Source organism: Gopherus evgoodei, chromosome 14 (assembly GCF_007399415.2).
Source record: "Gopherus evgoodei ecotype Sinaloan lineage chromosome 14, rGopEvg1_v1.p, whole genome shotgun sequence".
In the NCBI taxonomy this organism is placed as follows: domain Eukaryota; kingdom Metazoa; phylum Chordata; order Testudines; family Testudinidae; genus Gopherus; species Gopherus evgoodei.
This window is the reverse complement of record NC_044335.1, coordinates 31,153,624-31,440,166: the sequence shown is the minus strand read 5'-3', so window position 1 is coordinate 31,440,166 and position 286,543 is coordinate 31,153,624. Positions and strand designations below refer to the sequence as shown.

The 286,543-nt window shown below is 50.4% G+C and overlaps 1 protein-coding gene across 9 annotated transcripts; it reads left to right on the top strand.

Annotated features, from left to right (window-relative positions):
- Window positions 1-70,382: 70,382 nt before the first annotated feature.
- Window positions 70,383-279,913, top strand: CHD6 (chromodomain helicase DNA binding protein 6). Of its 9 annotated transcripts, none has more exons than XM_030533536.1 (40): window positions 70,383-70,462; window positions 141,086-141,138; window positions 141,743-141,820; window positions 144,425-144,499; window positions 165,225-165,715; window positions 180,559-180,706; window positions 182,998-183,147; window positions 186,105-186,170; window positions 187,039-187,097; window positions 187,802-187,919; window positions 190,298-190,384; window positions 190,992-191,126; window positions 191,620-191,741; window positions 194,059-194,302; window positions 197,072-197,248; window positions 199,144-199,287; window positions 201,481-201,736; window positions 202,129-202,339; window positions 204,676-204,871; window positions 205,572-205,736; window positions 212,321-212,500; window positions 214,244-214,354; window positions 225,706-225,908; window positions 226,377-226,576; window positions 229,176-229,335; window positions 231,003-231,092; window positions 232,657-232,760; window positions 233,675-233,804; window positions 234,577-234,637; window positions 237,604-237,658; window positions 238,365-238,584; window positions 240,301-240,509; window positions 242,544-244,082; window positions 244,829-244,977; window positions 245,528-245,734; window positions 246,720-247,166; window positions 249,509-249,700; window positions 257,793-257,912; window positions 274,183-274,287; window positions 276,420-279,913. In XM_030533536.1, the coding sequence occupies exons 4-40, from the start codon at window positions 144,467-144,469 to the stop codon at window positions 277,311-277,313; spliced, it is 8,178 nt and encodes a 2,725-aa protein (XP_030389396.1). In that variant the 5' UTR covers window positions 70,383-70,462; window positions 141,086-141,138; window positions 141,743-141,820; window positions 144,425-144,466; the 3' UTR covers window positions 277,314-279,913. The 9 variants fall into 9 exon arrangements, with proteins under 9 accessions (XP_030389396.1, XP_030389395.1, XP_030389397.1 ...); XM_030533535.1 differs by lacking the exons at window positions 141,743-141,820; window positions 144,425-144,499 and adding exons at window positions 91,536-91,647; window positions 107,011-107,052; XM_030533537.1 differs by lacking the exon at window positions 141,743-141,820.
- The last annotated feature ends 6,630 nt before the right edge of the window (window positions 279,914-286,543 follow it).

Genomic DNA, 286,543 nt, shown 5'->3' with positions numbered 1-286,543 from the left:
TTCAAGAGCCTGATGTTAATGGCTGAACAGTGCTACAGACTATTTGCAAAATGGTCAAATCCTTTCACAGTGGCTGAGAAATCACATGCCTCTAACAACTTTGTTTGCTTCGCTGGCAAGATGGCTTTCAGAATAATTCACTGGATAATACCAGGAGTCCAAACAATGAGGTGAAATACAGTACCACAAAGCTCAATGCCCAAGTGTATTTACAGACCTGTCAGCAGCAGTACCCATTATGTACTGCCGTATTCTCAATCCTTTAAATCACAAGGTGCCCCACAGGTTGAGTTCTGGCTGATGCTTTCCCCCCAGAACAAGCCACTGGCCAAAGGTGAAATTCTGCCTCAGCCTGCCCACTCCCTGGGCCTGGAGGTGCTGGAGTCTTGGCACCCTTAGCAGTGTGTTCCAGTCCCATGCCCCACCCCCCAGAAATGGGCTCCAGACACATTACATAGCTTATTTCTGCTCCGGGAAGAAACAGTCAGCCAAAGGTGGGGAGGGGGGAGGGGTTCACATAGGCATGTCTATGCTGCAGCTAGGTGTGTAATTTATGGCTCAGGTAGATAAACTCATGCTGGCTTAGGGTTGCCAGGTATCCAGTTTTCAACTGAATACCAGGTCAAAAAGGGACCCTCTCCTCAGCCTGGTGAAAATGAGCAAGTGAGGGAGGGTGGGGGAGAGTGAGCGAGCAACAGAGGGAGGGGGGATGGAGCAAGTGGGACAGGGCCTCAGAGAAGGGGCAGGGCAAGGCATTCGGTTTTGTTCAGTCAGGAAGATGGCTCTGCTCAAGATAGTGAGCTAAAAATAGCAATTTAGCCACAGAGCCATGGGCTAACAACCCGAGTGCCTACCTCAAGGGCCAGACAGGACTGTATGGGGGCAGCTCTGCTGCTATTTTTAGTGCAGTAGTTTGATCAAACCTAACACATGTAGGCCCCACGCTGCAGTGTAGATGTACCCTCAGATGTATGGCAGAACTGGTCCCATGGCATTTTATACTGAGAACAGCAAGAGTTGTTCCTAAATATCATGTGGCATTTAACTTAATGGGCCAAGTTCTGACATGGTTTAAGAGGATGGGACTCTACTTACTTATAAGGAGTCTGAATTAGGCAAATGCAAGGCCTAAAAATCATGTGCCTATCTACAGGGAGATCCCAGAGCAGATATCTGGTCCAGGAATGCTAAGCTATTAAGAGGAAATTATCTTTTCTAAGCACTAGACCCAATTCAATACAAGCAGGCAGGGCTGGTGCAACCATTTAGGTGGACTAGGCTGTTGCCTATGGGGGCGCCAAAAAGCGGCACCCCCAAATTTTTTTTAAATGGTTGAGCAGCTGCTGCTGCTGGGACAGAGAGGGAGTCTGAGCTGCCGGCGCCGCCCCGGCCGCCGGCAGCCCAGGGCGCCCCCCCCGGGTCAGGGCGCCGCCCCGGCCGCCGGCAGCCCAGGGCGCCCCCCCCCCGGGTCAGGGCGCCGCCCCGGCCGCCGGCAGCCCAGGGCGCCCCCCCCCCGGGTCAGGGCGCCGCCCCGGCCGCCGGCAGCCCAGGGCGCCCCCCCCCCGGGTCAGGGCGCCGCCCCGGCCGCCGGCAGCCCAGGGCGCCCCCCCCCCCGGGTCAGGGCGCCGCCCCGGCCGCCCAGAGATTCGGGCTGCCCGCGGCGCGCTGACCCAGGGGAATCCCTGGGCTGCAGGCAGAGGCTCAGAATCCCTCTCCCTCCCAGAGCAGGGGCTCCAGCCTGTGCCATTTTTCTTGTTGCCGGCGGGAGCGCCGGCGGCTGGGCAGAGCTGCACAGCTCTGCTTAGGGCACGTGGCAGGAGCCCTGCGAGGGCAGCACGACACCAGGGCTTCTTGAGGAAAGCGGGGGCTGCCCCCTGGCTCAGCCTCCATGTCAGCCCCAGCGAGGGGCATGGAGAAGAAGAGAGCCTCAGCCATGGTCTGGTGGAGTGGAGGAAGAAAGAGGACCCCGATACTCATGCGTTGGGCAAGGTAAGCAAGTGCTTCCCCACAGCTTGGCCTCAGGTGCCTGTGCTCCTGCCCCCTTGGTCCTTAGCTGGTCCCTGCTGCTGCTCCCCTTGTGCCTGGATAGCTGGAGAGAACAGCAGCCTGCAGAGCTGAGCTGCCCCAGTGCCCCCAGGCACCCCCCTGACCCCATCCCCCCCACAGCCCTGACCCCCCGCTCCGAGCTGGAAACCGCCTCGACCTCATCCTCCCCACAGCCCTGACCCCCAGCTGACAGATAGTGTCCCTAACACAGTTATTGCTCTTCGCATCCTCTTGACTCTCCCAGTTTCTGTGGCCAGTGGTGAGCGAAGCTTCTCGAAGCTCAAATTGATAAACATATACATGAGAACATCAATGTTGCAAAGACTTGTTGGGCTATCTACCTTGTCACTAGAACATGACATTGCTCACAGCATTGACTTGGAGGAACTTGTTTCTAAATTTGTTAAACTTAAAGCGCAGAAACATAAATTCTAAATTATAACATGTTACTCTGTGACTGTGTATTGTCTATAATGTATGTGATTTTTTTGGGGGCGTGTGGGGCGCAAGATGGAAGTTTCGCCTAGGGTGCAAAATATGCTTGCACCGGCCCTGCAAGCAGGGCTGGTAGTGTCACTGTTAAGGTTGCCTGACAAGACCGTTTTCACTTGCTTACAACTTTAATAAGCTTTAACCATTTGGGCTGAAATTCTCCATGCTGGGTGAGTGCTTCAGGCCAGCCAAAAGGGTTCAGCCATTTCCAATAATGAGGCTAGGGAAAATTCATTGTTTTGTCCATGATAAAAAAAATGCTGGCAACCTTTTTTGAACAGCTACACTGCCTCCATTCTTTAGAGCAGGAACATGCAATTTGTTAGGGGGTAGCCTCTGTATCAGAGATGTGCCTTTTGCTGTCACCATGAAAGTCTGCCAAAATGTGGCCCCTTTACAAGCCTCTGAAAAATCTCATGCTCAGCATATACCTCTTTCAATTTCAGCAGCTACAGTTTCTGCTAATTCCATCCTCACTGAGCATACTCCAGCCTTTCCCAGCTCCCAGTGCTGACCACATAGTGCAGGAGTTCTCAGTCTGGGGATCAGTATCCCTCAGAGGGTCATGAGGCTATTATGGGGGGGAGGGGGTCATGAGCTGTCAGCCTCCGTCCCAAACCCCACTTTGCCTCCAGCATTTATAATGGTGTTAAATATATTAAAGGTGTTTTTAATTTGTAAGGGGGGGGGGCACATTCAGAGGCTAGCTATGTGAAAGGGATCACCACCAGAACAAAAGTTTGAGAACCACTGACATGCACTATCCCCACAGAGTGACTGAGCATGCTCCAAACCCCTGTTCTCATCTGCTCCATGCCAGTGTGGGGCTGGACGGCAGGGAGTCTCTCTCCTGTGCTTTTAGTGACATCTTGCTGGCACCCAGGCAGCATGAAGGAGGAAGCCATCTGATTAAATTGCAGAGAAGACAAAAGCTGGACACAGGGAAGGTACAGATCAGGACAAAATCTACTGAGACAGAGTGGAGTGAGTAGAGGGAAAATGGGACTGAGCAAGAAGGCTGGGAGCCATGAGGGAGAGGAGATGGACTGGGAGTCAGGGTGGTGGAAGACTTGTGAGGGTGACTGGGAGCTACTTAGCTGGGGAGTTAGCACAGAGATCTGATGAGATGTTGAGGGGAAATAGGGAGACTGGGACAAGCAGACTGATCAGATGACAATCTGGGAGGAGTGAACTGAGACTAGCTGGGCAAGGAGATTGGGTCTAGGGAACAGGATGGGAGATTGGAACTTGGACAGCAAGCCTGGCTGGGCAAAGAGACAGGGAATGGGATGAGAAGCCAGAAGAGCACAGACTGAAACCGGGTAAGCAAGGAAACCAGCACACAGATACGTAGGACCCTACCAAATTCACAATCCATTTGTCAATTTCACAGTCATAGGATTTTTAAAAGTAGTACATTTCATGATTTCCGATATTTAAATCTGAAATTTCACAGTATTGTAACTGTAGGGGCTCTGACTCAGCTCTGAAGGCAGCATGCTGTTCAGAAGTAAGGGTGGCAATGCCATACCAAGCCACCCTTACTTCTGTGCTGCTGCTGGGGTACTGCCTTCAAAGCTGGGCACCTAGCCAACAGCTGCTGCTCTCCAACCATCCAGCTCTGAAGGCAGTGCAGAAGTAAGGGTGGCAATACTGTGACCCCCCTGCAACCTTTTGGGTCAGGACTCCCAGTTTGAGAAGCATTGGTCTCCCCCATGATATCTGTATAGTATAGCATAAAGCCTCACAGAAGGCCAGATTTCATGGTCCGTGACACATTTTTCATTGCTGTGAATTTGGTAGGGCCCTAGCGATAAGGGTCCAGGACTGGGGAACAGACAAGACTGGAGAAGGAGGGGTCACAAAAGCTTGGGAAGAAACAGGCAAGAGTCTGTATCCGCTAGAGCACACTTCCCTCCAGAGCCTAGACTGGAACCCGAGATTCCTGAATCTCACCATTTCTCTGTCAGCAAATCTCTGTGATACCCACTGACCAAGTTATCTCATCCCCCAGTAGTGCTGGTTCAAGAGAGGCTGGCACCTAAGACTGCTATCAGTTAACTCAAGCGGCAGAGGTCTTTTCAATAGATCTAAAGGTTCCAACACTGCAGCTGACCCATAGAGGTGTCAGTATAATGCCACATGATTGAATTTTTGTATTTCAGAATCCTCCTCCCCACCCCCAAATCTCAGAGGTTTTACACAAAAACCTATGTTAAGAGATCACCACTAAGGTTGCACTCAAAAAAAGTGACACTCAAAAAAAAAAAGGGTATGCCAAAATGAAGGTTGTCTGTGCAACATTTCACAGTGCAGGTGTAATTTATAAATATTGTCTGTGGCTACAATCAGTATGTGACCTCACCAGCGGACACACTGTTGGGACAGAGACGCCAACAATATTTATAGGGACATTTCACACTGAATGAGAAGTCCTGGGAGTTACTCCATATAGCTGTGGAATTGGCTGTAAACAATACAATAGCCATAAAACAGGCTTCATTTAATATTTCACAGTCCAGAAAACGTTTGGAATCATCTTCAGCATGAGATTGAAGTAGGTCAGTGAGGCAGGACATTAAGGGAGAAGATCAGCTGGCAAAACCAGGCTGCATTCGATACAACAGGCTGGCTTGCATGGTGCAGTTGAGGATTAGTCTTTGTTGTATGGTGTCTACTTGCTAACCTATTATGATATCCACTATCTGTACTAAAATGCATTGTCACTAAAGTGGGTCAGTTGTTTGCAATCTCTCAGGAAGAATAATTTTCACTAATGTTAGTAATTTGTATTTAATAATGGGATTAGAATTGCTCTTAGTAAGTGAATTTCCTAGTAATTTCTTGTAATTAGGCAGTAATTCACTTACTAAGGAAAAGTAATAGTAATTCAGTTACTTAGTGATAGTAATGTCTAATGTTTAAGTGGCAAGTACTAGATATTACTGCAGTAAAGAGCAGCAATTCTGAGCTGAGCTTATTAAGTTTAAATGGATGGGAAGGCCTCCTTTCTCTCTCTCCTCCCCCAAGAGAGAAAGGCACACAGAGGTGCAGAACTGGGCTGTACAAGAGAGGGGAAGAGGTGGATTCAAGAGTCAGTGGCATAGAGATGGTCACTGAAATCACGTGACTAAGTGAAGTCTCCCAGGGGATAGATGTCATCAGTAACTCCCAGCCTTTCATCTTGGGGTAGGGCTGCACAGGTGGGCAGAGACAATTAATCTAATTACTCATTGAGCCTAGTGGAGAGCATGTAGGCAAGCCAGAACAGAACAGCCTTTTTCATTTTTGTTTAAAGTTTGTTTTCAATCCTGCTCAGAAGCCCAAAGCCCAAACCAGTAGCATGAATTTTCCAAATAGCCTTCCCCAGCCCTTGGAGCTGCAAGCAAGCACTGAAACCTTTCAGCTAAAGAGGGCCAGGTCTGACTTCTCTTCATGCTACCAAAAGAGAAAGCATGGTGGGGGCGGGAAGAGAGAGAGAGAGGAGAGAAAGAGACTCACCCACCCATCTTTACTATGGCATTTGCAGCTTGCCACCTACAATCTGCTAAGCCCTGTCACAGGGTCTGCTTGCTACTAGGGGCACCTCCTCCCTGAGACGCTGGGGTGACCTTTTTCCAAGTTCAGGGCCCGCCTTCTGCTGCTCCCCACTCAGTGTCTGGGCATTCATCCTTCCTGGCTTGGCTCTATGACCAGGTCACTTCCCCACTGGCTGGCAGGGGAATCCAGGCCCACCTTCTACTCCAGGTGCCAGCTCAGGGGCACTAATCAGTAACCAAGATCTGTTCCCTGTGGGACCTTAGTGCTTTTCCTTAAGCCCTATCTTTACCTTCAGGTTCTTCACCATCTCTGGGCTTGCCAGCCTCCAAGCCAGGGGTTCTCAACATTTCTGGTAGGCTCAGCATGCAGCCACCAACTCTTGCTAGTCTCAAATTCTTATAAAATACTTTAACTTTAGGAAGAGCAAATAAATATACACATATACATCATCCAAGTCATGGTAATTGATTTTTTGAGAGGTGGGTTTTTTTGCAGACTCACTAATAAAGATAAGGTACATTTGTATTTTGCTACATTGGCTCCTACTGGCTCCTCCCCCAGTCCCACAACCCACCCATTACCTCTGCTGCCACTCCCAGCATCCCAATCACTCTTCAGGTCCCATTGCCTCCCCCATTGCCCCAAGCTCCCTTCTCCAGCCTTGCACACCAAGCTTACCCCCCCTTGAGCCAGTGCTAGCCCTGCAGTCCCACAACTGGAGCTAGGCATAGACACTCACCCATCTTCCCAGGAGGGGCTGCAGCCCTCTCTCTCCTAGCAGCTTCTTTATAAAACCCAACCCAGCTCCTTCCTCTTCAGCTGGGCTCCTGCCTTCACTCAGGGAAGTACTTAAGCCACCTGTTTTCCCTCAGCTGCAGCCTGTTTGGTTAATTGACTCATCTTAGCCTACATTAACCCTTTCAGAGCAAGTGTGGAGTGGACACCCCATTGCAAGCCTCTACTCCTAATAAGCCTCAAATGTTCTCTCTCCTACTTGAACTGCCAGTGAGATCAAAATACTTAATTAGTGATATGCTCAACACCAAGGCAACATCACATGATGTCACAGCCTGGTATCATGACATCACAGCAGAATGAGAAGCCGGGTGAGGAGAGCGAAAAGGACAGCTTCAAACACAAGCAAGCTAAAGGACTGGCCGAGGCTCAGAATCGATGCAGGATGCTTTGCTGCAGACAGGTGGCTGAGCTTTAGGCAGCTTCCCTGGCCACAGCAGAGCAGTTCCTTACCATACTCCACTCCTTCCCGAAGCAGCAGGCTCAACTACAACTTCACTCCCCTCCAAGCCAGGCCAGTGGGGATCAGAGTGGCAGGAAACAAAGGGGTTTCTGGCTGTGGGAGCAAGTACACTGCTGTGGTTTCACCCCTCGGCTTTTCACTCTGCACAGTCCAGTTTACAGAGACAAGGACACAAGAAATCCCCTGCCTCTCTGGCCCCATCTACTCATAACCAGTGAACCAGAGGTTAATCCACCCCCATCACACCAGCATGCTAGCCCTAGGCCTGGGAACTGGCTGATTGGCAAGGCCTGACTGCATGGCCTGGGGCACAAGAATGGGCTGCGCCCCAGGTAGGGAATTCCATTTCCTTTCCTGCTTAGGTGAAATTACTTTTCCTATTGCACACATGACCCCAGAGGCTATGATTTTGCTAACTCTGTATTGCCTCTGCTGAGTCATTCCTCTAGTCTACAGGGACCTAGGCCAAAATACATATTGTAAACATGGGGCCTTACGGAGTCTCACCCCAGCCACAGGCCAAATGTGTTAGAAACCAGTTTACCTGGAGCCATGTTTAAATGCAATGCCTTAACTCAGCTCCCATGAGATATCCTGAGCTGGAAAAGCAGACAGGTGAGGTCTGCACAGTAATTAGCTAGCTTGAACTTAACCAGATGAGAACTAGCTCTGCCACATGGGGATGTGGGGGTGGAGGCACTAGGAAAAGAAATGAATGGTTATTTTTAAAAAGCAACCTCTAAAATGATGGCAAAGTGACCAAGGGATAGCAGGGGAGGCTGGCAAACGCATTGCAGAGAGCACTGGCTCCTTGCCAACAGGCTCTGGTGGCTTTAATCTCTGCTGTTGAATGGATAATGTGCACAAAGGTATTACACATGCAAACTGCCCAGGGTGTTCATTTGGGAGGAGATTCCTTTAGCTTTGACGTAAAGTGTTCAGAAGCAACGTACAAGGGACAAACACACAGCATATGCTGGGAGGCAGATATGCTGGAATGGCTGGACCTAACCTGAACCAACTTGTCTACAAAAGCAAGGACTGTTTCTATAAATAGCATGTGAAAGCAGAACAGTGTAACAGTGCATTTATCTCTGCCTGGGATGGGGAAATCAGAAAAGGTTGGAGCTTTATATCACGCTGGAGTCATGCCCAAAGGGCTATTGGCAATTGCACACAGTGCTAGCCAGGAAGCTGGCTGCTTTGTGCCATCCCACAGTATTGGGATTGGATGTTCCTCAGCCACATCACTGCACGTCTCAGGTTACTTGTGCTTGTGGCTCTATCTGTACAACTCCTAGTGCTAGGTAAAGTGTGTGTGCGAAGGGGGGGCTTTGTCCGGGGATACAGATGGATTTCTTCTTCATCCGCAAGTGGATGTTGTTTAACTCAGGCATATCTGGACTAGGTCCACCCATTTTAATTGAGCATGTATTGGTACTATGGATATTGGCTATTTCAGCACATCCCAATCTCGTTAATAAACTAGGCCTTTTCCCTCTATGGTCGTGTTCCAGGGATAACTGGTAAACAAACATGACATGTTCAGGAAGGGCTCCTCTTTCCAATTCCCTTTATGCTACATTGGAAACTAAGCCCCATAATCCAATGCAGTGAGAGTCCTTGTTCAGGCAGACTAGGGAACTTCTCCAGGACATTGTTTTCTCCAAGAGTTGAAAGTGACCACTTTAATATTCATCTTCATTTGTGAGGGTGTTACTGTAAATTGCATTGCCAGGGTGTCTGTGACTTCCTACTATGCCTGCAATCAACAGCCTCTGGCTCAGACCTTATACTGTATGGTGAGTTTTCTGTACTATATGAGAGAAATGAGTTGTTCTAATTACTGCTTCTAATTGGAAAGACAGCAAATTGCTAAGGGCCAGACTGCCACTGTCACTAAGCCTCAGTTTCCTCCAGGAGTGTTCCTACTAGCTTCCATGGGACTTGTCATGATTCAGGGTAACTACATCCATATTTCCCCTGGTGGTCTAGCGAAGGCACCTACTCTAGTCTCCCGGCTTCTCCACCATCAACTACCTTGGGCAGAGACACACATCTCTTATGCCTGCCCCTTTTTTTTCCAGGCTGCACAGTTCCGTCCTACACTGTGAATTCCTCCAAAAACCAGGTGGCTACAAGGCCAGCATTTGTGCTTTGCTTTCTCTCTAGAGGCTATAAACAGCATAGTTGCCACAGTTATAACTTGCCCCACAATCCTTTCTGACCAAGCACATTCATCTTAAGGTAAAAGCATTATAAAGAAAAATATTAAAAACAAATAAAGAAGCTACAAACAGGCTAATAAGTTTACCAGAGATCACCCTCTCACTCCAACAAGGGCTCCGGTACTTGCAGATGAGAGTTAGTTAGAAAATATTCATCAAGGTAGTTGTCTTTTGGAAAATGCCTTTTTAATGAAACAGATGTTTTGTGAAATTGAATGGATTTTGATGAAGCTTCCTTCTAGATTTCAGAAGCTCTTTAGAATATTGCTAAGAAAGTCTGTGGGATGAGAATGGTAATAGGTTCAAACTCAGCTTGTTAGGGTAGAAGATCTGAGATTGCTGGAGTTATTTTTGTCTGTACTGCTATATACAGGTGCTATACTGTTAATCATTGCTTTGCGTGCACAGTGTAATAGGAAAGTGCATTGAAGGAATCTGTGGTTGCTTGAACTGTGCCAACGGTTCTAGAACAGCACTTGTTTATAAAACTGCATGCATGGAGTTATAAGGAAGTATTTATAAGTACACAAAATATGCCAAAACAATGGGATTAAAAATGCTATTTGCAATTCCTGCATATTGGGAATGCCTGCTGCTTCTGTTCGCCATCAATAAATCCTCCATAAAATGAAAGTCTCAGTCCATTGCATTTGTTCAGTTTACTTCTGATTCCCCTCCCTGTACTACGTCTGCCAAAAGGCAGACAATATTGATGGCAGAGGAGGTCCTTCCCTATAGCTTGCCAACAACAGCCCAGGACCCTCACAGACAGTGTCAGGGGCGTGATGGGTGCAGACCACTGGGAAGAGGAATGTCGAACTGCCCAAGTGGGGACTGGGACAGAACCATGGAGAGAGGTGGCCGCTTCTGCCCTTAAATGTTGCAGCCCCCATAAAGCCTTCTAATGTTCCCCCACCACCCAAGAATAAGCAACATTAGGAACTTCCTGGGTCAGGACAGTATATTATGTCCTCTGTGGCTTCCCTGATCAACGGAAAAAGGGGTAAACAGTGAGGTGGCAAAATTTTCAGATGATACAAAACTACTCAAGATTGCAGTCTGCTTTGGACTTAACTAAGTGCTACAAAGAATCTCACAAAACTGGATCACTGGGCAACAAAATGGCAGATGAAATTCAGTGTTGATAAATGCAAAGTAATGCACACTGGAAAACATAACCCCAACTATACATCCAAAATTATGAGGTCTAAAATAGCTGTTACAACTCAAGAAAGAGATCTTGGAGTCACTATGGATCGTTCTCTGAAAACATCCACTCAATGTGCAGTGGCAGTCAAAAATGCAAACAGAATGTTGGGAATCATTAAGAAAGGGATAGATAATAAGATAGAAAATATCACATTGCCTCTATATAAATACATGGTACGCCCACATCTTGAATACAGTGTGCAGATGTGGTCACCCTCTCTCAAATAAGATATATTGGAATTGGAAAAGGTTCAGAAAAGGGCAACAAAAATTATTAGGGATATAGAATGGCTGCTGTATGAGGAGAGATTAATAACACCGGGACTTTTCAACTTGGAAAAGAGACAACTAAGGAGGGGAGGGATATGACAGAAGTCTATAAAATCATGACCAGTGTGGAGAAAGTAAATAAGGAAGTGTTATTTACTCCTCATAACATGAGAACTAGGGGCCACCAAATGAAATTAATAGGCAGCAGGTTTAAAACAAACAAAAGGAAGTATTTCTTCACACAAAGCAGAAGTCAACCTGTAGAACTCTTTGCCAGAGGATGTTGTGAAGGCCAAGGCTATAACGGGGTTAAAAAAAGAACTAGATAAATTCATGGAGGATAGGTCCATCAATAGCAATTAGCAGGATGGGCAGTGATGGTGTCCCTAGCCTCTGTTTGCCTGAAGCTGGAAACAAGTGATAGAGGATGGATCACTTGATAATTACCTGTTCTGTTTATTCCCTCTGAACCACCTCGCATTGGCCACTGTCAGACGACAGGATACTGGGCTAGATGGACCTTTGGTCTGACCTAGTATGGCCATTCTTATGTTCCCTCAATTTTTAACTCTTAAACTTGGCCACCTGTCTGTATATTGGTCAGTCCATTTACCAGCTACAGTCACATCACTAAGATCTTTGTCTATTAACCATAATTTCAGGTCTGGGGGCAGAGTTTATAGAACTATTCCATTCCCATTAATGAATAGGCTTCATTTATTGGGACAACCTCCCCAGCCAGTTCCCCATTTTCTTATACAATCCCTAATTTGAATTGAAACCTCAGCATAGGTCACATCCCCTTTCTTCTGAACTTTCCCTGTACGCTTTGGGGTCAGTTTAAACTTTTGCAACAAAGCTTGCTTCCATAGTGTATAATCTTTAGAGTCCCCTTTGTCCATAAGGATGAAAAAGTCCAAGGCCTTTGTCCCTGCCAATGGGGCCAGACACTGGACCATGTCCACCTGCCCCACTTTGTTCTGTTTAAACCCCATTTCAAAAGCCTTTAAAAACACCTCTATGATATCCCCTTCCCTAAAGTGAGGAAATCATTCTCCACCCATCAGGGCAGGTACAGGGGGTCTGGCACCACCTACCAAACTGGTATTTTGTCTCTCCATATCAAACTGATGTTCACACATCTTGTCTTTCTTTCTCATCATACTGACACTGGCATCCCTCATGTTCTCTTCTGTGCTGGTGCTGGAACTCCCAGTTTTCAAGCAGCTGGGTTTCTAGACAGTCTGTCCATCTCCAGCTGTATCTTCTCTTGGTCTACCTGTACCTCTGTCTCCTGTCCCTGTTGCATTGATGCATGTGGTCTGGATGGAGCATGGATATTGCCTCTATCAGCCTCTTCCCTGCTTCTTTTCAGGGAGTTTGCTCCAAGATTTCCCCCACCTGCTGTGCCCTCTGCCAGTGGGCTGGAGGTTTCCTGTGAACCTGGACTGTCATTCCTGTGGTCATCTGAATACAGCAGGTCAACTAGTTGTGCCTTCGAAAGCTCCTCAGTGTTGAACTGCCTTTCTCTGAATAGCTCAACTAGCTTACTTCTCTTCCACTGTTCATAATTCATTTCCTCCTCTCTCTCTTTTCTTTCCCAAAAGACTGAGACTTTTCTTTGTGCTTTCCCCTTCTATGCAGCTTGGTTTCACTGCTGTTGGCACTTACACCAATTCACAGTCAGAGTTGCCGCACACATACACACACACTGCCATATATGTCACCTGAATACTCCGTCATGGTCCACCAAAGGCACCTACTCTAGTCTTCTGGTTCCCAGCCATCAGCTCTCTTGGGTGGAGACCTGCATATCACTCCCCTGTGACCAGAGATTTTAAGGGTACATTGTTCCTTCCCAACCCCAAATATGTGAAACAATAAAAGAGCCTATAGGAGTGCTAATAAGCTTACCGGAGATCACTGCAGTCCAGCGAGGGCTCTGGTAGAAGTCAGTCTTGGGGCACTGGAAAAGTTCCAGAAGACTGGAAGAAAGTTACTGTTGTGCCAATATTTAAAAGGTTAAACAGCATGACCCAGGTAATTATAGGTCTGTCAGCCTAACATTGATCCTGGGCAACATAACAGAGCGTCTGATACAGGACTCAATTAAAAAAGAACTAAAGAAGGGTAACATAATTAATGCCAAGCAACATGAGTTTATGGAAAATATATAGCTTTTCCAATGAGATTACAAGTTTGGTTTATAAAGGTAATAATGTTGATATAATATTCTTTGCCTTCTGTGATGCATTTGACTTGGTACCACACAATATTTTGATTAAAAAAAAACTTAGATCGATATAAAATTTAACATGGCACACAGTAAATAGATTAAAAAGTGGCTAACAATGTAATTGTAAACAGGGAATCATCACTGAACAGCTGTGGTTTCTAGTTGGGTTCCACCAGGATTGGTTCTTGGCCCTATGCTTATTTAACTTTTTTATCAATGAGCTGGAAGAAAACAAAATCATCACTTACAAAGTTTGCAGATTTCACAATAAGTGGGAGAATGCTAATTCAGAGCGATCTGGATCGCCTGGTAAACTGGACACAAGCAAACAATATGCGTTTTAATATGGGTGGGTAAATGAATACACCTGGGAACCAAGAATGTCGGCCATACTTACAGGGGCTCTATCCTGGGAATCAGTGACTCCGAAAAAGCCTTGGGGATTGTAGTGGATAATCAGCTGAACATAAGCTCCCAAGGTGATGATGCAGCCAAAAGAGCTGTTGCAATCCTTGGATGCACAAACAAGAGACTCTTAAGTAGAAGCTGAGAGTTTATTTTACCTCAAAATTTGACACTGGTGCAAGCAGTGATGGACTCTGTGTCCAGTTTTGGTTCTCACAATTCAAGGATGTTGATAAATTAGAAAGAATTCAGAGAAGACCCACAAGAATGATTAAAAGATTAGAAAACTTACCTATCATGATAGATGACCTCACTGAATCTATTTAGCTTAACAAAGAGAAAGTTAAGGGATGACTTTATAGAAGCCACTAAGTGCTCTTTCGAAGATGTAGCCCTTTAGATTATAAATCCAACCTTGCACTACTAAAGTTTTTACATGACAAAAATGGGCTTCAGCCTAGACAGCTAATGAATGAGACATTTTACTCACTGCTTCTCTCAATATTGAGCAAGCCCAACCAGTGCTAGTAGGACTCCAAGTGCATTTCTAGGAACAAAGCTGCCTTACCTGTTATACTAATTCGGACCCCAACAAAGACCAAGAGTCACCCTCCTGCTCCTAAACCATAATATGCTGTGTGATTATGGAGCAGCAGTGGCAATAGTTCAGGTGAGTTCCCATTAGAAGCTCTATTTTGATTTTGAAGTCTGCAGGTAGAGGACTATCTGCTCATTTGATAGGTTTATATATTCAATTTGATGATACACGAACAAGGGTGAATGGGTTGTGGTATGCCATAGCTGGACCATTGGCTTCCACAGCAATTTGGGGTCACAGCTCCTTTAAGCCAGGTCAAAAAAAGAAAAGACTCCCCACACATTTTAGTTGCAGCTAGAGTAAAATAAGTCAGTGACAAGCCCCAGTCATGATGGAGGGACAGCTGAGCCAAATCTGAGTGAGTGGTGCTGCAAACCAGTGCTTTTTTGCTTTTCCTGTTGTCAGAGGCCTGTTGCAAGCGCACCAAGTGCAAACAGGCTGCATGCTGTAGGCTGTGTTGGTTAAAAAACCCATCTGGTTTAGAGAAGAAGTGAAGGCAGATATAAAAAATAATATATAAGAAATGGAAGTAAGGAGAAGCTGATAGTAATTAATATAAATCAGAAGCTAGGAGTTATAGAAAATTGATATTGGAAGCAAGGGGACACAAGGAAAAATCTCTGGCCAGCAGAAGCAGTTTTTTAAAAATATATTAGGAACAAAAAGAATCCTGACAATGGTATTTGTCCATTACTAGAGGGAAATGGTAGAATTGTCAATAATGCAGAAAAGGCTGAAGTGTTGAATAAATAGTTCTGTATTTGGGGGGTAACAGATGATATAGTCTCATCATATGGTGATGATAACACTCTTTTCATTCCATTTATATCTCTGGAGGGTGTGAAACAGAAGCTACTGAAGTTAGACATTTTTAAATCAGTAGATCCAGATAACTTGCTTCCAAGAGTTTTAAAAGAGTTGGCTGAGGAGCTCACTTGATCAGTACTGCTGATTTTCAAAATGACTTGGAGCACTGGGGAAGTTCCAGAAAACTGAAAGAAAGCTAATGTTCAGTCAATTTTTTAAAAGAATAAATGGATAATTATAGGTCTGTTAGTCTGAGATTGATCCTGTGGAAGATAATGGAGTGGCTGATATGAGACTATATTAATAAAGAATCAAAAGAGGGTAATTCAATCAAAAGAGGGAAATCAATATGGGTTTGTGGAAAATAGACCCTGTCAAACTAACCTGATATCTTGTTTTATGAGATTACAAGTTTGGTTGATAAAGGTAATAGTGTTGATGTAATATCCTTAATGTTCTGTAAGGCATCTGAGTTGGTAATACACAACATTTTGACTAAAAAACTAAAACAATATAAAATTTACATGGCATTCATTGAATGGATTAGAAGGTGGCTAACTGATAGCTCTCAAAATGTAACTGTAAATGGGGAATCCTCATCCAACTGGTGTGTTTCCAGTGGGGTCCCACAGAGATCAGTTTTTGATCCTACACTATGTAAAATTTTTGATCAATGATTTGGAAGAAAACATAACATGATCATTGACAAAGTTTGCAGATGGCACAAAAATTGTGAAAGTGGTAAATAATGAAGAGTGCAGGTCACTGATTCAGAGCTATCTGGATCACTTGGTAAACCAGATGCAAGCAAACAGTATGTGTTTTAACAGATAAATATAAAGATATATGTCTAGAAACAAAGAATGTACTTACATGATGGGGGATTCTGTCCTGAGAAGCAGGGACTCTGAAAAAAGATTTGGGTTTTGTGGTGGATAATCAGCTGAACAGGAGCTTCCAGTGCGACACTGTGGCTAAAAGAGTTAATGCGATTCTGGGATGCATAAACAGGGGAATCCTGAAAAGGAAAAGAGAGATAATTTTACCTCTGTATTTGGCACTGGTGTGTCCAATTCTGGTGTCCACAATCTAAGCAGGATATTGATAAATTGGAGAGGGTTCAGAGAAAACCCAGCAGAATGATTATAGGATTACAAAACATGCCGTATAATGGTAGACTTAAAGAACTCAATCTATTTAGTTTAACAGACAGAAGGTTAAGGCATGACTTGATGACATCTGTAAGTACCAACAAGGGGAACACATATTTAATAATGGGCTCTTCAATCCAGCAGACACAGGTATAACATGATCCAGTGGCTGGAAGCTGAAGCTAGACAAATTCAGACTGGAAATAAGGCATATGTTTTTAAAGGTGAGAGTCATTAACCATTGGAACAATTTGCCAAGGGTTGTGATGGATTCTCCATCATTGACAGTTTCTAAATCAAGATTGGCTTTTTTTTCTAAAAGAACTGCTCTAGGAATCATTGTGGGGCAGGTCTCTGGTCTGTGTTACACAGGAGGTCAGACTAGATGATCACAATGGTCTTTTCTGGCCTTAGAATGTATAATCTAAGTGTCTGATGGAGGTCCCTAGCATTGGAGGAAAGCATGTACACAGTCTGTTGGCTTCTGTTGCCCATGCAGCATGTTGTCAGGTGACATTCTCCCCACCTCCCCTGCCCCAACAGTGAGTCCCCCCTAGCAGCACCAAATCAGACCACTGAGCATTTCACCTACTTCATTCTGCACACCGCCTCCCCACCTCATCTAGAACCTCCACCATCTTATCTCCACCCCTCTGCATGACCTGGCACTTCAGCAACCTCACCTGGCACCTGACTTCACAACCTGGCATCTCTGCTTCCTCACCTGGACCCTGACTACACCATTTGATATCTGTGCCTCCTCTCTTGGAACCTTAGCTGTACAACCCAAAGTAATCCTGCTCACAGCCCCGGAACACTGGCACAATCGGTCACATCCCCTGTACCATCCTCTTCTTCTGCTCTTTCCCTTATGAGACTGCCTTCAGCCAGCTCCCTCCATCCTCCCTGTCTGCAGCCCTCCATGGATCCAGTAAGTACATCCCCAGCAGAGCCACCTGGAGACAGCCCCCCTCAGCAATACCAGATTCTAGTCTGTCCCATTCTGAGCTCCATTTGAGCCCAGAAAGCCACCCAGTCCCAGTTCTGGCTACTGGGGGAGGGGCCCTGCCCCAGTAACAGAAGACTGTTTCCATCTCCTCGTTGACTGAAACAGGCTGTGGTGAGGAAGTAGCGTGGTTTAGAAGGGGGATTGTGAACAGCCTTGTGGGACTATGGCCAGGGCTGGCTCCAGGGTTTTGCTGCCCCAAGCAGACATAAAAAAAAAAAAAAAGCCCCAATCGCGATCTGACACACTTCGGGTGTACCGCTGCCGCTTCATTCTTCGGTGGCAATTCAGCAGCAGGTCCTTCGTTCTGAGAGGCAGTGAGGGACCCACTGCCAAATTGCCGCTGAAGAACCGGATGTGCCGCCCCTCTCCGTTGGCTGCCCCAAGCACCTGCTTGCTGCACTGGTGCTTGGAGCCAACCCTGCCTATGGCTCCAAAAGGCATGCCTGAGCAATGACCTCCAAGGTGAGGTTTACTTGGCCATTTCAGCCCAAGATGTATGTGTTCTTCCCAGGGGGGAACCCACATCAGCAGGATCTCAGCATGCACTGCTAAGCACTGGCCTGCCCCATTGTCATCACTGCTCTGGACCTTGCCTATACCCCTTCCCTTCTCTGTGCTGTCCTATCTGTTCTCCTGGTCCTATCCCTTCTCCCTCCTTCATCACTCCCCTTCCCCTCTGACTCCTCTCATCTCTCCATGTACCTCCATTGTGTCCCCTCATCCTGTCAGGTATCACAAGCCTCAAACCCACAGGTCCCCAAGCAGTGCTCAAGCCCTGACTACCACACAGCAGCTCACCTGAGGAACTAGGGAAGGGTCTAGGAAAGGATTAGCCCACAGAGGGCTCTGCCTCCAAAGCTCCTGATTGGGAGAAACATCCAGCCCCCTGACTGGCTAAGGAATATTATTTAAACCAGGAAGTAACACCAGCAAGATGTCTGAGAGGATTTCTTGGCTGTCTGTCACTCTGGACCCCTCCTGCTTACCTGACTCCTGAGCCCTGCATTCCTTCCTGCCCCTGCCGTCCTGTCTTCCCATCCCACACCCTGTCTCCTCCCCTACTCCAGAGCCCTGCTCCTCCACCTTACCTCAATGCTGTCTCTGACCTTCAGCTTGGTACCTGATGCGGCACCTGATGCTGTCTTTAGTTGTGACTCTCTGCTCTGACCATTGGGCATGACTCCTGCTCCAACCACTAGGCCTGACCACCCACGCCCTGGTCATTGCAACTACCTCAGACCCTATTAACCACTCCAAATGGGCCCATCTGAGGAGAGACGCAGCAGAGCTCCCTGTACCAGGAAGGGCATCAGTACTACATGAGCCAGTGACCCTCCTCCAGGCAGACAACTGAGCCCTGCGTGTGCAGAATGTGCAGCTGGCCAGTGAGAATCAGGCCTTGTACGATCAAGTTAACCAAATCTGTGCAGCAAATGCTGCACTCCAGGTTCTCCCAGCTTTACTGCTTCCTGAGCAGGGACCCACCATTCCTCTGCCCAAGCCCTTCGATGGGAGCCACTCCAAATTCCAAAGTTTCATGAATCAATGCCACCTCTTGTTCATACTTGACTGCAGGTGTATGCTTCTGACCATACCAAAGTAGGCCTGGTAGTCAGCCTGTTCACAGGGAAGGTGTTGGACTGGGGCTCTCCCATGTTGAAGCCAACTGTCCAATTTTGTCTAACTAGGATTCCTTTCACCAGTCAATATCGACCATCTATGTGAGTGACAAAAAGAAAGAAGGGGGCATCGCGACCGTGCCACCCACAATCAGATTCCGCCCAATCAGCTGAGCTGACGCACGTAGACCTAACCAGCCGGCAACTCACCCCTGATGAGAAAGAGTGCTGGCAATGCCTTAACTTGTGCTACTACTGCAGCAAGTTGGGCCATGTAATCTCCAATTGCCCTATGAGGAAATCGGTCCAAAGGAATCCAGGAAATGAGTCAGCCCAGGCTTAATGAAGGGGGTGGCCTGAGCATTCTAATACAGCATCCATCTAATATACCCCAGCTGAGGTCCTGACAGGGATGCATGCTGGCACCTATCAGCCAGCAATGTATCTGCAAGTCCCAGCCAAATTGTGAATGACAACCACTCTCTCTGCAGCTGACCCTCCTTGAATCAGGTGCAGCAGACAATTTCATTGATGCAGCAGCTGCCTAGGCACTGCAGATTCCCCTGCGGCCCATGCCTGTCCTGGACCTGGTAGAAACAACTGATGGGTCCCTCTTATCATCTGGGCCAGTGGCCATAGAAACTGTTCCACTTGAAGTTATAATCCAGGGGCATCAAGAAACCCAACAGTTCAGTGCCATCTATTCCCCACACTTCCCTCTTAACCTGAGTATTTTGCAGCTGGCGCTCCACAACCCCCTTATCTGCTAACACAACCTGGAAGTTGAATTCCCTTCCGAATTCTGCCAACAGCACTGCTTGACCCCGGGAACTGGTCATGCAGTAGTCCACAACGGTCTCACACTGGGGTAGCAGGCCAAGTAGCACTGCCCACAGATTCCAGTCTTCAGCTTCCATCCAAATACAGTGACTGCAAAGATGTATTTGAAAAAATAGAACTCTGACACCCTGCCCCCGCACAGAGACTGAGACTGCCCAATCAAGGTAAAACCAGTGACAAACTTTCTAACCTCTGGTGTGGTACCTGACTCTGTCTTTGGTTTTGACCCTCTGCTCCAACCATTGGGCATGACTCTGGCTCCAACAAAATATGTCATTTTACCCCAAATATCCTTCTCCCCAGTCCTCCCCCAGAAACTTTTACCCTCTGCTCACACTGGACCACCTTTTATCTGTGGAAACCATATACACCATTCCTTACCTCCAGGCCCCTCTCATCTCACAGAGACCATCCCCGTTGCTCCAACACTAACTCCACATGAAGGCATGGTCTTGGCAGATGTGGGACCCTCAAGTCTCCATATGTCTCCCAAGCTGGCCTGGACCATCTCAGCATTCAGAACATATGGAGACAGCCAACACCAGGCTTGGGCTCTCCAGCCACTCCATCAACAAAACATGGAAGAAGGAGGTGTTGAGTGGTGATGTTTCAGGTTTTCTCGGATTGCCCCAGCTCTCACAGCACTACACCTTGGTAACTCAGCCTGCTGTATACTTGTGTAGCACTTTTTTAACATGCACACCATTTTTACACTATTCTCTTTTCCCTCTTTTTAAAGCATAATTTAATCATTACTCTGAGCCTTATTTTACTGTTTTAACTGACCCTTATTTTAACCTGTAATCTCTGAGCGGAACATCTATGACGTTTTATCCAAGTGTGTCAACTATAACATTTTAGCTCTAATTGCACCATTATTTATTTTTTTAACTCGAAGCATGTGAATATTTGGCATTTTTAACTCAGCGTGTTTTTAGTCTAGTATTGTTTTCAATCTGATTTATGTTTCTGTCTGTTGTGACCCTGGTTTATTGAATTTTATACCCTTTTTCTAATTCTGTTTCTCCTACACATACACATTTGTGTGCATGAAAGAAAAGGCTGGTTTGGCATGCACGCTGGAGCCTGTCTTTCTTTTTTGCTAAGATTCATTGGAAGTCTACAGTTACCAGCTGATGGGCTAGAACACCTCTTGCAGGGGTCACTCCCAGATCCTCCTTTCCTCTGCTGACAAGGGACAGCAGCCTTTGTGCATGTGCCTGTTGTGGATGCTGGTGTCACCCCTACTCGGCAGCCTCGGCCTGCTGCTGCTCTTCCTCCTCCTGCCCCACTTCTTGTGTGTGTGGCCCTCAGGAACAGGAATGCCAGACTGGAGTGCAATATTATGCAAAATGTAGCACTCCCATAGATATAATCCTTTCAGAGCCAGCAGACTAGTGCACCACCAGAGGGATGGAGACACCTCCAGTACAGCTGAAGGCTCTTTCTATCACTTCCCGAGTGATAGCAACAGCACAATTGTATCACTCCTCTGCCTGGGCTGAGGGGTTCACAGTGGGCTGTAGGAGCCATAGCCAGAGGGGATATCCTTTGTCACCTGTGAGGATGATATGTGCAACAGGGGTTCTGCACCCACCCATGTGGTAGCAATGGCCATGGTGGGTCCTGAGTGGGGAGTGGTGGCTTGGGTGGGGTGTGCCTTGGAAGGGGCAATGGGGGAACATAAGGGGTGTGGGGATGGGTGGGAGGGAGGGAGTAGGGGAACTTAGTCACAGACCCTCCAAGATATGTAAAATTCTCACATCCACTGAACCCAAATGAAAGTTAGGAGCCAGCACGGATCTCATTTGCTCTCAGCCCCACCAGCCTTTTCACCTGGCCTCTTCTTTTGCCTGAAGCTCATGGCTCTGAAGGAGACTCTCTCTGGAAAGTTAGTTTTCATTAAACTCTTCCCTGTATCCTGCACATCTGGGTCTCTCGCATACACACGCATGTTCTGGCTCATCAGAAAATACGTGTTTGGAGTCTCTGTTTGCGTAGCTGCTTCTGAAGCTTTTTCTTTGCTGCCTTCCCTGTTTTACTAAACCATCTTCTTTTAGGGCCAGATCCTTGGCACAGCACACACTGCACCTGCCACAGCATTCTCCTCCACTGGGGCTCAGCTGTGCAGGGCAGAAGCCTAATTATTCTTCTGTCTCATACAGAAAGTTCTCCCTCCCCATCAGGAACAAACATCAGGTAGAAGGTGAACAAGCCTCTTTGCTTCCTTTGTACTTGCAATGGGCTCAGCAATGAACAGGTGCTAACTGATACCCTCGTGACTCTTGGCTTTGTCTTCTTTAGCAGTGAGTGCTTAATGAGTTCTGGGTATAAAGGTGCCTAGCGGTTTCTAACAAAGGAACATCTGGACACACTGATCAATAGAGAAAAAGAAGGGGAGTTTCATTTTTCTACCCCTTCCCCCCACCAAATCCCTTCTTGGCAGGTGAGTTAACACGCAGCTGCCCAGGAAATGTCTGGCATACATGTGACTGTAATTTGCCAGTAAACAGTCAGAGAGGAAGAACATTCAGAGCATGGGCTCGGGGAGCCCTGGGTTTAAACACCCCATGTTACCCTAAGCAAGTCACTTAGGCCCAGATCCTCAAAGGTATTTCTGTGGAAGTTAGGCGAGTGTGTGGATCTAATCTTAGTCTCTCTGTACCTGAGTTCCCCATCTGTACAGCGGGACAATTAAACTGTCACGCTTCACTGGGTGTACAAGGAAAAAATACACAAAATGCGTGAAGTGCTTAGATACTATGTGACAGAGACGAGATAAGTTCCTCAGACAGAGGGACTAGCCTTCCTTGGCTACCAGAGGGAACTGTACAAGGACATTATGACCTGCACGCTGTGCCCAGTGTTCAGCACCACAGAAGGAAGCTCCTCCGTGAGGTCTGTGAATCCCTGACCTTTCCATCTTGAACGAGTCTATCGTTTCTCCTTAGATGGACGTTTCTCAAATGCAGCCACCATGGCCACATGCAGCCACCAGGGGGTTTCCCTGCGGCCACAACAGCTTCCTGAGCAGTGATGGGGTGAGTAGGGGAGAGAGAGGCAAAGCATTGGCCCTCCCTCCCTGATCCTCTTGGATGCGCCGCCCTGCACGGCCCCTGGAGACAGGTGGGGAACAACGCTGCAGTAGCATGGTGTTTGCTACGGGCGTGATGAGACTTGGGCTTCAGCCCTGGGGTGGTTGGGAGGCAGGCTCCAGCGGCGGGACTTAGGGAGCCTGGCTGTGCGGACCAGGGTTCCAGCCATGGGGCTTCAGGTGCCAATATCCGGCTCCGGCTGCTGGTTTTGGGCACTGACCCCCAGCTCTGGCCACACAGCCCTGGCCTTCAGCCATAGAGCTTCAGTTCAGGCTCCAAACCCTGGCCACGCAGCTGCAGGCTCCAGTCCCCATCTGTGGCCACGCAGCACTGGCCACAGACCCCGGTGGCAGCCGTTGGCCTTGAGCCCCAACTCTGGTGGCAGCCGCTGGCCCTGGGCCCCGACCCCCAGCTGCGTGCTCCAACCCCCAGTCCTGGCCCCTTGCCCTGGGCAGTGATCCCTGGCCCCAAGTCCATGGCAGCAGGTGCCAATCCCAGGCCCTGGGTGGGCAGCAGCAGGTGCTGAACCCTGGCCCTTGGTGGCCCCAGGCTCCAGCATCCAGCTCTGTGAGCAGTGGCCCTGAGCTCCAACTCCCTGCCACAGCTATGCAGCTCCTGCTCTGGGCACAGGCAGTGCCCCCCTCCCCAGCCATGCAGCTCCGGGCTCTGGATGTGGGCACTGACCCCCAGCTTCACTGCAGTGGGCACCAACTCCCTGCTCCAGCCGTGGGGCTCACCACCCACCCTCTTCTCCCTTGGCCAAGCATCCATGCCTCCTGGCCCCATTGCCCCTGGACTCCACTGCCTTCCTGGCTCCGCATCCACCTCTCCATTGCCCCAGGCCCTCACTGCTTCCCCCAGCCCACATCCAGCCCACCATATCCTCCACTGCCTCCACCTCCAACACCCCCCACTCCCTCATCCAGGGCTTAATTTTTCCTAGGACTTGCTGGGAAAAGTGATAAACAAATATGCAAGTATCACTTTTCACAGCCTTCCAGATAGCTACTAAGTGTCCTATGAAAAGCAACTGATATTAACAAACATCCAAATATCATTTTTCAAAGTAATATTTTTGACTGAGTATGAAAAAACCCTACATAAATTACAATGATGTGCATGTGTATATGTGCTATTTGTTTTTTTCTAAAGTTAATCAAGTGTTTTAGGATAAAGTGTCAGTGTGGCTACCAGCTAGAATTGGTAGCTGCACTCTGAGGCCACTAAAAAATATGTTGCGAGAACCCCTGCCTTAGACTATGGGTCAGGATTGTTTCAGACCTCCCTAAAGAGCTTGCTCTGTGCCAGCCGCCACACCACAGAGCACTGATGTGGAAGAGGTAGGCAGGGCTGACATACCTGGGCTGAGATTGGCCAGAACCCTCTGCGCACAGAACCATAGACAAAGGGCCAGAAAGGACACTCAATGAACCCCTGCATGTTCCAGGCTGCCTTATACCTGCTAACCTGACCCTAAAATGCCACAGGAATGGGGCTTCAGCCACCTCCCTTTCTGGGCAGAGCATTTTCATAGTGTCTAGTAAAAATGTTCCCTTCGTGCCACATTACCCTGTGAACAGAGCAGGGCCTGAACTCCTCAGTCCCTTTCCCTGTGTGCTCAGCTTTCTGGCATTGCCTGCCAGAGCTGCTAGAGGACTCACCCACAGGTGAGGCACTCTTTTGAGAAGCAGTTGGCCATTAGGGGATGTGTGCACCATATTCAAGCTAACAGTCTCTAGGCCAGGGGTATAAAATCTCTGCTCCTGTAACCACCCCTTGGTTTTCCTGTGCTGCCAGCAGGAGCTGTCACTGAACTGAGCTTCCCCTGCCAACCAGGCTAGATAAGCTGACCTCCTTGGATGAGCGTGTAATAGCTGTGATGGTAGGGCCGGAGCTAGACTGGAAAGGTTCTGTGTGAACATGTGGGATCGGGGATGAAACCTGTGCCTGGCACTAGGGTGACCAGATGTCCCAATTTTATAGGGACAGTCCTGAATTTTGGGTCTCTCTTATATGGGCTCCTATTACCCCCCACCCCATCCCAATTTTTCACATTTGCTGTCTGGTCACTCTACCTGGCACGTACCGCCCACCCCAGCCCTACCCACTCACTGATGACCAATCCAACAAGTTGATGGTTTGTTAACTTCATTCCAAACTCTCTCTCCCATGTGGGGTTTCCTGGACATTCCCCTGCCTGTTGATCCTGAAGCCCATCTTCCTTTTTTGGCAGCTGTTGGTGGCCTAATAACCTATTCCTGGGGGGAATTCTGCACCACTGCATGTGCACAGAATTTATGTCCCTGCAGATTTCTTTGCTTCCTTGCAGAAGCATGACTTTCTGACAGGGAAGCTGCCAGAGCAGCCATGCACCACTCCCTAGCAGCACAGGTACATTGTATCAGGCACCCAGAGCAGCTGGCAGAGACATAAATCACCAGGGACTGGGGACACCACAGCCAGTGGCTCCTACCTTGAGCTGGGATCAGCTGCTAGTCCTGGCTGGACTGGAGGCAGGAGAGGACAGGACTTCCTCTTCCCCAACAAGGAGTGACTGGGGCTGTGTCAGACCCACCCCCAGAAACCTCCCCCAGCTACAGGAAGCTCGGCATCCTCCTCCCATCGCTCCTCAGCTGGGGGGGGGGAAGGTCACTATATGGGGAGCTGCTCCCCCATCTACACAACCCCCATTCATCTGGACCTCCCACACCCAGACACCCCTGCCAAGCCTCACCTCATACACCTACAACCCCCTTAGTCCTCTATACTCAAACCCCACTCCACTGAACCTCAACCCAGCAGTCCTACACCCCAGCCACTATGTCCAACCACACCCTCTGAGTCCAATCCCTCTTGTCAGGGATCTGGTGTAGTATAATGGCCATTTCCTACAGACAATGGCTGGGTGTATTGCAAGGAAGGAGGGGACCCAGGCCCACCCTCTACTGTGGGTCCCAGCCCAGGGACCCTCTGGCAGCTGCCTCGCTATCCTCCTTCTCTTCCCTCCTCTGTCTGTTTCCCTGGGCTGCTTCCCCTACAGCCCCTTGCACTCACTAGGCCCTTCCCTTCAGGGCCTGCAGCCTGGCAAGCTACAGGCTAGAGCTCCACAGCCTCCCCAAGTCTGACCAGCACTGCAGTGCCTCCACTGCGTCTCCACCCTTAGAGACTGACTGACTGACTAACCTTTCCCTCTCAAAGGCCTGAGACAGCTTGCTCCCTTCCTGGGCAGCCCTTTTATAGGGCTGAGCCTGGCCCTGATTGGCTGTCTCCAAACTGGGCCCTTATTGGCTCACAACAAGCCCTTCTTTAATTGGCTTCCTGTCTGCACAGGCCCCCTAGCCTGCGCAGCTCACACTCTCCAGGAGTCGGGAATCCACTTCACTACAACAACCCAGAATAATGTTTGCTTTTTTTGCAACAGCACCACACTGTTGACTCATATTGAGCTTTGATCCATTATGACACCCAGATCCTTTCCGCAGTACTCCTTCCTAGGCAGTCAGTTCCCATTTTGTATGTGTGCAACAGATTGTTCCTTCCTAAGTGAAGTACTTTGCATTTGTCCTTATTGAATTTCATCCTATTTACTTCAGACCATTTCTCCAGTGTGTCCAGATCATTTTGAATTTTAATCCTACCCTCCAAAGCACGTGCAACCCCTCCCAGCTTGGCATCATCCACAAGCTTTATAAATGTACTCTCCATGCCAGGGGTTCTCAACCTTTTTCTTTCTGAGGCCCCCCGTTCACATGCTATAAAAACTCCTCAGCCCACCTGTGCCACAACAACTGTTTTTCTGCTTATAAAAGCCATGGCTGGCATTAGGGTGTAGCAAGCAGGGCAATTGCCCAGGACCCCATTCCACAGGGGCCCCCACAGAACTAAGTTGTTCAGGCTTCAGCCCCTGATGGCAGGGCTTCAACTTTCTGCCCTGGGCCCCAGTGAGTCTAATGCCAGCCCTGCTCAGCAGACCCGCTGAAACCAACTCACACCCCACAGGGGCCTCAGACCCCTGGGTGAGAACTATTGCTCTATGCCATTATCAAAATCACTGATGAAGATATTGAACAGAAGGAGTGATCTCTGTGGGACCCCACTTGTTATGCCCTTCCAGCTTGACTGTGAATCACTGATAACTATTCTCTAGGAATAGTTTTCCAACCAGTTATGCACCCACCTTACAGTAGCTCGGTCTAAGATATATTTCTCTAGTTTGTTTATGAGAAGGTCATGTGAGAATATATCAAAAGCCTTACTAAAGTCAAAATATACCACATCTACTGCTTCCCCTACATCCACAAGACTTGTTACCCTGTCAAAGACTGTGCTTGTGCAATGCTTACAGTACATTGGGTAAGGAGGAGTGGGGTTGATTTTCATGCATTGTACTTATGAACGACATGACCACTTATGAAATGGGGGTGAGAGGTGGGTGAAACCAGATTTACAGTATGGATTGATGTAGATATCCGTACTGAGAAATAAATAGTGTTTGCATACAACTTCCAAGTTGCCCATTATCATGCGTTTACCTTTATTATTTGAAATACACATGATATGATGTGACTCAGGTACGGTAATACAATTTCTTAATAAAATAAAAATCTTTATTTTTTAACATTAGAAAAGCACAATATCAAACCATTGTCAGGCAAGCCAACTGCCATTAGACCACCAAAACACCAGTACACCAAAAACGTTAACAAAATCATGAACAAAGTGCATGAACAAGTGCAAACACAGTCAAACAATTTCCAAAACTGGAAAACCCCTTCTGTGGCATGTCCCCTGCCCACTGTTCTCCTTTCCTTCCTAATGCATTTGCTGCTCACATGGTGCCAGGTCAGGGAGGTGGAGGCATCTGCAGGAGAGGGGTTCAGCATGGGGAGCTTCATGGGGTACATTTAGGGATAGGTCCTGATTGCATGGACCACCCATCCATGGAATTGTCCAAACTGTTCCTGGTCTGCAGCACATTGTACCATGGAAGGGGCTCAGGCTGTGGGGCGGCTGCAGCAGGATCCTGCAGTCTTGCAGCCATTAGAAAAAGCAGCCACTCACAGAGTTCTGTCTGCTGTGCTCTATCTTCTTCCCTTAACTGCTGTTCCTCTTCCAGGAACATCAGAGCAAGAGCCTGTTCCCAAACTATAATCCTGTCCTCAAGCTGTGCAGCCAGCTTCAGCCTTTCCACTGGCCTCTCATCTTGCCTTTCCACTTGACAGAAATTGAAGTCCCTGTCTCTTTGGTATCAGATCTTCTTGTTGGCCCTATCCAGAATGGCAACAATATGTTCAGAGAAATGCTTCCTCCTGGGCCGGTCCATGACAGCATGGTGACCAACACTTCTACTGGCCTGTGGTGAGCTGTTGAGATACAACAGGCTGTAAAGGTCAATAGGCCTGGAAGTGGATGAGCTGCAGAAGGTGATTGTCTCCAGTGTCTCAATACAGGAGCACAGAAAAATTCCTTTTGGAATTTCCAGGGCATGAAATGTTACTTTCTAAAACTGTACTGCAATATATCCTTCAGACCACAGAAGCTCCCTGGACACAGTTTGGTTAATTGCAGTGAAAGATGTGCACAGAGAATGGTAAGTTAAAAATCACAACTGCTTTTTTCTAAAAATTGCAGACCAGTTTGGGTTTTGGTGAAGGTTCTATGTAAGTCTTCTCTGTCATTTCAGGCATTCCCCATTTTGGAAGGCATTGCCATTTGGGAACCACAAGAACGGTTAAGAGAGCTTTTTTTCCAAGCTGTCGATGGGAAGCCAGCCAGACGTGCCACCAAAGTATTCAAAAGTGTGGTGAGTGAACAGCACATCTACGACTGTGGACTGGTCAGCTACCGAGGTGGCCCTGAAAATGTCCTTTCCCGAACTGTGATTCCTTATCTGAAATTCCTGCTATGGGAAGAGTTTGCAGCTATCAGCATATGGGGCTGGGTTATAATTCATGAGGGAATAAGTGTCATAGCATTCCCTCTCAGATCTGAACCTTAGAGTTCAGAAAATGAGATACTAGCACCTGAATCCTCTAAGCTTAATTACCAGCTTAGATCTGATAGCACTACCACCACCCAAAAATATAGTGTTTTGGGGCACTCTGACCTCCCCAACCTTCTCTGGGGACCCCAAGAACCCAGATCCCTTGGGTTCTTAAAACAAGGAGAAATAAACCATTCCCCCACCTTTCCCTCTCCCAGAATTTCCCTCCCTGGGCTATCCTAAGAGATACTGATCTAACCTCTTAAATCACCATACAGAGAAGCATCTCCCTTCCCTTCCACAAAGAGGCAAACAGATTCAAAGAAAACAGAGAGAGATTCTATCTCTCCCCCCTCCCGTCTCCCCCACCCGTCCTGGTGAGTTATCCCAATCCCCTGGAATAAAACAAGGGAAACAAGAAAAAAAAATCAATCAGGTTCTCTAAAAAGAAATCTTTTAATAAAAAAAAGGAAAAAGTAAAGAATTATCTCTGTAACTTCAAAATGTAAATATTACAGGGTCCTATAGCTTACAGACACCAGAAAGAGACTTTCCCCCCAGTACCAATACAAATCAAAATATTCCCAGCAACTACACATATAAAAGTTAACCAGCCAGATCCACAATTGCAAATAGAGTAAAACAATCAAAAAGCCTAAACCGCCTGTTTTTACTTACTATTTGAACAGAAACTTAGAGAGCCTGTAGTAATGTCTGGTCTCTCTCAGACCCTCCGAGAGAAGAACACACAATGGACAAAGAACACACAGAAAAGCTTCCCTCCACCCAAATTTAAAAGTATCTTGTCTTCTGATTGGTCCTCTGGTCAGGTGTCCAGTTCCCTGCTTGTAACCCTTTACAGGTAGGAGGGACATTAACCCTTAACAATCTGTTTATGACATGCCCCCCAAATCGCAGACAGTGGGGAATCTCACTGGTGGCAATTTCTTCCTAGAACTCTAAAATAAACAGATTAATACAACACATGCACCTTTACATATACTACTATATAAAAGTTAACTAGCCAGATCCACAATTGCAAATAGAGTAAAACAATCAAAAAGCCTAAACGGCCTGTTTTTACTTACTATTTGAACAGAAACTTAGAGAGCCTGTAGTAATGTCTGGTCTCTCTCAGACCCTCCGAGAGAAGAACACACAATGGACAAAGAACACACAGAAAAGCTTCCCTCCACCCAAATTTAAAAGTATCTTGTCTTCTGATTGGTCCTCTGGTCAGGTGTCCAGTTCCCTGCTTGTGACCCTTTACAGGTAGAAGGGACATTAACCCTTAACAATCTGTTTATAACAATAAGAACATAAGAACGGCCGTACTGGGTCAGACCAAAGGTCCATCTAGCCCAATATCTGTCTACCGAAAGTGGCCAATGCCAGGTGCCCCAGAGGGAGTGAACCTAACAGGTAATGATCAAGTGATCTCTCTCCTGCCATCCATCTCCATCCTCTGACAAACAGAGGCTAGGGACACCATTCCTTACCCATCCTGGCTAATAGCCATTTATGGACTTAACTACCATGAATTAATCCAATTCTCTTTTAAATGCTGTTATAGTCCTAGCCTTCACAACCGCCTCAGGTAAGGAGTTCCACAAGCTGATTGTGCACTGTGTGAAGAAGAACTTCCTTTTATTTGTTTTAAACCTGCTGCCCATTAATTTCATTTGGTGACCCCTAGTTCTTGTATTATGGGAATAAGTAAATAACTTTTCCTTATCCACTTTCTCCACATCATTCATGATCTTATATACCTCTATCATATCCCCCCTTAGTCTCCTCTTTTCCAAGATGAAAAATCCTAGCCTTTTTAATCTTTCCTTATATGGGACCCTCTCCAAACCCCTAATCATTTTAGTTGCACTTTTCTGAATCTTTTCTAGTGCCAGTACATCTTTTTTGAGGTGAGGAGACTAAATCTGTACACAGTATTTGAGATGTGGGCGTACCATGGATTTCTATAAGGGCAATAATCTATTCTCAGTCTTATTCTCTATCTCCTTTTTAATGATTCCTAACATCCTGTTTGCTTTTTTGACCGCCTCTGCACACTGCGTGGACATCTTCAGAGAACTGTCCCTGATGACTCCAAGATCTTTTTCCTGACTCGTTGTAGCTAAATTAGCCCCCATCATGTTGTATATATAGTTGGGGTTATTTTTTCCAATGTGCGTTACTTTACATTCATCCACATTAAATTTCATTTGCCATTTTGTTGCCCAATCACTTAGTTTTGTGAGATCTTTATGAAGTTCTTCACAGTCTGCTTTGGTCTTAACTATCTTGAGCAGTTTAGTATCATCTGCAAACTTTGCCACCTTTCTTCAGCTCATTTATGAATAAATTGAATAGGATTGGTCCTAGGACTGACCCTTGGGGAATACCACTAGTTACCACTCTCCATTCTGAGAATTTACCATTAATTCCTACCCTTTGTTCCCTGTCTTTTAACCAGTTCTCAATCCATGAAAGGACCTTCCCTTTTATCCCACGACAGCTTAATTTATGTAACAGCCTTTGGTGACGGACCTTGTCAAAGGCTTTCTGGAAATCTAAGTATACTGTGTCCACCAGATCCCCCTTGTCCACATGTTTATTGACCCCTTCAAAGAACTCTAATAGATTAGTAAGACACAATTTCCCTTTACAGAAACCATGTTGACTATTGCTTAACAGTTTATGTTTTTCTATGTGTCTGACAATTTTATTCTTAACTATTGTTTTGACTAATTTGCCCGGTACTGATGTTAGACTTATCGGTCTGTAATTGCCAGGATCACTTCTAGAGCCCTTTTTAAATATAGGCTTTACATTAGCTAACTTCCAGTCATTGGGTACCGAAGCCGATTTAAAGGACAGGTTACAAATCTTAGTTAATTGTTCTGCAACTTCACATCTGAGTTCTTTCAGAACTCTTGGGTGAATGCCATCTGGTCCCAGTGACATGTTAATGTTGAGTTTATCAATTAATTCCAAAACCTCCTCTAGTGACACTTCAATCTGTGATAGTTCCTCTGACCTACAAAAACCAGTTTAGGTTTGGGAATCTCTGTAACATCCTCAGCCGTGAAGACTGAAGCAAAGAATCCATTAAGTTTCTCTGCAATGACTTTATCACCTTTAAGCACTCCTTTTGTATCTTGATCGTCAAAGGGCCCCACTGGTTGTTTAGAAGGCTTCCTGCTTCTGATGTACTTAAAAAACATTTTGTTATTACCTTTGGAGTTTTTGGCTAGCCATTCTTCAAACTCCTCTTTGGCTTTTCTTATTATACTCTTGCACTTAATTTGGCAGTGTTTATGCTCCTTTCTATTTGCCTCACTAGGATTTGACTTCCACCTTTTTAAAGGAAGTCTTTTTATCTCTCACTGCTTCTTTTACACGGTTGTTAAACCACGGTGGCTCTTTTTTAGTTCTTTTACTGTGTTTCTTAATTTGGGGTATACATTGAAGTTGGGCCTCTTTTATGGTGTCTTTAAAAAGCCCCCATGCAGCTTGCAGGGATTTCACTTTAGTCACTGTACCTTTTAACTTCTGTTTAACTAACCCCCTCATTTTTGCATAGTTCTCCCTTTTGATATTAAATGCCACAGTGTTGGGCTGTTGAGATGTTCTTCCCACCACAGGCATGTTGAATGCTATTGTATTATAGTCACTATTTCCAAGCAGACCTGCTATAGTTACCTCTTGGACCAACTCCTGCGCTGCACTCAGGATTAAATCTAGAGTTGCCTCGCCCCTTGTGGGTTCCCGTACCAGCTGCTCCATGAAGCAGTCATTTAAAGTATCGAGAAATTTTATCTCTGCATTTCGTCCTGAAGTGAAATGTTTCCAGTCAATATGGGAATAATTGAAATCCTCCACTATTACTGGGTTCTTAATTTTGATAACCTCTCTAATTTCCCTTAGCATTTCATCATCACTATTACTGTCCTGGTCAGGTGGATGATAATAGATCCCTAATGTTATATTTTTATTAGAGCATGAAATGTCTTATCCACAGAAATTCTATGGAACATGTGGATTCACTTAAGATTTTTACTTCATTTGAATCTAAATTTTCTTTCACATATAGTGCCACTCCCTCCTCCCACCCCCCGACCTGTTCTGTCCTTCTGATATATTTTGTACCCTGGAATGATTGTGTCCCATTGATTGTTCGTAGTCCTCCAGGTTTCTGTGATGCCTATTATATCAATATCCTCCTTTATCACCCATCTTATTATTTAGACTTCTAGCATTTGCGTACAAGCACTTTAAAAACTTGTCCCTGTTTATTTGTCTGCCCTTTTCTGATGTGCCAGATTCTTTTTTATGTGACTGTTTATCACCTGATTTGGCCCTTACATTATCGTCTTCCAGCCTCTGCTCCTGACTATAACCTGGAGATTCTCTATCATTAGACTCTTCCCTAAGAGAAATCTGTGTCCAATCCACATGCTCTTCTGCAGCCGTCGGCTTTCCCCCATCTCCTAGTTTGAAAACTGCTGTACAACCTTTTTAATGTTTAGTGCCAGCAGTCTGGTTCCACTTTGGTTTAGGTGGAGCCTATCTCTCCTGTATAGGCTCCTCCCATCCCAAAAGTTTCCCCAGTTCCTAATGAATGTAAACCCCTCTTCTCTACACCATCGTCTCATCCACGCATTAAGGCCTGGTCTACACTACACGTTTATACCGAATTTAGCAGCGGTAAACTGATTTAACCCTGCACCCGTTCACACAACGAGGCCCTTTATATCAATATAAAGGGCTCTTTAAATCGGTTTCTGTACTCCTCCCCAACAAGGGGAGTAGCGCTGAAATTGGTATTGCCATGTCGGATTAGGGTTAGTGTGGCCACAAATCGACGGTATTGGCCTCCGGGCGGTATCCCACAGTGCACCATTGTGACCACTCTGGAAAGCAATCTGAACTCGGATGCACTGGCCAGGTAGACAGGAAAAGCTCCGCGAACTTTTGAATTTCATTTCCTGTTTGCCCAGCATGGAGTTCTGATCAGCACGCGTGGCCATGCAGTCCCAAATCCAAAAAGAGCTCCAGCATGGACCATACGGGAGATACTGGATCTGATCGCTGTATGGGGAGACAAATCTGTTCTATCAGAGCTCTGTTACAGAAGACGAAATGACAAAGCATTTGAAAAAATCTCCAGGCTATGATAGACAGAGTCCACAGCAGGGACTCAGCACAGTGCTGCATGACAAGCGTAACAGAAAGCCAAAGAATCAAATGGACGCTCATGGAGGGAGGGAGGAGGGATTGAGGACTTCAGCTATCCCACAGTTCCTGCAGTCTCCGAAAAGCATTTGCATTCTTGGCTGAGCTCCCAGTGCCTGTAGGGTCAAAAACATTGTCCGGGGTGGTTCAGGGTATATCTCCTCAATTTACCACCCCTTCTCCCTGAGAAAGAAAAGGGAAAAAAATCGTTTCTTGCCATTTTTCAATATCACGGTATGTCTACTGCATGCTGCTGGTAGACGCGGTGCTGTGGCGCTGAACAGCAGCATTCCCTCCCCTTCCTTTCCTGATGGCAGACAGTACAAAATGGTGGAAAACTGTCATCATCCCGTGAGTGCTCCTGGCTGGCCTCAGTGAGGTCGGCCTGGGATGCCTGGGTAAAAATTGGAATGACTCCCTGTCTTTCCTGGCAGACGGTGCAAAATGTTGGGTAACCATCCTCATCATAGCAGCTGGAGCCTGAGCTCCATCAGCACCCTGAGCTCCATCAGCACCCCCCCCCTTTCTTGTCTAAAGAAAAGATTCTGTACTCCCTGGACTATCATAGCAGTTGGAGTCTGGCTCCTCCTCATTTTATCTCACTAAAAAGTCAGTGTTTCTTATTCCTGCATTCTTTATTACTTCATCACACAAATGGAGGGACATTGCAACGGTAGCCCAGGAGGGGTGTGGGAGGAGGGAAGCAACGGGTGGGGTTGTTGCAGGGGCACCCCCTAGAATGGCATGCAGCTCATCATTTCTGTGCGATCTCTGGGGCTCTGACCCGGAGCGGCTGTGCTCTCTGGCTCTCTAGTAGACTTGCCCCATAATCTAGGCAGGACTGACTCTATTTTTAGACAAAACATAAAGGAGGGAATGACCTGGGGAGTCATTCCCATTTTTGTCCATGTGCCCCCGGCTGACCTCAGCGAGGCCAGCCAGGAGCACCCATGACAGCAACAGACAGTACAAAATGATTGATAACCGTCATCGCCACTTTCCAGTTGCAAACGGTACAGAATGATTGATAACCGTCATCTCATTGCCAATTTACAATGGCAGACGGTGCATTAGGGATGGTAACCATCTCTGCTACCTTGCAAAGGCAAATGAATGCGTCTGTGTAGCACTGCAGTACCGCATCTGTCAGCAGCATCCAGTACAGATACGGTGACAGTGACAAAAGGCAAAACAGGCTCCATGCTTGCCATGCTATGGCGTCTGCCAGGGCAATCCAGGGGAAAAGGGCGCGAAATGATTGTCTGCTGTTGCTTTCACGGAGGAAGGATTGAGTGACAACATTTACCCAGAATCACCTGCGACACTATTTTTGCACCATCATGCATTGGGATCTCAACCCAGAATTCTAGTGGGTGGGGGAGACTGTGGGAACTATGGGATAGCTATGGGATAGCTACCCACAGTGCAATGCTCCAGAAATCGATGCTAGCCTCAGTACATGGACGCACACCACCGAATTAATGTGCTTAGTGTGGTCGCGTGCACTCGACTTTATACGATCTGTTTTACAAAACTGGTTTATGTAAATTCAAAATAATCCCGTAGTGTAGACATACCCTGAGACTCTAAAGCTCTGCCTGCCTGCCTACCTGGCCCTGCGCTTGGAACTGGGAGCATTTCTGAGAATGCCACCATAGAGGTCCTGGATTTCAGTCTCTTCCCTAGCAGCCTAAATTTGGCTTCCAGGACATCTCTCTCACCCTTCCCCATGTCATTGGTACCTACATGTACCACAACCCTCGCACTACACATAAGTCTGTCTAGATGCCTTGAGAGATCCGCAACCTTCGCACCAGGCAGGCAAGTCACCATACAGTTCTCCCGATCTTCACAAACCCAGCTATCTACGTTTCTAATGATCGAATCTCCCATTACTAACACCTGCCTTTTCCTAGCAACTGCAGTTCTCTCCCCGCGGAGAGGTAACCTCAGTGTGAGAGGCAACCCCAGCACCATCTGGAAGGAGGGTCCCAACTATGGGAAGGTTTCCCTCTGCTCCCATTGACTGCTCTGCTTCCCTGGGCCTTTCTTCCTCCTCAACAGCACAGGGGCTGTCTGAGCGGAGGTGGGACAATTCTACAGTCTCCCGGAAAGCCTCATCGACATACCTCTCTGCCTCTAAGGGCCAGGAGCTCCTTGCACCGACTGCACACATACACCACCCGCCCACAGGGCAGGTAATCATACATGCTACACTCAGTGCAATAAACTGGATAGGCCCTACTCTGCAGCTGGGCTTCTGCCTGCTTTGTTGTTTAAAGCACGAAGTTTTGAATGTAGTTTGGTCTATAGGTTTTAAGGGGACTGAAGAGGCATAGATAGAACTGACAAGGGACCCCCTCTCCCTTCCCACTCCCCTTCCAAACTCCCTTGCAAAACTCTCTGTTAGCAGCCCCTGGTCACTTGTGCGCGGCTTTATAAAGCCCTGGCCCGTGTGAATGCCCTGCTCACTGATTAAGGCTCAGCCAATTACCAGAGGCTTCTAGCTTTCAAATCTTCCTTTGAAGCTCACAGCCTCCAACTGCCAGCCACAGCACACGGTCCTTCAAACAAACAACCAAACAAGCAGACTGACAAACACAAGCTCAGCACACAGCAAGTAACCCCCAAACACAAACACACACTACAGACAGTCACTTACCCCACAGATGCCGTATTTACTCCTCCTTCACCTGGAGAACTCCCTTGCGAAACTCCCTGTTAGCAGCCCCTGGTCGCTGTTAGCAGCCCCTGGAATCAGCATGAAGACATACTAGCATCCACATGAATTGGTGCCTTCCCACAACTTCCAATACAGACTGCCTGCAAACACAACAAACTCCACACACATCCCCCTGCCTCCTCCTGACACATTTCAGGGCTGCATTAAACCCCAGGCCTGTTTGGACACATGATTTTGTCTCCCATGGACCACATGGATGACACTGAACTGAAATGGACTACGGTTGTACATGGACTACATTTCATCCTCCCATCACCACCATTCACTGGTTTGCAAGCAGCTTGTTACACCATTGGGTTGGCAATGTAGAGTTCTTGTTTTTAACAAACCAGCATGTCCTAGCAAAAATTTGCATTTTTTTAGTAAAACTTCACTTTTAGATGCTTGTGTCACTGTTTGCGCTTCCCAAACTCCATGTTGTGGAGAGGCGGGGGGACATCAAGGCACTGGCATGCAATCTGCTACTAGTGGATATCTGCTGCTATCCAGGATTCGTAATAACTTTTGCATTGGTTCGTAAAATGGAAATCCTTCTCATAGCTACATTAATAAATGCAAAAATGGAGCCAGAAACTTACCTGGCTCTGGAGCAACTTATGACTCTTCCATTTCTGCTGCCATTTCCATGGTGGGCTGCTCCTCAGGGGAGCCATCAGAAAGCTTCTTCAAGTACAGTCTCGGGATGTGCTGCAGCTGCTCCTGCAGCAAAGCCTCGTTGGGGACTGGTTTCATCACCAGTGTCACTTGAGTGGCTTCATCCAGTGCCTGCTACTGACTCCATTTACCAGTCTAGTGAATTTCCAACGCTGCCATCTTCTTCGCTATTTGCTGGCAGTCATAGTCATTCCTGGTACTCTAATCTGGCCGTGCTCCTGCAACCAGGAAGCAGAGCGCTTGGTGAAAGACTTTTTTGATGGGTAGCCATTGCAAACGCAAGAAAAGGTTCATTGTGTGCAGCTCAGTGGTCAGAATAAAATGGAAGGATACTTGAACAGAGCAGATTGCCTACATTTTCTGGGAATTAATTGGCTGCTCATGGGATAGAGTGGACAAAGAGCACCAGCCCATGGGCTTGTGGGATACAATTGGCAGACTCCTAGGGTCTGAGTCCAGCATGACTGTGTCTGCATGGTGAAATGGTAGAGCTTGATCCTGGGTCCTGGCTGGACTGGACTTGGCTCCTCCATCTCAGTGAAGTCCTAGGACCCTATAGTTGAGCCCAAGTGATTTGTGTGCAGACAGGAGAGTTAGGGCTTGATCCTGAATCTCAGCCCAGACTTACATTGCACTGTAGACATACCCATGGTTTTAACTTGTGGGAATGAGTTTGGGACCTGCCTCACTGCACCCAAATTCGATAGAGTAGGAGGTGGGGACTTCTGCAGGATACTTGTTTTATAAAGGGGTAAGCCGGGGACAGAGAAGTCATGTGGCTAAACAGTCACCCAGTGACTGGAGACAGACCCTAGGAACCTGATTCCTGGCTCCCCCAATTTATCCTTTAGTGAGAGATGAGGGGAAGAATGGACCCGCACCAGTTAGTTCCTCACTATCTGTGCCTCTCCCAGCCTGTTCAGCACAGAGGAGCTGAGTCTCACTGATTGCAGTCAGATCTCCACATGGACAAACACTTCTCAACTAGCTTCTCTTCTGTCCAAGTAGAATTGTCTGGCTCATCAGCCACCAACTGCCCTTTGCTCTCCAATAGGCACCCCTTTGAGTGCCCTTTTTCTCAAGGCCATTGCATAAAAGCACTCTCACCATTAAGACCTGAGTTTCCCAATGTCCCTCCCTCTCATCTTCCAGGCCAACCAATGCCTGGGAGAATTCACTGCTACTCCTCCATGCTAGTGTGATGCTACTGGAGTGGGGAAAAGCATCATTTCACTCTCCTAATCTTAGCAAGACAGGGATCTGAAGAGCTCTGTGTGGCTTGAAATCTTGTCCCTTGCACCACCAGAAGTTGGTCCAATAAATGATATTACCTCCCCTACCCTGTCTTGCTAATATCCTGGGACCAACACAGCTAACAACTTTCCTAATCTCAGCATTTAATTATGCACAGGCACAGCCTTTGCCCCTTGTCTTACCTTCCAGTTGCACTACCAACAACAGCAGGCAAACCTGGAGGCAGTAGCATGCTGGGAACTGGCAGCATCTCTTGTGGCTAGCCCACACTGTCGAGAGACCTGAGTTCTGCTCCTGGCTCCACCATCACCTGCTGTACAATCTTGGACAGGTCCGCTGTTCTCCCCATTTTCCCAAATGTAAATGGGGATAGAGCTAACTACCCCCTTTCATGGAGCTGTTAGAGAATGCTGGTTACATCAGCTGTGTAGTGTTGTAGTGTAGCCCAGAAAGGGGTTAATTTATGAAGAGAACCCTGTACTGTGTGCCCAGACACTTCCTTGGCTGGTGGCCTTTGCCTAGGTGTAGGCTGCACTCAGGATTGTCCTGTGCATGCCTGGGTTGGACTTGAGCACACAGTGCAGGCTGACTCTGAGACTCTGCAGCATAACTGATTTGGCATTCTGCCCTTGAGCAGTAAGATATACCCTTGCTAAAAATCTGTATTCAGACACCGAGATCAAAGCTGTCAGCCCTGGGTACCTGGAGCTGGGTCTCTAACTCAGAGCAAGGTGCTAAGCTGAAAGCCACATGTCCTGCACATCTGCAGCTCCCAGTGGGGAAAGGGGAAGGGTGGGTACCTGGCACATCTGAAAGTCTTGCTATTTTTATTTAGGTGCCTAATTTTAAGCACCTGAGTTTGCAAATATTGGCCCTCTGTTCTGGACGAAACCAAAACACTCCCTAGCCCAAAGAGCCTCCTTTCCTCTAGTCCATGCAGCTGGCACCCCTACTGGATGATGGCAGGACTGCTGGCCCCTACTGGATGACGGCGAGACTCTCAGACTTTGGGGAAGAAAGGCAGCATTGATCATGTTTCATATTCACCCTTGAGCATCATTCAATAAAACACTGAAGAGGCACTTAAACCGCAGGAATCTCCCCAGTAGCTTATTCTCCTTCCCCATCCTGGCAGCAGCTTCACACTCACACTTTAATTGCCTCAGTCTTGTTTCCCCCTCCCCCAGAGACCCCTTTCTCCCTTCTTTTGCCTCTCCTTGCCCTCCCCCTCACACTCCCTGCACTTATCCCTCTGTGACGGGTTCCCCCCCCCAGATGACACTTGGAACTGGGGTACTACTGAGTCCTCTGAATCACCAACCTGGGCTCCCTCTCACACTGTGCTGCTATGACAAGCTGCAGACCCGCTCCCGGTCCTGCACTCCCATCAGCATCCACACAGGCAGTGATGCACCCAGCTGCAGTTACATGCAGGCTCTGGCCAGCCACTGCATGCACCAAAAGGGAGAGGCTACAGCCAAGATAACCTCAGCTTCCCAGGCATGCACCTTCCCGCCTCTGGAATATAAACCCAAAATTAGACTGTCTTGCGCTGCACAGGGAACTGTACAGCATAAGCTCATAGAGTTCACCACTCCCTCAATGTGGAGAGGAAATGCAACAGCCTTGGCCCCCTAAGCTAAGATTTCCAAGCACTTCATTCAAACACACTGATTTAAATAAAGCAAAAACATAAGAAAAGTTTATTAACTACAAAAAGATAGATTTAAAGTGATCATAAGTGATAGCAAACAGATTAAAGCAGATTACCTAGTAAATAAACAAAAATGCAAACTAAGCCTAAGATAAGAGAAAGATAGGGTATGAATTAGCAAATTCTCACCCTGGCTGATGATACAAGCAGGCTTGCTTATTCTCAAGGCACAAACTGCATTTGCTTTACAGGTTGGGTTTCCCAGGTTTCCATACACAGGCTAGAAATCCCTTTAATCTTCCCCCAGTTCAATCTTTGTTCCTCATGTGTTTCTAGGACTCCTCTTGTGTGGGGAGTGAAGAACAACAAATGATGTCATTCCCTGCCTTATATAGTTTTAGGGTTAGAGTTAGGGCAGGAGTAATAAAGGGTTGTTATCCTTGTTGTATGAACCAAGGGCAGCAGAATTGTACCTGGCATACCCAGATGGAGGGATTCACCCTCAACTGAACGCCACTTGCTAGGCAGGGGACATGGGTTCCAAAGCCCAATGAGTTGAGAGAGGGTGGAGATAGGTACTTGTACCTGATGGTATGGGCCCTGTTTAAGGGTCCTAGACACTATTTGACCTCTTCTCTCTCCATGGTATAATAAAAGAACTTATGTGAGTCTTGTTAAACTCTGTAGAGCTGAAATCACTGATATTTAGGTATTAGACCTACTTTGGGACAGTGTCTCTATTGCAAGAGTCTGCCCAGCGTGCACCAGCAGTGAGACTCCCCCACTAATAGCTGAAATCACTGAGAACTGTGTTAAGTGGTGGACCCTGAAGCAGGGCCAGCTCCAGGCACCAGCTTATCAAGCAGGTGCTTGAGGTGGCCACTCTGGAGCGGGGCGGCACTTTCAGGTATTCAGCGGCGGGTCCCTCACTCCCGCTTGGAGTGAAGGACCTGCCACTGAATTGTCGCAGATCGTGATTGCGGCTTTTTTTTTTTTTTGGGCTGCTTGGGGCAGCAAAAGCCATGGAGCCAGCCCTGCCTTGAAGATATCTTGGTGAGTGACCAGCCAGGCGGCTGGTGGAGAGGCGCAGCCAGCAGGCTGGCTGGTGGAGAAGGCCAGAGCAGAGCCCCTCAGAGAGGTGCGGCAATTGGCCCACGGGACGAAGAGCGAGTGCCCAAGCAGCAGAGCGTGTAAGGTGCCACCTTACCCCCACTTCCACCCAGGCTGGGAGGTGAACTCTGCAGATGGACCTCTGAACTCTAGGGCCGCACTGGCCAGGGACAGCAACTGTGAGTGGGGTGCAGAGGAGGGACGGGTACGTTAAAGGGACTTTTGGGTTGCCGGACTTAAGAACCTGAGGGAAAAGGACACCGCCCAACTTACTTGGGGGTGGGTCTTTTGCTCATGGTTTATGTTTATGAACCCTAGTTGTGGTGTTTTCCCAAATTAATGCTGAGTTACTTCCTTCCTTTTATTAAAAGTTTTTGCTACACTCAGACGCTGTCCTTGCGAAAGCGAAAGTATTGTCTCTTAGAGGCACCCGGGGATGGTGTGTAATTGTCCCAGGTCACTGGGTGGGGGCTCGAGTCGGTTTTGTGTTGTATTGTTGAAAATGAACCCCTAACACTGAACCCGGCCCTTGTTGCTGCTGGCTCCACTTGGCAGAAGGGTACCATATACCTTACTGAGTAATAGCAGCCATTACTTACAGGCTGTCTCAGGAAGGCTCCCTAGGTGAAGGATAAGCATCTTCTAAGGCCTATTGTTTTTCCCAATGGCTCTTTACCTTGAGTAAACTGACTATCTATCACTTTTGCTTAGTGAGTGTCACCCAGGTGTGACTACATTTGAAATACAGATACATATTCAATATTCATAACTTCAGATAAAAAAATGAAACGTGCATACAAATAAGATAATCATATTCAGCAAATCATAACTTTTACAATGACACCTTACATGTCCCGTCTTGGCATCATAATTATGCCATAATTATATCATAATAATATTGGAACGAAGAATATGGGGTGCAGTGTCATACCCTCCTTCTCCCATTTCCTGCCCTCTCAGACCAGCCATTTGCTGTATCTCCATTCTGCTATAACACAGCTGCTCCTGGGTCCTCAATCCAATAGGGGGCCCTGTTGTGAATAGCCAGAATCACTGCCCAAGATCCACCTCCCATGAAAGGGAGGGTAGAGAGGAGCAGGCATGTATGCAAATGCAGCTTGCGTTTGCCCTCTGCACCAGGCAGTGCAGATCTTTCCCCGCCAGCAGACACTCATCCATGGGATGCAATGACATGGCCTGGTGGGGGTCTTTCCTCCTTCTCTTTTCCCCACCACTCTAGGCCTTGGTGCTACACAAGCAGTAGGTCAGCAACAATTTTCTTGGGGACTCAACGAGCACTGACATATTCCTGACCTTTTGTGCAATGTTCTCCAGATGCTTTACAAAGTCTCCTGAGCCCCATTTCACTGATGGAGAAACGAGACACAGAGAAGGGAAGTAACATGCCTCAGGTCCCACTGTAAGTCAGTGGCACAGTGATCCGGGTGTTCTGTGTCCCACTGGACTGTGCTGAAGGCCCAGACTCCAAAAGTCCCATTTTAATTTGTCCCTGGGAATTAAAAATTGAGATGTGATGTACTGAAACATTCAGCCATTGGAGAGCAAGTTAGCAGAAGCTTGAGGTCTGTGGCAACTACTGATAGTTCTGAAACAGTATTGTGCCCTCAGGCTATGGACAAACAGTAAGCGGTTGTTCTGATGATGTAATGTTTTAAACATAGGCCTTTCATTGACAAAGGTCTAATTCCACCACAAGAGTCCGTACCTTACCCTGGCTTTAGAATAGGCCTGGTGGAGAGTGTGTGCTGGGCAACAGCATGTCCATCTCGTTTTAGAAAGGGGCTTGGGATGTCTCAAAAGGGCTCTCCCCATAGGAGCTAGAACCCAGGATCATAGGGGTAGGGGACTACTGACAGTTCTGCATTGCCAATGGAAGCTCAGCTTAGCCTTTTGTTAGAGGACCCTGTGAAGCTCAGCTCAGAAGGTAGTACTGCCCATCAGGGCCTGAGTGGCAGCCCCCCACAGCCCACTGATTGGCTGAGGCTAGTATTTAAAGAATAAATCGTGTCAAACCAACCTGATAGCTTTCTTTGATAGGATAATGAGTCTTGTGGATAAGGGAGAAGCGGTGGATGTGGTATACCTAGACTTTAGTAAGGCATTTGATACGGTCTCGCATGATATTCTTATAGATAAACTAGGCAAATACAATTTAGATGGGGCTACTATAAGGTGAGTGCATAAGTGGCTGGATAACCATACTCAGAGAGTAGTTATTAATGGTTCCCAATCCTGCTGGAAAGGTATAACAAGTGGGGTTCTGCAGGGCTCTGTTTTGGGACCAGCTCTGTTCAATATCTTCATCAACGACTTAGATATTGGCATAGAAAGTACATTTATTAAGTTTGCAGATGATACCAAACTGGGAGAGATTGCAACTGCTTTGGAGGACAGGGTCATAATTCAAAATGATCTGGACAAATTGGAGAAATGGTCTGAGGTAAACAGGATGAAGTTTAACAAAGACAAATGCAAGGTGCTCCACTTTTAGCAAGGAAAAATCAGTTTCACATATACAGAATGGGAAGAGACTGTCTAGGAAGGAGTATGGCAGAAAGGGATCTAGGGGTTATAGTGGACCACAAGCTAAATATGAGTCAACAGTGTGATACTGTTGCAAAAAAAGCAAATATGATTCTGGGATGCATTAACAGGTGTGTTGTGAGCAAGCCACGGGAAATCATTCTTCTGCTCTACTCTGTGCTGGTTAGGCCTCAGCTGGAGTATTGTGTCCAATTCTGGGCACCGCATTTCGAGAAAGATGTGGAGAAATTGGAGAGGGTCCAGAGAAGAGCAACAAGAATGATTAAAGGTCTAGAGAACATGACCTATGAAAGAAGGCTGAGAGAATTGGGTTTGTTTAGTTTGGAAAAGAGAAGACTGAGAGGGGACATGATAGCAGTTTTCAGGTATCTAAAAGGGTGTCATCAGGAGGAGGGAGAAAATTTGTTCACCTTAGCCTCTAAGGATAGAACAAGAAGCAATGGGCTTAAACTGCAGCAAGGGAGTTTTAGGTTGGACATTAGGGAAAAGTTCCTAACTGTCAGGGTGGTTAAACACTGGAATAAATTGCCTAGGGAGGTTGTGGAATCCCCAGCTCTGGAGATATTTAAGAGTAGGTTAGATAAATTTCTATCAGGGATGGTCTAGACAGTCTTTGGTCCTGCCATGAGGCCAGGGGACTGGACTCGATTACCTCTCGAGGTCCCTTCCAGTCCTAGAATCTATGAAACTATGAATAAACCAGGAAACTAGTCTGGGGAAATGTCTGATCAACAATGCAGAGTGCCTGCCTCTCTCTGCTCCACGCCTTTCTTACTACAGACCTAGATGCTGGCTTCTGACCCTGGTTTGTCCTCGGCTTTGCTATTCGATTGCTGTCTATAGTCTAGCACCTCACCTCAACTTCCTGGAATCCTGACACAGCTTGACCCTAACCCCACTACCTGTCTGGTGCCTGCACCTTGGTGCCTGACCTGACTTCCTGGTGTTCTGACCGGGCTTGCTCCCAACCCCATGACTTTTCTCCCAACTGAAATGTAGCAGCTGACCAGTGCTCACAGGCCACCCACAGCCCAGCCAAGACACTCACAGGCCAGGACAGACTCACTGTGGCTTGTCCATGCTAGCTAGGCAAAGAGTAGGGAACCCCTGGGGGCAGCATGCATTTTACACACTGAATTGAGCTAACACTGATTCTTAGTGATAGATGGTGTCTTCCTTGATCGACTGCTGGAGAGTCTTGGGGCTGGAGTTCTGAGGAATGGCCCTGGACCAGCTCTGAAGAAAGACACAGTCAATGCTTACATGCACTAATGACAGGGCTATGGAGGGATGGCTTTGGCGCTGAAATCAGGCAGTATTTGGGATATTCCCTAGTCTATAATGAGACCTGGCTCAGGGGGAAGAGCCTTGAACCAGACCCTCTCAGAATCCACTCAGTAAAGGGAGTGCTGCTCAGTAGCATGGCAGACTGGCAAGACAGAAAAGCCTCAGCTGAGGATACCAAGACCACTGGGAAGCTAGCCCATGCAGGGGAGCAGATGAATGGGAAAACTGGTTAGTTGCCATTGTACCCCAGGGAATCCCAAAAAATCACTGCTTCCCCATGGCAGTGACGCACTCTGTGCAGCAGGATGAAGAACGCAGTATTGAGAGCAGGGAATGACCATGCCAACACATCCCCCAGCTGGACCATCTGGGATCTCCCATCAAGCCACTGTTGTGAGAGAGAAAATGTCGCTACCTAGGGCCAATAAGCCCACAAGGGAATGCCAGCCTGGGAACCAGGGATGGACTGCATGCTAATAGATATCAGTGTCTATATCCAGGGCACTGTGGGACAAGAGTGCCCATCAGAGTCTCCTAAACCCAGTCAGGAAGATAATGGAGGTGCCCTCGGGGAGAGGATAAGCTTTCAGCTATGAAAAATGATCCATATTCTTAAATGTTTCTTTTCAAAAACTACTGATTGCACTAGATCTACTCGATAGGGAAGACAAGGGGGAGGTGTGTGTGTGTGTTGGGGAATGGAGGGAGATGGGAATTGAGGGTGGTCTGGGGTCTGTGGAAGACAGGAGGAGAGACACTAGGGTGCATGTTCTCGCTGTTCTCTGCTTGTCTCTGAGGGCTGGACAAGTATTCAGCTCAAACCGTTTTGGTCGAAAAATTCTGGTTTGGGTCGACTGAAACGTTTTGTCAATTTTGGCAAATTGTCTTGGGCAAAATCAAAATGAGAAATTGTTGGAAATGTCATAATGAACATTCCCCAAACTAAACATCTTGATTCTGGGGGGAAAATTCACAAGAGGATATAGGAGCCATTCACAAAATTGAGGTGCTCCCCACCCCCTTTTTAACCTGCAGACCAGTGGATACCACTCTCTAGTGGGAGACCCCAGGCTGAAACCCTGCTTTGGAGCAAAGGCTTGAACTTCAGCCTCCCACATTCCCTGCGTGTGCACCAAACCCCAGAGTATAGTCATTCTCACCTTTGTTTTTTGGCCCAATGACTATTCAAGTATTTTATACAAAGTAGAACGATTTCAACAGGAGAAACCTAGGGTACATCTTCACTACCGGCCGTATTGGCGGGTAGCAATCGATTTCTTGGGGACTGATATATCGCGTCTCATCTAGACGCGATATATCGATCCCCAAATGAGCTCCTGTCAACTCTGGAACTCCACCAACGCAAACGGCGGTAGCGGAGTCGACAGGGGGAGCCACGGATATCGATCCCGCACCGTGAGGATGGTAGGTAACTTGATCTAAGATACTTCGACTTCAGCTATGCTATTCACGTAGCTGAAGTTGCATATCTTAGATCGATTTCCCCCCTAGTGTAGACCAGCCCCGAGAAAGACCAACTGCAGAATTCCTGCCAGCCTGGTGGTTAGGGTACTGAGGTGGGCGATCTACACTCAAATGCTTGTTCTAGAGCAGGGATTCTAACCTGAGTCTCCCAGGTGAGTCCCCTAATCACTGGGATAAATGCTGGAAGGGGGCAGTGGCACCACCACCACTTTGGGAATCTAGCCCTTCACCTCCTTCATACTTGTTTAAAAGTGTCCCAAATGAAACATTTTTCAGAGTAGCAGCCATGTTAGTCTGTATCCGCAAAAAGAACAGGAGTACTTGTGGCACCTTAGAGACTAACACATTTATTTCAGCACAAGCTTTTGTGGGCTACAGCTCACTTCTTTGGATGCGTAGAATGGAACATAGAATGTGCTCCATTCTATGCATCCAAAGAAATGAGCTGTAGCCCACAAAAGCTCATGCTGAAATAAATGTGTTAGTCTCTAAGGTGCCACAAGTATTCCTGATCTTTTTCCAAATGAAACAAAATTCTTCTGACTTTTTGATTTGGGGAAAATTCCAAAAAGTTTCAGTTTGACACATCCTGAATTTATTTTGGATTCTTTCAGAACTGAGCACAGAGCCGAAAAATCAGTTACTCAATTAGCTGTAACCCCTGTTTAACTGGTCGTTGTTCTCCAGCCACTTTGTGCTACTCCAGAGCGGCATAAATCAGCCCAAAGGCAGTGACAAATCTGTTCCTAAAAGTCAAAATAAACAATTTTTTAACATTTTAAGCTATATATCTTCAAATCCTTAGAAACATCACAGGGTGTCATACTTTGGGGGTTTATGATTACTGTTTATGAATAAAAATTTTAATTACTAACAAGGGAATTCCCAGACAGAAACTAAGTTAAGACAGAGTTAATATTGAGTATGTATATCAGTGAATTAGGGTAAAAAAACATTACCAGGAAATTGTAATTATCTTAGAAATAAGCATTACAATCCCATCAGATTCAGAGTTAAGCTTTATAGAAATACAAACATGTTTAGGTATGGAAATGCACAGTTAAGGCACCCAACCATCCCTATCTGGCTTTGGTGACAAGCTCTTGAAATGTGATTAAGAGCCAATCATCAATCTAAGCTTGCCAAGGCATAGATAAGAGCTCTGAAGAGAGGAGAAAAGAGACCCCACCTGAACTGGCAGAAGGCCTTGGAGATTTACATTCCTGGCATATCCAAATACCAATGACAATTTCCAGGATAAATTAGCAATGGACCAATTTATGGATGCTCAGCTGGGACTGGGATCTACAGATCAAGATCAGTGAAAGGAGGCCAAGGACAGTCAAAGATACTGTGGAATTTGCCACAAAGCTTGAATCTTTCCTTGTAGCAGCACACCAGATGATGGAAGCGGATTGCCATGAGCCCTGTAAGCACAGCTCTAAGATGTGTGATAGAAAAAGGGAGTTTCTAAGCTGGTTCATGACATTTTTGAAGAATTGGAAAAATTGTTAAATTCAGTTTGTGAAACAAGGGCAACTGGCAATAATGCAAAAATTAAGGGAGACAGTTCAGCTAAATGCTGGTACTGTGACAAAAGTGGCCACAAAAATTATCATTATAAATTTAAGACTGGCCAGGAATGTGCATCAAAGTGCCTAGTGAAAGCACCTCTCCCAGTTCAGTAAACCGGGGGGAGGGCGGGGGGGGTGCCAAGCTGAAGGGGCAAAGCTTGGTGAAGGTACATGGCTCAGCCCTGCAATTTTTTGTCTAGATCTGCGTAGCTGAACAATGATGGGACTTTGGCTATGGGGTCTATAATAGGAGCTGTGAAATGTACAGGCATAGTGGACACTGGCTCAAACATAAGTTGTTAACCCAGACTTGCTAATTATGCTAAGGAATAGGGGATCCCAAACTGAACCACCTAACTGGTCTGAAACGGAGACTGTGACTGGGGAGAAATTCAGTTTGCAAATTGGACCTCTGGAATTCAAGCAAGAAGTCTGACTAGCCAAGATACTGAATGAGCTAATGATTGACTTGTATTTCTTTATGACTAATCACTATGGAGTCAATGACAGGAAAGACGTTTTACAAATTTACTCTGAAGAAATTCTCTTTAAAAACAAAGCCGAGGTAAAATAAATGGTTTGTAGGCAATTGGTTTGCAATACACCAGTTGTCCAACCCCCAGCGGCAGAAACCATAATAACAGCTCTGCACTATTGTAGCTTTCAAGCAAGGGGAAGATGGGCAAGACATGCTTTGAGACACAAAACTTGAGGGAATTTTACCTGCTAAAGCTCTGGTGCATCTGAAGCAAGAATGGATCCCTGTTAATTTGCTGAATAGTTCTGACAAACAGCAAATTATAAAGAAAAAGGAACATGGTTGCAAAACGTGAACTCATGGAATTAGTAAATGCTGGTACAGAAGAAGAAAAGTACAAGGGAAAAAGGGGTGATAGTGACTCCCAGAGTTTCCATTGGAGTTGTTTCAGCACAAAGCTGTACATTTAAATGCAAGCAGGACAGTCTACAAATTTCTGGTTAGGAATCAGTGATTGTTATCTCTATCCACCAAAGACATAGATTATACTGCACTGGTCCAGCACAAGATTGATACTGAGGAAGAACAGCCTATTAAACAGCCCCTCACCATTTACTAGTTGCAAAGAGGGAAGGAGCTGAACAGGCTATTGTGGAAATATATCAGGGAATGTTCAGGGAAACAGGGCTTGGCAGACACACTTTGTACATAAACAGGATTGCACCAAAGAACCACCAGGCTCGTGTCAATGATTTCTCCTCCTAACGGAAACAACCCCCCGAGGCCCCAAGTACCGGCTAACTAGGCAGGCCAAAAGGGGCAACAGAAGCAGATGTCTTTTTTGCCATGTGTAAGCAGAGTCAGGATAAGCTCTACCCTGACATCTGGTGGAAAGAATTTCAGAGAGTGTATTTGCATAGGCACGCCTATCCTATCCCAGACTGCCGAGCTGTGGGACTGCTTTGTGACAAATGATTCAACCTCAGTTGGGTGGTACTTGCTAGACAAGGGACATGGGTTCCAAAACCCAGTGAGTTGAGAGAGGCTGGGGACAGGTATCTGTGCCTGGTGGTGTAGTCTCCTTGTGGAGCCAGAAGCACCAGTTCCACCCCCTCCTCTCTCCACTGTGGAATGTCAGAGTTGATTTTTTTATTCCCTCAAGAATCTAAATACAGGTTACTGAGCTGAACTCACTTTGGGCCTATGGTGCACTAGCACTGGGGCTCCCCTACTAAGAGTTGAGATCACTAAGAGTTGAAATCACTAAAGAGTTGAAATTACTGAGCTGAGAGCACTGAGTACTGTGCTAACTAGTAGGGGAGCCTGAAGCTATACTGTGGACCAGAGCAGCTGGCGGAGTGGAGCAGTTGTGGGGACGGCTGGAGCGGATCACAGGACAGCTGGTGGCAGCGGAGCGGCTGGCAGAGTGGAGTAGCTGTGGGACGGGTGGAGCGGCCCACAGAGCGAGCGGAGCCGAGCAGTTTGCAGGGAGAACTAGAGCAGCTCATGGAGCAGAGCAGCTGGTGGAGCGGAGCAGTTTCTGAGGACGGCTGGAGGAGCAGAGTGGAGCGGCTGGTAAAGCAGAGCAGTTCGTGGAGAAGGCGGAAGCAGAACCCACGGAGAGGCAGGGCAGTTGGCCCTGGGCCACGTAAGGTGCCCCTTTCTACCCAGGCTGGGGGGAGGGACCTCTACAGATAAACTCTCGAACTCTGGGGTGGCACTGACCAGAGACTTTTGGGTTGTTGGACTTTGGGGTGATTGGACTTAAAAACCCTAAGGGGAAAAAGGACAGTGCCAAACGTATTTGGAGGTGGGTTTTTGTTTATGGTTTGTGTTATAACCCTGTTTGTGGTGTTTCTCCAATGGGATGTCGCATTGATTCCTTCCTTTATTAAAAAGATTTTGCTACACTCAGACTCCGTGCTTGCGAGAGGGGAAGTATTGCCTCCTAGAGGCGCCTAGGGGGGTGTGGTATGTGAGTGTCCCAGGTCACTGGGTGGGGGCTCGAGCCGGTTATGCATTGTTACTGAAACGGAACCCCTGGATACTGAACCCGGCCCTTGTTGTTGCCAACTCAGAGGGGCAGAAGGGTTACACATGTTAAACTTCATCTTGATGTTCCAAACTGCTTCCATGCGGATGTAAGCTAACCTCCTCTCCAAGTAAAATTCCTTCATCTGGATGCTGTGATGGGCTGCCCCTGCCTATGTAGCACAGACCACCAAAACCTGCACACTAAACCCAACAACCTACATGAGATCAAAGTGTCACAGCAGGTAGGAGGCTAGGCTATGATGTGCCACATGCAGAGAACAGGAGGAACCGAGGTGCTCCAGGATCTGAGGCCCCTGCAATGGCAGGGAAAAGATTACCGGAGAGATATGCAGAATGTCCTAGCCAGTGACCAGGACTCCGTGCTGCAGTGGAAGGTGAAACACTGCCAATCTGACCTGGGTGAAATTCCTTCCTGACCCCCACATATGGGGATCAGTTAGACCCTGAACATGTGAGCAAGAAGCAGCCAGCCAAGCACCTGAAAGAGAGAATACTCAGTGCCACCTCAGAGCCCTGGACCACCCCATCCAGAGTCCCATCTCCAGCTATAACCATCTCTGATGCTTCAGAGGAAAGAGAGAAAAACATACAAACCAAATACATTGGGGGGGCACACTTCCTGACCCCTGCAGACAACTGGCTAAAGCCCTGAAGCATGAGCTTGAGGAACGTAAACTGGAAGGGACCCCAAGGCTGCTGAGTCCTGCCCCCACCATCACAAGCAATGGGGTTAAACAATCCCACTCATAAATTTGTCCAGCTCTCTCTTAAAACTAATTCAGTTGTTTGCCCCCACAACTCCTGTGGGGAGGCTGTTCCAGAACCTCAACCCTCTGATGGCTAGAAACCTTCTTCTAGTTTCCAGCCTGAATTTGTTCGTGGCCAGTTTATACGCATATATTCTTGTGCCAACGCTGTCTTTTAGCTTCAGTAGAGACTTAGAACTTTGCAACTACATTATCTGAAGATTTGCCAGCCCAAAGATGCAGGGCTACAAAGGACTTTCCCTGTAATTGCTGCTTATTGATACTGCAGGCCAGGATGGAGCTGGTCACTGGAGAGCCAGGAGATCGTCTCTCTAATGCTCTCAAAGCTCCCCCTGCTGGGCCAAAGCAGCATGGAGAAGGAAGCTGCTTGACTTCAATGCAGAAAAAACAAAAGCTGGAACCAGTGCATGGATGGAAACTGGGACTGTTGGCTGGTGGACGGCAAGTAATCTGGGACTGAGATCTGGGAATGGAGAAGGGGGGCCAGGATAGGGGTATCACAGCTCAGGGCAGGTGCACTTGTATTCCCCTCTGTGATCCAGCCAGGGGACCCACTCTTGGCTTCTGGCTCTCAGCTATCACCTCTCTTGGATGAGACCTGTCTCTCTCCCACTCTTGACTGGGGTTTCTCCAGGCTGCACAGTTCCTTGCCTATACTATGGTATTCCCAGCAAGTCAGGTGGCCTGAACAGGCCAGTGTTTGTGCTTGGCTGTCTCTCCAGAGCCTATAAACAGTGTGATTGTCAAAGATATATGTTACCACTCAGCTCTTTCTAAGCAAGCACATTTGTTCTTAAGGTGAAAGCATCACAGAGAAAACATTTTAACAACAAGAAAAGAACCTACATGCATGCTAAGAAGCTGATCAGAGATCATCCCCAACTCCAGTAGGGGCTGCAGCAGGAATTGCTCCTTGAAATCACACCAAGGCGTTTGTCTGTGGTTGCTAGTTCCTAACAGCTTTACTACAGAACCAGCCCCCCATGTATAGGCAGGGCCAGCTCCAGGCATCAGCATTCCAAGCTGGTGCTTGGGGCGGCAGTTTGAAAGGGGCGGCAGTCCCTGTTGTTTTGCCCCCAAGCAGCGTGCTGAATTGCTGCTGCAGGTGGTGGGGGCAGTCCGTGTGCCCTTAGGGCAGCAGTCGTGTTTCCACGGTGGCGGGAATTCTGCCGCAGCTTTTATGTTTAGCTGTCCGTGGCAGCTTCAGCTAAACATAGAAGCTGTCACTGAATTGCCACAGCCGCGGAAACACGGATGCCGCCCTAAGGGCGCACGGACTGCACCCACCACCTGCGGCAACAATTTGGCACGCTGCTTGGGGTGGCGAAAACTGTAGAGCCAGCCCTGTGCATAGATCAGTCATTCCTGTAGACAATCTGGGCCTTTGATCTTCAGATTTTCAGGAACAGGTAATCAGTAGACTATGGTCTCTTCCTCAGGGCAGAGCTACAACATAACTGAGGGAGCGGGGATGGAGAACAAAGGCAGATGATTTGAGATGGGGAGGGGTAAGAGATTGATTGAGCAAGAAGCTGGAGCAGGAGATGGGACTGGGACTGGTTGGACGAAGGGACTAGAATGAGAAGCATGAGTGATGGAGATTAGGAGTGATTAGATGAGGAGAATGGGATGGGATGAGACAGGACATGGACAGAGACATGCTGGAGGGGACAGGCCAAAAGGGATCAAGCCTGGGGGCAATTCCACAGCCTGGAATGAAACCCAAGGTTCTTGAGTCTTGCTATTCCTCTGCTGTCAGCACATATCTATAGAACCCATTGGCTAAGAGTCTCATCCCCTTCTATTGCTCATCCACACAGAGTGACAACCCACTACTGTTGCCAGTTACTCCATTAGCTCAAGTGGCAGAGCTCTGTGTGGTGGAGGTAAAGGTTCCAACTCTGCTGATGATCCACGTGGGTGCCAATCTGATGCCACATAAAGGAATTTCTGCTTTTTAATTTGCTCTGTTTAAAACATGAAAAAATTACACACACAAAACACATTAAAAGCACATTATTAAGGTCACAAATTCAAGCTCCTAGTTCAGAAGCCAAGAAATGCCAGAATTAGGGATGCTTGTACAGCCTTAATTAGGCCCCCTTGTGTGTTTGCAGTTTTCAATTACATGATCACATAGTATTTTTTCATCCCGGCCTCATTCAGTGCACAGGCAGGACCTGCTCTGGGGATGAATCAGGCTTATGTAGGGAAGGAGACTGTTGTTTTCAGGACCCAGCCTTATTTGTTTGCAGAAGCTGGCAGGTTTGTAATGCATGAGACAGTGGAGTGCCAGAAAGGAAAGGATAGTCTCATAGTTAAAGCAGTTGCATGATACCCTGGAAATTGGATTCTATCCCTGCCTTTGCCACAGAGTTCCCATGTGATGCTGGGCAAATCACTTGAATCAAGCCTTTCATAGGTGGTCACTAATTGTTTCTTATTTTCTGAGTGGCCATCTTGAGACTCTGGGGTCTGATTTGTACTAGAGCTGAACTCTCAGAGCTGGAAATGAAGACAATTTCAAAGAAATCCGAGGAACCATGCCAATTTTAGAAAACATAAAAAAGCTGAGCCTTAAACAGAAAGCTGGTTTAAACCTTAACTACAGAAGGTCTGATGGTCCGCAGTAACAGAGCTATGATTTGAACACACAGAGCACTACATAATGCTAAGCACTCTGAAAAGTCAGATCCTAGGCATCTCATGTTGGACATTCAAAATTAGCACATACTCTGGCCTTAGTCTCTCTGGCCCTGATCCACAAAGGTACTTAGGCACCTAAGGCTGGGGTTTAGACACCTAAGTCCTAGTTTTAGACTCCATTGAGATCCACAGAATTCCCACCAAGCCCTGTAGGCATCTAACCTCACTCAGTGCTTACATTTTCAGAGTAAAAGTTCTCTCAGTGTCCATGTTTCTGCCTCTTGGCATGAGCACCAGTACCTCCCTCCAAGCATCCGAACACCTGTCTCCTGCCTAATCCCCAGAGTAATCCACAAAACGTAAAAACATAGAATCATAGCAGATTAGGGTTGGAAGAGACCTCAGGAGGTCAGCTAGTCCAATCCCCTGCTCAAAGCAGGACCAACACCAACTAAATCATCCCAGCCAGGGCTTTGTCAAACCGGGTTTTAAAAACCTCTAAGAAAGGAGATTCCACCACCTCCCTAGGTAACCCATTCCAGGGCTTTACCATTCTCCTAGTGAAATAGTTTTTCCTAATATCCAACTTAGACCTCCCCCACTGTAACTTGACTCCATTGCTCCTTGTTCTGTAATCTGCCATCACTGAGAACAGTTTAGCTCCATCCTCTTTGGAACCTCCCTTCAGGTAGTTGAAGTGCTGCTATCAAATACCTCCTCATTCTTCTGTTCTGCAGACTAAATAAGCCCAGTTCCATCAGCCTCTCCTCATAAGTCGTGCTTCAGACCCCTAATCATTTTTGTTGCCCTCTGCTGGACTCTCTCCAATTTGTCCACATCCTTTCTGTAGTGGGGGCCCCAAAACTGGATGCAGTACTCCAGATGTGGCCTTACCAGTGCCAAATAGAGGGGAATAATCACTTTCCTCAGTCTGCTGGCAATGTTCCTACTAATGCAGCCCAATATGCCATTAGCCTTCTTGGCAACAAGGGCATACTGTTGACTCATATGCAGCTTCTCATCCACTATAATCCACAGGTCCCTTTCTGCAGAACTGTTGCCTAGCCAGTTGGTCCCCAGCCTGTAGCAGTGCATGGGATTCTTCTATTCTAAGTGCAGGACTCTGCACTTGTCCTTGTTGAACCTCATCAGATTTTTTTTGGCTCAATCCTCCAATTTGTCTAGGTCACTCTGGACCCTATCCCTACCCTCCAGCATATCTACCTCCCCTGCTCCCCCTCCCGCAGCTTAGTGTCATCTGTGAACTTGCTGAGGGTGCAATCCATCCCATTATCCACATCATTAATGACCAGCATTTGTCTGCCTAATTCACATGTGGGACCCAGTCAAGAGGCATGCTCAGAGGCTGCCTACCGGATTGGGTGCATTTCAAAATCTGGCCAGAGGAGGAGGTGAGCCAAAGGGAATGAGACTGACTCTCTATCCCAGTGGTTAGGGCAACCACCTGGGAGGGGAGAGATGCAGGATCAAGTCCCCCTGCTTCAGTGACTAATTATTTATACACCCTAGAACAGCTTCAGCAACTCAGCAAACTCCATATCACCATGGCTCAGTGGTTAGAGCATTCACCTTTAACATGGGAAACCCTTAGTCAACCCCCTTTTCCCCACCAGGCAGAGGTGGGAATTGAACTTGGAGAACTCACATCCCAGGTGAGTGTGCTAACCCCTGGGCTAGAAGTTATACTGTGAGCACTGCCACCTCCTGCCATTTTGTGAAAAGCGAGGCGGGTCCCTAACTCATTCTCACAAAGAACTACTCTGGCACCTGAGCTGTACGACTTCAGGAGAGGGGTTCCTGGGTGTGGAGCACTAGCAGAGGTAGGCACCTACCTCCACAAGAGGGGAGGGGCTTAGCACACACCTCTCTGTTTGGCACCTCTGATTGGCTAGATTTGGGGCTTCCAGCCTAGTGTGCTGGCTTCATTGTATAGGGACCCTGGGTGCCAAACTCAGCTTTGTGGATCACAATGTGTTCATGTGATTGTCTAGATGCCTACAAGCTGGGCACTGCGATGCTGAGCATCACAATGCCAAAGCCTCTTTGTGGATCTGGGCCTTTTTGCCTCAGTGCCCCATGTGTAAAATGGGGTCAGACCCTCTCCCCTCACAGGGACATTGTGAAAATAAACTCATGACTGTTCATGGAGCATTCACCCGCTGTAGTGATGAGTGTCATAGAAACTCCAGTCCCAGGTGCAGTTTGCGGACAGGACTCCAAATAGGCCAGAGAACTCCATTGTATTGTAAATGGGCCCTGTGGCATGATGGCTTTCCCTTCCATGGCTTCCAGTCATGCATCTGCCTCAATTTCCCCTCTCATCTCAAGTCACTGTCTCCCCCTTGTGGCCCTCTGGATCCCAGCATAGACGGATCACTGAGTGTCATAGCCCTCTAGCTAGCTGAGATGGGTCCATCCCTTCTGGAGAGTCCAGTGCAGCCAAGCAACCATCTGGCCTTCCCTGGGTGCAGTTGTTTGGCTGCTCTGTTGGTGCAAGCCCAGCTCAATTCCAAGTAGGGCCTTCCCCATCCCTTCCTCTATTTCCCCTGGTGGGACATTTTTCCCTCCTGAGCTTCTCTGTTTCTTCTCTCTCTGTAGGCAAAATCAATCTCCTTTGGCCTTCATGGGACTCACCAGTTTTTACCCTGAGGGCACCAGGTGGGACAGGGGGCCTCCTTATTTCCTCCTTCACTAAAAGCCTCTGACCTGAGGCCCCTAACAGCTGACTCTGACAGTGAGCCCCCAGCCCACACCAAAGCTATATTGCTCAGGCCTTTTCCTTCTCTCTTTCACTCCTCCCTCTCGTACCTGGTAGGTTTCAGGTCAGACTCTTGTACCAGATATGGTCTGGCTACCAAGCTTCCACTGTAGAGAGAGATACTATAGTGTGTTCTCTATAAGATCCTTTAATGCACTGCCAGGTATAGCTGTTGCATGCTCAGATAAGTTATGTTACACAGAGTTAGACAGAGTTATGTCACCACCTATTGACTGAATAGTGCAATATAGTTTAGTATTCCATTACATGTCCCCCTTTAAGTTTTACATTACCACCATTTACAGAATTTACACTGTCTTTAAAGTTCAGTATGGATCAGTCTGTTAAGTGTCTCTAAATGGTACTGTTTTTCTAATTATATGACCCAAACTCATAATTACTTGGCTATCTGGCTGTCCATTATTTGCAATGACTGCTCTGGTCAGTTTGGAATCTTTGAGTTCTGTATCCACCATCTGTAGAGTTTGATCTGTGATTGTTCTGAGAAATAAATGGTTTCTATTGAACTCTCCTCTGTTGGCGCTAGTCACATATAATCTGGGGAATTAATTATTTTTCTTTACAACTAGAGTTGTCCATCCTTTTTCTCCATCTAGTTCAACACAAACATGGTCACTAGACCCAGCAGTTCTATAACTGAGTTATGTCTGTTATAGCGGTGTTTATAAGCTTTTTTTGCTGTTTTAGAATCATAGAATCATAGATTATTAGGGTTGGAAGGGACCTCAGGAGATCACCTACTCCAACCCCCTGCTCCAAGCAGGACCTTTGGCTACTCATTTCATGTCTAGCCACTCTGGAGACAGATTATTTTCCAAAGTTGGAAAAGTAGTTCTTAGTTATTGTCCCATCAAGACTTGTTCTAAACTATATACAGTGGCTGCTATTGGTATTGATCTCTACTAAGAAGACCAAGGAATGGATCTTGCTGCCATAGGATTTTCTTGGCTGTTTGTACAGCTTTCTAGCCTCACCATTTGCTTGTGGATAATGTTAGTAATATGATCAGAATCATATTTTGTTCAGAACTATTTAAATTCTGCTGCAGTGAATTGTGGTCTGTTGTCCATCACTGCTTGTTCAGAAATACCAAAATGAACAAAAGTTAACTTCAGTTTCTCAATTACACTGCTACATGTTATATCTTTCAAGTACATTATTTCTATATACCTGGAAAAATAGTCCGCAACAACTAGGTACTGATGTCTTCTGAATTCACATAAATCTGCAACTACTCTCTTTCAAGGTCTGTCTGATAAAGGTGTTCGGCATTGTCTCTTTTTAAACTCAGTAGTCTTTCCATGAATATTCAGTTTCACTCGCCAGGAAGGTTCTGTGTCATCACAAGTGATAGAGCCAAGAAACAATGGCTCGATTGTCTGTAATATTAGTCAACTCCCTGACTGCTTTGATACAGAAAACAGCTGCAAAATGTCCATATTTTGTGCATTTATTATATATTTCACCTTTGGCTGGAAACACACCTTGAACTACGAAATTTTCCTCATCTTGTGCATTTACTCTGAAATGCTGTGTAGCTAGACTTGGATGCTCTCATAGCGTCAGGGCTTTTATGGTAATGATTCTTAACATTTATGTTATGTCAGTTTACAGCTTCTAGGCTAGTTTCAGGGGTTTCAGATTGTTCCTGTCTTTTGTTTTGCTGTTTGACTATTTCAGACTGCTTTGCTATCTGCATAGGTGTGGATAAATTTAAGTCTGTCTTTAATTATAGCTGTTTTGAAAGGTTCTTATCTGATAACTTAATAGTCAGTCTGTACCCAATAACCAGCCTGTCTGTGATATTTTCATGTTTTGCAGTTCCAAAAAAATCACAGCATTTGGTCAGTGTATGCAAAGCTCTTAGAAAATATTCAACATTTTCCCCTGGGTTCCTGAATTCTCTGGTGAAAACATAGAATCATAGACTTTAAGGTCAGAAGGGACATTATGATCATCTCGTCTGACCTCCTGCACAATGCAGGCCACAGAATCTCACCCAGTCACTCCTGTATCAGACCTGTGTCTGAGCCATTGAAGTCCTCAAATCATGGTTTAAAGACTTCAAGGTGCAGAGAATCTTCCAGCAAATGACCCGTGCACCATGCTGCAGAGGAAGGCAAAAAAAAACAACAACCCAGGGCCTCTGCCAACCTGCCCTGGAGGAAAATTCCTTCCTGACCCCAAATATAGCGATCAGCTAAATCCTGAGCATGTGGGCAAGACTCACCAGACAGACACCAGGAAAGAATTCTCTGTATAAATCAGATCTCACCCCATCTAACATCCCATCACAAGCCATTGGGCATATTTACCTGCTAATAGTCAAAGATCAATTAATTGCCAAAATTAGGCTATCCCATCATACCATCCCCTCCATAAACTTACCAAGCTTAGTCTTGAAGCCAGATATGTCTTCTGCCCCCACTGCTTCCCTTGGAAGGCTGTTCCAGAACTTCACTCCTCGGATGGTTAGAAGCCTTTGTCTAATTTCAAGTCTAAACTTCTTGATGGTCAGTTTATATCCATTTGTTCTTGTGTCCACAGCGGTATTGAGTTTAAATAATTCCTCTCCCTCCCTGGTATTTATTTCTCTGATATATTTATAGAGAGCAATCAGATCTCCCCTCAGCCTTCTTTTGGTTAGGCTAAACAAGCCAAGCTCTTTGAGTCTCCTTTCATAAGACGGGCTTTCCATTCCTTGGATCATCCTAGTAGCCCTTCTCTGTACCTGTTGCATTTTGAATTCATCCTTCTTAAACATGGGAGACCAGAACTGCACACAGTATTCCAGATGAGGTCTCACCAGTGCCTTGTATAATGGTACTAACACCTCCTTATCTCTACTGGAAATACCTCGCCTGATGCATCCCAAGACCGCATTAACTTTTCTCAAAGCCATATATCACATTGTCGGCTCATAGTCATCCTGTGATCAACCAATACTCCAAGGTCCTTCTTTTCCTCCGTTACTTTCAACTGATGCGTCCCCAGTTTATAACAATAATTCTTGTTATTAATCCCTAAATGCATGACCTTGCACTTATCACTATTAAATTTCATTCTATTACTATTACTCCAGTTTACAAGGTCATTCAGATCTTCCTGTATCATATCCCAGTCCTTCTCTGTATTGGCAATATCTCCCAGCTTCATGTCATCTGCAAACTTTATTAGTATATTCCCACTTTTTGTGCCAAGGTCGGTAATAAAAAGATTAAATAAGATTGGTCCTAAAACCAATCCCAGAGGAACTCCACTAATAACCTCCCTCCAGCCTTACAGTTCACCTTTCAGTACAACCCGTTGTTGTCTCCCCTTTAACCAGTTCCTTATCCACCTTTTAATTTTCATATTGATCCCCATCTTTTCCAATGTAGCTAATAATTCCCCATGTGGAACCATATCAAATGCCTTTCTGAAATCAAGGTAAGCTAGGTCCACTGCGTTTCCTTTGTCTAAAAAAATCTGTTACCATCTCAAAGAAGGAGATCAGGTTGGTTTGACACGATCTACCTTTTGTAAAACCATGTTGTATTTTGTCCCAATTACCTTTGACCTCAATGTCCTTAACTACTTTCTCCTTCAAAAAATTTTTCCAAGACCTTGCATACTACAGATGTCAGACTAACAGGCCTGTAGTTGCCTGGATCACCTTTTTCCCCCTCTCTTAAAGATGGGAACTATGTTAGCAATTCTCCAGTTATACAGTACAACCCCTGAATTTACAGATTCTTTAAAAATTCTTGCTAATGGGCTTGCAATTTCATGTGCCAGTTCCTTTAATATTCTTGGATGAAGATTATCTGGGCCCCCTGATTTAGTCTCATTAAGCTGTTTGAGTTTGGCTTCTACCTCGGGTGTGGTAATATCTACCTCCATATCCTCATTCCCATTTGTCATCCTACCATTATCCCTAGGCTCCTCATTAAAGACTGAGGCAAAGTATTTGTTTAGCTATCAGGCCATGCCTAAATTATCTTTAACCTCCACTCCATCCTCAGTGTTTAGTGACCCCACTTCTTTTTTCTTTGTTTTCCTCTGATTTATATGGCTATAGAACCTTTTACTATTGGTTTTAGTTCCCTTTGCAAGGTCCAACTCTATGTGGCTTTTGGCCTGTCCTACTTTATCCCTATATGTTCTGACCTCAATAAGGTAGCTTTCCTTGCTGATCACTCTCTTCTGCTTTTTCTTAATCACCTCTCTGAGATGCTTGCTCATCCAGCTTGGTCTACAACTCATGCCTATTATTTTTTTCCCCTTTCTTGGGATGCAGGCTTCTGATAGTTTCTGCAACTTTGACGTGAAGTAATGCCAGGCCTCCTCTACTTTTAGATCCACAAGTTCCTCAGTCCAATTCACTTCCCTAACTAATTTCCTTAATTCTTTAAAGTTAGCCCTTTTGAAATAAAAAACCCTAGTCCCAGATCTATTTTTGTTTATCCTTCCATTAGTTTGAACTGAATTAGCTCATGATTGCTCGAACTAAGGTTGTCCCCGACAACCATTTTTATCTATGAGGTCCTCGCTACTCATCAAAACCAAATCTAAAATGGCATCCCCCCTTGTTGGTTCTTCAACTACTTGGTGAATAAATCCATCAGCTATCACATCCAGAAAAATCTGAGCCCTATTATTATTACTAGCACTTGTCCTCCAGTCTATATCTGGGAAGTTAATCTCCCATGATCATGCAATTCCCATTAGTGTTTACTTCATTCAAAAAGTCTCTATCCATATCCAAATCAGATCCCAGTGGTCTATAGCACACCCCAAGCACCGTCCCAAAGGAGGCTCTAGTAGCTTTCTTCCCCAATGTGATTTTTGCTCACACAGACTCTGTCTTATCCATTTCATCACTTCTTATTTCTTTACAGTCTAACTCATCATTGATACACAATGCTACTCCACCACCTTTGCCTTTATTTCTGTCTTTCCTAAACAGCACATAGCCTTCAATACCTGTACTCCAGTCATGACTACTATTCCACCATGTTTCTATTATCCCTGTAATATCTGGCTTCACTTCCTGCACCAGTAACTCTAGTTCCTCCATTCTGTTACCTAGGCTCCTCGCATTGGTGTACAAACATCTTAATTTCTCCTGTTTGGCTTCGCTCACATTCTTTACCCAATTAGGCCCAGACATTCTACCACCAGTATCAACTATTAGACTGGTATCTACACTACCCTTCCCCCTTATGTCCATTCTCCTACCCACAGCTGTATCCTTTCTTACTTCATTTTCTTCCCTCTCAATGTTAAATTCCGGCGTGAAGATTACCTGGACATTTCCCAACCATCTCCCCTCAATTCCTACTTTAAAGCTCTCTTAATCAGTTGTGCCAGCCTCCATCCTAGAAGTCTATTTACCTCCCTACTCAGGTGAAGTCCATCCCAAAAGAACAGTCCTCTGTCCATATATGCCTCCTAGTGGTCATACATCCCAAAGCCCTCCTTATAGCACCACTGCATGAGCCATCTGTTAATTGTCATAATCTTCTCATACCTTTGTTGCCCTTCTCATGGAACAGGCAGAATCCCACTGAAGATCCCCTGAGCCCTGATTTCCTTAAGTATCTTCCCCAGCCTGGCATAGTCTCCCTCTGAATCTAGCCGTATCATTTGTTCCCACAGGAAGGACAATCAGTGGATTCTTTCCCGCTCTCATTAGGATCCTCTTCAGCCTCAGGTCCACATCCCGTATCTTAGCACCTGGCAGACAGCACACCCTTCTGTTCTCTGGATCAGCTCTGGTTACAAGCCTGTCTATTCTTCTCAGTAAGGAGTCCCCAGTCATGTAGACCTGCCTTTTCCTGGTGTGGGTGCGATTCTCCAGTCTATCCCTGTTCCGTCTGGCTGCAAGTCCTCTCGATTCCTATTCACCCTTGCAATCCTCTGCAACTCATCCTGTATCCTCCTGGGGGCTCATATTTGGTGTTGTTATCTCCATTGACTCTTCCCCTCTTCCTACAGGACTAGTTGCTCTTCTCTTCTTCCTTGCCCTCTCACCTTCAGTGATCACCTGCTGTTCCCCTTCTTCATTTTCCAACTCCGCACACCTGTTCCTGAGCTCTATTTCTCCTTCACTAGCGGGTCTTTTCCTCTGCCTGGTTCTCTTAGTCATACGCTTCCACCATCCACTTTCCTCACCCAGCAGTCTCCCTTCAGAGTTCTTTGGTCCTGCTTCCATCTGCAAGTCTGAGCTTTTCCAGACTCTCATATCTTTGCTCTATCATCCACTCGAACCCTCTTCTAAACTCAATCAGAATTTCCACCTGCATCTCCAATCCTCGTATCTTTTCTTCCATCAGCTCTATCAGGCAGCACTTCATGCAGATGAAACTTTTAACAGGTACCCCCTCCAGGATCATGTACATGCCGCAGCTTCCACATCCAGTCATTTCCATTGTGTCTTCCACTGCTTGGGTCACTACCACTCCTGCCTCTGTATCTGTCATAGGCTTCCCATCTAAATCCTGTAAATCTGGGAAACACAAACCAAACCACAACACCACCACCCACAGCAAAACAAACCCCAAAACACTGCTAGAACACCACACACTCCCTTCACTAACATGGCTGTTCTTCTGCCTGCCTCTTGGTCTTCCCCCCAAACTCCCACTCAAACTCCCCTGTTTACAGCTCTGTTTACAGGCTCCTGTGTCACTGCAGCTGTCTATGCTGCTGCCCGACTGGCTGGCTACCTTTAGAGGACCCCTAGTCAGAGAATCCCCACCCCTTAATCAGGGCTCAGCTTCTCTCCCAGCACATTGCCCCTACCAGCCTCCACACATACAAATACAACTACAACTATACTAGCTACAAAATACCTTCTCCTCCAACAGAAGTCCCACTCAAACTCCCCTGTTTACTGCTCTGTTTGCTGCTTTTTCATAAATCACTTTTGTCTGAGGTATAAAGTATGCATTGAACATAGCCATAACTCTTTCTTAGTCATCTTTGTGACTGTTTTCAGTAAAGTCAATGGATTTAAAGATATGCTCTGCTTGCTTCCACATAGCATAAATTAAAGAAGATATCTGAATATCTCCAGTTTCCTAGTGGAATTTTGTAGCAATGCAAAACACAGCTTCCAGTCTGTTCATTCTGAAGGTCTATCAAAGCTGACGTTCTCTGAGGGCATTGAAGGTAGAATGTTGATGAGATCCTGCAACATTTTATCACTTTGTGCCTTCTGTTTGCAACTCTTGCTGTTGTTTTTACTTCTGTTTCTGCTCTCCTCTGGCATCAATTAGGCTACCTTTACTTCTGACACCATGTCATAACTGCTTGTACACTGGAGGTTGCAGGTCAGTTTGTACCAGATATGGACTGGCTACCCAGCTTCCATTGTAGAAGAAGTTACTATAGACGTGTTCCCTATAAATCCTTTAATGCCTGCCAGGTATAGCTGTTGTATGTTCATATAAGGTATGTCACATATGGCGTTACCTAGTGGTTGAACATTATAACACAGTTTAGCATTCTATTACACTTGGGGTCCTTCTCACTCTTTTAAGCAAAACTCAACTCTCCATCAAAAACAGTTTTTTCCAGAAACTTTTCAACCAGCCCAGGCTGCTAGATCCTGTCTCCTGACCCCTGGTCTTCTGCAGCAGCCTTCTTGCTCCCTGCAGTTCTTAATTCTCTCAGCTGGCTCTCCAGACAGTTCTTCCTTCTAGCTGGTGTCTCTATCAGCTCCATCCCCTGATGGACTGAAGCAGCTCTTCTTATTCAGAGGCTTTCATTATCACCTGAGGCCTGGTTCCTAGCATGCACAGATAATACAGGTCACCTCCTAGTACCTCCCCCTAGGGAGGCAGTTCAGGATTGCTCCCCACAGTCTGTTCTCCAGAGCTTTGTCCAGTCTAGTTTGAAACATCCCCAGCCATGGGGCACTCCCTTCCCTCCCACAGATCAGAAATCCTTCTATGTAAAGAAGGTTCCCCAGATGTTTGCAGGGTACATGTTGCATCCAGAGCTCAGTATGGGACAATAGGAAAGCAGAGAAATGAGTCACTGAGTAAAGGCGCAGCCACCAGCAGGGAACATGAAGGGATAGGGACAAAAGGAAGAAGGAGCACCATCAAGGGAAGAGACATGCTCCCTGGGGTCCATTACTTTTCCTCGCAATGAATCTATGTGTTGCCTGATGGGACACTCAGACTAGGCACTTGACAATCATTTACTCCTGGGGGAATTCTGCACCACTGTGTAATGCAGAATTTGTGCAGAATTAACGTTCTATGCAGAATTTTTTCCCCTGCAGAATTGGTGCTGCAGAGCTTCTGGCTGCCACTAGGGGCTACTGGACCTGGCAGAGCCCAGCTCCCCAGCTCACAAAAGAAGACACTGGAGGGGAGGAGGATGGAGCTGGAGGGTTTCCAGCAGCTGAAGTTCCTGGCATGCCCTGAAGGAAGGAGGCAGCATGCAGGAAACTCCATAGAAGCATGGGACCCAGCATCAGGATGTTTCTCCCTCTGGATTCCTGCACTCTGGAGGGAGGGAATGCACGTGTTGGGGCTGGAGGGCATGGCTGGGCTCTGGGGGTACGGAATGTGGATGTCAGGGCTGGGGGGCTCCCCGCAGCTGGGATCTGTGGTGTGGGTGTCCGTGTCTGGGCCTGAAGCTGGGCTCTGTGGGGGAGGGACAGAGAAACAGGAACTGGGTTGTTGTAGGGGTTTCTTTAACTCTCTACTCCTGGGGTTTTTGTTGTTGTTGTTGTCTGTATTATTATATAAATAGTTGCTGACAGGTATTATTAAATACATTAAGAAAACTGGTGTTATTTTGAGTTAGATACATATAGTGTTATTTTGAAAAATAAAATATGCAGAATTATGCATAATGTTAAAAGATTGTGTGCAGAATTTTTAATTTTTTGGCAGATAATTTTTAATTTTTCAGTGCACAATTCCCCCAGGAGTAACAGCCACCATCACTGACAGTTTTCGATGGTTTTACTGTGAGTTGCATTTGGGTAACTACATTTTCTGACTCTTGGCAACCCAGCAACTCTCTTCAGCGTGGGGCTGAAAAATTCTGAGTGTCTCTCTGGATGTGCTGGGTGCCCACAGCTCTTACAGAGGTCAATGGGATGGGATGGAGGGCTCTCAGCTCCTTGCAGGATCTAGAGCTTGATACAGTATCACCAGTCTGCCCTGGAGCACACAGGCTAACTGGGCCACACATGTCTTGAGGTAAGATCATTTCTGGATCTCAGAGTATGTGGGAATAGTGCAGTTCGGATCCTATTTGAAGCCAACAGAGTCTTTGATATTGACTTTAATGGGAGCAGATGTAGGTAAGAACTTTGGGGCAAACCAAATTTATAGATTCTTAAAGACCACCAGTGCTGCCTGTGTGCAATGATCAGGCAGAAATCATCTGTGTTTTCTGCAGATGGAACGCACACTGTGCTAATCCTGTTCTGTTATGCTCTCAATAACACAGTGAAATATCATCACACAAAACCTGCCTTTCCAAATCTACTTTGTGTTGGGCCTGATGATCACTTTTATTGTGAGAAGTCTAACCTAGTAGCACAGTCCTGCTTGAGACTGAACTGGCAGATGACATTCCACTACAAAGCCATCTTTTCAGAATTTATAACACAAAGATAGTTAACCAGTTTCAGGTGCATTTTTTTAGCTCAGAGAACTAAAAAGTGATTAGTCTTTACATGAATTGCTGTTGGTATTTTGATAATAAAAATACAAGTTACTTTTCAGAGCGTTCTTCATACAAAGAATTAGGAGTTAATTCTGAGACAGAGTACAGAAAAGGGTGAGGGAAGGCAGGACATAGGGAAATGCAGAGAGATCAGGAACACTTGGCAGAGGGACGGAGAGGAGTTGCAGAGATAGAGGAGGAAAGGAGTTTGAGGAGAAGCACTTTGCACATTTGGATCTAGCAGATCTCATCTAGTCAGAGGGGGGAAGTGATGCCCAAAATAGGGATGGGGTAAAGATTCCAGTGGATGTAGGAGAGACAGATCAGCTCTATGTAGAGTGGAATAGCAGGAGGCAACAAGGGGGGAAGGAGGCAAGGAGAGTTTCAGGGTTGTTTTATAGATTCAAATGCACCAAAAGTTTTCAAAGTGAGATTTGAAGAGAGAAATTATCTATCTGGCTTGCAGGAAGGGTGGGGGATCCCAACTGCTCAGCAAGAGGTCTAGGGTGGAGTGAGTGTGCATAGCCAGAGGAACGGGGATGCTAGAATACATAAAGCTCTCAGGAGGTCCAGCAGAGTGCAGCCTGGCAATGGGGGTTTTGAGAACCAACAGGTCACATTGGAATTGATTTGGAGATGGGCAAGGAAGTGAGAAGGGGTGGGGTGATCCCAGACTGGAGCCCTATTCCCCTCCCTCTGGATACAACTAGCTCCTATTAATGCCCAAGGAATTACTCGTATCCTGTGGGAGGAGATTAGGTCCCCTGCTTTCTATGGGGTAGGCTCATGTTTAATGAGACTTTAATAGGTTCCTAGCTTGTAAGGTCAGCAAGGACCATTATGACCATCAGGTATGACCCACATTGCACAGGCCAGAGAATAACACCTAGTGATCCCTGAATGAGTTTATAATTTGTGTTTGAACTAGAGCAGATCTCTTAGAAAGACATCCAGTCTTGCTGTAAAGACTCCACCACATCCCTTGGCAATCTGATCCAATGGTTTAACATTTCCAGTGACTGATTCTTATGTCTTTGTCAGCTAGATTGATGAGCTCTGTTTCCAAAAGTATTTTTCTTTCCGTAGGTACTAAAAGACTATAATCAAGTCACCTCTAATCCTTCTCTTTGATAAACGGAAGAGATTGAGCTCCTTAAATTGCTCATTGTACGGCAGGTTTTCCAGATCTTAAGTCATTCTGGTGACTCTTCTTTAAAGCATCTTCAAATTGTCAGCATCCTCTCTAAAGTGCGGATACCAGAACTGGACACAGTAATAATCTAGCAGTGGTCTCATCAATGGTATATACAGAGATAATACTACCTCCCTAGTTCTAGTCGACATTCCTACATCAAAGGATCAAGTGGGAATTTGTGAAGATTAAGGTGCTTCTCAGCATGAGCAAGGGTATCTGAATCTTGCTCTAAAGCAAGAGACTGCCTTGGGTATATAATTAAGAAAGGTGACTACAACTTCTCACTATGCTGTTCTAAGGACAGAGTAATTCGAAGCCAGGTGCCTCCAATGGAGCTATTCCTAAGATCAGCTCTTCAAAGGTTATCTAGCTTAGCTCCCAGACAATGCAGGATCATTCCCTAAATTCTATTTTCTGGTGCTTTCCCAGCCTCATTTTGAATATCTGAGCCACTATTTTAATAATCTGTGGTAAGATTTTTAAAAATATACATATTTACAAGATATCTATTGAGCAAATAAATAGTTAATATGAATGTCAGTAATAAGTGAAACAAGTGAGTGGATTCCCAATGTTTGGCAACTCCAGAGCATGGGAATAGCTGGGGAAAATCAAGGCTGATAAGAGAAACTGGAACAGCACTAGTTTAATCATGCTGAAAAGTAGCAGCAAGTTGTATAGTATAATTTACCAAGGAGAGACTATCAGATTCTGCAGCACATAGAGAGAGTCAGTGAGATTTAGACATTAGGGCCAGTTGTGACACACTGGTATGAAGAGTGGCTTGTGGCAGCGCTGGGCAAGGTACAGTCACATCTGTAATGTAATGGTATGGGAGCTTCTCTGACACAAAGGAAAGCCAAGTGGGTGCCAGAACAGGGTGTTAAACACATCTGTTGGCATGGCTCTCAGTGGTGCTGAGCTTTCTTTAACTGAATCTGAAAATCAGGATGGTTTTTCCCTAGGGGAAAAAAAAAATTGAAATTGATGAGTTCTGGACACTTCACTGGGAAACATTAATCTCACTTGGAAAAGATGTCCCAGAGAAAGAGAAACCAGCAGAAGGTGGACAGTGTCGTGGTTGAGCTGGAGAACAGAGATTGTAGTAGCTCCCAGGAATTGCAGTGGCTCGCAGGAGGTGAGGGGCCAGAGGGACTAATGTGGTATTTAAGATCACAAAGGGGCTGAGTGAAAAACTGCTGCATCTCATGAGAACAAGGAGATGAAAAGAAGGTGAAAAGACAGGAGGCCTGAAGACCCGTCTGCCTCTCCAACCTGTTCTGTTGGGCCAGATTATCGAAGACTCTGTCACACCCTGCTCCAAAGACCCCTGTAGTACATCTTTCTGATCACTGTAGCGGGTCAAGGGCAGAACCTAACCCTTATGTTTGTTGTCACTTCTCTCATGGAAGGCAGGATTTCACAGCACTCTGAGTGGCGCTTAGGAAGATTTCACCACTCTGCAGCTGAGAACTTTGGACCATCCCTCCAACAAGTCTAACAAAGAGCAGTGCCCTAGTTGGAGTATGTATGCAGAAAGAGATTGAGGCTCTCTGAGAGCCTTTGGCCCTCTATATCATGATTCTTATTTCTACCTTTTTTACATCATTAATTAAGGTTCCAAGGAACCTAAGTGCTCTTTTAGTTAAATACATTTGCCCCATAAGTGACTGCCTCCCTATTAAATACCAGGGGTAAATAAATAAATTAGAAAGTAAAGGGATCCGTTTACTTTTTATTAACTCTCATTGGACCCACTAGGCGATAGATATTTTGTGGGGAGGCAGCACGGGTTAGAGGTGGTACCTAGCAGTTTAACATCCAAGAGCTGCAGCCCCAGGTAACTGGCATCCCTGCCTGTGCCCTGCTTTCCCTCCTCTCCCGCGGCGAGCGAGGATGCACTGCAAAGCCTTGCACATTCCAGCTTTACACATTGTGTTTTTGTGCAGGAAATTTCACATCCGGGAAATGAAAGGCGAGCAAAGACGTGGAACGCAAAGGAGAGAGTTTTTTTTTATTTTTCTGGTTGGAGCAAGTAAAACCCCCCTTGATTGGAGGATGCAATGGAAATTGGGGGTTGCCCCCGCCTCAAGCCCCGGGAACTTGCAGCCGCCGTTGCCCGGCGCGGCAGATCTAGAAGCCGAGGGGGGCTAGAAGCAGCGCCGAGGGGGGCAGGGGCTGCAGAGCCGGGTGGCTCGAGGGGGCGAGGGGGGGGGAGGGGGCTGCACGGCCCCGGCCCAGCCAATCCCAGCAGCGATCACATCAATGCAAATAGGAGCACAATGGAGCTAGCAATAAGCGCGCTGCAGCCAAGCTTGAGAGGGGCTGCGCGTGGCTGACGGGCAGGCCGGCCAATGGCAGGCGGGCGGGCCGGCCAGGCGCCAGTGGCGGCGGCGCGGGGGCGGGCCGGGCCAGGCTAGGCTGCGCGCGCGGGGCGGCTGGCTAAACTTCACCAAATAATAGCTGGCTGGGCTTTGGCTGCCGCAGGAGCCATTTTAGGTAAGTTCTGCGCCCAACTTCGGCTGCGGCGGCTGCCCGGCGGTGCCGGGGTCGGCCTGGGCGCAGGGCGCCGCCCGATGAATGAATTTGGCGGCCGGGGCCGGCGCGGGGACGACGACGGCGGGGGGGCCGGGCCGGCTCGGCCATGGCGGGGGGCTCCGTCCTTGGGCTGCGGCCCGGCCCGACGGGTCACACCTGTGGGGGCGGCGCGGCCCGGCCTGGTGCCTTGTGTTGCGGGCGCTCCCCGGGGCTGTTCCCCTCCCCCCGGCTGCAGTTGCTGTGAGGGGGGCGGGACCGTCTGCCCCGGAGAAGTTGTGGCCCGCGGCCAGCGCTCCGCCCTCCCGCAGCCCGAGCCCGCCGCCCGGGACGATCCCTGGCCGGAGCTGGGTCGAGCCTGGTTGGTAGGTGCGGGGGCAGCCCGCCCTCCTGCCGTGGAGCTTTGCGCGCTCACCTGCGCGCTGCCCGCGGGCCGCCAGCTGCGGGCATCCCTTGGCCGTTGGGGGCGGGGGGCTGCAATTCTCCGGCAGTATGCGGGCCCGAAGTGTGCCCCTGCCACGGGGGCTCTGTGGCTGGCATAGTGCGATGTGAAACCAGCCTGGCACTGGGCAGTCCCTCCAAAGTGAGCCCGTTGGTAGTGACACGGGGTACTGCGGGCCCGGATGGCATCATACAGAAAATCGGAGCCAGTGACGAACCATTGCCACTGTGTGCCAGTAACCCTCATAGGAAGTATGCTACGGTTGGAGGTGAAACCAGGTGGTGTCCAGAGTCGGTGCAGTCTTATGTAAAGTATCCGCTGTGGTTGTATGTATGGGTCTAGGGCAACTGATGGGATTTAGGATCTTTGTTTACCAACAAGTAGTTAGAAATCAGATATGCCAGCAGATGTTGGGTACCATGCTGCCTGAGGAGGATGGTGAAGAGGGCTGCTTTGAACATATGTATGGATTCAACACACTCCTATGGCAAAGCTATTTAATAGCTGTGTCCGAAGAGGATCGGCAGTGCAACATTTCTGGCTGTCTATTCTGTATTTTGGTTAGAATTATAGCAAAGTAAATTTAATAATTAAGTCTTTAAACTGTAAAGCTAGCAGAGAAACCCCTTCAAAGGCCAGGGTACCATCTTTAAGGGCTTCCTGCCAACTGACCTATGGCAGGCAAGGTCATCTTCCACCTTGTATTGATAGAGAAATAAATGAATGCTATTAAGGAGCAACTCTTCCTACAGAAGCATCTCATCTGTTCTGCCTCTCTTGCTGTATGCAAAGCAGACACAGATCTATTGTGACATTGCAGCCATGTCACAGTAGAATGGCATCACTGGCACATTAGAGTCACATCTCATTCATGCTGCAGTCATCTCAGGGTTAGCTAGCAGTTATGTTACAAAGCTTTAATCCTAATCATTTTGATGATTACTTTGTGGAATTATCAGTATCCTTACCAGTGACTTTACTGATAATCAGAATAGATTTTAGTGTTGATCAGTAGGATTCTTAAGGTAAATGTTCCAAGAAGTCAGAGAGAGACCTACAGACAATATAGAGATAGTACTGTCTAGTGGCACACTTAACGGCTGAGGTTTTCTCTAATTATCAATTTACTTTCCTGACTATTGTGCTAAACTCACAGTAAAGTTAGTAGCTGAGGAGGATAAGTACACAGACTTTGTAGGGGCACAAGGAGTTGGTCTTGCTGGGACTGCTGCTGGCCTTTGATGTGGGAAATTCTTTTACTAACTTTGGTATGAAAAGTGCTCGGTTTATTTCTTGAGTGAGTTGAGACACTTCTTGCAAAAACATAGTGTCCTCCTTCCCCTCACTCCCTCTTTAGGAAACATAGCAGATGCTTTCTGGGGCTAAAGAATGTTGGGTTCCTATTATTAGGTCAGTAGAGTAGCAGAACAGATTGAATGGTGATCCATAAGAGTTAGATTATCCCATGCACCTATATAGAAGGCTCTGATTCCTTTCTCTGTAATTGCTGGCGTCATTGAAGTGCTGTCTTTGGGAATGGCCTGACTGTTAAGGGTAGTACTCCCAGGGCTTGTCTACATCAGAAAGTTGCAGCGCTGGTGAGGGAGTTACAGCGCTGCAACTTAGGAGGTGTACACATCTGCAGGGCACCACCAGCGCTGCAACTCCCTGTTTGCAGCGCTGGCCGTACTCCCGTTTTGTCTCGGGTGTAGAGGATCCAGCGCTGGTGATCCAGCGCTGGTAATCAAGTATAGACACTTACCAGCGCTTTTCTTGACCTCCGTGGAATAAGCAGGTATCCCAGCATACCTGAGGAAGCCTCTGGTAATCAAACTGGTCTCCTTCCCCAGCTTGCTCTCGCGTTCCCCGAACCCCGAGCAAGCAGGTCTCCTTCCCTGCGGTTTGCAGGGTGGTTCGGGGAACACGAGAGCAAACCGGGAAAGGAGACCAGCTTCGCCGCGGTTTGCTCTCGCGTTCCCCGAACCACCCAGCAAACCTCAGGGAAGGAGACCTGCTTGCTCGGGGGTTCGGGGAACGAGAGAGCAAACCGGGAAAGGAGACCAGCTTCGCCGCGGTTTGCTCTTGCGTTCCCCGAGCAAGCAGGTCTCCTTCCCTGCGGTTTGCAGGGTGGTTCGGGGAACGCGAGAGCAAACCGCGGCGAAGCTGGTCTCCTTTCCCGGTTTGCTCTCTCGTTCCCCGAACCCCCCTTGAAGCCGCCCAACAGCGCTGCAGTGTGGCCACATCTAACACCACTTGCAGCGCTGGTTGCTGTAAGTGTGGCCACTCTGCAGCGCTGGCCCTATACAGCTGTACTAATACAGCTGTAACAACCAGCGCTGCAAAATTTTAGATGTAGACATGGCCCCAGACTGCATCTCATTTCAAAGCCTTTCATTTACAGGTTTACAGATGCTTGGCAGGTGGCACTGTTCACATTGCTGAATTGTCACAGTGTCAGGTTGGTTAGAATATAGCAAAATGAGAGGGAAAGTTGAACAGTGCTCATGTGATCCCACTTCAGCATGTTAACATTGTTCCCACAATCATATCCATGTTATAGATAAGAAAGTAGCTGCTCCAGTGCTGTCTTTAGTCTCTTGTTTATTTCATTCAGGTGACATCTCTGTCATGTTCTTCTCCAGAACGGAATTAATTTTGGGCCACCCAGCACCATAAATGCTTCAAACTTTACGCGTTTACACAAGAAAGAAATCTCTCTCGGAGAAAATTGGCTGGTTCACTTGTAGGTGCTGCCCCCTCTGCTCTAGTTCTGTTTGGAGCTGCCATACGCAGGTGTCCTCCTCACTGACTTGGTAGAGAAATTGTTCTTCCAGTACTGACTCTTAATACTGTCTTCTCTTTAGTTTTGAGATGTTGAAGGTTAAATAAATTTAAGTAAATGAGCAACCTTTTAAAATCACCTGCTAAGGAAAGGTCAGCAGCTCCCTCTGGGGCCTTGGATGTGTCACTTGCATAATCTGTGCCTCACTTTCTCCTTCTATAAGGAGTGTGTGTGCACATAGCAGAGATGTGTTGAAAGTTAATGAATGATGTCTCTATAACACTTTGAAGGTCTAAAGTATAATATAGTATGCAATATTATTAGGATTACATCTCAGCAAAACCTCTATGGACACTTTATGTCAGGGGTTGGCAACCTTTGGCATGTGGCCCATCAGAGTAATCTACTGGTAGGCTGCAAGACATTTTGTGTACGTTGACTATCTGCAGGCGCGGCCCCCTGCAGCTCCCATTGGCTGGGAACGGTGAACCGCGGCCAATGGGAGCTGCGGGGGGCCATGCCTGCGGATGGTCAACATAAACAAAATGTCTTGCAGCCTGCCAGTGGATTACTCTGATGGGCTGCATGTTGAAGGTTGCCAACTCCTGCCTTATGTAATAGCATTTAAAATGTTGCAAAATAAAAAGTAATATTTTAAATTGACTGACAATGCAAGCTTGGTTCTTCACTCATTGGGATCTGCAGACAATGCCTTGAAACTGTTGCTGTCTGTTTTTCTTAACATCCAAAGCATCTAAACACAGCCATAGATTGCAATATTTCTCAGAAAGTAGAGGTTTCTTTTCAGGGGTCACTGCACCTGCGTTAACAATTAACTAGCTTGACCTTCTGAAATTAGCAAACTTTTTGCACCATTTTTCTGTGGTGTGTGACTAAAGTATGTCCTTTTTGGAGGGTGTCATTAAGCTTTGTCACTGTCTATTTCGGTGTGTTATATAGCAGTTTGCTAGGTGGAGAGAACTGTGCCTTATTTAACTAGTTACATTAACGCTTCTTTCCATTCTCTTATATATCAGAATTAGGAAATAGACTCTTTCTGTGCTACCAGTCTTTGTTAGTAGTTGATTTCAGTAGTTTTCTGGGCCCTTTGTCAATGTGGCTAGTTCCAATAATGCGTATCTTTTTGTGCTCTGCTGATTTCTAGTGACTCAGTGAATTGTTGGTGTTCAGGAATGAAGATGTTCCTTATGTTGCACTGTCGCATATCTGAATGAGAAACAAATGCCTAAATTTCTTTCCCTAGAATTGTGGTTTCATAATTTTTAAGATTAATGTCCCTTGAGGGAGTCTTAATATTTTCTCCATAGTAACTTCTCCAGGGACATAAAGTTTTACAGGTAGATGATGCAAAGTATTCTATTTAATGGTGTCTTTTATTTCTAAAGTCATTTGCTCATGCAAACTAACTCATTTTAAAGAGAGTAGCAGCTAAACTTCTGGCCTTGCAAAGCAGTGAGACGGTTGACTCAGGGGCTTTTGTATGAACTTGTGGCGTTCTGGCCTGAGTTCTTGGAGATAAGAGGTAGTATCTCGCACATCGATTTGCAGGAGAGATTTGCTCTTGAAAAGGAGAGAGGGAAGGATTGATCAGGCTCCTGTTCCTTGTGATCCATTAATAAAGGAATGTGGATTTGGTGTGTTGGGTACAGGGGAAGCAGGCAGGTTCCTAAGACATTCTCTGAAGTTGTCTTAAAGGAACACTGCTGAGTCCTGTGAGCTCTAAATTTAGATTCTGTCCAGAGGTCAACAGAACCTTACATGAGTAGAAGAGATTTTTAATTATTACTTTTAATTAAGAGTGAAAGCTTTCTTTGCTTTCAGGGAGGTAGATTTTAACCCTCCACTGAAATGTTTGAAAGGCAGATACTGCAGCCTTGTGCTACCACGTGGAAGCAGAGAGAGAGCTGCTGCCAGGAAGTGGAAGTGCCCAGTGTCCAAGCTGGATGAAGTGCAGAAAGCAAACTCCACAAAGGGAGTAACCTGTGGGCGTTTAGTAACAACCACACATGGATACAATGGTGGCCTATTTTGATTTAAAACACCTCAAAAAATATTCCTCTAGGCACCTTGACAAATAATAGAAAATCAGAGTTACCTTTGCCCCCAAAGCGATGGTACTGTACACTAGATATTATTGCAGCTTTGTTAGTATATTGGTGGTTGCCCCAAGGTCCTGATTGGCATGGGGGTCCCAGTATGCCAAGTCTCTACAGGCACCTGGGGATGGACAATGCCTGCCCTAAAGAGCTTGCAGTGGAATTTCTAGATGGCTAACTGAGTGAGAGAGTTGGGGACAATCTTGCTGACATTGTTACAAAAGAATGAGTCTTCAGAGAAATGCAGAAAACTTGTGTGTGTGTGTAAGCTCATGATATTAAAAAAACCTCCAAAATCAAAAAATCTCAGATTCCCTTAATATTTCAGGCTGGTAGAATATTTTCTTTCTATGTGTTAGGACAATGCATCCAACCATCACAGTTTTCCCTTATATGGGATTATCTAGCATGCAGTCTAGCAATCGGACAGTATGTGGTTGTTATTATTTATTTAATATTGATGTTGTGGTTGTGCCTGGAGGAACTGCTTTCAACTCTGCTCTTGGGTTTTAATGCTCAAGACAGGCACTTGATGGTCAGGTAGGAGAATGTTTCCTGGGTGCTATTCCAGCAGGTTTGTTAGCTCCCTGGGAAGTAAGTGAGAACTGAGGGTACTGTGCCTTTGGTAGGAGGTATACCTCACCTGTTGAGATTGAGCCCCAAAAGCTTCAAGGAGAGGTTGGCACTTGAATGACATTATTTAGTTAATAGCATATAGGGATGTTCATCCCTTCACCACTGTAAGGCCCCTTTCCATGGAGGAAGTGAGGCAGTTGGCCATTGTGCTTTAGCCAGAAATTGTTTCCTTACTGCTTGGGGAGTTGTATTCTTCAGAGGCAATAATACCTGGTTTGCAGTGGGTGTAAACTCCACTGTGAAATGAGGAACAATGGGAGGAGCAAACCTGCCTAGCCATTCTAAATATGGAGGCACGTGAGGGTGAGTTCAATAGCGTGTGTGGAGAAGGCTGCACGCCAATGGAGTTTGTTTTTAATCACAATGTGCTGTTTCTAAAAGTTGTGCAAAGAGGCCACTAGTTCCAGTTTATGTTCCTAGTGTGAGTACATGCAATGTTCAGGTTGCACAGTGACAGTAAATAAAAGTCAAGACATGCCAACCATAAGCATCTCGCAGTGGCGTTATCTGGTCCCTGCTGCATGCAAGTTGTATTTGCCATTCATCTCTCTCATTCTTTATGTACTTCAATTTATTTTTGTTGATATTTAGTATATTACGGTTGCTATAGGATCCCTAATTTCCACAGTCTGCCTTTCTCCCTAACTTTGACTGCACAGTCTTATTGTTGCATTAACAGTTTTTAGCTTTTAATTTTCTTTTCTTTTTTTTTAATTCTGTGATGTTTAGATGTAACCCTCTCCAGCCAGTAGCTCACTGGGAGGGATGGACTTGGATGGGGCCAGAGGCTGGAACTCTCTTGGATGTCTGCCTTGAGACAGCTCTCAGCCAGGTTGGGATTACAGAACAGCAGCTTCTTGAGTCACTTTTGAGTGGCTGCATCCTTGCCACGGAAATGTCTTTTTCCAGATGGAAGTGAGGAATATGTGAGGGTATAGCAAATTTCTGAGACCTCCAAAGTCCTGAGAGTTCTGGAGCCCAGTTTGCTCAAATTAAACCAACCAACCAACCAACTCAGCCAATGACTCTTAGGACTGAGCCCAGACTGGGAAAGCTTCACCCCAAAGGAGAGTTGTTCTGAGTGTCCAAAATGGACATGCAATGGAATCTTCTGTACTAGGAGCACTACCAGCACAATGCAGACATCCCTGCTTATTCCAAAGGGTGCTAGACTCTTCCAGCAAAAGAGAAGAAAGTAGAGAGGGACAGTAGATTTTCAGTCTGGAATGGACCATTAGATCATCTGGTCTGACCTCCTTCTATATCCTAGTTAAAAATGTGTGTCTTATTTCCAGTCTGATAGGTAAGTGAATGTGAGACAGCTGCCCTCGGATATGCTGTGAGGGGACATGAGGCAGGTGTGCTGGGATACCACTCTAGCTCAGGAGGAAACACTGTGACACAAACAAGGAGAGGGTGTGGGGGTGAATTATTAAAGAAAAAAACCCTAGCTTGAGAGGGTCTCTTGGAAATTTTGGGTGCCTTACTTTTGGTGCCCAACTTGAGACACCTTGGATCACACTCTGAAGTGGTGAGCGCTCCGGCTGAAGTTGTTGGGAACTCCCTGAATTTTAGACTCAAGGTGTCTCTAATTGGGCACCCAAAATCAGTGGCTACTTTCAAGAATTTTGACCCATGTGTATTTATTAAAAACCTACATTTATCATGAGGATTTAGGAAGGAAATTGTCCTTTGTTGTATTAAATCTCTCTCTCCGCAAGCCATGGAGGAAACTAAAAAATTGGGGTTGGTCACTTACTCTCATTTACACAGGAGGTTCTATGGTCTCTCCTCCACTTGTGTGTGCCCATTTGAGTGAATATACACATTGAGCTCACTTAAACTATTTCTGGTATCATTATAACAATGTAACTGGTTCCAGGTGTGTTCCCCTTATTACATATTGACAGTTTTGCTCAAACAGGTAGTTTCTTGAAACCAGAGTGAATTTGTTAAGTACAGCCACTAGATACACACAAACCCACACAATGTACATTCCATCCCAAAATGAGGCCAGCGCTAGGTTCTGGGTGAAGTTTTACCTGCCCAGAAGTCAGGAAATTCCAAGTGATGGTTCTTAGAAGAACTCTTAACTCTGCTCTTTGTACATATATAATTCGTTAAGGTTAACTGTACCTACAGAAATAAACATCAGTGCTTTGCTACTTATGAGGAGTTAGTACTTCTATTCCTATGGAAACCATAGCCTTGAGTTTCCTGGCTTTTGTGCATATAAACACCTGAAACATAATGCTGAATTAATGTGGGTTTTAAATTTAATGTTCTTGTTTTTTATAAAATAGTGATTAAATGCATTGTGTGTATTTGTTAAACATCTGGGAAGAGAGAAGAATGGAGTTCTTTCTGAGATTCCTAGGTAACTGTCTGGATCCAATACTCTGCTTGCTTAAGCCAGGAAGGAAAATACGTTGTGTGTGTACAGTGTGCTGCTCTTTTTTAGTTTATCTTTTAAAGGTTTGGAAAACCTACTTTTCTTATTGATCTGTCTTGGTTCCTGTGTGGTGCCCTTCAGCGGGCGGTGTTTGAGCACTTCCCAGAATACATGTCTGAGCACATGAAGCCATATATGATTCTCTCTCCTTGCTCCAGCCAGTGAGGCCTGGCGCTGTTTGTTCTTGGTGTGGTGTTATTGTGGGCAGGCTGATGGGAGCAGCGCTTGCAGTTATCTGTGAAGACGCTGAGGTTTGTGGTCACCCTGATCTTTCGATAGACAGTTACAGATTCATGGGCCAGTCATCGAGAGAGTATTTCCTACACACATACAAGCCTAGTTCTTGAGGGCAATGGTTACCTCGCATCACTGGAATGTAGCTGGGTTGGCCACTCTTGGAGTTAGCTTGGGCCAGTCCCATGAAGTGTTTGGAAGATGAGGACTGAGCTCTTGAATTTGCCCTGGTATCCCACAGGAAGCCAGCTATAAAGTGGCTTTCTGCTGCCTGTGGTGCTGTGCAGATGGCTGCATGTTTAATTAAATGTAGCTTTTTCAAGGATGGTGGTTTCATACCCAGGTGTAACGGATTACAGTAATGAATCCTGCAGGCTCTGAGTGCTATGCCTAAGTCTGACAGGAGGGAGGGTGCAGTGCTCTGGGCAGCTATCTCTGGAAAGGGAGTTCTGTGGCTGTGCGTCCAGTTGCTTTATGAAAGGCAGGCAGATACTAGGGCCACAAACTCCCCTGCTGAGCTGAGGGTGATGTTAGAGAGGTGCTAAGCTCTTAGTGCTTCACTCTCCCCACCAGCCTCTCCTTGATTTTCCTGGTTTCAGCTGCCACTCTTCGAGTCACTGCTCATGGAAACGGTGCTGCTCATGCCTGATATGAAGGAGGGTGGTCATCTGAGCATGGCCAGCCAATATCCATGCTGTCCTGATGTCCCCAGTGACTTTAAGTAGATGAGAACCACGTGGGGGAGAGGATGGATCCCAGTGAGATGAGAGCTGGTGTAATGGAGCAACAGGTGACCATGTTTACTGGGTGAGGCCTGAGGGGAGCTGTGGAAGCCATCTTGGTGCGATCCTGCTAAGCCTGTCCCATCTCTGAGTGGGATGTGCCGAGGACTTGTTGAGATGCTAGGCAAAGAGATCTGGGCAAGTCACTGTACCTCTTTGGGTGTCATTCCCCATTTGTAAAATGGAGATAACTTGTCTGCCCCACTCCACCCCGGGCTGTGGGGAGGGGGATGCCATGGTAATGGGAACCACAGAGCATCTAAATAGAGGTTGTCAGTCACTAGTGCTGCCTGCTCACTCCTCTTTCACTGATTAGCAGGAGCTGGTCAGATGGCTGTCTATTCACCTCTGTGAGCCCGTGGACTGGCTGCAGGTGTCTAATGATCAGCATTCTAGATGGTAACTGGCATTACCTGTGGGTGTTTCTGCCACATACGCTTTGGATTGGAGAGGTGAGAAGTTGGGGTGAGTTGAGGGGTTCCCCATGGATCCAAAGCATGGCCAATGTGCTGTGCACCTCTTAGCTGCCAGGAGGGGCACAGCAATTCTCCAGCAGAGAGGAATGTGAGGGCATAATGCTTCCTGTTGAGAATTTCAGGGCTTGCAGTGGGCTAGGTTCTGTTGGAAAGGAGATTCTGTAAAAATGGCCTCCTGGGGCTCCATGTTTATCATCCCTTCATCGCTAGCTGCAGATCATATGTGTTCGGTTTTATGATTGAAAATATGTTCGCACCACCGGTTCTGCATACTTCCCCAATCTGGGCTCGCTCTTTCTCCAGTAATGAAAATACTGCAGTTTGCCTTTGTGACATTCCCATTAGCCTTCCCTGGGTTTGTACAGGTTTTACCAATTGGAACTTAGGCATCTTCAAGAAAATTGGTTGCCAGGGAATCCAGCTGCCTCTTCTGGAGCAGCGTTGTTGGCTCTGCAGGTCTGACAGGAGTTAAAAGCAGTAAAACTTTACTTAAAGTCATCTGACTCTGGTGCACATTGGGGCAGGTCTAGAGTAAGAAGGGGCTGGTTCTCAGTAACCACTCTTCAAACCTTTGAAGAGATAAATGAAATGTTCTGAAGTGCTATGATAGGTGCATATCCAGAGCTCTTGGTGTGTAGCCTGCGCATTACACATTACAACCTAAACATACACACAAGCCTGCCCATGAATGTGCACCCCTGACCCACACCTTCCTCAACAGCCGGAACAAGCTTTGCAGAGTGCTTGGAAGGATGAGAAAATGAGGGGAGTGGGGAGAAGTTCCAAAATGAAGGATTCCTGCCATCCAGACAGCAACCTGCTAGCAGTACCCTCTGTTCGGTAACAAGGGACACCAGCTCAAGTGATTCTTAAAACATGTTAGAATACATGACACACATAGGCATGAGGACAGTTGCCACAGAGCATTTCCTCACAGCATTTCTGGCTGGAGGGATTCTCTCCCAGTGGTTCCAGGATGTTCCAGTGCTTTTGGGATGAGAATAGTGAGAACTGTCTTCCCAAAGAGTAACTTCAAAAATCAGTTCAGAGCCCCTGGAAATGTGGGCTTGACTGGGAAGTACCTTGCCAGCGATATGGCGGGGTCCCTAGCAGGCCCACAGGGTGAAGGATTATATGGTAGGATAACGTTATTGCCCGAGGGGTGGAAACATCACTTCTAAGGTGCTGCAATGGCTGCAGCTGGAGATGGGAACCATTGCTCCGTGAAGGGCACTTGTTAAACCCAGGGGACAATAGATTTTGCTTCAATGTTCTCAACTGCCCATGCTTCTATAGATCCTCAGGGGCAGGCTGAGGCTCTAGGCGCAGAGCGGCTGCTGCCATCTTGGATTAATCCTTCTGTGCTAGCTTCTCTTCATCTCATGGTTTGTTTGTTGTTTTTTTTTCCTAGTACAAGGGAGGCTAAAAAGCATTGGAGAGTCAGGGAGCCCCTCAAATGTGACACAGACTGTGGTACATCTATGTAAGATTGACTGTTTCAAATCCTGGGTCTCTGCAGTGATTGCCTGCCCCTTTGCTGTCACATGGACAGTATGCCTGGTAATGAATGTCATCAGGCTGTGTGGTGTCTGTAAGCCAAACCCCCAGTAGGGGGAAGCATGAAGAGCACCGCCAGAGCAGGCTCCTGGGGAAAAGCTACCCCAGTTGGATAAAGTATCTCCCTGAGTGCAGGAGACTTCTCACTTCCAGAGGGAACGAAGTGGGCTCCCTGTCCTGGGAGCCAGGTGTGCAGGCAGATGAAGAGGGGGTGGGGCCATAGTGCTGCTGCCACCTGTCTCCTTATTTGGCTAGCGACTAGTGCCATGGCAGGTGTCCTTGTATTCCTGGCATCGTCATAACTTGTTCTGCTGCCTCTACCCCCCAGATCCCTGCATGTGAGTTTATACGTGTAATTCTGCTCAGGGCTGAAATTTAATGTCCAGGCTGTAATCTAGCCCCTGGGAACAGGAGTTTACAGTGGCAGCATTGACCCAGCCTTGCATAGAGTTCCCTCACTTCTCAAGGCTGCTTTAACATGGCTTATAAATAACAATTCAAAATGCACGGTACACATTCTGCAGACGACATACTGTGTGTGCAAAGTACATTGCCGTGTCCTAAGAGCATGCAGCATAGAGCCCAGAGAGGTACAGGGATGGAGAATGGAGAGAGTGGTCTTAGAAAGAATTCCTCCTGCAGTTCCACTGTGCGAGTCTCTGGTGTGAGTGCCCTGGCATGTAGTGCACTCCACAAAAGCAGAGCAAGGCTTGTACTTGCTATGCTGTCTGTACTGCAGTGACACATCGGAGAGCAGGCTTCCTATTTTGCTAGGCACTGTGTAAGATGGTCTCTGCCCTGCAGAGCTTACAGTCTAAAAACCAACTATATGGCCTTAATGTAGACCGATTTAAAGGCTGTCTGCCATGATGAGCTTGTGGAACCTGGTAAATATTTACTAGAGGAGAATCTGGTCAGTAAAATATAAAATATCTGTTTCTGTGGTTCACTTGTTAGGGGTAAGGTCATCCCTATCAAGATCTCCCAGCAGGGGTTACACTCTGCTGCTGTGTTAGAGACAGGCAGGATACTGATGTCTATAGCCAAGAATCTCAATGCATGCTAGAAACATTAGTTCAATTCCTCAACCTCCCATGAGGTAAGGTATTTTTGTTATCCCCATTTTACAGATGAGGGAATTGAGGCACAGAGGGTACTTTATTGAATCAGTTATTGTGGAAACTGGATGCTGAGTGCAGCCACATGAGAATTTTCTCTTTTCTGGCATCTGAAATCCTCTGTACTGAGTGGATGACAGGACCTGGGAGGAGAGGGCCAACATTTTTCAAAAGTGGTCTGTGATTTGGGGTGTCCCAGTCTGTGGGTGCTCAACTTGGGACATGTAATGCTTGATTTTTTTCAGAGGTGCTGAGCCCTTGACTAATAACCTTCATGGGAGCTGCAGATGCTCAGCACCTCTGGAAAGCCTGTGTCTCAAGTGAAACTTTGGTCTAAGTGACTTACTTAAGACTACATACTGAATTCGTGGTGGAGGTGGAAACAGAAGTCAAGACACCTAAGTCAGCTCCCTACTTCAGCCGGAGTGTAGCATTGTTGTCCAAGCTCTCAGGTGAAGGCTCAGGGCTGTGTGTCAGGCCAGCAGAAATACGATCTTTTTCCTTTCAGACAACAAAAAAATGTTGTTGTCACTCTCTTGTGATAAAGCTGCATCAAAAGTAGCTGAAGGTTGAATCATGGCTATAATTGTCCCTCCATAGGGTGTGGAGCCTTTGTGGAGTGTGAGGAAAATGGATTTAAGTAATAGTAATTTGAAGTAATGGTCGATTGAAACTAGTAATACCGCACATGCTAAGTAAACCATCTTGAGTATGTCTACATTGCAACAAAAAAACCTGTGGCACTGGGTGTCAGATCCTGGGTCAGATGACTCAGGTTTGGGTTTATGGGACTAAAATTTGCAGTATAGATGTTCTGGCTTTGACTGGACCCTGGGCTCCAGCCTGAATCTGAATGCCTACACTGCAATTTTTAGACCCGTGGCCTAAGCCCTGCAAGGCAGAGTCAGCTGACCTGGCCAGACAAGGTTGTGTTGTGGGTCTTATTGCAGTATAGATGTTACCTTGTGGTTCTGTTCTGAAAAGTGACAACATGGCACTGTGGGGCTACACGTTCTTTATGGCTCCCAGTCAAATTTACTGGGTGTACAGAAGGGGTTTTACCTGCAAGATCTGTAAACTCTACAGAGGGTCTGCGGTCCAAGCTGAGTACTGTCCTGCTTTTGCACCAATCGCCAGTAATAAAGGTTCTCTGAGCGGAATGACGCTGTTGGTGACACCTGAGCAAGGCCTTCAGTGGGGTTGTGCTGGTGGCCTAGAGGTTGGAGTTCATTTAACATTTCCCACAATGCATGAGCTGGAAAGTCTCTAGAGCAGTTGATGCTGCAGGGATGACTGCAGTTAAAAGCAGCATAAAATTATTTATTGGGTAGCCAGCATTGTAGCTCTGCCCCAGTGTATACCCAGGCAGCAGATCTGTGCAGTAAAGTGTGTTGTTTTTACAGACTCCTCAGAATGGAAAGGCACTTCAAAGCTAGGAAGTTGTGCTTTGTGGGAAACTGCATGTGTGTGCATGCATGGGTATCCTGGCAAGAATGCTGTCACCTTACAAAGCTTGCCTTGAGTCTGCTTCCTAACCTAGCCCCTCCCAACCCTTTGTGCTTTATGAGAGCATTAGTGCCCATGCTGAATCTGGCTTCTGGCTCAGAAGCCCCTGAGCCTGGGAGCAGTGTTCCCTCTTAACAAAATTTATTCCGCACATGTATGTAAAAAATTATGTGCATCAATATGGAGGTGATGTGTGGTGGGGGTGGGGCCAAGGGGTTCGGAGTGTGGGAGGGGGCTCAGAGCTAGGACAGAGGGTTGGGGTGTGGGAGGATGAGGGCTCTGGCTGGGGTGGGTATGAGGGGTTTGGGGTGTGGGGTGCAGCTCAGGGCTGGGGCAGAGGGTTGGGGTGTGGGGGGGAGGAGGGCTGTAGCTATAAGTGAAAGCTCTTGGGTGGGGCCAGGGATGAGAGGTTCAGGGTGCAGGAGCGAGCTCAGGGCTGGGGCAGAGGGTTGGGGTGCAGGCTCTGGGGATGAGGTGTGTGGGGTGCAGGCTGCACCAGAGCTGTGGTGGAGAGAGAGGACTCCCCACCCACCCCTCAGCCCCCTCTTACCGCAGCAGCTCATGGTGCCTCTCCCTGGCCGTGGCAAATCTGGCAGGGTCGGGGCAGGGGCTTCCCTCTCCTGTCTGCCTTGTGGCTGCGCAACTTACAGGGAACTTAGCTTGGAAGGGCTCTTCCTTCTCCATGTCTGGAGCACCTGCCCCCTGCTGGTATTGGGAGGCCTCTGGGCTCTCTGGGACACAAGCCCCAGGTGTTCAAAGCAGCTGGTTGGGGTGTGGATTCCCAGGACAATGAGGAGAAGGTGGAAAATAGGGTCCAGGCTTGTCTTTGGCTGTCTTATCCTGGCAGGTGAGCTGGTCATTCTCTAGCTCCCTATCTGAGGAGCTCCAGTTTCACTTCCACCATCTCCTAGCACATTTCACAGCCCTGCTGCCTTCATGGAGGTCCTGTGTGGTCCTATAAATGCTGTGCCAGGCCATGTGTTAATGGCATGGTCACAGAAGTGGGTGTTCCCAAGATGTTCTGCCCTCCCACTGCATGCAGGAAGTTTCTATCTTTGCAAGAGTCAGCTTCAATTTAAAAAAAAAAAAAGTAGGAAACGAGATGCTAAAATCACCCATATCCAGAAATGTGGACTTACTGTCTGCAGAGGGTGCATGCGTTTCTCTTCTGCTCCCCCAAGGAAAGCTCTGCAAGGTTCACCCTGAGTGCAGCTGTGGCCTTCCCTCCCACTTATAGGCAGTGTGGATTGGGGGGCAGCAGCCTGTAACCAGGGCCGGCTCCAGGCACCAACGGAGGAAGCACATGCCTGGGGTGGCATTCCATTCATTCTTGGGGCAGCACAGTCTGAGCAGCATTTTTGCTTGGGACGGCAAAAATAGTAGAGCTGGCCCTACCTATAACCCTGCAGGTCTGAGATGTCTCCGTCAGTGGCCTGTCTCTGAGCACTGCCCTCTGTCTGGGAGCAATGTGCACTATCGAGTGTTTTATCTAGCTCAGTGATTCTCAAACTTTCTGTATGGGTGGCCCCTTTCATGCAGCAAGGATCCCCCCTCCTTTAAAATTAAAAATAGGGGGAGTGTAAGCTGGTCGCGTCGGGGCTCGTCCCTCTCAGGCACGGCGGGGAGCCAGGGTGCCTCCTAGCACGCCGCAGTCCGGGTAGGCTTAGCCCCCTCTGCAGGTGCTGAGGGGGGTACAGTGTCTGCAAACAAGGTAGAGCCCCGGCCCTCTGGCCGGGGTCGGGGCTCTCAAAGTAAATAAGCCCCAGCCCTTGGGCAGGGCGGGGCAGTAGCAGTTCAAGCTCAGGCCTCTAGCAGGGGCTGAGCAAACACATTATGAGCCCAGGCCCTTGGCAGGGCGGGGCAGTAAAAGTTCTAGTTAGCTCTGGCCCTCTGGATCAGGGCAGAGCAGTGGCAGAGTCAAAGGGGCCCAGCCCTTGGTTCGGGCGGGGCACCAAACACAAGTCTAAGTAGCTCTGGCCCTCTGGATCAGGGCAGAGCAGTGGCAATAGGCGGGAAGAGGGGGAGTCTGCCACCCAGTTATGGGTGGCAGGGGGTACACAGGCCCTCCCACTCCACTGCGTTCCAGCCCGGGGCCCTAGCAGCGGTCAAGACCCGCTGCGGTCAGTGGGGATCCTGGCCGCAACACACTGACATGGGTTCAGGCTCTTCAGGAGCCAAACCAGGGTCGGCTACCCCCGGGCCACTTCCGACCTCCCCCTCTCTGGATACCTGGTCCTTGCCAGCATCGTCTGGGGGGTCCCAGACCATGGGCTCCTCCGGGTACCGGTCGTGGGGAAGCTCAGGCCACTCCTCGGGGTATCGGGCACACGGCAGGTCAGGCCGACGTTCCTCCGGGTACCGGGTCTGAGGCAGGTCCGGCCAGCGCTCCTCTGGATAGTGGGCGCGGGGCAGGTCCGGCCAGTGCTCCTCTGGATAGTGGGCGCGGGGCAGGTCCGGCCAGTGCTCCTCTGGATAGTGGGCGCGGGGCAGGCTGGGCCCGGCGGGAGCCCGTGCACCAGCATCTGTCCTCTCCGGCAGCCTGCCTCCAACTGAGCGCTGGGGCCGGGCTTTTATACTTCCTGTCCTGCCCCTTGACTTCCGGGGGGCAGGGACAGGCAGTGCTGACTCCGCCCACTGAGGCATCTGCTCTGGTTCGTCCCTCAGGCGCGGCGGGGAGCCAGGGCGCCTCCTTACAGGGAGGAGTAATTTAATTTAATTTTAATAGGGGCTTGGGCCCGTCAACCGCATGCATGGCCAGGCTCCAGCCTGTCGGCCCCATGGGGCTGATAGCTTATGACCCTCTGAGGGCTCATGACCCCCGGTTTGAGAACCCCTGGCTCCTAGAGGACTTGCTCAGTGGAAAATTCAGGGTTTCAAGGAGAGTAAGATGTGGGATTGATGGCTCCTCCCACCTTGCTGCAGAGGACTGGGTTGGCTCCCAGAGAGGGAGGAGCAGATTTAACAGCCATTTTCCCCCACCCCTGTCACCAGTTACACATGCTTAGACTCCTCCCTGCCTGTTGTGCTGGAGGAGAGGCACACCTCCCCTGGGTGTTTTCTGCCAACTTTTCATGGACTACCTTCAATGTAACATTGTTCAGAAACAGAGCATATCAGAATTTGTTGCTTAGAACATGAAGGGTTCACTCCGCTTGTCTACATGGTGACATAGATGAACTCCCACAATGGAATGCATTCATACTTAGGGAGGAGAGCAGTCAGAGAAAATGCTACATCTGTGCAACATGGCTGTGCTAATGCTGCAACAGAAAATGAGTTTGTGGCATCTCCTGACATTTGGGTGCTAGATTGCGCCTCTGGGACTTCATTTAATTGGTACCATCATGGAGAGATTTGGGTGCAGGCCCACCTGCTGTAACTCTGCGTTGGGAGAAGGTGGGCATTCTTATGAGCATGCACGGAATGGTGATTTCAGACAACCATAATTTCATGATCCTGTAGCTGCTGATTGTGAGAAGTCAGAAGGGAAGCAAAGAAACTGCCATATGCTAGGCAGTTCTCAGGTAGAAGGACTGAGATGGTGGCCTGTGGACTTCTGGGTCAAGCCTCCTCTGAGGTTCAGGGATGTCTGCCATCACTTGCTGCTGGAGCCTGCCTGCTGGCGTTCTTGCCACTGTGCCATCCAGGCCTGCTTGGAATAGGTGGCTCAAAGCTGCAGTGCCCCAGCTGCAGGGCAGGGGCTGCGGTTGGCTGTCTCTCACCTGCCAGTTCCCTTTTACTGTCAGCACAGCTGCTGGGCTGCATAGAGCTGCTTTTTCAGTTTTCTCTTGCTGCTGTTGAGGATTAAAATCCACACCGGATTAAACTGCCTGGGACCCACAAGCCATTGTCTGGAGCCTGATTCTTGGCCAGCTGATTTAAAAACACTAGAGTTAGGTTAGGTTGAAGGAGAAACCTGTGACATACATGGCTGCTCCTCACCGCAAGGGCAGCTGAGTAGGAGATGCTGAGGATGGGCGAGGGAAGAGAGACATAGCTGGCACTAAGCTAGGATACAGGCAGTGTGTGTGTTGGAGGGGGCAGTGTTTGGGTTGGTGCAGTGTTACCATGGCTGAAGGCTCACTGCAACAGGAGAAGAGCAGTGATTCCTTCCAAAACCCTGCTGTCATTTCCACCTCTCAGTCTGGTGACTAGCAGTGGTGTCCATCCCTGCCCTGGGAGCTGCCATGAGGTCCCCTCAGCCTGGGAAGTGCAGCAACGCAGGGCCCAAGAGGTGAACAATGGGAGGATGAAGATTTTCAGGGCTGTTGCAGCACAATGTTTGCTTTCATTTGAGTAGCTTCTTATCCAAATAATAGAACTTTAATTTACAGCATGTCTAGAGATCAGCTTTCTTACCTGTTCCCAGGGTGAGGTACACTATTTATGTCCCTTCTCCAACTGTCAGATTATCCAGTAGGCTTGGTATTCATTGCTGCGTGCCTTATCGTGTGAAGACATAGGTCTAACCCCCCTCCTTGTTTGGTGGTTTTCCTTTCCCTTGAGCTGAGATGTCCTGCTCAGACTCCTGGCTCATTGCAGTGTTCACTGTGAGGTGAGGAGGGTTACCAGGAAGGTTTGTGTTTTGTAAGGTGTCAAATGTCCTGTGTTCTACAGGGTTTGCAGTCACCAAATTGAGAGGGGAATGTGTGGTTATTTCTTGCCTATCTGTTGTGAATACTGTTTCTCATCTGCATTATGCCATGCTGCTGCTTCCTTTCCCAGCAGATGCTGGTCGAGAGCTGGGTCCCAGGGATGATGTCAGTGTTGCTGTGTGGATTGGCCAGCAGGGGACAGTGCATGGTGTAGCCAGGATCCTGTTTTTCTCAAACGACCTAGAATGCCAAGTCTGAATGCTCAGCCGCAGGCAGTGCTGTGAAGTATCTCCAGATTTAAGATCAGAATATTTTAGGAGATGACAGCAACCCTGAAGCATTAAATGTCATTTCTCCATTTCTGTGCGTTTGCACAGCACTCTGAGGGAGCCTGGCCCAGGCTGTGCTCATGGAGCTCTGCGGGGCATTTGCTCCCCAGCAAAGGGATCCCTCTGCTTCTGAACTTGGACTCCTCCTTTGCCAGTCAATTGGGTTGCTCAGAACACATGCTGCAGTTCCTCACTCCCATCCCTGGTATAATATTGGCTGGGCCAGTGGACTTATTCCTACCAGGTTTCTGCTGGTGGCATTGATCCAGGAAGCAGAGAATACGCACTGTTAGAGCAGCTGCTGGGATGAAGAGGCCGACAATGAAAAGAAGAGTGCTCGGCTCACTGAGAAGCTAAAGTACAGGCCTACAGCTCCCAGGAATTGGGGATGTGGAGGGGACCTGGCTGGTGTGTGTGTGTGTGTGTGTACATCTGCCCCCAAGAGGTTCTATCTCCACATCCTGCTCATTGGAGAGGGAAATTCTTCTGCCTTGACCTTGTAGTGAGGTTACAGGCTCTCAGCCCTCTGCCTAGCAATGCTGCCCCTTCCTTTCACTGAACCGCTGGATTATATATTTCACTTGGAAAAATTGCACCCAAATAATCCCATCCCCTTCTGCACCCAAATATAGGAATGAAGCAGGGTCTGGAGGAGGGGACTGCAGAGCTCTGGGATGGGAATTCAAGTCTTTGCTCCAGATTGACCATTTCCAGGGGGTATGGGCCTCCTTTGATTCCTCAGGCAGTGCAATGGGAATGCAGTGGGGCTACTTCTCTGCTGCACAAGGCTGGAGTTTTAGCATGGATTTCCACAGTGAATGCACTGAGCAGCTGCAGATACATAAACAAATTCTGCTGCAGAAAGAAACTGTGGGGAGAGGCGGGTTCTGCTGCTGCCAGGGATGCATAAATGGACAGCCTGCAAACGGAATAACTCCTAATGGTGAACAGATGCCTCTGCCAGGTGCCTGGGAGGAGGGAGCCCCCATAATACAGCAGCCTGTAGAACAGCAAATATGCAGTAGTGCAGTGGTTCTCAAACTGGGGGTCGGGACCCCAAAATGGGTTGTGATCCTGTTTTGATAGGATCACTGGGGCTGGCTTAGACTTGTTGGGACCTGGGGCCAAAGCCCAAGCCCCACTGTCCAGCGCTGAAGCCTGAGCCAACTGCGTGGGGCCAAAGCCTAATGGCTTCAGTCCTGGGCAGTGGGGCTCAGGTTACAGACCTCCTGCCTGGGGCTTCAGCCCTTGGGTTTCGGCTTTGCCCCTTCTCTTCCCCCTTCTTCTGGGGCAGCAGGGCTCAGGCTTTGGCCCCTCCCACTTGGACAGCAGTGCTTGAGCAAGCTCAGTCCCACCTCCTGGGGTCATGTAGTAGTTTTTGTTGTCAGAAGGGGATCGTGGTGCAATGAAATTTGAGAAACCCTGCAGTAATGTAACGGCTGTGAGGGGCATTGCATCCCCTTAAGGAGAGGCTTTGCTGGGCCCTGCTGCCCTCCTGGAGCAGCATGCTGATGTGCTGCATTGGTTAGATGGGGAGGGGTGAGGGAGGGAAATAGCCATCCATCTTAGCTGTGCCCCATTGCTATTTACAGACACTGAGCTATCTCCTCTAATGCATCTTCCTTAGCAGAGTCCCTCTCACCACTCAAACCACAGGAATGTAGTTTTTTTGAGTTCCTCCCACTGGATTGCGCCAGAGGTACCCTGGCTTCAAGCTCCAGTGGCTTTGCTGGCTGAGACGTGTCCAGCTGAGCAGCCCTGCCTGGGAACAAGAGCTGATAAGGTAGCAGGAACAAAACAGCCCAGGAGGCTGTGTGGGCCTTTCCTTTTGTTGTTCAGTGAATCAAAGAGGGTCTTGGAGAAGCCAAGCAGACTGACAAGGGAGGTAACCAGGGCCCATTGCATGTCCGCTAACACCTGGTCTGTGCCAGCAGCTCTTGCTGACAGCCTTGCCAGGCATGTGTGTTAGGTACAGATGGCAGTTCTTTATCTATGTTGTATTTGTGCCTAGGGCCCAGCCCCATTGTGTTTGGTTGCAGTTAGCCTTTCTAACTGACATCTCTGACAGAACAGCTGCCATGGCATGGAGCAGTCGATGGCAGTGGGAGCATCCCTCCAGATGGGTAGGTATTATCGGTCTAGTAATCTCTGTTTCCCTACACATACACCATTCTCTCACATGAGATCCAGCATAAGGCTCTGCTGATCTCTTCTCCCCCCACAAACTCTGACCTGTAGCTCCGGATGTCCCAGAGCTGGGCCCCACTGACATTACTGATCCTTAGCTGCACTCTCTGCTATTCCTGCGCTGGACCCATCCTTGAAGCAGACCACAACTGAGATGCTTTGTCCCTCACCTCACTTCCAATTACACTTATCTCCTGTATTCACTTGCTTTTTATGGGTCCAGTCCCCTGTTGTCTCTTTAGATTGGGGTGAGGGTCCTGGCATGCTTTGGGATGCTATACAATGGGCACTGAAGAATCTGGTTGGATCAGGTTTCCCAGCCCATATAATGGGACGTCCTGAGGGTGCCAGTCCTGTGTTCCTGGTCAGAGTGGAGATAAGAGGTGCTGTTTCTCTGCCATGGCCTAGTGTAACAGCTCTGGCAGTTTCTGGGATGCTGCTGGGATGGAGAGGGGCCCAGCAAAGACACTGATGTGAACATGTCCCTTGTGTAGAAGTCCTGAAACATTCATCATGTGACCATCCACAACCAAGGTGGTGACAGCATAGGTCAGCCTGCACTCCATGTTTGTTTGTTCTCAGGGTTGGTGTTCTGGTTATGCACCACTGACAGCCCAGGTCCCGTGCTGTCTCACAATGGGCATGGTACTGAGCTTTGCTATGACTGGGGGAGATAGCACCACTGCCGCTGGGGTGGGGATGGCCGGAGCTATATGGGGTTTGGTTTGGTTTGGTTTAAGATCTGCTATCTCTTTAAGTGCCAGGGTTAGAAATGATGCGTGTTCACTTGGGGGGACCCACATACCTCACTAGGGGGGGAAGAAAGGAAGGGATTAATGTCCTACAGGGAGGGCCAGGCTAGGAGCTGACCAGGCTGAAGAGCAGCAAGGTGAGTGATTAAACAGGAAGGGAGTGGTTCGGAGCTCTGGGGGAAGGGACTCTTTCCCTGCTCCCCCAGCCCAGGGAGCCGGCTGCAGAACCTGGCAGTGGCCTGAGGAGTATGCGCTGCTTGAAGAGGCTCCTATCTGAGGTTGATTTCTCCCTCCTGTGTATATGTGGACTGATCAGAGCCTGTGGGTACTCGATGCAGACTCAGCCCCTCAGTCCCTTGGGCTCCTGCTGTCTAGAAACAGGCCAGAGGCTTAAATTGTCCTTTGCAGCTCCTGGCCTGCATTCGCAGGGGCCATAAGCACAATTACAGATTGTACACCGGGCAGAGCAGGATGCTTTCAGCATCCCAAGCGTCTTAGACTAGTTGCAGCACACTACTCTGCCAGGCCACCTCCATTCTGACCTGCAGCTCCCTTGACTGTTTCAGTGCTGGGTCTCTCCTGTGTGGACATTGCTCACAGTACTCTGTTGTGTGGAGGGTCTGTTGCTACAAAATAAACTCTTCATTTCACACAAGTAATCCAGGTATGAAATGAGACTTCACTCTTAAACTGCAGCTCTTTCTGGAGTGCGAGCCAAGAGACAGCTTGTTTCTTTCAAAATCAGGACCCTCATGACCTTTTTTTATACAGTCCTTGTCCCTTCTTTGTCTGTCTATCTTGTCCATGGAGTCTAACCCCCTCTTTGGGGTTTGAACTAGATCTGCTGAGTGTCTCTGAAGTGCTGTGCACATCTATGTTGCTATGCTTTTACAAAATCACTTATCTGGGGTGGAAGCTGCAGGAGGCACTTTGGAGGGGGAGAGGGTGCACAGTGTCATGACTCAGTGGGACTTTGTTTAGCACCCTTTGTCGGGAAGAAATGCCGTATGATCTTTAGTGGCACTCTGAAGCTGCTGTGGTGTTGCCAGCATTAGTGTATCAACTCTACTCCTGTGTCTGGACAGGGGAGGACCTCCTACCCGTCTAGCTGTGATGTCTTGGGAACATAGCAGTAGACAGACTGGGACAGACCCAGGTCCGTCTACCCCAGGGGTTCTCAAACTGGGGGTCAGGACCCCTTGGGGTCATGAGGTTATTACATGGGGGGTCATGAGCTGTCAGCCTCCATCCCAAACCCTGCTTTTCTTCCAGCATTAATGTGTTAAATATGTAAAAAAAGTGTTTTTTAATCGATAAGGAGGAGTCGCACTCAGAGGCGTGCCTTGTTAAAGGGGTCATCAGTACAAAAGTTTGAGATACACTGGTCTAGCCAGTGTCCTGTGTCTGACAGTGGCCCAGTGCCAGATGCTGCAGAGGAAAGTTTAGGAATCCCACAATGAGAGATCTGTTCCATTTTAGGGCTCACCCTGATCTCTGAGACAGAAATTGGCATACGCTTTGAAGTTAGGGCCCTCAGCCATGTCTGCAGAGCTACAGTTGGGGCTCTTCATTTTTCTTAGTCACTTGCATTGACCCATTGGGTTTGCTAGCTGTAGTTTCATTTCGCCAGACAATTTTCTTTTTCCCCTTGAAAAAAACAAGCCAGCTGTATTTCCCAAAGAGCACAAAATGGCAGTGTGGGATCCTACATTAACTAATGAGGGTGCTCAGCTTAAGGCTTGAACCCATTCTGCCCCCTCCTGCATGCTGAATAAGGAGCGTTCTTGGTCACATGCTATCAACTACTGCAGGCAGTAAGCTGTTTTAAAAAGCTTGTAGCCTTCATGGTGTGAATAAAACCCTTCCCGTTCTGAATGGAATGTAGCTGAGGCAGGCTCTCTACATGAGTCTACACACAGCTCACCCCAGTACCTATGCTGCTGCTGCTCAGAGCTTGGCCAAGCAGCTGCAGGATAAAGACTTACTGGAGTCTTGTCAGTTATTACCGCCTGGTCTGTTTCACTCTGCAGCTGCTCCGGGAAGCTCTGAGAGATAGGCCATGGAGCTCTTCGCTGGGGACCAGGACTCCAGCACTTCCAAAGCAGCCAGAAAGTTGAAGGTGGGTAGAGCAGTGAGAATGCACGCCCTTAGCACAATGGTTAGGGAAATGGAAGAGCTAAACAAATGCAAGAGATGATAGGTTACAGATTAAAAAGAGAGATTAAATAGAAAGTTAGCTGACGATGTTGCAGTTTAATACAGCACATAATAAAGTGGATACAATTGTTTTATTCCAGGGGTGCTTATGCTTTTCCATATGAGGTTCCCCTATTAAAAAAAAATGCAAAAAAGATTAATTTATTGCAGCAGGAATGGGATTGGCCAGTATTGTGCATGAACTGCTCTTGGTTTTGAGCTCCCTGCTTGGAATGTGCCAAGTGAGGTTCTCTCCACATTGATTTCCAGACCCAAACGTAGCATGTAGGAGCTGTGTGTACAATATGCTTACATTTCTGCAAGACTGCATGTAGGGTAGGGTGACCAGATGTGCTGATTTTATAGGGACAGTCCCCACTTTTGGGGTCTCTTTCTTATATAGGGTCCTATTATCCCCCCCCCCCGACACACACACACCCCATCCCGATTTTTCACATTAGCTATCTGGTCACCCTAGAGCAGGATGCCTTCTCTAAATCTCTGGCTTTCCTCCAGTGATGCTGTGTGATTTCCCTTCAGGAAATGAAACCTGCTGTTTGAGCAGAGACTGAGACTAAAACTTTCCTTCTAGACTCTGTGCTGTGGCCAGTGCTATAGAGTCCACTGCTGCACCTGCTCCTGGTTATAGCATCTGGGTCAGAAAGCCTTTAAAGGGACAGCAGTGAAAATATGTAGCTGGGAGATGGTAGGCCAGGGGCAACTTGCCAGGCATGCAAGATTCATAGATTCTAAGGCCAGAAGAAAGAATAGTGTAGAAAGAATAGTAAATATGGCAGGCGACCAGCTTGGCTTAACAGTAAAATCCTTGCTGATCTTAAAACACAAAAAGAAGCCTACAAGAAGTGGAAGATTGGACAAATGACCAGGGAGGAGTATAAAAATATTTCTCAGCCATGCAGGAGTGAAATCAGGAAGGCCAAATAACACTTGGAGTTGCAGCTAGCAAGGGATGTTAAGAGTAAGAAGAAGGGTTTCTTCAGGTATGTTAGCAACAAGAAGATCAAGGAAAGTATGGGCCCCTTACTGAATGGGGGAGGCAACGTAGTGACAGAGAATGTGGAAAAAGCTATGTACTCAATGCTTTTTCTGCCTCTGTCTTCACGAACAAAGTCAGTTCCAGACTACTGCACTGGGCATCACAGTATGGGGAGGAGGTGAAGAGCCCTCTGTGGAGAAAGAAGTGGTGCAGGACTATTTAGAAAAGCTGGATGGGACAAGTCCGTGGGGCTGGATGCACTGCATCCGAGGGTGCTAAAGGAGTTGGCGGATGTGATTGCAGAGCCATTGGCCATTATCTTTGAAAACTCATGATGATCGGGAGAGGTCCTGGATTATTGGAAAAAGGCTAAGGTAGTGTCCATCTTTAAAAAAAGGGAAGGAGGAGGATCTGGGAACTACAGGCCAGTCAGCCTCACCTCAGTCCCTGGAAAAATCATGGAGCAGGTCCTCGAGGAATCAATTCGGACGCACTTTAGAGGAGGGGAAAGTGATCAGGAACAGTCAGCATGGATTCACCAAGGGCAAGTCATGCCTGATTAACCTAATTGCCTTCTATGATGAGATAACTGGCTCTGTGGGTGAGGGAAAAGGAATGGATGTGTTGTTCCTTGACTTCAGCAAAGCTTTTGATATGGTCTCCCACAGTATTCTTGCCAGCAAGTTAAAGGCGTATGGGCTGGATGAATGGACTATAAGGTGGATAGAAAGCTGGCTAGATCATTGGGCGCAACAGGTAGTGATCAATGGCTCCATGTCTAGTTGGCAGCTGGTATCAAATGGAATGCCCCAAGGCTTGGTCCTGGGACCGTTTTTGTTCAATATCTTCATTAATGATCTGGAGGATGGCATGGATTGCATCCTCAGCAAGTCTGCAGATGACACTAAACTGGGAGGTGTGGTAGATACGCTGGAAGGTAGGGATAGGATACAGAGGGACCTTGACAAATTAGAGGATTGGACCAAAAGAAATCTGATGAGGTTCAACAAGGACAAGTGTGAGTCCTGCACTTAAGATGGAAGAATCCCATGCATTGCTACAGACTAGGGACCGAGTGGCTAGGCAGTAGTTTCTACAGAAAAGGACCTAGGGGTTACAGTGGATGAGAAGCTGGATATGAGTCAACAGTGTGCCCTTGTTGCCAAGAAGGCTAGCTGCATTTTGGGCTATATAAGTAGGAACCTTGCCAGCAGATCGAGGAACGTGATCATTCCCCTCCATTCGGCATTGGTAAGGCCTCATTTGGAGTACTATGTCCAGTTTTGGGCCCCACAGCATAAGAAGGATGTGGAAAAATTGGAAAGAGTCCAGAGGGAATAAAAAATGATTAGGGGGCTGGAGCACATAACTTATGAGAAGAGGCTGAAGGAAGTGGAGGTTATTTAGTCTGTAGAAGAGAAGAAGGAGGGGGGGATTTGATAGCTGCTTTCAACTACCTGAAAGGGGGTTCCAAAGAGGATGGATCTAGATTGTTCTCAGTGGTAGCAGATGACAGAACATGGAGTAATTGTCTCAAGTTGCAGTGCAGGTTGGATATTAGGAAAAACTTTTTTCCTAGGAGGGTGGTGAAGCACTGGAATGGGTTACCTAGGGAGGTGATGCAATTCTTAGAGGTTTTTAAGGTCAAGCTTGACAAAGCCGTGGCTGGGATGATTTAGTTGGGGATTGGTCCTGCTTAGAGCAGGGAGTTGGACTAGATGACCTCCTGAGGTCTCTTCCAACCCTCGTATTCTAAGAACATAAGAATGGCCATACTGGGTCATACCAATGGTCCATCTAGCCAGTATCCTGTCTTCTGGCAGTGACCAGTTCCAGATGCTTCAGAGGGAATGAATAGAACAGGGCAGTTTCTCGAGTGATTTGTCCCATGTTGTCCAGTCCCAGTTTCTGGCTGTCTGAAGTTTAGGGACACCCAGAGCATGGGGTTGCGTGCCCGACCATCTTGGTTAGTAACTATTGATGAACCTATCCTGTGAACTTACCTAATTTTTTTTTTTAACACAGTTTTACTTCTGGCCTGCATAACATCTCATGGCAGTGAGGTCCACAGGTTGACAGTGTTGTGTGACAAAGTGTTTCCTTATATTTTAAATGTGCTGCCTGTTAATTTCATTGGATAACCTGTGGTTCTTGTGTTCTATGAAGGGGTAAATAACACTTTTTTTTTTTTTTTTTTATGCCACACCATTCTTAATTTTATAGAACTCTATCATACCCCACCTTAGTTGTCTCTCTTCTAAACTGAACAGTCCCAGTCTTTTTAATCAGCAGCTCTCAACCAAGGGCTCAGGGTCCCCATATAGGCTGCAAGCAGATTTCAGGGGATCTACCAAAATAAACCAGAGAGCAGGGCCAGCATTAGACTTGCAGAAAGCTGAAGCCCAAGCCCTGCTGCCTGGGGCTGAAGCCAAAGCAACTTAGCTTCGTGCGGCCCCAGGCAGTTGCCTGCTTGTTGCCCTCTAATGCTGGCTCTGGCTTTTAATGTACTGGATATGCTGAAAAATAGTTGTTGTGGCACAGGTAGGCTGTGGAACTTTTATAGCATATTGGGGTGAGGGGGCCTCAGAAAGAGAGGTTGGAAAAAACCTTTTTTTAATCTCTCCTCATATGGAAGCTGTTCCCTATCCCTAATCATTTTTGTTGCTATTCTCTGTACGCTTTGCAATTCTAATTGATATATTATCTTTGAGTTGGGGTGACCAAAACTGCATTCAGTATTTAAGGTGGGCGTACCATGGCATTATATTTACTGTCTTATCTATCCCTTTCCTAATGGTTCCTAACATTCCGTTAGCTTTTTTTGACAGCCGCTGCATATTGAGCAGATGTTTTCAGAGAACTGTCTGCCAAGATCAACTAATCCAGACCCTATCATTTTGTATGTATAGTTGGAATAACATTTGCCAGTGTGCATTACTTGGCACTTACCAACATTTGAATTTTATCTGCCATTTTATTGCTCAGTCACCCAGTTTTGTGAGATCCCTTTGTAATTCTTTGTAGTCAGCTTTTGACTTACTTATCTTCAGTCATTTAGTATTATCTGCAAATTTTCCCACCTCACTCTTCACCCCCTTTTCCGGATCATTTATGAATAAGAACAGATCCCAGTACAAATCTTTGAGGGACTTTGCTATTTACCTTTTTCCATTGTGAAAACCGACCATTTAATCCTGTTCTTTGTTTCTTATCTGTTAATCAGTTATTGATCTATGAGAGAATTTTTCCTTGTATTCTGTGACTGCTTATTTTGGTTGAGCGCTTTTGGTGAAGGACTTTGTCAAACGCTTTCTGAAAGTCCAAGTCCACTCACTCGTGTCCACATGCTTGTTGACACCCTCAAAGAAATCCAATAGATTGGTGAGGCATGAATTCCCTTTACAAAAGCTGTGTTGAGTTTTTTTCCTCAACAGATCACGTTCTGTTCTGTTCTTATAGTTTCAATCAGTTTGCTTGGTACTAAAGTTAGGTTTACCAGCCTCTAATTGCCAGAATCGCCTCAGGAGCTTTTTAAAAAAATTAGTGTCACATTAATTATCCTCGAATCACAGGCTGATTTTAGCCATAGGTTTAAATAATACAGTTAGCAGTTCTGCAATTTTGTATTTGAGTTTCTTAAAAACTCTTGGATGAATTCCATGTGGTCCTGGTGACTTACTACTGTTTAGTTTATCAGTTTGTTCCAAAACCTCCTCTACTGACACCTCAATCTGGGACTGGGGTGACTGAGTGTCCATTTTTGGACTGGAACACCCAGTTGAACAGCGATCTTGGTGCCTCTGACCGGGCCGTTGACTGTCCAGTTTATGATGCCACACAGCGAGGCTGGCAGGCTCCCTGCTAGCCTCCATGCTGCACGGCTCCTGGGAAGCAGCTGGCATGTTGCCTTCCAGCTTCTACGCAGAGGGACCAGCAGAGGGCTCTGCACGTTGCCCCTGCCCCAAACGCCATCCCGCAGCTCCCATTGGCTGGGAACCGCATAGAAGCCAGAGGGAGGACATGCAGCTGCTTCTGGGAACTGTTTGAGGTAAGTGCCACCTGGAGCCTGAACACCTGCCCTCCTCCCAGGCCCCAACTCCTTGCCCCAGCCTGATCCGTCTCCCACCCTCTGTACCCCTCGATCCCAACCCAAAGCATCTTCCTTCACCCCAAACGTCTCATCCCTAGCCCCACCCCAGGGCCCACACTCCCAGCCAGAGCCCTCGCACCCTCAGTTCCAGCCCAGAGCCCCGTCCTGCACTCCGAACGCCTCAGCAACAGCCAGGAGCTCTCTCCTGCATCCTGAACCCCTCATTTCTGGCCCCACCTGGAACCAGCACCTTCAACCCAGAGCCCGTACTTCTTTCCACACCCCAACACTCTGCCTCAGCCTGCTTTTCTTTTTTGGCCTGCCTAATTATACTTTTACACTTGACTTGCCAGAGTTTATGCTGTTTCCTATTTTTCTCAGTAGGATTTGACTTCCAGTTTTTAAAGGGATGCCTTTTTGCCTCTAACTACCTCTTTTCTTTTTTCTTTTTGCCATGATTGTGGCTTTCTTTTTGTCCTCTTAGTTTGAACCTCTGCTGTGGTGTGTTTAAAAAGTTTCCATGCAGCTTGCAGGCATTTCACTCGTGTGACTGTTCCTTTTAATTTTCATAGAATCATAGACTTTAAGGTCAGAAGGGACCATTATGATCATCTAGTCTGATCTCCTGCACAATGCAGGCCACAGAATCTCACCCACCCACTCCTGTATCAGATCTATGTCTGAGCCATTGAAGTTCTCAAATCATGGTTTAAAGACTTCAAGGTGCAGAGAACCTTCCAGGAAGTGATCCGTGCCCCACACTGCAGAGGAAGGCGAAACCCCCCCAGGGCTTCTGCTGATCTGCCCTGGAGGAAAATTCCTTCCCGACCCCAAAAATGGCGATCAGCTAACCCTGAGCATATGGGCAAGACTCACCAGCCAGACACCCAGGAAAGAATTATCTGTAGTAACTCAGATCCCACCCCATCTAACATCCCATCGGGCATATTTACCGCTAATAGTCAAAGACAAACTCATTGCCAAAATTAGGCTATCCCATTATACCATCCCCTCCATAAACTTATCAAGCTTAGCCTTGAAGCCAGATTTGTCTTTTGCCCCCACTAACTCCCCTTGGAAGGCTGTTCCAGAACTTCACTCCTCTGATGGTTAGAAACCTTTGTCTAATTTCAAGTCTAAACTTCCTGATAGCCAGTTTATATCTATTTGTTCTTGTATCCACATTGGTACTAAGCTTAAATAATTCCTCTCCCTCCCTGGTATTTATTCCTCTGATATATTTATAGAGAGCAATCAGATCTCCCCTCAGCCTTCTTTTGGTTAGGCTAAACTAGCCAAGCTCTTTGAGTCTCCTTTCATATGACAGGTTTTCCATTCCTTGGATCATCCTAGTAGCCCTTCTCTGAACCTGTTCCAGTTTGAATTCACTCTTCTTAAACATGGGAGACCAGAACTGCACACAGTATTCCAGATGAGGTCTCACCAGTGCCTTGTATAATGGTACTAACACCTCCTTATCTCTACTGGAAATACCTCGCCTGATGCATCCCAAGACCGCATTAACTTTTCTCAAAGCCATATATCACGTTGTCGGCTCATAGTCATCCTGTGATCAACCAATACTCAGAGGTCCTTCTCCTTCTCTGTTACTGCCAACTGATGCCTCCCCAGCTTATAACAGTAGTTCTTGTTATTAATCCCTAAATGCATCACCTTACACTTATCACTATTAAATTTCATCCTATTACTATTACTCCAGTTTACAAGGTCATCCAGATCTTCCTGTATGATATCCCGGTCCTTTTCTGTATTGGCAATACCTCCCAGCTTTGTGTCATCTGCAGACTTTATTAACACATTTCCACTTTTTGTGCCAAGGTCAGTAATAAAAAGATTAAATAAGATTGGTCCCAAAACTGATCCCTGGGGAACTCCACTAGCAACCTCCCTCCAGCCTGACAATTTACCTTTCAGTATGACCTGTTGTCTCTCCTTTAACCAGTTCCTTATCCACCTTTCAGTTTTCATACTGATCCCCATCTTTTCCAAATTAGCTAATAATTCCCCATGTGAAACTGTATCAAGTGCCTACTGAAATTGAGATAAATTAGATCTACTGCATTTCCTTTTTCTAAAAAATGATACCTTCTCAAAAAAGGAGAGATCAGGTTGTTTTGGCACGATCTAACTTTTGTAAAACCATGTTGTATTTTGTCCCAATTACCATTGACCTCAATGTCCTTGCTTACTTTTTCCTTCAAATTTTTTTCCAAGACCTTGCATATTACAGATGTCAAACTGACAGGCCTGTAGTTGCCCAGATCACGTTTTTTTCCCTTTCTTAAAGATGGGAACTATGTTAGCAATTCTCCAGTCATACGGTACAACCCCTGAGTTTACAGATTCATTAAAAATTCCTGCTACTGGGCTTGCAATTTCATGTGCCAGTTCCTTTAATATTCTTGGATGATTTAACTAGCTTCCTCATTTTTGTGTAGTTCTCCTTTTTGAAGTTAAATGCTACTCTGGTGAGCTTCTTTGATATTTTCCCACTTACAAGGATGTTAAATTTAACTGCATTATGGTTGCTCTTACCAAGCAGTTCATCTGTAGTCACCTCTTGGAACAGAACCTGAGCTCCACTCAGGGCTAAATCAAGAAGTAGTCATTAATGGTGTCTAGAAATTTTATGCCTGCATCCCATCCTAGTCAACATCGGGGTATATCAATTATCCCCTTATTATTGAGTTTTCTCTAATCTCCCCCAGCATTTTACAGTCACTGTCCCCATGCTGGTCTAGTGGTTGGTTACCAACTCTTTGCTTATTCAAGCATAAGGGACCATTTCATTCAGAATGGACCACTGTGATCATCTGGTATCAGAGGGATAGCTGTGTTAGTCTGGATCTGTAAAAGCAGCAAAGAGTCCTGTGGCACATTATAGACTAACAGACTTATTGGAGCATGAGCTTTCGTGAGTGAATACCCACTTCATCGGATGCATGTAGTGGAAATTTCCAGGGGCAGGTATATATATGCAAGCAAGAAGCAGGCTAGAGATAACGAGCTTAGTTCAATCAGGGAGGATGAGGCCCTCTTCTAGCACTTGAGGTATGAAAACCAAGGGAGGAGAAACTGCTTTTTGTAGTTGGCAAGCCATTCACAGTCTTTGTTTAATCCTGAGCTGATGGTGTCAAATTTGCAGATGAACTGAAGCTCAGCAGTTTCTCTTTGAAGTCTGGTCCTGAAGTTTTTTTGCTGCAGGATGGCTACCTTTAAATCTGCTATTGTGTGTCCAGGGAGATTGAAGTGTTCTCCTACAGGTTTTTGTATATTGCCATTCCTAATATCTGATTTGTGTCCATTTATCCTTTTCCGTAGGGACTGTCCAGTTTGGCTGATGTACATAGCAGAGGGACATTGCTGGCATATGATGGCGTATATTATGTTGGTGGACATGCAGGTGAATGAACCGGTGATGATGTGGCTGATCTGGTTAGGTCCTGTGATGGTGTCGCTGGTGTAGATATGTGGGCAGAGTTGGCATCGAGGTTTGTTGCATGGATTGGTTCCTGAGCTAGAGTTACTATGGTGCTGCAGTTAACTGGTGAGAATATGCTTCAGGTTGGCAAGTTGTCTGTGAGCGATGACTGGCCTGCCACCCAAGGCCTGTGAAAGTGTGGGATCATTGTCCAGGATGGGTTGTAGATCCCTGATGATGCGTTGGAGGGGTTTTGTGATCATCTAGTCTGTTGATGTGCATTGTGATCATCTGGTCTGACATCCTGTATGCTACATGCCATAGAATTTCCCCACAACAATTCTAAGAGCAGATCTTTTAGAAAAACATCCAATCTTGATTTTAAAATCATCAGTGGTGGAGAATCCACCACAACCCTTGCTAAATTGATCCAGGGATCAGTGAACTCTCACCATTACAAATTTATACCTTATTTACAGTTTTAATTTGTCTAGCTTTAACTTCCAGCCATTGGGTCATGTTAGACCTTTCTCTGCTAGATTGAAGATCCCATTATTAAACATTTGTTTCCCATGTAGGTATTTGTAGGCTGTAATCAAATCATCCCTTAACCTTCTTTTTGTTTAGCTAAGTAAATTGAGCTCCTTGACTGTGTGACGTTAAGATGTGTTTTCTAATCCTTTAATCATTGTCTTGGCTCTTCTCTGAACCCTCTCCAATTTATCAACATCAAGGGCTGGGCCCTATCTGTAGAGACTAAAATGTCTTGAATCTGCCCTCATGACTAACTTGGAGATGTATACTATGGAGAGTTCCCAGTGGAGGCTGCTTAGAATCAAATTTGGGACTGGCTGTGTCTCCAGATGAGAGCTGCACTGTGGGCCCATGAGCTGCACTTTGGTCACCTTTTGTTTTAGGAAGTTGTTGATGTATAAGTACTTATGCAGGGCAGAGACTGGATGAAAGATCCCAGGCTATTATTCCCAAGGGTCTCTAAAGCAGTGGGGCTTTCATTTATATGTAGGTGTGTTGTGCTGGTTTCCATTCCACTGTCATTACCTGGGAGATGGTTCCTTCTGTTGAGTATTTATTTTGGCAACTATCCAGGCTACTCAGAGGCCTAAGATGAGGTAGGAATTAGCTGTGTAGTGGTTGTCTTGCTGAGACTGCCAGTTGTAATGGAGATTTCTGTGATACCCTCTAGGAATTAAAATTGAGAATCTACCAGATTATTTGTTCTAGACAGCCATCAGATGGGTATGACTTGAGTTGTGCTGGACTGGAGCTGGTGTGTCCCATCACCTCCTTAGCTGTCAAGTCTTCTTCAGGGGAGTGTAACCCTGGGTGATTTTCCACTGCTTTTTAATGACTGATATATCTCAAGCTGGTCACCTGTAGCAGTTGGGACAGGCTAAGTCAGGGGTTCTCAAACTGGGAGTCACAAGGTTATTATATGGAGGGCCGCAACTCATCAGCCTCCACCCTAAACCCCGCTTTGCCTCCAGCACTTATAATGGTGTTAAAGGTGTTTTAATTTATAAAGGGGGGAGGGTCACACTCAGAGGCTTGCCATGTGAAAGGGGTCACCAGTGCAAAAGTTTGAGAACCACTGGTCCAAGTGCTATCCCTCTTCCTACCTGTTTTTTAAATAATTTCATTATGAGTGGAGTTGGCAGCATGGCACAACACTTCCCATTATAAACCCCTCTTTTCAGTTGTTATAACTAGGGCTGTCAAGCAATTAAAAAAATTAATCATGCGATTAATCGTGCTGTTAAACAATAATAGAATACCATTTATTAAATATTTTGGATGTTTTTTCTATATTTTTCAAATATATTGATTTTAATTACAACACAATACAAAATGTACAGTGCTCACTTTAGATTTTTTATTACAAATATTTGCATTGTAAAAAACCAAAATAGTATATTTCAATTCCCCCATTAAAAATACTGTAGTGCAATCTCTTTATCATGAAAGTTGAACTTAATTGTACATTTGTGTGTACAAAAGAGTTGCATTGTTTTTATTTTTTAATGCAAAGGTGTAGAACCTACATGTCTACTCAGTTCTACTTCTTGTTCAGCCAATCGCTCAGACAAAAAAGTTTATTTACCTTTGCAGGAGATAATGCTGCCTGCTGCTTGTTTACAATGTCACCTGGAAGTGAGAACAGGCATTCACATGGCACTATTGTAGCTGGCATCGCAAGATATTTACGTGCCAGATGTGCTAACAATTCATATGTCCCTTCATGCTTCAACCACCATTCTGGAGGACATGCTTCCATGCTGATGACAGGTTCTACTTGGTAATGATTCAAAACTGTGCGGACTGATGCATGTTCATTTTCATCATCTGAGTCAGATGCCACAGCAAAATGTTTATTTTCTTTTTTGGTGGTTTGGGTTCTGTAGTTTCCGCTTCAGAATGTTGCTCTTTTAAGACATCTGAAAGCATGCTCTACACCTTGACCCTCTCAGATTTTGGAAGGCACTTCAGATTCTTAAACGTTGGGTTGAGTGGTGTATCTATCCTTAGAAATCTCACATTGGTACCTTCTTTGCGTTTTGTCAAATCTGCGGTGAAAGTGTTCTTAAAACGAACAACATGTGCTGGGTCATCATCTGAGACTGCTATAACATGAAATATATGTCAGAATGCTGGTAAAAGAGCAGGAGGCATGCAATTCTCCCCCAAGGAGTTCAGTCACAAATTTAATTAACAGTTTTTTTTAAATGAGCGTCATCAGCATGGAAGCATGTCCTGTGGAATGTTGGCTAAAGCATGAAGGGGCATATGAATGTTTAGCATATCTGACATGTAAATACCTTGCAATGCCTGCTACCAAAGTGCCATGCGAGTGCCTGTTCTCACTTTCATGTGACATTGTAAATAAGAAACGGGCAGCATTATCTTCCATAAATGTAAACAAACTTTTTTGTCTGAGCGATTGGCTGAACAAGAAGTAGGACTGAATGGACTTGTCGTCTCTAAATTTTTACATTGTTTTGTTTTTGAGTGCAGTTACATAACAAAAAAAAATAAATCTACATTTGTAAGTTGCACTTTCACAATAAAAGCAGCAAAGAATCCTGTGGCACCTTATAGACTAACAGACGTTTTGGCTCCTGAGCTTTCGTGGGTGAATTAATCGAGAGCCCTAATTATAAGTTTTCCTAGCTTTAATTGTTTTTGGCTAAAAATGTCCATGTTTGCTCTTCTTCAGACTGATTTTGTTTTGGTTTTTGTAAAGTTACAAGAAAAATGGTTGTCAGTTCTGAGACCAAGATTAGGGAAAAACACAATATGTGGCAGAGGTGTTATCCTGGGATCAGGGAGGTGCCTTTTGCTGTCCTTATGAAAATTCATCCAGATTTGTCCACGCTATAAGTCTCTGAAAATCAACATTCACACATGCTCAATCAAGCTTTGAAAGAAGTTTGGTGTTTTAAAATTTGCATGTTGTGTTCCCCTCAAGTAGCTGGTCCTCAAAAGGGTAACAGTCTACTACTGCTATCAGTTATTCTTTTAGCTTGATCAATAGAGGGTTGTACTGTTGCTGTACAGGTCCTTGGTTCCCACTTGCTAATGAACTGTGTAGGAGGTCATTATGGTTCTACAGGACAATTTTTTTTTTCAATTTGCTTTTTAAAAAACTTAGGAAATAACATATGTTTAAAGCAATATTTAATGTTGCAATGTCAAGCACTCAAAGGTTAGGAAATGTTCTTGCAGTCCTAATCCAGCCCTCCTCTGCATGTGTAGAACAGTATAGTCTTTCCTCACATAAACACCCCTGCCTCATTCTATCCACAGGATGGACAGTGAAAAAAGCAGAGGATCGCAAGAAAAGAAGGGGTAAGGCACTGGACTTAGAACCCAGCTCTTGTGGGTTTATTTCTAGAACTGCTACAGGCTTTCAGTGTTGTTTGAAGACAGGGCTGTTTCATAAAACACAGGCACAGAGGGGGCAGAATTAAGGGTGCACGGGCAACTTTAAATCTGACTTTTCCTGGCTTCTGAGGGCTTGACTTTGCAACTTTCACATTCTACTAAAAATCTTGTAAAGTGAGGGATAGTAGTGGAAATGATTGGAGTCAATCAGCACTGTAATACTTAGGTGTCCCTGAGTAGCTAAGGGAAGGACAGGGTGCTCAGTGGTGTCTGAGAATAGATGCTCCTTGTCACTGGTTGGACACTGAAGAAATAAGGTTTCTAAATTGGCATTTAAATGTTGCCATAAAGCACATCAACAGCTTTATGAGCACAACTAATTTTGCAGCCTATAAAGTAGTTTTAAAGCTCTCATGAGGGTTTTAAAGGTGATCTGCAAAGATTTCATCAGAAATAAGCCAAGAACAAGGTTCTGTGTGGAAAACTCAGGACAAGTAACAATGACTACTCGTGAGGGAATTCTGCACCTGAAAATGATGTGCACAATATTTTAAAATTTTGCAAAATTTGGCACATTTTATTGTCATAATAACATAATATAATCATTCCAGTTTCAATTATTTTGAGTTTTTTCAAAATACTGGTCAGCAAGTATGTCTGTAACCATACAGACAACAACAAAAATCAGGGAATGTGTTTTGACCAATAGATTCCTTACTAGGTATATTAATACAGATCTTTGAGTACTAATGCTTTTAAACTATAATACAGAAATGTATTTTTCGCACCCCTCAGAAGCAATGCAAAGGCTTCAGGGAGTCAGGGGTAACAGAGGAACTGAGGGGGATGGAAATAATTGCTGAGAAGGAGTCGAGGGGTGAACCTGGGGGGTTGTTGTGTGGGTGGGAGAACTAGGAAACAGGGGTTTTTTTGGAGGAGTAGGAGGAGGAGGTGGTGGTGGTAGGGAGTTGGGGAGCCTCCCCTATGCAGACTGTGGCTGACTCCTAGTCTCTCCCATTCAGCCAGGTCTAGCTGCCTCTGTCCCCTTGTGGCCTTCCACCCCCCCGCTGCTGTGTGCCCCCCATCCCCATGTTTCCTTGCACCACCTCTCCCTCCTGTCCCATGTGGCCCTGCATCCTTGCTCCCATTCAGCCATTGGCTCAGTGCTGTCACCTCGCTAGCTCCTGTGCCCCCGCTCCAGTCTGTGCCCTCCTAGCCCTTCTGAACCCCAGCCTTGTGTGACCCACTCTGTCCATACTCCCATATATCCCATCCCTCCTCACCTGGCCCCGTGGGCAAGGTGCTATGAGGAAGGCAGCCTTTTCGCCCTCCTTCTCTGTGGTGGCTGGCTGCTCTGGCCCATAAGCCCACTGTTCTTTCTTCTGTCACCACCTGGTGAGAGAAGGGTGTAATTGCAGATTCCCTTTGCTTCCCCCATTAGAATCGGGCGGGGGTGAGGAGTTGAGTGCCCTGTAGTCTCTTTCCAGTTTGGTATGCCCAGCATGTAACTCTGTGCTTGACTGGAGCCTGAAAACCTCTGTGCTAGGGAGGGGTTGAACTTAAGAAAGCTAGGTTCAATTCAGGGCCAGGCCCATTGCCTCTTACTTCTAGGGGTGGCGGCTGGGGAGTTCGGGGGCAGTCAGTGTCCCTAGCTTGGTGTGAGCCTTGCATTGCAACCCTTTTTGGGAAGTTAAGTGGCCCAGAGGGGCTGTGAGGGTTGTCTCATCCAAGTTTTGGAGTTGAGGGAATGATTCTCAGGGCTTTGTAAGGGGTGAAAAGAATACAATTTGGGGAGCAAGGAAGATGTAGGTAGGGCTTGGTGTGCCTTTCTCGAGGTTGTCATAGCTTGCTGGAGACTGAGTCGGGGTGAGCGACTCTATTTCGTACTGCTCAATCTGAAGCTAGTCTTTGTATCTGGACACACATCATTCCAGGAGTTGATGGACAAGTTTCCGTGGGGGAGACTTGAGCCTGCACTGGTGTTTAGTGTGCCGGAAGGCTGGTTGCTCTCTGATTCTGTCATGCCTTCCCAAAGTCTCTTCCCTTTCCTTGGGCCTTCTCTTCCCTGGCTTGGTGGATGAGTTGTAGTATGTTTTCTCTCCTAAGGCTGGCTGTGTGTTCTGCTTCGCTCACTCTCTCTCCTTCTGCTTTCTTGTTCATTGTACAGCCAGATCTGGGGAAAAGCAGCTCCTTATTGGCTGGCTGGCATGAACTATTTGTGCCCATCAGCTGTGCCCATTCCCCAGAGTTTGCACTGCTTGCTGTCTGGCAGCCATGCTGGCACCAAGTGAGCATCTGATATTCCTTGGAATCACAGGTCGTTTCTCATCCTAGTGCAGTTCTTGGCCATGATTCTTGCTTGTTTTTCTCAGGGTGGGGTGGATGCAAGGATAGTACTATGCTATTTTCATACCCAGCTCTCTCTCTCTGGCTTCAGTCCTGCATTCATTAAACCCCCACCCCAGGCACCCCAGGAATGCTGAGTAGCTGCTGAAGCCATGCTGCACTGAGGCTACTGAAATAGCTCTGGAATCCAAGTCAGTGCAGCATTCCATCTGGTTTTGCAGAGCAGTGGGTGGTTGGCACTGGAAAGCTATTTGAGCCATGTCCAGGGCCTGTCCTCAGCCATTGTGTCAAACTGGTTTGTTTAGTTTTTTTAAAGTGGAAAAAAAAATCTGAAAAAACTTTGATTTTTAAATGTGAATGTTGGGCATGGCCTGTGCACCAGGGTGGGGAGGATGGATCCATAGGTGTGGAAATGCAAGAGCGTGTTTTGTGGCATATGGATGTCTCCAGCAGTATTTTTTATCTTGAATTCATCTATGGCCAAGTCATGATGTCTTCCCTGTATGTGGAGAGCAGGGTCTGTGATGGGGTAGGAGGGAGAGACCTCATGTCTGTGGGAGACAGCCCCAGTTCAGTGTGTAACTTCAAAGAATTTCAAGGGCTTACAGTTTAAAAACATCTGCAGTGGGAAGTAAAGTCCTTTCTAAGTGTTAACTCTGTTGTTCTGAGATAATTTGATTCTGTTAGGATTTTGTAAGCTCACATGCAGCTTTATGCCCTCTTGGGCAGCTCTCAATCAGTCCTGCTCCACTCTAGAAATTTTTCTGTTAGTCAGATTAAAAATAATTTGACCCCCCTGTGTAAGAACCTGTGAGCAGGTGCCTTTTCCAGCCTAGTCCAAAACTGTGTCCACATGCTGGGAAGAGTTATAAATAGGGCTCTAACAAATTCATGGCCATGAAAAATGCATCACAAACTGTGAAATCTGGTCTTTGGTCTTGTGCGCTTTTACTCTATACCATAGAGATTTCATGGGGGAGATGAGTGTTTCTTAAATTGGGGGTCCTGACCCAAATAGGAATTGCAGGGAGTCATAAGGTTATTTTAGGGGTTCGCGGTGTTGCCACACATACTTTTGCACTGCCTTCAGAGCTGGGTGGCTGGAGAGCAGCAGCTGTTGGCCAGGCGCCCAGCTCTAAAGGCAACGCAGAAGTAAGGATGGTATTGTACTGCCACCCTTACTTCTGTGCTGATGCCTTCAGAGCTGGGCGACCGGAGAGTGGTGGCTGCTGACTGAGGGCCCAGCTCTGCAGGCAGCAGTAAGGGTGGCAGTACCATACCATGCCATCCTTGCTTCTACACTGCTGCTGGCAGCAGCGCTGCTTTCAGAGCTGGGCTTCTAGCCAGCAGCCACCACTCTCCAGCTGCCCAGCTCTGAAGGCAGCACCGTCGCCAGCAGCAGCACAGAAATAAGAGTAGCAGTGCCGCAACCCCCGTACAGTAACTCTGTTACCCTCCCACAACTCCTTTTTAGGTCAAGACCTCTACAGTTACAACATTGTGAAATTTCAGATTTAAATAGCTGAAATCATGAAATTTACGTTTTTAAAAATCTTATGACCATGAAATTGACCAAAATGGACATGAATTTGGTAGGTCCCTAGTTATAAACTCACCTCCTTTCTGGAGTCTGGCTTTATTGGCCATAAGAGGACATCAGCTGAGCTGTTCTGCTCTGCTGTTCTCCCACACTCAGGGCTGCGCTGCCCACACCCCAGATCTTTTTCTCTCTTGAGAGCTGCTTTCAGCTCCCTGGTAGCTAGCTGCTTTGCAAGCTGTGTGCACCAATGACTCAGCAGAACCCACTGCATTCTTTCCCAGCGCCTGCTGCAAGGTGGGGTGTTGCTTTGTGTCAGGCAGACTCGGTTTGTCAGCATCAAAACTTCACCTGTGAGCATGAAGCAAGCTGCAATACTTGTCCTCTCTAATCTTATGCCACAGCAAACTCTTCTTGTTTGTGGGGACTTGCTTGATGAATAGCAATGGGGCTTGTTCTGGCTGGAGTCATTCCACTGGCCTGTGAGAGGTCAGACTATTTTAGCCTTAACTGACTCCAATGCTAGTGAAAGGCATTAGGCTGGCAGACTTGTCCTCTGCCCCATGCCTCTGGCAGGTACAGAACGACTGCTGGGAGAGCTGAGCCAGGCCCTTGGTTTGCATGGGGGTTGACATGCTGGCCAGCTCCGGACAAATGGACAGTTATTGCCTGCTCTGGTGGTGGCTTCTGGGCTGAGGTGCCCCCACTGCTTTTTGAAAGCCCACTGCATAGTCCCTAGGGCACTGGCTTCCTGTGGTGGCTGGTCTGGGACCAATAACAGGGCCCCAGAGCAGTAGCAGCACTCCATGCCTCTTCTCCCCATTCTAGGGTGTATTTGTGTGTGTATGGGGCAGGGGGAGAGAGGTGGCAGGAGAAAGACCTGGGTCCCTCAAAATAAACAGAAAAAGCAGTACCCCGGTGTGCTGGGGTGAAGCGCTCCATGTGGGGCCCCCAGCTGCTGTTGATAACACAGCAGTTCTGCATGCTGGGATCCAATGTGGTGCATATGGCGTTCCCTTGGCACCCAGGGCAGACCCTCACACCCTTCTGTAACTGCATCCATCTCCAGTGCTGTGAGGTTTCTGCAGGGTGCCACCCTTCCTTGGTGAGATGCATGTGTTAAGTGGCCCTTTCACAATCCTTGGGAGGAATAACTGCTGCCTCCAGGGGACATGTACACTGCAAGAAAAAGACTACCACAGCAAGTCTTAGAGCCTAGGTCAGCTGTGTGACACTACCCAGGGTACAGTCTGGACTGATGAACAGCTGTGCCCCCTCAGTTCTCCACCCTGGGGTACCTTTTGTACTGCTTTGCTGTGGGAGCTTACCACTCCTGATCGTCCCCACAAAGCCTCCAGCAGGTAAGTTACTCCCAGCTATAGTATATGAGTGCTGTAGCTAGCCACTCTTGAATTACACTGCAGAGCAACACCAGCAAATTTCCAGTCCCAGACTTCCCCCAGAAATGTATGTCTTGTACTCTCCTGCTTACTTCTGGACAATACAAGCTCATATAAAGTCCGTCATTTTATTAATAGAAAATGATTTGCACAAATCCTGTTATCCCAAATGGAGTTTCCCAAACTCTTCAGTGCAAACATACTAGTTTAGAGAAAACAACAGAAGAAATTCATTAACTACTAAAGATAGATTTTAATTGATTATCCATAATGAGGCATGAAAGTCAGAATTGGTTATAAGAAAATAAAAGTAAAACCCAAATAATATCTAACTTAAGCTAAATTAATTCAAAGCAAAGGTCTGTCTTGCCCCATGTTACAGCAGTCTTGCTGGCTGAATTTCATAGACTTTAAGGTCAGAAGTTTTGACCTCCTGCACAATACAGGCCACAGAATCTCACCCACCCACTCCTGTAATAAACCCCTAACCTATGTCTGAGCTATTGAAGTCCTCAAATCATGGTTTACAGACTTCAAGATGCAGAGAATCCCACATGACCTGTGCCCCACACTGCAGAGGAAGGCGAAAAACTCCCAGAGCCTCTGCCAATCTGCCCTGGAGGAAAATTCCTTCCTGACCCCAAATGTGGTGATCAGCTAAACCCTGAGTATGTGGGCAAGACTCACCAGCCAGACACCCAGGAAAGAATTCTCTGTAGTAACTCAGATCCCACCCCATCTAACATCCCATCATAGGCCATTGGGCATATTTACCGCTAATAGTCAAAGATCAATTAATTGCCAAAATTAGGCTATCCTATCATATCATCCCCTCCATAAACTTATCAAGCTTAGTCTTGAAGCCATATATGTCTTTTGCCCCCACTGCTCCCCTTGGAAGGCTGTTCCAGAACTTCACTCCTCTGATGGTTAGAAACCTTTGTCTAATTTCAAGTCTAAACTTCCTGATGGCCAGTTTATATCCATTTGTTCTTGTGTTCACATTGGTACTGAGTTTAAATAATTCCTCTCCCTCCCAGGTATTTATCCCTCTGATATATCCCTAAATGCGAGGTTTGCACTTTTTAGTATTAAATTTCATCCTATTAGTGTTACTCCAGTTTACAGGGTCATCCAGATTTTCTTTTATCATATCCAAGTCCTTCTCTGTATTGGCAATACCTCACAGCTTTGTGTCATCCGCAAACTTTATTAGTACGGTCCCACTTTGTGTCAAAGTCAGTAATAAAAAGATTGGTCCCCAAACCGATCTCTAAGGAACTCCACTAGTAACCTCCCTCCAGCGTGACAGTTCACCTTTCAGTATGACCCGTTGTCGTCTCCCCTAAACCAGTTCCTTATTATCCACCTTTTAATTTTCATATTGATCCCCATCTCTTCCAATTTAACTAATAATTCCCCATGTGGAACTGTACCAAATGCCTTACTGAAATCAACATAAATTAGGTCCACTGTGTTTCCTTTGTCTAAAAAATCTGTTACCTTCTCAAAGGAGAAGATCAGGTTGGTTTGGCACTATCTACCTTTTGTAAAACCATGTTGTATTTTGTCCCAATTACCATTGACCTCAATGTCCTTAACTACTTTCTCCTTCAAAATTTTTTCCAAGACCTTGCATACTATAGATGTCAAACTAACAGGTCTATAGTTACCTGGATCACCTTTTTTTTTTGTCCCCCCCCTTTCTGAAAAATAGGAACTATGTTAGCAATTCTCCAGTCATACAGTACAACCCCTGAGTTTACAGATTCAATAAAAATGCTTGCTAATGGGCTTGCAATTTCATGTGCCAGTTCCTTTAATAGTCTTGGATGAAGATTATCTGGGCCTCCCCATTTAGTCCCATTAAGCTGTTCGAGTTTGGCTTCTGCCTCAGTTGTGGTAATACCTACCTCCATATCCTCATTCCTATTTTTTCATCTGCCATTATCCCTAAGCTGCTCATTAGTCTCATTAAAGACTGAGGCAAAATATTTGTTTAGATATTGGGCCATGCCTAGATTATTCTTAGCCTCCACTCCATCCTCAGTGTTTAGCAGTCCCACTTGTTTTTTCTTTTTCTTCTTATTCATATGGCTATAGAACAGTGGTCAGCCGTCTTTCAGAAATGGTGTGCCGAGTCTTCATTTATTCACTCTAATTTAAGGTTTTGTGTGCCGGTAATACATTAACTTTTTTAGAAGGTCTCTATAAGTCTATATTATATAACTAAACTATTGTATGTAAAGTAAACAAAGTTTTCAAAATGTTTAAGAAGTGTCATTTAAAATTAAATTAAAATGCTGATCTTATGCCACCAGCTTGCTCAGCTCGCTGCCAGCCTGAGGTTCTGTTCACCTAGACTGACAGCGGGCTGAGCAGGGCCTGCGGCTGGGACCCCAGACCTGGTGGGGGTGGTTTTCAGGGGGTCAGGGCTGGGGGAGGGGGTTCAGGGCAGAGGGCTGGGGTGGGGGGAGGTCAAGGGTCAGGGCAGAGGGCTGGATGTGGGGGGGGCATGCAGGGCAGAGGGCTGGAGGGTGGGGGGATGCAGGGCAGAGGGCTGTGTGTTTGTTGGGGCAGGGGGGTTCAGGGCAGAGGGCTGGAGTGCTTGGCTCGTAGGGGTGCTCCCAGCCCCCTGTCCTGAGCAGCTCATGGCAGGGGGCTGGAAGGCATATGCCTGTTCCTCCAAGGCTCCATCCCTACCTCTCTCTATCTCCTCTAGGGGACTGCTGGCATGCTGTTGCTCTTTCCCCCCCCCTCCGCTAGGGCTAGCAGCTGATTGGCACAGGGAAAGAGAGGGGGCAGGGCAGGAAAGAACCTCTCTGGGGGAAGAAGCAGGGGAGAGGGAAGCTTGGCTTTTGGAGAACCAAGCTTCTGCCTCCTGCCCCTGCAGGGGAGAGCGGTGGGTGGGAGGGCTGAGGGCAAGGACTGCGGCAGGCGGCGGCGTGCCGCTCAGAATCGGCTCACTAGCCATGTTTGGCACACGTGCCGACCCCTGCTATAGAACCTTTTACTATTGGTTTTAATTCCCTTTGCAAGGTCCAACTCTACATGGCTTTTGGTCTTCCTCACTTTGTCCCTCCATGTTCTGGCCTCAATAAGGTAGCTTTCCTTGCTGATCCCTCCCATCTTCCATCCTTGTAGGCCTTCTGCTTTTTTTTAATCACCTCTCTGAGATACTTGCTCTACAACTTGTGTGTATGATTTTTTTCCCCTTTCTTGGGATGCAGGCGTCTGATAGTTTCTGCAACCTTGACTTGAAGTAATTCCAGGCCTCCTCCGCCTTTAGATCCACAAGTTCTTCAGTCCAATCCACTTCCCTAACTAATTTCCTTAATTCTTTAAAGTTAGCCCTTTTGAAATAAAAACCCTAGTCCCAGATCTATTTTTGTTTATCCTTCCATTTAGTTTGAACTGAATTAGCTCATGATTGCTCGAACCAACGTTGTCCCCTACAACTGTTTCTTCTGTGAGGTCTTCACTACTCACCAAAACCAAATCTAAAATGGCATCCCCTCTTGTTGGTTCAGCAACTACTTGGTGAAGGAATCCATCAGCTATTACATCCAGGAAAATCTGAGTCCTGTTATTATTACTAGCACTTGTCCTCCAGTCTGTATCTGGGAAGTTAGTCTCCCATGATCACACAATTCCTGTTAGTATTTACTTTATTAAAAAGGTCTCTATCCATGTCCAAATCAGATCCCGGTGGTCTATAGCACACCCCAAGCACTATCTCAGGAGGCTCTAATAGCTTTCTTGCCCAATGTGATTTTTTGCCCACACAGACTGTCTTATCCATTCTATCACTTCTTATTTCTTTACAGTCTACCTCATCATTGATATACAATGCCGCTCCACTACTCACCCCTGCAGCACCTCCTGCTGGTTTGTTCTGGGAATTAGCTCATTCCAGCTCCAGAGTGCCCTCTGCAGGCCAGTGAGCCGCCTGTCCTCTGGCCCCCGTGTCCCTCCATGGACCCGGTGCCCCTTTACTGGGATGCTGCTCCCTGCAGTAGCCCCTTTCTCTTAAGGTCTCCCCTCCCCAGGGGAACCCCCACCCACCTTCACCACCTTGCCTCAGTATCATCTAGCCCCATGCCCTGAGGCAGACTGCAGTATCATCCTACTTGCCACTGGCAAGGTTGAGTTTGGACCTGCTGCCTTGGCCTACCCTGGGCTTCCCTGTGCAACCCCTGGTACCTGTTAGCTCAATGCTAGGCTGCAGCCTGGGGGTTTCCAGGATGGAGCTCCCCAGGTCCTCTGCCTTTCCCCAGCCCTGCTCCAGTCAGGTACCCTGTCTCTAGCTCCTTGCAGCCAGGCCCATCTCCCTCTACAGGCAGAGGGAGACTCTTCCTTTTGGCTTCCCTGGCTGCCTTTATAAGGCCTTGTTGCTCAGCTTGGGGGCATGGCTCCAGCTGCAGCCACTTCCCCCAATCAGCTAGAGTTTTACCTTGCCCAGTCCAGCCCTCTGCAGGGCTTTTCCAACCCCTTCCAGGCTGGAGTGGGTGGTCACCCACCCTGCTAGGCTTTGCCTTTATTTCTGTCTTTCCTAAACAGCACATACCCTTCAATATCTGTACTCCAGTCATGCCTACTATTCCACCATGTTTCTTTTACCCCTATAGTATCTGGTTTCACTTCCTGCACCAGTAACTCTAGTTCCCCCATTTTGTTACTTAGGCTCCTTGCACTGGTGTACAAACATCTTAATTTTTGCTGTTTGGCTTCGCTCACATTCTTTATCCGATTAGGCCCAGACATTCTACTGCCGGTATCACCTATTAGAATGGTATCTACCTTCCACCTATATGTCCATTCTCCTACCCACGGCTGTATCCTTTCTTTCTTCGTTTTCTTCCCTCTCAATGTTAAATTCCGGTGTGAAGATTACCTGGACATCTCCCAACCCCAAATTCCTAGTTTAAAGCTCTCTTAATCAGTTGTGCCAGCCTCCATCCTAGAAGTCTATTTCCCTCCCTATTTAGGTGATGTCCATCCCAAAAGAACAGTCCTCTGTCCATATATGCCTCCCAGTGGCCATGCATCCCAGAGCTCTCCTTATAGCACAACTGCCTGAGCCATCTGTTGATCATCATAATCTTGTCAAACCTTGTTGCCCTTCTCATGGAACAGGCAGAATCCCACTGAAGGTCACCTGAGCCCTAATTTCCTTAGGTGTCTTCCCCAGCCTGGCATAGTCTCCCTTGATACGTTCCAGGAGAATCTAGCCGTATCATTTGAAGGACAAATCAGTGGATTCTTTCCCGCCCCCATTAGGATCCTCTTCAGCTTCAGGTCCTCATCCTGCATCTTAGCACCCATCAGACAGCACTCCCTTCTGTTCTCTGGATCAGCTCTGGTTACGAGCCTGTCTATCCTTCTCAGTAAGGAGTCCCCAATCATGTAGACTTGCCTTTTTCTGGTGATGGTGTGATTCTCCGGTCTATCCCCTGTTCCCTCTAGCTGCAAGTCCTCCCGATTCCTATTCTTCCTTTCATTCCTCTGCAACCCATCCCGTATCCTCCTGGGGCTCATATTTGGTGTTATCTCTGTTGACTCTTCCCCTCTTCCTATAGGACTAGCTGCTCTTCTCTTCTTCCTTGCCCTCTCACCTTCAGTGACCACCTGCTGTGCTCTTTCTTCATTTTCCAACTCTGCAAACCTGTTCCTGAGCTGTATTTCTCCTTCACTAGCTGGTCTTTTCCTCTGCTTGGTTCTCTTAATCACGTTTCCACTGTCCACCTTCCTTACCCAGCAGTCTTCCCTCAAACTTCTTTGATCCTGCTTCCATCTGCAAGTCTGAGCCTTTCCCTTCAGCCTCCTCATGTCTTTGCTCCATCATCTGCTCAAACCCCCTTCTAAACTCAGAGTTTCCACCTGCATCTCCAATCCTCAGATCTTTTCTTCTGTCAGTGCTATCAGGCGGCACTTCAAGCAAACGGAACTCTTTTCAGGTACCCCCCTCCAGGATCATGTGCATAGTGCAGCTTCCATATCCAGTTATCTTCATTGTCTTCCACTGCTCAGGTCACTGCCACTGCTGCCTCTGTATCTGTCATAGCCTTCCCACCTAAGTTCTGTTAGTCTGGGAAACAAAAACCAAACCAAAACACCACCACCCACAGCAAAAGAAAGCTCCAATGAGCACCAAAAGACTGCCCAAACAGCACACTCCCTTCACTAGCCTGTCTGTTCCTCTGCCTGTTTCTCATAGTATTCCCCCCAAACTCCCCTTGCAAACTCCTCTCTTTACAGCTCTGTTTGCTGGCTCCTGTGTCTCTGCAGCTGTCTGGATCCCTCCCCCAGTCCAGTGTTGCTTCCTTTGTTCTTCAGGTGGTTGTGTATGCCATGGGTAGAGAGAAAAGAAGAAATAATCTGAGGTGTCTGTTCTCCCTTTAATAGTTCTTTCTCTTCTGAACCTCAGTGGAGATGATTCTCAAAGGAGACCGAAAATCTGTGTGGATGGGAACCCCCAGCTGTTTCTTTGTCAGGATGTAGATTTTCGCCACATCATCTTTCCTGCCAAAGAATGGCTACTTAACCGGTGAGAGTTGCATTTGATTTTATTGACATCTGGCTGAGGCATAGGCTAGCCTTCTGACTCTGGGAAACTGATTTGTGGCTGCTTCCCCAGACTTGGAAAATGACTTAGTAATACCACACAGAGGAATCTTGTAACTTTACATGCAGTATTGCCACACATACCAGGACAATAATCCACAAATCAGGAGTTTTCAAATGATACCTCACAGCATACTTTGTACAAAACTTATCCTAGTTCTGTAAAAGGGGTGAGCATAGGGGTGTACAGACTGTCATACTCAGGCTTGTGCTACAGGGCTAAAAATAACAATGCAGATATTCAGGCTCTGAAACTTGGAGAGGGAGGTGGGTCTGAGAGCCCAAACATCTATGCTGCTGTTTTGAGCCTTGTAGCACAAGTCCTGTGAGACTGAGTCTGTTGACCTAAGGTCTGAGACTTGCTGCTGCGGGTCATTTTTGCAGAGCAGACATAGCTCAACAAGTCTCCAGCCTCTGCGTACTGTAGAAACTGATCTGCCTTGGTGTGAAAGGGCTGCTGCTATTCCAGTAGTTTGGATGCAGAAATGTGTTACATGCCCAATTCATTTGTGTAGTCAACATCATTGTATGCACTGTTCAGGTAACTGTATTTGCAAATGGACAGTTAGGTCATTTGTGCTCATAATTATGCAATTTGCACATGCAGTTATAGAAGCCACACATGAAAACTGGGCACCCAACTATGCACCTTACTCGTTTGGAGAAATGAGCTAGATTTTCAAACGGTGTGTGCTAGGAGCTGGATAATGGGAGGCTGCCATGCTGCATGATAGAAAGTTTTGAAAATGCACATTGCCCCTCTTGCCAGGACCCCTAGAGCAGATCTTGGAGAAAAACATCCAATCTTGTTTTGAAAATAGTCGGTGATGAAGAATCACATCATGACCCTTGGTATGTTTTTCCAGTGGTTAATTACCCTCACAGTTAAAAATTCATGTCTTATTTCCAGTCTGAATTGTCTAGTTTCAACTTCCAATCATTGGATCATGTGAGACCTTTCTGTGCTAGATTAAAGGGTCCAATGTTAAATATTTGTTCCTCATGTAGATTCTTTAGACTGTGATCCATTCACCCCTTAACCTTTTCTTTAAGCTAAGCAGATTGAGCTCTTTGAGTCTATCACTGTAAGGCATGTTTTCTAATCCTTCAGTCATTCTTGCGGCTTTTCTCTGAACCCTTTTCAATTTATCAATATCCTTCTTGAACCATGGACACAGTATTCCAGCAGCAGTCGCATCAGTGCCAAATACAGAACTAAAATTACCTCTCTGTTCCTACTCAAGATGCCCTTGTTTGTGTATCACATGTGTTAGCTCTTTTGGCCACAGCCCATCACACTGTGAGGTCATGTTCAGCTGTTTATTTGCCATGACTCCTAAGTCTTTTTCCAACTCTGTGCTTCTCAGGATAGTGTCCCCCCTAATATAAGTATTGCCTACATTCTTTGCTCCGGATGTATGCATTTATATGGAATCATATTAAAACACATTGTTTGTTTGCTTGTGCCCAGTTTACCAAGTGATTCAGATAATTCTGAATTAGTGACTTGCCCTCTTCATTATTTACCATTCCCCCAATGTTTATATAATCTACAGACTTGATCTGTGATTTTATGTTTTCTTCCAGGTCATTGATGATCATTTTAAATAGAAGGCAGTTTATCCTCTGCCTAATCATTCCTTTATCCAGAAGGCTCTTACAACTGCAGTGGTGGGCCTTTTTATGTGTTTTAGTTTTGTTCATGGCAAACCCTAGGCGAGCAGCAGGGCCTTATCTCGCATATATGCTCTACTCCAATCCATTCCATATAGCTATTGGGTGCATGTGCTTCATATAGTACTGGGGGCTATAGTCCAGTTTAGACACCACAATTCTCTTGCCAATATTTTTCCATCTCTCTTAGGGTTCTCTGTGCTAGAGTTTGCCATCTCCTGAGTTGCTCCTTCGCTAGCAGAATCACTTTCTGCATTCCTTTTTCCTAGGGTTTCTGTGCTCCCATTGAGGATCTGCTGCAAAAAGGGGGTTTAGGGCCCCCAAAACTAGCCACTTTTTTTCCATCAAATCCTATGTGCAAATCAGTCCATCTTTTACCTTCTCTCATTCACAGGGGACATGAAGTGTGCATGTGCCTCTGGAATTGTACATGCAGATGGCTGTGCGTAATGGTTATTTAACAGGTATATCTGATTCTACGCACAAGGGGTGTGTGTGTGTGTGTGTATGCGCGTGCGCGCATAATTGTGGCAATCTGATTCACTACAGCTTCTCAATGTTAGCTCTTTAATGCTACAAAATTCCTAGAGCAGATGCTAGTCTGTGAGGAACATGGCAAAGGAATCCCTCCGCAGCAGAGCAGAGATGTCAGAAATGAACCTGGACATCTCCTAAGGCAGCTATGGTCTCTGGGTTTCCTAGTCACTCACTCTGGGAGCTTGGGTGACATTTTGTTCAGAAGTAGATTTAAATGGCATTTGTGTGTGTGTGCGCGTGTACGTACATGTGTACAGCTTCACTCAGACTGCCATGAGGGCCTCAGTGGAAATGATGGGACATGTGAGCTTCACCCTGGTGCAGGGATGTGCCATGTTTTCGGGACAATAATAAACCAAAGTGGGGAGGATTCACTGTATGCTGCACTGGCCTTGTGCATTGGTGACTGGTTGGCACTAGGGTTGTGCAGGCTGGCAGTACTAGCATGAAATACACAAATTACGTTGAGTTAAAAAGACACAAAAACTTGAGAATGGAGCATAAAACTCCTTATTTGTGCCAGTGGCAATACAGCTGATTCAAACAACTCAGGTGCACTTACATGATGCAGTAGTGAGAACATGTTGATCTCCATCTGAAAACCATAAGCTCATTTAGAAAATTAGGCTGTCTCATTTGAGATTAGAGTCTCTGGTTAATCTCCACAAATTTAACTAGCTATTTCCTGGCTAATTAAGTGAGGATCTCCATATAGTTGCATGCCAGCATGGAGGTACTCTCAAGGAGGGTGCACATTCATGTTCCCCGATAGGAGATGCGTTGTTAGCAAAAGGGTACCAGCCCATGAGGCCAGCATGGGGCTGAGGCCCTGGGGCAATAGGAAACATGACACTCTCAAAACAAAGGGCAGATGTGGAGATGGTTCATGCTCCAGAGGTCCTTCTCTTTCCCCGCTCCCCTCAGGCATATTTGTAACATATCAAGTGATTGACAGAATGGATCCCAGGGTGAATGAAAAACAGTGCTTTTAAAAAAGAATCAAATCAGATTTTTTAATTTAAATTGAACATTTACTTTTTAAAATGTTTGTTAATTTCAAATGTAATTTTAATGTATGTTAAGACCTAAATTTATTATAATTTATTAAAATATCAATGAAATATAAACAATATTAAGCAGTACATGTTTGCTGCCAATTTTTAAACCAAGTCAACTTCCTGAACTGATGGAAGTCACTGACTAAGCATCTGGAACCAGAGTTTGTTTGAAGCTTTTCACAGCGGTAGACTTTTGCAGCTGCAGAGAGAATATTTTCTTCATTTCAGTTTATTCAGTTAGTTCCGTTCTGGCTGGCATTGCTCCCCTCATGATTAGATATGGAGGTAGGACTCTGGCCCCATTACTATGCCCAGACAGCTATCAAGAAAGTTTACTTCACAGTTCCATCTTGAAGCCACATCAAAAACGCTAGCTGAAGTCAAGATGCCCCTTTTCTGAAATAATTGAGTCTCCCAGATAGTTCTAGGATACAGTGGCAAGAGGTGGTATGGGACTGATCAATGGCACATTTCTGGGAACATAGACAACTCAGATCTGTGTTCGCTAGTCTCCCTGGATGAGCTCTCACAGTCCCCTTCGAACAACCCTATGAACTGAAAAAGCCTTCCTTGTTACAACAGGGTATGTTGCGGTCACCGGTGGTTTAAATTACATCTTTACTGTTGGGGCTTCTTGAACTCCCCGTCCTACCTCTGGAGCTCAAGAACAAACTGCAGCTGGTTATGGACTGTTCTCTTTATCCTTTTGATGGTGAATGGATGCACTCTGGATGAGGCTGCCGTGATAGAGTGGCTGCGTCACTTACCTAACTGCTAACTTACCTAACTGCTGATTTATGGTTTGGTGCTGTCACAAGCCATGTGCCAGAAGAAGTTCAATGACCAGTTCATAAGTTAAGAAACCGTGGTGGGAATTGAAAAAGAGGAATGCTTGTTTTTCTCTTCTAATCTATCCAACTGTGAGAAGTTGAAATCCACTAGTTCTAACATCTCCAAGGATGTGGTGACCAGAAATAATCTTTTCACAAAATACAAATAATACTACTGTTTAATAAATAAGTTTTAAATGTGTTAAACTTTTTCTTGTGCACCCAGCACATTTAAGGTGGTTTTATTTAATAAAAATAAAGGAAAATGCTGTTTTTGTGTATCTTTAATTGAATTTGGATTTCCATTTAAATAAAGCTTGATACAAATCACAGGTAAAAAATGGATGTTAAACAAGAAATGCATCATTGCCTATTTTCTACCATTATAGAAAAATTGTAAAAATTAAGGATCTGGATAAATGTAAGTTACACTATATACTTGGTTAAGTTAATATGTACAGCTATCGTGTATCCTCCTGGTTAGCACACAAAAGCACCAAATTTAGCATAAATGCTATATTTAGTTGCAAATCACCATGTTTTAATGGTTACCAACCAATGGAAATTCAACCTTTCTTGAAGAAGAAAAGAAGTGCAAATATCAACATGATTTAAAATCAAGGTTTCTGCTTACGATTCTAAGTCATGCTTCAACTCTGATTTAAATACCTTTTGATTTTAAATCATTCCAGCCTGGTGTGTCCCACTGATATGTGTAATTAATGACATAATGTGTAATTATTACACAGTTCCGAAATTATCAGGTTAGCAAACTGCTTAAGTGGCAGCACTGTAATTCTCCTTCTCCACTGGGTATTTAACATGGGCTGCCAAAACTGCATGATGGTGTGTTAATGCAAAGATCACGTAGCAACAGCTCTACTTGAGCAAGCACCTGGAGAGGCTCTTGTCTCCAGAGTCCAGAATCCTGGGAGTGTGAGAGTGATTATGTCAGTGGGCGAGGCCTGGTTAGCTGTGGATTTATTCAGAAGGCCAGGACCAACCTACAGCGCGATTAAGAGAGAGAGTGTCATTGTGGTCACCTCAAGTGCAGGCTTCCCCTGAGTTGCCCTGTTTAGCCCCCTGCCGTTGCCCTGCCTCACTCTCCTTTGCTCTGGAAGGAAGAAGAGGGTCATTCAGACTACACTCACTCTTGGGCTGCTCTGCTGAGGCAGCTGGCCAGGATGGCAGTTAGTCCAGCTGTGGTGATGACTCATTGTGTGATCCCATGTGCACTAGGGGCTGGTCTAAGACCCATGCCTGCCCATCCCCCACACTGCTATCTCATGGTGACTTTTATCTTGGTAATTAAGCCATATCTGAGTAGGAATGAAGCCCCATGTCCCCCCAAAAACTCCAGCTGGTACAAAACAAGTAGGCCATATGCTTAGGAGCACAGGTGCCTGTATGTACATCATCCAGCCCTCTGCTTTGCAGTGGGTCCCCCTGAACAAAATCCAGCTTAGGGCCTCTCTCTGGTTAGTCCTACATCACGGCACTCGATGTGCTCAGAGCTAAATGCAAGAACTCCTTTTTGCACTTAGATTTTACCTTGGTAAAGGTTACACGTGCATTCTCAGCATCTGTATAGGTATAAGAACAGCCATACCGGGTCAGACCAAAGGTCCATCTAGCCCGGTATCCTGTTTACCGACAGTGGCCAATGCCAGATGCCCCAGAGGGAGTTAACCTAACAGGCAATGATCAAGTGATCTCTCTCCTGTGATCCATCTCCATCCTCTGACAAACAGAGGCTAAGGAGACCATTCCTTAACCATCCTGGCTAATAGCCATTTATGGACTTAACCACCATGAATTTATCCAGTTCCCTTTTAAATACCGTTATAGTTCTAGCCTTCACAACCGCCTCAGGTAAGGAGTTCCACAAGTTGACTGTGTGCTGTGTGAAGAAGAACTTCCTTTTATTTGTTTTAAACCTGCTGCCTGTTAATTTCGTTTGGTGATCCCTAGTTCTTGTATTATGGGAATAAGTAAATAACTTTTCCTTATCCACTTTCTCCACATCATTTATGATTTGGTATACCTCTATCATATCCCCCCTTAGACTCCTCTTTTCCAAGCTGAAAAGTTCTAGCCTCTTTAATCTTTGGGACCCTCTCCAAACCCCTAATCATTTTAGTTGCCCTTTTCTGAACCTTTTCTAGTGCTAGTGTATCTTTTTTGAGACGAGGAGACCACATCTGTACGCAGTATTTGAGATGTGGGTGTACTATGGATTTATATAAAGGCAATAATATATTCTCAGTCTTATTCTCTATCCCCTTTTTAATGATTCCTAACATTCTGTTTGCTTTTTTTTGACCCCCTCTGCACACTGCGTGGACATCTTCAGAGAACTATCCACGATGACTCCAAGATCTTTTTCCTGACTCGTTGTAGCTAAATTAGCCCCCATCATATTGCATGTATCCTTGGTGTCTGACGAAGTGGGTATTCACCCACAAAAGCTTATGCTCCTATATGTCTGTTAGTCTGTAAGGTGTCACAGGACTCTTTGTTGCTTTTTAGAGTTGCTGCTTTCTGTCCTATAAAGTACTCCTGGGGGAATTCTGCACCACTGCGTATGTTATTAATGAGCTGTGCATATTTTAAATTATTTGCACAGAAAAAAGCTTCTGCTGGAAAGTTGTTGCAGTTCTCCCTTTTGCCCAACAGAGGGCGCTAGGTACTAGACCAGAGCAGCAGCTCCTGGCCATCTAGGGAAGAGAAAGAGCCTGCTTTCACAGCACCTGTTGAGCCAGATCAGGGGATATGGGGAGACAGCATGGGGCTGCTGGAGGGATCAGTCAATGGCTCATAAGGGCTGGTGGGGGAGGACAGACTGGGCAGGTGCTGAATAGGAGTGGAAATGCAGGGTTGGATGGGGGAGGGGGTGGCTGAGAGGGGGCACAGAGACACATGGGAATGGGGTGGCTGAGTGGGGGTGGAGGGACACATGGGTACAGGGGCAGATGTGCCTGACTGGCAGAGGCTAGGGGTCAGCCAGTGTCTGCCATGGGGAAACTCCCTAACAATCCCTCTCCATCCCTCCAAAATCCTGTTCCATACTTTTCCCATTCATTCCCAACAATCCTCCAAGTTGACACCCAGGCCCCTTCCCAGCAATTACTTCTCTCTCCCTCAGCTCCTCTTTTACCCCGAGTCCAGCAAGCCTTTGCACTGATTCTGAAGGGTGTGGGAAACATGGTTCTGTATTGTAGTTTAAATGAATTATTACTCAGAGTTCTGTGTTAATATGCCTAGTAAGGAGTCTGTTTGTCAAAAAACATTTCCTGAATCTTTTTTGTTGTCTGTCTTGTTACAGACATACTTGCTGACAGGTATTTTGAAATAAATGACCAAAAATAATTGAAACTGGTGTCATTATATTGTGTTATTTTGACAAATAAAATATGCAGAATTTTGCAGAATTTGAAAAAATTGTGTGCAGAATTTTTAATTTTTTGGCACAGAATTCCCTCAGGAGTATGTAAAGGTGGCCTAACTGCTCTGTTCCTACAGAGCATTTGGCTGTATTAAAATGCATGCCTGTTTGCATGCAGGTGACGATCTGCAACTTGAAGACAAATGGGATATTCTCTAGCTCTGTTCATAAAGGGCTTTTCAGGGTGAATTCCATTCTCCACATGCTCTGGGTGTCCTAGTACTGATGGTCATGTAACAAAGGAATGACACTTTCTATTGCAGGGGTTCTCAAACTGAGGGTCGCAAGGTTATTACATGGGGAGTTGCAATCTGTCAGCCTCCACCCCAAACCTTGCTTTCCCTCCAGCATTTATAATGGTGTTAAATATATAAAAAACTGTTTTTAATTTATAAAAGAGGGGTCACACTCAGAGACTTGCTATGTGAAAAGGGTCACCACTGCAAAAGTTTGAGAACCACTGTTCTATTGGCTGACTGCAGGTGGAGAGGTGGGAAGAGCAAAGTTAGGAGAGAAGCTGCCCTTGACCCTAGTTCAGATACTCCCAGAGCCAAGGAGGCAGATCCCAGAGTTAGGTCATTTTGAAATGACTGAAGTGGGGATGCATAACTTGTGTGGCCTTCCAAGGCTACAGCACTGCAAGAAGAGGGTGCATATGTGATGGTTTAAAGAGGATAAGTTGTGGGTGGTTCTCTCTCACCTTCTCCCAGTGCCTCAGTGCCATGACCCTGAATGACACAGGTTTAAACAAGCTCTCAGCTGGCTTTGGTAAGTAGCCTCCACTCTTTCCTTTTGTAACTCAGCTTTCTGGCATAGAGCCAGAAATTGAAGAAAGTACAAAATTGAAGAACTACTAGAATACAAACAGAATTATGGAAGCAGCTGTCCTCATGTACACTCCCCACCCCACCCCCCATCTTGTCATCCTCCAGCAGGCACCTTACATCTCTGGTCCTGTCTTTCTGTTTCAGTGCCAGGGCAAGCCCTGGCTGTAGTTAAAAGATGTTCATTCACTGCATGAGGGTATGTTGGCACAAACTTGTGACCTACGTGTAATTTCCATCTGATCTGCTCATACTATATAAATTGTGAGTAAATTGACACATCACCCCCTCGTCCTTGATGAGCAGAGCCAGTTTTCCTTGTAGCTCATGGCAGTCAGTTGTCTAGGCTGGGGCTTGCTTCAGTCAGTAGAAGTTTTGTCAGTGACTTCAGTGGACAAAGGAGCAGGCTTAGTGTTTGCACACATGTGCCCAGCTTTGTTCCCTGGGGAAAGGAGGGATTTCTGCGTGATATAGTGCACACATGCCTTGTGCTTGGAGAATCATTATCAGTGCAAGTGACGCATGTACGTTACTACTAATTTGCACACATACTGTGTAAATGTCACTCTTCCTTGCATTAACCCTATCAAATGGAGTCTGCTCTATGAGTCCTCTCCCACCAAAATGCACTGTTCAGTGCTGTACTGTCTATCACAACACATGCCAACGTGTCTTCCTTTATGACATCCCATCACTTCTTCTTGGGTCAATCTCTCTGTGTTTTTCTTTCAGAGTTGATCTGTTGGACTCTCACATAGTTGCCAGGACTGCTTTTACTGTATATGACCAAACCATTTGAACCTGCACTCCCCAAGTTTTTCATTTAGGGTGTTACTTTGAGCATGTCAGTAACATACATGTTCCTCAGGTGGTCTGTAACAGGGCAGCACCACCCCGCACCAGCCTTAGTAGCACTGATGGTGGAAGTCCCGCCCCGTCCATACTGGGCGTGTTCCAAGTACTCTGGGAGAATAAAAGGAGGGAGCCCAGCTCAGTCTGGGTTGGCAGCCGCAGGGGAAGGACCTGACTGGGAAGGTCCTGTGGAGGACCAGCTGCCACCCACGGAGGTGCCAGGGACTGAAGCCTCTCCAGGCTGGCCCAAAGCCCTACTACAGGAGGACCCTGGGGAGGCGACTGACCCAGAGGCCCACAGGGAACCTAGGGACTCGTGGAAGATCTCCATGCTCAAGCTGGTAGGAAGCAACCCGGGGAGGGGGTGACGGACTGGTACCTTGCCCCCAGCAAGTCTCAGCGTGTTTCAGTAGGAACCACCCACTGAGCCAGGGGCAAGGTCCTATGCTGCGGTTAGGGCCAGAGGCCGGGACCCGGTGGAGTGGGAGAGTCACTGGCCACTGGACCACATTGCCCAACAACCCAGGGTGACCCTAGAGACTCTGGCCACTAGGCCGTACTGCCCTGCAACCAGGGGCAGTTCTATGGACTCTGGCCACTAGGCTGCATTGCCCTGCAACCAGAAGCGCAAACCCTCACGTGGTCTTTTTTGCTTACCGCTACTCATCCTTCTCAACGTCTGCATTTCTGTGAAACAGATCATTTGCTCATGTTTCTTTGTTGCCCAACACTCAGCGCCATACATCAGAACTAGATAGACCATCGTTTTATAGACTTTCCCTTTTACTATAACTGGAATCTTCCTGTCAAATATTACACTACTTATCTCTCTCCATTTGAGCCAAGCATTTATTATCCTACCTCTACTTTTGTTCTCTATTTCCCCATTTTCCTGGATTTGGGAATTCAGGTACTCTGCATTTTCAGTATTGTCTGCCCATCTAGTTTCATGGATAATTTTTCAGCATTCACATTTTTGTAATTATAATAATTATAATATTTTTCCTTGGCTTATTTAGAGCCTATGTCTCTTCAGCACATCTCTCCATTTATCAAGATGCTCTTCTAGACTATCCTTCTCCTCACTGAATAGAATATAATTTGCAAACATATACAAAGGTGCCTCCTTCTGTATGTTCCTTGTGAGGGTATCTAAGATGAGGATAAACAAGAGAGGGCTCAGTGCTGATCCCTGACATACTCCCACCTTTATTGATAGTTCATTTTTTTCACCACTAGAAGTTCTGACTACTAATGTTACTAATACATACATGCCTTGAACAAGTTCTGGTACGTGTTTTCTCCCTCATGTACCATTAGATGTTTTCCTTTGGAACTTGTGGAACCATATGAATTTTTTTTTTCCTTTGTCCACTAGCTGCCTCCGTGCAAAAAGAGCCTCTGTTGTTGATCTTCCTGGCGTAAAGTCATATTGATTTGCACTAATACTTTGCTTCTTAGTCTCTTAGAGCTCGTAAGCATCACAGTGTATGCAGTGTTTGTAGTTGGGAGGATATGGGCCAATCCCTCATCCATTTCTCCATATCTATGTGGGAATTGGCTGCAAGAGAATTCTCTTTACTGGACCTGATGATGATGATGATTTCCAGCCATTTGTGTGTAATCCATACATGTCTTTCCAGTAGTTTTGGCAGCAAGTGGAAGGTTGAGCAGCCAGATGATTCTCTTGATTCTTATAGAGATATTTCTCCCTGCAAAAGGATTTCTCATCTGAGTGTGGCTTTGGCTTAGAGAATGGAGTGACACTCACAAAAACTCTTTAAGCAGCAAGAACCTGCATGGTGACCACGTCTGAAGTTGCTCCATCTTGAGTGAGCTCTGAGGAGGACTGTCAGAGGAAGAGGTGGGAATGAGAAGGGGAAATAGGAAAGATTAGACCTTGGAATTGAATTGAATACCCATTTGGGTAAATGTTTACTGTGGGAGAGGGGCTTTTTTGTCTTCTCCTCCCTGCTGCCCCCAAACAGAGAGATGTTTTCCTTCAGGCTCACAGCATTAGCTAACCTTCTCTTAGAGACATAACAGTGTAAACATCCCAGGGAGCTTACATGTTATGTGTACAGCAAACCTCAATGCAATCGTTTTGTTAATTTGAAAAAATGGTGTTCAAAACAGCAGTAACCAGTTTGCTTAAGAACTGCAAAACCGTAAGAGCGTACCGGAGACAAGATATCTCTGTACAGAAACTGTAATCCCTCCACTCGTTGCTGGACTGCTGGTACCTCTGTGGTGGAACATGGCAGCTGTTTAAAAGTGCACAGACGTGACACCCAGTATATTAGAATGGGCCGTGAAGTAAAATACCATATCCAGTTGCGGCTGCAATTGTCCTGATGGAATTTGGCCAGGAAACCTGGGTGAATACTGTGGCTCTTAAGATTTAGATCTACCCTGATTGTTCAGTCTGCTCCATCTGAATGAGTTTGAGTGGTAGACACCCTGCAGTGACAGTTTTGCTGACATCAGATTGCAGGTAGTGCTTCCCTGAATGATTCCTTTGCAGCACTTTCTCTTAACCCAGAGGTGGGCAAACTACAGCCCACGGGCCACATCCGGCCCATGGGACTGTCCTGCCTGGCACTTGAGCTCCCAGCTGGAGAGGCTAGCACTCGGCCCCTCCCCTGCTGTCCCTCCTGGGCAGTGGAGCCGTGCGCTCCTGATGAGCAGAGCAGCAGTGTGTTTAGCTCCAACCGGGTGGCGTGCCTGCCAGACATGCTGCTCTGAGCGGCATGGTAAGGGGCTGGGGCCGGGGGGGCTGGGGCCCTCCATACAATTTTGCAACCCCAGTGTGGCCCTCGGGCCAAAAAGTTTGCCCACCCCTGCCTTAGCCGCACAATATCATTATAATAATAATATTGCTTTTATCAATACATTAGAAGCAAGAGGAAGACCAAGGGCAGGGTAGGCCCACTGCTCAGTGAGGAGGGGGAAACAGTAACGGGAGACTTGGAAATGGCAGAGATGCTTAATGACTTCTTTGTTTTGGTCTTCACTGAGAAGTCTGAAGGAATATCTAGTATAGTGAATGCTTACGGGAAGAGGGTAGGTTTAGAAGATAAAATAAAAAAAGAGCAAGTAAAAAATCACTTAGAAAAGTTAGATGCCTGCAAGTCACCAGGGCCTGATGAAATGCATCCTAGAATACTCAAGGAGTTAATAGAGGAGGTATCTGAGCCTCTAGCTATTATCTTTGGGAAATCATGGGATACGGGGGAGATTCCAGAAGACTGGAAGGGGGCAAATATAGTGCCCATCTATAAAAAGGGAAATAAAAACAACCCAGGAAACTACAGACCAGTTAGTTTAACTTCTGTGCCAGGGAAGATAATGGAGCAAGTAATTAAAGAAATCATCTGCAAACACTTGGAAGGTGGTAAGGTGATAGGGAATAGCCAGCATGGATTTGTAAAGAACAAATCATGTCAAACTAATCTGATAGCGTTCTTTGATAGGATAACGAGCCTTGTGGATAAGGGAGAAGCGGTGGATGTGATATACCTAGACTTTAGTAAGGCGTTTGATATGGTCTCGCATGATATTCTTATAGATAAACTAGGAAAGTACAATTTAGATGGGGCTACTATAAGGTGGGTGCATAACTGGCTGGATAACCGTACTCAGAGAGTAGTTATTAATGGCTCCCAATCCTGCTGGAAAGGTATAACAAGTAGGGTTCCGAAGGGCTCTGTTTTGGGACCAGCTCTGTTCAATATCTTCATCAACGATTTAGATGTTGGCATAGAATATACGCTTATTAAGTTTGCAGACGATACCAAACTGGGAGGGATTGCAACTGCTTTGGAGGACAGGGTCAAAATTCAAAATGATCTGGACAAATTGGAGAAATGGTCTGAGGTAAACAGGATGAAGTTCAATAAAGATAAATGCAAAGTGCTCCACTTAGGAAGGAACAATCAGTTTCACACATACAGAATGGGAAGAGACTGTCTAGGAAGGAGTATGGCAGAAAGAGATCTAGGGGTCATAGTGGACCACAAGCTTAATATGAGTCAACAGTGTGATACTGTTGCAAAAAAAGCAAACGTGATTCTGGAATGCATTAACAGGTGTGTTGTAAACAAGACACGAGAAGTCATTCTTCCGCTTTACTCTGCGCTGGTTAGGCGTCAACTGGAGTATTGTGTCCAGTTCTGGGCATCGCATTTCAAGAAAGATGTGGAGAAATTGGAGAGGGTCCAGAGAAGAGCAACAAGAATGATTAAAGGTCTTGAGAACATGACCTATGAAGGAAGGCTGAAGGAATTGGGTTTGTTTAGTTTGGAAAAGAGAAGACTGAGAGGGGACATGATAGCAGTTTTCAAGTATCTAAAAGGGTGTCATCAGGAGGAGGGAGAAAACTTGTTCACCTTAGCCTCCAATGATAGAACAAGAAGCAATGGGCTTAAACTGCAGCAAGGGAGATTTAGGTTGGACATTAGGAAAAAGTTCCTAACTGTCAGGGTAGTTAAACAGTGGAATAGATTGCCTAGAGAAGTTGTGGAATCTCCATCTCTGGCGATATTTAAAAGTAGGTTAGATAAATGTCTATTAGGGATGGTCTAGACAGTATTTGGTCCTGCTATGAGGGCAGGGGACTGGACTCGATGACCTCTTGAGGTCCCTTCCAGTCCTTGAGTCTATGAGGATCTTGATTTTGGTCCATTACCACAATTCCCAGCACCATTGGGGCCATCCTCCTAGGGTATCCTTGTGGCTCACCAGGTAGCACTCTGAAGTCTCCTTCTGAGGCTTGGGCTCATACCTAGTGCTAGCCCAGCCCAGTAGCACTGGGGAACAGATGTGCTGTTAGGGCAGGGGTGGGCAAACTTTTTGGCCAGAGGGCCACCTCTGGATCGGGAAATTGCATGCAGGACCATGAATGTAGGGCTGAGGCAGCGGTTTGGGGAGTGGGAGAGAGCGCGCGGTGTGGGAAGGGATGTGGTGTGCAGGAAGGGGCTCAAGGCAAGGGGTTGGGTTGCAGGAGGGGTGTGGGGTGCACAAGGGGGCTCAGGGAAGGGGATTGGGGTGCAGGGATGGGGTGTGGAGTATGGAAGGGGGCTCAGGGCAGGGGGTTGGTGTGCAAGAGGGTGTGGAAGGGGGCTCTGGGAAGGGGGTTGGGTGCAGGAGGGTGTGGGAGGGGGTTAGGGGGCTCAGGGTAGGGGGTTGGCATGTTGGGTGCAGGAGGGGTTCTGGGTGCAGGCTCCGGACTGGCGCCAGTTACCTTGAGTGGCTCTGGGGTGGCAGTGGTGTGCAGTGGCTCAGGCAGGTTCCCTGCCTGCCCTGGCCCCGCACCGCTCCCGGAAGTGGTCAGCACCACATCCTTGTGTCCCCGAGGGAGAGAAGGTAGAGTGCTCCGTGTGCTGCCCTTACCTGCAGGTACCTCCCCTGAAGCTCCCATTGGCCGTGGTTCCCCGTTCCCGGCCAATGGGAGCTGCAGGGGGCGGTGCCTGCAGGTGAGATCAGCATGCTGAGCGCCTTGTGCAACCCTCCTTCCCCAGGGGCCACAGGAACATGGTGCTGACCGCTTCCGGGAGTGGCGCGGGGTTTGTGGTGCCACAGGGGTGGCTATCTTGCAGGCTGGATCCAAAGCTCTGACGGGTCGGATCTGGCCTGCGGGCCGTAGTTTGCCCACCCCGTGTTAGGGGATTTTCCTTTGCTGATGAGAGGAGCTGAAGTTCTTTCTGTTCCCTCTGGGTGTGCTGGTGTGTCTCGATGGTGCTCTACCATGCAAACCCCTTCCCTTCCGAGCGTGCTTTGCAGAAATCTGAATGTGGTGAGGAGGGGACAGTGGAGCAGGAGGGAACGTTGAAGGATTTCTGCATTGGGAAGAGAGGTAGTTTCATCTCCAATCTGAAATGAGCTGGATGAAGTAGGTGAGACCCACAGAAGAAAAGGCTCTGGCACCAGCAGCACCCAGCGCTTGGGGGTGACAGAGTGCAGACAGGTGCCAGATGAGTTGGTAGGGGAGCAGTGAGAAACAAAGCCATGCCGGTATAACAGGGGTAGGCAACCTATGGCACCAAACGAGCTGATTTTCAGTGGCACTCACACTACCCAGGTCCTGACCACCAGTCCAGTGGGCTCTGCATTTTAATTTAATTTTAAAGGAAGCTTCTTAAACATTTTAAAAAACTTATTTACTTTACATACAACAATAGTTTTAACTATATATTATAGACTTATAGAAAGAGACCTTCTAAACATGTTAAAATGTATTACTGGCACGCAGAATCTTAAATTAGAGTGAATAAATGAAAACTCGGCACAGCACTTCTGAAAGGTTGCCGACCCCTGTGGTATAATGTCCCTGGCCTTGAGAGCATGTAAATGCTGCAGGGGTTGCCTTCACAGTCACTGCACTGCCGTTTGCTAGCTCCCTGCTGCACACAACACTCTGGAAACCTTTCTCCTTTTGCATCCTTGTCTTGTCTTCTAGCAACTGCTGAAGTTAAAAAGAGATTGAACAGAGAGGTAATGGAGGATGGGTGGGACCTCTGCACTGGTGGTTGAACAATGTCTGACTCAGACTGGCATCTAGCATAGTTCAAGGCCTTTTTGGTTTTGGTGCAAAACACTATCCCATGTTGTTTCTTGGTAGCCCACTGGATTTGCAGGGTACTGATATTCTTAGCCTTGACTAGTCTGGCAACTGAGGGACTTATAGCAATGCATCTGTGTTTACTTGCAGGAAGCATTGCTGAAGTGCCACCTTGGAAGCAGATGCCTAGCAAAAGCACGTGGCTTCAGAGTCCTTCTGCTTCTCTGGAAGCTCCTGAGCCTGCAGCAGAACTCCCAGAGGAACCTGCTTTGTATATTCTCGTTTCTAGGAGTCAAGCTGGGTCAGAACTTAGGGCTGAGTTACTGAAGCCCTTACAGATTTACAAGGGGGCTCTCGTACTTTGCTTTGGAGTGAGACAGTGAGAAGTTCTGCTAATGAAATGTGGAAGGTGATGCTAACCCTCCATTCTGCACTGTGATGGATGGGGGAGGCGAGGGAGGACCCTCAGGGATTGCCAATGTCCTGTCTGTTCTTCTGTTCAAATTCATTCCATGGGTGGGAGATCTTGTAGTGAGCATCTCATCCTGTGCTCCCCCTGCAGGCTGTTCTGTGCAGACACATGCCATGTGCTGTTCCCAGAGCTGGAATTGGCTGATGCAGCTGCACACAGATGTCTTGCTGCGATAAAGTCAGTGCACCGTTAGCTAAATGTGTCAAACTGGCAGCTGCATTCATCTTGTTTCAACTCCATTCCAGGGATGGCAAAAACTTGTTGCCAGAGGGACACAGGGAACTTAACAAAGGGTCAAAACACCATTCTTCAGCTTCAGAGTCAGGTGAAGGGGAGCAAACCCCAAAAATACAGTTCTGGGGCAATACAGTAAAGAGGACAGAGCTGTGGGTTTCTCCATGCAAAGAGTCAATGGAAGAGCTGGAGAGGGGCAATGGAAGAAGGGAGGGTCAAGGACACTGAGGAGGTGCGGGTTGTTTGGCCAATGAGTCAGACAAGGGAAAAGCTGCTGGGTGTAGCTTTAGAGAAGGTAGAGTGGGACAGGACTGAATGCCACTTCATGGTGTGGGGCCCCAGGGTGGAACCCTCTAATGAGGGTGGGCAGGAGCTGGCTTGGAGGGGCCCTGCAGGAGGAAAAGCGTTGGTGGAGTGACACAGACTCTGGAAGGGGAATATGTCTGACTGTAGGAGAAGCTCCATTTTCCAAAGATGGGAGGGGAATCATGCCACACCTCACTGTGCCCTAGCCTCATGCTGCCATGTGTTGGAAATAGTCATTCCTGCGAATGGAAGAAACTGGGTGCTTTGTTGCTGCTGGGTGCCTTGGCAAAGCAAGACACAGGACCACCTGCACAGTGTGTCCAGTGCTGAAAGGAGACCAGGGGATGCCATTCAATCCAGTGTGTGTCATAGATAGAATGGTACTATCAGCCCTGGGCCTCTGGGTTTCACTGTCCACTGTGAGAGCTAATGGCTTGGAGAGCTAGTGATTGGTTACGTGCTGCTTTGTGGTATGGGGTGGATTGATGCTCGTGCATTTCCTACCATGCACATCATGTCTGTGGATCAAAGATTTCACTTAAAAACAAACAAGAACCCAGACAGATTTCTAGCACGTCTGGTTACAAGGCTACACTCAAGATGAGATGTTATTCTAAATGCTCTGCTCTAGGAATTATTTGGAGGGAGGTCTCTGACGTGTGAGATGGGAGGTCACACTCTGTGATCACAGTGGTCTCTTCTGGCCTTGGAATCCATGAATCTCACCTGAGTGTGAACAGGTGCAGTGCTGTCTACAGAGAGCCTGAAAAAAACAGTTGATCGAATGATGGTTAACTCTGGAACATAACAATGGTGACATGAATGTCAGCTTTGTTGCTGATTGTGTTAGCAGACACATCCAGCTGCAGTGATGTGCTCATCTTGCTGCCCAGGATCCCTCCCACTCATGTTTATGGGGAAGAGAGGCTTGCTTAAAAGGTAGGGAGCCCAGGTTAGTGAGCTTCCTGTCCAAAAGTACAGTTAAAATCTTCTTCCTCAGATGTTGCATGGGGTGCCTGGATCAGGTGTGGGCTCGTCTGGCATGGAGTTTGGCTCGTATTTGGGGTACTTGCTGCCAGCTGGAAACCTGTGCTTGCTGCCCTCCACAGCCAGGGCTTGCTTTCCTGGGCTGTTTGAATAGTCTGAATAGGGAATACCTGAGCCTCCAGAGCACGGTTTAGCCCCCTGGAGGGAACATGAGCCCTGGTCACTCTGAGGTTTTAGTCATGCATGGAAGTTCAGACTAGTGGAAGGGTTCAGTTGCCTGCCAGCCACATGCTGCATGGGGGCATTAGTGTTAATGCCAAGGTACATAAGAGTTGAACTAGGCCAGTGCCCTGCAGCCAGCACTGAAACAACTTGCAGGGCCCATTGGCTTCCCATATCCTCTGTAGAGGGGGAGGAGGAGGTGAAGGCCCATGGGATGGGGATGTGCTGCAGTGTGAGAGGAAGAGGAGGTGGTGGCCCCGTGTTCTCTTTCCGTAACTAAATTCCTGGCAGGGCAGGAGGATGGGGGGACTGAGGATGGGCAAAAGAAAACCTAATGCAATGGAAAGAGGGTTTGCAGCAGGTGGCCACAATGTGAACAGTCGGATCTGACAGCAAGATCCATGCAGGTGCTCTCTGCTACTGAGGCTAGTCTGGAGGCTGCTCTTCACAGGAGGATTCCTCCCCCGCAGGTTGTCAGAGCAGAATCTGACTTGCCAGTTTGTTTATGTTTTTCCTGTTGCCAGTTAGCACCCTACTTCTGGCCTGGCCATGGCTACTGAGGAAGTGTAGCTGTGTCTCCCCACAGAGTGTATGTGGGACATGTCTGCATTCTCCATTGTGGGAGAAGACACCTGGGTGAGAAGATGCTCAGGCCTGCTCAGTGTCCCCAGCCTCAAGCACAGGAGCCTCTGCACATGGGAGAGGATGCAGGGGAAACCCGTGGAGTCAGGATGCTTCTTATATCTGGAAAGAACTATTGCCCAGCTGAGCCCTACTCCCCATCCCCCATCGAGAATGTGGGGCTGGGGAACAGGAAAACATGGGATGAGGAGTTCCCAGAATAACCAGAGGATGGGGAGAGACTGGGGAATGGAGATGGAGTGCGAAGCACTAATACAAGGGGAGGAGGAGAGAGCCAGGCAGGACAAGGACTGGCCTTAAAATAGGGGCCAAGACCACCTTCTCAACCACACCCCAAGGAGAGTTAAGCCCTGCCACTCCCTCAAATGGCTTTATGGCACCTCCTCTGTGAGGGAGGAGGAGCCATTACCGTGGCAGCTCCCTGTCTCCAAAGCCACGCTGCCTTAGTGGTGGTGCTCTGAGGTAAGATTAACCCTGCTAGTGGTGGTGCACTGGAGTCTGGCTTCAGCCACTGGATCTGGCAGACTGAATTCCCAGCTCTAGCAGGGTGCATTGGGAAGTGGCTTTGCCCAATGAGATCTCTCAGCCTTGCAGGCAGATATATGGAAATAGACCAGTTCAGGCCTGTCCTACCAGCACCCTGAACCCATCTCTTCAGCTGTGCCCAGGGCAGAGCTGTTGCCACAGCTGTGTTTTCTCATTTGGATGCCAGGAAATGAGAAATGATGAGCCCCTTATCTCATATGCCTGGGGCAGGTAGCAGCAGAGAGCTCCCAGCATACTTTGCCATGTTAAGCTGCTTCTTTTCTCTGCGCTACGAGTCCATAATGCCTGTGCCTGCGCTGCTTGTCATATGGGAAGTTCTTGATCCTGTGGCTTTGTCGGGGACAGGTATTCAGCTGAGGAATGCAGGAGGAGGAGTTGGCAGTGGCTAGCTCACACTGTGAAGCACTCTACATTGGTTACAGTTTGGAGCTTTCAGAGGCACTTTCTGAGCCTGGTTCTGGAGTGAGAACATCCTTCTGGACCTCTTCTTGCTGTCCATCAAATTCCCTCAACCACTCCTTCCCTGCCTAAGGAGTGACCCTGGAGGTGTATTGATCTCTGCAGGGGAGGGAGACAGAGCTGACTAGGCAGTGCCCAGTAGGGAGATAACTGATTGCTTTGGGGTGGAGGCTTTGGGAACCTTGTGTGCACAACCCCTTTTCTGCAGCCTTAAAGATGTGCGGCTTCCAAGGCACCAAAATGTGTCCACCGGGGGAGGGGCCTGTCCATATGTGTCCTTGTATCTGTGTGTCTGCCACTCGCCTTTGTGTTTTGTCTCTTGTTTTGCAGATGAATCTCTGAGACCAAAAATATTTTAGAAAGTTCTCTTTCAAGCTGTTAATAAGTTTTGTCAGTTTGTTTGTTCTATGCAGCTATGGGAGTGTCAAGGTAGGAGGGACAGGCAGATTCAGGGGTGACCAGGGACTACCTTGGCTTTTCCTGGGTCTGAATGGCCCGGGCAGGGGAGTGGCTGGTGGGATGATGGAGCCAGCATTCTGAGCTGTTACAGAACGGGGAGCAGGAGTAACAGCTACATCAGCGCTTGCTGTCTGTGCTGGTGCTACCCTATGGTGGAGGGCATGGTGCTCAGCGGTGCTCAGAGCAAATGCAATCGCTCAAAGGTGTGATGCAAACATTTGTGCACAGCTGTGGGCACTTTGTGGATGGGAGATGTGTTACTGGTGTGTTAGGAGGTTGCTTTGGGACTGGCAATGCTAAAATGCTCTAGAATAGAGAAGGAGAGAGGTGGTAGCAACCCCTATATTCAGGTTGTCTAGTATTTTCCATTACAAAGGATTCTTGCAACCTATTCTTTGAGAAATGTTTGTCTCAGTATTGTTTACAGCTGACATTTGATGTTCAGCAGGGGAAAGGCCCTCAGGCCACAGGAGTGTCTGTTCTTTGGGCTTATCTACGTGGAGAAATTTGCCAGTATAGTTAATTATACCACTCTAGTTATACTGGTATAACTCTTATCCCAGAACAAGAAGAGCAATATAATTATACCAGCATAACTATACTGGTAACTTTCCCTGTGTAGAACAGACCCAAATCCCATGAAATTCTGTTCAGCTTTTGCTGAGATGTGAACTGTTACAAACAGCTGTGATGGTGTTCCTTTCTGTGATGGTGTTCTTCAGGGGAGAGTTGCCAGAATCACTGAACACAGGAACCTTCTCTGGCAGGGCCCACGCTGCCACTACAGCAACTGCAGCAAACATGTCACTGGAAATGTCTGAGAACCGTCTGAGCAGCACAGTGGACGAGACCTGGGCTGGGCTGGGCTTACTCCCCTCGACCTGTCAATGGCACTGATGGCCCATCCCCCTCCTCTGGGGTCATTACATGGGGCTGGGCTCAGTTCCCCCCTCTAGGGTAATAGATTTCTGTTACCACCAGCTAATGTGGGTCACAATCTGTGCTGCGATGCTGAAGGTTAGGGGTTTGAATATTTTTTTCCAAAATAAACGCTTCACTGCTCCTAACTCAGCATCTGGAGTCCTGTGCCCATGATCGTGGCAGCTCATTGCTAATGGGCTGCCATTCAGTGACAAACGTGTGTGTGCGCGCACATGAGGGGAAGAACAGGCAAGCACTGTTCAATAAGGAAACAATTTCAAGCCCAGGTTTCCAAAGGGTGGTTACAAACACACACACCAGAAGGAAGGAGATGAAGGGCTGTCAAAACAATGAGGGGGAAGAGGTTTCTCCTTGGTTTATAACTTGTGCTTGCCCTCTCTGATTCTTTCCCTTTTGTTTTCCCCATTTGGCAGGGTTTTTAATTGTTCTTCCTTTCCAATGAAGTTGGTGTGAATGACACCTCCTCTGGTTCACTCTCTGGGTAGTGCACTGGTCTCTGCGGTAACTGAGAAGATGTCTGTTTTAACTTGCCTTCTCTCTGCTGGCTTTGAGCATCTGAGCAGAAGGCCTGCTTGGCACACACCACTGCCCTGCTTTCACTGGAGGTGTGATTTTAAGCTGATTTAGTTAAACAGTTGCCAGTGTGTATGTGGACATTCATGTCTTGCTTCAGTAAATTTACAGGCACAAACGGAAGTGCTGTAACCAGCATCAAACCCATAGAATTGTTTGCACCATTTAACTCACATAGGTTTTTGACTGTACGTGTGTGTGCAGACAAGGCCTAAAGCTCTGTGTTTTGTCAAGGTCTGGTAAACAGTGACTATTATGTCTGTGACAAGTTGGTGGATTCTTTTTTATCAGGAGATGTAGACCATAGACACTGTTCCCCATCCCTGCTAACAATATTCCAGCCTGGCTGAGGTTTGTCCAGCCTGTTTCACTAGAGTTCACACAGTCAGTCAGGGGCATTATGCTGAAAGGCTTCCAGCACTGATGCTACACTGATCTTTACTTTGAGTGTTTGTGTTGTGTTTTGCAGAAGTAACATTCATCCTCAAGTTGATAATGAAAATTCAGAAGAAAGAAAAGCAGGTTTGTGACCTCCTCTCCTTCACCTAAATCGGTGTGTGAGGCTTCAATGCCTTGTCATGTGTGAGTGGTGGCTACAGCAAGCCGACCTACAGCCTGTTTGTTGTGTAGCCAAGAAGTGTGTGTCCATTTCCAGTTTTCAGCCCCTCGTCAGGGCCACGGACCTGTGCTTTGAAATGTAACTGGGGCTTGGGGCATATGAATCTCTGCTTGAGGCAAGGGCAGAGAGTGGGATTTATTTTCCATTTAATAAACAAGACACACTTAATTGTTTATGTTAGCCTGGGTAGCGAAGCTCCTACCATTCCAGTGTGTCTGGCTCCACAACCACTCTGATTTAGAAAAACCGGTAAAGTTGTTACAATAAGTGCTAATAAATAACCGTCCCAGATAAAGCTGAAAGCGGAGAGTGAGTGGGGCAGGGAGAGGGGAGGCCTGCAGTGCCAGCTCAGGAACCCTGCTTGGTTCAGAAATAATCCTGGTCACCAAGCCTCTGACCCTTGACTCTGACCTGCTGCATCCGGAACTACGATACAAATTGAATGAATAAATCTGCTACTGGAGGAGATTTATGAGCTGCTGGTCATTGTCTCTGCTATTTGCACAGGGAGAAGCTGTCGCTGGGCTCTGTGATAAAGGGATAGAACCTGTTCAATGTATGGAGACTCTGCCTCTGGGGTGAAAGGTATTTGTAGGGTATAAAACAAGCCAGTCTGTCCTTCAGGGATTTGTGTCCATGCTGCTTTTAATGGGAAACCATTAAAGTGAGCGTCTAATAATGGGATAAATCTCTTAAAGGGAGTGGGAGCCTCTTTCAGCCTACTCAGAAGCAAAGCCCACAGGGCAGCAGCTAACCCCTTTCTGGGGTCTGTCCTTAATGACAAAGAAATGAATAATAACAAAGCTCAGCTCAAGCCACCTTCACTGCTTCTAGTGCTCTTCTCTCAGGACTGCTTGGCCCACATGTTAGATCCTCTCTCTCTCCAGGTAGCCACTGCCATCCCCCTTGTACCGTGCAATCCTTTTGTAAGAATCACATCTGCCCTGGATGATTTGAGTCTTACAAGCAGAGTATTTTAGTTAGTATAGGAACGATTTTGTCCCAGTGGCTTTGATCACGGTATGTGGTTGATCCTTATATCAGTGATTTTTATAAATGGAGTGCACTGTATCTGGTTTCGGTAGTGAACCACCCACCTCATGGAGTCAGCAAAGTCCACTCAGCCCTTTGCCAGCAGAGTTCCTGCTGTCAGCAAGATTTAATGTGTACCAAGGAAAGGGAGCCTGCTAAAAATGCTTCCTCATTGGCAGCCTTTTCCCAGGTGTGGTTTTCGTGCAGATTGCTGGCGGGTGTTCCCTTGAAACAGTGGCATCAGATGGGATTCCTGTAGTGATGGGTCCTGAACCACCTGAGCGAAGGCAAAGAGACATTGGGCCAGGTTCTGACCATACTTTTCCTGGTGTAATTCCACAGCAACTTGCCTCAGAATCTTCTCATTCAGGAGCTGCCCATTGCTTCTCCTGGACCTGTGCTCTCTCCACTTTGGAGTGGGCTGCTCTGCTATTGTACCAGAGAAGTGAGATGTTTCTGTCTGTCCTGGAAAATCACAGCAGCAGGGGGCCCTTCCCACAGCCCTACCTGCTTTCCTGCCTCCAGACACTGCTCCCAAGTGTGCATGGAGGTAGAAGGGAGAGCAGCAGGCAGCTTTGCCTCTGTGTGGGGTAGGGGGTGTAGTGCCGACCAGGACAAACAAAAGTGTTGCAGGAGCTGGTGCTGCCAGAGGGAGTGGGGGAGCCAGTGGGGCTTCCTCCAGAGTGATGTGAATCTCTTACAGCTCCCGTTCCTGTGGGTGAGGCTGGTGTAACACCTTAGTGTTGGAAAGCACCTCCTCCCCCCCAGTGTATCTGTGCCTTAGCCAGGAAGGAGCAGTCGAGAGAATGAGGATGGATGGCACAGTGTGGTCAGTAGCCAGAGTTTAAGGCCAGAAGAGAGCACCAACTGTTCTCAAACTGTGGGCCGGGACGCCAAAGTGGGTCGGGACCCTGTTTTAATGAGGTCGCTAGGGCTGTCGTTAGACTTGCTGGGGCCCGGGGCCAAAGCTGAAGCCCAAGCCCCACTGCTTGAGGCCAGAGCTGATACCCGAGGGCTTAGGCCTTGGGTTGCGGGGGCACAGCCTGGGGCTGAAGCCCTTGAGCTTTGGTTTTAGTCCCCCTGCCCGGGGCAGTGGGCCTCTGGCTTTGGTCCCCCACCCAGGACAGCGGAGCTTGGACGGGCTCATGCTTTGGTCTCTCCTTCTGGGGTCGTGTAGTAATTTTTGTTGTCTGAAATGGGTCAGGGTGCAATGAAGTTTGAGAATCCCTAATCTAGTCTGACCTTTCTATATCACGGGCCACCAACCCCAGCAGCACCCATACATGAACCAAACAACTGAAATCAGGCCAAAGTATTGCAGACTTCAGCACTTGGCTGTGTTAGTCAGAGAGCCAGAGAGAACCAGAGAGCTTGTTAGTGTGAGGCAGCCTCAGCGATGGCAAGCAGGGGGGATGCGCTGCACTCTATGGGCATATCTCGCCTGGCCTGGAGTGCTAGGCTGGTGGGCCTTCTCCTTCTGAGGCACTTTCCCTGCTGCCCAGGCTGGCCTCAGCCCCTCCATCCTCATCTGCACAAATAATTCGTGAACAGAAGCCATTTCTGCCAGTAAGTAAAGGCCAAGGGTCTGTCAGGCCAGGGTCAGGTGTGGCTGTGGGTGAGCATGGTCTGGGTGGGAGACAGTCAGCTCTCTCTGCCATACAAGGGGCTGCCTGTGTGTGGAACTGCCAGTCATAATGGACCTGGCTCTCTGTCTCATGGCACTGTCAGCTGGTCCAGCTGTTAGCTAGAAATGCCTTAGGGATTTCTACAGGGCTGGAAGAAACCCTGGCTAGGTAGTGAGGTGGCAGGGGAGGTCCCTGTGTAGCATTTGGGGCTGGGAGTCCTGGATGAAAGGGCAGCGACACTGGCTGTGGCGGCACTCCTCTCCTCCCTGGGACTGGATCCCTGAGCTGGAACACCTTCAAGCTGACTGAGCTTCCATTTTCAACGTGGACCAGACTCCTCCCAGTAGAGAGGCCTGTGATTGTGGCATCCCAGTAGAGCTTCAGGGCCATTGTTCATGGCAGCCTTCTGTATGTGGACTCTGGAGAGGATGTGGCACTCACAGAGTTTTAACAGGCCCTGTGTGTGGCTCGGGCTGCATTCAGTTCTGCACGTGTCCCTCATCCATATCTGTTTTCCCCTTTGTCATCTCAGGGTGTGTGTGCATGTGCACATGAAAGAGACATGTGAGGCAGAATGTCGAGGCTCAGATGTGTTGCAGGCTGTGAGGTGAGGAGATGCTGCTCTCTCCCTTTGGAGATGGATTCGCTAACTGCTTGCTTACTTTGGAAATCCCATCCCAAATTACTTTGCTTGCCAGTGCATTTGAAAAGCCTGGTGTGCTGTTAACATTATCATTAGTTGACTACAAGGCCTGACATAGCATTCGAAAGTCTTCCTCAGTCATCTGGATCTCTTGGTATAGGATTCCTTTCACCTTGGGGAGTCAGGTTTTATCATCTTGGTGTGTTTTGCCAGTTGTGGTTGGGGCTAGGAATGCCAGGTCTTGCACACAGACCTGTTCTCACTATTTATGTTACTAAGTGGTCTGATATCCATGGATTGTTTGTTAATGCTTCTAAGTGCTATGTTTGCATCTCCTTCCTTCCCTGTTAATGCACGAGAAATGAGGATTTGTCAGTTGCTGTGAGTAACTATGAAATCTGTCACCTTTCCATGTGATTTGTGGGGCGCCCAACCTGGAGGCCCATGTCCTGGTGGGGTGGGGGTTTAGAATCTGATTTAAGCATGTTAGTGCTCTGTGGATGGGGAACAGATTTATTTGCTGGGTTTAAGGCCCCAGCAGCTTGTTTTCCCTGGGTTTCTTCATGGGAAGGGCACATGGAAATCTGTGCTCTGGTCTCTCTAGGGCTTCGAGTGGCTCCCTCTACTGCTGTCTTTCTTTTTGCCAAGCCTTGACTTATTGAATAACATGAGAACTGTAGAGATAAAGCAAATTGAGTTATTCCACAGAGCTTGCAAATTTCCTTGTCCTATAGATATGGAAATAACTAGACTCGTCCCTTATATTAGGAGCCTGCTCTCAAGCACATCTGAATTTTCAGAGCTCTAAGCAGCATTACTTTCCCATCAAAAGGAGGGGCGACGGGAAGGGGAAAGGTTTCTTAGTTTCTGCTTTAATCTGAGGGTTTCACTCCATGTCTCAGAAACTGAGATGCCGAAGCTGTGAATTGCCTACCCCCCTGGGTGGTGCCAGCTGATGGATCTGGTAGGTGCTCTACAGTGGGTAACTTGTCCAGGACAAGCAGATATAAGGGTGCTATGATGGATGCCTTTATGTAGTGAGAACCATGAAGGGGACACAACAGGTGTCTGAGTGGTTCTTCAAGTGATGGTCCTGATGTGTATTCCACATGTGTGTACGCATATGTACATGATGCACCTAAGTCTGGAGATTTTTAGCAAGTAGTGGTCACTGGTCTGCACTTGCACAATGGAAGGGAGCACAAAAGTCTCTTTTTAAGGCCCCAAAAGGTGATAGGTGGAATAATTCATCTTCTCATTATTTTTTTCCTACCAATTAGGCCTAATTTCCAAATTTTGTAATTTCCTAATATTTGGTCCATTGATTTCCAGTCCTCTCCTACTCTTGTTACCAGTCATAATCTTAACACAGTCCTTGAATGGTGTCAGTTTAAATTAATTCAGTCTGTCTGTCTCCTCACATCTTTTCTTAAACAGTTTTATATAATGGATTATTGTGACAATTCATGACAATATTTTTCACAGTTGAGCTCACAGTTAGGGTAAATTTGTAGGCCCAATTATTGCAATAGACCTGTGTTCCCTGTAAGCTGCGCATTTGGACGGCCTTGCCGGAGAGATTCAAGTGCCACCCAGCTGATTAGGAGAGCAGGCACAACCGGCAGCATGCGTTTAGGTGTCCCTCCTCCCACCACGTTGCAGCTTCTCCCTGGAGCCGGAACCCTCCTGCTGGTTTTCAGAGTGGAAGAGGGGGCAAGGGAGGAGGGTGCTGATGTCAGGCTGTCCCTCTTCCCCTACCGCTGTATTCCATCTCTGCAGAGCAGGGCAGAGGGGACAGCCTGGCTCAGGAGGACTCACTTGGAGCTTCTGAGGTGTGAATGGTGAGTGGCTGAGTGCTTTTCTTAAAGAGACAGGGCACTGTTTCTGAGATTTCCCCAGCAGCCAGTTCACACAGTCTGTCTCTCTATCTCCCCCTCACCCTGTCCATGTACCCCATCTGTGCAGAGTGGGGGAGGGGAGACAACAGGGCTCAGGACAGAGCAAGAGAGCTTTCAGGGAGTGTCTTAAAGAGACAGCACACGGCTTTCCCCAGCAGCCAGTCCTGGCTGGAATAATTATTCCTATGGTAACTTTTAAAAAATATATATTATACCTAGGTTTTTTGTTTCTCTTGGTGGCGCACATAGGCACATACAATTTATTCCACACGTGGATGGAAAAAATTAGAGGGAACATTGCAACTGACCCCAGGGACATGGGCTAGACCCTATTGCTGAAGTTTCCCTCTGCTGAGTGCTGGCTGATTGTAACAAATCTCATAACCCAGCCTCATGGTCCATCTCGGCCTTGATACCTTGAATGGCCTGGTCCTGTTAGAGTTGTTAACTAACATATGATACCATAGCTAACCCCTAAACATTGCTAGAGTCTCTGCATTCAAAGAGGCCTTACACTTATCTGTGGTGCTTAGCTAAACACCAAGGTGATGGGCATCATTGAAATACCATTGGCAGATGGATGAGGTCTCCATTCACAGATCCTCTAGATTTGAGGGCACTGGGTCTGCCCCAGAACATGAGCATCAGCTTTTCTCTCCTCAGTTGCTCACTGATCTCTTCAGGCCCCCGTCTCTGTCCTGCCAAACACATTGTAGTGATAAAGACACAAGCACTTCATGTTCCCCTGTGCGTAGAGCTTGGTAAAGGATGCACAGCTGTGTCCTCCTAGCAGCTCCTATACGGTGAGACCAGCCCTTCTGTCTGTGAGAGCTGCCTTGTCCAGACTCCCAGTGTTGAGGCCTTGATCTTGGCTGGAACCTTTAGGGGTCACTCATAAGAACCTAAGAACAGCCATCCTGGGTCAGACTAATGGTCCATCTAACCTAGTGTCCTGTCTTCCAACAGTGGCCAGTGCCGGATGCCTCAGAGGGAATGAACAGAACCAGGCAATCATCTAGTGATCTGTCCCCCGTCGTCCACTCCCAGCTTCTGGCAATCAGAGGCTAGGGGACACCCAGAGCATGGGGTTGCATCCCTGACCATCTTGGCCAATAGCCATTGATGGACCTATCCTCCATGAGCTCATCTCATTCTTTTTTCAGCTCCCCAGGGTGCCCTTTGCTAATGACTGGTGGTGCCTGCCTGTCTCCAGACTCCCAGTCTCCAGACTCCCAGTCACTGAAGTTCTACATCTCCTCATGCTGAGTTTGCAGGATATGCTGGTCCATTTTTGTGGCAGCAAGTCCCATCTGCCATTCCCTTCTGGTGTCACTTCCGTGCTGCTGTCTGAACACAGGGCTTCCTTGAGTAGCCAACTGCCCTCAGCCTGAGGTTAAGGGAGGAGCCTTTGTGTGAGCACTCACTGCTGAAGGAGTCCAGAGGCACAGGTCCCAGGGGCGCAGTGCTGGGGCTGGGACCTGCAGGCCTCACAATGCAAGGAGCTGAGAGGAGTGAGACAAGCTGGGATTCAGTGTAATGCTTGTACATTAGTAAAGATGCTTTTATTTCTGGAGCTAAAACCTTACGAGTCAAATTCATCCCTGGTGTAACTCTACTGGAGCAATTGCTTCATAGCTTCTTATATTGTGAAGGAGCGCAGAGACCTGTACAGTGACAGAGAATATACAGGAGACTCCTCTCTGGTAACAGCACTGTGTCCATCTCTGAGTGGGAAATGGTATCTGTTTCACATGGCTCAGCAATGTAAGGCTGCATGGGTCTGGGACAGGAAGTGAAGACGAGAGTCCAATTGTAACTGAAGGGGGAATGAAGGGAGCCGCAATGCGGTTAGTCAGGTATGACTCCTTCCAGCACGGAGCTCCTTCGGGAGATGGCTGCCTTATGATTACAGCTGGTCAGAAAACTTGTCAAAATGGGTTTCTGTCAGCAAATGCTGTTTTAACTAAGCTGAAATTTTGTTTTAGAAAAAATTTTGAAATTTCATTTCAACTGAAATTTTCACTTTGAAATTTATTTTATATTGTTTTTTAGTTTTACATTACTGTTGTTTTTATGTTATTCCATTATATGCCAGTAGTAGCAGCATATACTATGATGTCATTGTGACACAACTTGACATGGTATGACATCATAGTAGCTACTGCTACTGGTATGTCATGGAATAATACAAAGATGATAGTAATTTTTAAAATGCCAGAAGAATACATGTTGAAATGATTAGGGGTGGCAGCTCTCTTTATTTTTGCAGGAAATTTTGAAAATACTTGTTTTCACAGTGATTTGGAACAAAATAAATTTTGAAATGTTGTTTTCCCTGAAATGAAAATTCTGCATTTCAACCAGCTGTAATTAAAATAGTTGATAACTACATGATCACATGCTATTTTTTATCAGGAACCCTGTCTCATTCAGTGCGCAGGATTGACAATACTCACTGAATGAGCAGCTGTTATATATTTTGGTTTCTTCTCATTCTTCAGTGGGTAGCCCCAGGCCTCATGTACTGCACTCTATTCAAACCTTGTTCTGAAGGTAGAATTATGTATTTTCACATGGCCTTTTTTTGTGGCACTCTTCACTGTAGTACCTGAGTGTTTCAGAATAACCCTGTGAGATTCAGAGGTATTATCCCTGTTTTACAGATGGGAAACTGAGGCACAGCAAGATTTAAGTCCAAAGTTTCCATTGATTTTTGTGTGCCTAATTTGTCATGCCTTCATAACAGTCTATAGCAGGGATCGGCAACCTATGGCATGCGGCCTGTTAGAGAAAGCCACTGGCGGCCGGGATGGTTTGTTTACCTGCTGTGTCCACAGGTTCAGCTGATCGCAGCTCCCACTGGCCGCAGTTCACTGTCTCAGGCCAATGGGGGCTGCGGGAAGGGCGGCCAGCACATCCCTCGGCCTGCGCTGCTTTCCGCAGCCCCCATTGGCCTGGAACAGTGAACCGTGGCCAGTAGGAGCTGCGATCAGCGGAACCTGGGGACGCAGCAGGTAAACAAACCGGCCTGGCCCGCCAGGGGCTTTCCCTGGCAGCCCACGTGCTAAAGGTTGCCAAACCCTGGTCTATAGCAGTTTATACATTCAGAGCACAGCTCCCAGTGACTTCTGTTGCAGCTGTGAGTGCTCAGCACTAGACCTACTGGGAGGACAGTTATGTTTCATGAGAACTTTCAAAGTTTTAACATTTGTTTTTGTTCGTCAGTGGAAAGAAAACAAAACCTTTTGAACATTTTTGCAAGAAATGTTTTCATGCTTGTCAGGACCATGGGAAAGCCATGTTCAAGTGCCTGTGCTGTCTGACTCAGCAGTAGGCCATCTCAGGCCGCTCCAAATCAGACACAGCTGGGACTTTAATATTGGTCTCCCATATCCCAGACCAATACCATCCTTACCCAGCTATAGAATTTCTTTCGTGCCTCACCACGGGCCCAGGAACCTTCCCAGTGAATATTTTTTTGGGAACTGATATGTCTCTGCCAAATGTTTCAACTTTGACCAACTAGTGCATTTCACTGAGATGGTTGTTCTGACTACCTTTACCTCAGCACTTGGAGCTCCAAGTCAGGCACCCAGAAAATGAAAATCACACAATTAATGACCCCCTATATAGAGTTAGGGTTATGTGAATTGACTAATATCCCACAGGAACTTTGTGGCAGAGGCAGGGATAGAATCCAGTTCTCCAGGGCAGCATTTAACTCTCTTAACCATGAGACCATCCTTTCCCTTCCTGCAATCACCTTCCCATGCCGTACAGACCTTCCAACTTCTGCAACAATTGAGGCAGAGGTGCCACAGATAATAGCCTTCTTCTCCACCCAGCCCTGATTAATCCCCAGACAAGGTCCGGCTTGTGCACTGAATGAGATCGGGATACTGTGTGAAAAAAATAGTATGTGATCATGTAATTGAAGACAATATCATAATACATATGTCCAAGGGGGCTGAATGAAAGTTGCACAGGCCACCTTAATGCTGGCATTCCCTGACATTTGTGTGATTGACTTTGCAGTCTTAATAATGTTCTTTTAATGTAGTTTTCTGTATGTAATTTCCTGGGTTTTTAAAAAAGCAAACTGAAAAAACAGAAATTCCCTCACATGGTATCATATTGACACCTCATGGATCATCAGCAGGGTTGGAACCTTTAGATCCATCACACAGATCTGTCACTCAAGCTAAGGGAGCAACAAATAGAGCATGGCAGCCTGCTACTTCTGTGTGGACCAGAACTGGAGTGGGATAAAACACACACTTTGCCAGAGGGTTTCACAAACATTTGCTAACAGTGGAATGTTGAGACTCCGGAGTCTTGGGTTCCATTCCAGCCTTTGCATGGGAGTGTTCTCTAGGAGGTACAGACTTTTCTGCCCTGTCCCTGACTTGTTTCTTCCACACATCTGAGTTCTCATCCCGTGCTCCTTGCCTACAAAGTCCCAGACTTGCTTGGTTTTCTCATCCCCGTCCTAGTCTTCTTGCCTGGCAAGTCCTAATCTTATCCGTCTAGCCTCCCAGTCTCCCCCACTCTCTCTGTTTTCCCTTTGAAAGTTTTACTGCAGAATTAAAAGTTAGCCAGTGTTGGAGTTGCACCAAGTTTGTGTGTGCTTAGGGGAGCCAGGTTGTGGTGTTGCCTAGCTGTGACTTGCACAAGTTGCATTATTCCACTGCTCAATAGACTGTGCCTCTGAGGCAGGTGGGTTTATAATGGCCTGTTGTTGCCTGGGAGCATGGGCTGGAGCCTGTCTGCACCAAGCTCTCCAGTAGGTTGATGCATATTTTCTCCTTCACTATTCAGCTGCCCGACGGTGAAGTTGGCATGGCAGAGGGTGATCCTGCCAAGCAGCCACTCTGGGTCATCAAGAATACAGGCAAGGCCTGTCCTCTTTTTGGGTGCGTGGGGCTGAGTGGAGGCTGTCTTGTGCTTTAACAGTATTTGCAAGGGGCTAGGAGTTTAAATGCAGCTTTTGGTGTTTTAGCCAGTGCAGCATTGACTTGCTGTGCCATGCTGCAGGAGCTGCTGCTGACAAGTGGCCTCACACGGCATCATTAATATGGGCTTGTTCCTGTGGCTGCGGCTGATAGGAAATTGTCAAACTAATTTAGTAATTGTTGGAACACGCCATGTGCAACGTGAATTCAGCCGTACTTGGCACAGTTCCCAATCTGGGCCTGGAGCAAACGACATAACGAAGCCAGCACACTCAGCTGCAGGCCCCACCATTGCTTGTGAAACAAATGAGCTCAAGGCTCAATATGGTGATACCATGGAAGCCAGAATGTCACAGCCCGAGTCAGGGGCTGGTACCAGAAGAATCTGATTATTTTATCGTTTAAGGTTTTATGGTTTATGGTCTTGGTGTGCACCAACAGTAGCACATGCGGGTCCAGGGGTGCGTGGCAGCTTGTGTAACTCCTCTGCCATGCCCCAGGATAATTTAAAGATGAGGGGTATAGTGAGTCTGCTGGTTGGGTTATCTGCAGGGAATGAACCTCTAACATCTGGATCTAAACGTGTAAGTATCTGCTACCCGAGCAAAAGGAGGTTTATAAACCATTCCATGTAATCTGTCACTAGAGGGAGGTGGAGAGCTGCTATGCCTCAGCCTCCAAGGCAAGAAATGGAGGATTCCCCTTTGGCTGCCTTGAGGTGAACAGGCCAGACATTTGTTTAAAGAAGTGTTTGTTACCTACCTTAGAAATCTCAGGAACAGCACATCTTGTTTTTTGCTGGAGGTCTCAGTGGAGGAGCCAGAGAGCTGGAGGAAGTGCTTTCTCACTCTAGTGGAGAGGAGTTCAGTCTTTAACTAGAGACCTTTTCTTCCAACTCTTTTTGTCAGGAATTTGAGGTTTGAACCAAAGCAAAAATCTCAGTGTTTTGAACAATAGAAATCCCTTCCTTTCCCAATCATACCTTGTCCTCGTTGCCTGTAGGGTCATGAACCTACTAGCTCTCCAGTTGTCCAGAGGGTTTTCCAGGAAAAAACAGGGTAGACAAGATCTGATTTCTCACAGGGAGAAAGCAAGCAGGATAAGAACTTTCTGAAGAACCCATTCTGGCCTTGCTGGGAGAGGAGGAGGAAAGGGCGTGACCTGATTTGTACTCCTTGGTGGTCACCTTTTAAGGAGCAGTGTTGAGCTCTGGTATGGAGGAAGGGGAAAGAGAGTCCCATACTGTCCTCTTTGACCAGAGAGTTAGTGTCTGTGAGGCAAGATGACTTTGACATCATACTACATCCTTGCACTGTACCCACCTGACCTTACCCAGCAGTGGAGAGGAAAAGCCCCGATTTTGAGGCAGTGGCTATAAGCTCTGGAAGAATGAAGCCTCTAGTTTGGTCTGCTTGGTTACTAGCTGCAGCTGCTGTGCAGAGGACTGGCTTTACCATGGTGCTCACAGCACAGGCAGGGGAGGGGCACTGCCATTGTGAGAGGTCCTAAGCTTGTTGTGTTTAGGGCCTGCAGTTCAAATTTATCCTGGCTGTAACCCAATTGGCTTCCATAAGGTGTCCCCTAGGGCAAACTCTGAGCCTGTGGTTTGGTCACTCTGATGTGGGAGGCTGAGGCAGCCGTTTGGATGATATCTGATGAGGCTGTTGTTTGGAAGGACTATCCTGTCTGGGGGAAGAAAGAGCAGTGGAATCTCACTGTGAGCTGCTTTTGTAATGCTACAAGTAAGTGTTGTCCATGAGAAGCTTCCCATCAGCTGTGCATCCTGTCTGCTTTGCATCCAGCTGGCATAGCTCTGCACCCTGGACCTGAGAACACTTGCCAGATATCAAGTTCTGTGGAGATTGGCTTTCACCTAGTTGCTGGCAGATCTTACTTTTAACTGTCTAGCTCTGGCTGAGGACATTGTTTCTTCCTGGTACAGAGGGGTTGCAGAGAGAACACATGAATGGGAAAGCCCATGTGCAGCAGGAAGTGGTCACTACGGTTAAGCAGGTGCTCAGGACTGAACAAGTGGTCAGTGTGCAGTTCGGGGGTGCTGTGCTGCCAGCACCTCCCTACCCCTGAACCAGGAAAATGCTTCCTCTCCCTCATGGCTAATATCTGGGCCTTTTGGGATCATTCAAATAATTTGCAAGCACTGGGGTGTTTCCACGAAGTCCTGCTCAGATTCCAGGTTGCCTAGCTCCAGGCTCTGTCTTTATCCTCCTCCCCTTGGAACTGGGATTCTTCCTCGATCCTTACTACATACATAGCTTTGTGCTGAGAGATTGATTCCTCTTCATAGTTTGTGAAATGCTTTGGGATGAAGGTGCAAAGTAAATTAAATTATTGATCAAATCCCACACACAACCCAGGGACCTCACTGCCACAAGAGATGCCTGAGGCTGAGAGACTGGGGGATTCAAAAAAGGAATCACCATTTGTATGGAGAATGGAAACATCTCCAGTTACATCAGTGATCTCAAATCAAAGCTATATTGAGGTGGAGATAAGGTGGAAAGCCCATATTGGCAGTTTAGGATAAAAATGTTACATGGATTTTGTAATTATCCCAAACCAAGTGTTATAAACTCAGAAAATTCAGAGTCAAGGTTAAACTTCAAAAGCAATCCAAACAAGCTAAGGAAACGCACATTTAGGGTAACTCAGTCAGCCTTACCTCTGCCCTCTAGAGATGCCATCCAGTTACCTACAGTTGATCCCTAGGAGTATTTGTAATCCCAGATTAGAGTAATTGGATCTTTAAAGGCATAGTAGATTATTTTTATGCCTTTTTTCTCTTGGTGGTGCTACAGTGAAGGAGATTTTCTGCCCCAGCCTCTACTGAAGGATAATTGTTCAGTTATGAAAAATAATTACAAGAAATTACTATTAATCCTCAATTATTTCTTCACACATACCACTGCTCAGGATTTAAGTGAGTTTTAACTTGGTGGAATAATACAGACTCTTCAAACTTTTCATTAAGATAATTCTGAGAGAGTGGGGTGGAGAAAGGCTGACACCAGGGGATAAATTTCTTTAAAAGACCCATTTTCAAATCAATTTGAGCTAACAAACCAGTTGATTCACTTGTAAATTCTCAGAGGATGAATTCTGTACCAAAGTCTAAGTGCTGGAATTTGGGAGGGCATGTGCATTCTTCATGCACAGTGAAGCAGTAGAAGGCTTGGTTCAAGTGTAAAACTCAGCTCAGCCTTAACCATGACATCATGGCTGGGGCCTCCATGATAAAATGAGACTGAATACCAACTCCATTGCCCAGGACACATACTAGGAAGAAGCTCCCCCCTAACTGTCCACACAAGGTATCTTTCACCTTCTCCTGCAGTAGCTGGCACTGGCTGCTCTGAGAAACAGGGGCTAGAAGGACCCACTGGGCTCAATTCTTCTGTTCATGTCTGCCCTCCAGCTGAAATCCTGTGCCTGGCTTACGCTCCTAAAGCTCTCATCAGCACAGTGATGAGAACAGTGTGAGCTGGAAAAGATTGACTTGGTGATCCTCTCCTGGGGGTATTGCTGTGAGGGCAGGTGATGCAACTGGTGAGCTTGGACATGGGGAGGAGGCTTGGGTTTCCTTGCCAGCGTGGTGAGTGCTCAATGCAGCTCTGCCAGCACAGCTGGGAATGTGACACCAGTCTATGCAAGATGTTCCCTGTCGGTCTCATTTCATGGGTCACTCGCTTCATTGTTACTGTGGAAGGGAGGCAGGAGTTTCCTCTAGCTGAGATGGCAGCTAATGAATCTGAGCTGTGCGCTGGGAGAACTGCTGCAGGGTGGCCTCTGGCTTATGCACGGCTGGGGAGGGCTCTTTGGCTCATGCCGGCTGGCATGTGGAGTGACAGTCGTTAAATCGCAGATGTAATTTTTAAACCCATTTACACCAGAGCAGAGTGCCATGGATGCTCTGCTTCTGGGTAACCAGGCTAATTTCCACTAAGCTTAGGTCAGTTAGGGACTGCTTTAAATGAAAATTAGCGCTCCTATGCGGGTTTGTACTGGTTGAAATATAGGTTGGAAATCAGACTTTTAGTTAACCTGGTGTGATTCTGTGTACAAAGGCCCTAGTTCCTGGGAGCTGCTTTATCACCACAAAGGCCTTTTCCATTGGAGCAAATCCAGACAGAAGATTTGGCCTTCAGGAATGTCCTGGAGAAGTGGGGAGGTAGCTCTCTGGCTTCTCATGGTTACTGCCTATAGGAATGCTGCTTTCCCTGGCCATTCCTTTGTGAACAGTGGGGTGATGTCTCTGGCCAGCCCAGCCCCTGGTCTCCGGTGCCTTTACCTGTGGCTGGGCCAGGACTGGAAACAGCTCTCTGGAAATGTTCTTGCAGATGCCTCTGATGGGCACTACTGCTGTCACAAAGCCTGTCCTGGCTGGTCAGGCCCTGCCATTTGCCCAGCTGGTAAATGTTCTAAACTCAATCTGATCCTGTTTTGCACCACAAAACCAATGATATACCTGAGCTACACTGATATTTCCATCCTCTGGACAGATGACCTAAACTCCCTCATAGATTTCCACCACAACTTCAACAGCCAACGCCCATCCATCAAACTCTCTAGAACACTCCCACACCAGCATCAACTTCCTGGACTCCTGGAGTAGCTTTAACAGTTGATGCCTCCAAACAGCTATATACAAGAAAACCAGTGATCACCACATCTGCCTCCACAGATCCAGTAACCACCTCATACACACCAAAAAAAATCAGTTATCTATAGCCAGGCACTCAAATATCATAGAATTTTCTCTGAAGAGAAAGTTAGGGAGACACAAACATACTTAAAACTGCCTTCACTAAACACAGACACACCAGAGAAGTACATCACATCGTGGAATGGGCCACTCAAATACCCTAGGAGAACCTGTTTCAGTACAGGAAAAAAAACCACACACACCCCATGGACTACACACCCCTAGCTGTCTGTCAACCCACACTGGAACCCATATGGGGAATTGTAGCGAGTGCAGGACTCACCCCTGTGATACCTCCTGCTGGTTTCTCAGGGAATTAGCTCAATTTCCAGCCCAGAGCACCCTCTGCAGGCCAGTGATCTGCCACAGCTTCGCCCCAAGTGTCCCTCCCAGGACCCCAGTGCCCATTTAACTGGGTGCTGTCCCCCTGGCAGTATCCCCACAGTTCCAGGTCTCCCCCTCCCATGAGAACCCCCACCCACTATCCTCACCTCACCTCACCTCAGTTTAAGGCCACTGCCAGTCATAGTCTAGCCCCCACGATCTGGGGCAGACTGCAGTATCAGCCTACTCATCACTGGCAAGATTGGGTTTGGACCTGCTGCCTTTGCCTACCCCTGGGCTGCCGTCTGCAACCCCCAGTACCTATTTGCCTTCTGCTAGGCCACAGCCTGGGCCTTTCCAGGCTGGAGCTCCCCAACTCCTCTGCTTTTTCCCAGCCCTGCTTTACTCAGGTACCCTGTCTCTAGCTCCCTGCAGCCAGGCCTATCTCCCTTTACAAACAGAGAGAGGGACTGCTGAGTTCCTGGCTCCCAGCTTCTTTATACAGGCCAGATAGGGTCTGATTGGGGCATGGCCCAACTGCAGCTGTTTCCCCGATCAGACCAGGGTTTTCTGTCTCTCAACCCCAGCCCTCTCCAAGGGCTGTCTTTAAACCCCTCAGAGCAGGAGTGGGTGACCACCCCCTACAGGGATCATCAAACATAATAACCCTTGTATGATGAACACCACATCAGAAAGAAATCTCTTTCTCCAAACCTTTCTTCTGGCTTCAAAAAACCTCCAACTCAAAGCAGCACTAGACCCTGTCAGAGCAATAGATACAAAATCTGGAGCCATATCTTCTCTGTTATGATAACCAGTACTCCCTACAACACACCTTTTAGGTCCTACAGATTCTTTATCACCACACGTGTGCCTCATTCAATGCATCACGTGTCCCAATAACTAATATGTGTGTGAAACCAGACAATCACAATGCTTTTGAATGAACACACAGTGTTTTTCTCTTATTGTTTATCTGTGTATCTCCTGTGAGTGAACTCTTTTCACAAAGCCGTCTCACTCCATAGCTGATCTTTCAGTACTTGTCCTCAGAGGAAACCTGCACAACACTTTCAAAAAATGTGCCTGGGAATTTAAATTCATAACTCTGCTAGATACCAAAAACCATGGACATAACGGGAACACTGGTTTTATGGCTCATTACAGTTTGTAGCACCTCACACTACCTGCTATCCTTAACTGCCCTCCTGAAACCCTCTTGTGTAACAAGCTAGATTCCAATTGCCCACTTCTTTTTAAGAGACTTCCTCCCATATACATTACCCCTTCTGCTTAATCCCAACTTGTATTTAGCTCAGACACTGCTTCCTTCCCCAGATCTGAGGAGGAGCTCTGTGTAGCTCAAAAGCTTGCACCTTCCACCAAAAGAAGTTGGTCCAATAAAAGATATTACCTCACCTACCTTGTCTCTCTGCTGTTTTACTAGCAGTTGTGTGAGTTAGCCCATCACAGTGGGGAAGGGACTGATCGGCTGGTTTAAACTAGTGTCTCCAGTGCCTTTTCATGCTGGGCCAGGGATTTAAAGGGCTCTCTGGCAACATTCTTGCAGATGTGTAGAAAGCCAGTGCTCTGCAAAGATCAGCTTGGGTAATGTGCTCCCTACAGTTAATAGGGCCAGGCAGCTGCATGCAGACTTGTGCAGTGTTTCAAGACCTGGGCTGGCTGGGTGAGGTCTGGATCTGAAGACGCTGTACAGACCCCTGCTACTTCCACAGGTGGAAAAAGGCACTTCTGGTAGAGCTCGCATCTACCATCCCAGCAGCAGTTGGAGCTCCAGGAGCATCCTCACCTTATGAACCTCTTGGCTAGGTGCTGGGTCAGGTCCATCACTAGTAAGGCAGGAGTTCTTCCCCATGTAAGCGCAGGATTCTTCCGCTGTCTCCTTGGCATCACTTCAGACTAGTCGAGTCACAGCCCAGCTCTGTGCCTGGTTGGGCTGATGGGGAGGAAGCAAAGGCCTTGTCTGCACTTTAGAGTTTTGGCTCACTCAAAAAGGTATTTTTGGGCATAACTCCCATGGAAATGAAAGGGAGTTAGACACCTAAATACCTTTATGGGTTTGGGCTTTGCTGCTCTACCTGTGCCAGCAAAGGGGCAACCCCTCCTCACTAATGTAGCTGCAGTTATACTAGTACAGGGGTCTCAAACGCAAATGACCACGAGGGCCACATGAGGACTAGTACGTTGGCCAGAGGGCCACATCACTGACACCTCCCCCGGCTGCCCTCGGCCCCGCCCCCACTCCACCCCTTCCATGAGGCCCCACCTCTTCCCTGCTCCCATTCCAACCCCTTCCTCGAAATCCCTGCCCCAACTCCGCCCCCTCCCTGCCTCCAGGGGGTGCAGGAGGGATGTGAGGTGTGGCAGGGGCTCAGGGCAGGGGGTCGGGGTGCAGCAGGGGGCTCAGGGCAGGGAGTTGGAGTGTGGAGTGGAGGAGGGGATCGGGATGTGGCAAGGGGCTCAAGGCAGTGGGTTGAGGTGCAAGAGGGGTGCAGCAGGGGGCTCAGGGCAGTGGGTTGGGGTGCAGGGTGCGGCATGGGGTTCAGGTCAGGGTGCAGGATACTGCAGGGGGTCAGGTGTGGCAGGGGGCTCAGGGAAGTGGGTTGGGGTGCAAGAGGGGTGCGGGGTGCGGCAGGGGGCTCAGGGCAGGGTGCAGGGTACGGCAGGGGGTCAGGTGTGGCAAGGGGCTCAGGGCAGGGTGCAGGGTATGGCAGGGGGTTGAGTGTGGCAGGGGGCTCAGGGCAGGGTGCAGGGTACGGCAGGGGGTCGGGTGTGGCAGGGGGCTCAGGGCAGGGTGCAGGGTATGGCAGGGGGTCGGGTGCGGCAGAGGTCTCAGGGCAGTGGGTTGGGGTGCAGGAGGGGTGTGGCAGGGGCTCAAGGTACAGCAGAGGCTTAGGGCAGTGGGTTGGGGTGCAAGGGGCGCAGGGTGCGGCAGGGGGCTCAGGGCAGGGTGCAGGGTACGGCAGGGGGTCAGGTGCGGTAGGGGGCTCAAGGCAGGGTGCAGGGTACGGCAGGGGGTCGGGTGTGGCAGAGGGCTCAGGGCAGGGTGCAGGGTACGGCAGGGGGTCAGGTGCGGTAGGGGGCTCAAGGCGGTGCAGGGTACGGCAGGGGGTCGGGTGTGGCAGAGGGCTCAGGGCAGTGGGTTGGGGTGCAGGAGGGGTGTGGCAGGGGCTCAGGGTATGGCAGAGGCTCAGGGCAGGGTGTTCAACTGCAGGAAGGGTTTGGGGGGTGGGCTCTGGCCCAGCGCGCACCGGGGGCAGGGCAGGCTCCTTGCCTGTTTGCCCCGCTCCCGCGCCGCTCCTTGAAGCGGCTGGAACATGGGCGGGGAGAGGCGCCGGGGAGTGTGTTGCTGTTACTTCAGGCACCGCCCCCAGCGTCTCCCATTGGCTGGGAACGGGGAACCGCGGCCAGTGGGAGCTGCTGGGGGGGGGGGCCTGAAGCAACATCAAAACACACACTGCACCTCTTTTCCCCCACGTTCTTTCCCCTTCCCGGAGCAACGCGGGGGCAGGTCGAGCAGGCAGGCAAGGAGGGTCCTTTGTTATTGGAGGGTCCTTTGTGGTCACTGGGCTGCATGTGCTGGCTTGTGTTTGCAAGTGGTCACTGAAGCATCCTTTCAAACTGATCTAAGGAACGCCATGGACTCTGCAAACGCACAAAGCAAACTGCAGGAAGTAGGTCCTTTGTGAGGCCTTGAAATGTGACTCTCCTGTGTGTACAGAGGCCCTTGGTGGGTAGCGGATGTGCTGACTGGCTGCGCATGGTTAACGCCCAGCGTGGGAAGCCCAGTCTCGAGTTCACAGGCCTCCAGAGCACAAGCGGAGCTCTGCCCAGTGGCTTGTGTTGTGGTACTTTGGACCAATAATCACAGGTCACTGAACCATTCTGAGAGGCATGGAGGTGGCAGAGCTGAGGACTGAGCCACTTGTCCAATGTGTGGCCATTGTTGGAAGTACCAATTTGAATGTGGAAGTAGGAGCCAACTCTGAGTGCTCACATCCATAGCATGCCCAGATGTGTGCAGAACTGCAATAACGATGGCAAGGCCAGAGCGTTGCCCTTGAAGGAGTTGCACATTCTTGCATGGCCCTGCAGGGTTTCTGTCTGGGGATGATTTGATGATCAGAGAGCATCTGCTTTGGGCCTTCAGTGTTGGGACTCAGGCTGCCACGAAGACACATGTGTTCTGCTCAGCTGCAGACTTCCCAGCATGTGGCTCTTGCAGAGCATCTGAGGAGTGGTGCTGTGCGGAAGCGCTATATGATGCTGCTTGCATGAAAGGAGCCATGAGGAAATGCATGATGTTGTTGAAAATCTCTTTCCGTTAAGGCAGATATTGGGGGAGATGGCTGAAAAAGCAGCAAAGGTGCCTTTAGGAAGGAGCCAATATCTTCCACATAGCTAGAGAAATGGGCCCAGCATTTCTATACCCACCATTGGCTCAGCCTCCTGACCTGTTGGCTGAGAGACTGACCCAGTCCAGGTGGCCAGGGATGATGGGGCTGATCTTGGCCAGGCCCTGATGTGGTGTCCCATCCGCTCCCACACATACTGAGAGGGGGCTGGCATGTCCCATTATGGGAATAGCACCTGAGGTGTTGCCTGCAGGCCCCCTGGGTAGGGAGATCCCTGCAGTTGGGGAGGTCAGACTGTGGTAGCATGTGGCATATTCTGAGGCCCAGAGCCATGGGATGCATTTTGAAAGGACTAGCCATTGCCTTTCTGCTGTAGGATGCTGGAGTTCTGCTTTCCATCTGGTAATTGCGCTCAGCTGCTCCTTAGCAAGGATGCGAAGGGAGATTTGGCTTCTTGAGAGGGCTGTTGGCTTTGTAGCTACTCCAGTAAATCATTCCAGTCGATCCCTGACTCAGGCATCTTGGAAGATCTAAGAAGTTCTCAGGAAGGTGGGGCATGGGCAGATTTTAATACTTGACAGCTGGGGTCAGAGTTGACTTCTTAAGAGCTGCTGTCTCTCTTGGTGAAGAAAGCTCCCCTTGGTCATTAATGTGAGGCTGCAGTGCCCAGGTTTCCTGTGGAGGCCAAGTTGCAGTAAGATTTTTCCTGAAGCCAGTGTGGGTAGGAACGGGGTAGCACCCTGGTTTAGTATGTTATATTTAACCGAGACACAAGTGAGTATTAGTTGGTTGGTCACATTCTGGTTCGTCTTCATGCATATCATAAATCTCCTGCATAGGTCAGCACAGTAGCCATGGAACAGTGTGCGATGCCGTGCGCTGCACAGCTGGGTGGAGGTCCAGGACTAGAACAGCAGGGTGTGCAGCAGTGTTTGCAGGGATGCCAAAACAAGCAGCATGCTCTGGCCCACGCCTGAATATCCCTGGAAATACAGAGAATCCATCTGTTCAAGTCTTTCAGGAATGTTAGGAATTGTTCCTCTTTCTGACAACATTTCACTCCCTACTTGTGTGTAAATACAAATTAGACATCGGAATTCACAGAGCAACCTGCACTTGGACCAGAGCAAGTAGGAATTCAGCCCTTCAGTGCACAGGAGTATAAATGGTTACATGCTTGTCCCATGGCTATAGAATTTCCGAAGAATTCTACCTGCTTGATGATTCCTAAAACCAAAGCTTTGTTCGCAGGCAGGTCAGGTTTCCTTCAGGGCTTGCCCCAGTCCCTGCAAATCAAAGAAGTGCCAAGTGAAGGGAAAAGCCTCCAGTGTCCCCTGGCACATGGACATCCCGTTGCACAGTGTCAGGGATGCGCTGCACTCCTAGGGAGAGCACTTCTACTCACCCAGTGTGCATCTGCAAGGCAAACTTTGAAATCCAGCCTCTGCAGCAGGCATTACAGAGATGCTGGCTGTGGCTCTAGAGTTGAGTTTTCCCCCTAAAGCAAGGATTCAGCTTCTTTGCCAGCTTTTCAGGGGAAATTAGTGGCACTTAATCACTATTGTATCATTAATACCAAGTATTCATTTAGCTATTTTGCGTATTGCAGATAATTTACATATATATTCCAATGATCAAAAAATGGAATGTGACTTTAGTGCTGGTGAAGGCATTGGCCTGAGAACCCAAGTGAAGGGAGATCCCTTATTTATCTACGGGGCACTTCTCCAACACACCACTCAGCCTGCCTTAACCCTGGGTCATCAGAGGGCCGCCAGTTAATGCCAAGCATGGAGAGGAGTGTGTAAGGTGGGACCTGGAACTGAGACCTACCAAACTCTTCAGTCCCAACTGAGTGGGGCTAGATTCAATCTTGTGCCATATGGGGAAAGGCTGTGTAACCCATCAGCTATGTCTTGAGGCACTGGATCCTGCAGCAAGTGCTGACATCAGAGGGGTCTCAGAGAGAGATTATGGAGAGGCTGGTCCCTGCTCCAGAGCTATGTCTTGAGTTGGGATTTGTACTACAAAGAGGGGATTCAGCTGCTTTGGTACATATGAAAAAGACACTGTATGCTCCCCAAACTATGGCCCTGTGGTTTGGGAACAGAAGGAAGCTTCTGAGAATTTCCAGTTCATTAAGAGATTTGAATTCCGGTTTTGTTATTAAGAATTATCTTAATAATAGAATAGTGCAGGCTCTTCAGCCCTCCGCGGAGTTGTCACTCACTGAAAACTTGTGCACAGACCTTTTTGGATTATTGATCACTTTTATTCCCCTTCCAAAAGCTTGGGCACTTGGAAAGTCCTATATGCCTGTGGGTGTTCAGCAACCACGATATCCAGGTGTTGCAGGCCGTTCTGGGTGCTACAGAGCAGTGGTCTGAGCCTCCAGATCCACCACTGAGCCCTGCTCTCAGCCAGGCCAGTCACTGGGCCAGCATTTCACACTACAGCTGGGGCCAACACATCCCTTCTGAGATCCAGAAGCAATGAGCCCATGGTCCCTGGATTCTGAGGGGTGGGAGTCTCCTGTGGCCTCTATCCCCCAGTTGCTCACCATTCATTCCTGTGGCCTCCCAAGGATCCTGGGAAGCTGTAGTTGCCCATGGCACTTGCTCTGCCTGTCTCGACATGTGCCAGTGAGAGGGGCTGCAGGAGGCAGCCTGTACGCAGGTGTGGCAGGGTCAGGCAGGAGATCTGTCTAGGAGCGGAAGCATGTTCCTCATTACTTCTTGCACCACCCTCCGTCTTTTGGTCTCTCTCCTGGTGAGTGTCAGCAGGCAGTGGGGGCTGTCCAGTCCCTAGCAGTGCAGGGACAGCCAGTGATCCGTATGTGCTGTGCTAGCCCTGAGATTTTTGGTCTCTTCCTTCCCTTTCACACTGGGATGGCCAGGCTGAAAGCATCCAGATCGAAAGGCAACACTGCTCCTACTTTCTCACAGGCTTGCTAGACTGGGAAGCTGAAAAGGAGCCTGCCCCGCCCCTTTCCCCATGCTCATTATAATTTCATCCTGTTCATTATTTGCAAAGAAAGAGTCGTGTTTCTGGCTGACTTGTGAGTATCCCTCGGTCACTGTCTATCTCTGGTAGCTTTTCTGAGAAACATTTCCTATGATACATCCTGTCCTGGGTTGAAACACCACATGGAGCTCAGGGTCTCCCATGAGTGCTTGGCACAGCCCCAATCCCAGCGAGAGTCCTACAAAACAGTCCTCTCTTCAGGGGAAAGTAAACTCCATTACACCAAGCTGCCCTAGTCTAGCCCCGGAGCTCTCTGGTCACTTTATTGCTCCCCTTATGGCCTGTTTTGTGAGCTTTGGAGGTTGCTGTGCTGGTTTTACCCTGTCTGCCTGAGGCTGCGAGCAGTAGGAGGAGGGGATTGAATTCTTTCAGGGGTTAGTGTTGAAGAAATTGCAAAAATAAACACCAGAAGCAGGGTGAAGCAGAGAGTACGCCAAACTGCTTCGGGTTTGCACAGCCCGTGGTGTCAGGAGTGGCCTGGGTGTGTCAGATCCTTTAGAAGGAAGACCAGTGACCCTGTGATCACACTGCCCAGCACTGTATCTGGCTGGGCGGCTGCCTCCTGTCTGCATGCTGAGTTAAACACACAGCACACTCCCCAGGGTTAACCAGCACCCCATTGGGGGTTTCCCTGTGCCCCCTCTAGGCCAGCGAGGCAGCTGTAAAGAGGTTGCAGGGCAGGCATAATTCCAGGGAATACCCCTGGCTTGGGAACGCCCGCCTGGCCATGGAGCCAGCTCTGCGTCACCTCCACAGCAGGTCTGAGAGCACTGGATGTGTAGAGGTCAGGCGGAGGTGGCAACTCCAAAACCCTGCAAAGCCCTAGGAGGCCATTGAGGCAGGGGTGCTAGGCCCCCATAGTCCCTGAATAGGGGGAGGTGCAAACTTCCCCCTCTCTGCCCCGGCACCAGCAGGAAGTGGGTTCTGCTCCTCGGGGGCACTGAGTTGGGACCCAGAAGGCCTGCATTCAGCTCCCAGCTCTGCTGCTGCCCTTGCTGGGCTCAGTTTCCCCTCTGTCAAAGGGAGGAGTGAGACTTACACCTTTGTACAGTGCTCTCCGACAGATGGTTGCAAAACTACAGAAGTGGTGATTATTATTGTTTATTGATAGTTTTATGCCAAACATCCGTCTGCTTAGCAGCGTGCAGCGACACCGCCCTGAACGCTGTCTTGCTGGAACAGTCTGGTACCCAGTGCAGTCCTGTGCATGACACTGCACCGGGCAACCTCGGCAGAAGTCAGGCTGTGTGGTAAGCATCATGGCCTATGTATAACACCACCCCTGGGCATGTAAAGATCCATAGGGTCTGGAGACTGACAGGGCCCTGGCAGCCCCCATCTGTCATGTCTGTAGAGGCTGTTTGCTAATGCTCCTCCTTTCTGCTCTCTTTGCAGCTGTCTCATTCCCTGATGTCTGGCACCTCACTCCCTTGCGAGTACAAGCCCCAGCCCCCCTTTGCCAGCAGCGCCGATCGGGAGGACCTGTGTCCGCACGTGAACATTGCAGACTTGGCCAGTCACTACCATCGCCCGGAGGAGGAGCCTGGCGAGGCTGTACAGAAGAGGATGCCATCCCAGAATGGCATGCAGGACAGTGGGGGTGGGGGCACTGGGGTGAAGAAGAAACGGAAGAAAAAGGCCCCGGGGGAGTTGGAAGTGGGGGAGAAAGGAGCCTTGGAGAGAGAGATGAAACCAAAGAGGAAGAGAGAGCCCAAAGAGCCAAAGGAGCCCAAGAAACCCAGGGAGCCCAAGAAACCCAGGGAGCCCAAGCAGAAGGAGGCAGCCAAGAAACCCAGGAAACCCCGGGAGGCCAAACCCCCCAAGGAGCCTAAAGAAAAGAAGAGCAGCACTGAGCCGGCCCCCAAGGCTAAGCCCAGGAAGGCCAGGTGGGTCTTGTGTGTTCAGTGCTGTGGGGTCCTGCCCCTACCACACTGTAACCAGGCCAGGGCAGGGTGGTAGCTTCTAGGAGCAGACCAGGGCCACCTTTCCCTTTAGCCCAGAAGGACATTGTGTGGTGGGACTAGGGCGCTCCCTGTATTGGAGCAGGATGGCGGCTGGCCTACTGGAGTGAGCTGTATGGGCAGCACCCTTTGGGCACTTTTGTCTGCAGGGCTGTCACTGAGATTGATGTACAAAGTGTGTGTACACCACTGCGATATCTAGTGGTTGGGCAACACGACACACCAGCTCTGTTAGCACTAGGCTGTGCCGAATCCTGTGTACTCCCCTCTCTGGCCACTGCGCTGGGTGTATTGTCACCGCATAGGGGCATCAGGTGGGAGTCATTCTGGAATGGGGCAGGTTTGTAATGAGGCATTTACTGAAATGGTAGTGACACAAGATGGGCCTTTCAGTCTGCTCGAAAGGCCCCTGCTGTTCCCATTCCAAGGCAGTTATTGTAGTAGTCGGGGGTATAGGAGAGTAAATCTGACCAGAGCAACAAATGGGGGAAGCGGGCCACATGCACTCCAGCCAGACTCTGGAGTTCGAGTAGTGCCTGGAACCCTTTGCATGAGTGTGGGGATAGTGAGGATGTTAATAACTCACAGGAGAGAGCCTCTTCCTCTGGCAGGCCTGTCACACAAGGATCTCAAAGCTCTTTGTAAACCCTCCCAGCCCGAATGAGGAAGGTAAGCAGACGAAAACACTGACTGAGAAAGGAGTGAGTGTTAGACGCAGAATCCACGAGTCCCGCCTGTGACTTTGCTGCTCTAACCACAAGATACCACTATCTCCCTAGAGCTGAATTTTAGGTTGCCCTAAGCTCCCAGTGGAAAGCGTGATCTCCTCTCCCCCTTTTGCAGTGTAAGAGTCAGCTAAAGGCGGTGTAGCTCTAAGAGGGCCTGAGAGTTCTTTTGTGTTGCATAATGTAGCACTGCTGCCTTTGCTTGTCTCTTCTCCCTTTAATTAACAAGGTGATGGGCCAGTAGAGGAGCTTCCATTCCTGGGGAAAGCTGGTTAATTGGTAATATGCACAGATAATGGATTGGGTCTCTGCAGCTCCAGCTGCATTTGATTTACTATCTGTCCGGCTGGCTAAAATAAATGTTTTTTGAGGGTTCTGTAACAACCACACTTATTGATTGGCGTCTGGGTGCCGTGGCATGCTATGCATAATCCATGCACTGAGAGCATTTCCATGACGTAAGGTTCGTACCTGTGGGAGTGCTGTGCTGGTAAGAGACAAACATCCCCGGGCACTCCCAAACTTTGCTTATGCGAGGGCTGTGTTTGCAACTCAACAGGAACTGGAACCACCAACTTTGCGTGAAACGGGGCAGCCGGCAGCTGCCCTGTACTGTACAGTGGAACCCCCTGCAGGCAGGACTGCACCATGCCCTCAGTGTGTGGTGTTCCTCAAGCTCAGTGCCTCACAAGCACCTAGGAAAAGCTGCTCTGGCTGCATGGGTCTTCAAGCCAGGGCAGCTCTGGACAAACGAAGAGGCACAAGAAGTGCCTCTGAGTGCCAGGGGCAGTGCCAAGCAAGGCTTGAGGAGGAGTTGAGTGGACAATGTGGAGGAGAGCAGGAGGAGGAAGGGCCAGTGAAGGCATGGGGAGGGCAGACAGAGATGGCATTATGATGTAGGCAAGGGGGCTGGGCAGAGGCCAGTGCTGGCTAGGGAAGTGGGGAGTGGCTTAAAGGTGGGAAGTGACCTGGGCGGAACAGCCAGGAAGGAAGGGAAGTTTAGCACCAGTGTTTTGGCTGGGCCAGGGGTGAGGGGTGGGGGCTGCAGACAAGGAAGGGGTGGGACAAAGGGGCAACAGAGAGGTGGGCTGGATAGAGGTAAAGAGGGAAGTTTTTCCCTCCAGTGTCAGAGTGAACCAGCAGCCCTCTTCTCCCAGTGCTGGGCAGGGTGGGAAGCTGGCATGCCAGGCCCAGGCCAAGGGGAGGCAGACCCCTGCCCTCAGCACCTGCCTGGCCCTTCCCACTGTCAGTATACTGGTTCCCTCCCCTCATCTGCCCCCACCCTGCAGGCAGGCGAGAGCCTCGCTACACTGCCTGAGGCCCCAGGCGTAGCACCACGCGCGCTCCCCTAGGCCATGCTTCTTTTCGTGAACAGCTCCTGCGTTCCATTTGCTGCTGGCGCTTGTCCTGGCCCCCTTTCCTGCAGAGTGAGCATCTGAGTTTGGGGCTCATGCTCTTCAGGCTGGCAGCACTGCAGAGGCAGCTTCTACCAGCCCTGCCGGGGAGGCTGAAGTGCAGGTTGTGGTCATTTCTGGTGGCCCCTCCATCATGCGCACAGCTCTGGCTAATGTGGGAATGATATGGATAATCTGCTTGGGGAAGGCAGGGTCAGCTTGGGCCTGGGGTGGAATAGGTGGTTCCTTACTAGGAGAAGGAGGGCCTGGTCAGGCCAGGCAGCACTGGATGCAGATGGTAAGATTGCCACACTCTTTCTGAAGACCTGAGCCTAGTGGCACAGTCTTCTGTAAATGATTTCTAACACCTGGGTTCACGAATGGAAGGTTGTTAATTGTGACACCCCAGCCAGTCTCTTGGGCGGAAGTTACATGGGCAGTGCATTTTCAGCCTTTAATTGTATAACGGGTGCTAGGCTAGGCCACTTTTGACCTAAATGTCACATTTATCTCAATCACTTTTTACAAACCCTAGCCGACCCATGAACCTGAGGGGCACAGTCCAACGGATGCATCTTGTGTTCAACAGCCCTTCCTCTACAGCCTGGCAGACATTGCAGCGTGAGCTAGTGCTTGAGAACCTGTGTGGAACTGACCATAGCCAAAGGGAAGCTGACTCACGTTTCATTGGCCTAGCTCAGAGCTACGCACAGCCACAGCTGGCAGCGTGCACAGTGACACGTGCATTCACTTCCGAAAACCTTTTGACTTATCTGTGAGATTCTGTTACCTGTACGGGGGAAGGATGTTGATGTGTGAGACGAACATGGTCTTTGAACTGATGCTTTCCAGGTGCATGCCTGGAACCAGGGTATGTTGTTGCCTGGTTCACTCCAGATGGGGGCGACTCACCTGCAAAGCATGTGCAGCCAGTGTTTGTGCCCCATTGCTGCTGGGCAGAGGCTTGACAGGTTTGATCAAACTCTGCCACAGCCCTTGAGTATCTTTCTATTGAACTTGCTGGGGGTGGGCTGAGTCCTGCTGGACTCGGGTTGGAGTGAAGCTCTCATAGAGCATAGGGCCGTCATCCTGTCGCACTCCTGTGTGTGAGCCTGCTGCCAGGGGAGAGCAAGGGACTGGAGAGCTGCCCAGCAGACAGGAGAGGAGCTTTGCAGACTGCCAGGAACTCCACCTCTCTTTCTGGGAGCCCAGTCCAGGAACCCTTGAAGTGTCTCCCATTTGGCACCCACAAGTAGCGGCGACTTTTCACATTGTTGCCCTGGGAGTTTGAGCTGTCTGTGTCTCTCACCCACTGTACAAAGTGTGTGTGTGTTGTAAATTGAATTGGATCCATTCTTGGGTTGAACAAGCTGGTGCCTCCCTTCTCCGGGTTATTACCATGTTTGTCACTCTTTGTTGTTTGTGTGCTAGTACTGCTGAGTGGCTTCAGCTGAGCTCAGGGCCCTTGTGGGCTGGGGAGAGAGAGTCTTTGCCCCAGAGAGTTTACAGTCTGAACAGCTGAGGTGGGGAGAGGCTGGCCCAGTGGTTAGGGTACTGCCCTGGGACTGTGAGCACTGGATTCAAGTCCCTGCTCTGCCACAGACTGCCTGTGAAGCCTTGGGGTCACTGCGTCTCTCGGGGACTCAGTTCCCCTCTGTTCAGTGGGGGAATATCTAGGAGCGAGGCAGGGAACAGAGGCCCAGAGAGAGTCAGTGACTTGCCCACGGTCACATGGAGCTTTGAGCCAGAAACTGCCCAGTCTCAGTGAAGAGCACTGAGCACAAGCCCAGAGTTGCTGTCCTGTGCCCCTTTTGCTCCGCTTGCCACTGAAAAGATTGAAACAATTAGACATTGAAGTGAAATAAAATCTGACTGAGTCGGATGTTGCCAGGACTTCTCCGAAGGGCTGGTGTAGCTCAGTGAGCTCTTAGATGTCCTAGGACAGCTTAGGCCTGCACCTTGGATCTGAGGACTCTTCCACAGGCAGCTCTGTAGCATGGGGTGTCACCTGCGTGTGAGGCTGCTGGAGGCGCTAGTGAGACAGTTTGATGCAGGGCCATCAGTATGTAGGTGACATGCAGCCCTGGGCCTCTTCTTCATTGGACCAAGATGGGGCAGGGGTTCTGGGGCTTGAAGGAGAGGGAGCTGGCTAAAGCTCAGAGCAGACCAGCCAGGGGTGATGCAGGCACATCGGTGGGGGGTCTGCTCTAGGTATGGAGGAGGGTGGCCTGTGGTTTTTCCAGCAGGTTTGCAACTTGGTGCTCCTGGCCCCCAACTGTGACAGGACTCCTGAGCGGCTTCATTGACCTGAAGCCCTTGGATCCTCCAGGCCTTTCCTCTCTGCTCCAGGCTTTGTGACTTGCTCTGACCTCTCCCTGTTGGGGCCACCTCTGTGCATGGCGTGGTGACAGCAGGAGGGTCCAGAACCTGCACTCCCCTCCCATTGCTTTCAGCTGCAGTTCAAGGTGTTGACGTTGGTCTGGAGAGCCCTATTGGAGTGTTGGACATGGCATTCCCAATCAGGAGTCTCTGTTGCTCATGGCTTGCTACCCCCAGACTTCATGCTGGGGCCTTTATACATTTAAGAGAGAGAGATATGAGACAGCCCCAGTCCCAAGGAGAAGGTGTGTGAATCCATCCAGCGCCCCTGCATTCCCAAATCCCCCTGTGTCCTGCTTACGTTGTGGCAGCGCTGCAGCGGCTCAGAGCTCCCTGCTTCTGCGGTGGCAGCAGTGCAGCGGCTCAGGGCTCCCTGCTCCTGCGTTGGCGGCGCTGTGGTGGCGCAGGACTCCCCGCTCCAGCATTGGCAGCATTGTGGTCGTGCAGGACTCCCTGCTCCCGCATTAACGGCGCTGTGGTGGTGAAGTACTCTCTGCTCTTGCGTTGGTTGCGCTGTGGTGGCACAGGATTCCCCCTTGCTCCTGCATTGGTGGCACAGGGTTCCCTATTTCCGCGTTGGCGGTCCTGCGGTGGCACAGGGCTCCCCGCTCCCGCGGTGGTTGCACTGTGGTGGCGCAGGACTCCCTGCTCCTGTGTTGGCGGTGCTGTGGTGGTGCAGTACTCCTTGTTCTCACATTGGTGGCACAGGGCTCCCCGCTCCCACGGTGGTTGCATTGTGGTGGCGCAGGACTCCCTGCTCCTGTGTCGGTGGCGCAGGGCTCCCTGCTCCTGCGTTGGCGGTGCTGTGGTGGTGCAGTACTCCTTGTTCTCACATTGGTGGCACAGGGCTCCCCGCTCCCGCAGTGGTTGCATTGTGGTGGTGCAGGACTCCCTGCTCCTGTGTCGGTGGCGCAGGGCTCTCTGCTCCTGCGTTGGCGGTGCTGTGGTGGTGCAGTACTCCTTGTTCTCACATTGGTGGCACAGGGCTCCCCGCTCCCATGGTGGTGGCGCTGTGGTGGCACAGGGCTACCAGCTCCCGTGTTGGCAATGCTGCGCCGGTTCCCAGCTCCCGTGTTGAGGGCGCTGCAGTGGCGCAGGACTCCCTGCTCCTGCTTGTTGTTCATGGCCGGGTTCACAATGAGGGGCAGCGTGTCTTCCCACTGCATGTTTCAGATGCAGTATGTTGTTCTGGGGCAGGGGTGCTGGGGAGGCTGTGCCAGCTGCATCCCTCTCTTGAAGAGAGAGCCCGACACTGACTTCCAGGGAGAGCTAGAGTTCTGGGGAAAACGCAGATGAACAGAGAGAATATCTCCTCCCAGGCTTTAGGCTGTCATCCCTCACCCATTGTGTGCCCCCTGAGCCTGCCGCCCTCTCTGAAGTGGTGCCTTACTGATGGGGACCGTGGCAGCACTGCAGATAGGATTCTGCAGTTTGCCTCACAATAATGTGCTTGGAGCAATTGCTCCTGGCAAAGGATGATGTTTTGGGTAAAGCATGGGACAGAGAATCCAGAAATGTGGGTTCTACTGCTGACTCTGCCACTGACATGCTGTGCGAGACCTGGGCAGTCAGTTCAGCTCCCCTTCCCTCTGTGAGCTAGGGATACTAATGGATGTTGTTAGGAAATGGGCAGGTCCCACACCTAGAATGGGAAGATGTGGCAAACACTGTGCTGAGTGTTACCCTGCAGGCAGTGAGTGTCCCAGTGTAATGGTGTCCCTAGCATCAAGCAGGCATTTTATGAGGATCAGTTCATTAATGTCTGAAAGGAGCTTTGAGCTCTCCAGGTGGGAGGTGGGAGAGGAGGTGATGGTCCTCTCCCCATAAACGTGGTGTCTCCTCTTGCCAGCTGACAGCAGGTCCTGGTTATATCATCATCTCTTTAGCAAGCACCAGGATAATAGATGTCTTTCCCCAATCTGTTTGCCAAGCACTTGGGTTTGATACCGTTAGAAACGAGAGGGCTCTGTCTCAGACAGCCCAGTGCGAGCTAGCAGTGGTACTGGCTATGGGGAGACTCACAACTCCTTCCACTTTGCCCGCACAGAGCTGACAGACTGAGGTATCAGAACCAAAGTGGGGCAAGACATGAGGTAACTGATCAGATTTCTCACGTTCATTTCCTTCTGCAGAGGACTGAACTGTTTCAAATAGAGCTTCAAGGGGAGCAGTCCATAGGGCATGTGGGCCAGGAAGCCAGGGTTGCAATTTGCACTCTGAAGTCTGCAATAATAACTGTACTTTGTGGCATCTTCAGCCTGTGGATCTCAGAGGTGAGAAAGTGTCACATCTATACAGCCAATGTATCATGGAGCAAGGTCGTCTTCTTCAAGTGATGGTCCCTCTTGTAGTCAACTGAGGGTTCTGTGCATGTGCCTGGAGCTGGAGCTTTTAATAGTAGTGTCTGTTGGTCCATGCATGCTCCCTTGATCCACCTCATGGTTATGACTGAGGCGATAAAGGGCAGGACAGACCGACCCTGCACTCACTTCCTTCTCACTGCTGCCTGGTCAGAATTGGAGCCTCTTTGTTTCTCTTGTCTCTTGTGACACATTTCTGCAAACTGAGAAAAAAGGCTCTTATTCTTGTACATAGTTAATAGTTTTGTTATTTTTACAGTTGTTTCAGTGGTAGTTCTTAGGTTTTTAAGGACTGGGGGATGCCATTTTCACCAGTCGTCCCGTACTCTCCCCTCTTCTCTCCCCCATCCCCCCATCTTCCCAGCACCCAGGCCTGGTACTGGATTATGCTGAAGACGCCTGGGTTCAAGATCTGCACTTCCTTCCATCGCTCATTCTCAGTCAATGACAAATACCAATGCCGCCCTTATTACTTGGGGGAGGCACAAGTTGCATGCAGGTGCAGTATCTGTTTCTCCTTCCCTGCACGTACGCGGAAAGACTGGGCTCTTCACTTCAAGAAGAACCTCATGAAGGTCACCATGAGATCGCAGTCGGATCCAGGCCAGGGAACCTCCCTGTACATTGGCCTGAGCAAACTAAGAACATGTCTCCTACCACAGACCTCCAGTCTAGTTCAGCCAGTACCAGCGCTGTGGATCCACATTGGGGCCTAGTCGTGAGGCAAGGAGGCCTGCACATAAGCATAGCAGTAAGTCTTACTCCACATGCAAGAAGAACACTGCTCCATCCACGAGTTCCGGCCACAGAGAAGCATTGCGTTCCAAGGCGCACAAGCATGACAAGAAGCTGCACAGACCATTGTGTCTTTTGGCCCCATCCATTGAAACTCATACTCCTTCCAGATCGGCACCGCCAAGGTCCAGGGAACCTTTGGATCCTTAGCAGTCCTCTCCATTCCTGTTCCAGCTGAAGAGTGCATGCCACTGATGCTGGGGAGACTTGGGTCAGCCTCCGGAACCACACGAGCTGTTTGCTTTAACTGAGGAGAGATCTTCTTGCCCTCTGGTGCTGTCGCCTCTTCAGAGAATTGCTTCCCAGGGTTGGATTTGCCTTCTTTGGGCCATGTTCCTGCCCACTCCCCAGAGCCTTCTACAGTTTCTTCAGTTCTGATGGCATCATCATTTGAACTGGCTTCTGATTTCTTGGATTCAGAAGGTTTGTTCAGGGACCCAGGCCTTCCTCTCCTGCACCGCTGGTGTGAGCACTCCGAGGCCCCATAAGGTTCATGGTAGTAGCCGCCATTTGCCCAGCATTGGTGTCTTTGGAACCTTGCTCTGTGGGGCCCTCCTCAACATCCACAGTCTGCTCTGCCTATGAGGAATGCCCTCTCCCCTCTCTGACCATCGTCCAGCAGGCATTCAGACTTGCTGTTAGGTAATGCTGAGTCCAACTCTGATGGTACCACTAGATCCGGAGCAGTTCTCCTCTACATCCCTGGATGCTGCAGTGTCTTCTACTCCTCCCTCATCCCCGGATGACTTGCAACAATTTCAGGAGCTGCTTCATAGGATGGCTGGTGCCCTCAGCATCCCACTGGACAAAGTGCAAGATAAGCAGCACAAACTGCTCAACATCTTACATCCTCAGTACCAGCAAAGGTAGCCCTACCAATCAATGAGGCCATCTGAGTTTCTCTTCTCCCATCCTCCACTCAATTCTCTTGGGATTCAGACAGCTACCAAACGGACCCACCAACAGCACCCGTGATCCATCCTGGCAGATAAGTAGGGCAAGCACCTGGACCTTTTGGGCCACAGGGTCTTTTCCTCTATCAACCTACAATTTTGCATTTTGAACTACTTGACTGTGTTTGTGAAATACAACTTCCTTACCTATGGCAAACCTATGGATTTCACTGATAAACTGGCCCTGCAGGATCAAGCCCAATTCCAAGCTATCCTAGAGAAAGGGAAACTGGTGGCGAGGATGATGCTGCCGGCCGCGGTTGATGCAGCAGACACTTCTCACATACGATGGCTACGGGGATTGCCATGCACAGAGAGTCCTGGTTACATTCTTCCGACTTCCCGAAGGAGATCCAGACCACCATAGAAGATCTTCCTTTGACAAGTCTCACCCCTTCGATCAGAAGACTGACTCTCTTCACTCCCTCAAGGACTCTAGAGCCATCCTCCGGTCTCTGGGCATCTACACACCAGCACCCAAGCTCAAATTCTACTGTCCACCTCCAACCCAGCAGTTCAAAGCTCCACAACTTTTCCAACAGTCCTGTGAGCCTTCTCGCAATTGGCAGAGGAACCAGCAATCCTGTCCTTCCAGTTAATCATCTCCACAACCTCCTGCCCTCAAACATCTCAGAAGTGCTATTTCTGAGAGCATTCAGAGAGCCGCCAACCACTGTGCCTCATGGCATGCTCCCAGTCCACCCCCTTCGGCAAGTGCCTAGCTCTCTTCTTGCCAGTTTGAAGTGCAATAACAGTGGACATGTGAATCCTGGATGTCATTCGACATGGCTATACAATTAAGTTTCAAACATTACCTCGTCCACATCCCCGACGCCTGCTTCAGGAATTGTTCTCACAACAGTATCCTCACCCTAGAAGTGGACTTCCTTCTTCAGATGGGCACGATAGAACATGTTCCCACAGCCCATCATGGGGCAGGGTTCTATTCCACTTATTTCCTAGTTCCCAAGAAGACAGGCGGGTGGCGACCGATCCTAGACCTATGTCATCTCAACCATTTAGTTTGAAAGCCAAAGTTTTGTATGGTCACTCTGGCGGCCATCATTTCTTCCCTAGAAAGACATATGTGGTTTACAGCTCTTACTTTTATGTGGCCATCCATCCTGCCCACAGACGATTCCTGAGATTCATGGCAGATCATCATCAATTTCAGTACAGGGTTGTCCTGTTCAGACTCTCCACTGCTCCTCATGTGTTCAGCAAAGTTTTCTCAGTTGTGGTGGCCCACTTCTGCTGTTGAAGGATCCTTCTATTCGCTTATCTAGATGATAGGCTGCTGGCAACGTGATCAAGAAGGGAAGCTTGAGCTTCGATTTCCATGCTGCTCACACTCCTCTCCTCCCTGGGGGTGAGCATAAACATTGAAAAATCAACTTTGGACCCCAGGTAATTACTAGAGTTCACTGGGGCACGCATTGACATGGTTTTGGCTTGTGCAGAACTGCTGGAGGACAGGGTTCAAACCCTTCAGGACCTAATTTTCAGGGTGTTGTCCAATCCTTTTTTCCTAGCCAGAACCTGCCTTTCTCTTCTTTGCAACTTGCACTTGTGTGATTGTATTCGCTCATCTGCAGTTTCGCTGCCTACACCTATGGCTCCAGAGGGTCTATTCCCCTACGCACCTGTCACAGGATTCGTGCTCTCTCTTGGCTCTGTACGGTCCCTGGGAGGAACCCCCTTCAGTGTGACAGCCCTTTTTGTTGGTCCACTCTCTCTCAGCGGTTAAGCCGTAGGCCTCTCTGGCTCCTGGAACCCCACGTCTCTGAGCCCTCAGCTTGCCTGTCTCTCGCTGCAGGCCCACTCAGGGAATCCACTTGCACTGGACCCCCGGGACCTCCAGTCCCAGGGGGAATAATGCAACCCTGATCTCTAGACTGAAGTGACTCTCAGCCAGCATAAAACAGAAAGGTTTATTGAGCATCTGAACCTAGCACAGGAAACTCTCCAGGCCCTCAGGCCTAGCATCTCTCAGCACCATATATCTAGGTCTCTCCTGCATCCAGGTAGGCTCTGGCTGCTCCCTCTCTCCAGTCCAGCAGCCCCCTCCTTCAAGCCAATTATCCGATATCATCTCCCCCAACAGCTCCTCCCCCATCCTTTGTTTTCTACCCTAGGTAAACAGGTCACTGGGGTCCTCCCACTGGCCAGAAACGGCTGACTGCTAAGTTGGGGTGGACTTCAGTCACCAGGTCACCAGTTGTTAGGGTACCCCATCTCCAGGCCACTTTCCAGGGGTCCCCGCTGCTAGGCGAGGTCACACCTAGTCCTCTGCACCAACAAACCCTCTCTCACCACCTTGTTAAACATGCAGCACACAGGGAAACTGAGGTGTGCACACACTGGTCATGTAAAACACTACAAAAATCCCCAACTTCGTCACAGCACCTTTCTATGGACCATGTCCCCGTGGGGTCCTCTTCCTTCTCCAGTGGTGACGGATCTGGCTCGAATGTGCACTAGATACTGTTCCTCCCATCCTCTCCTTCCATAGCAGATATCACGGGTGCATTGCTCGTTAGATGGGGGGCCCACATGAGCAAGTGCATGACTCAAGGCACTTGGACTGCTCGGGAGTCCTGGATGCACATCAACATCCTGGAACTTAGAGCAGTGAGGAGAGCATGTTGGGCATTTCTCCCATCCATCCATTCCTGTCATGTCCTCCTCATGTCAGAAAATACCACTGTCTACTGCATCAACAAGCAAGGGGGCACGAGGTCTCCCATACTCTGGGTGGAGGCCTTTGGGATTGGTGCATCATCCGCAAGATCCTGTTCTCAGTGGCGTACCTTCCCAGAATTCAAAACATAATCATGGACTCTCTCAGCAGAAAGTTCATGAATGGGAGCTTCACAACACTATAGTCACCAGCATTTTCAGCTGCTGAGGAACTCCAATCAGGGACTTCTTTGCCTCCCAGGCCAACAGCAAGTTCACCTAATACTGCTACAGAGGCCGTCTTGGTGTCCTGTCCCGGGGCGATACTCTAGTTTCTTTGCTGGTCTGATCAGTTCAATTATGCCTTTCCTTCCCTACTGCTCCTACCGTGAGTCCTGCACAAGGTCAGGTGGGAGAGAGTGACAGTCATTCTGATTGTCCCCTTCTGGCCTCAACAATTCTGGTTTCTTCTGCTTCTCAGCATGTCAGTGTGCTCCCCACTACAACCTCTCCCGGAACTAGTCATGGAACAGGGCAGATGGATCCGGCACCCCAATCTCTAGACTCTTCACCTCAGAGCTTTTGGATGGGCATCTTTATTAAAGTGGGAATGCTTATTGGCAGTGCAGGGCATTCTCTTGAGCAGCTGGAAGGAGTCCATGAGATGCTCCTGTGTGGCCAAGTGGAAGCATTTCACTTCTTGTTCTCAAATCAGGAGCCTTGTCCCTAAAAATGTGTACATCTCTCTTTTTCTGGACTATTTCTTCTCTCTGAAGGCATCTAGCCTTGCTCTCAGCTCCATCAAGTGCTGCTATCAGTGCTTTCCACCCTCCATTTGAGGGGCACACTATCTACTCATCCATTGACTTCCAGGTTTTGGAAAGGTCTCCTATGAATCTATCCTCCTGTTCAGTCCATCGCTCCCCAGTGAGACCTCAGCCTTATCCTAATGATATTGACAAAGTCACCCTTTGAACCTATGGCCTCATGCTCTCTCTCTTCACTCCATGAAGGTTGCCTTCCTGGTGGCTATCACTTCTGCAAGATGGGTGGGCAAACTGGGGGTCATGATGGCTGATCGCTCCTTTACCACTTTTCACAAAGACAAGGTTTCCTTACACTTGCACCCCAAGTTCCTGCCTAAGGTTGTCCCTTGTTTCCATATCAACCAACCTATACATTTACCCACCTGTAGCGAGGTGGTGGGATACCCCACAGCCCCGCTGAGGGACGAACCTCCCCTACCACCACCGTGGGCGGAGCCACTGGGTCCTGCGCCCGCCCCTCAGAGGTCACGGCGCAGACCCGGAAGTATAAAAGCTCACCTGCAGAGCTCAGTCGAGGCCCAGCCACCGAAGGGGCCAGACATCTGCGGCTGCTGCCAGCCGGAGCTCACACCTGGCCAGCCGAGCCTGCCCCGCGCTCGCTTCCCCGAGGAGGACTGGCCGAGCCTTTCCCGTGCATGCTACCCCGAGGAAGACTGGCCGAGCCTGCCCCGCGCCAGCTACCCCGAGGAGGACTGGCTGGGACCACCCCGCTCCAGCTACCCCGAGGAAGAACTGAGCCTGCCTCTTGCCCGCTACCCCGAGGAACCGCTGAGCCTACCGTCGGCTACTTACCCGCAGGAGCCGATGGTGTTCGAGACCATCGGTGACACTACGCCGACTCAGGTACCTTACGAAGGGGAGTGCGGAAGTAGCCTGGGGCAGCCGATCCCCGTCTGGATGCAGCACTGCCAGAGCTAATGTCAGTGTGTTGCAGCCAGGATCCCCACTGACAGCAGCGAGTTTCTGCCGCTGCTAGGACCACGGGCTGGGACGCAGTGGAGTGAGTGGGAGGGCCTGTGTCCCCTCTGCCACCCAACTCTTGGGTGGCAGACTCACCCTCTCCCGGGCCTGAGGAGGCCAAAGCCTAGCATTATTGCTGCCCAGCCTTGCCTGAGGGCCTGAGCATTCCGACTCAGTGTTTGTTGCCCCGCCCTGACCTAGGGCTGGCTTTAAGACTATTACTATTACTGCTCAGCACTGCCTGAGGACCTGAGCATTCCGACTCAGTGTTTGTTGCCCCTGGACTTAAGACTATTGCTGCTCAGCCCTGCCTGAGGGCCTGAGCCTTCTGACTCAGCGTTTTTACCCCACCCTGACCTAGGGCCGGGCTTAAGACTATTTGTAGCGAGGCGGTGGGATACCCCACAGCCCCGCTGAGGGACGAACCGTGGCCGAGCCGCACTACACCACCTTCTTTCCAAAGCCTTATGCTTCAGTGGAGGAACAACACCTTCACTCCCTCGACATCCCCAAGGTCCTGGCCTTCTACCTGCAGAGGACAAAACCATTCAGGAAGCCCCCTAGGCTGTTTATTACTGTAACTGAATGCATTAAGGGACAAATGATTTCTGCTCAGAGGATCTCTAAGTGGGTTTTGCGGTGCATTATGCTCTGCCACCAGTTATCAGGCCTGTCTCCATTGCGTGGGATACGGGCCCATTCCACATGAGCTCAAGCATCAACTGCAGCTGTGCTTCATGATGTGCCCCTTATGGACATCTGTAGGGCAGCCATGTGGAGTTCAGTACATACCTTCTCTTCCCATTACACCCTGGTGCGGGACTCTTCTGTGGATGCCTCCTTTGGTGCAGCCATCCTCCTCTCCCTGGTTCCATCGTCATCATCCTCACACCCTCCTCCTGCCTAAGATACTGCTTGTTAATCACCCTCAGTGGAATACCATAGGGACTGTCACGCAAAGAAGAAGAGGAGGTGACTTACCTGTAAGTGGTGGTTCTTTGAGATGTGTGGCCCCTATCTGTATTCCAGTCCTGCCCTCTTTCCCCTCTGCTGCGGATTTGATTGATTTGTGGTGGAGAAGGAGCTATGGACACGGTCAGTCTGCGTCGCTCTTTATCACGTCAGAGGAAACCAAGGGCACATATGTGGAAATGGCCACTCCTACTTTTTAAAGCTCCTGCTCTGGGCACATGCGCAGAACCCTCAGTGGAATACAGGTAGGGTATTCCATGCATCTCAAAGAGCCTTCAGTTACAGATAGGCAACCTCCTCTTATCACTCCCAGATTCCTGCACTGAGCAATGGACCACACTCCCTGACAGGGCTGACCACGGGGCCAGGCGCCCTGACCATGTCCGTGCAGTGCTCTGATCACGGGGCCAGGCGTCCTGGCCACGTCCGTGCGGCCCTCTGATCATGGGGCCCGGCGCCCTGGCCATGTCTGTGTGGCGCTCTGATCACGGGGCCAGGCCCATGGTCAGAACGCTGTGACTGCGGGGCCAGGTGCCTTGCGCACAGTCTAGAGTCACTCCCAAGGGGAGTTTTCCCCACTGGCCTCTGCATCCTGGCGACCTGATGCAGGAGCTCCCCAAAGTGGGATTAAAGAACTGAAGGCTAATGGTTTTGCTGGCCTCTCCCTGGATGCTGGGCTCTGACATCTCTGGAGAAGGGCTTAACTGTCAGTCTCTCCTGGCAGCAAGGAGCAAGGACCAACCCCCGTGGAGAAGAAGAAGAAAGGGAAAAGGAAAAACGAGATCCCAGTGGAGAGTTTGGAATTGGATCAAGGCCTCCTGAGCCCATCTCTGCAGAGCCCTGAGGAGTCTGCCGAGTCAGCCGACAGCCAGGTATGTGCAGGGCCGTGGCCTCAGTGGGTTCAGCTGGCTATAGTCTGTTGTGTATCCTGGGGTTCTAACACAGCTCTGACTTCCTACAGCTGATTTCTTACATCTGGGTGCCTATGCATTGCGCTCGGAGCTCTGTGCATCCAGGTAGCAGTTGGTCAGTGGATAGCCGTCTCGGCCAGGTTTGCGGCTGGTAATGTGAGGGTTAATGCCAGCACGCAGCCCTTGCACATCCCCTCTGACCCCTTGCTCCCCAGCTCAGTGGGACGGGAGAGCCTTGCTCCTCAGACCAGCGGGAGGGTGTGCTGAGCACAGCATGGGCAGCACCCCCCACGCTGTGGAGCCCTGCTGGTCTCTGGCGGCAGTGCTACAAGCGGCCTCCTACATGCATGGGGGTGGGAGTGTCATATTGAGAACCTCCCTCCACAGTCCAGCAGTGGCACAGCTCTCCATTGGGGTCCCCTAAGAGATGGCCCATGTAATTTGGACAGGGGATTTCCCATCCCCCAGCATCCTTTAGCCCTGGCCTGTGTTCGGTGCTCCCCCACCACCTCTGAGCCCTGGCCTGCGTTCAGTGCTCCCCCCAGCCTGAGCCCTGGCCTGCGTTCGGTGCTCCTCCCAGCCTGAGCCCTGGCCTGCGTTCGGTGCTCCCCCACCACCTCTGAGCCCTGGCCCACGTTCGGTGCTCCTCCAAGCCTGAGCCCTGGCCTGCGTTCGGTGCTCCCCCACCACCTCTGAGCCCTGGCCCGCGTTCGGTGCTCCTCCCAGCCTGAGCCCTGGCCCGCGTTCGGTGCTCCTCCCAGCCTGAGCCCTGGCCCGCGTTCGGTGCTCCTCCCAGCCTGAGCCCTGGCCCGCGTTCGGTGCTCCTCCCAGCCTGAGCCCTGGCCCGCGTTCGGTGCTCCTCCCAGCCTGAGCCCTGGCCCGCGTTCGGTGCTCCTCCCAGCCTGAGCCCTGGCCAGTGTTCGGTGCTCCTCCCAGCCTGAGCCCTGGCCCGCGTTCGGTGCTCCTCCCAGCCTGAGCCCTGGCCCGCATTCGGTGCTCCTCCCAGCCTGAGCCCTGGCCTGCATTCGGTGCTCCCCCACCACCTCTGAGCCCTGGCCTGCGTTTGGTGCTCCTCCCAGCCTGAGCCCTGGCCTGCGTTCGGTGCTCCTCCCAGCCTGAGCCCTGGCCTGCGTTCGGTGCTCCTCCCAGCCTGAGCCCTGGCCTGCGTTCGGTGCTCCTCCCAGCCTGAGCCCTGGCTTGCGTTCGGTGCTCCCCCCAGCCTGAGCCCTGGCCTGCGCTCGGTGCTCCCCCACCACCTCTGAGCCCTGGCCTGCGTTTGGTGCTCCCCCCAGCCTGAGCCCTGGCCTGCGTTCGGTGCTCCTCCCAGCCTGAGCCCTGGCCTGCGTTCGGTGCTCCTCCCAGCCTGAGCCCTGGCCTGCGTTCGGTGCTCCCCCCAGCCTGAGCCCTGGCCTGCGCTCGGTGCTCCCCCACCACCTCTGAGCCCTGGCCTGCGTTTGGTGCTCCCCCCAGCCTGAGCCCTGGCCTGCGTTCGGTGCTCCCCCACCACCTCTGAGCCCTGGCCTGCGTTCGGTGCTCCCCCCAGCCTGAGCCCTGGCCTGCGTTCGGTGCTCCCCGAGCCTGAGCCCTGGCCTGCGTTCGGTGCTCCCCCACCACCTCTGAGCCCTGGCCTGCCTTCGGTGCTCCCCCCAGCCTGAGCCCTGGCCTGCCTTCGGTGCTCCCCCCAGCCTGAGCCCTGGCCTGCCTTCGGTGCTCCCCCCAGCCTGAGCCCTGGCCTGCGTTCGGTGCTCCCCCACCACCTCTGAGCCTGGCTAGAAAAGCATGTGGCATAAACCAATCCTGAGAGGTGCCAGGCTCCCTCAGTGCCCTGGGCTTCCAAGGATTGAGGTCCCTGGGCACCTACCAGGATGAACCCGAAATGGATGCACCTGAACCCCAGGGCTGGAATGCTGGGTGCAAACACCATGGTCCATGTTGGGGGTTCACAGGGAGTGTGTGAGCAGCTGTGTGTTTTGGCCTGGGGAGGGGGGATCTGATATCTGGTAGTTCCCTGTGTGAGAGCCAAGAGACATGGAGACGGAAATCACTGTGAGAATAGCTGTGCACTCTGTCAGTGTCTGCTGCGTAAGGCACCGTTGTCCCACAGGCCTGGGTGGGGATGGGATTCTCCCAGGTGTGGCTGGTGTGTCTCTCCTCCTGCATCTTCCCCATCTCTGTGAGTCCCCGTGGCCATGGAGCGGGAGAGGTGGTGTTGTCCACCAGCCCTCTGACTGCCTGTGTTGTCTACCGCACAGAAGCGCCGCTCGGGACGCCAGGTGAAGCGGAGGAAATACAACGAGGACCTGGATTTCAAAGTGGTGGATGACGATGGCGAGACAATAGCAGTGCTGGGAGCTGGGCGAGCCTCTGCGCTCTCCGCGTCCACACTGGCATGGCAGGCAGAGGTACGGGAGGGCCCAGTAGCCCGTCTTGCACCAGCCCTCCCTGTAGAGAGGGGGTGGGGCTCTGCTGGATTGGGGGAGGGGCACAGATGGGATGCTGGCTGTGTATTGAAAGCAAACAGGAGCGTGTGGGACCGAGGGAGAGCCGGCTGCGTGGGGCAGTGCATGTGCCTAGGAGGATGAGTGAGAGCTTCCCAGAGCATCATCCAGCTGCGCTCAGCATGGCTCCTTGCAGAGCGTGCATAGGGCTCTCAGGAAGTGAAGCGTTCAACCTCAGCACCAACTGGCGCTGAGAAATGGGAAGGACCATCCAGAGCCCCAGCATGTCGGCCTGCCAGGTCAGCAAGGGCCTGTTCCCAGCCCATGGTCTGGGGCCTGAGCTCCTTTTGTTTCTGCAGGCCCTGCCCTGCCCCTTCTCTGGGAGACTGTTCCCAGGGAAGGCTGTCTTCCTGACCCTCCCAGCTCTGCCCCTGGCACCACACTCAGTGATCCCCTCCCTCGTTGGCATTAATGCCCTTGGGGTGTCTGTGGGCTGCTGCCATGTCCCTCCTTCCTCATCCCCAGCCACACTAAGCTGTCAGGATTGAGGGCTTGGAGATTAGTGTCTCCTGCCTGCTGGTATCTTTGACCCCTCTCCATTTTCTTGGCATCTCTGGCAATGAAGTGCCTTGTGTGGGGGATGTGATCACAGCCCATCCATGCGGCACGGGGTAGCTGCTTCCCTGCTCCAGGGTATGGGGTCTGTCTGCGGCCCAGCGCTGTGCTTGCCATCTTTGTAGCCTCATCACCTTGTGTCTGGCACGCTGCCCACTCACTATGAGTCCTGAGGCATTTCAGATGTGCCTGTCTCCACGCTGTCTCGGTGCCCATGTCTCTACTCTCTCCAGGCCCCTCTGTGTCAGTGTTCTGTCCTGGCTGACGCTAACAGCTTCTCCTGGCCGAGTCTCTGTTGTGCGTGTCAAGCGTTGGCTGCTTGTTCCCTGCTCCTTAGCGAAGCTGTTCAATATTGATTACAGCCTTTCTTTGTACTGTTGTCAGGTGCCCCTTAGTCAGCTCTCAGCCAAGCTTCCACGTGAATATTAGTCATCTCCTTTACTGAGCTGTTCGAGGCGACCCTGCTCCTCTTCTCAGGGGAGATGTGCGGCCCTTCCTCTCTGTTGCTGATTCACCTTTGGCCACTGACACAGGCCTGTGATCCTAGCCTGGCCCATGGAAATGATATTGCAAGTGAGATTTCCTGAGAGACCCTGGCAAATCCAAATGGGAAAGGGAAGTGGCTTTGGCAGGCCCGAGCTCCTGGTGCCCATTGGTCCCACCTGGCATCTGCTTCCCTCTGAGCAGGGCAAATGTGGCCTGACCCCAACACACCGCGGAGAAAACCCCACTCTGGGTGGGTTGCTGTGTGCAAAGGCTCAAAGCCTCCAGCTCCCCTGCGGCATTATGCCAGCAGGTCCAGCGAGTTGCGGCCACTGGGGCTGGCTTCATTTGTTTCTCCATCTGACATCCAGCATTTTAGAAGTGACCATGGCAACTGTGGCTAGGGAAACCCACTGGCACCTTGGCCCTTCCCAGGATAGGAACAAAACCCACCCACAAGGTTCTTACAACACCCGTGTGCAGGCAATGGGCATGGCTGCACCCTATGGTGCCCCCAGGGATGGAGATGGGGAGTTTGTGAGTGGCACAGATAGTGATGAAGCCAGCCCCGGTGTGGGGCTCACCCCCATGTAGCTGGACGCGTCTGTGTGGAGCTCACCGTGGCGTAGCTGGGCACCCCTGTGTGGGGCTCACCCCAGTGTAGCTGGGCACCCCTGTGTGGGGCTCACCCCGGTGTAGCTGGGTGCCCCTGTGTGGGGCTCACCCCGGTGTAGCTGGGCATCCCTGTGTGGGGCTCACCCCGGTGTAGCTGAGTGCGCCTGTGTGGGGCTCACCCCGGGGTAGCTGGGCGCCCCTGTGTGGGGCTCACCCCGGGGTAGCTGGGCGCCCCTGTGTGGGGCTCACCCCGGTGTAGGTGGGCACCCCTGTGTGGAGCTCACCCTGGTGTAGGTGGGCACCCCTGTGTGGAGCTCACCCTGGTGTAGCTGGGCGTCCCTGTGTGGAACTCATCCCGGTGTAGCTGGGCATCCCTGTGTGGGGCTCACCCCGGTGTAGTTGGGTGCCCCACCTGCCCTGCTCTCAGGAGCCTGTGGCCTTTATTTCCACACTCTCCCTCAAGCCCCTCCCTTGGCTGTCTGCTTCTGCACTTGCTCCAGCCTTGCTGCAGAGCACAAGCCCCTTTCCATGGAGAGAGGGAGTCATGCCCTGCCCTGGGACACTCTGCCTCAGTGATACTGCAGGGTGGGAGAGGACATGTATCGTGCCTGTGCAGCCTTGGTGTCCCCTGGGTGCCTCCCGTTGTGCGTGTGCTGGGTGCTGCTGGCTCCCTCGTGCCCCCGGGAGAGGCTGGAGCTGGTGCACCAACAGGGCAGACGATGGCCCTGAGGCTCTGTCCAGCCCCCAGTGCAGAGCACCTTCCCGTCCCTGGCCTGCTGGTGCCATTGCCTGCGTGTGTCTGGCCAGGAGTGGATAGCACCTTGGCGCTGGGCATTGCTGGGGCTCAGGCAGGGCCTGGGCAGCCTCAACTGAGTGCCACCAGGAGGAGCCAGGGTGCCAGGATGATGCATCCCCTCTCCTGGTCCCAAATGCAGCCCTGAAAATCGCAGCCCCATCCAGGGGCCCCTGAAGCAGCTCCTGGCCTGGCTGAAGAGCAGTTGGTGGTACTGCTCTCGTCCCCCTGACCTGCGACCGTGAAGAACATTTCTGGGGGTGCCCCTCCCCATTGTTTGCCAGCTCCAGGCTCCCACACTGCTGTGAGCCCAGAGGGAGGAAGGGGAGGGGGGTGGTCAGTGAGCTCTGTGTGACAGGGATGCGGGTGCTACCAGGCCAGGGTATTGACTCTGCTTTCCCTTCGGTGCCCTCAGGAGCCCCCTGAGGATGATGCCAACATCATTGAGAAGATCCTCTCCTCCAGACTGGTGCAGAAGGAGGTGAGTGTCCCTCCTCTCCTGTGTCTAGACAGGGGAGGCACCTGGGCACAGCTTTGGCATACTGACATGGCCCTGTGGCCACCTCGCCGGGGGCTGAGGCAGTGTGATGTCACACCTTTTGGAGTTGGACATCCCCAAGGAAGAGGCATAGCCCATTGACCAGGAGTCCCCATTCCTGCTGCCCCCGTGAGCATCTGCTCTGGGCTCTCTCAGGATACAGTGGGCATGATGAGAGGAGGGCTCTGACTGGCTGACTATGGCCATTGCTGGGCCTGGGTGAGGCCAGCAGAGGAGCCTCACAGCAGAGCATGTCCATGAAGGGCAGAGATGGGAGTTGGATTGTGGGGGTGGGACACGGTGCGTGCAGAGGGGTCTAGCAGAGCCTGCACGTCCCAAAGTGTCTTCAGTGCCAGCTGTGTGCAACATCTACTGGATCCCACACTTCTGAGGGACATGTGGATGGGGCTAACGTGCCCACCCGGCCTCGGGCAGAGGAGGGCTGTCATCCATCAGTCAGGCAGTGAGCCAAGCCGGGTGGGGGCCTGGGTCCAGTGAGCTATTGGCACGTGGCTGCCCTTTGCAGAAGCATATTCTGGGGCAGCGCATGGAGGAAGTTCTGTCCCTGTGTTACCTTCCTGGCCCTCTAGGGCCGCTGAAACCTTGAGTTAGAGCTGGGGCAGCACTCGTCACCTTCCTGAGCCTCATGCTGCTCAGCTCCCCTCTTTGCTGTCTCCTGTGCTCCGGTTCTGCCTACAGCTCACACACAGGCCAGAAGAGCGAAGTCGGAGCCCTGACCAGGGGAGAGGTCCCTGGCCCTGCACCCCTTCCCTGCGCTGGCTGGTGCTAACCCGCTCACTCTTGGTTTCAGGTTCACCCAGGCGGCCTGGCCTATGAGATGGAGGAATTCTACGTCAAGTACAGGAACTTGTACGTGCCACGTTTATGTTCTGTATTGGCACATGTGCTGTGTGCAGAGCTGTGTGTGTGCTTGTGTGTGTGCAGGTGCTGTGTGGAGCAGTGTATGCATGTGCATGCACGTGGTGTGCACAGAGATGTGTGTGTGCACACGCTGTGTGCAGATGTGCACATGCTCTTGGTGTGTGGAGAGAGATGTGCGCACGCGCTGTGTGCAGAGGTGTGTGGACACATGTTCAGAGAGGTGGGTGTGGGTGTACACTGGGTGCAGAGTGTGTAGAGCGCGTGTTATGTGCAGAGGTGTGTGCTCCCAGGCACTGTGTGTAGAGGTGTGTGTGCATGTGCATGCCTCATGCTGCTCCCCTCGCACTAGCATCCACCTTGCTGGGATGGCTGCCAGCTTGCTGCAAACCCAGCCCGTGCTAGCTCTGGCTAGGTGCTTGGAACCTCTCCCCCGGGCTTCCCTCTGAGCCCATGCCCCTGGCAGGGTGTTAGGAACAGGCCGTCACTGCCACTGCAGCCCTGATCCTTGGCCGTGGAGCTCAGTCTCGGCTGTACCGGAGCCGTTTGTGTCCCCGGCCTCTGGCCTTGTGTTACAAACCAGGGGTCAGTGCAGTGGGGGGGGGGGGGGGTCACTGAGGGCTCCTTCTACGCTGGGAGCGGGGTGGGATCGTAACTCACCAGGCTTTCATGTTTGGTTGCCTGTTGTTCCACAGCTCCTACCTGCACTGCAAGTGGGCGACGCTGGAAGAGCTGGAGAAGGACCCCAGGATCTCTCAGAAGATAAAGCGCTTTCGGAACAAGCAGGCCCAGATGAAGCACATCTTCACGGAGGTGAGGCCATGGTTGGGTGGCTGGCACTTCTATCTCCTCTCTGGAGAGCTGGGCCAGTCGAACTGGCAGGGTGCTGCCCGTGAGCCCTGGCTGGGCGCTGCCGCCTGCTGTGCTCTCTGCCTAGCTGTCCCCAATTACAGTGCAGGAGCTGCAGCTTGACCACTGGCTCAGCCCAACCTGCCCCAGCTCTGTTCTGAGTGATGCATCACCTGGAGCAGGCACAGTGGCCAGCCGGAGGTGGCCAGGCAGCCTCTAGCCTAGTCCTGGGGCTGGCTGCCGGCTCCAGCCCAGTGCCAGCGGGGTGAAGGGGAGACTGGATGGGCTCTGCTCCTCAGCTCAGCAGGAGCCTCAAAGCAGCCCAGGCACACGGGGAGCAGGCCTGGGGGAGAGGTATTCAGCAGTGCCTGTGGGGCCAATGACACCCTCCACAGTGCCAGACATGACGCAAGCTGTCAGCCCTGCTGCTCGCAACCCACCATGGCTCTGGGGGATCACACTGACAGTCCATGTTTGTCTAAGGAAAGATGTAGGGCTCAGGCCAGCATTCGTCCACATTTGCGCTAACCCAACCTGCTGTGGCTTCCCCCTGGCATGGGCACCTCGTGCCTCAATTAGCAGGTCATGGTCACGTTGATCGGGGGTGTATGGCGCCATCTTGCCAAGGCAGTGTGCAGTGGGGCAGTGTGAGCAGGGATCTGTGGCATCATTGTGTCAGGGCAGTGTGAGCAGGGGCATGCAGCACGTGCCAGGGCAGTGGGGCAGTATGAGCAGGGGTGTATGGCGCCATCTTGCCAAGGCAGTGTGCAGTGGGGCAGTGTGAGCAGGGGTGTATGGCACCATCGTGCCAGGGCAGCGTACAGTGAGGCAGTATGAGCAGCGGTGTGTGGCATCATTGTGCCAGGGCAGTGTGCAGTGGGACAGTATGAGCAGGGGTGTATGGCATCGTTGTGCCAGGGCAGTGTGTAGTGGGGCAATGTGAGCAGGGGTGTATGGCATCGTGCCAGGGCAGTGTGCAGTGGGGCAGTGTGAGCAGGGGTGTATGGCATCGTGCCAGGACAGTGTGTAGCGGGGCAGTGTGAGCAGGGGCATGCGGCACGTACCAGGGCAGTGGTGCAGTTTGAGCAGGGATGTGTGGCACCATCATGCCAGGGCAGTGTGCAGTGGGGCAGTGTGAGCAGGGGTGTATGGCACCATCGTGCCAGGACAGTGTGTATAGTGGGACAGTGTGAGCAGGGTTGTATGGCACCATCGTGCCAGGACAGTGTGTAGTGGGGCAGTGTGAGCCGAGGCGTATGGCATTGTTGTGCCAGGGCAGTATGTAGTGGGGCAGGGGATGTATAACATGGGGCGGCATCTGCATCTGGACTCCTCTTGCAGCCCATGATGTATCTCTGCTGCAGGAGTGGGGGCAGTGTGGCTCCGTGGAGAGCCCTCTGGCATTACGCACTCATCTGTGCAATGTGCCTGTTCATGGCATGGGTGAGCGAGGTCTCCTGGGGCAGGGATGTTGCAGGGAGAGAGGAGCCATAAACACCCAGGCCCTGCTGGGCTGCTCCCTCCCCCTCCGCGTTGTGAGCAGATTGGAAGCCATTTTCTAGCATTCACCATTTGCTCCAGAGATATTTGCCTGGCGAGTGTAAATCAGACTCGAGGAAATGGCCATGTCTTTGTAAGCTCTCAGGGGCTCCGACTCCCAGCCCTTGCCCAGTGTGCAGACGCAGCGTCCCTACTGGAGAGCATCGGGCACCTAACCCCAGACAGGGTGCAAGCCATGCTCTGCCTCGGCCTCTCAGCTGCACAGCAAGGAAACCGATCTCCTTCCCCTCCTCCCCACCCCCCGAGCCTGCCAGAGTGGTGGTGACACCTCTGCAGCTTGCTCCTGCCAGGAAGGGTGGAGGGACCAGGGGAGGTGAGGGCCCCTACAACCTGGTGCCAGGCCCAGGGCTGTTGGCTGTGTTGAGCTGGCAGAGGAGAGTCAGGAGAGGCTGTGTCTGACAGATGACCCAGGTTGCTGAGGTTCGCCAGGACAGGGAGTGGTGTGCCAGGCTGCTCGTTGGCGGGAGCCCTTGGATGCACTAGCACACAGGGCCAGGCCCTGAGTTAGCTTGTGCCCTGGGTGTGAGCTCCTCACTATCTGAGCTCAGGCAGACATTCCTTCCTATCAGCGCAGCACAGAGCCTGCATCCTCATGCGTTCTAGGGCAGCAAGGAGCCTGCCCTCCTGACACCTCCTTGGGCTCCCTGGAAGCAGATGCTGGGGCCAGCTCTGATATGTGCTCCCTGCACTGCGGAGCCCTGGGACCATGTCCCTTGCACCCTCGCCTGCTCAGCCCAGGAGGCAAACTGAATGTGTCGCTCTCTCTCCTCTCGCTGTACCAGCCTGATGAGGATTTGTTCAATCCAGACTACGTGGAGGTGGATCGGATCCTGGAGGTGGCTCACACGAAGGACTCTGACACTGGGGAGGTGAGTGTCACCCCTGGCATGCAGCTGCTCCTCATCTGGAAGCAGGGGGAGCAAGGCGCAGTGAGGAGGGCAGAGGCTGTGCCCAGGGAGAGCTCAGTGGAAGTGCCATGGGGAGGCAAGTTTATTTGCCTGTTTATGGGACCTGCTGGGAGCTCTGGCTTACAGGAGCACTCGTTCCAGTGTATTTATCCCCAAGTACTACTCAGCACGCCAGGCTGACTCAGCAAACCCAGAGGGGAGAAGTGCTGGGAGCAGGGGGCTAGAAATGCAGAGACTTCCTGAGGCTGGTGCTGAGTCCCTGCCTGATCCTTCAGCTCCCTAGCCTGTAGAGAATGGTGTGTTGTGTTCCTTGTCGGCTGGCATCTGGGGCCTGGGGAGACCTTGAACTCTGAGGGCCCCGCCCATGCAGAGGGATAATTGGGCCGAGTTTTGATTGAGCAGAGGTCTGGATCTGCACATCCCTGCATGGCCTGCGTGGTGCATGCTAATGGTATATGTGTGCTGGGGGCTTACACCCCGTGGGGCAAGAGAGGGTGTGGCCCCTGGGCCTCACCTTCCAGAGCCTGTCCCCCTCCCTGATCCCGAAGCACCTCTCCTTGCGCTACAGGAGGTGACCCACTACCTGGTCAAGTGGTGCTCGCTGCCGTACGAGGAGAGCACCTGGGAGCTGGAAGAAGATGTTGACCCTGGAAAAATCAAAGAGTTCGAGTCCTTGCTGATCCCACCAGAGATCAAACATGTGGTAAAGCACCCCTCGGCTTCTCTGTGATGCAGGGAGAGGGTGGCCTGTTAGCACCAGTGCTGGTTCAGTGCTTCTGATGCCCCTCGATCCTGGCCTGCCACTCCTGCAGTTCCGATCCTGAGACCCCTCCACAGTGCTACTGATGCCCCTCAGTCCTGACTTGCAGCTCCCTGCAGTTCTGATCCTGAGCCCCCTCCACAGTGCTACCGATGCCCCTCAGTCCTGACCTGCAGCTCCCTGCAGTTCTGATCCTGAGACCCAGATCCCCCGCATCCCCCACATTAGAGGTGGGGAAAATCAGTTGCTGGGATGTAGGGGCTGAGGCCTTGCTGCTGATCAGCTGATGCTTGCTAATAATTTTGAAACCTCTTTCCCAAGTTTTCCCTTTTCAGCCTGAGCCCAGCATTGTCCCTTGTCCCAAGTTTGTGACTACACCTCGCTGAGCACTAGCCTGTTCCTCTCCGTGGGTCATGCTCTCTGCTCTCCCTCCTAGGAGCGCCCCGCTTCCGAGTTCTGGAAGAAACTGGAGAAATCACGGGACTATAAGAATAGCAACCAGCTGCGGGAGTACCAGCTGGAGGGGATGAACTGGCTGCTCTTTAACTGGTACAACAGGTGAGCAGGGGCTGGAGCAGGCACCACCACAAGGAGACTGCTAGCGTTTCACACATCAATGGCCGTGGGGAGTGTTGTGCTGTTGGAGGGGAAGGGTGCTTCCTGAAGCAGATGCATGAGCTATGCTTGAGGAATTCTGCGCAAAAACATTAGCAATTCTGTGCACAATATTCTAAAATTCTGCATATTTTATTTGTCAAAATAATACTATATAAGCATGCCAGTTTCAATTATTTTGGTAATTTATTTCAGAATACCTGTCAGCAAGTATGTCTGTAACCATATGGACAACAAAAAAATATTCAGGAAATGTGTTTTGACAAATAGATTCCTTACTAGGCACATTAATACAGAACTCTGAGTAATAATTCCTTTACACTACAATACAGAAACATATTTCCTGCACCCTTCAGAAACAGTGCAAAGGTTTGGGGGAGCTGGGGTAACAGAGGAGCTGAGAGAGAGGGAAGTAATTGCTGGGCAGGCACCTGGGAGTGAGCCTGGAGGATTGTTGGGTGTGGGTGGGAGGGTATGGGGACAGGAGGAGGGATTGTTAGGGAGCCTCCCCCATGCAGACCCTGGCTGACTTTTAGCCTTTCTCATTCAGTCAGGGACATCTGCCCCTCCTCCCATCCACCCCTGCACCCCCAGTCAGCCACCCCTTCCCCCATCCCTGCATCTCCCTCCCCATGTGTTCTTGTACCCACATCCAGCCACCCCATTCAGCCACCCTTCCCCTCCTGTTTCCAAGTGTCCCTGCACCCTCAGCCACGCCTCCTCTGTCCCCATGTGTCTCTATACCCCAACTCAGTCACCGCTCCCCCCCCCGTGTGGCCCTGCACCCCCACTCCCATCAGCCCCTGGCTCAATGCTATCACCCCACTAGCTCTTGTGCCCCACCCATCTATGCCCCTCACTAGCCGTTCTGAACCCCAGTCTGTATGACGCCCTCAGCAGCCCCATGTGTCCTGCTATGGCTGCTCCCCATATCCCATTCCTCCTCATCTGGCTCCGCAGACAGGACGCTGTGAGGAAGGCAGTCCTCCCCCTCCCTCTCCATGGTAGCTGGCTGCTCTGGCCTTGAGTTAGCTGCCCTCTTTTCTGGTGCCACAGCAGCCCGTTGTGGGTGAAAGGTGTAATTGCAGTGCCTCCCTGATAGAATCTATTTTCTGTGAGGAAAAAAAAATCTGCAGGGAACATAAATTCTGCATGGGCACAGTGGTGCAGAATTCCCCCAGGAGTAATGGGCTCACCACTCCCATGGGCTGATGAGTCACTGCTCCCCCTGCTGTCAGGGTACATGTCAGCAGCAACTAATACAGCTTTGTTCTTTGTAATTTTACCTTTATGATTGTTTAATACCAATGAAGTCGACTCCTCCCAAACGGCATGAAGTGTGTACTGGGTGCTGGTACGTTTCTGGGGCTGGTGAGGCCTCAGGAGAATGAAGACTCCACTGGGTGTCCCTCGGGTAGTTGGTTGGTTGGTGCTGGCCGTACTGGTGTGCCCCTCCCAATGGCAGGGACATAGATGCCCTTACGAGACAGAAATGTGCACAGTGCTGTGCACTGACCCATGCATAAAGAGCTGGAGCAGATGGACATGGAGACGGTGAGGCCTTTGCATGCACAGTAGCCTGATTTGTGTGTGCACCCACAGCAGTTGTGTGAGCATTTTCCCACTGACATGGGACCTTGGGCCTGTAATTTGCAGATATTTGGGAGGCCGGCCCTGGACCACTTTTAATGTGAGCATCACATAGTGCTTTAGAGGCCCTGAGTTCCCCCTCTGAGCCCCCCCCGGTAAGCAAGTCTGTCTGCAGCGCTCCCAGGCTCAGAGAGGTGGCATGACCTGCCCAAGGTGACAAGGCAGGCAGTGTCAGTGCTATGGGTTCCCCAACATGCTGTGTACATAAGAACGGCTGTACTGGGTCAGACCAAAGGTCCATCTAGCCCAGTGTCCTGTCTTCCGACAGTGGCCAACGCCAGGTGCTCAGAGGGAATGAACACAACAGGTAATCATCGAGTGATCCATTCTCTGTTGCCCATTCCCAGCTTCTGGCCAACAGAGACTAGGGACACCATCCCTGCCCATCCTGCTAATAGCCATTGATGGATCTATCCTCCATGAATTTATTTAGTTCTTTTTTTAACCCTGTTATAGTCTTGGCCTTCACAATATCCTCTGGCAAGGAGTTCCACAGGTTGACTGTGCCTTGTGTGAAGAAAGACTTCCTTTTGTTTGTTTTAAACCTGCTGCCCATTAAATGTGTCCCCAGGCGTAATGTGTCCCCACGTGTGTTGTGCTGCATCCACAGGAAGAACTGCATCCTAGCGGATGAGATGGGCTTGGGGAAGACGATCCAGTCGATCACCTTCCTTTCTGAGATCTTCCTGATGGACATTCATGGTCCCTTCCTCATCATCGCACCACTCTCCACCATCACCAACTGGGAGCGGGAGTTCCGCACCTGGACGGAGATGAATGCCATCGTGTACCACGGCAGCCAGATCAGCAGGCAGATGATCCAACAGTACGAGATGGTGTACAGGGATGCGCAGGTGCCTGCCGCTCTCAGCTCCCCATGGCCCACTGACCCTCGGATCTCTCCATCTTGGCCACTGCTATTGTGGCTCCCAGGATGGATACTGTGATGGGTTCTCCCTAGGGTACCTGGAACTGGGGTACCACTGAGCCCTTTGACTCACCAGCCTGGGCTCCCTCTCACACTGTGCTGCTATGACAAGCTGCTCCCAGTCCTACACTCCCACCAGCATTTGCACAGGCAGGGACATACCCAGCTGCAGTTACATGCAGGCTGACCAGTCACTGCATGAAACAACAATAGAGAGGCTGCAGCCAACCTCCAGCCCCCCAGCCTAGGACCCCAGAGCTGTACCGTACTACCCTGATTGAAACCCCGACCAAATTGAATTTATTACTCAGTTTGCCTCTCCCTCAATGTGGAGAGAAATAAGCACAATACGCTTGTGTTAAACCAAGATGAGATTTTCCCCAGACACTTCAAAGACACTGGTTTAGATTAAAACATAAAAGCAAGTTTATTAGCTACAAAAACATAGATTTTAAGTGATTATAAGATCAAAGCAGATTACCTAGTAAATAAACAAAACCGCAAACTAAGCCTAAAATACTAGATTGATTGGATACAAATTAGCAATCTCTCACCCTGGCTGCTGATACAAGCAGTTCATCAGGTTTCCATACACAGGCTAGAAACCATTTTAGCCTGGGACCAATGCTTCCCGCAGTCCAGTCTTTGTTCCTTAGGTGCTTCCAGGAGTGTCCTTGTGTGGGTATTGAGGCTCCTAGGTGATCTCACACCCCACCTTATATAGCTTTAACTTATGGCGGGAACCCTTTGTTCCATAATCCCACTGATGGAAAAATAAGGTACCCAAAATGGAGATCAGTGTCATGTGGTCTGGTCACATGCCCTTGCTGAGCCATAGCTGCCATTACTTACAGGCTGTCTGGAGCGTTCTCAGGAAGGCTTCTCAGGTGAGGGATAAGCTTCTCCTAAGGCCTAGTGTTTCCCCTGATGGCCCATTACCTTGAATAGGCCCTTCCCAGCCAGCTGTCTAGACTGGAAGCATCTTGCCTATAGATGAGGTCCCTCAGGTGTAACTGCATTTGAAATACAGATACATAGTGAACATTCATAACTTTAGATACAAAAATGAAATATGCACACAAATAAGATGATCATATTCAGCAAATCCTAACTTTTCCTTACACACCTCACATGACTCATCTTGTACAGGATGAATATGGGGTGTAGTGTCACAGATCCCCTGGGGTCACCCTTGCAGCCTGGCTCCCTGCCTAGCTCTGCATCACGAGGAATGTTGTTCATGAAGTGACTGGCCTGGGTGTGGCCAACGCGCGGGGCTGCCCTAGCTGCGGGGAAGGTGCTCTTGAACCAAGACATGCCCTGCTCATGCAGGAGGGTGGGAATGCCACGGGTCCCTTCCCCTGCTGAGAATGGGCTCGCCCCCTCCATGGCAGGAGCCTGCTTTTCTGATTCTGGAAAGCGGCAGGTCAGAGGGCCCCCATCTGTGTGGGATGTGGTGTGTTGGGAAGGCACCTGGTCTGTGGGGCGTGGAGGGCTGATGGACACCCAGTCTGAGGGATGTGGGGGGCACCCAGCCTGTGGGGTGCAGAGTGTTAGGAGCACCCAATTTCTACGGGGCACAGAGTGCCAGAGAGGCACTCAGCCCAAGGGACACGGTGGGCCAGGGGGCCCCAGCCTCAGGGATTCAGTGAGCCAGGGGGCACCCAATCAGTGAGGTGCAGAGGGCCTGGGGGGCACCCAGCCTGAGGGACGCGGTGGACTGGGGAGCGCCCAGCCTGAGGATGCGGTGGGCAGGGGGCACCCAGCCTGAGGGATGCGGTGGGCCGGGGCACCCAATCTGTGAGGCGCAGAGGGCCTGGGGGGCACCCAGCCTGAGGGATGCGGTGGACTGGGGGGCATCGAATCTGTGAGGTGCAGAGGGCCAGGGGGGCACCCAGCCTGAGCGATGCGGTGAGCTCGGAGGGGGGACCTACTGCTGAAGAATGAAGCGGCGGTGGTAGAGCTGCCACCGAAGTGCTCCGATCACGGCATTTATTTATTTTTTCACCACTTGGGGCGGCAAAAACACTGGAGCTGGTCCTGGTGGTGAGCTGGGGGGATGCAGTGAGCTGGGGGGGGCACCCAATCTTGAGGCACAGAGGGCCAGGTGGCGCCCAGCCTGCAGGTTTGGAGTGTCAAGAGCACCCAGTCTGAGGGGTATGGAGGCACCAGTCTGTGGGATACAGACCCTTTAGGAGCTTCCTGCACTTGCAGGGAGGGGCCCTGAGAGGCCTGGCTGGATGCGCACTGCAGCCTGCTGCGTGAGGGGAGATGGTCTCGGGGGGTCTGCAGGCAGAGCAAGTTTCTAAAGTGCATGTGAGGTACGGCCTGTCAGGACCCCTGTGCAGCCCTGCCCCAGTGTCCCTAAGGACGTCTTCCCAAGGACAGCACTTCCGGCTGCATCACCCTCTGGCTGCTGGAGCCCCTCAGCTTGCCAGTCCCCCCGCTGGCTCTGCGCAAGGCCTATGGCTGGCATTGCAGGGTCACTGTGGCCTGGGATGGCAGTGCCTTCCCTTTGCACAGATACATTAGAGCACACTCTCTGAAATGCCTCTCTGATGAAGCCCCTGGCTCTCCAGAGAGCTGCCGCAGATCAGGGCTGGGCTGCCCAATAGCTGTGTCCAGCCGGCCTGCCTGTCTGGGGTGTCCCACTGCCTGGCATGAGTAAAGCACTGCCTGGCTTGTGTCTCCTTAGGGTAACCCTCTTCCAGGGATCTTCAAATTCCATGTGGTGATCACCACCTTCGAGATGATCCTGGCCGACTGCCCCGAGCTGAAGAAGATACAGTGGCGCTGCGTGGTCATTGACGAGGCCCATCGGCTGAAGAACAGGAACTGCAAGCTGCTGGAGGGACTGAAGCTCATGGCTCTGGTAAGAACTGGCTGCTCACGAGAGTGTAGAGCGGGCTGGACTCAGCCACATCTTAGTGCTGTTCCTGCACAGCCAGGGCTGGGCTGTGAAGGGAAACAAGCCCTCCCCGTCAACTGGTATGGCTGTCCTTGGGAAGATGCCCTCAGCCTTTGCACCCTGCGCTGTAATTTCCCCAGTTCAGGCTGTGGGGCCTGGTTGGTGCTCGGCTGGGGCCCTCCAGGGCAGCGTCAGATGCTGCTGACCCAGCGTGAGGTGGTGCTGAAAGGACATTAGCAGAGGGGTTCTGACCACTTGTGCTCATTACAAAGCTTGTGGCCCCATTCACTAGAGCAGGGACATCAACCTCTGTTCCTGGCCAGACCACCTTGGCTAATTATGTCCCCTGCACTTCTCCAGCACTCCCTGCCCCATCTGTCCTGCAGTGGTACTGTGTTCTGCACACAGGCGGCTCTAGGCATTTCACCGTCCCAAGCACGACGGGCAGGCTGCGTTCGGCGGCTTGCCTGAGGGAGGTCCAGAAGCCGCAGGACCAGCGGACCTCCCGCAGGCAAGCTGCCGAAGGCACCCTGCCTGCCGCCCCCACGGCTCCGGCAGAGTGCCCCCCAGGTGTGCTGGGGCCTGGAGCCACCCCTGTCTGCGCAGCTGCTATGTTCCACCCTAGATGCAGCTGCTTTCCAGTGATGGATGGCACAAAGACGGTGTATTAGCAATGGTAAATAAAGGGCTCTGGGATAAAAGGTGCCCTAGAAACAAGCTCTTTTCTTGGTATTCGGTGACTCCGACTCTCTCGTGCCCCATGATGGGGGGGGGGAGTTGCCCACACAGCCGCCCTGCGGGTGTGGGCAGTACAAGGCTAATGGGACTCTGCCTTTCAAACTGGCCCCGCTCCTGCGCTCAGCTTTTTGCACGATGCCCTTGGAAAGCTGCAGCCTCCCAGCACCCCCGGCTTTCGTCCGTTCTCTCAACTGGCAGCTCTTGGAGCTGCTCCCCACGTGAGGAGCGACCTGGGGATAAATGTGAGCATTTAATGCAGTGCCCGGGGAGCAGCATGAGCTCACCTCAAGCTCATGCTGGGTGTAATCGACTGTCTATTGCCCACCCAAGGTCAGGGGTGCCATTTCCCTCCAGAGAGGCTGGCCCCATTGGGCTCACTTACTCCAGGCCCCTGCTCGGCCAGTGCCTCCTGTTACAGGAACAAGTACAGGCAGTGACTGCTAACAGCCCTGCTCTGCTCTGCCCCAGCAGAGACATGGGGCCCGCCAGCAGGTCGCTACTGTCAGCCCCCTTTTATTGGGTGCGGGGGGGCAATGCAGAGCCCAGAGCAGTGCTGAGACTTGCCAGCAGTGGAGTCAGGAATAGAACCCGGAGTTCTGCCTCCCAGGCTACTGATCTTACTGCTGGGCCATGGCCCTTCTTGTGGGGGCCCAGGCCTGGCCCAGCAGCACTCAGGAGAGCTCCTCCCCAGAGAGAACAGGCAGCGCAGCCAGGGGCAGTGTGAGCTTTCCATGTGCTGCTGGTGCTGAGCTACCGCAGCCCTGCTCTGGCACCACTCAGGCCTTGGCATCCCTGCTGATCCTGTGACTCAGAGTCTAGTCAGGGCTGGACTGAGACTTTCCAGTGCATGGCCATTGTGTCTTGACCAAGGATGGTGTGGGGGCCTGCTGACCTGGAGCAGATCGGTACCAGGACCCTGGGCCAGCATTGGCCCTTCAGACCCTTGGGGTTTGCAGTCAGCTTCATCGCTACCCTGGCCTCCTGCCCCAGGAGCGAAGTCATAGCAAGGGCAAGTTAGTGTCCCTGGGGTGATCCTGCCAGCCCCTTTGAACCCTTTGCTCTGGCTCCGGCTGCACGAGCACTGCCCCCCAGCACTGAAGCCCTGGCCCTGCTCTACTCAGGAACACAAGGTGCTGCTGACCGGGACCCCCCTGCAGAACTCAGTGGAGGAGCTCTTCAGCCTACTGAACTTCCTGGAACCCCAGCAGTTCCCCTCGGAGACGGCGTTCCTGGAGGAGTTCGGGGACCTGAAGACAGAGGAGCAGGTACCAGCAGGGCCCAGGGGTGAGGCTCAGGGGCTGGCAGGGTCCAGGGCTGTGGGGGTGGGGCCCTGGGGGTGGGGCCCAGGAGCTGCAGAGGCGGGGTCCAGCTCACCTGGGCCCCAGTCCAGAAACACAGTTAAGCATGCACAGTTAAGCATGCAAGTAAGGCTCCTCCTCGCTGCAAGCTAAGACTCTGCCTGAGAGCACCCTGGGCCTAGCCCTGGAGACAGGGCCGGCTCTGCCGGGGGCGAGCAAAGCTCTAGAGAAGGAAGCTGCTTGGGAAACAGAAAATGGAGATGGGCTTGAGCCATGGCCCTGGCCGGAGGAGGCTAACACCTCTCACTGCTATTTAGGTCCCCACCTTGGGCCTGTCTGCACACATTCCCAGCCCCCCCACAGCCCCCCCATGCGCCCGGCACCTCCACAGCCCCCCCACGCGCCAGGCACCCCCCCCCATGCACCAGCACCTCCACGGACCCCCCACGCACCCAGCACACCCACAGCCCCACCATGCGCCCTGCACCTCCACAGTCCCTCCATGTTCCCAGCATCCCCAGCCCCATGCGCCCAGTCAGCCCCCAGCCCCTGCGCATCCAGAGCCCCATGCACCCAGCACCTCCCGCCATTCCCTGCGTGCTGAGCATCCCCAGCCCCCACATGGCCAGCAGTTCCCAGCTGCCGTGTGCCCAGCCCCTCCAATCCCCACGCATCCAGCCCCCCTGCAGCCAGCACCCTGCATGCACTCACAGCCCCCGCATACCCAGCACCCCAACCCCCCAGATGCTCAGCAGATCTACAGTCCCCCGCATGCCTGGCACCCCTACCCCTGCTCGCCCAGCACCCCCAGGCTCTGCACGGCCAGCCCCCCTCTGGCCCCACATGCTCAGCATATCTCCAGCCCCTGCATGTCCAGCACCACCCCTGCGTGCTCTACATGCCCCCAGCCCCTGCACTTTCTGCATGTCCTGCCCGCACAGCTCTTTAGTCACCCACATGTACCCCACAGTCCCTATTCATGCATAGCATGCCCCCGCATGCTCACCAAAACCCTTGCATGCTTGGCACATGCACAGCACACACCCTAATGCACACACCGCACCCCCCATCTCCCTGCATGCTCACCCTCCCCAGTACTCTCTGCACATCTCCTATATTCTCTGTGCACACTCACCACCCCCCTGCATGTTCAGCACACTCACACCCCATGCATGCACAGCACACCCCTCTGCATCCAGTACGCACCCTGCATGTTCACTTGCACGGACCCTACGCATTCAGCGCACAACCTCTACATGCATGCACATCACCCTTGTGCACACATCCTTCCTGCTGGTCCCCATTCCCAAATGTAAAGATGCAAAGGGGACAGTTAAATCAGTGTGTCCGTGGCTCTGCTCTGTAAAAGCTGTGCCCTTTGGGGCAGGTTCTTGTCAGACGCAGTCAGCTGGTTCTGCACACCCCCTCTGGAATCCCTGGTGTTGGGTCCATCTGGAGGACTCTGCTGCTGCTCTTTGAGAGCCTGGGTGGAGCTTGCAGAGTCTGCCCCTCCTCACTGTGCAGCCCATGGAGCCACAGAACAAGCAGCATCCCTGTGGGACTGGAGCCCTGGACCTCCCTTCCGCTCACAACAGGCCCAGTTCAGAGCAGCTGCCTGCATTGTGCTAGCAACACTTTTTGTGCCCACAAGGGGAGGAATCGCACTGGGGCATACAGGGCAGGCTCACTTCAGGCAGGAGCTGGATATAAACTGGGTGCTCAGAGAGAGGCAATGAACTGTGCAGTGAGGGTTCACATGGGCCTCTGCTCAGCAGGCGTCTCTCAGACCACGTGCCCCTGGGAATGAGCTCTGCTCTGGGGAGGAAGCCAGGCTCACTGGCAGAAGTGTTTATGAACTCTGGGCACAAGGCCAGGTAGTCACACACCTGCCCTGGTGAAAGCAGTGGGGCTGCACAGGTGTAACCAAGGCTAGCTCTACCCAGCCCGGCTCTCAGACCCCAGTGCAGTTTGCAGGGCTGGCCGCTGGAGAAGTCCTCTTTCGGTGTTAGCAGAACAGGCTTGCCCTGGTGTCCCTGGGAGGCGATTAGTACAGAGCCCTCACACGCATGGTGGCTACCCCAGGAGGGCTCTGCAGTTGTCTTCACTGCCTGCCATGCATGAGGCAGGGAGGGACAGTGTGTCTGCGCTTGTCCTGGGCAGGTGAAGAAGCTGCAGTCAATCCTGAAGCCCATGATGCTGCGGAGGCTGAAGGATGATGTGGAGAAGAACCTGGCGCCGAAGCAGGAGACCATCATTGAGGTGGAGCTAACCAACATCCAGAAGAAATACTACCGGGCCATCCTAGAGAAGAACTTCTCCTTCCTGTCCAAGGGCGCCAACCAGCACAACATGCCCAACCTCATCAACACCATGATGGAGCTGCGCAAGTGCTGCAACCACCCCTATCTCATCAATGGTGAGCCGTGGGGCATGGGGCACTGGGACAGGACACACCAACATGCCCAACCTCATCAGCACCGTGAGCTGCGCCAGTGCTGCAGCCATCCTGCCTCATGGTGGTGAGGCGCTCCACCCAGGGCGGGTGCTTTTCAGCAGCTCCCATCCAGGGGCATTGAGTGAGGTGTAGTCATTACTCTCTGTAGTTCTGGACACTTACCAGCTTCCTAGACCATCTGGTTCGGGTGTCGGGCCTGGCCCTGGCAGCAGCTGGGGCCTGCTACCCCATAGTGTGTGACAGTGGAGAGCAAGGCTAGGGCAGCTGTGCCCAGGCAGCAAGGATGGCTGTGCCCGGGCAGGGCAGGCAGGCCACAGCTCTAGCCAGGGCTGATTTCCCCTCCTGCTTTGCAGGGGCGGAGGAGAAAATCCTGGAAGATTTCCGTAAGTCGCACAGCCCAGAGGCGCTGGACTTCCAGCTGCAGGCCATGATCCAGGCGGCTGGCAAGCTGGTGCTGATTGACAAGCTGCTGCCCAAGCTGATCGCCGGTGGGCACAAGGTGCTGATCTTCTCCCAGATGGTGCGCTGCCTGGACATCCTGGAGGACTATCTCATCCAGAGGCGGTCAGTACAGCCTGCGCTGCCTGGCACTCCCCCTGCCCTGCTGTGTGTGCCAGTCATCAGGCACGTGCCCTCTCGGCCCTCCCTGCCCACACAGAACGGGCTGGGTGACAAACTCAGGCTATGCCCTGGTGTGCAGTGCAGGTGAGCGTGGCCAGGCCCTGCTCTCAATACAGCACTGCCATCTGGGCTTGAGGGGCTCCAGCTGGCTGCAGCCAGGTCACAGCAGCTTTCCTCCTTCAATACATGCTGCTCACTTGGCCCTCAGCAGCCTCTTCTTCCTCACTCCATTCTCTACTCGCCCACCCTGGACTCTTGGCCTCTCCATGCAGCCCAGTCAGTTGGGGTTCCCCCTCTGTGCTTAGCCTGGCTGGGTGTGCAGGGCAGGGGTCACTGGGCTCTGGTTTGCTCCCAGCACTGCTGAGTCAGCACTCAGTCTGTCGCTGTGGGGCCTCTGCAATGCCTGCTCCCTACACTGCCCTGTGGCTGGAGCTCTGCTTAGCCTCCCAATGCACTGTGGGAACGTCAGCCATCTCAGGCTCTGGAGGCCTGGGCTCTAGTTCCTGGATCCTTACATTAGCGCTGCTTACCCACCCTGTGCCATGTTGTGTCACGCCCACTGCCAGTGAGCACTGAGGTCAGTTTGCAATGAGTGAGAGTCCCAAGCCGGGGAGCAGCTGAGCTGTGTTCAGTGCAGGCTGTGGAGAAAGGCCCCTGCACACCCCTGTGTGCTTCCCCCAGCACATATTAGAGCAGCCTCAAGACCCTGCCTGTGCCTGCTGTGCCAGAAAGGAGGTGACTCTTGTGGGAATATGTCTGCCTCTTGGGGCAGCTTCACGTGGGCTTTGTGCCCTCAGCGTGTGCGGAGTGGGGGTGGGGATGGGGGTGGATCTGGCCCCACCTATCCAATATTCCTCACTACCATCTACCCCAGTGGTGAGTGTGGAGGCCTGTTCTTACTGTGCAATGTCTTGCCTGGAGAACCCCCCTCAGTGCTGACTCCCCCAGAGATCTTAGAGCACAGTTTCTCAAACAGGGGACACCGCTTATGTAGGGAAACCTCCTGGCGGGCCGGTGTATTTACCTGCCCCATCCGCTGGTCCAGCCAATCGCTCCTCCAGGCCAATGGGAGCTGCTGGAAGCAGTGGCCAGTAAGTCCCTCGGCCCACACTGCTTCCCACAGCTCCCAATGGCCCAGAGCAGCAATCTGTGGCCAGTGGGGCTGCCGCTTCCCACAGCTCCCATTGGCCCGGAGCAGCGATCCATGGCCAGTGGGGCCGCCGCTTCCAGCAGCTCCCATTGGCCCAGAGCAGCGATACGTGGCCAGTGGGAGCTGCGATTGGCTGGACCTGCGGACGGGGCAGGTAAATACACCGGCCTGGCCCACCAGGGGCTTTCCCTACACAAGCGGCAACCTCTGTTTGAGAAACCCTGTCTTAGAGCATCGTTCTCTGGGCACACCCTGGCCTGTCTGTTGGCCCATCTTGGGAGTGTCCGGGTGGAGACAGGACCTTGTGGGCTAAGGCTCCCCTGTGCCTATCACTCCTTCCCCATGGCCCAAGGGAGCCTTGTGGCTGAGTGCTGCGCCCTCAGTGGCCCTGCCGCCATAGAGGGGAGAAGTCTGGTTCCTGGTGGGGAATCAACAGCTGGTGCTGGCTGGCCCCAGGGGAGCCCAGACTCTGCGGGCTGCTTGACCCACAGGATGCCCGTCAGGCAGCACTGATACAAGAGGCCTTGTCCATCATGATCAGTAGAGCAGAGTGTCTCCAGCCCGCAATCGCCCACTGTGTACTGGGGCTGGAGCTAGCAGGTGCAGGCTGCACTGCCTTCCTGTGGGGGAACCTCAGGGAGGGGGAACCCTGCAGAACATGGCCCCCAGGGTCAGGAAGGGGCAAGGCCACAGGGTCTGCTGGCCAGGACCATGGCCCCCCTCTGTTGCAGTGTGGCTCCTGCTGACTTCCTGGAAATGCAGGCACAGAGCTTTGAGCAGCGCAGGCCCCTACATGAGTTTCTGACAGGGAGCAGCCCCTGGCCCTGTCTCTGCTCCAGAATGGTAGAGCTTCCTCCCCTCAGGTGCTGCACAGCCTGTAGGCCCCTGTGCCACGTGGGGTTGGCTGCCTCCATCGCTCAGCCTTGCTGCCCTTGGCCCCAGGAGCAGGGGAGCCAGGGTCCTTGTGCCTGCATGGAATGGGTGTCTTGGAGCTGCCAGAGCAGTTGTGAGTCTGGCAACTGGCACCCTGCAGCCCCAGGAGCTAGGTCTGCAGAGATAAGATGCTCTATTCCACATGGTGCAGGCTATGCGGTGACCCGGCCGTGTCCCCCGTTCCCTGTCTGAACAGATACACCTACGAGCGCATTGACGGGCGGGTGCGTGGGAACCTGCGCCAGGCTGCCATTGATCGCTTCTGCAAACCAGACTCAGACCGCTTCGTCTTCCTCCTGTGCACCAGGGCAGGAGGCCTGGGCATTAACCTCACAGCTGCCGACACCTGCATCATCTTTGATTCGGACTGGAACCCACAGAACGACCTCCAGGTATTGCAGAGCAGGGCCATGATGGGGTTGGTGAGGCACCAGGGGTTGCATGAATAATAGTGCTGATTAGAGCAAAGGAGTTGTGTGCCAGCCAATGAGACATGGGATGGGGCCCCGCCCATTGCTGGGGGCAGCCAATGGGACCGCGGGATGAGATACCACCCACCGCTGGGGCCAGTTAAAGAATGGCAGCCCAGGCAGTCAGAGCAGACTGGGTGCTGGAAGTGCTACATAGTAAGGAGCAGCTGTGCCGGGGGGTCGGGTGCAGAACAGAACCTTGCCCCCTCGGGTGCCTGCTTCAGCGTAGCCTGGGGCAGGAAGTGGGAGGATGCGGAGTTGATGGTGGAGAGCTCCCTGGCTTCAGCGTGGCCTGCACTGCAGTGAATGGAAGCCCCAGAGGAGGGCAGCTCGGGTGCAGAGGGCGCTGAGTCCAGCACAGGCCTCTGCATCACATTCACATGGCACTCACTGCCCCTTGCTGGCCAGCCCAGCAGAGAGGCTCCTTAGGGTGGGTCCTTCAGGTCAGCTCTAGGACACCTTGTGGAGGCAGAGGCTGGGCTCTGCCCGTTGTGCTCTGGGCAGGGGTGGGTGCTGGGCTCTGCCCATTGGGCCCTAGAGCTTCTGTACTGGCTGAACCAGGCAGAGCCATGTCTATGCTGCCCGCATGCTGTATTTGACGCTGTGGCCTTTGCTATCCCAGGCACAGGCGCGCTGCCACCGGATCGGGCAGAGCAAGGCCGTGAAGGTCTATCGTCTCATCACCAGGAATTCCTACGAGCGTGAGATGTTCGACAAGGCCAGCCTCAAGCTGGGCCTGGACAAGGCCGTGCTGCAGGACATCAACCGCAAGGGCAGCACCAATGGGGTAGGCTGCCTGTCTGCCCGCTTGGGGGCTGGGGTCATGGAAAGGCTCTGTGCCTCTGCTGCTCCTTGCAGTGTTCACCCGAGTGGCTGTGTCTGTGTGTGCCCCCTGTGCCCATGGCTGTGCAGAGGGCTGCAGGAGTGAGCCGCCAGAGTAGGCCTGTGGTCCATAGTATAGGACAGATCCCACTTGCTTGCCTGCACAGCATGAGTGAGTGTGTGGAGCCAACCAGTCATGCAGACCATGAGGAGGATCTATGTCCCTGACAGAGCAGATTTCAGGCACCTCTGCCATGGACATCAGTCCTGTCCTGTAATATCCAGCTCAGCCCCCCAGTGTTGCCAATGCCCCTCCGGCCTGACCTGCAGCCCCCTGCTATCCCAGCTCTAGAGCCTCCACAGATGTTCCCCATGCCATGCTTGCTTGTCTAGCCATTGGCTTGCCCTGAGCAGAGGTTTCCGACCCCGCTAGGTTTATTGTGGCTCTGGATAGATGAATGTCCGCTAAGAACTGAGTTTGGAGCCTACCCCAGGATCCCAGGGGCACTGAGATCCCACATTGATGGAGTTGAATGTACCCAAAGGTGCCTTGACCCCTGGCTGTCGAGACTAACTACCACAGATAGGAGCTGCCTCCGAGAGAGCAGAGGGCACATGGTGGTGCTTGCTGTGCCCAGGCAGCGCTGCCAACTGGACAAGGTGACAGCTTAGCAGGAAGCATGAAAGCACACGAACAGCTTCCAGTAACAGAGCTGGGGCCTGGGTCTTGAGGGCCAGTAGGGCTCTCCCATATCAGACTCTGAACTTTCCTAGCACTCTGACCAGCAGGGGTGGCCAGTTCTTCGAGTGATTGCTCATGTATATTCCACAGTAGGTGTGCGTGCTTGCCACATGCACCGGTGCCGGAAGTTTTTCCCTTAGCAGTACCCATAGGGAGCAGCACCACTGCGACCCCTGGAGTGGCACCTCTATATCGCACTATAAGCGAAGCCACGCACTGCCCTCACCCTCAGTTCCTTCTTGCTGCCAGTGAAAGTAGTCGGAACGTTTGCACTCCAGCTTTGCTGTAGCTCTTCTATTAGCCTTAGTTGTACTCGTCTTCTCCATGCCCCAGGCTTCAAGTCGTGTGACTCTTGTCACAGTTCTATGCCAGGAAGCGACCCGCACACTCAGTATCTCCGCTGCTTGGGCAAGACTCACGTTACAGACCGCTGTAAAATCTGTAGATCGTTCAAGCCTCGAACTAAATGAGAGAGGAATATCCGGCTCCGGGCCTTGCTAATGGAATCTGCGTTGGGCACCAGCACCAGCATGCCGTCCGGACACAGCACCGAGCACCGCGTCCTCGGTGTAGAGTGAGGCTCCCTCCACCAACTGGCACCGCTCACCCGATAAGAAGCAGGGAAAGACTCAGTGGCACCTATAAAAAGACAGGGGTGAGGCTGGACCCGAGTTGGGCAGCCCACAATCCCCCTCAGGACCCAGACCTCCGACTCGCGTTGCGTGAAGTAGCCCAGTCCCATCCGCACGTGCCTTTCCTGCGGTGAGAAAGCTGTCGATGCTGGAGGCTGCACAGGCGGCACGTGACATCCTCTCCCTTCCGGTGCCGGGTGCGCCGCTTGAGACGGGCACCGAGTCCCGAGAGAAGCCACCGTTGGGAGCACACTAGCCCTCTCCAGCAAGAAACAGTCCCCACTCCGAGGACCGTGCGCTGCCCTGTTCGATGAGGTCTTCACTTAGCTTGTGTCAGCCCTCCACTCCACTCAGATTGGCTGACTCGCCCGCAGGGAGTCTCGAGGGGCCTCTACACCCCACCGAGGGGACAGGCACCGAGACAAGCGGTGTCGATGCTCCTCCTCGAATCGTGGCTACAGGAGCAGATCCCGATGCCGTTGTTACAGACTCTCAGGTTTGAGTGCCTGCTCCACCAGACACCACGTCCGGAGTTCCCCTCAACAGGCATCTAAGTGTCATAGCTATAACTGCCGGGATGACTATTAGAGCAGCACCTCCGATGAGTACCGCTCCTCATTGTCGAGGTCCTGATCTCGAGGTCGGCACCGACACGACCACAGACGCTCCCGCTGTTCTTTAACTTATGGGGGTCTCTACCGAAGTTCTTGCCTCTTCTCCTGGAGCAGGACAAAAAGGAGTTCAAGGCTCTGGTTGAGGAAGGGGCAGCAGCGGCAAAAGCAGCCCCTCAGGTCTCCTCGGACACGGACGACATGGCAGCCCGTTCGATGGCCTCAGCTATATTTATGCGTAGGGTGTCCTGGCTTCTCCTGTCCAGTCTGTCTGCAGAGTCCCAGTCCTTGATGCAGGACCTTCCCTTTGATGGGAAAGCACTGTTTGCGGACCAAACTGACGTCTGCCTGCATGGGATGAAAGACTCCCACACCACCCTGCAAACTCTGGGCCTATATATCCTGCCAGCAAAGGACAAACCTAGGCCGCAGACCTCAGCACCTCCCGCTAGGGGTAGATAGGAGCCCCCACCCAAGAGACTGAGGGAGCAGAGACACAGGTCCCAGCGTCAGTCCCACTCGGCCCCGCGACCAGGCCCCTTGAAGGGCAAGAAGCAGAGGAAGAGGCGGTTTTGACTCTTTGCGGGGAGCCACTGGGTCTATTGCCGCGGAAGCCCCCCAGTTAATAAAGTTTGTGTTCTGCAACCTTTTATCTGCATTCCAAGTGGAATGGTCCCATATAACGTCAGACCAGTGGGTCCTCAGCACTATTTCACCCCCCCTCCACCATCCCCTGCCCCAGGAGGACCTCGGGGAACCGGAACATGTCCCCCTTCTAAGCTATGAGGTGGTGAGCCTCCTCGACCTGGGTGCGGTAGACAGGGTACCAGTAGAATTCCAGGGCAAGGGGTTTTACTCCCAGTATTTCCTGATCCCAAAGGCGAAAGGCGGGCTCCGGCCCATCCTGGACCTGTGGAATCTCAATGGGTTTATGGTCCGTTACAAGTTCCGCATGGTATCCCTGACCGCCATCATTCCCTTCTTAGACCCAGGGGATTGGTTCGCATCCCTGGACCTCCAGGATGTGTATTTCCACCATATTTTCGAGGGTCACAGGCCCTTCCTCTGCTTCCTGATAGGGTAGGACCATTATCAGTTTGCGGTCCTCCCTTTTGGCCTTTCCATAGTCCTCAGGGTGTTTCCCAAATGCATGGTGGTGGTGGCACCCCACCTCCGGAGGAACAGGCTGCAAATTTTCCCTTACCTGGATGATTGACTCCTTCAGGGCAACTCCTGGTCCCAAATACAGGCACAGATGCAATTCCTGCTGTCCATATGCGCAGGTCTGGGCCTAGTGGTGAATGAGGCCATGTTCACGTTGGTACCGGTCCAGCACATTCACTTCATAGGGGCCCTGCTATACTCCCTAGAGGCCACAGCCTCTCCCGCAGGACAGGTTTGAGACACTCAAAAGTCTCATTGCCTCCATCACAACCTTCCCTGTGACCATGGCAAGAGTGTATTTTCAAATCCTAGGTCACATGGCAGCATGCACGTCCGTAGTGCGGCATGCCAGGCTCAGAATGAGGCCCCTCCAGCTCTGGTTGGTCTCCCAGTATTCCCAGTTCAGGGACAGCCTAGACAAGGTTGTCATGATACCACCCAATGTAGCGGCCACTCTGCAGTGGCGGTCCCTCCCAAGCAACATGCGGAACGGGATTTCCTTCTGAGAAGCCCCTCCCTCACTAGACCTGGTGTCGGATACCTCAGACCTGGGCTGGGGAGCCCATATGGGGAACATTCAAACACAAGGCAGATGGTTGACCTTGGAATTGTCCCTCCACTAAACATCAGGGAGCTCAGGGCAGTACGCCTGGCATGCATAGTGTTCAGTTTGCACCTTTCGAGAAGGAGGTCAGAGTCCTCACGGACAACACGGCCGTGATGTATTATATCAAAAGGCAGGGGGGCTTGCATTCCTCAGCCCTGTGCCGGGAAGCCCTGGACCTATGGGAGTTTTGCATAGCCCACAATATTTCCCTATGGGCCTTCCACCTATCCGGCACGCGCAATGTGCGAGCCGATCACCTCTGCAGCCTGTTTTCCCGCCAATACGAGTGGTCACTCCACTGGGAGGTCACCCGACAGCTCTTCTGAGAGTGACCTTGCAAGAGTCCCACTCCTACCCACCTCCATCAGATGACGGGGCAGCGCCACGCTTCTCAGCCCACCTAGAGAACCTAGACCATTTGGCAAGGTACATCCTTCATGTCCTCTTCCCAGGTCGCCCTCTTTCCAGGTTGACCTCTTTGCTACTACCCAGAACTGACGCTGCCCCCAGTTCTGCTCCAGGGCAGGGGTAGAAAGGGGGGCGATCTCAGACTCATTCCTCCTCTGGTGGTCAAGCCAACTGTTTTATGCCTTTCCACTGTTCCCACTGATAGGCAGGATCCTGCAAAAAGTAAAGGCAGACAGGTCGAGGGTTATCCTCATAGCCCTGGATTGGGCCTGCCAATATTGGTACAGGACCCTCCTGCAACTTCTAGGCCCTCCCCCGCCCCCCGCGCGGAGGCTGCCGCTCCGCTCGGATCTCCTTTCCCAGGAGAGGGGATACCTTCATCATCTCAACCTGGCTGAGCTTCACCTGACAGCGTGGTTGCTCCATGGTTAAATGAGGAGGGAAGCTGTTCAGAGGATGTCAGACGCATTCTGCTGGAGAGCAGAAAGCCGTCCACACGAAGGACGTACCTTGCCAAATGGTCTAGGTTCTCTAGGTGGGCTGAGAAGCGGGGCGCCTCCCCGTCATCCGCATCCCTCCAGCTCATTCTCGATTACCTCCTGTCCCTTATCAGGGTACGTTTAGCGGCCATTGTAGCCTTCCGCCCTCCGGTGCAAGGTCACTCAGTTTTTTCCCATCAGATGACCTCGCGCTTCTTAAAGGGCCTAGTTTGTGCATTCCCATACTCCAGGGCCCCGGTCCCGCAATGGGATCTGAATCTAGTGCTATCCCGCCTAACGGGTCCTCCCTTTGAACCCTTGGCCACGTGTTCCTGGTCCTACCTGTCATGGAAAGTGGCATTCTTGGTGGCTTTCACCTCAGCCCATCGTGTCTCGGAGTTTAGGGCCTTGACCTCAGAACCCCCATATACGGTCTTCCACAGGGATAAAGTCCAGCTTCGCCCGCACCCTGTGTTTCTTCTGAAGGTGGTCTCTGCCTTCCATATGGATCAGGACATTTTCCTATCAGTACTCTGTCTAAAGCCCCATTCCTCCAATGAGGAATGCTGCCTACATACACTAGACATACCAGGCCGTTCAGGAAATCCTCGCAACTGTTCGTTGTGTTGGCAGAGTACATGACGAGGCAACCAGTTTCCACCCAGCGCCTTTCCCGATGGATCACCTCATGCATACGCACGTGTTACGACTTGGCAGGGGTTCCCCCACTGCCTATCATAAAGGCGCATTCTACGAGAGCGCAAGCCTCATCGACTGCCTATGTAGCCCATGTCCCTATCCAGGACATATGTAGGGCTGCTACGTGGTCCTCTGTCCACACCTTTTCCTCGCACTATGCGATCGTCTCAAAAGCAAGGGATGACGCCGGGTTTGGTAGGGCGGTGCTCCATCCCGGAAACCCTTAAACTCCTACCCACCTCCATCAGATATAGCTTGGAGTCACCTACTGTGGAATACACATGAGTAATCTCTCGAAGAAGAAGGGACAGTTACCTGTTCATAGAATCGTAGAATATCAGGGTTGGAAGGGACGGGTGTATTCCACATCCCGCCCTCCTTCCCCTCTGTCGGAGTTGAGTGGCAAGAAGGAACCGAGGGTGGGGGGGAGCGCGCGGCTCCCCTTATAATGCAATATAGAAGCGCCACTCCAGGAGTCGCAGTGGTGCTCCCCGCTATGGGTACTGCTAAGAGAAAAACTTCCAGCACCGGTGCATATGGCGAGCACGCACACCTACTGTGGTATACACCTGAACAACACATCTCAAAGAACGCCAGTTACGGAACAAGTAACTGTCCTCTGCCATGGCATCATAAACAAGATAGCTTAAAGATCCAGCACACCCGTGTGACAGCCCTGACTCCCAGGGAGGGGTGGGGGTAGGAGAAGAGCCAGGTACCTATGTGGAGAAGGTGAAGTCTCGTAGCTTGACTGGATTATTCCCAGGCCAGAGGGAGCTGCAGAGCCCTGCTGGGAGTGTGTGGGCAGGTCCCCTGCTGGCAAGGGCAGCTGCGTTAACAGGAGTTCCAGGGGGCAGCCCGGCAGAGGGGCTGTGGTTTTACCCAGCCCTTTGCCTCACTTTCCCTCTGAGTGTTTGTTTGATCTCACCCAGATCCCTCCCTGTCCACTGGGGTCAGAAGCGGGCTGTGTCTGGGGGCATTCAGCTGCAGTCTAGCACAGTCATTGCAGGCACTCACAGCTCTACAGGCACCATCTGCAGGGATGGCACTGCAGTTCCAGTTAGCACCATGGCTCTGGGGCTGTTAGATGCCTCTGCCTTCAAGGGCTGGCTTGGGGAGGGAGCCTCCGTCCCCCATGCCTGCACTCCCAGGTCAGCCCCAGCTCTCGGGCAGCTGGCACAGTGCTGACATCCTGTATCTTCTGTAGGTGCAGCAGCTCTCAAAGATGGAGGTCGAGGACTTGCTACGGAAAGGAGCGTACGGGGCTTTAATGGACGAGGAAGATGAAGGCTCCAAGTTCTGCGAGGAAGATATCGATCAGATCCTGCAGCGCAGAACCCAAACAATCACTATCCAGTCAGAGGGGAAGGGCTCCACCTTTGCTAAGGTGCTGCACGTGCTGCCTTGGGGGCTGCCTGCCTGTCTGCTTTGGGTGGGCGAGGCCAGGGTGCACTGGGCAGATGGGACACAGACTTCTTTTCCCTGCTCTTGGCTTGGCCTGTTGCTTTCTGAGCTCCCCTGTGTGTGTCAGTGCAGCCTGTGTCCCACCCCTGCTGAGCCATTGCCCTGCACGGACTCACAGGCGCTCCAAGGGCAGACTGAGGTCATGAGCTGAGTCCAGGTGATATAGAAAGCGGGGCAGCATGGGAGGGTGCCAGATGGGATCACCAACAGGAGTAGGAGGGAAAGCTGTGGCCAGCATGCGGCAGCGAGGGGTGGCCATGTGAGCAGCTCAACTTGGCCTCTGTCCAGTTCACCCAGGATCGATGTCTCTTGTGAAGCCTTCCCCAGACACTTGTGTTCCTCACCGTGTCTGGATGATCCATGCTGGGCTGGGGAGTGTTCTCTAGTGGTTAGAGTGAGACGGGGGTTCTGTTCTCAGCTCTGGGAAGAGATCCCTTCCCCCACCTCAGGAACCTCCAGAAGATGCTGCTCTGTTCTGAGGAGATCCTTTGTACTCGGCAGATTTGCTCGCTTGCGCATCAGTTTATTTAGTTAGCGTGTGCACAGTCGTCTAGCCATGCAATGGCATCTTCAGTGGCATGATGCAGTTCTTCTAGGTCACCGCTGAACCTAGTCAGCAGGCATTCCTCGACAGTGTGCATCATCGTCTACGTTGCACCGCAGCTGCACAAAGGGCTGTCATGAAGTCCCCAGCGATACTGGTTGGCTGTATAGAGACCTTGCCCAGTCCAGAACCTGTTCGGCAGGGACCACGGAGGCCCCATGGCCCTGGGGAGGGAGCTGGAGTCTGCTCCTTCTAGTGATTGCCAGCTGCATCCCAATGGCAGGGCCGGTTGTGTGTTTCCCCCACCCCCCTGCTAGAGCCATTGTCCTGGATCCCTCAGGGCTGAGCCAGGCCTGCACCCTCTGTTGTGGGGAGGAAGTGTGAGAAGGAAAGAGCTGAGCTTCTCTTACAGATCCAGAGGAATTTGCAGGGTTGGCCTTGTCCTGGGGGCCTAAGCACATTTATCCAAAGTCTGTCCAGCCACCTGTCCCATGGAAGCCCTGCTGCCATCTGCATAACGTGTGTGGGTCTGTCTGTCCCATGGAACCCTTGCTTCCATGTGCACAGCGTCTGTGGGTCTGTCTGCCTCATGGAACCCCTGCTAGAGGAGCAGCAGCGCACTCATGCTTGACAGCAGGGGCTGCAAGCAGTCTGGAGATGCAGAGCCGTTATTCTTGCAGTACTGCTCTCCCTGTGCCTCTGGAGAAGAGACGCCAGCTCAATGTCCATTCTTGAAGCACAGGGACAATGGCTGGCTCTGCTGTGCACTCCCATCGCTGGGCAGGGAGAGTGCAGTGCACCATACATCAGTGCTATCAGAGCTCAGCTGAGGCGCCTGCTATAGAGGAGGGAGCCCATGAAAGCGGTATTGCATTGTGCTCCCAAGGCTGGCAGTCTGGGCACTGCTGGATGGGGTGGGGCTGTCCCACCTCTTATCCATTGCCGGGACTGAATTTCCAGGGGGCTGGAAACAAACCTGGCTCCTGACCCCACTTAGCAAATGAAGAGGTGGCTGGTAGTGATCCCTTCGTACAGACAGGGGGCAGGTGGGAGTACACAGCCTCTCTTGCTGTTGCTGAGGATGGATTGCAGACTGTTAACTGGCTCTTTCTTCACCCTCAGGCCAGCTTTGTCGCTTCAGGGAACAGAACTGACATTTCCTTGGATGACCCCAACTTCTGGCAGAAGTGGGCTAAGATAGCAGAGCTGGACACGGATGCGAAGAATGAAAAGGTAGAGTACGGCCTGAAAACGGGCAGCCATGCTCCTCTATGGACACGCACGCTCCTCCACACGCATGCATGCTCCTCTGTGCATCTGCACACTCCTCCACACTTCTCTGGGCAGCCACACATGCACGCGTCTCCATTGCTAACAAACCCAGCTGCAGGCTGTGTGGATCCCAAGCCCTCCCCCTCAGGCAGAACAGGTGTGCTGCAGGGCTGCAGTCGGTGCAAGTGCAGAGCCCAAGTGTCCAGTAGCTCATTGCCAGGGGACGTTGTGAAGGCCAAAACTATAACAGTGTTAAAAAAAGAATGAGATAAGTTCATGGAGGACAGGTCCATCAGTGGCTACTAGCCAAGATGGTCAAGGTTTCAACCCCATGCTCTGGGTGTCCCTAAGCCTCTGAGTGCCCGAAGCTGGGAGTGGACAAAAGGGGATCACTTGATAATTGCCCTGTTCTGTTCATTCCGTCTGAAGCACCTGGCATTGGCCTCTGTCAGAAGACAGGATACTGGGCTAAATGGAACCCGTAGTCTGACCCAGTCTTATGGTCATGCCCATCCAAGAAAGCCTTGTCCTGGAGGGAGCACATGGGTCCTCAGCTGCATTTATTGCCTGGTGCAGTGTACTTGGGTTCTCCTGGCTCTGCTGCCATGTGGGTGATGTACTGCGACTGGCTGCAGCTCTCAGCACTCAGGAAGAAACGTGTTTTATCACAGCCTGGGGCCCTGTCCATCTGCCCTGGGGCCCTTCTTGACCCAGCAACCCTGGAGGTGGATTCAGCCCCTCTAGTTCTGTGGGGAGGAGGGGTGGATGCCGTTTCATAGTGGGGCTGGCCAGGTGGCTTTGCACCATGGATCCTGGCTATTTAATTCAGTTAAGCCTCAGAGTGCTAAGAGGTGCTCACTCCTCCTCAGCACCTGGCTGAGTGCTGGAACACAGGGTGACCCCCACAGGCAGCACTGCAGGCATGCCCCTCCCTCCTGCTGTCAGCTCCCATGCCAGCTCCTGCCATGGCCCCACCCCTTCACTGATTCCTGGCCTACGGGCCAGGTAGGGAGCAGTGGGTGGGCAGAGGTGGGGGTTTGCCATAACAAGGACAGGCTGCTCTGCACCAGCCAGTACCTAGCCAGGGTTCTCATGGGAGTAGCTGTCTCTGCCCCACTGACCTTGTTAGTAGAATCATAAAATATCAGGATTGGAAGGGACCTGAGGAGGTCATCTAGTCCAACCCACTGCTCAAAGCAGGACCTATCCCCAGATAGATTTTTGCTCCAGATCCCTAAATGATTGAACTCACAACCCTGGGTTTAGCAGGCCAATGCTCAAACCACTGAGCTATCCCTCGCCCAAGTACTCATTGTGCTCACTGCCCCAACAGCAGGACTGAGCATTTACCAGGAGTCACCGAAGCCACTGCCTGGCCCTGATCCCTCCGCGGCTGAGGCGCTAACCCCAGGCCTCCAGCAGTTTTTTTTCTATCATTTGGTGTATGCATTAAACCAGAAATCCAGCTGAATGGCCATTAGGTGGCTCTGTGGGGAGCGGCTCTCATCAGAGAGGGGTGCCGGGGTCTGTCGTGCCTCACACAGCCCTGTTTAATTTCAAAGATTGGACTTATCCCTTCATGCCCAGGCTGTTATTAGTGTGCTGTTTGCCCATCCCAGTGGCGACACGGTGGAATTTTAAAGAGTTGTTGCAGCATCGTGGTGATGGTAAAATGCTAACCAGGAGCTGCTGGCTGTGGGAGGCCCTGACAACCTGGGCTGCACCCAGAAGCAATGTCCCAGGGAATTCTGTGGAAATATGGGTCAGTCTGTGAGATGCAGTATCTGTGCTCTGCTCGAGGGGCATCACTGCAAACCAGCACTGCTGTTGCTGCAGGCTGAAAGTCCCCGTGGCTCACCCTAGCACAGTGTCTCCAACTTTTTGCTCACAAGATCATTTTTTGAATTTAAGTACAACCCAGGATCTTCCCTGTCCCTTCCCCAAAGCCCCATCCCAGTCATCCCACCCCCCCACAACCCTCTTTTGCTCGCTCTTCCCGCCCCCCACGCACACTTTCACTGGGTTGGGGCAGGGGTTGAGGTTTAAGAGGGTGTGCAGGCTCTGGGCTGGGGCTGAGGGGTTCAGAGTGTGGAAGGGAGCTCCGGGCTGAGTCTGGGGCAGAGGGTTGGGGTGCAGGAGGGGAGTGTGGGGTGCTGGCTCTGGGAGCAGGGTCGGGTCTGGAGCGGGGGCTTGGGGTGCAGGAGGTGGTTCAGGGTGAAGGAAGGGGTATGGGTTGCTGGCTCTGGGAGGGGGCTTAGGGCTGGGGGTTGGGGTACGGGCTCCCGCCGGGCAGCACTTACCTCAGGCAGCTCCCAGTCCTTGATGCAGCAGGGCTGATTCAGGCTCCCCGCCTGCCTCAGCCCCATGCCACTCCCAGAAGGGACCAATGTGGGGTGGGGGAGCAAGTGGCTCCCTGCACTGCCCCTCTCTGCAGGCACTGCCCACCTTAGCTCCCATTGGCCACAGTTCCCGGTTCCCGGCCAATGGGATCTGCAGTTATGGTGTTTGCAGGCAGGAGCAGCACATGGAGACTCCTCTCCCTTTCCCCCTCCCCCCCCCCCCCCCCGCACTCTGCTTGGGGTTGTGGGGGTGTGCTGGCCGTTTCCGGGAGTGGTGTGGGGCCGGGGCAGGCAGGGAGCCTGCCTTAGCGGCAGCCCTGCTGCACCACCGGACTTTTAGCAGCCAGAGATCGTGATTGGCTGGGAAAGTGTCAAGGACGATCTACAGGTTACAGAGTAGCAGCCGTGTTAGTCTGTATCTGCAAAAAGAGCAGGAGTACAGGTTACTGACCACTGCCCTAGCATGTCCGTAGGGGAGGAACTGGTGATTTATACATCAGCTTTGTAAAAGGGAATGGAAGAATTGTACTTAAATTCCTTGGTTTGCATCTGTTTGTCCCAAATTACTTCCCTTCCCTTCCCTATATGTGCACGTGTACACACGCACATGTGTACACACGCACATGTGTACACGCACTTTGGTCCTGCAGAAGTTGGATCTGGTTAGGCGGCAGCCGTTGCTGTCAGAGCGTGGTGCAGTGAGAGAAGCCTATGCCTTGGAGCCTATTGCACTGACAGGGCAGAATTTGGGGACACTTTCCTGCTTAAAGGAAGCTCCTGTAGGTGAGCTGGTGTTGTGCTAGGGGGTTTGCAAGGCAACAGCAGCAGCACAGCTTCTTCCTCTTCTGGTCTGTTTGTGTGAATGAAGTGTCTAATAATTCCCGTGAGGAGAGGGTTACTTAATTCACATTAAAGTGCCTTGGGAGTGCAGTGGAGTCAGGCTGCATGACATATTGCTATGGGGGTGGGGGTTGGAATCCCCAGGCCGTAGGAGTCACGCTGTTCTGATCATGCCTATGCTGCCCCGTAAAGCCTGTGTATATTAGTGCCCTCTGCCTGGCTTTGTATTGTCTGGCTTTGTTTCCAAGAGAGCATTGGTCAGACCCAACCATTGGGCTTTGTCTGCTAAAAGAAAACCCCCTCTATTGAACCTAATATGAACAGAAACCTCATTGATAAAACAACAGGGGCATTGCTGTGAATTAAAACTGTTGGATGGAGATGTTTGCAATCCAACATCACAGCATTGGGCTAGTGCAGGGGAACCGGGAAGTGGAACTGACTAGCCTGTTGCTGTTGTCCAAGATAAGAGAAATGCAGACAGTAAATGCACAGCCAGGGAATCCTCTCAGCTGCCCTGCGCTTGGGTGGGTCACTGGGATAACTGAATGTTTGCAGGTGGTTCTGCTGTGGCTGCTGCCATGCTGTCCACACCTGTAAACTGCCCTTTACCCAGCAGTGATAGTGGGTAAATATGGCAGCTGGAGTATCCTGAGAGGCCAGGCTATTTCCAGACACTTGCTAGTCGGCCTTTTCTCCAGCAGCAGAGCCCTCAGGAATGTTCACAGCATAGCCTCTGGGAACATCTCCTAGCCAGTACCAGCCATCCAGCCCCAGCTCCCTGTGGCACCTGCCTGCCCCGTCCGTGGTAGAAGATGTTTCTAGAAGAGAACATTAAATACAAAGAACTTTTAGGACTTTGCCTACTTTGAAGAAAGAGTGAACTGATGGAGTCTGGTCCTCTGATCCTGCTCTTGGAGCATGTTCTGCCGGGCCTGCATGCTCAGCCAAACAGCTGGGCCTCTCCCTTCCAGCTTTCTTTGGCAAGTGCAAACCTCTGTGCAGTCATCTTCTGGCTTCTGAAATTCCAGCTAGGGCAGCAACAGAGAATGGGCTTAGATGGTAGCAAAGAGGAGGCTTCATGGGCAACATTTCACAGCAGCTCTTCAGATTTCACTGTTCTAACAGGAAAAGAGGTGTGTGTGCCAGTGTATATGTGTCTGTGTCTACTGTATGTGTCTGCGTGCCTGACTTTTTGTGTGCTTGACTATGTGTGTGTGTGTGTGTGTCTCTGTGTGCCTGATTCTGACTTTGTGTTACTGGAGAGATGGGATTCAGCAGGACCAGCGACCAGTACGGGTATAGTGTGACTCTAGTTGGTGTGGGGTGCTTTTGTGCTGTTGTATCCTACACCTTTGTGCACCTTTCCATCGGCTGATTCTCTTGTCACAGCCCTATCCCTTCACTCCTTCTACAAGTAAATTATTCCACCCTGAAGCACAGCATTTACACCACCATTTGTGTTGCCTGGGAGTGGTGGGGTGTGAGTCAGAGATGAGTCAGCTACTAAGCGTAAGTAGTTTTGTAGCTGTTGGGCCTAATTTTCGTCTGTGGTATCTCAGGCACTATTTTATGCTTTGCCAGTGATTGTCATTCCCCACCCCTGCCACACATACACACACTCATTCTTCATGGAGTGCTGGTCCCAATGTGTATTCCACACATGGGTACGCATGCGTGCCATGCACCTGTGTCCAGAAATTCTTCCAAGCAGTGTCCATTGGCCTGCTCCATAGATCTCCTCATGCTCCCAACTAAGGGTATAAGAGACAGTACAGGCCGACACCTCTCCAGTTCCTTCTTACTACCTCCTTGCCTGAGTTGGAATCCTGTGTCTTCTCTTCCTCTAGCTCTTATAACACCTATAAAGGTATTTGTAAATTGCTATTTTTCTTAGCATACTAGTTAGTTAAAGTTCATAGTAAGTGTGGTTTTTTCCCCAGTTGGGGAATCCTACCCCAGGTCTGGGACTATGCCCACGTTTCAAGAATTGCGTGTCTTGCCAGTGCTCCTTCTCTATCAGCAACGAACATCAACGCTGCCTCCACTGTCCAGGTGAGGCACATGTCCCTGCAAAGTGCTGTATCTGTTGCTCCTTCCCTCCTAGGAACCGAGGAGCTCGTGAGCTTCGCCTGAGGAAGTACCTGATGGAGAAGGCTATGAGGCCCCTCTCCGATCCAGGCCAGGGAGACCCCCTGTACATCAGCCTCAACTTATGAGCAGTGCTCCTCCAAACACGTGCCTAGGAGCGGAGCCTCCAGTACCTAAGCCCAAAGACTTCTCTTCAAGGGCTTCCCTTGAGAGTAGAGGGCACTTCTGGGCATAAGGAGAGAGATGTGCTCCCTCCCTGAGCTTGTCCAGGTCAGGTGAGGCTTAACACAAACAGAACCTAAGGACCAGCTGAGCTAAAGACTCCCAGGTTGGATGTCAAAGTGTGGAAGAAAAAGATCCCCCAGTTCTGTCGGCTACCTCAGTACCAAAGTGTAAGGACTAACATTCACTGGTTCCATCTGCATGTGCTGGTCCGGATCCATCATCTGTACCTCCTAGCTTTGCAGCTGTGTGCACACTGGGTCCATTGGACTTGGCCACTGGAACTCCTCAGACACTGGGGCGTATAGAGACTTACATAACACTTCAGGATATTTTCCTCGCTTCTCCAAAGTCTCTCCTTCTCTCCCGCCCAGCCCTCTTAAGGGATATCGCACCAGAGGAGGAGTCCATGTCGGTGTCTCAGGAGCTATCTTACCTCCACCCCTCTGGCAGGAGCACTGCAGTACCGATGGCCCAGTCACTACCGGTGGAGCAGTTTTTGGACTCGGATGTGTTGGAGGTGGTAGCTGCTCCATTTTCTCCCTGGAGACTGTCAAGCCCTGACAGACAGTCTAAGTGTCACGCTTACTACTCCTCAGGGTATGACCTCCCCAGGCACCTCTGGTTCCGATTTCCTTGAGATCCCCCACAACTGATTGATGCCCTTATTCTGGCCTTGTTGGGGTCCATGGAGCCATATGCTAAGCATCTGGGCCCTTCTCAAGAATTGTACTGCTTCTCTCCCGCCTGTCAACTGGATCTGTCAGTGTACGAGGAGGAATGAGTTGACCCAGATCTGCAGGTAGTGACAGTTCTGATGGGTGTCTCTTCATCATCCCTGGGTGAACTGGTCACTTTTTCCTCTCTGTCTCTGCTGGATGACAATGGGCAGTACCAGGAGCTACGGCAAAGAGTTGCCAGCGACCTCCAGATTCCACTGGAGGAAGCCCATGACCCTCAACACCAACTTCTGGATATTTTGAAACATCAGGGATTAAGCAAGATGGCCCTCCTGGTTAATGAAGCCAGCCTAGAACCAGCCACAGTGTATGGCTCAATCCAGCATCCTGTGTCCCTACTGTGAAGACAGCCGAGAGGAGATATTCCCACTAAGGAAGCTGAATTTTTGTTCTCCCACCTTGCCCCCATCTCACTGGTGGTACAAGTAGCTACAGAAGGAGCTTGGTACACTATCAAAGGACCACCCCAACAGACAAGTGCTCTAAGAGACTGGACCTCCTTGGAAGAAAGGTCTTCTCCTCTGAGGCCTGCAATTTTGTGTTGCTAACTACCGAGCTGTGTTAGTGAAATATGACTTCAATAACTATTCTAGGCTTGCGAATTTCATAGATAAGCTTCCCACAGAGGATAGAGCCCAATTTCAGTCCTTTATAAATGATGGAAAGCTAATGGCAAAAACAGCTCTCCAGGCCATAGTGGAAGTAGTGGATACAGCTGCCAGAAGTCTGGCTTCTGGCGTAGTCATCAGGAGGAATTTTTGGCTGCAATCACAAGGGTTTTCTAGGGAGGTCCAAAACGCCACCTAGGACTTCCCCTCTGGTGAATCAAATATCTTCAGTGAGAGAACAGATGAGTCATAGAATCATAGGACTGGAAGGGACCTCAAGAGGTCACTTAATCCAGTCCCCTGCACTTAGGGCAGGACTGAGTATTATGTAGACCATCCCTGACAGGTGTTTGTCTAACTGCATTCATTAAAGGACTCTCTGTGTTCCCTGGAAATTTACACTCCAGCCCCCAGGAGGAAACTCTAGAGACAGCCTTTTAGGCCAACGCCACCCCCTCCTCATGCAATTTATTATCATCACCTGGCAGAGGTCAGGTTGGCAACTGAGTTTCTCATAAAACTTCTGGTAACTCTAGGTGTTTGCAAAAATAGAAAAAGGTCTGTTTTGTTACCCACAAGGACGATAAACTTTATAGGAGCAACATTGGACTTGGTTTCAGTGAGAGCATTTCTCTGCGCAGACAGGTTTCACATAATGAGCAAACTGGTTTCACGCATTACCTGCAAACCAAGAACTACAGTGCACATGTCCCTTTCACTGTTAGGCCACATGCCCACACACATTTACATGACACTATTCACCCGGTTTCACTTGTGATGCCTACAAGCTTGGATCCACTCGATCTATCCACCAGACAAGGACCACATCAGCTGGAGTTATTGCCCACCTCGCCTGGTGGTGGAACCCAAAAAAGGTCATGGTGGGTGTTGCCTTCAGCCTGCCCACCCTCAAAGCCACCATTGTGATTGACACCTCCCTTCTAGGGTGGGGCGTTCACATGAATAACTACACTGCTCAGGAAACCTGGATCCCACAAGAGGCCAGGCTACGTATAAACGTAGGAGAAGGGAGGGTACTCCACCTTGCATGCAAGGCTCTCCTTCTGGTAATTCGCTCCTTCCATATACAGGTGATGTCAGACAATATCACCACCATGATACAAACAGGGCAGATCCAGGTCTCGTCCCCTCTGCTTGGAAACTGGCTCTCTCTGTCTCTCTATTGCATGTATGGCATCTGCAAAGCAATATTCTGTAGATGCAGTTTTAGATCTATAAGCCATTTCAAGGCCTTCTCTGTGACATGGATATCATCCAATTCACCTTTGAATCCAGATTTGGGACACTGCATTACGATGTGTTTGATGGTTTGGATGCTCTCACTGCAGTCACACAAAGGTGAGTCTTCGATTTTCCACTTGTACATCAAGTAGCCACATCTTCTGTGGTTTATTCAAACGCAGTTCAGTGTTGTCCAAAGTATCTGTGGCAGGTCAAAACTGGGAGGGCATTTTGTTGTGCCAGTAATAAGGTGCTTGTTTGGAATGGTAGATGAGGTCTCGACACTTCACCATTCCCTGCCCAGATCCAGAGACATGAGATGGTCACATGTGGTCCAAAGTGGTTTTCACAATTTCAGGCATTGTGGGGTATGTTATCCATAACCTGCCAGATGGAGAGGTCTGTGTAGTCTGGTGTGTTTAAGTTCTCATGCTCTGGTTATAGCTCAACAAATAGCTGGGGATTCAGTGTTTGCTAATACAGAAAGCCACAGCAGAGGTGCTGATTTTAAAGTTCTCATGATGAATCACATGGTCGAATTCAGCTGCCTGTCCCCAAGTTGGGTATGGCAGCTTTTTGTCCTCATCCATGTACGATACTCTGCAACTGAGTACACCAGAGCCAAGGCCGATGTTTGTAGCACTGAGGCTGTTGATCTCCAGCTTGTTCCTGCTAACTTTCTAATTATGTTGATGCAAGTCTTTGCTTTGGAGGCTGCTGTCTTGAGGTGGTCATGCAAGGTCAGTGTGTGGTCAAGAATGATGCCAAAATATTGTTGGCTTTGAGTCTTAATGCACAGTTTCACCACAAGACTCAACAGAGTGTTTTGTGCTATTCTCTTGTCAAGGTGGAAAGTAGAGACTACCAATTTGCCCGAATTTGGTCTCAGCTGCCACCTTTCGAAGTACTCCTCCATGATCTTAAGGTCAGATGTAAGGGTCACTTCAAGTTCTTTAAGGCTATGAGCCTGAGTTGTGAGTGCCATATCATCAGCATACTCAAAATTCTGTGCTATCATTTCAGGTATTTCGCTCACATGTGCATTGCAGAGGGTCGGAGCAAGAACAGAGCCTTGTGGTAGCCCATTATTTAAAGTGTGCAGCTTGCTGGTTTGCCTCTGAGGTATACGAACATCCTTTGACCACTAAGCATGGTGTTCGGTAGCCTGAGAATCCACACATGGGTTCACTTTGGCCAGTTTCAGTAGCAGACCATCCTTCTAGACTACATCACGTGCTGCTGACAGATCAGTGAAAGCATGATCAGTCTTCATTTTTCATTGGAATTCAGCCTTAATGTTTGTAGTGAAAGCCAGGACCTGGTCACAGCAACTTCTATACGGTCGAAAACCAGCTTGCTTCTTGGGTAGGCTACTGTCCATTGGGGACCTGATTTGGTTCAGAATCATACGCTCCATCACCTTGTAGGTGGTGCTCAAGAGAGACTGGCCTAGAACTAGAAGGGTGATCCACAGGTTTCCCAGACTTTAGGAGTGCAATGACTTTGGCTTCTTGCTACACACAGAGAATTTCACTGGTCTCCAAAATGTGGGTGAAAAACTTCATCACCCATTTCCATGCCAGTGAATTCAGATTATATAGGGACTCAGGGCAGATACTATCTTTTCCCACTGCTTTTCCCATTTTTGTCCCTGCAATGACTGCATCAATCTCCTTACTTGTGAACAATCCAGACCATTGAGATGATGGAATGCATGTGGACGTCACCTGCCAGAGTTAAAGCTGGAAGCCATCAAACTTTGGAACTGGTGCATCTGGAATCGCATCATGATGCAGGCCACTTACCTTCCGGGTATCCACAGCTCCAAACTGAACAGTCACTTCTCGATGGACCGTGCATGGGAGATGCACAATTCAGTCCTAAGCGAGATATTCGCGCAGTGAGCACACCACAATGTGACTGTTGACACTCACTGATTCGCCCTTCGAGACCATGGCAACATGTTCCATGACCTACGTGCCTGTCCATGAAGGTGGTATTTTTAGTAGCTATCGTTTCAGCCAGGAGGGTCAGCAAGCTATGAGCCATCATTGCGGACCCTCCTTATTACTGTTTTTCACAAAGAAAAGGTTTCCCTTCGCCTACACCTAAGTTTCTCCCCAGGGTTGTTTCTGAATTCTACATCAACCAAAGTATTCGCTTATCTGTGCTTTTCCCAAAACCTCATGCTTCTGCTGAAGACAAGAGACTTCACTGCCTCTCTGTCTGATATGCCCTGATGTTCTACTTGCAAAGAACGAAACCATTAGGAAATCACCAAGACTTTCTATTGCCATTTCAGGCAGATTGCGTGGGCAAACCAGAGGATTTCTAAGTGGGTTTCAGGATGCATCCTAGAGTGCTATTGGGAAGCAAAGATCCCTTCCCCTGTGGGTGTCACAGGTCATTCCACGAGAGCGCAGACCACCTCCACAGCACCCCTACATGATGTCCCGCTACAAGACATTTGCAAAGCGGTCACCTGGAGTTCTGTCCACATGTTCACAATGCACTGTGTTTTAGTTCATGCCGCGGACGCAGCAGTGGGATCTGCAGTGCTGCAAGCATCTTTGCTACCAGCTTCCAAGCACCCACTTGCAGTCTGAGCACTGCTTGCCAATCATCCACATGTAAAATACGCACAGGGACCAGCACTCTAAGAGGAAATGGAGGTTACTTACTGTAACTGGAGGTTCTTCAAGATGCGTGGTCCCTATCTGTATTCCACTACCCATCCTCCCTCCCCTCTACTTCAGATCCTGTTGGATTTGCGATAAGAGGAGGAATGACGTCAGCCTGCACTATCTCTTATACCCTCGATTGGGAGCACAAGGAGATCTATGACGTGTGTGCGGGCCAATGGACACTGCTTGGAAGAATTTTCAGACTCAGGGGCATGGGGTACATGCCTACTCACATGTGGAGTCTGAAAGAGCCTCCAGTTACAGTAAGTAACCTCCATTTTTTGCACCCACAGTTAATTGTGGGTGGCAGTCCGTAGTGGCTGGGTGTTGAACAGGCCATCTGGGTCTGGTACCAGATGCTGGATGTGGTGCTAGGCTTGGAGAGAGCTGGGCGGTGCTAGGAGTTGCTGAGGCCAGAAGACGGCACAGAGGAGGGAAGCAGCCCCACACCTTGTGCTAGCGGCCGGGGGGGGGGGGCACCGTGCAGAGGGAAGGGTCTGCCGGGTGGTTCTGGGCACACTAGCCTCTCACTGTCTCCCCCTGCAGGAGAGCTTAGTAATCGACAGGCCCCGTGTCCGCAAGCAGACCAAGCACTACAACTCCTTTGAGGAGGATGAGCTGATGGAGTTCTCGGAGCTGGACAGTGACTCCGACGAGCGGCCCACGCGCTCGCGGCGCCTCAATGAGAAGACGCGGCGCTACCTGCGGGCTGAGTGCTTCCGTGTGGAGAAGAACCTGCTCGTATTCGGGTGAGTCTCATCTGGGCTGTGCATGCCATGTGAGGCCGGGCTGACCCCGAGTGCAGCTGTGGCTCTCTGGTGGTTTGGTGTCACATGTTCGCTATTGTCTGTCTGTGCCTGTCGCAGGCTGCTGCACGGGGGAGCACGAGCCTGGCAGGGAGCTGCACAGCTAGTGCCCTACCGGAGGGACCTGCTTGGTGCCCAAACCCTACGTCTATGGGAGGAAGTGTGGTTTGTGGCTAGAGCATGGCCTGGGAGTCAGGACTACTGAGGTCTTTTCCTGCCTCTGCCACTGACCCAGTGTGTGATGCTGGGTGAATCCCACTGCCTTTCTGTGCCTCAGTTTCCCTACTTCCCCAGGGGCTGGCCAGGCTTTGTCCATTAGTGCCCCATACAGCGTTGTGAGCTCCCCACTGGAGGGCACTAGAGAAGTGCAGTCACTTGCAGTGTTCATGGTGTGTGTTTCTGCTCCTCCAGCTGGGGGCGCTGGAAGGATATCCTGACCCACGGCCGATTCAAGTGGCACCTGAACGAGAAGGACATGGAGATGATTTGCCGGGCCCTCCTGGTCTATTGCGTTAAACACTACAAGGGAGATGAGAAGATTAAGAGTTTTATCTGGGATCTGATCACTCCGACGAAGGACGGCCAGAACCAGGCCCTGCAAAATCACTCAGGTACTCTCTCTCCCACCAGTTATTGCTCTGCTGCCAGCTGCCGGCACACCCAGCTTTCAGTGCCCAGGATTAGAGAGTTAAACTAGAGCAGATCCCAGAAGCCACGCAAACAGCCAGAGCTGGGCAACAAGGAATGACTATGTGGGGGCCTGGGGGTCACAGGACTGACTTGCATCCAGACCCCTGCAGGCAATGGCAGAGGGGCTCTCTGATACAGGAAATGGCCAGTCCTGGCCCAGCTAAGAGGGAATATTGGGCTAGAGAGCTCGGGCACCAGGCCAACCTGAGCTGCCTGTTCCTGAGGCCTAGATTGCTACTTAGACCAGTGAACAGGCTTGGGTCCATCAGGGATAGGGGGCAAATGTCGCCGGCAGAGTGCAGCCCATAGTGGTCTTTAGTCTCAGAACTATGGAGGTGTGGCCAGTGCTGGCTGCATGCTTGGACCTGTGGTCTCTGCAAGCAGCCACACTATGTTAAAGACGACTCCACTCCATTCTGTAGTCGCCATCCCCTGTGAGACGCTGCTTGTCTGTAGATCCCTCAGGGCATCACAAAGGGTGGGGGGAATCCTCAGCTGGGGTACTGAGGTCTAATACAAATGAGGCCCAGCGCCTGGCAAGTAGCTAGTGCAACCCCTTGGCAGGGCACTGTGTGGGTACCCCGATCAATGGCACATTGTTCTTTAAGTTTGGCAGCTCTTTCCGGCTGGCTCGCAGTGCTGCCTTTCAGTAGTTTGTCATGAGTGAGCCATGCTGAAAGCTGAGGCAGCTGCTCCCGTTTCCGCTCCACAGGGCTTGCCAGAAGCTGTTTGTGAAGTGGCCGTTAGCAGTGTAAAGCGAAAGGCTCTCCCATGTGATGCAGGAGAAAGCAGCCGGGCTCTGTGGTGGATTTGAAGTCCCAGGTCCAGTCGGGAATCCCCCCGTGCCTGGTGCTGTCGGATTATGTTCACGGCCATCGCTTCTCTCCCTGAGCGAGAATGGCACCATTGCCTGCTGTTCTGAGTTAATATCGTCATTTTGTCCAGCACTTGAGCAATCTCAGTAGCATGGTCCGGGGCTGGGGGATCAGGCATCTGCTGGTCAGGCCAAGGGAACCATGGCACACACCTGGGACACCGGCAGGGCTGCGTCACTGGATGTGTCCCGGTGTACTAGCATGGAATGGAGCACTAGTAAAACTGATAGGGGGGCACTTATGGGCTCACATTTTAGTAATGCAATGAGCAAGGGGCATGGTCCGTTGAGGGTCATGAACGCTGCACTGCAGCTGCAGCACTGAATGTAACCCAGCTGGATCCCTAGCAAGGGGAAACCTCGGAACCTCTCAGTCAGCTCCTGGAGAGGCTTCTGCTTCCACGAGTCTGGGTGTGCGGTGGGCAATACAGGACTGAATTCCAGCCCATGCCCCGACTCTGTGCAATGGCAGCCACAGCAGGGAGAGGTCTGGAGAGCTGCTGAAGGGGAACTGGTCTTGTCCTGAGAGGAAGTGTGTGTGAGTTGGGCCTGTCCAGGACTAGAGGGAGTCATGCGAGAAGTGAAACCGCAAGAACTGGTTGGAATAAAAACACAGGGAAACGTGGCTAGGGAACGAATCCAGGGAATAAGCTCCAAGGATGACTCCGCCCCCACCTGCCTGACATAAGGCTGGCTCTGCTTTGAGCAGGGGGTTGGACTAGATGACCTCCTGAGGTCCCTTCCAACCCTGACATTCTATGATTCTATAAGAGGCGAGGACTTTGACTGGCATGTGCCTTGGGTACAGATCTGCTTGGATGCCATCTCATCAGGGGTGTCTGGCTCTGATGTCTGTTCTGAGTTCTGCTCTCACCTCCATCAGGAGAAAACTGGAGTAGCTTTAGTGGGACTACAGTGGAGCTGAGTTTAGAGCCTGAGCTGGGTCTGCTTTGTGTGTTAGGGAAGTGCTCGCATTGGCTGTGCGCAGCAGTGCGGAGAGATGTGGATGTGCAATGGCACTGCTGAGGGTGCAGGCCAGTGTGTATTGGGGAGAGCCGTGGCTGGTCTGGGCCTGCTGGTGTGCAGCGGGGAGATGGGTTGTGTCAGGCAGAGTGCAGGTGTTGGAGCACCTGCTCCCTGTCCCAGCACACAGCCTGACATCTTTCCACGGGCCTGTATCTGACAATGTCAACGTTCAGGCTGCCAAGACTCCGGGCCAGCTTGCTTCCATTCTGTGGGCGGGGTTGCCAGCAGCGGCGTCCAGCAGCCTGTCCTGCCAAGCCACCTCCCGTGCTCAGAGCTCCCCATGCATTTAGGCTGCTGGGAAGGTGTGGATGTGGCATGGGCTGACCTGGTCTAACTAGGACACCATGTACACCTGGCTCTGCTGTGGGATTGTGCCTGGACAGACACACTGGGTATGCTGGAGACCATGCCTGCCTTCTCTCTGGCTCCCCCACTCCCACATGAGCTGTGGCATGAGGGTTTAAGAGCATTACAAGGGCTGGCTTTCAGTCCTTCCAGCTGCACTGCTCCTGCCAGCCAGTGTCTGTGTCCTGTCTGATCCAGCGCATTTATCAGGTGCCCGTCAGGGTGGTGCGTGACCTGCACCAGTGCCGCTAATGCGCTCCCTCTTGCTGTTGCAGGGCTGTCAGCTCCAGTGCCCAGGGGCAGGAAGGGGAAGAAGACGAAGAACCAGATGCTGCTCCCTGAGATAAAGAACGCGGACTGGCTGGCCAGCTGCAACCCTGAGATAGTCCTGCACGATGACAGCTACAAAAAGCACTTGAAACAGCACTGCAACAAGTGAGTGTGAGCCCCTGCCCCGGGGGACTGCAGCGCACACTCCATGCTGTGCGTCCCACCCTGGGCCCAGAGCGAGGTCACGTGCCCCCAGCTGGCATTGTGCCACTGGGCTGCAGCGCAGTGTCTGGAGAGGAAGGGGCAGGACTCACCTGGGCAGTCAGTATGGAGAGGCCAGTGGGGATGTTGGGTCGGTGCCCACTGAGTCGTCAGACCTTGAATAGTTTTTGCCATGCTGTAAAGTGCTGTAAAATTGCAGCCCTATGGAATTCTCACCTCCCTGCTGGCAGGTGCAGTGCACTCACCCACAGCTCAGCTGGCATTCAGGATACTTCCTTATTGTCACAGCTGTCCGCGGTCAGGGGCTTGGGAAGCAGGGCTGGTCAGATACCTGAGCACCCCATGGTGGCACCAGCATCAAACTGCAGACTTGTGCATTAGTGATAGCTGGAGAGGGACAGCTCTTGGGACCCGGGAGCGGAGCCTGGAGTGCCACGGGTCTTGGTGGCTGAGGAGGTGGAGCCTGGAGTGGGATGACTCTTGGGACCCGGGGGTGAGGAGCCTGTGGGGGGATGGCTCTTGTGACCGGGGAGGGGGCAGAGCCTGGAGGGGGATGGCTCTTGGGACTTGGGAGGCGGAGCCTGGAGGGGGTGGCTCTTGAGACCCGAGAGGTGGAGCCTGGAAGGGGACAGCCCTTGGGACCCTGGGGCTGGAGCCTGGAGGGGGATGGCCCTTGGGACCCAGTGGGGCGGAACCTGGAGGAGAGCAGCTTTTGAGACCAGAGAGGCAGAATATGGAGGGGGATGGCTCTTGGGACAGGGGTTGGGGCTGAGCCAGGCGGGGGACAGCTCTTGTGGGCTGGGGAGGTAGAGCCTGGAGGGGGGCGACTCTTGGGGCCCTGTAAGGTGGTGGCCAGCTCTTGGGTCCTGGAGAGTGGGGCCCAGCAGGTACAGCTCTTTGAAGGGAGAACTGAGAGACATTCTTTTAACAAATCAGTAACCCAGAGCTGTTTCCTCACCCACTCAGAGGATACTGCATCCCAGCTCCCAGCAAGAGCTCTCCTAGCCATGAGCACTGTAAGTAGCGCAGCCTTCTCCCTCACTGGGTTAGGAGTGAGGTGTGTCGCTGCCATTGCTGGGGAGGCAGGTACCCAGCTTGGCACCTCCCCTCTCCTGGTGAGCTCCTTCATGAGTGTTTTAAGTCTGGTAGATTACAGGGTTTGTGAGGTGAGATTCTGAGACCCAGGCGGTGGGGATCAGGCCCACAGCCCACTTTTAAGGAGCCTGTTCTCTGCCAGCCTGAGCCGTTTTCCCATGTGGACAGGGCCTGCCCTCTAGTCCCCATGTTCCAGCTGTTTCAGGCCTCCCCTCTTGAGCCCCAGGGACTGGGTGCCCTGCCGTGTCACAGTGTGAGGGGCAGCTAAGGACGGGCAAAGCTGCTGCCACACCTGCGCTCAGCCTTGGGTGGTGGTGTCATGAGAAGGGGAGTGGCTTCCCACCATGTCTGTCCTGGTATATAGCCACACAGGCTGCAGGCCAGGGCAGCGATCCCCATGCTGCCATACAGACCAGCTGGCCCATAAACGCTGTGTCGCTGTGTGTAGGGGCTGTGCTATGCTGGATCTCAGCCCAGTGCTCTGTCTGTATAGACCTGCCCCTTTCCCTTGGCAGGGTGCTGCTGCGGGTGCGGATGCTCTACTATCTGAAAGCTGAAGTGTTGGGAGAGGTGGCTGACAAAGCCTTCGAAGGGATCCCGGCCAGGTATGATGCTCCCAGCAGCCCGGATCGGTTTGCATGCTCAGCTGCAGAGTTACAGCGAAGGATATCTTTGGCTGCAGCGCCCCTGCTGCATGGGGAGCCCCCTCCCTGCTCTGGGCTGGCATAGGGGAGCTGCCCAGCTGCTGTCTATCTGAAGTCACCAGCAGCACTGTGCCAGTGTGAGAGGGGTCAGTCACCTCACAGTCTCTGAAGCCAAATCCTGCAGTTCTTGCTCAGGCAAAACTCCTGTTGCCGTTGGTGGTGGCTCTGCCTGAGTAGAGACTGCAGGATTGAGCCCTAGAGGCTGGCCCCTGCAGCTTAAAGAGCTCCCTCTGCAGCGGAGCTCCGCAGGGACAGTGGGCTCCTTTGGCCAGGGGACAGGACCACTGCTCCTGTGAAATAACACCATTCAGAACTGCACTGGGCTACATGCATACACAAGTACACATGGATGTGCATGCCAAGGCACACGCAGACCCCCTACGCTCATGCACTCCCTAGAGATGTGCACACATGTGCAGGTGCATGTTAATTTGAAGCTAGATTGGCTGGAATGACTTCATCTACTGCAGAGGCCTGCGGCTAATCCTGCCCGCCCCAGCATGCTGGAAATCAGGATTCCATACAGTGCAGCCCAACAAATTCACCTCTAATATGAAGCTGTAGCCCCAAGTCAGTCCTGACCTAGCCTGGGCACCCAAGCCAGGTGGCTCAGACCGGAGTGGAGCATTGCCTGCTGGGACCTGCATTCCCTCTCTCTGCTCTGCAGGGAGCATGGGGGACTGAAATGGCTGCAACCCTCTGGCTCCTGAAGTCCCCAAAGGGATGCTGGGTTGGGCAAAGCCTGGTAATTGCCCTGGTGTCACATAACGAGCAGTGGCAGAGGGAGCCTGCTGCAAACGCCCAGCTCCCAGGATGGTAGAGGAGAGCAAGGTTTGCTGAGCTCACTGAGCCTGATCCTTTACTGAAACCCTTTGCTTTCCTGTCTCAGCAGAGGCTGTTGCTTTCCCAAGGTGCTCCTGTGCGCAGCACAAATGCAGTCAGTCCGTGTCCCAGCAGCTCATTGAAGGGAGGCCAGGGAGGATGCTGCCTGCCACTCTGAAGGCTTGGTGCACTCCAGCAGATTGCTGCTTTGTCTTGCTCTTGCTCTGTTGGTGGCTAGTAGCTTTAGTGAAAACTTTCCCCAGCCTTAAAGCAAATACCATTCAAATGAGCCCTGGGAGTTCATGGGCCAGCTAAACTGAGTAGGATGGATGGGGATCGGGCCATGGCCACCATCCCTGTCACACAGGAGGGTCCTGTGACACATGTGTGTGCAGGGGAGGCCAACAGCAGGACTCAGCACAGTGTCAGGACAGATTGTGACCATGGCTGGTCCCCTTGGCGTCCAGGGAGCTCGCACACTGTAGAAGGCAGGACCTGACCCCAATGTCTCTGGAGAAGCAATCATCAGAGCGCCATCAAGGCAGAAGGCCAGTCCCCAGCTCCCCTAGTATCGCCCAGTCTACAGAAGCAGGTGTTCCCGGGGAGTCCAGAGCAGGGTGCATTCATGGCTTGTCCCTGTCAGGGAGCTGGACGTGCTGCTGCCGGACATCGACTACGTGGAGATCCCGGTGGACTGGTGGAATGCAGAGGCCGATAAATCGCTGCTTATTGGAGTTTTCAAACACGGTATTGCCCCTGTCAAGTGCCGAGCCCCGCCCCAGTGTACTGGGGTACTCCCGCTGCCCTAGCCAGGAGCCAGGAGTGGCTGCTATGTTCAGAGCACCATGCCAATGTTCCAGACCCCTCTCCAGGGCGGAGCTAGTGGAATGTCGCACATGGGGCCCCACTCCATTCTGGATGCCCCAGCGAGGAGCCCCAGGAAGCCGCATGTTTTTGCTGCCATGACCTGGCAGTGCTGAGCACTTATGTCCTGCACATCTCCTCCAGGCCAGCTTACCTGGGGGCCGGGCTGAGCCAAAGCGCCTGGGACTGTAGCTCCATCAGCTCTCCCAAGTTGCGGGAAGTTGGGCCTCACCCCTTGTGACTCAGTAGAGACACTCCAACACCTGTGTTGGCCCTGACACAGGGTGCAGCATGGGGCTAGCAGGTGCTGGGCTGCTGCAGAGCGTGGCCATATCAAACCAAGCGCCTGACTCAGGGACTTGGGGGGAGCATCCACATTCCTGGCCAAATTTTATCTCAACTCAATACATTCTGCCTCTTGAAACTCCTCTTGCAATTTCCATTGGAGACAGGAGTCTGTACTGCCTGTCCTAAACTGTTACCCTGGCGCTGTGTTCCATCCCAGAAGTGGCTACATCTCTGGGGCGGACAGATTGATTCCTGTGTCTCTGTGTCGCAGACAGAAGGACTGCGGATTAATCAGCTGCTACATGTGACGGGCTTTGGATGCTTTGGGTGAAACTTGCTATTGAGGGGCCAGGTTATCTTTGGGCCAGACAACAAGGTCCTAATTCTGGAGACAGGTGCACTCAGGCAGGCCCCACTGGCACAGCCAGAGTTTAGCCAAAACCGGTCCTGGGTGGCCTGGCCTTTGGCTAGGATAGTATCCCGTTTAATGTCAGCTTTGGTGTTGGCAGGTTACGAGAGGTACAACGCCATGCGAGCAGACCCGGCACTGTGCTTCTTGGAGAAGGTGGGCATGCCAGATGAGAAGCTGCTGTCTGCGGAGCAGGGCGTCAGCGATGGGGCACAGGATGCTGCAGAAAGGTGGGCGGGGGCAGGAGGAGGGAGGGGTCTGGCTGGCTCCTCAGGGCAGAAGAAGCAGGGCCAGCGTCGTGCTGTTCTCTGGGGGTGGGCATCAAAATGGATTGAGAGCAGAGAGGAGGGTAAGCTGGCAGCCCAGCAGGTTGCCTGTGCATGCAGGGTGGCAGGGGAATGCCAGTGTCTGCTGGGCATGACTGTGTATGATAGTGGGAGAGGGCAGGCAGGGTACCAAGTGTGAGGGAGCTGCTCCCCTGGGTGAATTCCCTCAATGGGCCAGGGAGTGCATGTGCCACTCACACTCACCTAAGTGCAGGTTCTCCCATCCAGCCAGGGTACTGACACATGCAAGCCTCTTAGATGCTGTGCTGTGCTTTGGGCAGCAGCTCATTGGCCTTCCGGGGTGGGGGTGGGGGGAATGGGGCTGATCAGAGTGTTCACAGCCCACGATTGCAGGAAATGGGGAAAGAAGTGGTGGCTGGTTGGCTGCAGCAGGTGGGTGAGGGGCGATGTGTGTCACCAGAGAATCCTGGAGCTGGGATTGGTGCTGGGTTCTTTGCCAGCTTTGCAAACATAAAGGTTGAGGATGTCCTGAATGTCAGTTCCCTTCTGCAGGTGGAGATCAGGGAGCAGGTCCATGCTCGTGCATATGATGGGAGGGCAGCCAGCAAGGGTGCCCAGGCGGTGTGGGAGTGAGGGAGCCGGCTCTCACCCTGCAGGCACTGGGGCATTGCTGGGGTAGGCAAAGGCTAATGCTCTGTCGGGTTGTTTTGTCTAGAGGAAACGTTGAGAAAGAAGAGAACAGCGGAGACAGAGTGGAGGGGCTGCCACAGCAGGAGGTGAGTGGGGTTCCCCACAGATGAGAACAGCTCCTCTGCCCCAGCCAGGCCTGCTCCCTGCTGGCTCAGGAGACACCTGGTGTTCTGCCGTGGCTAGGGAAAGAGCAGTAGGCCAGACCCCCACCTTTCCCCCATGGCGGAGCCAGTTTGCTGGTAGTGAGGCTCAGCAGGGACAGCTGTTGGGAGGGTGCCTGGTGCCAGGCTGTCTGTGACCGCTCCCAGGAGCACTATGGCTGCTGGGACGGAGCGTGGGAGTGAGTGACGTTACTGCACAGGACGGGTCGCTATCCTTCGGAAATCACCGCACTGCGGGATCCTGGGTGTTGGTCTCCAGTCAGCTGATTCATGGATGTGCCCAGGCTGGCCAGTCAGTAGAGATCTCACCATCTCGCTGCCAAGCAGAGCCCTACCCTGTTTGGCTGAGGACTGTTACCATAAATGCCAAGACTAGCTCTTCCCATGGGGTTGGGCTTGTACCAGCCCCAGGCAGGAGCCTGATGATCAGTAGGATCTCAGAGTGCTTGGGCACCTCTACCACTACCCCCAGCCCTGCAGTACCTCCACTAGGGCCAACATGCTGGGTGCCAGGGCAGCCTGCCCATGCCCCCTTTTCCCAGCCTGGCACCTAGCTCGGCCCAGGGCAGCCTAACCCTTCCGCCCCAGCCCGGCCCACCTCCCCGAGCCTGGCCCCATGGCCTAGGGAACCCCAGCCTGATATCTAGCTCAGCCCCCTGCCCCCCGCCTGGTGCCTAGCCTGGCCGAAGACAGCCCAGCCCCCACACCTAGCACCCAGGGGAGGAGAGCAGAGGAGGGGTGGCACTGAGGGGGGGTGCAGAGTGGGAGATGAGGCACGGCTCAGCAGGGAAGGATTTAGAAGGAGCGAGTCTGGAGCTGCAGGGTAGAGAGTGCAGTGATGGGGCTGGGGCTGGCCAGCAGTGAAGAGGGGCCGCACCATCAGCCCCACCCTGTGCTGTCTGGGTTCATCCTGACGGAGAGGGCAGCACAAACCCTCTGCTCAGCTGCTTATGCCCTCAGCTGGGATCCCCGCTCACCACCCTTAGGCTGGCAGAGGGAAGGGCCCCAGCAGAGCCCCACCCCTGCCATGTGCTGCCCCTGAAAATCACTCAGCCCTGTGCAGCAGCTGCTTCTCATCTGAGAGCCTGTGGGGCTGAGGAAAGGCCTCTGCTTCACTCTGTCTCCAGCAGCCTCTGTGCCTGGGGGGAATTGACAAGTTCTCTGTCCAGCCGCCTTCCTGGGGGCAGCAGGCTGAACTGCGCAGGGAGAACAGGTGGCTTCTGAAGCCCAGCAGACGCTGCAGCAATGCACACGCCACTTGTTTGACTTGGCTCCACAGAGGCTGCAGCTTGTGGCACATTGAGACGCTTCCTCTTAAAAGGACCTGGGGCAGCAGCCCTCCACTCTCCCCAGTATCTGCATTAGCCGTGCTGTGCTCTCCCTCTGTAGCTTTAGATCCATGCTGCTGGGTCTGCCTTTCTCCAGGTAACTCCACCCCCTGCACCCCCAACTCCCTGGGAAATGGGACTCTTGCCAAGAGGGATTGTCCATAATTCCCACACAGGACCCTTCCCACAGCCCCTTTTCCCTGTCCAGTGCAAACTGGTCATAAAAGGCCCGAGTGATGTCACTGCCCGCTGCTCTGGTCAATAATCCCCCAGCCTGGTACAGTTTACATCCAGCCAGCTTTCCCTGAGACCTCTTCTCTTCTGAGCTACCCCCGTACTCCCAGCTGTGGCCCACTGCTGTCGCCTTCGGCATCACTGAGCCAGGCAGGAGTGAACTGTCCATCTCTCCAGAAAACAGCCCTTGCAGGCTCTGAGCGTTTTCACTGCTCACATCTGAGCCCCCAGTTTGCAGCTGTTGCCCTGGCGTCACGGTGCCCAGAAAGGAGCATGGGATTGCCAGGGCCCCGAGAGATAGCTCTCCCCCTGCCCATGGAGTGGTGCTTGCTCTTTCTCTAGAAGGCAGGTGCAGGTGCAGCTCCCACAAGGGCAGCCTGCAGGCAGACAGTGTGACAGAGTTAGAGCCGTCCTGCCGGTCAGGGCCTGGTCAGACAACCCTGGATAACGCGCCTCCCTGTCCCACTATCGCTTCCTCCACTGCTGCCTCCAGGAGAGCTCAGCCACGGGCTAGTGGCCCTTCTGCCTTGTTTGCCCCACTCCTGCCTCTGCCCAGCGAGTCCCAAACCTCTTTCCCTGCACTATGAATCCGTCTATCTGCAGGATCCGCCTTCTTTCAGAGGGCTCTGAGACAGCATCTAAGTCACCTTGGCTCCATGCCTCTTCCGAGGGCCTGCAGGGACACCCGATCTTGCCAGATGCCAAGAGTTCTATGGGCTGTCCCCCACCTTAGTGCAGGGTAGCTGGGCCCCAGAGCAAGGTGCAGGCCCAGCACAGTGTCCTGGGCCCGGCTCAGCCCTCTCTGTGCTGGCAGGGGCTAGGGCCACACCCTCTCTTTCCAGTGGGTCCCTGGGAGCACCGGGCCCTTCAGCAGCAGCTGAGCTCTGCACTCTTCTGGGCTGCTCTCCATCTAGGGCAGAGCACATGTTGCGGGGTCAGTGATTCTCCCTGACTAGGAAGTCCACTGTAATGCCCCAGTGTGACACAAGAATGTTAATGTTCGTGTGGCCCTCCCAAGCTGGGGCCAGCATGGGGGAGCGTCTAGGCTGTGACGTGAGAGCGGCTCCCTCCAGCCAGAGAGTGAGGAGCTCCCATTGCTTGATGGGGACTGCCTGCAAACCCTGCAGCTAGTGAGATAGGTGGGAGATGAGCACGGACAGTGCCAGGCCCACTGCACTCGGAGATCGGCTGGCAGGTGGGATCCAGCCATTGGGAGCGGATGGGCATGTGTGGCTGCTTGGATCCTTTCAACACCTGCTCCTGGCTGGGTGGGCAGATGCTCTCCTCTCAAGGTGGATTTTGATGGCCTGGGTCTTACTTTTCCTGCAGGACTCTGGGAATTTGTGTGGAGAAGCTGCTGAGAAGCAGGATGACAATGTGGCAGGTGAGGCTGTGCCTTCTGGACGGCTTGCTCTGTGTGTGTGGCACCTCACGTGGGGGGCCCTGCCCATAACTCGGGTTGCTAGGTGCTGCAGTAACAGAAGGCAGCAAGAAGGCAGTGCTATGCAAGGCATCTGTGCTATTAACGTGAAACTGTCCAACAATGACAGTGTGTTCTTAAGCAGCTGGCAGGTGCCTCTATGGGGCACAGAGGACAGCTGTGGAGCCCTGGGTAACTACAGTGGGGAGCTGAGCTGTGCCTTCTGGAAGCACTGATCAAACCCAGGGCCAGGGAGGGAATTACCCTGTTACAGAAGGCAGCAAGCAGGACCAGTGCTAGGAGCCACCTTGCAGAATGGCGATGGGCCGAATGAGCCATTGGCCACGCCGCTCTCTCGCATGAGAGCTGGGCACACTCCAGGGTGACATGGAGCTGGCTCTTGTTCCAGCCCCTTTCCTCAAAACTAGGCTCAGTTTGAAAGAAACACAAGCCAAGCTGAGCTGTGATGCAGGGGTCCAGAAGGAAGGGCTCGCGGATGGTCAGCCAGCCAGCCCCTGGCACCCTCTCTTGCTGCCCTGGGGAATGGAGGCAGCCGTGGTCTGGCCCTGATCCTCTGGCTCCTGTGTGTGAGGGGTAGGGAGCTGTTTAATCAGCCTACCTGCCTCTGGCTGTGTGTGTTAAATATTAATGTCCTTGCTGATGTTTGAAGCCCAGGATGGCTCCGACTCAGACAGATCCTGCTGGCCTGTCTCGTCCGCCCTCACAGCCAGACTGCGGCGGCTCGTCACCGTCTACCAGCGCTGCAACCGCAAGGAGCTGCCCCCCCGAGCCGAGATGCTGGTGCCAAGTAACCATGGCTACTGGCTGCAGGAGGAGATGTTCAGGAGAGCTGCTGAGATGGACCCCGTGAACAAGGAAATGCAGAAAAGGTAACAGAGGGGATTGGCCGACACATCAGCTGAGCAGGCCCTTTCCGAGAGTCACTGGCCCCTGCATTTACCCAGTGAAACCCCCAAGAACAGCCTCTGTCTTCCCAAGGCGGCTGAGACAAGCTGGCTCGACATCTCCTCTCAGGCACACACCCTGGCCCTATGTCCGGAAAGTGCCTGCACTCCCCCTAGCCGGGAATCAGGTGCCTGGGGTAACATCCACCAAGCAGGTCCCTGTGTCCGGAAAGCGCCTTCACTCTCCCAGCTGGAAATCAAGTGCCTGGGGTAACACCTGCAGGGCAGGTCTCAGACCCCCAGGCAGGCACCAATATGGGCCGGAGCTGGACTTCATTCCATGTAGGCAGGACCAAGACTCAGCCTCCTTCAGGAGCTGTTCCAGCTAACAGCTGTTTGAAAGGAGGAATGGGGGGGATTTCTGGTGGCCTGGTCACATTGCTGGGCCAGACTGGGCCATCTAGTCTGGCTTCCTACCTCCTGTAGGGGCTATTGCCCCATGCTGCCAGGACACAATAGCTTGGGCCATGCCATGTGTGAGGGGCTGGGGATCCTTCCTGCCTCTCCACCTGGACCCATTACCATCCTCACAGCCTGAGCCTGTGTCGCTAATGTGTCTAATGCCCAGGAGTTACGCTCTGCTTTTGAAATCCAGCTACATTGTCTGCCCTCTGTGGCACTGGCTGGCACAGCAGGAGGCACAGGGTCACTGGGTAGAGGAGCATTTCCTTGCACTGGGTCTAAGTATGCTGCTGTTTAATTTCATCAGGCAAGCCTCTTGTTCCCCTATGACAAGAAAGCAGAGACTGGGGCACAGTGACAAACCATCATGCTGTAAAATTAAATGCCCCAATCAAATGAGTTTGCTCTCGTGCTGCTCAGACAGAAACCCAGGGTGAAATTGCAAATCATTGAATGGGGCACTCACCCAAACTCCAGCCCTTCGTCTGGCAGAGGGCTGCTGTCATTCTCAGCAGTCAGTGCTGCCCTTGCAAACGTGCCCATCCTTGAAACTCCCTCATGGACAGGCGGATTAGGATTTCTCCCTGCAGGGCCTTCTACCCTTCCTTCTTTATCTCCTGCCAGGGAGACTGAGCCTAAGTGGAGTTTAATGAGACCCACTTGGTCTAGCACCAAGGGTGAGTCAGAAGAAGAGCTCTGCACTTGCAGGTGCTACAGCCTGATACCCAGTTGTACCATACGTCTAAGAAGTTGCAGATTGGGGAAGTCTTTGAGAAGTGTTGCAGATCAGGAGAGCTCTACTGAACTCTTTATCCAGCTGTCTGTACCTGACAACTACAGACTGTATGGCTGTCTGGGACTAGGGCTGGCTGCTCTACATCACTGGGGTGAGATTGTCCCAGACTTAAGCCACTACCTCTGGTGGTGGTTCTGCAGCCTGAATCAGCCCAGTTCCTGTTGGCCAAGTGTCCACATCACAAAAGCCACTATTGCCACAATGGTACCAAGTGGGCCCCTTATTCATGTCTGAGCCAAGAGGGCAACAACTGGCTGGCCCCGAGGAAGTCCCTGAAGCCACTGTTGGAAAGTGTGTGCGGAGCCTGTTCTGGGGGTGGGGGAGCACTCTGCTCCCCGGGGCTCTCCAGCTAGTGCCTCTCACTGGCACCAGACACAGTGGGAAAGCACAAGACTATAAAGAAATGTGTCTCATGAATGTGTGCGTCTCTACCTGCTGTGCAGATGGACAAGAAGGGAGCAGGCAGATTTCTACCGCACTGTCTCCTCCTTCGGGGTCATCTATGACCAGGAGAAGAAGGCCTTTGACTGGACCCAGTTCCGAGCCATTTCCCGCTTGGAGAAGAAGACAGATGACAGCCTGGAGAAATACTTCTACAGCTTTGTGGCCATGTGCAGGAACGTCTGCCGTCTCCCCCTCTGGAAAGAGGATGGTGAGTGGAGGGGATGCTGCCAGCATGTGGGGCAGTGGTGGGGAGGCCCTCTTGGACCAGGAATGCCCTGGGAAGGGCTGGAACTGGTGCCATTGGGGGGGAAAGGAAAGTGGGGATGACTGGAATTCTACCGACCTGCCCATCTCTTTGCTGATTGGCTGCCTGTCATGTGACCCTTTACACCTGCTCAAGCAGTAGGCTCTTTCCAGTGCCACAGGCTGGAGACCATCCCTTCCTGATAGCCTTGGCAGAGCTTGCACAGTGCTTACCTCACCATGGCCAGCATGACTCTGGCATTTCGCCAGCCCTCCCTGGACACTCTGGAAAAAGTAGTAAGAATAAAACGAGTCCTGACCTGAGATGGGAACCTCCAGCAGCAATGGAGGGAACCAGACAGCCCCAAACAGACGTCCTCAAAACTGAACATGGCCACTGTCTGATACAGGTGCCTCGTCCTGCTCATAGAGTAGCTGTGTAGCCCACCTTCCCTTCCTGTCACTTGTGCTGATAGAGGCCAAGTGCAGTCCAGAGCACAGCCATGTCCCAGTCACGTCAGGCCTTTCTGTTAGGGATGAGTTATCACAGGCTGAGCCATCCTGGAAGTCTACAGCGGACTTGGGGAGGACGTGGCCAGCTAACACACATGGCACCAACCCTCTAGACGCTCCCTGTGTTGCCAGACTACTTGCCACATGGCACTGAAAAATCAGAAATAGAAAAACCACCCACAGAGGATTATTGAACATACAGTGATTTGCTTTCAAGAATAGCAGCAGCAGTCTCATCCCTGAGCAGTTCCTGGAGTGTCCACCTCCAGCACAATTCCTCGCAGTCATTGATCCTCAGGAAATGCCCTGCTTAAACCCATGTGTCAGCAGGAGTGTTGTAAGCAAGACACAAGAAGTAATTCGTCCTCTACTCCATGCTGGTAAGGCCTCACTTAGAGCACTGAGTCCAGTTCTGGGCACCACACTTTGGGAAAGATGTGGACAAATTGGAGAAGGTCCAGAGAAGAGCAACAAAAATGATTAAAGGTCTAGAAAACATGACCTCTGAGGAAAGATTGAAAAAGTTGGGTTTGTTCTGTCTGGAGAAGAGAAGACTGAGGGGGGAGATGAGAACAGTCTCCAAGTATGTAAAAGGTTGTTATAAAGAGGAAAGTGATAAATTTTTCTGCTTATCCACTGAGGATAGAACAGGTGGCAATGGGCTTAAATTGCAGCAAGGGAGATTTAGATTAGAAAAACTTCCTAACTGTCAGGGTGGTTAAGCACTGGAACAAATTGCCCAGGGAGGTTGTGGAATCTCCATCACTGGAGGTTTTTAAGAACAGGCTAGACAAGCGCCTGTCGGTGATGGTCTAAGGAGCTGGACTCTTGAGGTCAGTCTACATTTCTGTGATTCTGTGTGTGGTGGGATCCCTGCTCAGAAGGAACCATACATGTTTGAGAAACTCCCATGGTGCATCAGTTACCATGGACCTCCCAAGTGCCACAAGAGCCTGCTCTGGTACTGCTTGCTGAGTCAAGGCAGCACAGACTGGAGTTGATGGGAGGGCTCTGAAATACCCTCTGGTGAATTGCTACCCTTGGGGCAGTTGGTGAAGGTGAAAAACTCTTCTTCATTCTGGCTGGTTAGAGAGAAAATTTAGAAACCAAACCCTGGCCAGTTTAGTTACATGTGATTCCAGGGTCAATACCCAAGAATCAGGAACTTCACATTGTTCCCGGCTCCTCTCCAAATGACTCTTGAATTATGGAGACACAAACTAGATAAGCAGCCCCACCAATTCATAACTTGTTGCTTCTCCATGGTGCAATTTGCAGTAGAGACCACACTGACTGGTATTCACTAGATGGCGGTGATAAATTTCCCAAGCTGCTGTTGCTGTCACCCGACAGTTCTTCTCCCACCAGTGAACCTCAGCCAAACAGTAACCCCCAATGTACAGCGTAGTAGTAAGGTTTGGCCATATACTCTTTTGTGCTCTGTCTAATTAGTAATGAGGTCTCTGCCTCTCTCTTCCTGCTGCAGGTCCACCTGATCCCAGTATCTACGTTGAGCCAATCACTGAGGAACGTGCTGCAAGAACGCTGTATCGGATTGAACTTCTAAGGAAGGTCCGGGAGCAAGTGCTCAAGTACCCGCAGCTCCATGAGCGGCTCACACTGTGCAGGCCCAGCCTGTACCTTCCTGTCTGGTGGGAGTGTGGCAAACATGACCGGGACCTGCTGCTTGGCACAGCCAAGCATGGACTGAACCGCACTGACTACTACATCATGAATGATCCTGAACTGTCATTTTTGGATGCATATAGAAACTATGCTCAGCACAAAAGAGCAGGTGTCCCAGGCCCAGAGAACTTATGCTGCCTCCATCAGATGAACTCCAAACTCTACAGTTCCCCTTCGTACTGCCAGATGGAAAGGACCTGTGAGTCCCTGGAGAATGACGCTGAGAGCCAGATCAAGCTTGAAAACCTGGAGGATGCGCTGTCCCGGGTGGAGGGCAGCCCTCAGGACACGAGCTGCGACCCATTCCTGTCAACAGTGCGGGACATCATTTCCATGAACTGTGATGAGAGCTCCTTGCCAGACTCTCTGATGTGCATGATGTACGAGGAGAAGGCATGCCCCAGTGAGCACAGCTCTCTCGCCCGTGACAGCCCCAGCTGCACACATGTCAGCAACAGTGCTGCTAAATTTGCTGAGGGCAAACTAGATGGGGATGAGGACCCATCCAGCTGTGAAGCTGAGGCCATCAGAGAAACCTCTTTCCTGGAGAGCTTGCAGATAGGCTGTGACCAAATGGATAGTCCCAATGAAGGCAGGGAGCCTTGGCCCTCTGCGCCAGCCAGTCAGCCCTCCGGGAGTGTCCCCACCGAGATCGATGATGCCTTGCACCAGGCCAGCCCAGGGCCTGGGTCTCCTGAGCTCAGCAGTGTGGAGGGGGTGATCAGCCTAGGCCTGTATGGGCCCAGTCTCCATAACTTGGAGATAAAGATCCCGCCGGATCAGAGGTTCATGAGCCTGTTACACGAGAAAGGCTTGGAGGATAAATCAGTGCCAAGTCAGAGCTACAGCGAGGAGGAGGAGGAGGAGAATTCTGAGATGGCAGCAGATGCTGTAGAAGGATTGAGGGGCATCCCAGAGGCCAGGATTGATGGGGACCCCAAAGCTAATGTGCTAGTGGGGGAGGAACCTGGTTCTAGCCTTCCTGCTCCCAAGAACACTTGCCCAGAAGTGAATGGTGAGGCAGAGCTTTCAGGACAGGTGGCATCGCAGTGTAACAGTGGGGCAGGGGATGGGGAGGCTAACCACAAGAGCGCTGCAGAGCACTTGTCAGACTGGCCCAAGAGCCTCCCTCCAGCATCCAGCCCAACTGCAGCTGCTCAGCGGAAGCTCCCAAATGCTGGGCCTGCCAGCATGGGAGGGGAGCGCTGGGAAGCTGGCTCTGCTACGCAGATGGGGGGCGGTGTGGCCTGGCACCTGGAAGGGCACAAGCCAAAGCAGGAAGACGATGAATGTGAGAACAAAGACGAGGAAGAGAAAGAGGGCACTGGCCAGAGCCGAGGTACGGCAGTGTCAGGCTGGCAGGCATGCCCATGCACCCTGGGCAGCGAGCCTGTGTGTGTGCGAGCCTGCAGCATAAGTGGCAGCTCCACCTGCCTTGTGGGTGGGGGCATGTGGCTTTCTGAACAATAATATTCTCGCTGAGGTGAGAGGAGCAAACACAGACTGCACTGGGGCTTCCAGGAGGCCTTTTGATGTGTGTGTGTCATTCTGTGCCCTCTCTGCCCCCGCCAGCATTGGGCACTGCCCCATGATAAGGGGACTCGTCCTGCCCTCCCTGCCCCTGCCAGCACTGGGCACTGCCCTGTGACAGAGGGCTCACTCTGCCCTCCCTGCCCCCTCACAGAACCAGGCACTGCCTTTTGGCTGCGGGGCTTGCCCTTCCCTCCTTGCCCCCACCCAGGACTGGGCACTGCCCTGTGGCATGGGCTGTGTCTGTTCCTGCCAACATGGGCCTTGGCCTTCGGCTGGTTCATTGTTCAGTGGTTTTGGGCCAAGCCCTGCTCTCTTGAGGGAAGTAACAGAATTCTCACTGGCCCCAGGCCTTGGCCGTCCAAAGCCCTCATGGGCCCAGGGCTCCCCCAGTCACTGCTAACAGCCACTCAGCCCATTCACAGCCAATGGGTTCACTTTTTGAAAAGAAAAATAGTCCCAAATGATGGCTGGTGGGTGGGGTGCTGTCGGCGCCAACTACGTGGTGGGGGCTCCAGGGTTACGATGGCCCCTTCTGTTTATCACTTTACCTAGATTGTCCAGAGAAGTATTTGGAAGAGGAGAGCAAGAGCTCTTCCTGTGCCCAGCCTGGAGAGATGGACGAGCTGCAGGATGCCCGTGCGCCCACCATCGCCCAGCTGCTGCAGGAGAAGACGCTCTACTCCTTCTCAGAGTGGCCCAAGGTGGTTTCCAAATCAGTTCTGCACCTGTCTGAATCATTCACAAATTGGGGCCGCTCCGGCCCAGCTTCTCTGCCTTGCCACCCTTCACTAAGCTTATTCCTGGGCAAAACCCCCAGCCACCCACCTCTGTGGCCCTGGTCCATGTTAGTGAGCAGGCAAGGGACTGAATGCACAGAAATCCCACTGCTGCGAGCAGGATTTGGGGGTACCACGGGGAGGCTGAGCAGGGGGCCCAGTGGGATGGAAGTGAAGCACAGACTTAGCGCAGGCCCTCTGCCTGGGCTGAATTTCCCCTTCCATTCTCAGTGTCCCATGGCACACATGTCTATGTGCATGAGTGTGCACCCAGACACGAGTTCACATGTGCATCTGAGGCCTTCAGAAAGCATCAGTCCCTGTAACATTTGTGAAAAGAGAGAGGGTTCCATTTTCATTTCCACAGACCCTCTGCATTTCCCTCAGGGCTCAAGGGCCTGTGCGTCCACACTGCCCTTTGCATGCCCTGGGTTTGGGTTTGCCATGCCACTAAGCTGTCTGCTTCTGCTTGCAGGACCGAGTGATCATTAACCGCATAGATAATATCTGTCACGCCGTCTTAAAGGGCAAGTGGCCCTCTTCTAGCCAGCAGTTTGAAACACAAACCCTGATGCCCACATCAATGTTAGCCAGCAACGCAGGCACTAGGAACAGCTTTGCCGAGCCAGAAGCCCCGGACCCCAGCTTCAACAATGGAGTGTTAGTTGCACAGGTACAAAAGGTGAGGGGTCAGGGAACGTGGCCAGACCACCTACCCCTTAGGAACTCCATCTCCCTGGTGTTCAGGGCTTCCCAGCGCAAGAAACTCTGCAGCTTTCCCTCCTCTCTGGCTCTCACTGTTCTGCAATTTGAAGTGTATTATACAGTGCCAGGGGCAGCTTGGAGACCCTTCCCCCCAACCCAGTGCTGGCATTCACCCAGGTGCCAAGCAGGTGGTTAGAGTTAGGTCAGTGTGGCAACATGTATAATCTCAAGTGCCCCTTTATTTACTGACATTATGAGAACGGCAGCTAGAGGTCCCAGCCGAATGACTCAATGCCTTTCTCTGCTCGCCTTCCTTTGGAGGGAGAGGTGCGTCCAAAATCCCTCCTCCCACACTCAGCTGAGCCGAGAACACAGTGCTCATCCTACACCCCAGCAGGGGTGTAACAGAGGCACCGCCCTGGGGCCGGCACTCCGAGTAGAGTGCTCTGTCTCCCCAGCATAGAGACCCCTGCTTATGTGCTGTCCTGCTGAAGGAGAGGTGGCTGGGCTCTGGTTCTGAGGCCAACAGCTGCTGGCAGGGTGTGGGAACCAGGGGCATGCTTGCTGCTGGGAGGAGCCCCTCCTACAGCTCACTGAGCTGCAGCACACCTGCTGCAGTATGGGGCTCTGCAGGAAGTCCCACTCCATCCATCCCTTTAGCAGAGAAGTGGTGGCTGTCTGCTGGGCCAGGGATAAAGGGTTGTGGAGGGCTCCAGCAGAGATACTGAGGAGCTCTATCCAGTCTCGTTAGCCACCCATATCCATACACTCCCCTCCCCTCCCCTAGCTCCTAGCCCCAGGAAATCTCTCTTGTGCCAGTTTTTTAGCCCTTGCGATCTTTTCTCGCCCTATAGTTCTATGATTCTAGTGTGTGCTGGATTTAAAAGGTGCTTCTGAGTGTTGTAAGACCTGTGTGATGTAGGCCATAGCTGTGACCATTTCTCTGGCTTTGGTGCACACAGGAAAGCTTCCTGGCTCCTGCCTTTACGAAAGATGAACAAAAGCACAGGCAGCCCTATGAGTATGAGCTGGAGAGAGAAGCCAAACCTAGAAGTCTCGAACAGTTAGCTGCATCGCACTCCCGTCCGCCTGTAGTGCTGAACGGCTGGCGGGACTCGGCAGGGAACCTGGCCAGAGCATCTGATGGATCCCCAGGAAACCCCTCTCCTTTCCCCTTGAACAGCAACCTGCCCAAGTTAGGGACGGTGCACTCCCTGCAGGGATCCCTGGGCATGGACTTGTCTGGCATCCTCCAGGCAGGGCTAATCCATCCTGTCACAGGGCAGATTGTCAATGGAAGCCTCCGGAGAGATGATGCTGCCTTGAGGAGACGACGGGGCAGGAGAAAAAATGTGGAAGGGATGGACCTTATCTTCTTAAAGGAGAGGAGCCTTCAAACTGGGCTGCAGGTGGGTAAATGATTCCCCCTCCCAAAGCAGGCAGGATCCAACTGTTCAGTCAATGACTGCTGAGCTCTGCTGTCCATCCCAGGGCAGGGCAGGGCAGGGCAGGGCTGGATGACTGCCCACTCAGTGACAGCCTGAGGCAAACCTGTAGCAGGAGAAGCAGACTCAGCCCCAGAGAGGCAGGCCCTGCCTCTTGGTGAGGAGGGAGGTGGGGGCTTGCAGAGCTTCCTCCAGCCCCCAATCAGGCTGAGTGCTTGAATACTGCTAAGCATTAACACCTGACCTCCCACGTGGGAGCTACTGTATTTATGTAGATGGAATGAAGGGGCTCAGAAAATCAAAGCTGTTAATGTGACTCAGTCACTGTCCAAGAGGAGACAGCAGTTAACAAGGTTCAGGGTTTGGTATATAGAGACCTCAGCCTGCATAGTCCCATGGCAAACATGCAATTAAACATCCTTTTGACCTTCTAGTGAAGGTACAGAAAAGAAGGGAAACCAGTTGAAGCATTTGAAATGCAGAGTGTCATGTCAGACTTCCCTTGTACCAGCTCCCTTTCCCTTGAGCTGGAGAGGCTTTAGAAGACAAACCCCTTGTTCAACAGTCTCTTACATGACATGAAAGATGGTTAGAACTCCTGTGGGGAAAAGAGAAGTGGGTGGAGATGCGGGGAGCTGTTGTCAGTGCTGCTGCTAAAGTCCAATCCCATTTCCTAGAAACCAGACAAGACAAAAGGGGGAGAGAAAAGACCAGCAAAGGTAGAAAATGCAGCTTCAGATTAATCCCTCCTTGCAGTCTCACTGCTGGCCCCACACATGGTCTGAGACCTGGCAAACTCATACCCACATCAGGCTGCTGAGGGTCCTGCTTTTAGCTGCCTCTTGGGTCACAAGCTCACAGCAGTGTTGCAAAATATACTGTTTGCTGGCTAATCCAGGCTCCTGTTCAACAGAAGGCAAAAGGAGACAAGAAAAACAAGAAATATGGTGGGAAGGAACAGAGTATATTAGGGGCATGGGAGGGAGACCGGGGGTGGAGGGGCATATTCAGCACTTAGCTGGAGCTAGTGGAGGTGGTGATGACTGACCTGGTCTAGACACGACATCTCTCAGGATCCGGGTGAAGAAGGAGATGATAGGGGTGGCAGCCATGAGGGTGAAACACCCTCCTTCCCCTTCTCTCAGTGCTGCAGTAGCCAGCTCACGCCACCATCAGTCAGCCAGGGTTCACCTCTGTTCATCAGCAGTTGTTTCCTTTCACTTTCTCACAGCCAGTCTGTCTCTCAGTCCCTCCGAAGGGGGGTGATGGGCACAATAGCCCATCCTCTCAATATTTTGTCCACCAGCAGGCCTAATTTCCACCACACCAATTTTGGTTCATCGATTTCCAGGCTCATGCTGCTCTCAGTTACCACATGATCTTCATGCAATCCTTGAGATCTATCAGGAGGCCTTTGGGTTGGACTAAGTCAGCCTGTCTCTTTTTCCCCCACTCACCATTTGCTATTATAGGTTATTGTGACAATCCATGAACTCTCATTCACTTCACAGCTGGACTCCCAATGAGGGTAAATTCATAGGCCCGGTTACCACAACAGGGCTTCACAGGGATGGAGAGCCCAGGGAAGGTATTGGGCTGAATTCTCCCACCCCAGCACAAGGTGAGGCCTTGCCCCCTCCTCATGCCCCAGGAGATTCACCCCGGAAAGGGCAGCAGGCTCTTGGCACAAGGAAGCTTTAGGTTCCTTCTGGGACTCCAGAGGAGGCTGTCTGGGTGAGGAATGTATCACACTCGCTCTGAGTGGAGCCAGCCAGCTCCAGGCCACCGGGCAGAGCAGAGTTTGTGGGTGACTTGCACCACTGCAAACCCTGCTCAGGGTGGATTTCCCACAGCCTGGGTGCTGTCAGCAAACCAGGGGTGCAGAGAGCCTGTTGCCTGAGGTAGTCCCATGCCCTCTCTAGATGCAGCTGGTGGGAGCCTCTTCTCCCCAGAGAGGATGTGAAGCCTCTCCACAAGAACCAGGATCTAGGCTGCGTTTGCTGGTAGCACCTTGTGCCTTGTGGCAGTTAGGGCATTTTCCAGGTGACACCCACAAAGCACAGACTGGTTCCACATCTCCCAGCTCTCTCACCCTTAGTGCAAACAGGGTGCCTGTGAGGCTAAATGTTTGTCCTGGTGGCTCTTGGCGATCCAAGTGAAGGACAGCAGGAACTCTTGGGCTCCGGCTTTCCAAGCCCTGCCTGGGTGTCTGCAGGGGCGGGTTCTGCCTGGATGACATTGAGGTGAGAGAACTAGCAGTATGATGGTGTTCCCCACATGAGCTCTCCCTTCTCCCTTCACTTCAGGATGTTCAGGAAGATCAGACCCAGCCTGCACAGAGCAGCCCGCACCCGGACGGGCCAGTCACCGCTACCTCAACTCCACATACGGTCACAGCCACAAGCATCCGGACAGAGAAGGCTGTTCCAAACAAGAGTCTCCTGGACTGGTTAAGACAGCAGTCGGACTACACACTCGATGTCCCTGGCTTCAGCACAGTAAGAGTGACCCTCTGGGGGGTCTCAGGCTTCAGTGCATCAGGTCTAGATGCTGCCTCCTTCCTGACTGCCTTAGATCCAGATGCAAGGGGTGGGGCTGGTCTCCAGAGCTGCAGGTATCTCCTTTTTTGTAGAGCTAATGTACTTCTTTGCACACCCAGGGCAAAGACACTTGAATAGTTGCACGTTCCTGGTAGATGGTATTGACACCTGTGGTCTGTTTGCTGGCTCCTGCCACAAGGATTTGCTGCCCAGTGATGTTGAGGGACTAGGTCGGCACCTCAAAAAATGGGGAATAGGCAGGGCTGTGAATCTAGGTGCCTCCGAAATTGTGCCTGCATCTCCCATCTCTTCTGGGTAATTGTGGATGACAAAGCACAGCTAAGTCAAAGGAGACTTTCTGTAACAGCAGAAGGCAGCAGGCATGGCCCTACTCAGCCCTGTGAGCTGCTAATGAACCTCAGGGGCATTGAAGTAGGAGGAATTTGCAAGTCTCAAGCCACGCAGCCCATGAAGGCAAATCACACTGCAGTATCCAAGGTTTGGGTGTGTAACTTTCCCAGGGAACTGGGCCTAGATTAGCAGACAGCACCAACACCAGGTACAGTTGCTCCTGGACCCGACCAGCACGAACCTTCACAGGCTTAATCTTTCAGATCCTAGGCTGAGCACAGCTTGAGCTCATCCCAGTATCCGATCCTTACCCATCATTCAGAAGCCAGGCCTGGTGTCCAGATCTGATAGCTTCTCTCTGTTCCCTGCACTAGCACATGAGCTCATGTAGATAATTATATGGAGAGAAAAGAGGTTATTTTACCTTCATATTGGCATTGGTGTGACCCCTGCTGGAATACTGTGTCCAGTTCTGGTGCCCACAATTTAAGGATATTGATAACTTGAAGAGGGTTCAGAGAAGAGCCACTAGAATGATTAAACGAGTAGAAAAGCAGCCTTATAGTGATAAGACTCCAAGAGCTCAATCTGTTTAGTTTAACAAAGAGGTTAAGGGGTGAGTTGATCACAGTCTGCAAGTACCTACATGGGAACAAATATTTAATATTGGGCTTTTCTTCTTCGAGTGATAGCTCATATCCATTCCAGTTAGGTGTGTGCGCGCCGCGTGCACGTTCGTTGGAGAAACTTTTACCCTAGCAACACTCGGCGGGTCGGCTGGGCGCCCCCTGGAGTGGCGCCGCTATGGCGCTGGATATATACCCCAGCCGACCCGGCCACCCTTCAGTTCCTTCTTACCGCCCGTGTCGGTTGTTGGAACAGTGGAGTGTGGCTTAGCTGACCTCCACCTTCCCTAGCTACTCGTAGTTTTTCTTCTCGTTGTTATATCCATAGTTGTAGTTAACTGTTCTTCTATATATAGTTCGTTAGATTTAGTTTTAGTTCATAGTTATAGTTGTTAGTTAGTAATTGTTTGCGGGGTTCGGGGGGTAGCCCCTTCCCCGCACCCGGTGCTGGAGCTCATGCCTGGCTCACCGGGTTTCAAGCAGTGCTCGGCCTGTCACAGGCCGATGCCAACAGGAGATCCCCACGACTCCTGTTTGAAGTGCCTCGGGGAATCGCACTTATCTGCTAAGTGCTCAATTTGCAAGGCTTTTAAGCCGAGAACTAAGAAGGAGCGGGACATCAGGTTAAAGCAGCTCCTCATGGAAGCGGCCCTGACACCTTCGCCTTCGGCACCGAGCACGAGCCAGTCGGTGAGCAGAGGTACCCCTACAGCACCGGGTATTGCCGGTACACCTAAGGACTCCCGGCACCAGCCACCGCCGGCACCGAAATCGACTCCGCGCCTCTCCCTCTCCCCGAGGTCGAAGACGGCGAAGGCTCAGACGGCCCCAACAACACCCGCGTCGCAGCCAGAGACTGCGCCTAGGTCGGACCGCCTGGCACTAATACCTGTTGCAGTGCCGCCTAAACCGGCACCGTCGACTCCAGCCCCATGAGGGCCGTTGAGTCCAGCGCCTGACATCTCCCTGGCACCTGCTGTGGTAGAGCTCACCTTGCCATCTACTCCGGAGATGTTTTCTGCGGCGAGATACTTGATCGCCATTACCGATGCGGCACCGCCCACACCCCCGGCACCGCCTGTGCGGGTACTACAATCCATGGGCAAGCCAACCCTGACCAGACCGCCGTCTGTCAGTGTAGCGGACCGGCACCGCTCAAGGTCATGATCCTGCAGACGCTCTAGGTCGAGACGTCGCTCCCACTCTCGACGCTGCTCCCAGTCCCGGCACCGTTCCTCTCCATGGCACCGGTTGGACTCGCGGCACCAGTCGGACTCACGGCACCGGTCAGTCTCTCGCTCCCCGACCCGCTACTCGTGGTACCACTCCAGTTCCTGGCACCAAACCTCCCGGAGCAGATCACGACGTAGAGACTCGAGATCCCGGTCGACCTCCAGGCACCGGTCCGGTCGCAGGTCCCGGTCTCGTTCTTGGTACCGCTCTGCGTACCGGCACCGGTCCCCACGGTCGAGGGGTGCGAGATCCGTCGGGACTTCGGCTCCAGGCTTCTCTGCTCCTTCATGGCCGTCCAGACAGACGTCCGTATCCTCCCATGCGGACAGCTGTTATGACCGGGACCGTGATATGGAGGTGCCTACGGGGGTTTTTCAGGACTCACGGCCTCAGGATGTAGGACCTCAACAGTGGTCTTTTTGGACACTCTGGGCATACCATCAAGCCCAGGGTGCTCCCCTAGTCCAGACCCGCTCTGCTGCCTCAGAACATCGGGCACCAAAGGCCACCATTTCCCGCCCCCCCGCGGCTGAGTCGGAGGAGCACGTGACACATCCTCCGGACTCCCCGGGACAGCTGGAGCAGGAACTGTCCCAGGAGCAAGAGGCCATCTAGGACCCTCTCATTCCCGGGGTATCCTCCTCCTCCTCCCCGAATGAGGCTGTGACAGGGACCTCATCATCAGGGCCCCTGCCAATAGACCTCAGGGCCCATCAGGACCTCCTTCGCAGGGTGGCTCTCAATATCAACCTCCCAGTGGAGGAAGTCCCGGAAGTCGAAGACCCCGTAGTGAGCATCCTCACCGCCAATGCCCCCACCCGTGTGGCACTGCCGTTTATTAAGACTATCCAGGCCACTGCCGACACCCTCTGGCAGTCTCCAGCCTCCATTCCACCGACGGCAAAGGGAGTTGAGAGAAAGCACATGGTACCCTTTCAGGGGTATGAGTACTTGTACGTTCATCCTCCTCTCTCCTCCTTAGTTGTCCAGTCGGTCAACGAAAGGGAGCACCATGGCCAGCAGGCGCCTGCCCCAAAGTCCAAGGAGACCAGGTGGATGGATCTCCTGTGTCGTAAGGTGTACTCAGCGGGGGCCCTACAGCTCCGAGGTGCCAACCAGCAGGCTCTACTGAGTTGATATAACTATAACACCTGGGTGGAGGTGGGTAGGTTCACCAAACTGCTACTCCCGGACTCACGCCAGGAATTTAGCGCGTTCCTGGAGGAAGGGAAGAAAGTGGCCAGGACCTCTCTCCAGGCCTCCCTAGACGCGGCCGACTTGGCGGCCAGAACTTTGGCCTCGGGCATCACCATGAGGCGTATCTCCTGGCTCCAGGTCTCTAACCTGCCTCCTGAGCTTCAGTACACCATTCAGGACTTGCCCTTTGATGGCAAGGGTTTGTTCTCAGAAAAGACTGATCCCAGGTTGCAGAGCCTGAAGGATAATAGGGTCATCATGCGCTCGTTGGGCATGCATACTCCCATAACCCACCGTAGATCCTTCAGACCCCAAACACACCGCCCATACTTTACACCTCGGCACAGACAGGACCTCAGTAGAAGGCGTGGGCGGGGTGGCCGTAGACGCCAATCCGGTCCCCAAGGGGGCCAAAACCACGGGCCCTCTAAGGCACCACTGGGGCGTAAGTCCAACTTTTGAAGGTGCGCCCGGGGACGGCGTACCAGTCTCAAGACAGGATCCTTCCCGTCCTGTCTCCAACTGTCTCTCCTACTTTCTCCCGGCGTGGTCCCAACTGACTTCGGATCTTTGGGTTCTACGCACGGTGAAGCAAGGATACCACCTCCAATTTGCTTCATCCCCGCCCTCCTGCCCCCCATCCCGGTCCCTCTTCAGGGACCCCTATCACGCAAGACCACAGCAGGCTTCGCCACCCATACCTGCGAGCCCTTCACCTCATGGCATGGCTCCTGCATGGCTAAACACAGCAGAGTTACACTGTTCCGCTCCGGTACAGCATATTCTCCTCAGTAGCAGCTCCACGTATTTGGCAAAGTGGAAACGCTTCTCTTGCTGGTGCGCAACACAGGGCGTTACTCCCTCGGAGGCCTCGATTCCCACAGTCCTAGACTACCTCTGGTACCTTAAGCAGCAGGGCCTGGCGACATCCTCTCTGAAGGTGCACTTAGCGGCTATATCCACTTTCCAGCCAGGCGAGGGTGATCACTCCGTGTTGTCCCACCCCTTGGTCTCTCGGTTCATTAAGGGCCTAGAGTGCCTCTATCCCCCAGTACGTCACCCTGCCCCTACCTGGGATCTCAGTTTGGTCCTAAACAGACTAATGCACCCACCCTTTGAGCTACTAACGACTTGCCCGCTCTTGTACCTATCATGGAAAACAGTCTTCCTAGTGGCCATTACATCGGCCAGGCGGGTCTCCGAGCTGAGAGCGCTCACTGTGGACCCGCCATACACTGTCTTTCATAGGGACAAGGTACAACTGCGACCTCATCCGGCGTTCCTCCCTAAGGTAGTGTCTGCCTTCCATACCAACCAGGACATCTTCCCCGCGGTCTTCTTTCCGAAGCCCCACTCTTCTCGGCGGGAGCAGCAGCTACACTCCTTAGATGTACGCAGAGCGCTCGCTTTCTATATTGAGCGGACGAAGCCCTTCCGGAAGTCTCCCCAGCTGTTTGTGGCGGTCGCGGAACGGATGAAAGGTCTGCCAGTCTCCTCCCAGAGAATCTCCTCCTGGATGACAGCATGCATCCGCACATGCTATGACCTAGCTCATGTCCCTTCGGGCCATCTCACAGCGCATTCTACCAGAGCTCAAGGTCATCAGCCGCCTTCCTGGCACACGTGCCTATGCAGGAGATATGCCGTGCAGCGACCTGGTCATCGGTCCAAACCTTCACCTCGCACTACGTGCTGGTCCAGCAATCTAGAGATGATGCAGCCTTTGGCGCAGCGGTTCTACATACTGCCACATCTCACTCCGACCCCTCCGCCTAGGTAAGGCTTGGGAATCACCTAACTGGAATGGATATGAGCAATCACTCGAAGAAGAAAAGACGGTTATTCACCTTTGTAACTGTTGTTCTTCGAGATGTGTTGCTCATATCCATTCCAAACCCACCCTCCTTCCCCACTGTCGGAGTAGCCGGCAAGAAGGAACTGAAGGGTGGCCGGGTCGACTGGGGTATATATCCAGCGCCATAGCGGTGCCACTCCAGAGGGCGCCCTGCCAGCCTACCGAATGTTGCTAGGGTAAAAATCTCAGATGAACATGCACATGGCGGGCGCACACCTAACTGGAATGGATATGAGCAACACATCTCGAAGAACAACAGTTACAAAGGTGAGTAACCGTGTTTTCTGTCGAGCACAGAAAAGTCTAAACCTGAGCCAGTGGCTGGAAGTTGAAGCTAGACACATTCAGACTGGAAATAAGGTGTTAATTTTTTAACAGTGAGAAGAGTTTGCCAAGGGTTGTGATGGATTCTCCATCAGTGACAGCTTTTAAATCAAGATGGGCTGTTTTCCTAACAGATCTGCTCCAGGAATTATTGTTTGGCAGGTCTCTGGCTTCTGTTGTGGAGGTCAAACTAGATGATCATGATGGTCCCTTCTGTCCTTGGAATCTGTGAATTGGGCTAGCCATAAAACCACAAGCAAAAACCAAGAGGGGAGAGAACATAATTTCTTGCCTTTCAAAGTGAAATGAAGATGAAATTTGAAACTGTCATGCTCTGAGTGTCTGAGGAAAGTTCCTCTGATCACCCATCCCCACTTGTGTGTCTATTTCTGTTATCCAGGATCCATGGGATGACAGACAGGAGAGGAGCATGTGTTCAGAACATGCCAGACCTGTTCTCAGAAGCTCATAAACACCCACCTCTTCTTCCAACAGGCTGGTTATTCATATTTTGGCTCATTTAGCCTATAAAGTAGCTCACTAATCTGAATGCAGACCATGAAACATTTTGGAAAGGGAATCAAGAGAGATACTGATGATGTCTATAAAAAAGCTGTGTCTTAGTGCCGAGGGATTGTGCACCTGGAACTGCAGCCTGAGGTGTGTAAAGATTCCCTTAGAACTCAGAGCACAGGCAGTGAGTGGCTCCTGAGGAGGATGGGTACGTTAGCATGGCCAGCTGCTTAGAACTGAGAAACCCAGAACTTGCAGGCAGAGCAGTGGAGCTCTAGTCATAGCCCAAATAAAACTCACCAGGGGCTTGCACAAGGCCAGATTCTCAGGAGTCCTGAAGCAGTGGCACTCAATACACATGAGTGTGGGGGGCCTTCTGCTACCTTGCCACTCTCCCTGTCCTGTCTTGGAGGCAGCCAGAAGCTCTAAACTGCACCCTAAGGGGCTGTTCTGCCAGTGAGTACTACTGAAGCACTGTGCATTCCAGTCATCCCTGTGCCTGCGCTGGTGTAACGCCAGCTCTGTGGGATTCACCATGTAGGGGCAATCCTCACCAGTCTGGAAAGGGCAGCTTTAATGTGCTATGTGCTCCTTTGACAGTACAGACTGGCTTCACTGAAAGCCAGGACTGGGCCTAGAGCCTTTTCTTTGCAGAAAAACCCTGGTTTCTGACTCTGATTTAGGCAGCTGCATGTTTTTCCTCTTCCTTCCATACATGTGCATTGGCTTATTGCAACTTGCACTCCTGAAGAGCAGTGATCTAGAGCGGGTAAAGCTGGAATATCAGCAAGCAAGAGAATGGGATGAAATTAAGCAGAGGAAAATGTAGGCTGAATAACAGGAAAACTTTCCGGGCAGCAAATTCTGGAATCAACTTGCAAAGGAAGGGGTGGAGGCGCCTCTCATGGGACATTTAAAACAAGACTGGTGACTAGTCTGTGAAGAGCAGTCCTGGCTCCAGGGGCAGATCCCTAAAAGGGACCAAGTAGGGCATTTCCCTCTCTGAGTGTCTGAGGTGGGATCAGCTGATGGGCAGATAGTAAACAAGAGTCCATGGACACTGATGCCTGTATTAATGTCCCTGATACACTCCTCTATGATTAGGGGTCTGAGACTGGTGCCCTATTAGCCCAAAAGCCATAATGCGGAGAAGAGATTGGTCACAATCAAACTGACTCGGGAAATGGGGAAACTGCAAAACTTACAAGTCTTATTCACCTGCTAGATGTGGAAACAGATGGACAAAGAGATTAAGGGACTTTATGACGGTCACTCAGGAAGTTGGGGCAGAGTCCGACTAGAATCCTGGAATCTTGACTCCCAGTCCTGTGCACTAACCACAGGTCCACACTTGCTCCCTTAGACTTGCACTCTGAGAGTAGGAGATCAGGGTTAGGGTTTGTATCTGGTAGGACAAGCATGACTATTAATTACTTGTATTACCATAGTGGTGAGGTGTCCTAGTTTTTTGGCCCAGGACATCATTGCACAAGGTGCTGTGCAAGCACAGAACCAAAAGAAGATCTGTGGCTCAAAGAGCTTCCAGTCTAAGGATAAGTAAGACAAGAGACAACAGCTGGTCACAGCCAGATGGGCAGGCATGTGAGATGCTGCCACACTGTGGCACATACTGCTGTGCTCTTCCTTTCTGAATTATGGCTGGGACTTTTTAAGGAGATCCAGCATAGTCTCTCTGCTGTGAATTTAGTGACAGGCAGCACTTTTAGGTGTGCAGAGACATCAGCCAGAGATGGAGTAGTTAGTCTAGGCTGAGGCACAGCAAAAGCATCTTCAGACCAATCAAAATAGATTTGCACTCATCCAAAAAGCAGAGCTGTGCAGTGGGGCCTGCACGGATGCCCCTCCCTCACACCATCAGCTTGGCTTGGCCATTCTCCCTCCAAGTTTCTAGCCACCCATTCTCGTTAATGTTCTCTTATTTGCCTTCTAGAGTTTTTCAGACAAGCCCAAGCAGAGGAGGCAGCGCTGCAAGGACCCCAACAAACTGGACATAAACTCACTCACGGGAGAGGAACGGGTGCCTGTGGTCCATAAGGGTACAGGACGGAGGGTAAGCAAAGACATTTGCTGTGCTTGGTCCTTGGTCTGCATAGAAATAGTTAGCAGAGACCCAGCTGTCCTACCTGGATTTTAAATCCTGAGAAGTAAGTAGGATGGTAACCAAAGTCTGTAATACATACATGGATCTATACCACTCTCAGAGCCACAAGTGTGCCGGGGGGATACCAACCTACTGACAATAATTAACTGACTCAGCAGAGTAGATATAGAGTGTTCTTTGAGTGCTTCCTCATGTCCATTCCAGTATAGATGTGTGTATGTCACATGAACTGTCACTGGAAGACTTTTCCCCCCCACAATGATATCTGTCAGGTCGACTCTGGTGCCCCCTGGAGTGGTGCCTTCATGGCATGGTATATAGGCACCTGCCGATCTGCCTCTTGCCCAGTTCCTTTTTTCTGTCCATGGTGGTCGCTGGAATGCTCTCATCTCTTGCTCAGCAAGTGATCCCCATAGTGGTCTTCTTTCTGTAACTAAATTGTAAAATAGTTAGTTAGAATAAGCATAGTAAGTAATTAATAGTTAGTTTACTTGTAAGCATTCACCCTGCGAGGCTATCCCACCTGGGCCACGGGGCATGCCTAGATCCACGGGCTTCAAACAGTGTGCGGCATGCTGCAAACACATGCCAATAAGTGACCCCCCCATGACAGCTGTTTGAAATACCTAGGAGGGTCACATCCAAGGAAAGTGCCGGATTTGTAGGAATTTCAAACCAAGAAAACAAAGAGAAACAATCCATTGAAATTCCTCCTCTTGAAGGGGGCATTTCACCCCACTTCAGAGCTGCAGCCTGACCTGCCACCAAGCGCTTCCTTGACCAGGAGTGTCCTGGCATCCATTAGGGAAACCCAGCTGACCTCCTCCTGGCACATTGCTTTGGCACCCAAGAGGTCAGCACCAACAGCGCAACACTGTTCTCCATCACCAGTGCCAAAGAAGAGGACAGAAAAGTCAGAATGGTGGTATTCCCCTGTGAGAAAGCCCATAGGGTGGGATCTGTGGTGGGCCGCTCTCAATCAGTTGCAATCCAACTGGCTCTGTTGACTCTGGCCCCAGGGGAGGAACCTGTCGAGTTGAGTACCAATGGACTCCTCACAAAGGATGAGCCAAGAAGGGGACACAACCCTGGCAGCACCATCAATGCCAGAGGCATATGAAGCAGCATGGAACCTTCTAACTCTCACAGCACTGCCATCCCCCACAAGCTGAGGTCCGCAAGGGACAACGCAGGCACCGCAAGGCCCAGTTCCAAGAGAGCAAGCACCAGTCCTGGGCAAGCCTGCAATGATGGTGAGGCACCGCCGTCTCTCCCACTCATCATCAAGAGACTCGACACCACAAACACGCTTGCCACAGTGACACCGCACCTTGCCTCAACATCGGTCATCTCGTTCCTGGCACAAGTCACAGTCTCAGTGCCGCTCCAAATCACAGCACCACTCTCCATTGCGGCACCGTTCTCTACCACGATGCCACTCTCAATCATGGTGCAGTTGTTCGGCGCCATGGAGGTACGGGTCCTCGGGCTCCGAATTGCAGGCAGAATCGTATGCCTGATGAGGGAGGCTGCTCTGGGCGGACTATAGATGCCCAGCTGACATGGCCCAGGGACTCGCTCCGCCAGCATGGGCCCCTGGCAGATGCCACCTCAGTGGCTGATGTTGACCCCTTGGCCGCACATGGTTCAGGGCTCCCACAGGGGACACTCACTCTCGGCACCCTCTGAGATGAGGGTGCTCTTTGCATCCCTGTTGTAAAGGGGTTCCATTTCCAGGGCAGAAGTCCAGGACTCTCAGATCACAGCTGTGTGAGACCCATCAGCACCGGATGACGTACAAGGCAGTCCAGGCCTCTTCGTCATCCTCCCCTGATGAGGCAATGGCGGATATGGCCATAGCCCCAATGCAGGATGCTCCTGCGTCAGATGGCTCAGAATCTCAGCCTCCAAGTAGAGGAGATTGCAGAATCAGCCCCAGCCTTGGTAGACATTCTGACTCCCTCGGGTCTGGCAAGAGTAGCCTTGCCCCTGAATGAAGCCATCCTACAACCTGTAAGGGCATTGTGGCAGACTCTGGCCTCTCTCCAGCCCATGGCTAAACGAGTGAAGAGGAAGTATTTCATCCCCCATAAGGGCTATGAATATTTGCACACTCATTCCTCACTGGGCTCCCTGGTTGTTGTTGTGGCCAACGAGAGGGAAAGGCAAGGACAGCGGGGACTATTGCCCAAGGCAAAAGAAGCCAGGAAACTGGACCTCTTAGGGAGAAAAGTTTACTCCATAGGAGGTCTTCAGTTAAGGATTGCAAATCACCAGGCCCTATTTAATCAGTTTGACTTTAATTCCTGGTCAGCCATGCAGAAATTCTAAGAGCTCCTGCCGTTGGATTCTAGGTCAGAGTTTGTGGTCATGGCAGAAGAAGGCAAGGCCATAGCCAAGGCATCCCTCCAGGCAGCCTTGGATGCTGTGGACGCAGCAACCCAAGCGATGGTCACAGGGAGTGCTGAGGCGAAGCTCCTGGCTTCAGTCGTCTGGCCTACTTTATGAGGGTAGGGATGGTGTTCCTAGTCTCTGTTTGCCAGAAGCTGGGAATGGGCGACAGGGGATGGATCACTTGGTGATTACCTGTTCTGTTCATTCCATCTAGGGCCCCTGGCATTGGCCACTGTCGGAAGACAGGATACTGGGCTAGATGGACCTTTGGTCTGACTCAGTATGGATGTTTTTATGTTGTTATGACTTCCCGTTCAAGGGACATTCCCTCTTCTCAGAACAAATGGACGCCCAGCTTCATAGCCTTAAAGAGTTGAGGACGACCCTGAAGTCATTGGGCTGCCACACTCTGCCCCATCCCAGAAGCATTGTAAGCCTCAGCCCATGGGCCATTTTTACCTGCCACATCTCCAGCAGAGGCAAGACTTCAGGTGAAAGAGGAATAAGGGGCTCTGTAAAAGAGTGGCCCTTCACTCCCCATCAGTCTCGACGTCTGCGCCCGCAAAACAACTGTCGGGCAATAAACAAAACTTTTGAGGGTGCATCCGAGGACAGTGCACCAGATCAGAACCTGAATCTTACCCTTATGTTTGAGGATCATTTGTCCCACTTTTACTAGGTACAGGCCAACATCACATCCAACTGATGGGTGCTCTGCATGGCAGAAGTGGGATATACCATGCAGTTTATTTCTTCCCCTCCTTCCCACCTTGCCTCCCTGTCCCTCTTCAGGGACCCTTCTCAGGAAGATCTTCTGGCTGAGGATGTGCAGTGGAGGAGGTTCCCATGGAGCTAAGAGGCAAGGGGTTTTACTCCCACTACTTCCTGATCCCAAAGTCCAACGGGGTTCTCAGGCCTGTCCTAGACCTCAGGAACCTAAAAAAGTTCTTGAAGAAGCTGAAGTTCCACATGGTCTCTCTGGCCTTGATTATTCCTTCCCTAGATTCAGGGGACTGGTATGCCACCCTCGACTTGAAAGACACATACCTTCATATTGCTATCTTCCGAGACCAGAGAAAATATCTTTGATTCGTGGTAAACCAGAACCACTATCAGTTTACAGTGCTGCCTTTCAGCCTGTCGGCAACTCCAAGAGTATTTATGAAATGCCTGGTGGTGGTGGTGGCCTCCCTCGGGAGATGAGGGTTGCAGGGCTGGTCAGGGCCTGGTCCGGGGTACTCGTGGAACAACATGTGGGCCTCGTACTGTTCACTTTCAGGAACCTGGGATTCCTGGTCATTTAACACAAGTCTAACTTCATGCCCGTCAAGAGGATAGAATATATAGGAGCAATTCTCGATGCAAATCAGGTGAGAGCCTTCCTGCCGGAGAACCATTTCAGGGCCATTGTAGCTCTTATACAAAGCTTGAAAGCATGCCCCACCACTATGGCAAGGAGCTGTTGGAAGCTCTTGGGGCACATGGCCTCTTGCACTGTGCAGGATACACATCTTAGACTGCACCCTCTCCAACTGTGGCTGGTATCAGTGTACATATCAGGTTGTCACCCACTAGACAGAGTGGTCTCACTTCCACCAGCGACACTCAAAGCCCTTCAATAGTGGCTGAAGCGAGACACAGTGTGTGCTGGCATTCCCTTCATAAGGCCCACACCTTCGATGGAGCTAGTCACAGATGCCTCGGATATGGGGCCTCGTCCCACACTCCTCATCCACAAAGATCTGCTCAAGGTCAGAAAGGACAAGGTTCACATAATTCTCATAGCGCCAGCATGGCGGCAACATTGGTTCAACACATTGTCGGACCTCTCGATAGACACACCAGTCAGCCTTCCAATGTGGCCAGATCTGATCTCCCAGGACCACGGCTGCATGCTCCACCCAAATCTAGAGTCCCTGCATCTGAGGCCTTGGAACCTTCGTGGCTGAGTGAGATGGAACAGTACTGCTCGTGCCAGTACAAGTCATCCTTATAGGTAGTAGAAAGCAGTCAACCAGAATGGCCTACCTAGCAAAGTGGAAAAGGTTCTCACTGTGGTCACTTCAGAAAGGGGTCTCCCACATGGAGACCACACTGCCCTTTATCCTGGATTACCTGCTTTACGTGAAGAAGGAAGGTCTTGCAGTATCTTCCATCAAAATCCACTTAGCTGCAATCTCAGCATTCCACCCATCAGTGAATGGCAGATTGGTTTTCTTCAACCCGATTTGTACTCAGTTCCTGAAGGGTTTAGATCGCCTGTATCTGCAGGTGCTTCTGGCCCCCTGGGATCTCAACCTGGTGCTATGGTTCTTCTTCGAGTGATTGCTCACATCCATTCCAGTTAGGTGTGCGCGCCGCGCGTGCACGTTCGTCGGAAACTTTTTTACCCTAGCAACTCCAGTGGGCCGGCAGGTCGCCCCCTAGAGTGGCGCCGCCATGGCGCTCTATATATACCCCTGCCGGCCCGCCCGCTCCTCAGTTCCTTCTTACTGCCGTGTCGGTCGTTGGAACTGTGGAGCGCGGCTTAGCTGTCCTCCACGTCCCTAGCTCTCCTAGTTTTCAATCGCTTATCTCTAGTTCTATATAGTGTTAATTAGTGTTGTTAAGTAAATAGTTTAGTCAATAGTTGTTAAATAGTTCTTGGCCGGGGGCTTAGCCCTTCCCGGCACCCGGCGCCAGGCTCATGCCTGTTTCGCCGGGCTTCAAGCAGTGTGCGGCCTGCAAGAAGCCCATGCCCACCAGCGATCCCCACGAAGCGTGCCTGAAGTGCCTCGGGGAATCGCACAGGTCTGACAAGTGCCGCATCTGTAAGGCTTTCAAGCCGAGGACAAAAAAGGAGAGAGATCAGAGGCTCCGAACTCTCCTCATGGAGGCGGCACTTGACCCGTCGACTTCGCGGACCGTGGTCTCGGCACCGGCACCGGATCGCTCCGGCACCGAGAAGACTCCTCGGCACCGACCTTCTCCGGCACCGGAATCACAGCCTAGGCCGTCGAAGTCTGCTACTCCGGCCAGGCAGACCCGGCTTGAGCGCCCGGCCTCGACATCGGCCGCGGCACCGCCGGCACCGTCAGCACCGTTGACTCCGGGCCTGGCGGGTCCGTTGAGTCCGGTGCCGCCGAGCTCCCCCATGAGATCTGGGGTTGAGATAGTGGTCCCGTCAACACCGGAGACCTTCGCCTCGGCTCGGGACCTTATTGCCCTGACGGAGCCCACTCGGCTGCCACCCCCGGTACCTCCGGTGCGGGTCGTGTCCAGGGGCAAGCCCATGATGTCGGCGCCGCCCAGAGACAGTCCTTCGCCATCTAGGTCCCGACGTCTTGGGCGCTCCAGATCCCGACGCCGCTCGCAGTCCCGGCACCGCTCCCCTCAGCGGCACCGGTCGCACTCGCGGCAACGGTCGACCTCCGGACGGTCGCGGTCAAGCTCCAGTCGGCGTCACCGGCACCGCGACTCCAGGAGCAGGTCCCATCGCTACTCGCCGCACCGGTCGACCTCCCGGCACCGAGCTGGTGGCAGGTCCCGGTCTCGGTCGACCTCCCGGCGCCGAGCCGGTGGTAGGTCCCGGTCGACCTCCCGGCACCGAGATGGTGGCAGGTCCCGGTCTCGGTCGACCTCCCGGCGCCGAGCCGGTGGTAGGTCCCGGTCGACCTCCCGGCACCGAGCCGGTGGCAGGTCCCGCTACCGAAGCGACACCCGGTACCGATCAGGATCCCGGCACCGTGACAGATCCAGGTCCCGGTCCCGATCCCGGCACCGATACGACTCCCGGCACCGGTCCCCGGCACCGAGACGATCCTCCGTGCCGACCCGCGCCGGCCCGTACCATCCGGGGTCGGCCCCGCCGTGGCCCTCGAGACAGCCGTCCGTATCTTCGCAGGCGGACAGTGCGTATGCGCTCGGCACCGACCGGCAGGCGGCGCTCTTCGGGGATCCGCCGCTGGAAGACCAAGGCCCACCACAGTGGGGATTCTGGACACCCTGGGCATACCATCAGGCCCAGGGCCCCCAGCAGCTCCCTCCCACACCGGCGAATGCGGAGCGTAGGGCCCCTGAAGCCTCCTTGTCTCGCCCCCCTCCCTCCCCGGAGGCGGAGGAAGGGTCCAAACAGCAGGACTCCGCTGTGGCTCCGGAGGTAGAGGCGAGGGCTGAGGAAGACCCTCAGTTGGACACTATCGTGCCTGGGGTCTCCTCATCCTCCTCCCCGGATGAGGCGGTGGCGGGTACCTCCTCCAACAGTCCCCCCCCGCTGGATCTCAGGGCGCACCAGGACCTCCTCAGGCGCTTGGCCCAAAACCTGAGTCTGCAGGCAGAGGAGGTCTCGGAGATAGAGGACCCGATTGTTACCATCCTCTCTTCGGATGCTCCCACCAGGGTCGCCCTGCCCTTTGTACGGACCATTCAGGCCAATGCCAATACTATCTGGCAGTCCCCGGCCTCCATCCCTCCGACAGCGAAAGGAGTCGAGAGAAAGTACATGGCCCCTTCCAAGGGGTATGAATACTTGCACGTTCACCCGACTCCCGGTTCACTGGTGGTGCAGTCGGTGAACGATAGGGAGCGTCACGGCCAGGAGGCTCCGGCCCCCAAATCCAGAGAGGCCAGGCGGATGGACCTCCTTGGCCGTAAGGTATATTCGGCTGGGGCCCTGCAGCTCAGGGTCTCTAATCAGCAGGCCCTGCTGAGCAGGTACGCTTTTAACTCCTGGGTGGCAGTGGACAAATTTAAAGAGCTGCTGCCACAGGATGCTCGCCAGGAGTTTACGGCCATCCTGGACGAGGGCAAAAAGGTCGCGCGCACGGCCTTACAAGCATCCTTGGACGCTGCGGACTCGGCTGCCCGTACCCTCGCGTCGGGAGTTACGATGCGTCGCATCTCCTGGCTGCAGGTTTCCGGCCTTCCGCCAGAGCTCCAGCACACGATACAGGACCTTCCTTTCGAAGGCCAGGGCCTGTTTTCGGAAAAGACAGACCCCAGACTCAAGAGTCTGAAGGACAACCGGGTCATTGCGCGGTCCCTCGGGATGCACACCCCCGTGACGCAGCGTAGACCCTTTAGGCCACAGCAGCAGCCGTACCGTAGGCCGTTTTCCCAGTTCCGCCAGCGGCAGGACCCTTACAGGCGCCGCGGCAGGAACGGCAGGCGCAGGCAGTCTGGGAACCAAGGGGGGCAGAACCAAGGCTCCTCGAAACCCCCGCCTGGTCCTAAGCCTTCATTTTGAAGGTGCGCCCGAGGGCGCTGTAGCAGTTTCCCCTATGGATCCTTTCCCCCCGTTTTCAAACCGCCTTTCGTTTTTCCTCCCGGCGTGGTCCCAAATAACATCGGACCACTGGGTCTTAAACCTGGTGCAGACGGGATACCGCCTGCAGTTTGTTTCGTTTCCTCCTTCCCGCCCTCCTTCCTCGTCCCTCTTCAGGGACCCCTCTCACGAGCAATTCCTTCGACAGGAGGTGCAGACGCTCCTCAGCAAAGGAGCCATAGAGGCGGTTCCGGAAAACGAGAAAGGCAAGGGGTTTTATTCCCGCTACTTTCTGATCCCCAAGGCCAAGGGGGGCCTCAGGCCTATCCTCGACCTGCGAGAACTCAACAAATACCTCGTGAAGTTGAAGTTCCGCATGGTATCCCTGGGGACCATTATTCCATCCCTGGATCCGGGAGACTGGTACGCCGCCCTCGACATGCAGGACGCGTATTTTCATATTGCCATTTGGCCGCGCCACAGACGCTTTCTCCGCTTCGTTGTGGGGGCTCTTCATTATCAGTTTGCAGTCCTCCCTTTCGGCCTGTCCACGGCCCCAAGGGTGTTTACAAAATGCATGGCAGTTGTCGTGGCGCATCTTCGACGCAACCGTGTCCACGTGTTCCCTTATCTGGACGACTGGTTGATTCGGGGCACGTCGGAGCAGCAGGTCAGCAGCCATGTCCGCCTGATCACCGCCGTATTTGCAAGTCTGGGCCTCCTGATAAACACAGACAAATCCACTCTGAGGCCCACGCAAAAGGTGGAATTTATCGGGGCGGTCTTGGACGCCACGATGGGCAGGGCCTCGCTGCCTCTGCAACGGTTCCAGACCATGGCGGCGATCGTTCAGCGTTTGCGGTCAGCCCCGTTGACGTCAGTAAGGACATGTCTAACCCTGTTAGGCCACATGGCAGCGTGCACTTTTGTGACCGGCTACGCTCGGCTCCACATGAGGCCTCTCCAGCTGTGGCTTATCAGCCGTTACAGGCCGCAAAGGCAACCTTTAGACATGTTAGTCACAATCCCCCAGAAGGTCTTGGACTCTCTCGGCTGGTGGTTGGACCAGTCCGTGTTATGTGCGGGTCTTCCCTTTCACCCCTCTCAGCCATCGGTATCCCTGACAACGGATGCCTCAGATCTGGGCTGGGGGGCCCACCTGGGGACCCTGCGGACACAGGGCCTGTGGTCCCAGGAGGAGGTGGGGCTCCACATCAACATACGGGAGTTGAGAGCGGTCCGCCTTGCTTGTCAAGCGTTTTGTCATCAGCTTCAGGGTCGTTGTGTCGCCGTGTTTACGGACAACACGACGACGATGTACTATATCAACAAGCAGGGCGGCACCAGGTCCTCCTCCCTGTGCCACGAGGCGATACGTCTCTGGGACTTTTGCGTAGCCCACTCCGTTCACCTCAGGGCTTCCTTCCTCCCTGGAGTACGGAACACTCTGGCAGATCGACTGAGCAGATCCTTCCTGTCGCACGAGTGGTCCCTTCGCCCGGATGTCGCTCTCTCCATTTTCCGGAGGTGGGGTTATCCCCGGGTGGACCTCTTTGCGTCCAGGGGGAACAGGAAGTGCCCAGCATTCTGCTCCTTTCAGGGCAGGGAACCGGGGTCGATAGGGGACGCCTTCCTCATCCGGTGGTCGACCCACCTGTACTATGCATTTCCCCCGTTCCCTCTAGTCCACAAGGTCCTCCTGAAGGTGCGCAGGGACAAGGCGCTCGTGATCATGGTAGCCCCGGCGTGGCCCAGGCAGCACTGGTACACCATGCTGCTGGACTTGGCCATAGCCGACCCAGTTCCCCTGCCCCTTCATCCGGACCTGATTACCCAGGACCACGGGACCCTGTGTCACCCAGACCTGCAGTCGCTGCACCTAGCGGCGTGGCTCCTGCGTGGCTGACTGGCCCAGAGCTGCGATGCTCCACGCCTGTGAGAGAGGTGCTCTTGAGCAGCAGGAAACCGTCCACAAGAGCCACGTATTCAGCGAAATGGAAGCGCTTCTCCTGTTGGTGCGTAGAGAGAAATCTCCGCCCTATGGAAGTTTCGGTTTCCGAAATATTAGACTACGTTTTGTCCCTCAAAGGGCAAGGTCTGGCCTTATCGTCGTTGCGAGTCCACCTAGCTGCTATCTCCACCTTTCACCCGGGTGCGGACGGTCGCTCCGTTTTTTCTCACCCGACGGTGTCGAGATTCCTTAAAGGGCTGGAACGTTTATTCCCTAACGTCCGTCCCCCTGCTCCCACCTGGGATCTTAACCTGGTGTTGTCCCGACTCATGGGGCCCCCCTTTGAGCCGTTAGCTACTTGCTCCCTGCTCTACCTCTCTTGGAAAACTGCCTTTCTAGTGGCTGTCACCTCAGCTAGACGGGTGTCGGAGCTCCGAGCTCTTGTGGTAGACCCCCCATATACGGTCTTCCACAAGGACAAGGTGCAGCTGAGACCACACCCTGCTTTTCTGCCCAAGGTGGTCTCAGCCTTCCATGTCAACCAAGAGATTTTCCTTCCGGTTTTTTTCCCAAAACCTCACTCCTCAGGCAGGGAGCAGCAGCTCCACTCGCTGGATGTCCGTAGGGCTCTCGCGTTCTACATAGACAGGACTAAGCCCTTCCGAAAATCCCCCCAGCTTTTCGTGGCGGTAGCAGATCGTATGAAAGGTTTTCCTATCTCCTCCCAGAGGATATCCTCTTGGGTTACGTCCTGTATCAGGACTTGTTATGACTTGGCCCATGTCCCTGCGGGCTGTGTGACTGCGCATTCTACCAGGGCGCAGGCGTCATCGCTGGCTTTCCTAGCCCGTGTGCCCATCCAGGAAATCTGTCGGGCAGCGACCTGGTCATCGATCCACACTTTTGCTTCCCACTACGCCCTGGTCCAGCAGTCGAGGGAGGATGCGGCCTTCGGAACTGCGGTGCTCCGGGCCGCGACTTCTCACTCCGACCCCACCGCCTAGGTATGGCTTGGGAGTCACCTAACTGGAATGGATGTGAGCAATCACTCGAAGAAGAAAAGACGGTTACTCACCTTTGTAACTGTTGTTCTTCGAGATGTGTTGCTCACATCCATTCCACACCCGCCCTCCTTCCCCACTGTCGGAGTAGCCGGCAAGAAGGAACTGAGGAGCGGGCGGGCCGGCAGGGGTATATATAGAGCGCCATGGCGGCGCCACTCTAGGGGGCGACCTGCCGGCCCACTGGAGTTGCTAGGGTAAAAAAGTTTCCGACGAACGTGCACGCGCGGCGCGCACACCTAACTGGAATGGATGTGAGCAACACATCTCGAAGAACAACAGTTACAAAGGTGAGTAACCGTCTTTTCATAGGGCCCCCATTCAAGCCATTGGCAAAGTGTCCCTTGATTTACTTATCCTGGAAGACTGCCTTCCTTGTGTCCATCACCTCAGCCAGGAGGATTTCAGAGATCCAGGCACTCACCGCCTAACCACCATACACGGTCTTCTTCAAGGACTAAGTTAGGCTTTGCCCACACTTGTCCTTCCTTCCAAAGGTGGTCTCCCATTCCCACATTAGTCAGGACATCTTTCTCCCAGTCTTCTATCCCAAGCCCCATAAAAATAGACAGGAGCAGAAGCTGCACTTTGGATGTTAGATGTGCCCTGGCTTTTTACATAGAAAGGACTAAACCCTTTTGGAAGTCCACCCAACTTTTCATTGCTGTCACAGAAAGGATGAAGGGGAACCCAGTCTCAGGAGGGATAGCTCAGTGGTTTGAGCATTGGCCTGCTAAGCCCAGGGTTGTTAGTTCAGTCCTTGAGGAGGCCATTAAGAGATCCGGGGAGGGGGCGAAACTGTCAGGGACAATACTTGGTCCTGCTAGTGAAGGCAGGGGACTGGACTTAGTGACCTTTCAAGATCCCTTCTAGTTCTGTGAGATAGGTATATTTCCATATAACATCTTGCATTTGGAAGTGCTATGACCTGACAAAGGTGGCTCCCTGTAACAGAGCCTCCTTGGTCCTGCTTCTGTCTCAATCGACAAACTAAGCAGAGACTCTCATGCTGGTCCAACACTTTGTGCAGTTTATTTATAAAGGAGGCCCACCACCTTCACAACATACATAGAACCTTTAACAACCAGGGGAGAGCAATCAATCAATCAATCAATCAATCTCTCTCTCTCTCTCTCTCTCTCTCTCTCTCCCTCTTACTGCCTGCTTCCCCCCTTTTTACTTCCTTCCTGTGCCTATTTGTGGGCTCTGGCTAATGGCTTAATTAGCTTTTCTGCCCTGCCCCACCCACAAATTAGGCACTGCTCTATTTAGTCAGCTCCAGTCTGCTATGCCTGATTGGAGCTGCTGTGAACAGAGTGCTGACTCAGGCTTTCATACCTAGCACTCTGTCACACACCTTTCCCCCTTATCTAACACAAGGTTCTTCTTTCCCTGTGCTCTGACTCCCTTACCCGAGGGACCACCCTCTTTATCGCCAGGGCAATCATCTGGGTTTCCCTTGTGGGGTTTGTTCATCCCCCACCCACAGACCTCTCACCATGTGGGGGGTGAATACCCCCCATAGCTCTGTAGCATCCCATTGGTCTTCACACTAGGGGCATCCTGGGGGGTTACTCCTCTCATTCTCTCTTTCTTTGCATCTGGCAGGGGATCACAGTTACTCCCCTCATCCCCTGGATCACCCAGGGCACCAGGTTCCCTCAAGTCTCCAAACTGTGCTTGGGTTTCTTCTCCTGGGGGTTGTGTCGCAGGGAGCTCTATTGGCCCCCTGACCTCTACTAAGGAGTTTGGGCTGTCTGTCCCCCTGTACCTCCTTCCTTACTTCCCTGGGTACATCTCTTGTCTCCAGATTCAGGCTTTGTTGTCTAGGGGTTGCTCCTGCTTCTTTTTGGGGGGTTCCTCCTCTCCCCCCCCCCGGTTCTCCTTTTCTTAACGTGGGATTCCTCCCACCACCTCACTTCCCAGTGGGGAAGGGACTCTAATCCATGCCCAAGAGAACCAGATAAGGCAGGCTCTCCATTATCCCAACTTGTTTCCACCAAAATCTTCCCTGGACCTCCAGGGGCACCTGGGCTATGGGGCAATTCCTCTTATCCCCATGGACACACTCTGTGTCCATAGTTGCTCCTGGAATTATCCAGTGAGGCTTCACCAGCTCCCTGTGGACAAGAGAACAAGCTGAGGCCATATCCACAAGGCCCTTCTGGAATTTCCTCCCCACCATCACAGAAAAGGTGAACATTTTTTGCCCTTTTTTCTTCCCTTCTACCCTGGCCCAGCCACAACAGTTGGCAAAATCCATGTACAGGCAGGCCCCTTCCATCTGTCCAGATCATCCACATTGCAAATAATGGGTTGAGTCTCAGCTGGAACTCCGGGGTTCTTCCTGTCCATGCCCCTTTCTGCTGTGGGTTCTTCAGTCTTCCTCCCCAGCTCTGGATCCTTGTATGGTTGACCATCTTTCCTGGGAAAGTCTGTCTCTGCATACTCCTGTCAGTTTCATATAGCCTGACCCACACTCGTATGTTCTCGGGGAGTCCCGGCAGGCAGCAGTGTGCCATTAAAAATGCTGCCCGGCCCGCTTTTCTCCCCCCTCTGCTCCCTCCCCCCCCGCTGCGGGGGCAGGGTGCAAGGGGAAGGGGGCAGAAGGTCCTGCTAGCTACCCTGCCTCATCCCGCAGTGTGCTGGGTTCCTGCCCCTCCTCCTCTCCGTCCCATCCTCCCTGCTGGTGGATCAGCTGATGGCCCTTGCGAGGGAGCGGGTCTGGGAGAAGTGGAGTAAGCCTGCTCGCTGCTCCCGCGGAGGCAGAGAAGAAGCAGGGGCAGGGCCTTGGAGAACGGGGAGTGGAATAGGGGCATATCCTATCCAGCCCCCTGCTGTGAGCACCCCACGTCCACAGCCCACAGCCTCAGCCCTCTGCCCTGACCCCCCCTCACACCCAGCTCTCTGTCCTGCAGCCCTGCACCCCGCCCCAAGGCCCCGCCTTCTGCCCTGACCTCCCCTCGCATACACCCAGCCCTCTGCCTTGCACCCCGCACACACCCCAGGTCACTGCCCTGAGCCCTGTACCCCCCTCACACACACCCAGCCCTCTGCTTGACTCCTTCATCCCCCTACACCCCATTCTCTGACACCTGCACCTCCCTCACATGCCCCCAGCCTGCTGCCCTGACTCTTGCACCCCCCCACATACCCACCCACCACATCCTGATTCTTGCACCCCCCACATCCCCACCCCCACCCTGAGCACCAAACGAGAGCTCCTGCACTCCACCCCTCCCCAACATTCCCACCTGCACCCCTTGCACCAAATGGGAGCTGCCCAGGTAAGCGCTCCACAGCCAAACCTCCTGCCCGAACCCTGAGCCCCCTCCCTCATTCTAGCTACTGACCGGACCCTACACCCCAATCCCCAGCCTGCTCCTTCACCCCCAGCCCTGTGCTCAGTGCACTCCCACCCTCAGCTCAGTAGAGAGATTGAGGAAGAGAATGGGCCAGAACCAGGGAGAAGGTAGGTACCCACTGTATGTTGGCAGGGCCGGGACCCCTGAGCAGCAGTGGGCTGAGCGGGTCCAGCAGCCGGGATCCCGGCTGGCAAGAGCCGGCGAATGGAACCCCTAAGTGGCAGCGGGCTGAGCTGCTCAGCCCATTGCCGATCTGGGGTCCCGGCTGCCGGCCCCACACAGCCTGCTGCCGATCTGGGGTTCTGGCTGCTGGACCCTTGCTGGCCGGGGTCCCAGCCGCAGGCCCGCTCAGCCTGCTGCCGGCCTAGGTAAACAAAACCCCAGACCAACAGCGGGCTGAGCGGGCCGGTGGTGTAAGATCAACATTTTAATTTAATTTTAAATGAAGCTTATTAAGCATCTTGAAAACCTTGTTTATTTTACAATACAATAACAGTTTAGTTATATGATATATAAGACATAGAGCGAGACCTTCTAAAAAACATTAAAATATATTATCGGCACGCGAAACCTTAAATTAAAGTGAATAAATGAAGACCTGGCACAGCACTTCTGAAAGGTTGCCAACCCCTGCACTACACTGTCACTCAATAGGCAAGAAGTGATGCAGCCTTCATTACAGTGGTCCTACAGTCCATGCCTTGCAGAAACTGCAATTCCACCACCTGACTGATTGCTTGGGAATCACCTATATTGTAATGGACATGAGCAAGCACTTGAAGAAGAAAAGACAGTTACTAACCTTCCCATAACTGTTCTTGCTCATGTCTATTCAACAGCCCATCCTCCTGTCCTTCTGTCAGTTACTGGCAAGAAGGAACTGAGGAGGAAGCAGGTTGGTAGGTACCTATATACCGTGCCATGATGGTGCTACTCCAGAGGGCACCAGAGTTGACCTGACAGATACCACTAGGGGAAAAAAAGTCTATATTGGAATGGACGTGAGCAACACTCATTGAAGAACAACGGTTACAGAAAGGTTAGTAACCATCTTTTCTAGATACACACTCACCAAGGCATATGGGTCCTACAACAGGAAAGCAATTCAGCTTAAACCTCCAGGATCACAGTAATGCCTGCTGTTGGCTGCAGGGGCTAATTTAATCCTTATCTGTCAGTTTCCTGGGATTATTTCAAAAAACTAATTTTTTGATGTGGTGCACATGTCTTTGTTTTGTCCCTGATTGAGAAGTGCAGGAACAGCATGTAAATCCTCTTCCAAGCCCTGGACAGAGCCATGCTGTGTGCAGGCAGTGGGCAGGTTCTCAAGTGCGTTCTCTCACTTGTTGCAAAAATGTTGAGAAAGTAGCACAAAGTCTGAGTCAAGATCATGATTTTTTCCCTGCAGTGCAAACCCCAGTGTGACAGGAGAAGGCAAGTCTCAGGCAGCTGAGTTCTTCTATCTTCTCCTTACAGTGAGGAAAGACCTTAACTTGCCCACAAAAGCCAGCATCACCACAACTTGTCCTCTCGTTGGCAGGCTTAGCAGGGAGGCCAGAGATGGAACAGGCCCTCGAGACTGAACTTCCCTCTCTCCACAGGTCAGGGCTGAGCCACAGTGGCTGAGAGCAGCACAGGGGAAGTTTGCAGTAAGCACCAATACACACATTCACTGCACTGGGCACCGCAAACACAGTCAGACGGGCCCTGTCCCAAAGAGCTGACAGTCCAGATAAATAGAAGCAGCAAATACTCTTATCCCTGTTTGCCAGATGGGGGACAAAGACACAGAGAAAAAGTGACTTGTGCCAGGTCTCAATGAGTCGCTGGCAGAGGAGCACTGGCTTCTGTTCCTGGCTGAGTGCTAGTACAGAGCCTTCGGCACGAGATCCTTCCTCCCAGTGACAAAATTCTCAGTGACGCAGACGGGAGTAGGCCCAGGCTGTGCACCTCACTGGACACCACGCACTGTCTGCGGGTGAAACTTGGGTTGCTGATGCCACATAAGGAATCAAAACTCCAGGCTGTTTGGTTTTAAGAAATGATCATAGCTGCTGAGTATTGGGGAGCAGTGGTAATGCCCCCAAACAGGGAGGCCAGTTGCACTTCACCTATGTGTACACCTAGAAGGTTAACCATATTTCTTATGTAACTTTTTGCATAACTCTTTCTGGAACAGAGGTCATCCTTTTACTGTGTTTTATAGTTAGGGGGAGCCATGGCACCAGCATTGAAGGAATTGCCAAGGTGGCTTGATGCAAACTTGGAGTATGCTGTTGCAGCAGACTGGGCTGACATTGTTAAGCTTTCAGTAAGTTAGAGCTTTTGGAGAAATCTGTATCATGTCATCTTTTCTTTCTCCTCTCCATCCCTACCCCTTTTTTTCCAAGGAGGGTCCCTGAATTGGAAGGCAGGGCCTCAGATACACACATGGGAGGAAATATCTACAGGACCAACTCTGCCTGGTGTGGCCAAGTGACAACTCACGGAGGAGCTGAGCACCCTGCAGATTGGTGATAGGTGGATAGGAAAAGTGGAAGAGGAAATATTTTGCAGTGATGAGAATGGGAGGAGGCAAGTTTAGGCTAAATATCAAGAAAATCTACTGGACAGAGAGATTTCAGACTTGGGATGTTTAGAAATGACCAAACAAGGCACTAGAAATATTGTAGAGGGAACACTCATGCATGGGGCTGGACTGGGATAGGAAACAGAAAAAATGTGACCAAATGGGTCAGATTTTCAAAGTGACCTCAGCTCATCTTCTGTATCAACTCCTGCAAATCCCACATTTGCTTAGGAACATGCAAGTCTCATGGCCTAACAGGCCTTATGTGCAGGGAGGCACTTTTCAAAATTTGCCCCGCTATTTTTTCTGTTCCTAATCTCTGAGTTACTGCTTCAGTGAGCAACAAGCTGCCATGGGTGGGAGCTCTTACTTTCCTTGGACAAGGATCGCAAGGAGATTCAGCTGGTGTTTAGGTGGGGTTACTCCATTTTCATGTGGCCCTGTTCTCTCCCCTCCCCCTGCCTCTTCTTGGTTGTGGAGTTGTGTGTGGCACTCATGCTGGGTTGGGAGATGGGAGGAGAGCATGGGCAGTTTGAAGGTTTATGCTGCTCTATAATTGGCACTATAGAGTGACAGAATGACCCATTCCCTCAAGAAACAAAGCGCTGCCAGGCAAGGATGGTGCCAGCTCCACCAGCGCAGAGAGCAAGCCTCCAGTGCAACTTCTGTCTCACACTGAGTCATTAGGCTTCCTTCATGGGCTGGGTTCGGCATTTATTGTATACACTCTCAAGAGGCAGCCTCCACTTGTGCCCACACTTTGCTGATTCCAAGGCCTTCATGCCTGCTAACTATTGTGTGTATCCTTTCAATTAGCTTAACACTTGCATGTCTGTTAGCATCTGCACTCCCACATGCAAGCTTTAGCATGGGGCGATGTTTGCACCTCCCAAATCCAGGCACACACTTGTGCACACACAGTTTGCCACAAGCACAGGTGGAGGCTGAGTAGAAAATTTACCCTTTTATGTGCAGTAGTTTTGCCATGTGAACCTCCAGTATATTTAGGACACACACCCTTTTCAAATCTAAATGCAAAATGTTTCTATTTAAATATGCATCATTTGCAACCCATTTGCTATCCTGAAACCCCAAGAATTAGGTGTAACAGGAAAGATACTAAAATGTTTGTGCTAAGAATGCTGGATAACAGGTTTTAATTCTATTCTGTAGATGCTCCTAGGTTATTTTGTAATTTAAAAGACACAGTCACACCAGGCTGTGTGTGTAGGTTAGCCCTATGTCTGGGGGTCCAGAAGACCCTTCCTTATTGTTTAATATCCATACAAAATGGTTTGAGCCGTACATTAAAGCTCTAACTAATGGGTGAGCTCCAGAAAATAAGCACACTCTGTTTGCATGTGCATTTTTTGCAGCTTTGCGGTTGTGCAAGGCTTTGAAAATTTGGCCCTTAAAGTCTAGAAAGTAACATTTTTCACCTGGAAATGTAGCCAGAATTCAAGCTGGGATGGAAACTGATTTAGCATCACTAATACTGGGCTGCCCCTGTGCTTTTGATGTCATTAAAGATGTCAGTTCTCAGGAACAGAACTCAGCCACCCAGGAAGCTCAGGAAAAGCAGAAATTGTACTGTCTAGATGGAGCAAAAAGTGCTTTCTCCTCTTTTCCCTATGAGCTTTTGGACTTGTCTGCAGCATCATGCCAGGGCAGGGTGGGAAGTGTTTTGCACTGACAGCATCCCTTTGGTGAAAGTTCTCTATCCCTCTCAAATCCCATCTTCAGAACCATATACCAACAAGGGCTTGTGTGTTGCTACCTTTGGGAACACAGGTGTAAGCACATGACAACAAGCTGAGTTTTCTTTGGGGCTACAATAACCTTTGGGCTTTTTCTGTTTTGTTTGTCACTTTCAGGGATTCCTCCCAGAAAGCAAGTTCAATCGTATCCTAACTGAGCCTGTGCTCCGAGACAGCGGGCCCCGTCGAAGAGGGAGGAGGCCAAGAAGCGAACTTATTAAACCCCCTGGTGTTGTATCGGATTCTTCTTCTGGAATGGGATCGTTATTCATGAATGGACTTATTGCTGGAATGGATCTAGTGGGACTTCAGAACATGAGAAACATGCAAGGCATCCCTTTAACTGGGCTGGTTGGGTTTCCTGCTGGATTTGCAGCAGTGCCTGCTGGTGAGGATGTCAAAAGCACCCTAAGTATGTTGCCTATGATGCTGCCAGGCATGGCTACTGTACCGCAGATGTTTGGTGTTGGAGGTCTTCTCAACCCACCAATGACAACTACTTGTACTTCAACTGCTCCAGCTTCATTAACAAGCACAACTAAAAGTGGTACATCAAATACAGAAAAGGCTACTGAGGACAAACAAAGTAGCCAGGATGTGAAAAATGAACCTCTGTCTGAAGACAAACCTGGTCCTAGTTCATTTTCTGATCAGACAGAATCTGCAATAACTACCAGTAGTCCTGTAGCTTTTAATCCATTTCTTATCCCAGGAATGTCCCCTGGACTGCTCTATCCATCTATGTTTCTTTCCCCTGGTATTGGCATGACATTGCCAGGCATACAACAAACCAGACACTCTGAGGCAACAAATCTAGAAAGTCAGAAGCGGAAGAGAAAGAAAGCTAAAGGAGAACCAACAAATCCAGAACCAGAAACTGTCTCGCTGTCTGAAAAAGAAGCTGCAAACAGTCAGAACTGTACAGAGCAAACCCAATCTTTGTCATCAGAGAAAGAACATGACATACAAGCAGAAGAGAAGAAATTAAAAGAAATTAACAATACCAATTAGAATTTTTGTTTCATTAAGAAAAAAGATTGTGGCTTGTAAGTTTCTTATCCCATAAATATTTGTTACCCTCCTTGCCCCCTCTTCACCTTCATAAAACCTGTGTTTCCATGAGTAATATCTACCTAATTCCCTGTAAGAAAACTATGGTGACATATTATATGTTAATAGTTGCAGGGTCTTGCCACTTTATTAGATTAACAGTGTTGTCTAGTTAGTATGGGAGGCACAGAATTCTTCTTCTGTTATCCAGTTGTTCATCCCAACCAACAATAGTAAATCCAGCACTTGGTCACCCCCAAAATTGCTCATTTATCTGGGGAAAAAGAAAAAAGCAGAACCAGAGCAAAAGAAAGTACTTTCATCTCTTGAGCTCAATGCAGACAAGAGTATTTCTTTTTACAGTGACACTGAATGAATAAAACTGTATTTTGGGGTAAAAAGCACAGCTATAGTAAGTGCTAATGTGTATTTTTGATTTAAAGTATTTCCCTATTTTATCATGGTTACTAGAATAGTAGTATAGACAGAAGTATATAAGTAATGATTGAAAATACATATATTAATTTCTTTTTAAAAAAAGCATAACTGGTAGTGATATAATTTCCTCCCCTTTCACTCCTCGGAGTTTTGGAGACAAACTGCAGTAAGTGAAAAGATTACGTAAACTTTATATTTTTTTAAAACCAAAGTTTTGTTTTATGTTTAGTGGACTTTCAGTTGCCCTTTCCTTGTTAGTTACAAGAACTTTTCCAGCTTGTGCTGAAAAGGTTTTGCACATCCTGCATGTCTTTCATTGAGGTTCTTGTACCTAAAGCTACCAGTTACTTCACCGGTCTGCTAGTATTCTGTTCTCATCTATGGCATCAGAAGTCCTGTAAAGTGTCGTTTTTCCAACAATGAACAGGCCACTCATATAATGCTCTAATATGAATACTGAGGCTTTTGAGTTTTTAAATTTTTTTTACAGTTCTCCTCCTCCCCCCATAAGTGACATCTTTTCTAAAAACAAAAACAAAATAAACAAATAGAAAGCTGTTGGGCTGGCTTTACAATTGTGAGTCCTTTGAGAAGGATTGTTGAGGTTTTCAAAGCTTGTGTTTATCTTCCTTTTCTAGGGTTGGACTGTGAAGAGATTATTTTTGCTTCTTCTTTCCATTCCTCTTTGTTCTATTTGCTGTTGAACAGTGTTTCCCAGCAGTCCCGTTGGCAAATAATTCTAAGTATGCGTTTTAAATTAACGGGTTTTTAATGTGATCAGTCCCCCAAACTCTGTGTCTTGAGACACCTCCACAGGTAAACTCCATGTAGTCCTCTCTCCTCCTCACTGCTCCTGTTTAGTTTTTCTTTCACTTGGGCTTGTTCTTATTTGCAGCTCATGGTTTGAGACTTGAAATAAACACTTAGTGGTGCAGCAGTGAAATGGCAGACTGTTTGAGGGAGCTGAAGTGTGCTAGTAATCAGTTTTGCATTTGATTGTCACCATTTACTGTATTTTTTACTTATTTTCTGTTACAGTTTTCCTAATTTATCAGATGGTCCAAATGTTTTGACATAACTATTTCAGTTTGCATTATTTATTTATGATGCTTTGTGTCATTGTCTTTTATACATTTGGGATTATAAATTATGTACATGTTACAATTAGCATCTCAAAGAAGTCTGTTACCCACGACCTAAAAATTTATGTATTCAAGGAATTTATTCCCACTTTATTGAATTGGATGCGATTTAAAAAAATAATTATGTAACTGACCATAATGAAAAAGAATCGGATCATTAAATGTGTTCTATTTAGTAACACCCTTGTAGTATAGATACTGTATCATTATCGACAGATTTCTTAGAAATGCTGCTATCTCTATTTAACTAACAGTTTGTTCAGTTTTGCCTCCAGTGGAAGCAGAAAGGGTTTTTTCAGCTGTTAAATCCAAAATCAATATAATTTATTTATGTAAAAAAATCACTTGATTGATATATTTTTGAACCTTTTAAGTACTAACTTTCTTTTTACTCAGTAGAACATGTACTTGCCCTAAATCCTTAAAATACAAATGCTATAAAACTTCATACATCTTCAAAGCCTTACTGTGAATGGGTATAGAAATCTCTGCGGAGTCCATTTCTTATATGGGATGGTTGTTTTTCCAGGGTTGCACTCATAAGGAACAGGGTTCAAAGTGAAATGTATTTAACTAGCCAGTATGTTCTTACTTATCAAACATGTATGTTAAGTCTCCGGGTGTTTAGGCTTCTCTTTGGCTGCTATTGTGTGACCCTTTTTGAAATGATAGAGAAACTCTGGATTATTTACATTGTAAGGCATAAGTAGCTTCTTATTACTTTTCATCATCATATCCTAGAACAAATACCCAGTTTTCACAACTTTCATGGACACTCACACAAACATACATTTTCCACCAAATGTGCTAACAAAATAAACTGTCTGTGCTCTTGAACATGGATAAAAAGAAAAAGATTTAAAAGTCAAATTTTTATTTTTTTAATTTAGTGACTAGATGATGCTTATCTTTCAAACTTGGCAGAGCCTTGCCACAGATGTATATAATTTTTTCAGCAAATATATGTGAATGTTTGATTCACTTGACTCAGTGCTAAACGTTACTTGCTTTTTTCTCAGCATGAACAATATCCACGGCTGTTATATATAGCACACCCTCTTTGTCAGATCATCCCTCATGTGAACTGAGCAGCTTACTGTGGGGGGTTGACTAATTGCTGTTGATTCACAGAGTTTTCAAGAAAATGAGATAGCTTAACAACTACGTCCTCAGCTGTGTCAGTGAGTGTTTCCTGCTCCCCTTCAATTTTGCACACATTAACCTACCATGCTGCTTGAACAACTAGTGCAGTGGAGCACCCCAAATTACATAGCAGGCTTAAATGCACCCAACTGAATGGCAGACAGGCAGTTTGTGGTACACACAGTCTCTACACTGTGGTCCTTCATTAAGATAATCAGTGGGAGCCAAGCAAACTCTTCATAAAATCCAAAGAACCAGTAATAAATCCTTTGCACTTGCATAAGACCACTTTTCCGCAGAAGAGGAGCAGAGTGTTTAGTTTCTCCTTTTGAGATCTTAAGTGTCTCCATTTAAACTTTGTACCATGTTAGTAAGTGCCAAATAAATGCTTGTAACAATGAATCAAAAGATCTCATTATGCTTTAGAGAGATAGTGGAATTTCCATTTTGCAATTAGGTAAATAGATGCACCGAAAAACTAAGGTGATTTATCAACAGTCACAAACAAGTCCAGCAACAGCATTGGCAACAAGTAGAGGAGTCCTGGTTCCCAGGCCCTGCTCTAACCATTGGACACACTCCATTCTTTGGAATCTTGAAATTTTAAAGCTGTTTTCTGATCATGGTTCCCTGGAATATGAACATACCTTGGGGTGGCATAATAGAGCTGCTCTCCAGGAGTCAGTTTCAGCCATTGTTTTGAGGTAGGTTTATTTTGGGAAGCACAGGGACAAAAAGTATCAAAGTGGTAGAGGAAAAAGAGCCTGCCTCCAAAGACTGGCATGAAGTTTGAACATAGTCTTAAGAAAAAAAATCAAGGTACATCACATTTTACAGTTGTTCTTGAGAGTCCCTTTAAGTTTGAGGTGGCTAAATACAGCAAATGGAAATCGACAGTACAGCCTGCAGCTGCATTAATTTTTCATACAGAATTTTTACCATAACAGCTACAGGTATCTAATGCCAGACTGTTACTAGACATAAGATGAAGCTCTGTGTGCTGGAACCTATACTCACTAAGGCCCGAACCTTCATATTAAAGCTGAGGATGGGTGCAATCTGCCCTATTTTATGCAGATTAGGAGTAAGCTAACACTCAGGTTTGCCTGAGCTAACGCATACAGCTATTGAACAAAGTTTGGCCATTGGCATTAGTGTTGCTTTTTTAAATTTTATTTTACAGTGTGTAAGCACCAGTGCTTCCCAGGTTAAAGGGTGTATTCTCTCCACACAGCAGCTGGAAATTTTCACAAATGACTCTCACAGATGCTAACAGGATTTATACATATAAATTCCCCCATTGCATTGAAGTAGGACATGACAGCTGTATAGCAGCAGCACACAAGAAGGAAAAGCAGTGAATAAGATTTGTGTGTCCAGCTGTGATGGGGCATCCACCTCACACTGGCTTGTAAGGGGTTAATGGAGCTCTAGGGAGGTGGCACAGAAAGCAGCCAATAGGAGAGGGGCTGTGAGGAGCAGCCAATGAGGGCTGACCAGACCCATATAAGAAGGGCTGCAAGGCAGAGGAACTTCAGTAGCAGCCTGGAGCTTGAGGAAGCCAAATCAGGCTCCTAGCAGGAGGTGGATGTGCTAGCACCCTGGACAGAACAGTGCTGGTAGCAGGGATGGGGGAAGCTAGAAAGAGCTCCTGGTTAGCTACTAAGATGGGCAGGCTGAAGCCCTGAGGTAAGGGCAAAGAAGGTGCTGAGGGCTAAGGGGAAGTGGCCTGGGGAAATTAACTGAGGAGTTGGAGGGGGACATAACAAGTGGTGGCTATCTACAGGGTCGCTGGGCCAGGACTGGAATAGAGGGCAGCCCTGGCTACTGAGGAAGTGGCCATACAATTGGCTGCAGTTGCTACTGAAGGAAGTTGGTGGACTGTAGTTTCTCCAGAAGGGGGAGAACAGAGCATGGCACAGCCAGAGGGCTGTGTCATGGGGAGGATGCCATGGTCTTGGCAGTGATGGGGTCCTGGAGCAGAAGTGATGGTAGCAAGACACCATTAGAAGAGGGCACGTGGGCTAGTAGAGCTAATCCCTGGGACAGCCAGCAGGAGGTGCTGCACTAGTGAGTTGCACCCCATCACACCAGTTCAAACTGCAGGGGGCAGAGTGTAATTTCTGACAAAAGTTCTGTGAAATCTTCACATGTGTCTTATGTCTCTTCAGAAAGAAGGCACCTCCTTGTTCCTCCATATTATCCTGGGGCATTTGATCCATACCAAGTCAGAGAGAAGAGCACTACTTACAACATACCACCCCCCCCCCCCCACTTCCTGCAGCAAACTAGATATTTTCTAGGCATCTTACACCCAAATACTGACTCAGCCTTACCTAGATCTATTGGGGTCACAGTGCTGGATGGTCTGATAGAAAAAAACTCCCACTGTGAAGAAAAGCAAAAAGTTACAAAGCACAAATCTTTGGAACTGGAGGAATAACTAAAACCCTTTGTGGGATTGTTGTTTTTACTTGAGTAGGTATGTCCTATTTATGAACCAATAAACACATTTCTTATTTATCCCTGAGCTTCATGTCCCCCACCTCCACTTTTCCCTTCTCTAGACAAGTTCAAATCACTTTACAAACACCCCTAGCAGGAAGGTGCTAGTTACAATTTGCAGGTGGGAAAACTGATGCAGAAAAGAGCCCCAAAATTAAATATAGAGGCCTAATGCCACCTAGAGCTGTCTCTAGGCAGTGTACATTCTTCAAAATCCCCAAGTCCAATCGACTTACAAAAATTGTCTTGGGGCAAGCTCCACAAAGGGATGTAGGCAGCACAACAACTTTTATGTGCCCTTCTGCTCAGTGGAATCCTCCAAGCCCTGAGTTAGGTATCCAGTTCCCTATACAAGACATGGGGAGAGTTAGGTGCCTATGAATGGGATCCACAGGTGCCAGTCTGCTGAGCTGCCTAAGCTAACCAGTAGGAAATGCTGAGGAGAGAAGCGGGGTCTAAGCCCTGCCCCTCAAAGTTTAAGTTATTAACTCCAGGACTGAGAGCCACAACTATCTCTGCAGAAAAATTGGGGGGGGAGGCATGGTGAATAATCAGCTGAATCTGAGCTAGCATGACACTATGGCCAAAAAGATCCTGGGATCCATAAACAGGGGAATCACGAGTAGGAGCAGAGAGGTTATTTTACCTCTGTATTTGGCACTGGTGCGACTGCTGCCCGAATACTGTGTCCAGTTCTGGTGCCTACAATTCAAGAAGGATCTTGATAAATTGGAGACAGTTCAGAGAAGTGCCATGAGAATGACTAAAGGATTAGAAAACATGCCTTAGAGTGCCTAACAGCATCCCAGTGCCAGAGGGCAGGGGGCTCAATGGTATCTGGTAATGAGTTTCAGCTGGTGTAAGCAGTTCACTGTGCCCCAACTCATTAACATCATAAACTCTCTCATGTGTCATGTAAGGTATCATTGGAAAACTAATAACACACTGATCATTAATATTCTTATGGTATGTATGCAGGGTAAACATCCAAGGGACCATACAGGTATGAAGGAAACATGGAACTAAAATGTGTTTACCAGACAAATCTGGGGAATGGGTAAACAGATTTCCCCCAGAAAACGGACAGGCAGACATCTCTAGGCAGGTATCATCACAGTTGAATAGCAATCACATCAAGTGACCACAGTATATTAACTAACACCAGCAGTGGCAGAAACCAGCATGGAAACGCCTTCACCATGAAATGGCATGTCTCCTTGCTCACAGCATGAATGAACTTTACTTTGGGGGTTACCTTCAGAAGAATCCATTTCAAAGATTCGCTGGACTATAAAAGAGAGGCAAAGAATCTCAAGTTATCTTTCACCTATGAAGACAAAGGAACAGAGCACTTTGGACTTTGTGAGAGATCTTGAGAAGAGGGGTGGTCAGCCATCTTGCTGGAAGGAAATGTGATAATCTTACCTTGAACCAAGACTAGTTTTGTTACAGTCTGAGTCTCTAGAAAGTACTTTTAACTTTTATTTGCTTGGAACCATTTCTAACTCTACTCTCTGTACCTGAACTTACTTAAAATCCTATCTCCTTTTATTAATAACCCTGTTTGACTTTTAATCTAAAACAACCCAGTGCTGTGCTTGAATTGAAATGATCACTAACTCCATTTATGATGATAAACTGTGCCACGGTCAGGTTGTCTCTTTAGAGGAGCAAACAAACCTTATTCCCCTGAATGGTCCAGAAAAGATCTAGACATTTCAGAGCCCATGGTTTTGGGAAGATTCAGCCTGAGTGGTACTGAAGTCATTTTGGCTGGTGGACACAGGGTGTGGCTGTGGTGTAACAAGCAGAGCTGCTGGTCCATGGCTGAATATCACACAGACACTCAGTGCATGTTTGTATGCTGGCTGGGAGTGTCCAGGCAAGGGAGCTACAGCAGCTGAGCATTTTAAGGCACCCAGGATTACAGGACAGGTGATGACACAACCTCTCACTGGTCTGTATGTGACTCAAGGAGTTCAGTCTATTTATCTTAATAAAGAGAAGGAGGTTAAAGGGATCACTTGATTACAGTGTAGAAGTACCTACATGGGGAACGAATCATAGAAGGTTAGGGTTGGAAGAGACCTCAGGAGGCCATCTAGTCCAACCCCCTGCTCAAAGCAGGACCAACCCCAACTATTAATATTTAAGAATGGACTCTTCAATCTAGCAGAGAAAGGTCTAACATGATCCAATGGCTAGAAGCTGAAGCTAGACAAATTCAGACTGGAAAAAAGGCATAACTTTTCAACAGCTGAGAGTAATTAACCATTTGTACAATTTACCAAGGGCTGTGGTAGATTCACCATCACTGACAACTTTTTAAATTAAGATATGATTGTTTTCTTAAATATCTGCTCTAGGAATTCTGGTGTGGAAGTTCTATGGCGTGTACCATACTGGAGCAATCCTTTCTGGCCTTAGAATCTATGAATCTCTGGTTGGGATAGCCAAAGATCCTGTCCTGGAATTAGGTGCCTAAACAGGTCAGTCCTCCCTTTCCCCCCATCCCAGTGTAGTCAATAGCCCAGCAGTTCTGGAGCTTATGTAGGAGACCTGTTTCCAAATTCTTCTCTAACTGATTTAGAACAGAGACTTGAACTTGAGTCTTTCATATCTGAACCCCATTTTATTTGTGTGTGTGTGTGACAGGTTGCTGGCAAGAACTGCTGACTTGGCCCTCTGTCAAGCCAGCTTCCATTATGGGAAGCAAATTGGAGCTGGCTAGAGAAAAGCTGCCTGCCCAGTTAGCCTGGGGCTATATAAAGGCTGCAGGGAAGGGAGCAGAGTGATGGCTCTTCCCTCTTAGGAGCAGACACTAGAAGCAAGCTGTGTATCGTGAGAAGGTGGTGGGAGCACAACCTGTAAATAAAAAGAAACAGTGGTTACCAAGCCCCAGGATACCCAAGTGACTTTGTCAGCATTTTGTGTTAGAAGACTTTGGCAGCCCAGAAATGGAGGAGACCCTGCAGGGGCTGGTAAAGCAGCAGGAAGAAGTGCAAAAAGCAATGCAATCCTTTCAGAAGTCCCACCAGCTGGAGAGGCAGGCCTTGCTTAGCTGGCAAGCAGAGCAGCAGAAGTGTCAGCAGGACTTTATACGAGAGCAGGCCAGCATCCAGTAGCAGCTCCTCCAGAAGATGGTGAGTGCCATGGTGGGGGATGGCATTTGGGCACTGGGCTTGGAACACTGTAAGATGGGCCCTGCAGATGACCCCGATGCCTTCCCAGGCACTTTTGAGTAGGTAGCTATGGGAGCAAGATGAGATAGGACAACTTAGGCCTGCGACTGGCTCCCTACCTGGCCAGCGAAGCCCAAGCAGCATAGTACTTGCTAGTAGTTTTAGCAATGGCATTTCTGTTTCCAGGGCCGGTGCTTCCATTTAGATGACCTAGGCGGTCGCCAAGGACACCAGGATTTGGGAGGGAGGCATTTTGCAGCCCTCGGCAGCAATTAGGCGGCGGGGGGGGTCCTTCCGCGCTCTGGGTCTTCGGTGGCAATTCCGCGGCGGGTCCTTCACTCGCTCTGGGACCCGCCGCTGAAGTGCCCCAAAGACCGGGAGCGCAGAAGGACCTCCCCCCACCGCCGAATTGCCACCGACCGGGAGCGTGGAAGGACCCCCGCCTAGGGCACCAAAAACCCGGGCGCTGCTCCTGTCTGTTTCTAGTATTATGATTTCTAATTTGGCATTTTTAATTCTAACTTTCTTATTTTTAGAGCACAAGTTTATTCTCTTGGATCATGTGACTTCTAGTCTCATTCTTCTAGCCGTGTCTCAAAACTGATTATGGTTAATAGCTCACGGACTTCTCCTGAGGAGGAAGTGATCACTTGGGCAGAAGGATCAATATCAGGATGCTACATCGCTAGCACAGTAAATGAAGCTGCAAAACAAATGTTTAAATGACCTCACTCCATTAAGAGGTAAGTGAGACATATACACACGGGGCAGGAGCCTCTGG

What these genes read in the sequence shown, in the direction of transcription:
- CHD6 (XM_030533535.1), top strand. Translation starts at nt 91,608, where the DNA reads ATGGAGCAGTCGATGGCAGTGGGAGCATCCCTCCAGATGG. An exon ending in ACCTGAAGACAGAGGAGCAG is followed by an intron (nt 199,288 to 201,480) that starts GTACCAGCAGGG and finishes TGTCCTGGGCAG; the next exon opens with GTGAAGAAGCTGCAGTCAAT. An exon ending in CCCCCTCTGGAAAGAGGATG is followed by an intron (nt 240,510 to 242,543) that starts GTGAGTGGAGGG and finishes TTCCTGCTGCAG; the next exon opens with GTCCACCTGATCCCAGTATC.